The sequence below is a fragment of the Onychostruthus taczanowskii genome, unplaced genomic scaffold, assembly GCF_017590055.1.
Source record: "Onychostruthus taczanowskii isolate IOZ18803 unplaced genomic scaffold, ASM1759005v1 scaffold99, whole genome shotgun sequence".
NCBI lineage: Eukaryota > Metazoa > Chordata > Aves > Passeriformes > Passeridae > Onychostruthus > Onychostruthus taczanowskii.
In genome coordinates, this window is record NW_024507990.1 from 901,851 (window position 1) to 1,151,491 (window position 249,641).

Below are 249,641 nucleotides of genomic sequence, written 5' to 3' on the forward strand. Positions count from 1 at the left end.
TCTCCAGGGCTGATCTCCGTTTCCAGGAGCTGGTCTCTATTTCCAGGAGCTGATCTCCATCTCCACAAGCTGATCTCAATTTCCAGGACTGATCTCCATTTCCAGGAGCTGATTTCCATCTCCAGGAGCTGATCTCCATTTCCAGGACTGATCTTCATTTCCAGGAGCTGATTTCCATCTCCAGGACTGATCTCCATTTCCAGGAGCTGATCTCCATCTCCAGGAGCTGATCTGAGTTACAGGGACACATTGGTGGGGCTGACAAGCAGCATTTGGAGCTCCTCTCTGCACTGAGCACCTCGGGCAACGCTCACACCAGCGAGTTTGGCCTCCAGAAGCCACACAGCTGTCTGAAGAACCACAACACCACGATGGCCATCATTATTCCTAATTAGCAACGTGGAAATGCAGGTGCTGGGTCTTCCTTGAGGGGCTTTGCTTGGCTCCCAGCAGCTTTCCCCACCAGCCAGGCTGCCTGCAGGGCATTCCTTGGCCAGCAGAACCAGCAGGTCAGGGGCCAAGCTGTGTGCTGGAGGCTCAGTGTGGTGCTGTCCTTCTCCTGCAGCTTCACATCCCGATGGATGATGATCCAGAGCTGTGTCCATGTCATGTCCATGTCAGGGCTGGAGCTGAGTTAAGGAGAGCTTTCCCCAGGATGGAGGGGCAGCGTGGACAGGCAGAAGATGAAGGAGGTAAAACTCTTCCCAAAAGCCATGGCTGGCCAATATTTTAGGTAAGAAAAGCTGTGAGCTGAAGAATGCAGCCTTGTCACTGCCTGGCTGAGCAGAATTAATGCTGCACTTTGGCTTCTCCAGAGTTTTCTGCCCAGGTGCCGTTGACTTCTTACCGCCACATGGATATTTTTGTATTTCAGCAGAATTCCCCACTCCTAATCTGGATAGTCCTTTCTGGGTGGAGTGCAAACCCCAGATTGTTAACTCCGGATGACCGTAATTAAAAGAAAATAAAATCAAAGTTGCTCAGAAAAGAAATGGAAAACTTTTCTCTGGAAGCCAAAAGATTATATTAAACTTCAGTGGTTTCATAAAATATTTTGAAGTTTGGGAGCATATTTTCCCTGGGACTGAATCTGTTTATACATCTAAAAAAGTAAATAGAATATCATTTTACTTGACCACACAGCAAACCTGATACAGAGGGGCTTCTCCACTGTATATATTTCTTGAGGAATTCCTTTCCCCTCAGGTTTCACACATTGTGAACTGGGACAATCCTGAACTACCCAGGTCAGGGCAAGCAGGAATTCTTCCACCTCAGTGGAGAAATGCTGTGGACGTGGCAGGGCCAGGGACAGCAAAGGGGTGAGCACTGGGGGAGACAGGGAGACCTGAATTTTGGAGGATTTTTGCAATTTAAAGACAGGAGTATGGCATTGACCTTGATGTGATGGAAGATGGAAGACAAGAGGCATGGGAGCAATGCCAGTGATGCCACTGGGGAGTTCACAGAAGGCAGAGCTGTGGAGTGAGGTAGGTTTAGGAGACTAAAATCAGACACAAATGGGTAATTTTGTGGTTTCCCCCTTTTTTCATAAACATGCCCCCTCTTTCCACGTTGCTGCCACCAGCAAAAAGGGAGCACAGCCTCTCAGTACCCGTAGACTTTATTAAATGTGTGCTTTTTCGTTATTAAATTAAATAAAATAATTTTTTTTTCATGTTGAAATAGCACCAAAGGGAGAAGGATGACAGTATCACCAAGTGAAGGGGTGAGAGGAGACAAAACCCAGAAACTGCTGTATACAATCAAGGAATGTTTTAATGGTTAGGAAAATGGGCAATATTTCCCCTTCAACTGGAGAACTAATGCTGTGAAGTGTCAAGTGTGCATGTGGGAGAACTGAGAATCAGTGCAAGCCAGAATCACCCTGTGCAGGGTAGGAAAGGCCAAATTATTGCTGGAAATTTGACTCCTTGGTGCTGCACCCAAAGGCCACCCTGACATCAGGCAGAGGAGCATCACCCACTGATCTCCATGATGTATAAACTCCTTTTAACTGCGCAGATCACTGAGTGGCAGCATTTCCACAGCAGCTGAGAAAATTCCCCCGTGGCACAAGATCAGCACCCAGGATGCCACGGGCACAGCAGCCCCATCCTTGCCCTTCCAGGAATGGCAGGGATGGATTTCACAGCAGCAGACACACCTGGTATTGCCTTGCCAAACTGCACTGGTAAAGAAAACCCCATTTCTCTGGATATTTTCAGTTGAAACAGAGAGCAAAGAGCTTCCCCACCCTGCAGGTTTGGCTGAAAGCTGTTGGTGATGGGTTAAAGGGAGCTCTCACCTTCAGTGAACTGGGCTCTACGAGCCTGTGCCAAAGCATATCAACAGCAGTGGGGAAAAAATACGATTTTTGAAGATTTTGGGGCAATCCTGGTGCTCAGCACGCCCAAGCCCACACTCCTGGTGGTCTCAGTGCAGGAGAGCTGTGGTGCCATTTGTGGCTGTGTCTGTCTCCTCAAAGATCATGGAACCATGGCACGGTTTGGATTGGAAGGGACCACAAAGCCAATCTCATTCCAGGGACACCTTCCACCCCCCCAGGGTGCTGCAAGTCCAGTCTGGCCTCAGACACTTCCAGGGATGGGGAATCCACCAGCTGGGCAACACAGGCCTCACCACCCTCACTGTACAAAATTTCTGATGGTCAATCTGCCACTTGATGCTGATAGAAAGGTTGGTGTGGGTGGGCTTTTTTTTTCCCCTTCAATCTAAAATTTGGATTTTGTTTTAAAATCCAAATGTTGCATTGTGTATAAGCCTGAGCTTCATCCATGCCTAATGGCAGATTTGATTATTGAGACCAGAAGCATTTTAAATAACCTAATTATTTTCTCATAGTTGATGAGAACTGTTTTCTCATGTTTTGATTTTTCTGCCTTTTTTTTTTTTTTTTAAGAAAAACACTTTTTTATTTATAGCTACTTTTGATTTGATTTCCCCTCCAATACACGTGCTCAGCACTGCAGGCCCAGGAGGGATGTGGTTTTCAATACTTTACCTTCAATTCTTCTTAGGTTAAAATAATCTAAACTTCATGGCTGGATTTTCAAATAAGCCTAAAGAGTTTAGAGGCTTAAATGCTATTAGAGTTCAAAGCAATTTGGTTGCATGACCTCTTTTTAAAAGCCATTGTTCGTATGTGGAGGGATTTTCAAAACTACTTATGGCTCAGATCAAAACCAATCAATCACAGCCCCAGATCCCTAAATAGCTTTACAAGGTGTGCAACAAGGTATTCAAACCCCTGGAAATGAGGGGGAGTAAAACACTGAAGCATTTAGGGGGAAAGTATTCCTGCGTGGCTGAGCTTGATGTGCTGGGAAGAGTTTTTAAAGGCACATTTGATGGGCTTGTGTACATATCAAGGCTCTGCTGATTTAATGGCAGGGATTTGGTGGCAGGTGCAGATACTCAGCTGTAAAAAATGCTTGGTATTGCTGCAGCTTGTGCAATATGGGGAGACCAGCCTGTAGCCATATAAAGCTGCTTTATGGTAGTGCAAATGTGACTGTGTGGGAGAAAACAGCAATATAACTATATTGATTTTTTTTTTTTTAAACATCACACTCGTAAGTGATGTTTATATTTGTCTGCTGGTTTTGGCTGGGGTAGGGTTCATTCTGTTCACAGGGCTGTGGTTTGGATTTGTGCTGGGAGCAGAACTGATAACCCAGGGATGTTTCCACCGGGGCTGAGCAGTTCTTACACAGCATCAAGGCTTTTCCTGCTCCTCCAGCGAGAGGCTGGGGGTGCACAGGGAGCTGGGAGGGGACACAGCCAGGACAGCTGACCCTGCTGGCTGCAAGGGATATTCCAGACCGTAGGGAATCATGCTCAGCATATAAAAGTGGGGAAAGAACGAAGCAGGAAATTTCTGGAGTGATGGTGTTTGTCTTCCCAAGTCACCATTCCAAATGTGAGGGAGCTCTGCTGTCCTGGGCATGAGCATCTGAGCACCCATGGGGAGTCTGGAATTTCTTGGTTTGCTTTGCTTCTGTGTGTAGCTTTTCCTTTACCTATTAAGTTGTGTTTATCTCAACCCACAGGTTTCCTTAGATTTACTTTTCCAATTCTCCCCCCTGTCTCACCTGTGGAGTGAGTGGGGCTGAGATCCCAGCTGGGCTTAAACCACAATCATTTGTCAAAGGCATGTCTGCATTATCCCAACCTTAATTCTCCTTGAAATACCAAAGAAATGGCATGCTAAAATCCTCTTTTCTGCTGGGAACAACTCAGATTTTGTGCCTTGCTGGTGCTGGCACCATTTGGTTATGCCTGTGGTGCCTCATCCTCGCTACCACCTTGGTTTTTCCATTGGAATGGAAGAGCACAGCATGGCAGGCTGTCCACCCCCCATTCCTGCCCCAAAACCTTGCTCTTAGAATATTTGTCCCAATAATTTCCCACCACCCTTTTGGCTACACCTCATGCCCATTCTGACCAGCACGGGCAGACTGCTCCCCTCACCTCCTCTGACACACTGGGGAGGGGTAATGTGACAATATTACCAAGAGCCCAATGTTCTCCCAGCTCCTGAGGCTGGGAGGGACCATGGCCCCATGGAGCCAAAGCTCTGATCTCTTCAGGTCATGTCTTGCATGAATTTTGAGGGGCTGAAGGGAGGCAGGCAAGAGAAGGGACTGTGTTGGGGGGTCTGTGTGGTGCCTCATCCTCCTTTCTGCTGTAAGGTGAGATGTTTATGCAGATGTGGCATGGCACATTGCCAAAAAAGGCCTTCAAATGGGACCTAAATGGGGGAAGAGGTGAAAGCACCAGTGGAGGGAGTGAATGTGGCACTGAGCTGTGCCACAGCAGGGCAGAGGGCTGAGCACAGCCTGGCTCTGGTGCCACCAGCCCATCACCCCTTCTCTACCAGCTGGGCTCAGGTAGAGCTTTGCAGTGACAGCTGTGGGAGAAGCTCTTGGGGCCTCACCAGCTGAATGAAGCTATTTTCATTCCCTTGGGAAAGGGGCCTGGCATGCAAAACCCTGTGGGTTTGTGTCTTCAGGGCATGGGAAGGTTGGAGGACTCAGCATTTTTGGGAACAGGAGGGGTGTAGAGCTGAGGAGGAAAGTGGTTCAGGGCAGCCAGGAGAAGCTGTGGCTCAGCACATCCAGAGGAACTCAGTGCCATGAGGCTGACAGGGTCACCAAACTCTTTTCCCAACTTTCCAAGGTGGAAATGCCTCCCAGGTGAAATTGTACCTTCTGATCCAATTCCCTCTGGACTCTGAAACCTCTGCTCTGCTGGGATTTTATTAATATTTTTGCTGGTATGCAGGCAGCCAGTGAACTTCATCCCCAGGCTTCTTCCTGACCACATTCCTGGGGGATCCCCCCACAGTTTGTTTTACCCCCAGGTCTTTTCAGAGCTCAGGAGAGGGAGCTCTGAAAAACCATGTGGTTTATGCACCAAGGTGTGACTGGGTACTCCCAGAGCTCGGAAATGCTGAACATCAAGAGCCAGCAGATAAATGAGCCCATGGAACAAAAGACTCTGCTTCTCTAACAGACTTCTGTCACTGAAACATTTTCCACCAGCTAGAAAAACGTGGTAAAGGTTTTACCTGACAGTTTTTAAAGCCCTTCACACCCTTCCAGCTTCCCCCTCTGTTCTCCTTTAGGAAAGAACTATTGTTTTCTCATTCCTCTTTCTGGACATGATTATTGTTCACTTTTTCCCAACCAACCCCTCCTCCAGCCTATTTAAGACTGGCCCAACTTAAAACATTCATCATTATGGCTTAAACCATGTCCACTGGACACCAAGAAATTTCCTGCACGTGCCTGGTGGGTCCCCCCAACACCTTCAGGGGGTGCCATCAGCATCATCTCAGCGTGGAACCTCCTTCCCATCCCCAAAATCCCTTCAGATGGGCCCCCCTTGGAAATAAAAACCCTTAGAAAACCATTCTGCTGTCAGAGTAGCAAAAGGGATGCAATAGGGAACATTGGTTTAGAGCCAGCTCCTGTGAATGAGGCTTTTTGACTACCTGGCAATTTTCATTATAAAGTCAAAAGAATCATTTGTGTTCTTTCACTTTTGGCTACCAAAATTATTTTCTCTCAAAACAAAACAAAGGATTATTGGTTTTGGCTTCCTTAAGAGGAAAAATAAGCTTGGCTGATGAAAAGAGCTTGATTTAAGGGGGGTAAAAGTTAAACAAAAAATTGGATAAGTGGAAGCAAAATTCACCAAATGTTTCATGCAATAAAAAATCCCCTAAGGTAACATTTGGAAAGCCAAATTAGGTATTAAGCCACCTCTGTTTTATTGTCAAAAGTGGTGAGGTCTGGCCAAAATGGCCCTTGCAAGCCAAAACCTGGCTGAACTTTCAGGAAGACTCTGAGCTACCCCAAGCACCCCTGTCACTGCTAAAAACTTTGCACCTGTGTTTTTTCACAGAGGCAGTGCTAAACCTTGGGCCCACTGAGCTGCTCATGTCTGTAGGACCAGGCTGCTGCTCACAGCCTCCTTTTTTGGGTGTACACAGCACCTCTGCACCTCTTCTCTGAGAGAAGAAAGGAATCAAAGCAGTGTAAACAAAAAGAAAAAAAACCAAATCAGAGCAAACCGTGTTTCAGCACAGCTATTATTTTTTTTCCCCCGTATTCCCCCCCCTACTGATACGTAAAAAAAATATATATATTATATTATATTTTCCTTTTCTTAAATTATTTCTTTTCAGCCTCAGTCCCAGCCGAAGTCCTGCCCTGTCATCTGGTAGAACTTCATGTTGAAGGGCCGGTAGAAGTCCCTCAGCCTCTGCACCACCTCCTGGTCGATGTCAGGGTGGGTCCTGCCTTTTGTCTTGCCCAGGCAGTGGGGTTTGCTGCTGCCCTCGGCCTTCTTCAGGCACGGGAAGCCCTTGGTTTTGTTGAAGTAGAAGTGTTTGTCCGTGATGATCCTCTTGAGGCCCAGAAAGTCCTGGACGCGGCCCAGCTCCCCCGCGGGGTCGCTGATCAGCCTCTCCCCGCTGACAAAGAGGATCTGCCCGATGGGGAAGTGCAGCAGCCAGTTCTCCAGGTGCTTGGCGTAGATGCCGATCTGGATGGCGCTCCACGAGGTGTCGATCAGGCCCGTAGTCCTGTTTTTGAAGGTCAGGCTCTCAAAGGTGGGGATGTCAGGCTTCTTGGAGAGCGTCTGGGTGTAGTCCGAGATGGCTCTGGTCACGGGGTCGCGCACCACCACGATCAGCTTGGTGCCCTTGGACATGGAGGAGATGCGGGCCGGGGCCTCCTTGGTGACGAAGTAGCTGGGGGTCTTCTCCATGGTGATCTGCCCCTCCAGAGTCCTGGGCATCAGGTCCCTGCAGAGGGGGAAGGAGGGACATGTCAGTGCCAAAACGGCCTGGGTTGGGGAGCTGGATGTGGGCAGAGCTCTGGGGGTGTGCTGGGGATCAGGGGCAGGATGGTGCTGGGCCTCCCGCCTCTGGCATAGCCCTTCCCCCTGTGCTTTTATTGTCTGATTCTGCAAACACCTCAGCTTGTCTTTGATTTCCCACTTTCACTGCCCATTTACCTGGAATTAGACCTGAATTCACAGAGTTCACAGAATCACTGGGTTGGAAGAGACCTTCAGGATCATCGAGTCCAACCCAGCCCCAACCCCTCAGCTAAACCCTGGCAGCCAGTGCCACATCCAGGCTTTGTTAAACACACCCAGGGATGGTGACTGCACCACCTCCTCGGGCAGCCATGCCAGAACTTTATCACCCTTTCTGTGAAAAACTTTTTCGTGATATCCAGCCTAAATTTCCCTTGGTGCAGCTGGAGGCTGTGTGCTCTGGTTCTGTCAGTCCCTGGAGAAAGAGCCCAGCCCAGCTGAGCACAGGCACCTTTCAGGAGCTGTGGGAGTGATGAAGTCACTCTGAATCTCCTTTTCTCCAGGCTGAACACCCCCAGCTCCCTCAGTGGTTCCTCACAGCGTTTGTGTTCCAAGCCCAAATTCATTTTGCCTGTTCAAGCCCTGCCCTCTGGATGGGATCTCACTCCCTTCTTGCAATACAGGAACACAGCACATCTCAACCATCCTAATCCCCTACCCCTTTACATTCCTCCCTGCCCACACTGGGGTTTCCTGCACAGGGGCTTAAATTCCCTGGAATAACAGTGAATTCCTGGAGTAACAACACTCCCTTCCTGTAGGACAGGGGAATTTTCAAGGGCCAGGATGCAAGAATTTATTTTTTGGGATTTCCAAGGAGGCAGCAAGTTGGTGCCATGTAAAAATGTGCAACCTCAGCCCCCTGACCTCAGCGATTTCCTTCTTTCATCCAAAGACATCCCTCACACAGCTACTGCTTTGGGAAGCTCTCCTAGAGTGAAGTGGGAAGGGGTTTGGGGCTCGGGCCAGGGTCCATCCTGCTCCATGGTCCCCTGGAGAGTTCAGAGCCCTCCTGGGCCAGGATTGGGTGTGATTTGCTGAAGAGCCACAGGATTTGGTGGTTGGATACCCTGAGCTCCTTCAGGTTAAACAAGGCACTCCAGGAAGGTGTAGGAGCCACAGGAGCAGGTCAGTCCCAGCTCCCCTCCCTGTCCTCCTCATCCCATCCCTCACACACATCACTCCGACACCACACCCAGACCCAGCGATGCCTCATGTTTTGGCTTTTCTATTTTTCAGATTCTGTGCTGCTTTAGTGTGTGGGTCTGGGTTCACATCAGGGGATGGTGAGCTCTGTGCACAGAGCAGGGAGACAAAACAATTCCTGCTCTAGCTGGGGACCAAGGACAAATGGTCCAAATCTCAGCCAAGGAGCACAAACAGTGTGGGCTGGAGAGAGAAAAACAAGCAGGATGGGAGTGCAGGGGCTGAGCTGGAATTGGACACTGAACTGCAATGTGCACATGGAGCAGAGCTGATCCTAGAGAGAGACCCCGTGAGCGCTCATGCATTTTGGGACCATTTTGGTTCATCTTGGGTGCAGCCCTGGCTGGGCTCTTGTGCTGCCCAAGGTGGATCCGTGGAGGTATTTTAATAAATCCCTACTTTATTCTTTAACTCTGTCCAGCCTTTGTTCAAGGGCAGCCTTCTCAAGAGCATCTACAGAAGGCCAGATTCCCACCCCATCATTTGGTGACATGCAAACCCATCCTCAGCACTTTCCACAGCTCACGGTCCTGTCCTTCCCAGGGGGAATGGGGGGTGCCTGGGGGGTGGCTGCAGCCCCACTGAGGCTCACCAGCAGCTCCCATGGCAGCTGCAGCCCCCCACAGCCTGCCCCCTTGGCTCTGACCCCTTGTGAGGTGAGCTGCTCCCTGCCCGCCCCACTGCCACCATCGTCCTGCAGCAGCATCTGCTTTGCAAACCTGAGCAATATGCCAGCAAAATTGAACCCATCTATCAAAAAAGCAACAAAGAAAAGCCAACAGCAGCTAAAAACAGCAATAATAACCAAACCCCAGGCTGTTATGTCACAAATGAGAGAGCAAGGAATGGCCTTTCCTAAAGCAATTCCCTTTGCAACCCCCTTACACAGGGGCTGAGCAAAGACATGCTCCCAGAGAAGTCAAACCTTTGCTGAGGGCTTCTGTCTGGGGGAAACTCCAAGAATTTGGGACATTCAGGTTGGGGAATAAGCAAGCTGAGGAGTATGAAAGATCCTTCATACATCCTGAAGATGTGAAGACAAAGGGAATCAGCACTGACAATAATGTGGTGTTAGAGCACCCAAGGACCCTTCCTGGGTGCATGGTTTGGGATGAGCTGCCAATGGATGTGATAACAAACACCTTAAAGCAAAGTGCAAAGGGGAAATCTGCCTATGTTAGCTTTTCCCTGCTCAGCAGCTTTGCTGCAGCTGGATTTCCCTCTGGAGAAATGTCCAGGGTCTGGCTGGGATTTGGAGCACCCAGCCTGAGCCAGTGGTGGGAAAGGAAGTCTGTCGTCGTGGCAAGTGCTGTTTTTAAGGAGGTGCCACTGGAGGGAAAATTGCAGGGAAAACTGTTATTAAAAAAATGCTGCTCTTTCTGAAGGAGTCCTGTGGTATTTTCGGGGTCCCCAGGGCGAAGGAGGAATGAATGAATCTGACTCCGTGTTCTTAGAAGGCTAATTTATTATATTATGATATTATAGAATATTAAAGAATGCTATAGTAAAACTATACCAAAGAATAGAGAAAGGATCCAGAGAGAAGGCTTAACAAGATAATAATGAAAAACTCGTAACTGACCCCTCTGAGTCTGACACAGCTGATGGTGATTGCACATTAAATAAAAACAATTCACATGAAACCAATCAAACAACCACCTGTTGGACAAACAATCTCCAAGCCACATTCCAAAGCAGCAAAACACAGGAGAAGCAAAATGAGACAAGATTGTTTTCTTTTTTTTTTTTTTTTTTTTTTTCTGAGGCTTCTTCGCTTCCCACAAGAAGAAATCCTGGCAAAGGGATTTTTCAGAAAATATGACAGTGACAGAGCCCCACAGCTCTGCAATCAGCCCTGGGTCCTGTGGAAAAGGGTAAGGAGGGGCCAGATCTGCTCCCAGAAATGCAACAGGTCACAGGGTGGATGGGACCCTCTAGATAGGGTGGAGTGGCAGGGCAGAGAGGGAGAATGAACTCAGGGGGCTTGTTTCACCTCTGCCTTCTCCCCAGAAACAGGGCCAGGATTCTGTCTCCAGCAAGGAGGCAGACACGGTGGTGACAGACATGTGGCAGGGCTGGCAGCTTCCTCAGGGAAGCACAGAGCCTTCTCCATCACGGAGCTTTATCAAACAAGCAGGACAGAGAAACTGAGGCACAGCCAGCATCCCGGCTGGGTGCAACCCCACTCACAGCCCCAGAGGGGTGTGTGCTGCTCCCAGGGCCACTGCTGCCACCAGCAGCTCGTCTTCTTCTTCCCCCACCATCTCTCTTTTTCTTCCAAATGGTTTTGAGCAGTGACTCTGCAAGAGGAATTTATAAAAAAAAAAAAACAAACCCAAAACCCGCTCTCACGAGCACTCCCCTTCCCCCAGCTCCAGCCCACACTCCCAGAAGTGCCATTACAGCATGTTCAGGAGATGATTGAAAAGAAAGATGCTCTAGCAAGAGTGATAACTCGATGTAACCAGGAGCGTGGATGGATATATAAATTCAAAAATGCTGCCTGGAGAGATTAATTCCTCCCTCCCATGAGGCCAGCTGCTAAGCCCAGGGGCTGTGCTGCCCCAGCAGCTCTCACAAGGCTCTGTGTTTGCTTTGATGAGCTGTGAGTGTACATGGGAGTCAGCTGAGCCTCCTGCTCTGCCTTCCTTCAGATCTCAGGTGAAATCGATACAGGGAAAGATGCATTTCAGGAAACTGAGAGAAATTTAAAAAAAAAAAAAACAACCTCCAAGAAAAGCTATGAGACCGAGGAAGCTGAAAGGAGAGGGGCAAAAGATCAGAGAGGTCTGCAAGGAAAAAAGAAAATCACTCATTGTGGTGTTGGATGCAAAATCAAACCCAGCTGGCATTAATAGCAAAAGGACACTCTTGCCACTGATTTTAATGAGGATGGATTAAGCTGAGCTTGGAGCAAAAGAAGAGGCAGGAATAGCCCTGGGAGAGGACAAGGAGCCCTGGGTCTCTCCTCTCCTCACCCATCCTGCTGTAGAGGCATTCTGTCTGCACAGAGATAAAGTTCAGGGAAATTTTGGTGTTATTGGAGGGATCTGTGATACAACTGCCATCCCTCAGAGGATGCTGCTCCCCCACAAGTCAGGGGCCTTGGAATTTCCTTTGTCTCTGCTCTTCCATCCCCATGGAAGCATTGCAAGCCATGCAGGATGAGGGTGTCACTGCTGGGAATATTTGTGTTTTTTTTCCCTTGCCTGTGGTCAGAGAGGTCTCCAGCAGCACTGCCTCACTCCCTCTTCAGGAAACAACCCCTGGATTGTTTGCTTGCTCAGGATGTGCTGAGGTGGCTGTCCTGCCCCTGTGGCATGGTCCCTGTGCCCAGGGCAGCGAGCTCCCTCCCAGCACACAGGTTTTACCATCTCCAGCACTCCAGAGGAGCTGAAGCATGAAGGAAGTAGATGAGATATCAACAAGAAATTCTTTACTATGAGAGGGGTGAGATCCTGTCACAGGATGCCCAGGGGAGCATCCAAAGCCAGGCTGGACAGGGCTTGGGGCAGCCTGGGCTAGGGAAAGGTATCCCTGCCCCTGGCAGGGGGGCTTGGCACAAGATGAGCTTTAGTCCCTTCCAACCCAAACCACTCTGGGATCCTGGGGATACAGTGCACTGAGCTCTGCTGGGATGAAAGGGACAGCTCTCAGAGCAGATGGGACATGCTGACACTTCCAGGAACTCACAGAGTACCCCAAAAACCAGACCTGGTGGCAGGCAGCCACCTACACCTGCACCAGAGCACATCACAGTGCCCTGGTCACAGCCACCACTGCTGGGGACAAACTGGCACACCATTTCTGTGCCACCTCCAGAGGCAGAGCCTCTGCTGCCCCCAGCCCCCAAATCTGCTCTCTGTGGCTGCTGCTGGCACACAGGGAGGGCCCTGGGAGCTCCTGAGCCTGTCCTCACAGTGCATGCTGGTGTTTATTTGAGCCAGCCCCATTATTTATGGATCTCATTACATCTGCAGCCAGCAGCAGCTGTTTCCACGCTGTGTCTGTCAAGCAGCATCTCAGCAAAACTGCCTTCCTGTCCCTCCCTGCTCTCCTTCCAGCTAAGCTCCCTCTGAAGTTTCAGTGGGTGCAAACCTCCACCCCAAACGCAGCCCCACAGCTCCTGAGGCTGTTTTCTCTGGCCTCACCCAAGCCCCCAGCACTGAGCACAGCCAGGGACCCCAGCCCCAAATGCAGCCCTGCAGCAGGGCAGGGCTGACAGTGGGACAGGGCAGGCAGCCCTGCCCATTCATGCTGTGCCCATCACCATGTCCTGGCAGAGCTGGCCGTGTGTCCACCCCAGGGCTGTGCCAGGGTGTTGGATTAAGCCATTTTCTGACCCTGAGATGGGGTAACTGAAAGGCCTTTTAAAAATTTTTATTCCATATTCAGTCTCACACCAAGGATGAGACAATACAGATGTTATAATTCACACTAACACAATCAGAAGCCAACTATTTCTTAATTACAATACATTATGAGTGTTTCTTGGCCCATCAGCTTTAGTCACACCATGCTGTACATGCCTTAAAGCAAATAATCTAAAATTACCCCTTGTGGGTCCTATTACAATATTTCATAGTTCTATTTCTCCATATATATATATATATCTATACATATCTATATAATATATATTATATATATATATCTAGTCTTTTTTGCAGGGCCATCCTTTGAAACTTGTTTCCAGCTCCATTTCTCTCTCAACAATGTCTGTCCCATTCCATGGCATTTCTAAGCCAGCATTTCTTATCTTACACAGATGCACACTGTGTGAGCCTTCTGCCAGGCCTTGAGGATTCCCTCCAAATCCATTTCCCACACCAGGGGTGCCCAGCAGACCCTCCCAGCTGCACACCAAGTGCCACGGGCACCTCCACTCCTTCCACCACTGGGCTGAACCACCTCAGCATTTAAGAACAAACCACTCCAGGAATCTCAGTGCCTCCAAAATGGCCTGGCACACCAAGCTCCCAGTGCAGCACTCAAGGAGGTCACAGCTGCTATCACCCTGTCCCCAGGTCACAGCCAGGAAGCCTCGTCCCTTCCTGAGGAGCTGGAAAATCCATCTAAATGTTGTGGAGAATGCAGGTGGTTTGCTGATCGCTCCAGAGGCAAAGATCCTTCCTGCACCTCAGGCTGTGACCTTGCTCAGGAGGAGCAGCAGCAATCCTGGGCTGAGGGCAGGGCAGCCAAGGCAGGAAACAGCAGTGTCCCCAAGATAAGGGGGTCACACACCCCAGGAGACACCCCAGAGCAGCACAGGGCGACCTTGTGGCACTCCCCTTGGTGTCCCTCCTTTTGGGGTCACTGCCCTTGGTGTCACTGCCCTTGGTGTCCCTCCTTTTGGGGTCACTGCCCTTGGTGTCACTGCCCTTGGTGTCCCTCTTTTTGGGGTCACTGCCCTTGGTGTCCCTCCTTTTGGTGTCCCTCCCCTTGGTGTCCCTCCCCTTGGTGTCACTCTCCTTGGTGTCACTCCTGTTTGTGTCACTGTCCTTGGTGTCACTGCCCTTGGTGTCACTCTCCTTGGTGTCCCTCCCCTTGGTGTCCCTCTCCTTGGTGTCACTCCTGTTTGTGTCACTGTCCTTGGTGTCACTGCCCTTGGTGTCACTCTCCTTGGTGTCCCTCCCCTTGGTGTCACTCTCCTTGGTGTCACTCCTGTTTGTGTCACTGTCCTTGGTGTCACTGCCCTTGGTGTCACTCTCCTTGGTGTCCCTCCCCTTGGTGTCCCTGCCCTTGGTGTCACTCCTGTTTGTGTCCCTGCCCTTGGTGTCACTCCTGTTTGTGTCCCTGCCCCTGGTGTCCCTGCCCCTGGTGCCAGGGGCTGTGCAGTGAGGGGCAGCCCCTGCACACAAGGAGGGGGCTCTGCTCCCAGCCCCGTGCCCTGCTGTGCCTCCCGTGCCCAGCTCTGTCCCCTGCTCCCCTGGCGATGGAGAGCGTGCGGATCAGAGCTAATTACAGCACGCAAAGCCTCTGTCTAATTGCTCTGATGAATTATTGACGGGCTGAGCTGCTGCTCTGAGGGCAGCAGGCAGTGGGGAGCGCCGTGCCCAGGGACCTCCTGCTGCTGAGAGGTGATCCCAATGTCCCAGCATCCCAGTCCAGGAGAGGAAACTGTGCCAAGAGGTTCCCAAAAAATCCACCCTGCTGGAAAGCACATCTGGAGAGCAGCAGTGCCTAAGTGCTATTGACAAGCAGAAACTCCCTGATGTCATTAGCCCTGCAAGCCATTGATTTTCTCTGCTGCAACAAGGAACTCATCGGAGCTGAGGCAACCACAGGTGGCACTACCAGCTCCTCTGGGCTGTCCAGCTGGCCTTTGGAGAAGGGGTGTTTCAGAGCTCTTTTCTTTCCAGTGGCTAATTGCTGGTAAATCCCAGCCCTCTGCCTACCAGGAACAGATGAAGAGCCCCAGGGCTCTTGGCCACAGCCCCTTCAACATGTGTCCAAGCTTTGTGTGGGAATGGAGACACCACCAGGCATCTTCAAAAGGATCTTTCTCTGCCAGGGCTGGGGCTGGGGCTGGGTTCATCAGCCATTCTGCAGTGCTTCCCCCTTGGGCTGGCCAGGAGCTCTTTGACCCAGCCTTAGAGCACTCCCAGCAGCTCCGGTGAGAGGGGTCAGTCATGCACTGGGAAGGACAAACTCCTCCTGTCCCATCAGACCTGGACCCAGCACCCATCACCTCTGGTCTCCCCAGCACCATGTTCAGCTTAACCCCAGCAGTGTGGGCAGAGCTCCACACTTAAGGAGCTTTGCCAAATTCTTGCGGCACCAGCTGATTCTTACAAGGGAGAAAATCAGGCTCACAGTGGTTTCATCATATTTTCAATGCCATTCCCAAATGAAAAGTGATTCTTCACTACAACCTGCTGACTCCCCTCTATGTCATGTCGTGCCAAAGGAGGATTTTCCAGCTGAGACAATGGACATGATCCTTTTACATCCCTTGCAAGTGCAAGTCAAGAGCTCCCTTTTGCCAGCCCACCAGGCACGAGGGTCACTGCTGGAAGAGAACAGCAGAGGACATGGCTGGACACAAATTCATGAGCCCAGCACTCACCTAAAGCAGAGTTTTGCTGGGAAATCCTTGCCTGTTTGTCCACTGCATGCCTGCACCACGGAGAGGGAGCTGCCAGCCTCTTTCCATCACACAGAAGGATGCCAGGAGCCACAGCCCTGCCAGGGATCAGCTCAGCCTTCAGCTGGACCTCACCTTCCTCAATTATCATCTTAAACCATCCAGTTTCAGCACCTGCATTGCAATTTTTGTTTGTTTTAAAGATGTGCCCGTGTGGGCTGGGGTTTGTGCCCAGCTAGGATGTGAACAGAGCAGGAGATGGCACGTGTTCTATAAAGTTCAAAGAGTTAAGACTGAAGCATGAAAAAAAAAAAAAGGGTACAAATGGCCTGGCACCTGATATAAATAAATCTCAATCTCATTCTTCCTCCCTAAGGGCACCCCTGAAGTCTTGCAGGGATAAATCCTCCCAGACATCCTCACAGGAGCTGCTGCTGGGCTTGGAGGGACCAGGATGCACCTGGACCTGGGGGAACCCTCAGGACCTGGGGGAACCCTCTTGGTGGGCTCAGGCAGGACAGAATTCACTGTAATTGGGAGAATATGGAAAAACCCCCATCCCCAAACTAGCAACCACCTCATGTCTCTCTCACTCAAGGATCTCCAAGACCACACATTTTAGCCCTGACTAAGCAAATCATCTTAAGGAGGAAGGTTAAAGAACTGTTTGTTATTGGAAGTGTCTCCCTCTTTAGGATTCGGGTTTTTTTGATAAATTAACTCCAGCTCCATTACTTCATGATATATTTCCCTTGACATTTAATTATACTTACACCAAACACATTAAGCCAATCAGTCTGAACAGCTTCTTATTAATATGCAAATTTCTCCTCTGAAAAGCCATGAATCTGTGAAAAAAATCTCTACAGGCTTCACTGAGGCCCTTTTGGGAAGTTGGGAAGTTCCCTGAGAAACACCCTCCTGGCCCAGGGCAGGAATCCAGCCCCACAGACACTGGGAATGGGGAAAGAGGAGGCTGAAGCACCTTCTCAGGTCTGGAGCCATGAGAATGAGATGCTGGATCCTGCAAACCAACAGGGTGTTGGCAGCTGATCCCCATCCCAGCACCCTTCCATGGGAACCAGCGCTTGTCCTGTGTGCAAGTCATCCTCCTCTGGGGCCACAAATGGGAGGCTCACGTGGGAGCTGCAGAATATTCCCTGAAACATCAGCTTTTAGCAAAACAAACAGGAATCTGGTTCTCCTGGCGCCACGGGCAAATGGGACATGATTTGCATTAGGCAAATAAATGGAACTACACAATTAACCATCTGCCCTGGAACACATTTTAAGATTTGCTTTAAAGCATCACTTCCAGCCTCCCTCCGCTCTCACATCCATCTGAACGCTGCAGGATTTTCTGCTGGGAAACCAACTGGGAATTAATTCATTGAATCATTCCTATAATTGCAGGGAAACATCAGTGGAGGTACCAGAGCCTGGGTGGCCTTTGGCCTCACGGATGTGTTTCCTGCGGATTACACCAATGGACAAACCACAAAACTGCTTCAAAACCTCCCAGAGCCTCCAATTCCCACCAGAAGTCTTTAGTCACCAAACCAAGATGATTTCCTGGGAGCTGCTGAGAGCCACATCAGCATCTCAAGAAAAACTTACCCATTTCATCTTATTTCAAGAGAAATTGCAGGTTTTCTTTAAAAAAAAATCTGATTTTCTGTAATTTTTTTTCTCATTCCCTACAGTTCAAGATCAGAAATACATTGCAATCAGCGCACTATATAAATAGTCCAATTTTGGGAAACAGCTCTCATGAGCAATAAAGAAACCCAATTTACTATGCACTATAATAAAAATATCTCTTTTACCATATAAATCAAACCAAAGTGAACAGATTAAAAAAAAAATAAACTCAACCCCCCTGGTTTCTGCCCACAGGCACAAGCAGACAGCCCTGGGGAAGGGCTCGCCTGCCCTGTATAAATATATACAAGAGCAAATCTGTTAAAAATTGCAGCCACCACTTTGTTTTCTAAAGGTCCCAGTTTATCCTTCGTCAGAAGAAGGAGGGCTGGGGAGAGGTCGGCCAGAAACACAATCCTTTCCTGTATAAACACCACAGTCTGTGCTGGTTTTAAGTGCATCATATGGTCTATATTTTATATGTGTATATATAGAGGGAGAGAGAGAGGAAGAGAGATTTTTCAAGCCAGTCAGAGACATAAAGTGATCTTATATCATCTAAAACCAACAATCAGACTTGGACTTCTGGCAGTTTTCCTTGCAGTCGTCCCTGCCACCCCCCTGCCCCTTCCTCCCAGCTGCTGGAGCACACTGCTGTCTGCCCCCATTATTTTTCACAAAGGCATATAAATCACTGTGGAAACTCTTATTATCTTATTTTCCCTTTGCTTCTCTCTTGTCTGTTTGGAGAAAAATTAATGCATTTGTCTCTGGAAAAATGTGCAGTCTCTATAATTCAGTTTTAAAACAAGCGCAACTAGCAAATGGATGGAGCTCCGTTAGGAGACTCATTTTTCATGTGGGTAATTGAACCCTTCCCTTCGATTTTTCCTCTGGGTGTTAAAGACAACTGATGCCTTCCTGGAATTTGCTTACGTCTCAGAAAGGTGGAAAGACAGGACAGAAAAAGGAGGAGAGATAAAAGAGAGGAGAGGAGAGGAGAGGGAAGAAAACTGAGGGCAAAGTGCTGACAGTGAAGAGAAGAGAAGAGAAGAGAAGAGAAGAGGAGTCCAAAGCACATCTTAGAGCCTTAGCTGTCTCTGTAGAGGGACCTTGGGGAGCTCCCAGGCAAACAAAACATCCCAGATGGGATTTTTCCAAAAGCTGGTGGAGCTTTAGCTTCTCACCACCCAGGCTGCTGAGGAAATCCATCCCCAACACAGGGATAGTTCAGTGTCCTGCAAACCCATGGATCACCAGCTCCATTGTGTCCTGCAAGAGCCCCAAACCCAGACGTGGCCTGGGGACACACACACTGCGTGGCTGATGCCAGCAGATTCATCTTGATGCCTCTTTCTGCACCCAAAACTCAGGGAATCTCCACTGCTTCCCTCCCACTGCCAATGGAACTTCTGCCCCCACCAGAAAATGGGAACCCAAACCATCAGTTCTCCAGAAAAAAAGTCCCCCAGACAGACAAACCTCAAAAATCACAGCCAGCTTGAAAGTGACCCCCATCCCCGGTGCTGGGGGATGCCTCTGCCCACATCCTGATCCTCACCAGCTCTGGGGCTCCAGTCAAACCAGACAAAAGTGAAAAGTCAAAAAAGTGACACAAACAGTCACCCAGAAGAAGTCAGGGCTAATTCCAGAAAGGCCACAATCAAGTGAGTGTTCAGGCCAGCAAAAACTATTGTTCCTTTGTCTCTCACTACATTATCTCTGTCCCCTGGGAGCTGCATTATTGCCTGCAGTACATAATGCAATTTGCTCCTTTCCCACGTCTGCCTCGTTCTTCCTTGGTGCAGGGGCAGCCATGCACACTCACACTCACTGCTCCTGCCAGGGAAAAGAAGGACGGGAGAGGAGTTAGGGTGGGAGCTGGAGCTGGAGACAGGGGTGGTGGTTGAGAAGCTCCACACAATGTAAAGGGAAATAAAATGTTGTCTGAGAATTGGAAGGACACAGGAAAAAACACTAAATTGAGGTGATTTGTGGAAAAAACCCAAACAAACCCAGTGTTCCTCCATTCTCCTTCCCTCTGAAGAAATGCCACCAAATCTCAGAGACTGAAAATCAGGACCTAGTGAGTGCAAGGACTAAACTGGCTAAATTAAGGCAGCTGAAGCTGGAGGCAGGGAAATAATACTGGAAATGAGCAGTGGATGCACTAGGCTGGGACAGTTCTGGACACCCTTGTGTCTCTGGAGATTATGAACTGGCTGTTGGGGTTTGGGGAGCAACGAGATGGATTTTCTCCCTTATCTGCAGAGGTAAAAGGATCTGTCAGCCAGGATATTGCTGTGCAGTCCTAGACAGTTCAGCAGAGATTATGATAAATTTTGGAAATTCCTGTGGCATGCCCTGGGCTGCTGGAGATGGTGTGTGCACATCTGTGTGTATCTGTGCCTGCTGAGGGTTTTATGAAACACCCAGACACCTCAGAGGACCTCACTGTTGAGAACAGAGGTTGCTCCTTAAATTATGCTGAGAATTGACTTTTTTTATGTATCACTACACATCTCCTGCTGCTGCATGGCCAAAAAACCCTTTATTTGTATTACAGAAAAGGGAGCCTGACCTCAGGCTATGATCTAAAATACATAGAGTCACACAAGTTTACTCTTGCAGTGGTTCTTCATCCTTCCTGTGCCAATTCTTTGTCCTTTTGCAAAATGAAACTTTAATGATTGGGAAAGGGCTCTGTACTTTCATTCCCAGAGCAAAGCAGTCAAGTGCAAAGGGGACAAAAGTCTCCAGAAAGCTGAAAAAAATTCTTCCTAGCCTAATTTGCAAGTTCTGGGCAAGGGCCAGTGCTGAGGAAGCTGCACAGGGATGGACACTGGTGTCTCCAAGCCCATGTCAAGGCAGGAGTTTGGATCATGCAGCAAGAGCTCTTCCCTGAGCTCAGGAATTCCACCTTCTCCCAGGGAATGCATCACTGTTGATCCAGTATTGGAGTCATCTGACATATTTCAGAAAGTTTTAGTTTGCAGCAGATGTGAATTTCATGAGTACAAGGCACAGCAGCAGCTCAGCTCTGGCTGGCCTGGAGGTTTGCACCATGCTCACCTTCATTCACAGGGAAGGGATGGGGAGGCTCAGGCTTGGGCAGGGCTGTGACACCGAGGTTGTTCACAGTGAATACAGCTCAGTAACGTGAAAGGAAAGAAAAAAAAATAAAGCAGAAAGAAAGAAAGATTAAGTGTTCTCCAGAATATGGATGGATGAAAAAAAACCCAATTATTGACCTCAAGTTCATAAGTCAACTTGAGTCACTTGGATCCAGGTCAATAAACACTGCTCTTCCTCACCCAGCTCAGAATGTGGGCTGGAGGCTTCAGATCAGCTCCTGAAGATGACTCCAGCCTCTCCTTTTCCAGGAGAGGAAGCTTAGCAAAGGTCCTGCTTAGCAAGACCAACCCTCCTTCACCATTCATTTCTCAGCATCCAAAGACAAAACCCTCTCCCTCTTCCATCTCACTTCCCTGGGAACAGGTGAGGAAACAGAGGAGGAACTGACCAAGCCCACAGTGACATTCTTTAGAGCAGCAGGGGCTTTAAACCCCAGAGCCCACCACAGCTGTCACCCACCAGCCATGGAGGGTCCCACCTTGCAGGGAAGTGGGACACGGGGACCCCTGGCATGGTGTGATCTCTCCACTCCAACACGGAGGGATTTGGAAAAGGATTTTAAGCCTTGGGAGCTCAGGTCTTCTGCTCTTAAGCCACTCTGGAAAGCCCAGACAGGACCCCTGGAGATGAAGATTTTGAAGGGTGATCAAAGAGACTTGACACAGCAAGGGGGATTAATGTTTCTGCAAACGCACAGTGAAAGCCTCTTAGCTACTCCAGTGGGGTTTTCTCCAAAGGGGCCTAAGGGAGTTAGGCACTTAAAACTCACTCAGATCCTTTATTTAGTTTGCAAATCGTGCACTGGAGCAGTGCAGCAGTGTGACCCCTGAAGCATTACTTCTCGAGCGTGTCTGCTTGAGTGAAAAGCTGAATTGATCCTGGCTCTATTGGTGGCCTCCTGCAGCTGCTCCTCCACACCAGGGAGAGAGTCTGCCTGCAGGAACAGCTGAGGGTACAAACATCTGAAGAAATAAAATAAAATAAAGTGAGACACCTCACTGAAACCATGTGGGCTGTGTGTTCAAAGGGATGGCTGGGAGCAGCTCCAGGTCTGATCCCTTCCACAGGGATTTGTGCTGGACATAAGGAGCTGGAGATGTGAATGATTTCCTTCTGGGCAAGTCTTTCCTGGTGGGTCTCACCACCACCTCTAGGAAAGCTGCAGGAATCACTTATTTCATGGCTTTGGTTACTCTTCACTGCTCACATCTCCCTGCTGGTTTTTTTCCTCCATCTCCAACTTTTACAGTCAAAAACTGTAGAAATAAGTCATGGTGGGGGCTTAGTTCCCCAGCTGATTACAGACTCTTGATGTCCTAATCATTCCTACCACCATTTCTAATCCTATTGCACAGGGTTCCAACCTGGGAAAAAGCAGTGTGAGGAAGCTGGGAAAAAGACAGAAACAATCAACAAAGAATGTTTGTTTTCACATAAATATTCCTCATCATAGTAATGATAATACTACTACTAAAAATAATAATAATGAGAAATGCAGCTCATGGTCTGGCTGCTTTCCAAGCCTTCCCACAGGGTCCCCTGGGTTTCACCTCACCCACCTCATCACCACAAACTGGTCAGGGAGCCCAAGAGGGAGCACAACACAAACGGGCTGTTGGGAAGCAGGGCACACATGTGACATGCTATTGTCCCTAATTTGATTAATGAAGCCATCACACTAACGGAGTGTTCTGCACACCCCCAGCACCTTGTTCCTAACCCACACCAGGAACTTCCCAGCACAGCATTAATTCCCCAATATTTGCCTCTCTCAACTTTGTCAGGTAATTGTTTATGAAAAGATGAATGTACACAATAATACCGGGTGAAGGGAGCTGATGTATGTGGTGTTAATGAATGAAATAATCAGTTTGGCAATAACTGGCATGTGTATTTGTCAAAAGGGAACCAGCAGGACATTAGCATTCTGCAGCCACCAAACCTTTATCTCCTGGCCTTGTGTTTGACAACCGCCCCCAGATAGTCCATGAATAAAATACAGAGTAGTACCCAGACATAATTAAACTGCCAATGTGGATGTACCTAAATGAACTTGATATCTTAATGACACTAGATAGCAGGGGAATAATGAAGGCGGTGTGAAAGGGACGCGCATAATGAGCACAGCCGTGGTGGGGACTGCAGCTCCTCGTTAGCACAGCCAGCACTGCCACTGCTCCCACGCCACCCAGGGGCAGGGGACCCTGCCAGCCTCACCCAGGCCAGTGCTGGGGACACAGTGCCACCCCTCAGGGGACAAGGGCTGCTCCTGCAGTGCTTGCCAAAGCACGGGGTATGTCTCGCCCTCCCTCCTCCAGAAATCCGTCCTTTGCCCTGATGCCTTGAGAAGGCTGAGCTGGAACAGAGGCTGGACAGCGTAACAGAATAAAGTAGGGATTTATTAAAAGGATCTCCTTTTAGATACACCTTGGGCAGCACAAGAGCCCAGCCAGGGCTGCACCCAAGGTGAACCAAAATGGTCCCAAAATGCACGGGCGCTCACGGGGTCTCTCCCTGGGATCAGCTCTGCTCCATTTGCATTTGGAGTTAATTGTCCAATTCCAGCTTTAGCCCATGCAGTCCCATCCTGCTTGTTTTTCTCTCTTCAGCCCACGGGGTTTGTGCTCTTGGGCTGAGGTTTGGATCATTTGTCCTTGGTGCCCAGCTGGAGCAGGAATTGTTTTGTCTCCCTGCTCTGTGCACAGAGCTCACCATCCCCTGATATGAAGCCCAGACCCACACACTAAAGCAGCACAGAATCTGAAAAATAGAAAAGTTAAAACCTGAGGCATCAGCCCCATCTCTCTGCACCTAACCCTGCCACATCTGCTCCTCTGCAGAGCTCTGGCATGCTGCTGTGCAGTGCAGACGTGATTTTAGGAGCACTTAACATGATTAAATTACCAGACATGCTCCTTCTTAATTTCTTTTTCAGCACAGAGATGGTTTTCGAGGAAACAAGCTGTTCCTTGGGGATGGGCAGCTCCAAGGATGTCCCAGGATAACTCAGCAGCACAGAGCCACAAGCAACCCCTCATTCCCATCCCATCCACTGACACTGAGCCAGCCGTGTCACTCCTGACAGTCATCCCAGCTCTCCTTAGGAAGCTGCTCCAGTGTGAGACAGGAATTTTCACCCCAAAGGCAGGTTTGATCCCTGTCCTTTGGGGCAGCACCACGCTGGGCTCCTACCCCACCCTGCTCAAAAGGTAATTGTCACTTGCTGCTCTGATGGTTCCAATTCTGGCAGCAAATGAGTGATGCAAAGTATCAGTCCTATTAAAGAAGTAATAATGGGAAACTGGAGCATGTGCTGCAGGGGAAGGAACACTCCCCCAGTACACAGGATGCAGCCTGGCTGGTATCTGACAGCAGCAGAGTCCCTGCCTTCTGCTGAGAGAATTCCAAGATATGTGAATACAACGAGCTCAGCATGTAGGAAAGCAACTGGTGCAATAGGCTCAGCTTGACTGTGTTGGGATGGAATTGATTGAAGGCTTGGGAACTGTCACAAAGCCAGCGTGGGGAATGTGATCTGGAAGAGCTCCTACCTCCCTCTGTAAAGCAGATTAGGAAAAATTGCTTGGTGCAAATGGGAAAAGTACAGCAGGTTTGGGGGAAACCATCTTAAATCCTTGGAAGTGTTGAAGGTTAGGCTGGATGGGGCTTGCAGCAGCCTGGAATAGTGGGAGCTGTCCCTGCCTGCAGCAGGGGGCTTGGAATGAGCTGCTCTGAAAGGTCCCTTCCAAGCCACACCACTGGTGATTGATCCTCTGATTCTATGGAAGTCCAACACAGCCAGGACCAGCACAGGGAGAGCCAGTGCTGAGAACACCCCACTGCAGGAAGCACTGCAAGAGTGATGCTGGGTGGGGTACTGACATGGGTTAAGGAACATAACCCCTGTCAGGGCCAGGAAAAGGGAAAAGGTGGCACCAGGTGGCACAGCCTGCCCAGGGAGGTGACAGGAGGAACCTGGGCACCATGTCCTGAGCTATGACAGCCACCACTGCAACGAGGCAGCCAAAGGGCTCTGAGCTCCTGCCAGGTGAAACCCTCAGCCTACTGCACTCAGCTCCTTTCCCCTACTGGATATTTGTCCCTGGATATTTGTCCCAGTTCTTTAACCATTGCCTTCCTTGCTAGGAAAGGCATCCCATGGTGCACCCTCATGAGCCAGTAACGGGATTTCATTAGATTAAATAACTCCAGTGAACCCCAGAGACCAACAGCACTTTAAACACGGAGCTCGGAGTTAGAATTACTGTTATTTAACATTGATTAGATTACAGGGTAAATCCAATTTCTCCCTAACCATATGCTGGCTATGATTTGCCTAGTGGGAGATGTTAAGGAGGGCATTCCTGGAAATCTCTGCAGGGAGATGGGCCCATGGCTGAGTCAGCAATGTCAGGGTGACCCGAGGCTTGTGCCTGAAAATCCTTCTGCAGAGCAGGGCTCGGGGATGTCCCCACTGTCCCTGCCCTCATTTTGTCCCAAAGCTGAGGGTGCAGGTAGGTCTCTATCTACCACGTTGGTTTATCATCCCCTCCAGCAGGAACATCACCAGGAAATCACTGGGTGAGGCACAGCCCTGCCTCAGCTGAGCTGAAATCACCCCAAATCTCCCCAAAGCTCCCTCCTGACTCTTTTCCCCACAGGGTACCAAGGCTTGTGGCTGCCAGCATGGGATGTGCCTGGAGCAAGGCAGATTCAGCTGAGATGCAATGTATATAGTATAAATTAATAAAGAAATTATTTAGCCTTCTGATGGTGGAGTCAGATGCATCATTTTCTCTCCCTCACACACGTCTGAGTCGCCCGTGCAGTAATGGGGGGCAGCTTGGGGAGCCCTCAGGCAAACATCCCAGATGGGATTTTTCCAAAAGCTGGTGGAGCTTTGACTTGGACAGCTTCCCACCACCCAGGCTGCTGAGGAAATCCATCCCTGTCACAGGGACAGCTCAGTGCCCTGCAAACCCAGGGATCAGCGTTGCTGTCCCTCTGCCAAACAGCCCCGGTGCAATTAGGGAGCTGGGAGCAGATGAAGCTGTCAACCCCACGGGGCAGCCCCCCCAAAAAGGCACAGCTCACTGACCCCGTCACATCACACCACGGGGACAGCAGGTCCCCAGGATGTGACAGGGGCCACGACCCCCTGTGCAGGCAGGGCAGAGCTCAAGCTGTCCCACCCCAAACGGAGCAGCTCCAGCAGCAGGGCAGGCTGTGAGCCCAGGGCTGACCCCGACCCGGGCACTGGGCATGGTCAAACTCAATTAACTCTGTGTGCTGCATCTGGGTCAGCCTGGGAGCCCTTCCCCTGCCCCAGCCTCTCCAACTTGCCTGCTGAATTCCTCAGGAGGCTGCTCCAGAGGAGGTACTGATGTGGGAGGGAGGTATTGTATTTGTGGGGCTCCCAGAGGAAGGAAGGAATGATGGATCTGACTCCGTGTTCTCAGAAGGCTAATTTATTATTTTAAATAGTATTAAATATAATATAATACAATATAATAGAATAGAAATTAAAATTGTATTAAATACAATTAAATATACTATATTATGTTAAATTATACTAAACGATACTACACTAAAGAATACAGAAAGGATACTTACAGAAGGATAAAAAGATAATAATGAAAACTCATTACTCTTTCCAGAGTCCTGACGCAGTTTGGCACTGTTTGGCCAAAGAGTGAAAACAATTCTCATGAAACCAGTGAAACAATCACCTGTGGGTGAACAATCTCCAAACACATTCCAAAAGAGCACAACACAGGAGAAGCAAATGAGATAATTATTGTTTTCCTTTTTCTCTGAGGCTTCTCAGCTTCCCAGGAGGAGAATCCTGGGTGAAGGGATTTTTCAGAAAACATGAATGTGACAGGGAGAGTGGTGAGCCAGGAGCAGGCAGAGCAGCATCACGACAAAGGCAGCTCTGGGTGCTGTGCTGATCAGGGATCACACCCTGGCCATGTAAAAACAAGATCTCAGAGAAGCTGGGCTAATGACCTCCAGGCAGCACAGGAGCTGACAGGGAGCAGGGGTTGGATGGCCATTTCTACCCAAATTACCCAGCCCATGGTGCAAAGTGGAAATGCTCCCTTCTTTGCTACCAACCCCGTGATGCCCACTGGAACATTCCTCCCTGCAGAGCAGCTGGATTTTTAACCAAACACCACCAACCATAACTGCCCTCCAAAAGCTGGGGGAGGACGAGCCTCCCTGGGTCACCCTGTGATGCACAAGGTCGTTCCTGTGCCAGGAATGCAGGAGCAGAGCCCTGGGTGTCTCCCAGGTAAGACCTGGCAGCTCCCTCAGCTGGACTTTGTTTCTGGTCCAGCACACTCAGCAGCTCCTGGTGCATTGTTCTTTGCCAAGCACTTCCAGCTTTTCAGACTCTTTTAGCTAAAATCCTCCCGTGGCAGCCAATTTCACAGCTTAATCTCACCTGTTTGAGGAAGTCTCCAGTTCTGCTTCTTTCCAACCTGTTGCTGACAGTACAGATGGAGACACGAGAGGGGGAGGAGGGACAGCCACTGCCTCAGCAACCACCCCATGAAACCTCCTCCCCAAGGCTTCTGGACCCCAGGAATGAATGGACAAGCCAGGGCTCCCCAAGCCCTGCACAGGACGTGGCTGTGCCAGCTGTCAACCCCAAACCACAGCTCTGCATGTCACTGCCTGTGCTCTGCTCGCTGCAGGCAATGAGATTTTCCTTTTGTGTTTTTTTTTTATCCTCCTTCAGAGGTGATGAAGGCTGTAACAACCTTTGCCACACACGTACAAGAATGCTGAATACCAGGCAAACATTTACAGGCAAATGTTCATATTCAGACAGCAGAGTTCAGCAGTGCAAGAGGACGGGATAATTGTGCAATATTCACTTTGTGCCTTGCTGTGACACGCAGCTTCTGCATGCAGAAAAACCCAAATTGTCTTTCAGAACAATCATCTCTCAGCAATCACAAGCAGAGCACCCCAAACCCTATGGTGGGGCTCTGCCAGCAGGTCCATGGGCAGGGAACAAAGGCAACTGGAGCCAACTGGAACAGCAGAGCTCATTTTTAGGGACACATACCAGGATTACCAGAGATGGAAGTTAGCCCAGACACGGGGATTAGCACCCTCAACCTCATGAGAGGCGTCAGGGGAACTTTTGCTGACCTTCAGCACAAGCAGCAGGCTGACGAGCAGCCTGGAGGATGGTGCTGGTGCCAAGGGATGCTCAGCACACAGGATTTTTCTCCTGGGAAGCTGCACTGCAAATACAATAAGGCACCTCCTTGGCACAACATCTCTCCTGGGCATCACATCTCCAGCCTTTCACTCACTGGCTCTGTGCTGGAGGAGTCAGGACACAGAGCATCACCCAGGTGGGAAATCCAGATGTTTTCTCACTTGTTCTACAGAGCCAATGCTTGGGATTTCTCTCTGTAATCAGGCTTCTCAAACAATCCAGTTCAGACTGTGCAGAAGTGTTTAAATAATGTCAAAAGACGCTCTGTGTTACAACACAAGACCACGAAGGCAGAAGTGAAATGGTAAATGACAAAATGCAACACTGAGAGCTGAAAGCTGCAGGTATGAACACACAGAGCCACACATGGAAAAACACAGAAGGCAAAATTATTGATCTGGTGATTTTCCATGAAAGGCTTCCCCAGACAGCTTGGTTTACGGGAGGGAGCCCTCGTCCAACAGGTAATGGCAGAACAAATCAGCCTGGGATTTTGCATTTTTTAACAAAATAAGGCCCCACTGGAGAGAGAAATAAATAATTAAACCGATAAATAGCCAGCTTCCCCTGGTGATGTTGCACTTGAAGCTGAACATCTCTCCCCAGGGGACGATGTGAGAAGGGTGGCTGTGGAAAGAAAAGATCCAGCTGTTACTGTCCCAGCCTGCAGCCACCAGCTGTGCCCAGGAACTGGGGACAAGGGGTACAGCTGGCAGCCAGGCAGGATCCCACTGAAGCTGCAGGAGTTTGGGGCAAGAAAAGTCTCCAGATGCCTGGAATCACCCCAGGGGGATTTCACAGCTGCTCGGCCATGGGGAAAACAACCACACGAGGCTTCCAAAGCTGCCCTGGGGCAGCAGGGAGAAATTCCTCCTCTATCTCCCAGGAGAGACATACCCAGCAGCCTGGGAGAGCTTGAGCAGGGATCTTCATAGCCTGCAACAGATGGTGTTCAAAGAGAAAGAGCACAAAACGAGTCTCCCCACTTCCAGGAAGCAAGAAGGATGGTCTTGCCACGCACGAAGGGAACCGGCAATTTCTTCTGCTGAAAGATTTCCTGCTGCAGGATCACATTATTCAATGGAAGAAATGCCAGGAATAATTCAGTTCCTCGAGCAACTCTATTTATACCCTCACTGCGGGCACCATCCTGCTCACGTGGCTGCTGGCACAGGGCTCAGGTGGGTGGGTTTGGAGCTGAACACAACCCCAAACCAGGAAAAAAGTGAATTTCCCAGGAGGTGGGGTATGCAGGAGAAAGGCAGAATCACCAGCCACTGTCACAATCCCTGGCATGACCCCAGACCTTGCATGAACACCCTCACTGCCCCACTTGGGAAAGACCCTCGTACCCAACCCCAGCAACACAAATTTAACTGACCTAATTCACTTCCCTCCCATCATACCTGCACATAATGAGAATTTGCAAAGATTTACGGCCACAACATCCGCCCCTGCTGCCCCTCTCCAGATCTGCTGTTTCCCTGTGAAAACAGTTTGGGTTACCTCAGAATTCTCCAGGGAAAAAGCACCAGCAGCAGCTCAGGAGTTTCAATGCTGTGTCACACAGGGGGCTCGTGGGGGGCTCTTCTCAGGTTTTCTGATCGCTGGTTGTTTGCCCTGAACTCCTTGGAAGTGCACCAGCTCCCTTCCCCCTCCCCAGACCTCACTGCTCCTATTCCAAACTTCAAAAGGTGAAACCCAAGCTGGGCTGTGGTAAAGACATCCTGGTGGTGATGGGGTGGCCAGGGCTTGGCCCTGGCCCCCAGACTCCATGGAATGACTCCCAGGAGCCCCCCGAGGCAGCAGGACAGGCTGTGAGCACAGCTGGAGACTCACAAAATCCAACCACAGTGGCTAAAGCAGGTGAATCTGCTGCTTCTCTAAAGTTTATCCCAGTTTTTGCCAGGAATGAGCTCTCACCCCAGCCAGCTGCAGCTCTGTGCTGCTCTCCACGAGAGCTGCCTCTGAGAATTTTACTGACAACTTCTTGGACAGCCAAGGCCATGTTTTCCCAATTGCTCAGCAGCAGCAGGCAGGGCCAGGGCAGCTCTGTTTGCAAACATCTGGGGCAGAGGCAGAGCCACAAGGTGGGTGAGGAAGGTGCTGTTCTCTCCAGGACTGGGGTGTGAAGCAGTACTGAAGAGGAGGATGGGCTACAGACGTCTGAACCTCCCCTGCTCAGACCACAGCATCTGGAGAGTCCAGTAAAATCTGAAGTATTTATTTTGCTGCTTTCTGATAGGAATGTGGTTGACTTCTCCTAATATGCCAACTCAAGAGCTCACTCCATCATCAGGAACAGACACAAACCCCGGACATGAACTTCTCCATTAACAGAAAACAGAAGGGATATGCAGAGATACAGAATGCTTGAAAAAACCACCCCAAAAAAATAACCCTTTTGGGTCTATTTAAGGAGTAAGAGGGGGAAGAGCCCAGCCCCAATTCCCTCTGTCTGTACAGTGCAGAGTCCATCCAGCTGCAAGGGCACAGCCAGCCCAAGCTCTGTCCAGGCTGCAGCTGCTCTGCTGGGGCTCACTGCTCTGGGTGGTGCTTAACCCACCAGAATCCCTGCAGCTCCTCGTGTCTGTGCTGCAGAGGTGTCACACCACAGCTGGATCCATCCCTGGAATGATGGAACAGGGCACCGACTCCCCCTTTACACGTGGGGAAACTGAGGCACACCACATCTCCCCAAACCTCCAAACTGCTTCAGATCTCCGCTGAAAATCCTTGGAGCATCCAAGTCCAGGCAGTGGCAAAACACGTGAGCACCAGAACCAGCTCCTGTCTTCCAGACTCACCAACTGCAGCCCTGATTTCCCAGCTCCTTTCCCCAGCAAAGGTCCCTTCAGCCACCCACAGACCCACCTCATCCTCCTTGCCCAGGAGAGGCTGCCCAGCCAGCAGAGCTCTCTCCACTGTCTGTGCCAGGCTCAGCCCATCTCCATCTGTTGTTTACAGTGAATTAGCTGCACTTTGGGGCCACGACCACCTTTTGTTTCCTTTTTATACAGTACCTGGCCCTGCCAGCTCGGTACAGGAGGTGCTTGATTACACAGCTAATAAATAAACAAGGACCTTGATCCTCTTCAGCATGTGCCTGTCCAAGGCTGCAATTTCCAGGGAAACTGCTTCAGGCTCTGCTTGGTGCTATTAGTGAGTCAAATGTGCTTGGGAGATGAGATGTTCCCAGGACAAGGAGAAGGTATTGCTAAACCAGCCCTTCCTACCTGCAGCAGGGAGTGGGAAACCCAGACTGGTTTAATGTCCAATGCCACAAGCCATGTCCCACCCTGAACACAAAGAAAGAGCTGGTGCTTCTTGCAGAAGCTTCTGGCTGAAGGAAGATGGGGAGATGATCACTTCAAGGCAGCTACTGCTACAGCATCTCCCTCACACAACAAGCCTTCTGTTGGGGGGTTTGCAACAAGGTCTTTCCTCCTGAAGGCCACCTGGCCCTGCTCCACCTTATATAAATTGTATTTACTGCTCTGATGTCCCCCCAATATCATCCACACACTCTCTGCTCCCTCCATCACTCACAGAATGCTCTGCTGGGTTACAGAGACCTGAAAATCCCTGCCACAGGAGCAGCCTGACTCCTCCATCCCCCGGGCTCTGGTTTCACCCTGGCTCCAGGCACAGAGGATGGGACACAGCTTGAGGTGGGATGCAGCTGCTCACAGCTGCTGGGAGCATCTCCCCTCCCAACAATCCTCCTTTTCCCCCATCTCAGACCTCTTCAGCATCTGAGATGTTCTCTGTTCCTGCTGGGAGCATCTCCCCTGCCAACAATCCTCCTTTTCCCCCATCTCAGACCTCTTCAGCATCTGAGATGTTCTCTGTTCCTTTTCACTCAGAAATATCAGTGCTTGCCTAGATTACAAGGATGAAGCAAAAAAAAAAAACAACAAAAAAACCTGGAAAAAAAAAAACCCAAGAGGACATTAATTAGGAGTCAGAACTCCCCAGCTCTGGAAGCACTGAGGAGGAGAGATATTTAAACTCCCAACCTGACGGAGTAACTTTGAATTATCTTTCATCTTCCCCTGCATCAGATGTAATCTAATGACATTAACTTGGCTTCACTCTAGTGAAAGTGGCATTGGTGCTACAGAGGCAGGGAGATTAAAACATTTGAAATAATGTTCCCGGGGTGAGTGACAGTATAATGGCATTCCAACAGGCAGCTCAATCAGTGCCAGACTAACAAAAGATCAGAGGGAAAAAGCCAGATTCGCAGTATCACCCGCAAACACAGATATTTTCTTTTAATCCAGGCTTTTTTCTTTACATGACTGGCTCAGCCCCTGTTCTTGGGAGTTTTCCCCAGGCTGTAGAGCCGTTTTTGGGTGGGGGTTGGCAGTTGAACTCTATTAAAGCCCGTGCTCACCTGCTATTGAACTCTGTTAGCTCAATAGCCTTGTTCAGGGCTGGAGCAGCAATCCCAGCACCGAAGTCAATGCGAGCATTGTGGGCTGCCCCCTCCCTCCTTTTGTCCCCACTGGATGAGGGGACTCAAACCCAAAACAGAAAAAGCTCCTTTGGGCACACAGCTGCCCTTGATATCCAACCCACACGGAGGTGTCACACTCACCAAATTAAACCCCACAGATGGTTTTTACAAAGTCAGCTTCTCCGGGGCACCAGGGGCTGCGGGAGCTCCGCTGTTATTCCATGTATTTCCTGGATGTTCCCATGAACCCCAGCAGGTGACCTGCGTGTCACCAAGCCTCACCTGGCAGGCTGCTCCAGGAGCATCACCCACTGCTGCAGCCGCAGCTCAGCCCTTCCCCTGCTCACAGGGGAGCAGCTCTTTTATTTCCAGGCAAAACTCAGGGCTCTCCTCATGCCCAAAGCCCAAAACCACCCCGTGACAGCCCACCTCTGTGTGCCTGTGCCAGCAGCATCAGCTACACAGGCTGGCTGCCTCTTCAATCTCTGCAACAGCCACCAGCTTTTTGTTCCCTGGGCACTGCTTCCTGGGGCGCTGGAAACAAACCCAAGTGTTTATACCTTGTAATGACCCTAAACCTGTTTAGTCTGACTGCTGGGAAACAGCAGCGTGCGTGAAACCCAAGCCTCTGATGCCAAAGATAAGGAATCGGGACCTCTGGCAAACATCTGGCCATTTCCCCAGCGCCGAGCCCTCATCAAAGATCACAACAAAGCCTGCAGAGAGGCAGGTAGGTTTGTAAATGAGTATTTGGAAGTGGCGAGCAGCGTGCTGGCACCGCAGCCCTGCCATCGCGCCGGGACCCCGTGTGCTAGCAAAGATTACTCACACAAGCAAAGCCAGCAAGATTAGGTCTCAAAGGAATAATTCCACACAAAGAATTCACTGTAACTCAGCCTCCACAGGGCTAATAAAATTAAAAAAAAAAAAAAAAAAGAAGTACTAAATACCAAATACTCAAGTACATCAAATACCAGAACAAACAAACTGCAGCAATTAATGGGAGAGCTCATGTGCCAACTGCTAAAACATAATGATTACACAAACAGCGCACGGGACAGCACGGCCAATGAAAAAGAGCTGCAAGATCAAGACCAAACCTCTGGAAAATGATATCCCAAGCAGGTTTGTCCCACTGCCATCTGCTCCACAAAGCTTCCAGAGCATCTTTGACAAACGAGCTTTTCTGCATATCCACCATAAATTTCAGTAGGTGCCACCCCGCAGCCAAGTGTTTATTTTTCAAAGTCAAGACTTGATTAGAGTTCTTGAGGTTTTTCAGATTCGTTTTTAACGTTTCCTTTCTGCTACAGGGTCAGCATGTGGAAATCGGATAAGCACAGACTAAAAATATAATTTTGTAGACAGCTTCAGCCCACACAAAACGAAATCTTTCTCCTCAAGAGAGCCCACACTTTGCAAGCTGCAGAAACCCAGCGTGTTTCTGACGCTGGAGGATACACAAGGAAGCTCATCCCTTCCACGTGTTAAGACTTTTACATAAACACTCGGACTGCCAGTACTACCCTACTCCACATTTCAATACTGTCACCACAAGCTGAGCCAAAACCCTCTTGTCTCTGCTAATAGCCGGGCTTTATGCGAAAGTAAAACAAACTCCACGGGTATCCAAATCCTCTCCCGTTTGCCTGTGCACTCAAGAAAGCCACAAACACAAGGCACACTCCTCGAGACAGCAGTTTCACTCTCGCCCCAACCAAGCCCTCCCATAGGAATCTGCAGGAAAAACGCTCCTCTACTAACTTTAAAACACACAACAAAAAAAGACCTTCAGCGAGAACCCTCTTGGCTTTAATGTTTACTGCCTTGTTTAAGACCTGAACAACTTCAGCGAGAACCCTCTTGGCTTTAATGTTTACTGCCTTGTTTAACAAAACACGAATTCATTGGAAGAACCACCCGATCTACCCTTTGCTAGTATTTCAAAGGCAAGGTGAGCGCGAGGGGGGATCTGCTCCTGGAAGTGACATTTTTAGTTGGTCCTTACTAGGACGCTGAAATATTTAAATGAAATATTATTTCCCCGTGGGAAATGGGGTTTTTTTTTGTCCACACTATCTATAGGAAAAGCGGTTTCTAGCGGCGGCAGCGCTGGGCTGGGAGCTGCGATGGGGAGGCAGCCGGGGCTCGGCTGAGACTCAGCGCTCAGCCACAGCTTTGGCAAAGAGCTGGGGGAGCATAAAGATCTTGGGGGGCTCGTGTTTCTCATGGCAGGGTTTAACTGTGCCTCAGCATCCCCTCGCAGCCCCCAGGCCAGCGGGGCACCCACCGCTCCTCGCGGACCCCGCAGCAGCAGCGCCGGGGACAGCAGCGTGCTGGGGCACTCCGGAGCCGGGAGAGGAGGGCTGGGGGGTTTGGGAGCGGCAAGAACGAGTGGAGCGAAGGGAAGAGTGCTGGATGAACGGAGGAGGCTAGCGGGGCAGAGCAAAGGATCGGCGGTGGTTCGGCAGCGAGCACGGCGCTGCCGGGAGCGGCGGCCAGCGGGGGGCACTGGCGGCTCGGCCACCGCNGCCGCCTCCTGCCGCCGCCGCCGCTGCTTCAGCCGCTGCAGGAGCCGCTTGCGCCGCGCCGCCGCCGCCTGCCAGGGGGGCAGCTCGGCCGAGCCGCCCAGGAACTCGCCGCCGCCGCCCTCGTCCTCCTCCGATGCGGCGCCGGCGGCGATGATGGGTCCGGGCAGCGTCTGGCAGCGGTCAGCCAGGCAGTAGAAGACGTAGAGGGACATGAGGAGGGAGCAGAGCATCACCAGGAACTTCTTGAAGATGCTGCGGGGCAGCGGCTCGGCGGCGGGGGCGGCCGCCGCGCTCACGGCCATGCTACCCCGAGAGGGCGGCCGGGCGCCCCGGCCATGCTCCGCGGCCGCCCCCCGGCGCGGCCCCTCCGCGCTGCGCTCCGCGGGGCCGGGGGGCTGCGCGCTGCCGCATCCCCGGCGCTTCAGGGGGGCATCCCCCGCGGGGGACAGCGCCTGGGGGAGCGGGGAGCTGCCGCTCCGCGGGGCTCGGCGGGGGACGCGGTAGCGGGGCTCCCACGTGCGGAGCTCGCCGCGGAAAACTTCGGCGGAGGCATCACCGGGAGCGGGGCGGAGCGCTGCCGGCGGCGGGGCCAATGGCGCGGCGGGGGCGGGGGGCAAAGCCGGCCCCGGAGCGGGCGGACCCGCTGGGAAGCCGCTGCCGAGCCCTTTAGGGGGGAGCGGGGGTGTCCGGGAGGCTGTCCCGGAGGATGCGGGGATGCTCGGGGGGATGCGGGAACCCCCCGGGAGGCCGTGCCGGGGGATGCGTGGGTGGCCGGGAGGTGGTTCCGAAGGTACACGGATGCAGGGATGCCCCGGGGGCTGTCCCGGAGGATGCGGGGATGCTCGGGGGGATGCGGGGACCCCCGGGAGGCCGTGCTGGGGGATGCGTGGGTGGCGGGGAGGTGGTTCCGGAGGTACATGGATGCAGGGATGCCCCGGGGGCTGTGCCGGGAGGTGCGGCGGTGCCCCAGAAGCTGTGGCGGAGGGTGCAGGGATGCCCTGAGTCTATCCCGCGGGGCAGGGAGGAGAGCTGGGAACTCTTTGCTGCTTTTCTTGGTGCTGACTGCTCTCCAGCCCCCGTGGGACATCCAGCCGAACCCCGCAGGAGGTTTCTGTCCAGCACATGCGGTGCCGTGAGACCCCGGTGTTCGGCTGACCGCGCTGTCCACCTGCCTGTCCGGCCGCTCAGGTTTTGAACGAACCCCCCCTGCATCCCTCCGGACCTGAGAACAAATTCCTGATGTGCCCAGTAATCCACCCTGACAGACACAAATACCTTTGCACGGAAGAACAGTCTCCCCTAAAGCTCGGCAAAGCCACTGACAGGGCTGTAAATACACTCACAGGATCACAACCAACAGTTCCACTGAGCTCCGTGCCGAACGCAGCACAGAAACACCCGAAATTTCCCCCCTAATTTGCACAAGCTGCCCCTGGGCTGGCTGCAGGATCTGGCCCACGGTAGGTAAGAAATATCTACAAAGGCAACACGATATTGCACTTGGAATTTGCTCCTCTCCTCTGAGAGTACATAAAATGTGGAAATAGCTCTCAGCTCCGTGGCTCGGCTGCCTGATTCTAAGGGCTTCGTTATTTCATTGCCTGTGGGAATGCCCTCTTAATTTGAAATGTTTGTCATAGATTATAGAATTTTCAAACAAATGTGCACATGAAACACTTGACTTGGATATTTTTTTTTTCCTTCTGTTTGGTGTGGACCTAGCTGAGGACTTAAACTTCAACTACTTGGAAATAAAGCTGGTGTATCCACAAATTATGCAATGAAAAGAGGGGAGAAAAATTGCACTGGATTATAATCAGCCATCTGCAGAGCTGGCTGGCTAATAAAAATGTGTTTCCAAATAGTAAACAGACCAAAATTAATAACAAATGCTATTTGCAATGAATTACTCTACTAGATCTCGGTGTGTTTGCTGACTTCACGATACTGTAGCATTTCAGGTATTTCAATGCTGCAATATATAAGCAGATTTACAAAATGCTATAAGCAGGTTAGGCCACCAACACCTCTAGGCAACTACTTACATCATTAGGAAGCTAAATGCCTTTATAAATCTGTGCTCTGATCCAGCTCATTGAAGTCAATGAAAAGACTTTGCTGACATCAATGGGCTTTGGACTGGGCCCTGCAGAAGGGTAAAAGTGGTTTCACTTCTTATTATTCTCATAATGATACTTTTTTCCTAGACACTTGGAACAGTGCTACACTTTCTGTTGGAAAAAAATAATGGTGGTTTCAAATGGAGAAGAACAGAAAAGCTAAGTGAAATAGGTGTGAAAGAGCATAGAGCATGTATCTGCTGGAATTGCATTGCAAGACTTATGTTTGCAGCATTTTTCCTGGAAATATTTGTGTGAATCTCAGCTTTCCTTTAAAGAGTCACTAGCTGACTAGGGAAAATATGACCAGAGCCTGTATAAAAAGTTTCAGTGTCTAGAAAGCAATAAGCTAAATATATCTATATTTAAAAGAGCTCTACGATATTTAAGGCAAACTTGTGATATTTTTACAGACCCTGACTCATGGTTTCTGCCTCCTGGGGCTGAAGGCACCACTAATTCTGCAGCCAGGAACAGCTCTCCAAGAAGGAAGGTGTCTTAATGCTTTAGAAAGGGCAATACAGGGAAATAGTTCCACCCGTATTGCTGTGGACTCTGTTAGTACAGCTGCAAATCTGAAGTTCTTTATTAGCAGCAGACTGGTTTGGACCTTATTTTTGGATGAGTTTTTCTTGCTACAGAGACCATTTGATGAACACTGTACTATAAAGCCAGAAAAATTATGTGGCTGAGATCATGACATCAAGTGCTGAGAACTTACTCCTCTTATCTACTTTAGCCCTGCTGCAAAAATAACCCTTCTCAGGGATAACTTAAGGGGTTTTTAATGACTTAGAGCTCGCAGCAAAAGTTGCTTTTCATTTCACTCAGTCTCTTGCACAACTGACTTCACATTTGCAGTGCAGCCTCTTTCTTTGCCCCTTAAATTTCTGTCTGCCCATCTCAGAGCCGTTCATGGCACCCATCACAGACTCTCCCAAAGCCTGGCAGCAGAAGGTGCTGGGGTGCCTGGGGTTCCAGGGCAGCTCTGCACACTGTGCTGGCCCCCTGGGCACTGGTCACTGTCCCCAGAGTGCTGGCAGGGTGGAGAGGAGTGTGCCACCCCCAGGGCTGTGCCTCACAGCTCCCTGGCACCAATCCTGCTGCTGGCAGGCTCCCTCTCCTCTGTGCTCCTGTTTGCATTTGCTCCTTACTTTGCCCCATTCCTTTCTCCTTTTATCTACTTCATTATTTACTCATCTATTTATTTATTTATTTACTTATTTATTTTATTGCTTGCTGCACTCCTACCTCCACCCCAATGCCACATTGCTCCAGTCATTCCGGGCGTTGAGGGTGAGTGGGGCTCCTATCCTGGCCTGGCTGTGCCAAAATCCTCCTTTCATCACCAACAGCAAGGCTGATTTGGGATGCCCTTCAGTGAAGAAACACACCTGCTTGCCAGGACAGACCTTTGGCACCTGAGGCTAAAACCGAGCAACCAAAATCTTCTGCCCGCTTGGCAAACCAGAGCAGAAGACTTTGCTTCCAGCGTTTGGTATTTCCAGGTGCTTCCACACGGCTGGGAAAGGGGAAGGCTTGCACCTCGGATGCTTTCAGCACGCACAGCCCGTGCCAGCCCCTCTGGGAGCGCTGTATTTTTTTCCCTTTTCCCAGTGACCCGTAGCACAGATGGGATCAGGGGTTAAACTGGGACTGTGGTGGAAAAGGCACCGGGAGCCCGAGGCTAGAGCAACTTAACAAGTGATTATAAGGTCTGAAGGGAAAGGGAAGCCCTGCCTGTCAGGAAGCTGCTGCCGAAGAAAACATCCCTTTGTGCTGGGGAGATGGAGTATGGGACAGAGCAGAGTGAAACAGATTGATAACCAAGGGGTGCTGTGCCCCCACATGGGCTCCCACAACAAAAGCCCCTTCATCTAAAATGAATAGGAACAATGGCAAATGGGGACAGGCCAGCAGTGGCCAAGGATCTGAGAGCCAGGGGAGAGGGAGGAGGCAATGACAGCTCCTGTTCTACCCAAATCCTCTATTGATCTCAATAATCTCCTGGGCTTTCCCTCCCCCTTGAAATCAGAGAGAAAGTTCAAGGACTTTTTGCTTTTAGATGGTAGGAACAGGCATTGTTCTGGAGAGCCACTGAGGTGTGCTGGGAAGAGCCCTGGGGCAGGCTGAGGGGCCAGGGAGGAGCTGCTGCTGTCCCCAGCCCTGGCTGCTGCCCTGGTCCCAGCCCTCCCAAGGGGCTTCCAAACCCACTGAGATTTTTGGGGCAGAGTAGGTGAGGATGCCCAGAGCCTGGCTTAATCAAATGCTGTGAAATTATTTAAAAAAGGAATTGTGGTCCTTCTGTTAGGGCAGCAGCAGAGCCATGAGGGCACTGGGAACAGGAGCTGCATCCCCAATGAGCATCAACAGAGTCCAAGCAGATGGGACAGGTGATGGAGAGGTGTTGGAGACCTGACCATCAACTCCAGTCCTGGTAGTTTTGTTGAAAAGGTATCTTGAAATATTGAGCCAGAGACACTAAAAATGTAGGGATGGGATTTTGCTTTGGTTTATTAATTTTTTTTTTTTCTTTTGGAAGGACAAAAGTATCCACAGGAAATACCATGTAAACCAGGGGAAAAAGAAAAAAGAAAAGTTTTGAGAGGCTGTTTTCACTCTGCATTCTCCTAACCTGACAAAATGACTTGGTCTGCTGTATAATTTGCAAAGCCCGTGCCCAAAAGCAAGCAGACCTGTAGCAGAAAGCCAGTGAAATCTGAGTCCTGCTTTGGCTGGGGCTGGAGGCCACATATCTCTGTACCTGATGCCTGGCCATGGCACAGAGTGAATGCACCTTGCTCCTGATGCCTCCTGCCCAGCTGGGATTGGGCCAACTTGATTAGAGAGCTGGCACGAGGCATGAGGACATCTGGGAGGCCTCAGACCAGGAGCATGAATTAATAAGAACCAGAAAGAGGAGGAGACTGAACTGGACTCAGAGCCACGGCAGGAGCTCCATGGTGCCTGGCTGCTGTAAAAGGGGTCCTGCCCCTTGCCAGGGTGCCATCCTGCTCAGGGGGTGCCTGTGCCATGCAGGAGGGCATGCAGGCATGCCAGCAGTGCAGCAGTGCTTCCCAAAGGCTGGAGGGGGCCGTGGAGCCCTGGGGCCAGCAGGATCATCTTCTCTCCTCTTGGCTGAGCCCAGCTGTGGTTTTGGTGGCTCATCCCAGCTGGCACGGCCAGGCAGGGCAGCCTTGGTGCTGGGCTGTGACTCTCAGCGGTGCCTGCTCAGCCCAGCTCCTCCTGCAGCCCAACAGGGACCAGGAGCTGCCAGTGCAGCCAGCCCCCCACTGCTGGCCAGCCAGAGGAGCAGCCCTGGACCTCAGCCAGTGACCTCAGGGGACTGCCACCACGTCTGTGAGATGCCTCAGCCCAGCTGAAACACGCGAGGCTGGCTCAACAAATCCCGCAGGCGAACAAGCACCCACCCTGGCCACATCAGGGGGGCTTTCTGCACCATCAGCGTCCCCCTGGGGGCCCCAGGAGCAGGCAAAGAGCTCTTCCCTCCATCAGCAGAGGGGGAGGAACTCTCTGAGGCTGAGGCTGGCACTGGTGGCTCCATGGGCACTGCTGGGAGCTGCTTGGCTGCACAGGGCTGGGAGCCTGGAGAGCTCTGCTGCATGGCAAGGGCTGGAGCTACTGGGAATGGGAGCTGGGTGATGCACTGAGGGCTTGAGGGCTGGAAACTGCACTGGGAGGTCAAGGAGCTACACTGGGGGAGCTGGGTGCTGAGCCCAGCTCTCACCTGGGCTTTTACCCCATGGGAAAGGCATCCTGTCATCCTTGTTGGCTGGAATGACATCCACTCTCCCAGGCTGTTGTATTTGCTGGGTCCCCCGTGGCAGGAGGGAATGATGACTCTGTCTCCATGTTCACAGAAGCTAATTTATTATTTTGTGATACTATATTATATTAAAGAATACTATACTAAGCTATACTAAAGAATACAGAAAGGATACTTACAGAAGGCTAAAAAGATAATAATGAAAACTCATGACTCTTTCCAGAGTCTGACATAGCTTGGCACTGATTGGCCAAAGAGTGAAAATAATTCACACCAGAATCCAATGAAACAATCACCTGTGGGTAAACAACCTCCAACCACATTCCAAAGCAGCAAAACCCAGGAGAAGCAAATCAGATAAGAATTGTTTTCCTTTTTCTCTGAGGCTTCTCAGCTTCACAGGACAAAAATCCTGGGCAGAGGGATTTTTCAGAAAACGTGAATGAGACACTGCTGCTGTGGGGAACCCTGGATTGCCAGCTGGAGAGCCAGGCCAGGCAGCAGGGGTGGGGACACTGTGCTGAGCACAAAGCCACACACAGGGCAGCCTCACATCTGAAACAACCTCTTACACCCCAGTGCTCATGCAGCAGCAGCTCCCACCTTGGAAAAACCACTCCTGGAATAACCCAGCACACCCTGAGATGGCCTGTGGTGCCCTGCTGCTGGTGTTTTACCCCTCTGGATTTGCCACAGTGCAGTTTGGGCATTTGGAGAGAGGAGAATGAGGGTGATGGGTCTGCAGCCCCCACGGGTGCTCAGCTCTCTGTGCTGGAGCCCCCTGTGCACTGCATGTCTGCAAACAGCTCCATCCCCTCCAGCTCTTTCCCTTTCAGACAGCCTGCATTTCAGAAATCCTCCCTGCTCAGAAATGAAGCAGCTACAAGAGTCACCTACTCCATGCTCATGCTGATGGTGATGCTTTAAGTGGCCCTGTGGTAGCCCAGCTCTCCTCTCTCGAGCACCCAGTGCAAACAGAGAATGTCAGACTGAATCACAGAATCACAGAATTTCTAGGTTGGAAGGGACCTTCAAGATCATCGAGTCCAACCCATGTTCTAACACCTCAACTAGATCATGGCACCAAGAGCCACATCCAGTCTATTTTCAAACACATCCAGGGGTGGTGACTCCACCACTCCCTGGGCAGATGATTCCAGTATTTGACCACTCTGTGAAAAACTTCCTCCTTAATCCTAGCCTGTATCTCCCTTGGCACAGCTGGAGACTGTGTCCTCTTGTTCTGTCTGTCTTCTTGTTCTGACTGGGAGGCTGCTGAATATCCTGGCAAGGTCTGGGGGAGCTCAGGACACCCCGAGGTGTGGGGTTGTTGTGGGGCTGGCAGCCTGGGATGTTCCAAACTCCCTCAGCCACTGCAGGCAAATATTCACAAGAGCTCTCCAAGGGGAACCCATAAAGTGCTGCCTGGTGTAGCTTCCTGAGGATCACTCCAGACAGCTATATTATCTGGAACATGAAGTAGTTACACTCCTGCTGCTTTTCCAGTGCTTTTGAAACAGATACTTGTCTCTTTTATTACCTTTGTTTGTGTCTCGTTTTATTTGTGCTCTGCGTGCTTCCTTGTGCTGGGTTTGATACAGTTGTGAGTGGCTATGGGTTGGAACAACAATAAATACCTTCCAGGCCTTTTGTGCTTTAAATATTATTCTCCATTAAAAAAAAAAAAAAATTAAAAAATCCCCAAAAAAACCCACCCCAAGTCAGGCAATGAAAACAATGCAAGGAAAATTAAACCCTAAATCTGCATTTATGGTTCTTCATTAAACACACAGGGAAGGCTGGCTACTAACTGTTAATAAAATGTTTTGGTTCTGTTAAAAATGTGCTTTTGAGGAAAGTGGTGTGTTTTGTGGACTGGGGTTGGCTTGGATGAAGGTACATTCTTGGTAAGGTTTCCCCAGTCCAGGATGGACATTCCAGCTGGAAAAAATGACCCCAACAACTGCACTGGGAACAGGTGTGCCCCACATGGGGTGAGAGTTGCTCACTCCCAGCTTCCCTTTGTTCCTCCATAAAATGCTTTGTCTCTCTGTGAAGCCTTGACCAAGCAGCTCTGAAGTTAAGGGCAGTCTTTAAATGGACTGAATTGGGTGTCAGGCCATGCTTGGAGAGCACTGAGGGCTGAACCAGGCTTCCAAAAAGCTGGAAAAACCAGCCAGGGATGCACCAGGGAGGGCCTGGGTGTAAAACCCTTCCCAGCAGGTTTTAGGGATAATCTGCCCTTTGTACAGCAATGGTGCACGTGGAGGTTGAACGTGGAGGTGTTCATGCCTTGCTCTTTCCATCCAACACCTGTGGAACACCCCACTCCCCTCAGGAAGGCTGAAACCACAGCTGGAAACATCTGGCCCAGCAACAGAGCCCCACAGAGCTCCTATGGAGGTGTTCATGCCTTGCTCTTTTCATCCTGTGGAACACCTCACTCCCCTCAGGAAGGATAAAACCACAGCTGGAAACATCTGGCCCAGCAACAGAGCCCCACAGAGCTCCTGGGGTGTTTTAACACCCAGGAAACACCAAGGCCTGTGGGGTGAGCACAGAGAGAGGGGCAGTGGTGCCCCCCAGCACAGCAGTGTCACATTTACACTCTCTGGAAAATCCCTTTGCCCAGGATTTTTCTCCTGGGAAGCTGAGAAGCCTCAGAGAAAAATGAGAACAATAATTATCTCATTTGCTTCTCCTGTGTTTTGCTGCTTTGGAATGTATTTGGAGATTGTTTACCCACAGGTGATTGTTTCATTGGTTTCATGTGAATTGTTCTGAGTCTTTGGTCAATCAGTGCCAAGCTGTGTCAGGACTCTGGAGAGAGTCACAAGTTTTCATTATTATATTTTTAGCCTTCTGTAAGTATCCTTTCTAAAGTATTCTTTAGTATAGTTTGATGTAGTATTCTTTAATATAATATCTTAATATTATAATAAGATACTATACACTTAATATAGTATCTTAAAATAATAAATTAGCCTGCTGTGAACACGGGGTCAGATTCATCATTCCTTCCTTCCAGTCTGGGAACCCCACAAATACAATAGAGCAGAGAGCTGGCAGATGCCTGGGTGCCCCTTTTTTGGGGCACTGCTGCTGCCCCTGTGCCAGCCCAGCTGGGCTGTGACAGCTCTGCTGGGCTCAGCAGAGCACTTTAAAAGGAAGCAAAGCAGCAGCACAGCCTTAGCTCTTGCTGGAAGGGGGAACGAGAGATGCACGTTCCTGCCTTGTATGGGAAGTTTGGCCTTCCTGCAGCACCCTGAGGGGTTTGGGCTGGATCCTGTGCTCTCAGCACCCCACCCTCAGCCAGCCCTGGGCTCCAGCACAGGGAGAAGAGTTCACTGAGGCTGAGGATGGCTGAACAGGGGCAAGAACCATGCTAAACACACCTAAAACCTACCAGGGAGGGGAAAGCTGCCCTGCTGGGTGTTTGGCAGGGTGTCCTCACCCATCTGCCAGGATTCACTCACACACCAGCCTGTGTGTGAGCCCACTGCCCCTCCAGGAGGGGGTCTGGACACAACCAGAGCACGGTGTGACCCTGAGAGCCACCTCCAGTGTGCCCCAGGGGCTGGAGGCAGCCCCAGGGCTGAGCATCCCTCAGTTTGAGCACAGCATCCCGGCGTTAATTCCGGCCTAATTTGATGTTCAGCACACCCCGAGTGTGTAATTCCTGAGCTGCAGCAGCAGCCTCAGCTCTGTGGCTGTTCCCAAACACCTCCAGTGCTGCAGAGAGCACAAGCAGACCCTGCTTGTGGGATCTCAGCACACCACTCTGGATGTGCAGAGACGCCGGGGGAGCCCCTGGGGGGCTCGAAAACCCTGGAATGTTGCCAAAAGTGTCTGGTGGCTTGACTTCAATCCATCTAAAGGGGAAGAATCTGTGAAAGAGGAAATGAGAGCTTCTTGGGTGTGAATAGTACATTTATGGAAGGAAATATAGATTTTAGAAAAATAGGTACTGGGGTGTCATGAAGACAAGATGGAGGATTCAGGGCGTGGTCCTGTGTTCTTCTTTCTTCTTCATGTCTTCCATTTTGTGTGGTGATGTTGGCACTTGGGGATTGGTTCAGGGTGAAGGTACACTTGTCTATAAGGGTGAATAGTATTGGGAAATAAAGGTAAATATGGCACACGTAATTTTCACTATAAAGGACACAGTCGCCCTGTGGGCGGGGGAGAGTGCACTTGGCTGTCCTGCTGAGCGGACCTTGGCTGGGCAGAGAGAAAAGCTTTGTAGATAAGAGTTAATAAACAAGATTGAAGACCGAAAATCTGAGAGTCCAGACTCGTCCTTCGAAGTGCGGCCACCCAGAACCACTGTCCCCGTGTCGGGGCAGAGACAAATAACAGCTGACCCCGACACCTGCTGAGCCTGCTGCCCCTGGGGTGTGGTGAGGGAAGCACTGGGCACAGGGGCAGGCTGCACAGGCGCTGCCAACCAGCCTTGGTGGGGTGAACCCAGGGGATGTGCTCACCCCTGGGAGCAGCACAGGTCAGCTCAGACCTGTGATCAGAGGCGCCTCTTCAGAGGACACAGCCTTCAGCTGCACCAGGGGGAGTTTAGCTTAGCTGTCAGAACAAAATTCCTCACTGGGAGAGTGGTTGGGCACTGGAATTGTCTGCCCAGGGAGGGGGCCAGTCACCGTCCCTGGAGGTGTTGGAGAAGCCTGGATGTGGCACTCAGGGTTTGGCTGATGAGGAGGTGTGAGGTTAGGTGATGGGTTGGCCTTGATGATCTCAAAGATCTGTTCCAGCCCGGTTCATTCTGTGGTGCTGGGGTTCAGGGGCTTGGCACCTGCCATGCCCTGATTAGATGTGCCCTCTTTGTCCCACTCTGAAATATTGGTCTCCTTGGGCAGGTCTCATGAGCTCTTGGAGATCTATATCACACCCAAGATAGCTGAGCTACCCCAGAAGGCATAAAATCAGCAGGATGGCTTCTGTGGCAGTGTTGGAAACAAAAAAGTTTTAATAAAAGGCAAAATAACAAAGCTCTTACAGAGAAAAGCCGAGCCAGGGCAAGAGGTTCTTGCTCCTGGTAAAACATCTCACAAAAGCAATTATTTCCTTTGTTCTCTTCTTTTTCTAGTGAATTGCTCAGGTGGGACCTTATGGCTTCTGTCCAATTAGCTATCCTTAAGTTTGAGGTGAAGTCCCAAAGGTCCCATGGGATATCTTTTCACCTAATTGAGGAGAGAAACTTCTGGGTTTTTTTCCTTTTTAAGGGGAGAAAGGACAGTTTTGTCACTCCATCAACAGGGGGCACATTCCTATACCACCCCCATCATCCTTGCCCCTTCCCACTCTCTCTATTCCCTTCCTGGCCTCCACATTTGCCCAGGAGCCCTTCTGTCCCTGCTGGGAGCTCTCAGAGGGGTGGCGGGAGGGCTCAGGCACTGCTGAAGGTGGGAACACCTCAGCTTTGAGGTTCCCCTTTACTCTCTGAGCTTGTGTCCCAGCCCAGGCACTGCTGAAGGTGGGAACACCTCAGCTTTGAGGTTCCCCTTTACTCTCTGAGCTTGTGTCCCAGCCCAGGCACTGCTGAAGGTGGGAACACCTCAGCTTTGAGGTTCCCCTTTACTCTCTGAGCTTGTGTCCCAGCCCAGAGGCATCCACGTGGACACAGAAGGGAAAAGTGAAGCTCAGGATGTGCGCTGCCAAGGGATTCTCCTGTCTCTGTGTAAATATTTGTGTTCCAAAGCACTCAGGAGCCCAGGCAGAGGTGTGGGTGTGTGTTTAGCTGTGGGGGACACCCAGGTGGCTGCACTGTGTGAGCTCTGAGCATCTGCACCTCAGGCGTGTTCTCACTGAGGGCTCTGCTGCCTCAAGGGTTTCTCTGCATGGATATTCACACAAAAAGAGCCTCACACTCATTTAAAAACACATTTATATCTGAATGGGCATCCCAGTGACTCCAGAGCCATGATGAGGAGCATCTCAGAGAGGATGGAGCATCACCACACCCTGTGTCACTCTGGGTTTTTTCTCCTCAGCCTGGTTTCTCCATCCCCTGCCCTGAGCAGTGGAGAGGGAGGTGATGGGCACCCTGTGCCATCAGGTCAGCTCTGCTTTCCAGCTGCCTGTCTCTTTGCTTCATTGGATTTTACTTCTTTCTGACTACTAAAATCAACAAAACCTGCCAGGGCACCTCATCACTGCTGCTCCCCAAGAGCAGACACGAAATACTTGGAGCATGCAGTCAGCCTTTCCAGCCCGTCCACACAGCTGGTGTAAACTGCCTAAGCACCATCAAAAACCACTTTATAAACTGAGGATGGGAAGGGGGTGATTGATGGCTCCACACTGGACATGACACAGCTTCCACACTTCCCTATATTTATAATATTTGTGTATTGCCCCTACCTCAAAGCCTGACTGGGCTGGTCCAATTCACTTAGAGATAGGAATTTGGCACAGCCTGACATAAACTCCATCACTTTGGGCCACCAAGGGAGAGCCATAGTTATAAACTTTCTCCTCCACACCCTGCTTGGCCCCCTTTTTAACCCCATTCCAGTTGCATTATTTCTTTACAAGCCAGCAAGAACAGAAACAAACGTTCCACATCTGTTCTTGCAGCCTGGCCATTTGCATGAGAATCGTGGCCAGCGTTTCACTGAGCCAGCAGTGGGGACACAGCTGGCCACCACTGCCCCTGGAGCTTCTGCACAAACCAGACAGACCCACAGCATCAGGAAATCACCTTCCTTTTGGCATCTAATCACTCTAGAGATGTGCCAGGTAGTTTTTCTTTCTGCATGATGCTGTGAAGCTGATCCTCACTCTTGGGTGAACCCATTTGGAACTCCAGTTTAAGGGGTTTGGGGGAGTTAAGGGGTTAAAACCCCCTGTTTAAGGGGTTTGGGGGAGTTAAGGGGTTAAAACCCCCTGTTTAAGGGGTTTGGGGGAGTTCTGCTATTCCAGCAGCAGCATCATGAAGGGAGGGCTGGTGCACCAGCCAGGCTCGAGGCAAAGGTGTGTTTTCTTTAGTAGATCAGTAATGATCTTTTTAATTGTAGGATATCCAGTGATATTTGCACCACTGGGAAAGATCCTTGAGGAGTATGCCCATGCTTCACAGGGAGTTCCCATTTGTAAAAAAAACCCAAATAACCATGGAAAAAAATTCCATTGTTCTGCTGCTTTTCTCCTTGCCAAAAGCACCTTCCTCCCCACCTGCTCTTCCCCTGTTTCCCTTCCTGAGTCTCTTCAGCTCCTGCCCTTGCCCTGAGCTGCAGTGAGACTCAGAGCTGCAATTTTTGGAAGTTGCTTCTCCTCTTTCCACTCAGGCTGGGCATTATGAGCTGCAGGTTGACACAGCAAAGGCTGGAAGACTTCATCTGTCAACACAAGCTGACCAAAACACCCTGGAAATTCCAGCAGCAAGCTGTGGCCTTGAAACCCATCTGTGCCATTCTCCTCCCCATTTAGTGGATGCTCTGATGAACTTTCCAAGGCTCTCCTAGGAAAATTAAGACGTAAAGAAAGGCTTTAAAAGCATCGTGGAGCCTCTCAGATTGCAGGCTGTGGTTGTGACTCCCAGCAGCTCTGCACAGCCCTGGCACGGAGGATGTTGGATGCTTTGGTCCTTTCATCCCTCCTGGGTGCATCTTAGGGCTGGTTTCACACTGCAGCATGAAGATTGTTGCAGGTGGTGGCTGCTGGCCCTGCACAGGGGCTGTGCTGCCTCAGGATGGAAAGCTGATATCCCTGTGCTGGCATCCCAGCCCCTCCTGTGCCCTTCAGTCCTTTCCCCGGCTGGGAATCACCCCGTGGGGTAATTTGGGAGAGGCAGGGTGGCCTCAGAGGAGCAGGCATCTGCCAGGGTCATGAACCCCAGCTGCAGCATCCTCCCTTGGGCCTGGCCCAGCGTTTAACTGGTTTTTGAAGGGTTCCCAGCCACAAAGGCAAGACAGATTGTGTATTGATCCAGCCCCTTCAGCCGATGGCTGCAAAGCTCCCCAGCCATGGCAAGCACCCTGCAAGCAGAGGGGGCTGATCAGTGCTGGGAGAGATGCTGCTCACTGCCAAAATTTAGATGGGCTTATCAAACCTTATCAAAAATACAACAGCAGACTGAATAGAGAAAATATTCCAAAATATTTCCAAAAAATATTCTGCCAGGAGCAGAGGATTTTCCCCACCATGTGCTCATCCATACAGTGGAGGTTTTGCCTTTTAGTCCTTTTTCCCCTCCCAAAGTTCTGTCCATCGACTCCTTCTTCCCTGTCCAGTGGTGGAGTTTACTTCCTCAAATCCTGATTGGAGGTCAGGTGTAATGAGCAGACCCTCCCAAATGTCCCAAACCCAGGTCACCCCCTGATAACAACACAAGGGGGTAAATCACAACTATAAATCTTTAAAACAATAACTATAAATCTATAAACTTCTCTTAGCATATATACATGATATTTGCCTTTTAATTGCTATAAAACATAACTATAAATCTATAAAACAATAACTATACAGCTATAAAACAATAACTATAAATCTAAAAAACGTCTCTTAACATATATACATATTTGCCTTTTAATTGTGATAAAACATAACTATGCATCTATACAACAATAATTATAAAACTTCCCCTAACATATATCCATGAGGCTGTGGTCCAGCCCTCAAGGCTCAGCACAGCAGCCCCATGGCACCCAGACACCCACCAGGAGGGCAGTGGCATCTGTCCCAAGGTCACCCTGTCCCTCACAGGGATCAGCACTCCCACTCTGCTGGGTCTCTCTGGCAGCTGTGGGCGTGCAGCAGGGACAAGGACAAGGCTGTGTGTCCCAGCTCACACAAAGGGCAGGGAAAGCAGAGGACAACAAGGAGCAGAGGTGTTTTGGGACACTCCTGGTTTGTGGCACCTGTGCCACATCCCTCAGCTGTGCCCTTCACTCCCCAGCTGGGCCACTGCTGTGACACCTCCTGACCTTTAGGGACCAAGTATTTTTCCAGGCTGCTGTCTGGTGGGCTGAAGGTCTGGAATGTGCCGGGGGAATCCCTTTGAAGCTGAATTTCTCACTGATCTGCATTTTCTGCCTTTTGCTGGAGAGGCTCGTCTGCAACGCCAGTGCTTGGAACAGTCACAGAATCACAGAATGCTGAGCTGGAAGGCACCATCACATCCAGCTCCTGTGCAGGACACACCACGTGCCTGAGATGGCTGTCCAAATGCTTCTGAAGTCAGGCATGGTGTTGTGACTGCTGCCCTGGAAAGCCTGTTCCAGTGCCTGACCACCCTCTGTGTGAAAAATTTGGATATCTAATCTTGTCCTTGGCTCATGTGCAGGGCATTACCAGCTCTGAGGGTTTGTGGGCACAGTTGGCAATGACAGCATCAAGCTCAGGGCATGGAAGTGTCAGCATCTGCATTTTCGTGCCTGCCACAGGGTTTTGTGATGCCACAGGACATGGGCAGGTGTGTGGCAGCAGAGAAGCTGCCACAGACATCCAGAAGGCTGCAAGGAAGAAGAGAGCAACACAGGCATTTCAGTTGGTGCCTCTGAGCTCAGGGCAAGTACTTTTGTTGTTTGGGCTCTCTGCTCCCACCTGACAATTCAGAGTTTATTTCTTTACAATCACAGAATAGTTTGAGTTGAAAGAACTTTTAAAGATCATCCAGTGCCATGTGCAGGGACACCTTCCTTTAGACCAGGTTGCCCCAAGTCCACCCTGGCCTTGGATTCCTCCAGCAATGGGGCAGCCACAGCTTCTCCAGGCAACCAGTGCCAGCGTTTTACCCCTCTGGATTTGCCACAGTGCAGTCTGGGCATTTGGAGAGAGGAGAATGAGGGTGATGGGTCTGCAGCCCCCACGGGTGCTCAGCTCTCTGTGCTGGAGCCCCCTGTGCACTGCATGTCTGCAAACAGCTCCATCCCCTCCAGCTCTTTCCCTTTCAGACAGCCTGCATTTCAGAAATCCTCCCTGCTCAGAAATGAAGCAGCTACAAGAGGCACCTACTCCATGCTCATGCTGATGGTGATGCTTTAAGTGGCCCTGTGGTAGCCCAGCTCTCCTCTCTCGAGCACCCAGTGCAAACAGAGAATGTCAGACTGGGAGGCTCCCGAATATCCTGGCAAGGTCTGAATTCCTATGAAACAAATAAATAAATAAGGTGGGCTCACTGTAAGAGATGCTGGCTGGAAGCAGGAGAGAGGATGTGCAGTATGTATTTGTGAGCACAAGAGGGAGAGCAAGGGAGGGGGAGAGAGGAAGGACAGGAGCAAGGAAATGGACTTGATACCTGTTTGTAAACTAGGTCAGGATTAATAATGATTTGGGTAGTCTTGGCTCCAGGCCCAGTTTGACATGTTTTGCAAAGACATAGAAAGAAATGACAATTCCTGCCTGGAAGAACCAGCTGTGATTTACAGAATCTTCACTTCACAGGACCCCAGTTTCTCCTCACACAAAGCCAACCCACGCAGGCGCTGGGCACGGCAGGTTAAGTCAGTGCTCTGGTTTAATCCTGCTTATGCCAGTCAAGAAAAGTCTTACCCAAGGAATAAAAAGCAACAAACCAAGCCCTGCTTGCGAAGTGATGACTTTTATTTCACTGCTTTGTAGTTTATCTGCTTAGCTCTGCCATTCCCTCTCATCGCTGTATCCCGGCAGACGTGGGAATGGCTGTGCCAATGGTTTCACTGAGTTAAGGGAAGTGATACCCAAAAAAATGAAGAAAAACTGAATGCTGAGGTTGGTATTTGTTACTCTAGGACTCGAAATAATGCAATGCAGATTTGCTGCTCCTTGCAAGGTAATAAGGGGCAGTTTATTTTCTGACTCTAACATTTATAGATTTCTAAAAGTGCCAGTGGATTGGAGGGTGGTAGTGCCACCTCTCCAATGACACTGCACAAACCAACAGTCCACCAACTTTTTCTTCTTTTATAAAAGAATGTAAAACAATAAGTTATTTACATAAAGTGCGTGAGAAAGTTCGTTACAAGAATGTAAACATCAGAAGGCTTAGAAAAACTTAAAAAAATCAGAGCAACAGGTATTTTGCAAGACCAGCTGGGTGTTTGCTCCCTGGACACAAGGTTGAGTAACTAAGCAAAAAAAGTCCTCTAGAAAAGAGGGAGTGATGGTGCAAACAGGAGCAGTGCCTGGCACAGGGTACAAACCAGTCCCAGGGCAGCATTCCTGAGGCAGGGCAGTGCTGGAGAGCCTGACGAGAGGGCTTGAGAACCATTTAGCACCACTGAACTGGGACTTGAAGCAGAATTAATTGAGCTCAAATTGCATCCTCCCAGCAATCCGCTAATCTGCTGCAGCAGGAGGATAATGACATCTTGAGAAACGGCTTCAAAAATGAAACTTGCCCGGCTTTAACAAACGGGCTGCTTGAAGAGGGATTAATGCTCACATATCAAATATTGCCATTTCAAGCCTTATGTTCATGTAGGAGTCTTTTGCTTCCAAAAGGAGGGGGTTCTCAGGAGAATTTGTGAGCTGCAGGCACTTGTACACACACACACACACTCGATCACCCACCCAAGAGCACACAGAACCAAGCTGCTGTCATGTCCCCAAATCACTTTCTCTAAACCCTGTTTATTAGTTCTAGGCAGTTCTTAGCATGCAGGAAGTTTAATAAAAGCTCCTTTCAAACAAAGACCTCAAAATGCTCTGGAAACAGCAACAAATCAAGTGTCACATCATCCCTGGTGACATGGGGACAGCGCTGCAGCCTCTGAGAAACGAGTGGTGTGTGGCAAACACGAAGCAGCCCAGGAACAGAAGCCTCTTTGAATCCTGCACCCTCTCCCCCTTCATTTCATATCTCCTGTTTGCTGGCACCTCTGTCACTGGGAAAGAGTTGAGAAAATGGGATTTGTGCTCTGATTGCAGCAGGATGCCTTTTGGAAAACGCCCTGTTTGACCACGTGCAGCATGGCGGCTCAGGATGTTCAATCAGACAGTAAATGGGTTAGATCCCTGGAAAATACCCTGGAAAATACCCTGGAAAATATCCCCTTCCTCACTCCACGGTGCCTGCAAACACCAAAGGCAAAGTGACTCCTGCCTGTGTCCTCTCAGCAGTTCCCTGCATCCCTCACCTCCCCATCCTTCCTCAGCTTTCTGTCTTAATTCAATAAGACAGAACAGAAGCTCTCCACCAAGTCCTGTGCATCACCCTCAATTTACATTTATTACCAGGGGTATCCACAGCAAAGCAAATCACCAGCAGCAGGCTGTTCTCTCTGCTGCTGTCAGTACCATTGTCACTGCCACCAACCCAATTAGAAGCATTTGTTGGCATTCAGTAATTAGCTTGGAGCGGGGCTGAGGTCTCTGTCTTTCACCAAAGGGCTCACAGGCTGCTATCAAATATTTATGAATGATCTTGGATGACATCTGTTTGCTATTTTGCTGGTGATGTTCCTGGTGAGTGGCTGACCTGGGGAGCACATGCTGGTCATGGCAGGGGAGCACTCACTGGTGGGTCAGCAGGAAAATGAAAAAATAAAATAAAATAGAATAAATATAAAATAAAATAGAATAAATATAAAATAAAATAGAATAAATATAAAATAAAATAGAATAAATATAAAATAAAATAGAATAAATATAAAATAAAATAGAATAAATATAAAATAAAATAGAATAAATATAAAATAAAATAAAATAAAAATAAAATAAAATAAAAAATAAAAATAAAATAAAATAAAACAAAATCATTAAAATAAAATAAAATAAAATAAAATAAAATAAAATAAAATAAAATAAAATAATAAAATAAACCAGGGCTCAGCTGCTCCATCCTCCAGCAGGTCCCAGCTGCTGCCTGGCATGATCCTGGGCTGGTCCAGACACATGAGGAGCCTCACCCAGGATGAGCTGCCTGAGGTTAAGCAGGCTTAAACCTGAGTTTACCAAGCTTAAACCTGGGTTTACCAAAGTTTCAACTGAACCTGGAGCTGATTTCTTTCACAGAAACCTGTTTTGTACAGCTCTCCTCATCAGATGGTCCCAGGAGAAAGGGGAACTTTATCCAAGAGGCAAATTTTGGAAGGATGAGCTGCTTGAGGCTTGGGCAAAGCAGTGAAATATGATGGGCAAGCAGTGAAGGTTTTATGCCAGAAGAGAGTGATGCTGCTGACACAAAGATGTGCCCCAGGCTCCCATGAATGGTGGAAAGGGCAGGGGGTGGCTGGACCCTGGGGCTGTAGGGTCTGGAAAAGCACAGGCTGAGCAGAGAGGGCTGTGGGGGAAACAGGATCCCTCTGCTGAGCTCAGCCAGGTCGCTGCACTGGGCACGGAGTGAAAGCCTCCACAGCAAATCACAAACTGCCTTGAGTCATCCAACGTCCCAAAAATGCCATCATGGGGGGCTGAGGGCTATCACTCAGACAGGATTCAGCTCACCTCGTGAGTGAAGCCTTGTGAGAACGCCTTGAGGTGTTTTAAGCACTTCACTGAGGTCCCCAAACAATCCCCTTTCATTGTCCTGGCTTTCCTCCACTGCCTGCACTGAGCAATTTCCAACTTGCAATTTGCAAATCTGTGCCCAAGACAGGGTGCACATCTCAGAAATGCCTGCTTTATTTTGGGGAGATGCTTCCCAAAACCTCCCCAGGGCACCACAAACCCCAGCAATGCTGAGCAGGATCCAAACAACCCACGGATGTTAGATTCCTGATGCCTGTCCAGAGGGTTCCCCAGGCTTTGGGGGGCTGTCCATCAGGAGGTGTGTGGCAGCTGCCCACTTTGGGCAGAGCTGTGTTGCTGTGAACTCTCCGTGTGTGGAGACACAAGGCTGGATTCCATTTCAGAAGGCTGATTTGTTATGTTAATACTATACTAAAATACTACATTCAAACTACACTAAAAGAACAGAGAGGACAGAGAGATCAGAAGGCGACAAAGAACAAGAACAGAATAGAATGCATAACAAAAATCCTGTGACTGCTCACAGCCTTTGCACAGGTGGCTGTGATGGTCATCAATGGAAAACAATCCACATGGAGCAATGGAAGATGCACCTGTTGCATTCCACAGCAGCACACAGTTATTGTTTACATTTCTCTCCTGAGGCTCCTCAGCTTCTCAGGAGGGGAAAAATCCTAGGAAAGGATTTTTAATAAAATATCATAGCTACAGAGCTGTGCTGGCAGGATCCCCCCGTGGTCCTGCCCTCACCCTCCTCTGTGTCTCAAGGGGCAGGATGAGATCTCCCAGAGCTCCCAGAGCTGAAGGGCAGCCCAGCAGGGAGGATGGCCACCCTCCTCTGAGTCTCAAGGGGCAGGATGAGAGCTCCCAGAGCTGAAGGGCAGCCCAGCAGGGAGGATGGTGATGCTTCTGGGGGCTCTGTGTCCTGATCACCCTCTGCAAGCTCTTGGAGTGCCATCCCAGAAGTCAGGAGCGGAGAAACAAAAGGAGCAAGGAGCAAAGCCCTTCCAGCAGCACCACTCCAGGTGCTCTCCAGGCTTGGCAGGAAGGAGCCACCACCTCTTCCCACTCCCCCAGCCATCCCATGCAGCTGTTTTAATTGATCCCAGCACAGACACCCCCTCACATCTGTTTGCCAGCCAGGCACTGCCTCGTGGTGACTTTGCCTGTGCTGGAGGGTGCTGCTCCCAACACTTTGCTCCAGCTGAAGCCTGTGAGGACGAAAGATAAGCAGAAATAATTTTCCACTGAGGGACATCAGTGAAATGAATGAAAACTGCCCGTCCCTGGACCATCTGGCTGCCAATAATACAATATTAACAAGCACAGTCAATGAAGCTGAGCCTCCCTCGGGGAGCAGGGTTTCAGTTGGGCAATGTCACACGAATTGATGCAATCCAGGTTCTGATGCCATCGATAGCAGCTGGCCCAGAGAGGTGTCCAGGCACAGCCTCAGCTCTCCCAGGAAAGCTGCTGCCACCAGCAGATGCTTTGCAAGGATGCTTGAGGGAAGAATTGTTCAAGGTGAGCTGCAGGTGCTCTGGGAGCCCCAGCTGGGCATCAAAAGCTCATGTTGGAAGGAAAAGCACTGGGAGGTGATGCTGGGCACTCTGTGAGGTGCTGGGGGGGAGTCTGGATAAATCCACAGGCAAAAAGGTTTTGCATTTCTCACTGGGACTGCAGGAAAGGGACATCAGTCGTGATCCCTCATGGTGAGTGTGAACTCGCCCAGTGGTGGAGCCACAGCTGCTTCAAAGGAGACACAACTTCCCCTCCTTCCTTCCTTCCTATCACTTGTAAACACCTTCTCTTCCCTCCAAGCCATGGGTTTTTCTTGCTTCCTTTTTTTTTTTTTTTTTTAATTGTGACTTGACAGGGCTTTGCAAACAGGCAAGAAGAAGCTCAAGAAGGCAATGGCAAGGACACTTGTCACCTTCTGTCACCAGCCAGCATCGTCCCTGCTGCAGCTGAGCTCCAGCCTGTCCCTTTGCAGGGCTCCTGCTTTCCATCCAAAGTTCTCCAGGACCTGGAGAGGTTCTGGTAGAACCTGAAGCTCTGGTAGAGCTTCACCAAAAGACTCCATGGGAAATCCCAGAGAGGCAGATCATGCTCAGGATGGAGGAACATCAAGATGCTTCAGCCCCCAGGCCACCCATGACACCCACAGGTACCCAGGATTTGTGTGTGTGAGCAGGATAATGCCCAGGTTCCACCACCAGCTCCCAGGGAAATGTCCTTTGGCTTGTGAGGAGTCTGAGGTGTCACTTTGGGAAGCTCCTCTGCCAGGGAGGAAGGTGTTTTCCAGCAGAACATTCCTCCAGGATTTTCCAATCACAGACTCTTTCCTCAAATTTGACTTGAAAAGCAGAGACATTCAGCATTTTAATGGAAATATAGCTAGGTATGGCTAGGATTTATTTTTCCCTTGACATTTCATGAAAAATTTGAATTAGGAACCATTTGACTGGAAAATTCACATAGTGAGGGAATTTTGAGCTTTCAAATAATATCTTTCCCAGCAGCAAAAAAAAATTCATTGTGGCTGACAAATGCTGCCATTTTAATTTCACTCAAAGTTTTGGCATTGAAATTTTTACCAGGTTTGACCCATTCTAAAAATAATGTAAAAAATGTCAAGTCTAAGGGCACGAGGACCCTGAAAACTGGAAGGGGTGAAGAAAACTCTCAGAGTAACCTGTGCTGGTGCATTCTCACAATTCAAGACACAACTTTTCTTGCTGCTTCTACCCACGGAGTTGTTGGGCTCAGAGAAGTGGAGCTGCAGAGAAGGAGAGGCTGGAACAGCCAGGATTTATGGGAGGGGTTACAACTCCCAATATTTTCCATCGGGCAGCCAAGGGAGAGCCTGTTTTGGGAAGAGCCAGATGCCTCCAGAGGAGGTGTCCAGCCCCACTGTGGCATCTGACCCCATTCAGGTCACCCTCTTGCCTAATGAGGCTGTAATTACACCCTTCCAAACAAAGGGTGTGATTACACCCTTCCAAACTGTGAGTGTCTGCAGCACCCACAGCAAGGAATCTCTGGGCACAGTGTAAAAAAAAAAAAAAAAAGGCATTTTAGTAATCCAGAGGAGGAAAGGAAAGAGTGCAAGCAATTCAGGTGAGTCTGCACACACACCAGTTCCTCAGCAGCACCTTCCAAGGGAGCTGAACCTCCTGCTGCAGTCAGGCCAAGGAGCTGTTGAGGAGGAAAAAAAGGAAAACTGCTTACATTGAAAATGTATTGTGTGGCTCATTTCACAATGGTTAAAGCAATTTAGAGCCATCAGCAGGATCAGAGAGAGGGATTTGCTCTGTTTGATCAGACAAATCAGCCATGGCAGGAGATGTCTCTGCCTGCAGAAGTTCAAACACTGGGGCTTCCTCTGTGAATCTCTGCTGAGAACCTGGACCCATCCCACGCTGGGACAAGCCTTTCTTCCCCAGCCACCCCAGGCAGTCTTTCCACGATGCTGTAACTCTAAAGCATAAGATTGGATTAGGCTTTTCTTAGCTTGCCTCACTCTGAATGCAGTGTTGGCAATTTGTACAATTTTCTGCCAAGCTTTGTGATGTTTGGGGTGTTTCTTAGAGTGCCAGTTCCTGGAATAAAGTGATTACTGAGGAAGCTCCTTGCTGCCTGGGCTATAAAAGCACATTCCTGCCCCATGTTGTTACCAGAAGGGTTGAAATGGGGAAGGAAGATCTTACTTGGGGGAGGTAAAGAGGCCTTTTGCACCACCCAGCTTTGGGGATTAAAGATCCTGCGTGCTGTAAGGAGTTCTCTGATCCCTGAGAAGCAGAAACACCCCTGCTCAGATTTACCTTGGAACTGCAGTCAAATTTTCTACTTCTCCAGCACATTCAAAAGGGAACATCATTTCTGGAGCAGTGAGAGGAGATGATCAGTGACATAAATAGGGCAGGAGATCTTTCTCCTTTTTAATGCCTTTATTAAAGAGATTCAGCTCAGGTGGGGAGGAGGAGGGTGATGATGATGATGATGATGATGATGCAGCTCTGTCCGCTGGTCTGCAGGCAGAGCTGGGCACTGCGTCCTCACGGGAGATTCGCAGATTCCTGCTTTTCAGTCCAACACTTCGGGTCCCCTCCTTAGTGAACATCCTTAGGTCAGGGTGTGAAGCAAAAAGGATCCAAGGAGGCACTGGACTTCACGCCCGTCCTTAGACATCACCTAGGGTCCCCTAATTCTATATTGGTTCGTTGTTTTTAGGGGTTTTCCTAGAAAACGGGAAAATTTTGGAGCAGTGCATTCCTCATCTGCATACGTGGTCCCAGGCCACTCCTATTCTCCTGGGCTGCGTGTCCAGGTGTAGCTCCGGGGCAAGCATTGGGAGGACAATGGCTAAATCACCAATCATTAACGGGTAATTAAAGAAGAACTCTTAACAATTAAGCTAATTTAACAGCAACTGGTCCCACCGTTTTTTTTCTCCGTAACCTTAAATAAAAATAGGTATATTTTTATTCATAACAGTCAGAACAACCCCCAGGTCCTGAGCCACCCCCTGCCCTGTGTCTGGGCAAAGTGCTCTTCCCCAGGATGCTCACACAGCCTGGCTGCTCTCTGACCCAGAGCCAGCCTGACGGACAACAGCACCCCATCTCAAGGGCAGATGCCATTTTCACAATGTCATTTGAAGAGGAGATGTTCTTTTTTTTTATTTTATTTATCCTTTAGGAGGCCGTGGGTGGGGATGGAGGGTGTTTTAACACGCTGCAATATCCAGCCACGCTTGGCCTGGGTGTTTATTGGGGGCTGTTTGTAGCAACATGCGAGATGTGCTCACGGTGGAAATATGTGGCAGGCTCACAAAGCCAGCACAGATGTGCTGGGAAGCACCAGGGATGCTGGGCTGGCCCAGGGCACGGGGAGCAAGAGCTGCAGGTGGAGGGAGGGCTGGGAGAGGAGGGGAAGGAGAGAAACCCTCCTCACCTGCTGGGCTGGCTCTGCTCAGCTTTAACGCAGAGTTTTCTTCCGAGGTTTGGAAATCCTTGCACAATATTGTAAAAACGCCATGAAATATTTTATTGCAGCGTGCCACTGAAATGCTGCCAAGAGCCTTAACCCTTGCAATGCCTCCTTCCTGTGGGTTCCCCAGTCAGGAACTGGCTCCCTTTGTTTGGGGGTTGGGCTTTGAGGATGAGGAGGGTTTTGGGGGGGCTTAGGGCTGCCAGATCACTGCTCCAGTGAGCCTCTCAGACTGATTTTAACTAATTTTGGGGTTTAACTAATTTTGGGCCTTCCCACGCCTCTGTCTGGGGGTTTCACCTTGATGACAATTAATTTAATCAAATTAAAATCATTAATCATAATTTCAACTGATTGGTTTAAATCAGTCTAACAATCCAGTTGAAGGTGAGGTTGGTCCTGATGCTTTTGTTCCCCACCCTCACCCCCAGTGCCAGCCCTGTGAATACCAGTGGAAAAGCAGTCAGTGCCCTGCAGGTTCCCTGGGTGCATCCCAGCTGTCTTGTGTCATGCTGATCAGCTATAAAATGACTTTTGGAAGCACTTGGGGTCAAATCCTCAAGGGTAGGGAGGTGAAGGACCAGCCCTTAAGAAGGAAATGGAGAAGGCAGCACTGGACCTTGTCCTCCCCAGGTGTGGGGACAAACAGCTTTACTGACCTGCTGCACCAAGCTCTTGGGGCTTTTCTGCTGAGAAAACCATGATATCAGTGTTTCTGGACTGGTGGTAGATCTTTGTAGGTCACTGGGGACATGGGGGTGACATCAGAGCCTTCCCACACATCAGGGAGCAAACTGGACACATCCAACGTGAGATTAGGAGGCTCCTGCTCCTTAAAGCAAACCCAGAAAGAAAACCTGTCTCCTTGCAGCATGAGTGTGGAGTCCACCTCTGCACCAGGTTGGGTTTTCCCTCCATCACTTGCCCTGTGACACCCAGTGACACCCAGCCATGCTTCCAAAAAATGACCACCATGTCGCATTCACATTTTCTGGAAAAATCCCTTCGCCCAGGATTTCTCTCCTGGGAAGCTGAGAAGCCTCAGATGAAAAGAAAAACAATATTATGTAATTTGCTTCTCCTGTGTTTTGCTACTTTGGAATGTGTTTGGAGATTATTTACCAACAGGTGATTTTTTCATTGGATTCTGGTGTGAATTATTTTCACTCTTAGGCCAATCAGTACCAAGCTGTGTCAGACTCTGGAAAGAGTAATGAGTTTTCATTATTATCTTTTTAGCCTTCTGTAAGTATCCCTTCTATATCCTTTAGTATAGTTTAGTATAGTATTCTTTAATATAATATTTCTTAAACTAATAAATTAGCCTTCTGAGAGAATGGAGTCAGATTCATCATTCCTTCCTTCGTCTGGGCACCCCACAAATTCAATACCACCTGGTCACCCCCTCCCCTGTCATTAACTGGGGAAATATCTCCCATGAGCTGGAAAATTCCAGCAAGCTGGAGGGTGCAGAGGCCTCTCCTCCTGCAGATGTTGGGGCTTTGCTTGCCAGAAATCAGATGTTGACCTGAGTTGTTATAAATAAAGAGCAAAAATTAGCCAGCTGTTCTCAGTGGAGATTTTCATCCCTTCTTCTAGCCCTTTAATGAAAGAAATAATAACTCCACAAAAAGCTTAGGAAGAACTTATTCAAGCCCAGGGGAAATTCACCCTGCTCATAGGTACAGGTACCAATTAATTCTCACTTAAAGCCTATTTTGAGTGGTACAACATGGGTGGAAATCTTTTTCTCTGGTGTTCATGTAGAGGTGAATTTTCAACCTGCCCTGAAGGACAGAATTGGAAACTCTTTCTTATTTTGTATTCTTGAGGACACAGTGCAAGCAATCCCAGCTTTTCTACCCTTGTGGGCTGCAGGCAGGCTGTGGGTTTGAGTCAGGGGCAGGAAGAGGAATTTCTGCTGCAATGGATCTCAGGTAACTCCTGGTTTGCATTCTGCACCACCAGGGGTGTTTCCACCCTCTCCCATCACTGAACCAGGCTGTGCTGCCTCTGCCCCACACACACTCAGCCAGGGGCCAATAAAGGACTAATAATGCAAATTTCCCTCCAGTTTGTGCTAAATCTCCATCCCGGGGGCTGCCTGGGATGTGCCACAGAGGAATGTGGGGATTTGCTTCTCTGCTTTTCCATCTAAACAAAATGCTTTCCCATAAACAGGGAGAAGGAAACCCCGAAGTGTCTGCACTGGGAATGTTTACATGTTGCCTTTGAAACCTAAATGAAATCCAACTGAGGCTTTGAGCAGCAGCTGCCCCAGCTGGGAGCAGCACTGGGGCTCTGCTGCAGGCCTGAGCTGGGCTTTCCATAAATTAATTTCATAAATATAAGGACGATGTGAGAAATATAAAATTACAAATGATAAAATAGAAAATAATTATAGAATATCACACTGAAATGGCACGTTTTTATCGCACCAAAATAGTGTGATAAATTATAAATTATAAAATATAAAATAATCATAATAGATGTATAAATAGAAATATATAAAAACACACAGCTTGGCCTCGTTTGGCCAATAAGTCAAAATAATTCACAGCAGAAACCAATGAAACAATCAGCTGTGGGTAAACAATCTCCAAACACATTGCAAAGGAGCAAAACACAGGAGAAGCAAATGAGATAATTATTGTTTTCCTTTTTCTCTGAGGCTTCTCAGCTTCCCAGGAAAAGAATCCTGGGCAAAGGGATTTTTCAGAGAATGTGATGGTGACACAAAGGGACAGCTGCTCTGAAAGGTGAGCAAGGAGAAAATAAAGCTGCTACAGGAATGCAAATCTCCTCCACATCCAACACTGAGTGAGACACTGCCAGTTCCCACTGCCTCTTTTTGTAAGGTTTATTTACGAAATCTGGGAGTGGGTGCAGAGTCCAAGATGGGATGCACAGCACAACTCACAGAGGTGAAAGCAGATGGTGGCAGTGAACAGGGGATGAGCCAACAGGAGAGAGCAGCATGGAAATATAAATAAACTCTTAGGAATTCATCAGAGATTCACGTGGGCACGAGAAGATGGATCTTCCAGGGGAGGCTAAAGCAAAAAGCAGCACAGGTTTTATGGTCTCTTGCTGTTAACTGCTATGGAATTGCAGTGCTTTACACCACTCAGGTCTTTATGTTCTCTCTGGAGGTGCTGCCACGTGGAAGCAAAGCTGATCAGCCAGCTCTCCTGAGGCTGGCAATCAAAACCTGCTCTCTGATTAAAGCCCTGCTGCTCTCTGCTCTGCCTCTGGTCACATTGATGCTGCACCAGGACAAAATCTGAATTTGTCTTCCATAAAGGATTGCCTCTCCCCTCGGGCCCAGCGCCGTGTTACTGGTGAGCAGCTCCCACCTTCCATCATGTGAAGGGAAATTATTAAAAGAGAATTACCAGAATTCCCTATATCTCCATCAGATATCAGACTTGGTCATTTGGAAAATTAGTAGTGAACGTCATTTGTTAATGTCACTATTAAGTGATGAAGTTTTTTTTATGTTTAACATGCCGGGATTATTTTCTCTTCATTTCCAGGTTTGTTTTTGAACTTGCTAATTTAATTAAATCTCTCCTGTTGAGCAGCCATTAAAGGTGACCAACCGTGCAAGATACCTGCTGTGGTGCAGGTAAATTAAACACCAGATAATTAAAGTGAATGGGAGGCAGCTTGGGGGAGAGAAGGAGCTCCCTGTGCTGTACCAGGGGAGCACCTGGGTTTATGGGATCATGCCCTGCAGAAGGAGTTACAGGATATTTCACCACATTGCTCAGGATATTCCAATTCCCTTCTGGTCCTAAGGCAATGCTCTAAAAATCCCCCCCCGGAGGGTTTTGGCCTTAAATAGTCAGCATTTTGTTTAGTATGTAAAATCGTTTGTGTCTTGCTGTATGAAAAGGCTTTTTTATCTTCCCAACCAAAGACAAAAACACCTGGAATGAAAGAAATATAAATGCATATATTTTGCTTTGAGGATCCCCTCCATGCACAGGCAGGGCAAAAATAAAGGAAGGGAAGGCACCAGCTACAGCCCCAGAGTGCCCTTTGCCTCTTCCCCTGACCTTCTCAATTACCTGCAGCTTCAAGGTGTGTTGTTAGCAGAAATCAGAAAGCTCTGAGATTCCCAAACCAGCCCCAGCAGTCCCACAAATTTTATATTTTGTAATGAGCAAAGTGTTAACCTTGTAGACAGCACTCCTTGTGACCCACACCCAGGAGCTTCAGTGTTGCATTTGGGGTTCCCAGAGGAAGGAAGGAATGATGAATCTGACTCCGTGCTCTCAGAAGGCTAATTTATTATTTTATGATACTATATTATATTAAAGAATACTACACCAAACTATACTCAAGAATACAAAAAGGATACTTACAGAAGGGTAAAAAGATAATAATCAAAACTCATGACTCTTTCCAGAGCCTCGACACAGTTTGGCACTGATTGGCCAACGAGTGAAAATAATTCACAGGAAAGCAATAAAACAATCACCTGTGGGTAAACAATCTCCAAACACATTGCAAAGGAGCAAAACACAGGAGAAGCAAATGAGATAATTATTATTCTCATTTTTCTCTGAGGCTTCTCAGCTTCCCAGGAGAGAAATCCTGGGCGAAGGGATTTTTCCAGAAAATATCACTGCCACACTTCAGCTTTGAGTTTCAGAAGGAATTAAAGCCTTGACATGACACAGCACTGTGGGTCAGAACTCAGGAGAATTCCCCATCAAATCCCCCTGAGAGCTGACAGCTGTCTGTCTGTCTGTCTGTCCCTCCAGCAGGGGCTGTGCCCTGGGGGTGCTGCTGCTCTGGGGGGATGTCAGCTGGAAAACACCAAAAATGCACGACAGGTATGCAATTTTTATAGATTCTGCAAATTATCATGTCAGACACCAATCCCCAGTTAGAAGCACACTCGGTGAAGTCATCCCCCGGCTCTGAACCTTCCTCCCCCAGATGAGAACTACACGTTGTTTATAAAAAAAAGCTGGTGTTAACCTTGGTTTCTAAGGAGAACCAAGGCAGGACAGGGGTTTTGGAACCTTTTGCCTTGGGAAACACTGAAGCTAAGCTACGATAACAGACTACAAAGCTACAAATGTACGTGCAAAGAATATGTCAAAGAAAAGGCAAAAATCAGCTCGGTGTCACAAGCAAAGCAGGAGGTGCACGTGTGTGTCCTGGAAAAAGACCCCAGGTCCCCCCTGTGCCTGGCAGGGAGGAGTGGGGCTGTGCCCCTCATTGCACCAGGCCTGGAGCTGGCCAAATCCTCTCAGGAAGCAAAAACTGAAAATGTAAATAGCCTCTTTAAAAAGCACTGGAATATACAAAAGCTGCAGCAGGAATGCAGGGAGCAGCTGCCGTGGCTCTCCTCGGCTCTCTGCTCAGTGTACACAGACACGTTTTGTTGGTTGTAAATGTTTAGAGAAAACAGTTACCATTGGATTGTTTGAGGAGCACTTTGAGTCAGCTGGGCACTTGTAGGAGGACAGTGGTGGTGATGAGCTGCACATGTAGAGCTCAGCCTACCAAAGCTTCTACCCAAGGCAGGCTCAGCCCAGCTCCTTTTCTGTCACACTGGTATTTCAGCATCACTGACAGGCAGCAAACACGAAGCAAGCTGTTAAAATGATTGTCCTTACCCTAAGAGGGTGTCCCTGAGCTCTGTCTGAATTCAGTGATCATCCCACAGAGCTTGTCCAGCATCAGGGGAGAATTCTGCTGGCCCAGTGGGCAGCTTATTCTGCTTACCCATATCCTGCTTATGGCCCTTATAGTGCATAAATGGGCTGAAAGCAAAATCTCTGGGTCCAAGCAGCCTTGGATGCTGCTGGGAAAACTCTTCTCTTTCCATCCCACACGTCCTTCTCACCCATTCAGGAATTACCAGCCAGCTCAGGACAGTGCAGCACCTTAAGGCAGTGAGTTATGGAGAAAGGAAGTCGATGGGTTGGTGTCTTTAGGGGTAATGGAGAGAGGCAGGAACACCCTTAATCCTGATTTAGGCTCCTATGTGTCCACATTGACTTTTGTGCCTTCCTTAGACACCTACCATGCCTGGAGATACAAGAGGTCATCCCATCCAGTGAACTGAAAGTGACTGAAGGTGGGAATCTGGGCCAAAGGGAAAGGAGAGAAGCAAGAGGAAAGAGGAAAAATAAAACAAGCTGCAGGAGCTGTTGCAGAGCCCAGCTGAAAACCTGAGCAGCCTTCCCTGTGCAGGGAAGCAGGAGGTCCTCCATCCCTTTGGGCTCTCTGCAAAGCCTTCCCAGCTCACCCTGGAACAGGCTGGAGCTCTCATCCAGCTGGGAAAAAGTCAGGCAAAGCAGAAAAAACCCCTCCTAATTGCAAGTGGCACCTCCAGCTGCGGGTGGTCTGCAGGCACAGAAGTGTGACATTGTCTGGGAGCCCCGCGCCGGGTGGAGGCCGGCGTGTCCCGGGCCTGGGCTCCGTCCTGCTGCTGGAAAACAAGGGTTTAATGCTGGAAAGGATGCACTGGAGTGTGCAGCAATCGGCCAGGAGCTGGCTGCAATGGTCATCATTAGGGCTGCACAACTGTCTGCTGGAGAACAAAACCCTGTCTCTGCCCGTCCCAGCCCGCCCAGCGCAGTTCTGGTGCCGGGCCAGGGCAGGGCAATTGCTGCTTTGATGGAGTCTGGTTCAAAACAAGCCCCCAGTCAGTAATGAGGCTTCTTCAAATCGCCTGGAACTCCGCTTGTTCTCCTCTCAATTAACGCTTTCAGAGGAATAATGCAAATTCTTTCCTGATTTGGGGGACAGAGGGGGGTGAGATGGAGATAGAGTTGAGAGAAGGTGGCTGGCTCATCAGAGGGAAGCACAAAGCCCTAACTCTTTGTGTCCAACCCAGCTTTGCCTCTTGGACAGTGAAACAGCTTAATGTCGACAAGCGAGTTCATAATTAATAACATTAGAATATAATTAATGAGAAAAGTTATGGCAAATTCCAACCCCGGCATTCACCGGCCCCTAACCATGTGAGTGCTGCTGCCTGCTCTCAGCCTCTGTGCAGGCAACAGGGCAGGCACAAAGCTCTGGGGGGACAGCTGTGACATCTGTGACACTGAGATGCCTTGGGTGTGTCAGCAGACAGGCCAGCTAGCTCTGACACTGAAGCGGGCCACGGCATGGGTCCATAAGACTAAGTATTTAAAGACTGGGTAAAAAGCATAAATATCCTTGTTGGCGGTGTTTTATTGGTCAATAAATCCTTAAAAGGTCTTGTAACTGAGGGTCTTGTGGCCTTCTGAACCGTGCTATAATGATGTGAGCTGAATTCATGTAGAAGATAAGGAAAATAAATTCCATCATCAAAAACAATTCTGAGGTCCCATTTCAAATTCCTTCCAAAATCCCCCACAAGTGAATGACCACATTTTACCTGTTTTCTGGTGGCTTCACTCTGACAAAACACATCTCCTTTCCCTCAGCCCCTCTCCCCCTCCCTTCTGCCTGAGCCAAGGGACCTGGAGCTCCCCAGAGGACTCGGTGCTCTGGCACTGACAGAGCTTTCTGAGCTTTCACATTGCACAAAAAAACAAGTATTTTGGGGGCTGCAAGGTCTGAATGGACAGTCCTGGGATTCCAGCCTAAATCTGGGCCCTCAAATTCCTGCTTTCCCTGTGCTGACCAGGGCAGAGAAATGCTGTGGAGCACGGTGGGATGGAGGAACCTGGGGAGCCAGGAGGGGCTTGCTCCAGCAAGGAGGGCTCAGAGAAGGGAAAGAATAAAAAGCACAGCTTTGCTTTTGGGGTGAAACACAAAGGAGTCTAAATTAACTGCAGTCTGCTCAGTTCTTAAAACTGATCCTCTTTGAAGGAAAAACAAACAGTTCTGGTTTTTTTTTCAAGTCTGTGCTCGGTTCCTTCTGTGCTCAGTTCTCTCCATCCAAAATGCTCTTTGCACTCTGCGCTTGATGGTCATTTTTTAATTAGAAAAATGCCTTTTGGGAGTTTTATTTTCCCCGAAAATGAAAACTCAGTTCTCCTGGATAATTTAACTTCTTATAAAATATTGAGAATTAGGACCTAATGGAAAAAAAAAAAAAAAGAAAAAGAAAAACTAAAATAAATACTTCATGGCTCTGAAAAGCTCCAGCATGGAAAGCTCTTAGATACTGCTGTTTCTTTTTTCTTTCTTTTTTTTTTTTTTTGTTTACAAAGAAGAAAGTTTACTGCTTGCAAAAACTCATAACTAATTTATTTATGCCCCTGATGGTCAGGGGCAGCAGACTGTGAAGGAAGGTGGCAATGGGCATTGGGTGGATTTTAGGAAAAAGACAGAAAGAATTTTGATATTTTAAAATATCAAATGGTGATCTGTCTTGATTGACACTTTTGTCACACAAACCACTTTTAAAAATCCTGATCCTTGTCTTTGAGATGTTTGAAGGGGCTCAGTCTCCTTGTAGGAGAGAGCTGAGTGCTGGTCATGGGCCAGGAGAGCTGCTGCTTGCACTGCTGTCCCAGGTTTTGGCTTTTCTATTTTTCAGATTCTGTGCTGCTTTAGTGTGTGGGTCTGAGCTTCATATTATGGGATGGTGAGCTCTGTGCACAGAGCAGGGAGACAAAACAATTCCTGCTCCAGCTGGGCACCAAGGACAAATGGTCCAAATCTCAGCCCAAGAGCACAAACCCCGTGGGCTGGAGAGAGAAAAACAAGCAGGATGGGAGTGCAGGGGCTGAGCTGGAATTGGACACTGAACTGCAATGTGCACATGGAGCAGAACTGATAAAAGTGAGAGACCCTGTGACCATTTTGGGACAATTTTGGCTCATCTTGGGTGCAGCCCTGGCTGGGCTCTTGTGCTGCCCAAGGTGGATCCATGGAGGAGATCCTTTTAATAAATCCCTGCTTTATTCTTTAGCTCTGCCCAGCCTCTGCTCCAGCTCAGCCTTCTCAAGGCATCAGCACAAGGCTGGGAATCACTGGAACACCACTGAGTTCCCTGCTGGGGACAGGCAGTGCAGGTCACACTCCTGGCCTTGGGCTGTCCAGAGAAATTCCTACACCTAGGTGGCGTGGATCCATCCAGCTGCTTTTGAATGCCAAGATTTAGCAATGTTTTCCTGCATGAAGTGCTCAGTGTTTATCCTGATTTCACTCCAGGGTTTGAAAAATGCAAGAAGTGCAGATTTTGTGGAAAATCCCCTTTTCTGCACAACCTCTTGGCTAAGGCCAGCCCTGCCTTTCCCTGATCCCTGTCACAGGCTGGCCAAGGAAGAGGATCTGAGAGGTGATGGCATCAGGGAGAGGTCAAGGAAAGTTTAAGAAGTGCTGTAATTAAGATTAGCCCATTTTTCTTTCCACCTAATCAATGAGGTTGTCTGTATGGATGGACACAAACCCATTTTCTAGGCAGGAGGCTGTGTCTGTGTGAGGAATGTGGGTCTGGACAGATCATCCTGATCAAGGATGGCCCCAAGAGCATCTCAAGGAATGGCAGCTGATGGAAGGGCAGCCAGGAAAGCCCAGGAGAGGGAAAGTGAAGGATATTCCCATTATCTGCAGGCATGTTCTGTAGACAGGATTCCCTTTTATTTTTAGTGATTGTTTTGAATCTCTATCCAGAGAGAGTTGGGTATAAAAGGGAAAACTGTTCGGTTCATTATCCCTTAATTACTGAAGTGAATGATTTGGGTAAAATGGAGGAAATTTAAAACATGGAGATGATATTCCAGTCCATTAGGCAACCTTGGCTTCCTAAATCAGGATCTTTAGACTGGCAGAAATATTTTTAATTTATTCTGTCATCTGCAAACAGAGAGAACTGTGTCATTACAGAAAGGACTTTTCAAAAGCTGCATATTTTATCCTCCTGTTCTTCTCTTCTTAACAATAATCTTCCTGTGGCTTCCACCACTGAGCTGCTGGTTTCTGTTTTAGTTGGGGGTTTAATTTAAAGAAAAAAGATCAGTCTGGCATTTTAGAGGATTGCCTGACTGCCTGCTTTCCTAATCATTGTACCTCACCTCCCCAGAAATGGGAAACACTAAAAGCCCAGCAGTACAAAAAGAAGGAAAAAATGTCATTGTGGTTAGAAAATATTCAGTAAGAAACAACATTATGACAAAGATACAAACATTTGCACCGAAAAATAAATTGGCATCATGACAACGCTCCAGATGAAGAATCCTAGAGTCACAAAAAAAAAATAAATCATTGAATGGTGGCACTGCCCAGTCCCTGCTGGGACCTCGCTGCTGCCAGGACCAGCATCCCCCATCTCCTCCCAGCTGGGAAATGGCACTGGTGCTCAACTTCACCACGAGCTTTTCCAAGGAGTTTTCCAGAGAAAGGGAGGAGATTCAGCCACTCCACCAGGCTGCAGAAGCCCCAGCAAGGCTCCTGCTGACCTCCCAGAGCCCTCTCTGCTGTCACAGTCACCTCCTCTCCTCTGAACCCACACCCTGCCCCTCCTCAGCTGCCCCTCCTGCACCTCACAGCCCCCCGAGCTCAGCCTGGAACTCCTCTCCCTCTCAGCTCTGCTGGGTTCAAAGTGGGATGTGGTGTTTTGGATGAGCCCTCAAACACACTGAGAAGCAAAGAAGTTTTCTTCATCCATCCCTGAATGAGATTTGACTGAGGATTTGCATTTTATGGCAATTTTGGCCCATGTTTAACGTCTGATCCATTTTTATGCCAGACAGTTTTTCAGTCAATTAGTTTTGATGTGGTACTTGAGCATTTGTGTTCTTTTAAAATGTCCTGTTTTGCACTTCTCACTGAAAGCTGCATTGCTGGGTTCCTAATCAGCTACATGGCTTGTTAAGATCACTTTTGTTCTCATGAGGTGTTTTCAACCAAGTGCATATTGAAATTACATCTTCTACTTGGAGTTTTCCTCCACTGCCCCAAGTTAGGAGAGCATCAATCCAAACACTGCCAAATGCCTCCTTATTCAAAAGCCATCACTTGGCTCTCATTCCCAAGGAGGAAATGATATTAATTTGACATGTCAGCATACATTTAGGTAAAACTGAGGGCTATTTTTAGCGTGGGAGAGTTATTGAGTTGTTTAGGAGGGTTTTAGCACAGAGCACAACTCCTTAAGTAGATTTACTTGACAAGACTCCAAGAGAATGTGATAACAGGCTGTTGATACACCAATGATTTTGTCTGATGAAGATAAGATCTCAATGTATCTTAAATAAAGATACGAGTTCTTGGAAAAACTCAGAGTCCATTAGACTCAAACCCCAGAAAATTTTTAAACCTCTTCAACTGCTCTCCCTCTGTAGTTCACCTTGGTCCCTTGCTATTCTTCTCTAAAAAACACAAACAGCTTGATAATTATCTCATGCAAAACCCAACAAGAGATTGTGGAAAATCCCCTTTTCTCAGGCAAAACCCAACACAGAGCCTACATTTTTTTCCTGAGAGAGACTAAAGCTCATCAATGGTGTTGCTCTTTTTCAGACACTCTCTTTCTGAAGTGGTTCAAGAGCAGAGATGAGTTATGGATATAATGCCACTGCATTTGTGGCTGCCTCAAAGTGAATATTGCTGATGTTTGGCCTTATTTTCCTTTCTTTTTTTCTTCATCTGCAATAAACGCTGTGTCCTTCTAATTTCTGTTCATTGCCTCTTACACGATCACCCTCAAGTCACACATGCATTTGTGGTTTTTTCCCACGTCTAGTCTGAGTCTAATCCAGTCTGGAGCAAGTTCTGTTACATCTCTGGAAGCCCATGAAAGATTTCTGAAAGCCAGACTTGTGCCTTATTGGCTGTATAATTGAAGGATCAAACATATTGACACCAAAAATAAAAATCTGGTTTTAAATGAGTGGCTGAAGATTGAAAGCATAGAAGTGCTGCCTCTCAACATCCACTTTTTATGGATGTTTTTGCCTTTTGTGCAAACAGCTCCTGGAGCTGCCTCTACCATTGTTCCTGAGAAATTTCATTTAAATAAAAAAATACTATTTTTCTGCAAAGACACAATGCAGTGTCCCTGGGATTTTGTTTCTATCAACAGTAAATTATATGTTTCAACCCTAAGAAGTATTTTTACAAAGTAAATATTAAAAAAAAATATGATGGACCAGCTCCAAAAGTTGTGAAAGGACCCTTAGTTTGCCTTGTGCTTGTAAACCACCTTAAAAATATATACAGAGTTGAGACAAAGTTGACAGTTTTTCCTAACAAGTAAAGAAAACATGCTGCACTCAAACCCTGCAATAAGAAACACATAAAGGTTTTGGGTCTGATCCACAGCTGGTAAATTAAAATAAAATATTTTAAACCTACTCCTTTCCATGAGAAGGTACAGACTTTTAAGATCTATTTTTACACAGCTAAATTAGGATGATAATAGTTTGACAACTGTTTCCCATGAAGGGTAACTGACAGTGAGTCCCCCAAAATACCAGTTCAAGATTCTGCAAGCTCCAAATTTAGGTGCAAATGACCTTCTTCTCAAAAAAAAAGAAAAATAGTGGGGGAGGTTTCTAGCACATCTTTCAAACAATGTCAGCCTGCCAGTTTTCAGGCTGTAATTTTTTCCAGCTGTAAATCAATCATTTTATTAACTCTTCTCTAAAGTCTCCCACTGAGTTATCTGGGGCTGGCAGCTCGAGGAGCCGTCCTGGAGGAGCTGTGAGAATAAAGTTCCTCTTGTGCAGGGCTGTGATGTCATGAGCACTCACTCCTGGCTCTCCCTGATCCTCCCTCACAAAAGCCTCTTTCTTTGCTCACGGCAATTATTCGGCCATTAAAGCACATTACACGAAGTTTCTTATTTTAAGAGTGATATCACTCCTTGCTTTAATGTCCAGCCGATGGAGCAATTTGTACTGACTTCCCCCAGCACCGTGCTGCTGCTCCAGTCCCCAGGTTCTGCTCCTGCCTGCATAAAGCTGCTATTGATGGGATCTGCATTTGGGAAGGCATCGAGCTTGTGACTGATTTAAACACGTAAATATGAAATAAATATGCAAGGTGAGGTGCTCGCATTGCCAGAGCCACCACTCAGCTCTGCCTGACAAAGCTTTGGGCCTTTCCTGCATTCTCTCCATCCTGGATGCTCCAGAGGATGAGGCCCATGAGTTTTCCTGTGTGTGGATGTCTCCTCCCCACTTCTGGGCCATCATCTGTTCCATCTGGACCAGGCCATTGCTGCTACAGGTCTGCAGCTCCCACCAGCTCTGCAAAACCAGGAGGCTGAGCTGGAGAGGGAAACAAGCAAAGAGCAGCTTGCATGGAGGAGCTGCCATGAAAGAGGTGATCCAGAGGGAGTTCCACCCCAGCCTGCACCCCCTGATGAGCCACAACCTCTCACAACCACCACACTGTGATGATCTGTCACCTGCCTCCCTCCAGCCCACCACCATCCAAACTGCAGTCAGTGATTTTCTCTCCAGATGGAAGCAGAAGCAAGTGAGCCCTGGGCTGGTGGGGCCAGCAGAGCACACCCTGTGATGGAATCACACCCTGTGGTGGAATCACAGTCTGTGATGGAGTCACACCCTGTGATGGAGTCACACCCTGTGATGGAATCACAGCCTGTGGTGGAATCACACCCTGTGGTGGAGTCAGTCACACCCTGTGATGGGGTCACAGCCTGTGATGGGGTCACAGTCTGTGATGGAGTCAGTCACAGCCTGTGGTGGAGTCACAGTCTGTGCTGGGGTCCATGCAGCTCCCTGGAGCCACAGCAAAGCACATGCCCTGAGCCCAGTGCTCTGAGGAACAGCTGCTGATGTCCTCACACCTTTGTTACACTCCCTCTTCCTCCTTCCCTGCAAAGTCCACCTCCTCCTTTCACCTGGCACGTTAATCTCTGGTTTTCCACCTTCCACCAAAGCTCCTCTTCCCCTCTCCCCTTTGCTGCAGTGTGCTGGGGACTGAGCACAGCCCCTGGAGCCCAAAGGCAGGCTCACATCAGCAACCCCAACAGCTCCTGCTCTCCCAGTTCAAACCAGAATGATTGCATCCTGTGCCTCCCACCCAGAAACGCTGATTTCAGCCAACCCTGGGCTCCTGGCCTCAGTCTGGGGGCTGCACAGGGAAGGGCTGATGCAGGAGAGCTCCCTGCCTAGCCCAGGGTCACTTCTGCATCAGCCCGAGGCTCTGGCAGCAAGATGGAAAATCAGGGCAGCTCCAGAGCATCCCAGTGGAACCAACAGCACAGGGGCTGTGCCTGAGCCCCTTTCAATCCTCTGCACATCCCCATGTGTGTGGAATTCACATTCTCTGAAAAATCCCTTCACCCAGGATTTCTCTCCTGGGAAGCTGAGAAGCCTCAGAGAAAAAGGAAAACAATCCGTGAACATGGAGTCACATTCATCATTCCTCCCTGCCACAGGGCACCTCACAAAAACAATACATTTTCACCCTCCTGTCTGGGAGCTGCTGCTGCATCCCCAGAGGCAGCCCCCAGCCCTGCCTGGGCACACTCAGCTCCTTCTCCCCCCTGGGAGGGAGGGAGGGAGGGAGCTCTCCTGCTCTGCCCTGCTCACAGCCACAGGGCTGGAGGTGCCCAGCTCTGGTTTCCTTGCAGCTGGCCCAGTGCTCAGCAGGCTCAGGTGTATATATAAGACCTGCTATTTATAGGACTCCTTAGTTTCCCAGTTCCACTGTGTATTAACCACAAATCAAGCAAAAAATGCAGCAATCTGTTATTTCTGCTACGTCTTACTCACAAGGTGTGCAGCTCAGAGGCCACTGAAGGACTTTGCACTGAAAAATGCCTGTCAAGAGCAGCAGGGTTTAAAGGGTTTAAAAACTGTTTGCATGACCAGCTGCAAATGCCAAATGAAGACAGATATGCTGATGGCTTGACACTGAGTTTTGCATGGCATAACCAGGGAAGAAATGCCTACCAGGTAATTCAACTTTCCAGTCCCTCTCAAAAGCCTGAGCTTGTGGTCTGATCAGAATAAATTTAAATGATCAGCTGATCATTTCAATGCAGCATTGCTATCTTGTCTAGTCAGAATTAAGAGTTAGCAAGATGTTATCATCACTGTTCAAAGTGCAACTCGAGATGTCCAGGAATACGTCAAATAGAGGTGTCAATCCTTGAGCATTACACTGAATTTTTAAGTCCCAGCAGGCTGGAAATAGCAGAAGCTGAAGAGAAATAAGCACTTTTCAAAAAAGCGTTTCATCCAGACCTAAACCATTTGGAGTGAATTTCTCTCTGGACAAACCTTTTCACAACTGAATGAAGGAAAATAAATGATCAGTTAAGTCCACTAGCTTCTGCTAAGCTGCACAGGCCAGTTTAATGCAATTTCATACAAGCCATTTTTTCAGACTATCTTGGCATGCAACAGGACAGTGAAGAGAGAAAAAGTTAAAAAATTAAAGGGTTTCCTTCAAGCTGAGAAGAAGCAGGTGCTATTAAATCCTTGGACAATATACTTAGTGAGAAAACCAGCTCAAAGTTCCCAGGAAATGGAGCAGAAGCAGCAGCATGGATGAGGAAGACTCGGGAAGGATTTGGTTGTGGTTTCATGTAAAAGCAGCTCAGAGAGCTCAGAAATCACAAAAAGGGAAAAGGTGTTGTAGGGGAAAGTGGCAAAGAAAAACCTGACAAGCTGCAAAAACAGGAGCTGGAAAGAGGCTTGTGAGACAAGATGTTACGGAGCAGCTCTGGGATAACAGGATTGTAAAACATAACCTGGAGATTGGAGCAATCTCATGTTGGAACAACAGAAATCCAAGCAGAAGACTCTGGTCTGTGTTAGCTCCCAACAAAACACTTGAGACAATGACCTGAAGCCTGAGGATCAGTGTCACTTGTTCCTCCTGGGCTGTGACACTGGGCAGCCACTCACACGGGACAGTGCTGCAGGAAGGATCTGACCAGGCTGGAAAGCCCAGAATGTGCTCAGCTGCACTGCAAGGAGAACATGGAGCACATTGCTGCTGCCCTGGCAAGGCTGCTCTGATGGGACCACACCAGGTCAGGGATGGGCAGCCAGCTCCCAGAAATGAAATTAAATTGAATGAAGGGGTGCATCGACATTACTGACTTAATTTTGGCCAAAAAAAAAAATAAATCCTGAAGGATTTTGGGTTGCAGAGTCTTCTCTGAGGTTTCCACCTGCATGATGTCCTGTAGGATTGTTTCTGTGTGGCAGAATCTGGCTCCTGTCAGCTCTGGGATAAACAGACCCTCTGCAGCACACACCAAACATGTGACTCACCCGATGAAGGCCCTGCAAATTCACATAAATTTTCATGTGAGAAGAGTTTATCAAGGATGAGAAACCTCCTGCCAGACTGGTTCTGATGGTTCTTGGCTCTGGGCAAGTCAGACCCACCAGCTCAAAGGAAAAGAAAGGAAAGGGAAGAGGAAGAGGAAGAGAGAGAAGAGAAGAGAAGAGAAGAGAAGAGAAGAGAAGAGAAGAGAAGAGAAGAGAAGAGAAGAGAAGAGAAGAGAAGAGAAGAGAAAGGAAGAGAAGAGAAGAGAAGAGAAGAGAAGAGAAGAGAAGAGAAGAGAAGAGAAGAAGGAAAACTTGCAATTAAAGAGGCTTGAATGGCAAAAAAGTGCTCCAAATGAAATATTATTGGGTCCCTCTGCTAAAATTTGATAATCAGCCCCCCAGAGAGGGGGAGAGGCACCTGGGATGGATGGATGGATGGAAGGAACTGAGTTATAAAGAACTCCTTATGCAATGGAGTTCTATGACATCTACACCTAAATATTTAAAGCACCTTGGGTTTGATGTGGTTTGCTGGGTCCCCCCTGAGTGATCTTTCACTCTGGGTTCTGCTGTTGTCCCAGGGTTACTTCTGGATTTGAGAACTGGCAGCCACTTGTAGCTGTTCCATGGATTTTTCTTTTAATTTTAACATTTAATTGTAACATTTTCTTCATTGTGCACGGTGACCACCTCCAGCACACGAGAAATGTGAACACTCATGGTTTCATCCTGATTTGGACTGAAAGCAAAATTAAGAGTCCCATGCAAAGGAAACTCTGCTTCTTGACCTGCTGCAACAGCAGTAGAGCTGAGCCCTCAGTGGGGGACAGGCAGCCACTCCCATGTACAAATTTATATTTCCAAAGTGGTTGCATTTGGATGGACAATGGACAAACTCAATTTAAATCTCCTGCACAGGGAATCCCTAAGCCAGACACAGTGGTGGGCCCTTCTGCCACGGTAATCTGTGAACAAGAGTCCAATCCATGCCCACGTCAGCTTCTTAATTATTCATAATTACGAGTCTGACAACGTGTTTGCACTCCACACCCACAGCACGTACACTGCAAAGAGCAGAGTTTCTCTGTGGAGGTGTAAGGGGAATTTCCCCCATCATTTCTGAGGTCCTGGACTTCTGGATATGCACAAGTCAGATACAGCACAGCTCAAATCAGCACAGTAATAAATCATCACCAAAACTGGGAGTCCACTGGCCAAGTTGTTAAAGTCAGCAAGTCTGGGCGTTGAGCGTGTTGAGGACCAGAGGACACCACGTTTTTCATCAAGGCCTCAACACCTTTTTTCCTGCTGTGATGTCCAGCTGATCTGAAAACCTGGACCTCAATCCCAAAGGTTTTTTAACTTGCCCTGACGTACAGGTACACGTCAAGCAGAGAGGAACATGATAAGGCAGGTGATGCTGAGTGTTGTAAGATTTTCCATCAGGTAACAATAAATTAGAACGTGCATTTAAGTGAAATAAACTAGTTACTGTTGACGTTCTGAGAAATCCAATTAGCAATTTTCAGGGCGAATGCACCCCAAAACCAGCATTTTCAGAGTATTGTTTGTCTTGGAGAAGAAGTGCTCATAAATCTACGGCCTATGCCATTAAAAAAAAAAAAAAAAATTAGCTAATTTCAGGCCCAAACTAATTAATCAGCACTTGTTGCCATATTAATTAGCCAAAAGTGACCTCAGACATATTTGGCCTTTTCCAGCCACTTAAACCTAATGGGAGAATGCACCTGAGGCAAAACCTAGGCAGAAATAGATGAGAAGCCTGCTTCCAGCTGGGTAAATACAGCCCAGACTTCCCAGTTCTGTGAAATAATCTGTGCCCCAGCCCTGCCTCCCTTTGCTTTCTGGCCTTGAGGAACATCCATGGCTCTCTGGGCTTTAAATCGAGATTTTGCAACGTGTTATTTATGCGCCAGCGGCCTTGGAAAACTTTACAGCTGGGGTTTGGCCACTCCTGAGGTTATTTTTGCAGTATTGCCTTCGGGGAAGGTTTGTTCCATTGGCAATAAATTGTGTGCCAGGCGTGCACGTGGGAGTGCTGAGGGCTGTGCAGCTCCTTCAGCAGCAAGGTCCCTCCTCCACACAGCCCTTGTGCTCTTGGTGCCCTTTTCTCTGGTCCTAGAAATATGAGCCAGACACAGCTGGGGTGTTAGAGACAGGATAAGTCAGATATAGAAGATTTTATTCTATTATTTAAAAGATTTTATTCTGTTATTCATCTCAATAGAAAGCAAAACCTAAGAGATATGAAACTCAGCACTATTCTCTTAAAGTCAACTTATTGCTTAGTTATAATAGTGTAAAAGTTAATACTAGTAGTTATAATATTTTATAAGTTAATACTAATAGTTATAATACTTCGTAATTTAATACTAATAAGTTTTTTTAACTTATTAATTTTTACTACACAGTACTATTATTACTTCTAACACTAATCACTCATATTTTTACCTCACAGTCTTATTATAATACCTCTTTTACAGTTCTAATTCTCTAAAATATCTGGTCTTTACAAAGCTATATTTTAAAACTTCTTAAAACTTCTTTCTAGTTCAATCTCTCTCTCAACAATGTCATCTCTATACCATAACTCTCTTAAGCCAACACACCTTATCTCAGTGTTTACCTATGAATGTACAAGGCTGTGTGAGCTTTCTGTCTAGTCTTAAGAATTCTTTACAAATGCATTTCTCACAAAAATCTTGATATGAGGACCCTGAGGTGCACAGTTCATCAGGGGGGAAATGCTGAAGATGCACACCCTGCATGACACATGCACAGTTGTTAAAGATTTTGTAAATTTGCATATCTGACAATAATCCCCAGTTAGAAGCATGCCCAATGAAGGAATCCCCCCATCTCTAGCACCTTTTAAATCCTCCCCCCTCAGATGAGGACTAAGCTCTGTTTTTAAAAAACATGATTTGAAAAGCTGGTCTAAGGAGAACCAAGACTGGGTAGAGGTCCTGGAATTTGTTTGGTCTTTTTGCCTAGGAAAATACTGAAGATAAGCTACAATATCAGACTGCAAAGCTACAAATATATGTGTAAAAAACACAGAGGATATATCAAAGAAAAAAAAAGGCAGAAATCAAGATGGCATCACTCTGACACGTCAGTCTCCTCTTAATCTCCAGCTTGTTCTCAGCACTAGAGCTGCAAGTCCAACCTCAGTAAGCTGCAAAGATGGTTAAAATTCCTAAATTCCTTTCTTTCCAGCTACATTTTAGTGGTAGCGAAGAAGGGAAAGCCAATGCCACACCACCATCTGAAAGGTCATGCACAACTATACAGTCAGCTCCTGTTGGTTTTCCTGAATCAGACTATCCTTTCAGGCTGAAATGAATTCATTCTGAATTAATCCAGAATAATTAAATTCTGTATTTCCTATTCAGAATGCTTTCTCTGGATTGGAGATGTGTTTTGTGAGCTACCTTGAGTTAAGCTGCTGGTCAAGGCAAAGCACTTGAGACTACACAAAGCTAAGCAGGGTCAGGAATGTTATTCTTGTAGATCTGTTATTCCATATAGGTCACTATTCTATACAGGTCTGGTTTTATAGATCTCCCTACTCAGTTTTATGGTCTCAGTGTGCCTAACTGTGCAATTCTCTGAGAAGAAACTTGGTTATCCCCACTGCACAGATGAAGTGCCCTGCCAAGGTCCTGAGTGAGAATCCAATCCCCCCCAGCAGCAGGAATTCAGCATTTCCAGAGGTGCCTGTGCAGGAATCTGGACTCCACTGCAACCCAGATCAGGCAGGGTAACAAAACACAGATAGAAACCCTCTTTTCTACCAGAGCCCACCATGGGACTCCTGAAGGCAGCAGCACTGTGGCATTCACATTTCCTGGAAAAATCCCTTTGTCCAGGATTTCTCTCCTGAAAAGCCTCAGAGAAAAAGAAAAGCAATAATGATCTCATTTGCTTCTCCTGTGTTTTGCTCCTTTACAATGTGGTTGGAGATTGTTTACCCACAGGTGATTGTTTCATTGGATTCATGTGAATTGTTTTAACTTAATGACCAATCAATGACACCAAGCTGTGTCAGTGCTCTGGAGAGAGTCACGAGTTTTCATTATTATCTTTTTGCCCTTCAGTAAGTATCCTTTCTGTATTCTTTAGTATAGTATTCTTTAATATAATATAGTATAATAAAATAATAAATTAACCTTCTGAGAACACGGAGTCAGATCCATCATTCCTTCCTTTGTCTGGGAACCCCACAAATACACAAATTCACCATGGAATCCTTCCCTCTACCAAAGGGACAAAGCTGGAGACCTCCAGCCCCTGCTCCCACCCTGCTCATGTACCAGCACGTAACTCTGGAAAGTTTCTGGTCTCAAGAAAGTCTCTTGATTTTTAAAGTGTTTTTTAATGTACTGGAATATTTTTTTCTTTCTAAAGAAGCTGCAATTCCCACTCTGAACTGTTTAAGCAAAATACCAGTTTTCCTCTTTTCTCTGGGTCTCTCTGACTCCTCCAAACTTGCTCCAAGAACCTCCTCAACTGAATCATCCCCAGCTGAAATTGCTCACTGCTGCTCTTAAACAGCTATTAACATTTCAAAAAGCTGTTTGAAAACACCAAATCTCTCTTGAGCCACTTCCAAGAAACTTTTATGAATCATGGTTTGTGTCATATCACACCATTCAGCAAGACATGGGCTGGAACAAAGGTATTCATGGGCATGACCAATCTTTAAAATATCCACGTGAGGAGTAACAATTGGACATTGTGAAGGTTACAGCTGGGGATGCAGGAAGCCAGAGGTGAACTTGTGGCTGCTGCTTAAAGACTCTTTAATTTTCTCCACGTCTTTTGAGCCTGCAGAGACTGAAATATTCAGTGTGGCAAAAGGGAATTATTTTCTGAAATTGCAGTCATGCCTCTCAGAGTGGTCTTACTTCTGGAACATGACCCTGTAACTCAAAATAAGAAAACTCAAAACTCAAAATAAGAAAACTCAAAATAAGAAAACTCAAAACTCAAAATAAAAAAGCTCAAAAAAAACCTCATAGTAATTCAAAATAAGAACAACTGATGTCAGTCCCTCTTGGAACCATGTCAGAGCAGTTATGTTTTGAACTGCAGATAGCTTGAAATCAGTCATTAGGGCATCTGCAGGAATTCTTTAAGGTTTTCTTCAAAAGTGGTGAATTTAAAAGCAAGATTACTATTAACCACTTCACTCTTCTAACCCAGGTCACCTCGTTATTTTGGCACCACAAGTTGCAAAGGGAAGGTTTCTTGCATTTCACACATTCTTTCTAAATAAATGGAGATGCCCTGCTGCTTTTGGAAAGGTTGATAATTTTGTTTATACATTTAAAAAATGCTCACTTAGCTGCCTCTGACACACCACTTATCTAATATTAATTAATATATTTTCCCCAAATCCTCTCCTTGTGCTTCCCTGTAACCCTGCAAGCTCTGATATCTTTTCATCACTGAAAGATTTATTTTTTTTTTTAATTGAGAATCATCACTGAATCTTTCCAAGCCATGGGTTACAGCTGAAATTTAAATTCTAGATCAACGGGGACCTGTTTGTTTCATGGCAAGTTGTTGATTCAATATTGATACACAGAGAGAAAGCAGGAAAAATAACCTGACAGTGATGCTCAAACAAGGTCGCTGGGAGCAAATCTGGTCAGGCTCTGCTGCAAACCAAAGATGAGCAATCATTTCAGTCTGGAATTGTGCTAAAAGACACCTCAAGGTTATTCCTTTGAAAAGTGGTGAGCTGAAGTCAGCACCAGTGCAAAAGGGAGGAATGAATGTCCCCTCTGGAGGCAAGGATTTTGGGGAGGAGATGCTTATTTTGCCCTGCAGTTTGAAGTGAAGCCTTCACTAAAAGGTTGTTTCCTCTGCTGGGGGGTACAAAGGTGCTGAGAAAATAAAAGGAGGAGGAAAAGCTCCCTCCAAGGGTTTATGCACACAGCTTTTCCTAGCCCTGGTCATGATCCTGAGCTTGAAAATGTGTCCCTCAAAAGCTACAAACCAAAAGGGAAATAAAAACTAGCCAAAGATTCAGCTGCATTTTCCACTATCTCAACATTCAGAAGATTGACACATGATTTCCAAAGGCTTTGAGCTGGCAGTATTAATAAAGCTGCTTCCATTGTCAGCATTTCAATGTCAGGTTCATTGCAGCAAGGGCTGGAACTGAGCAATTCTGGTTCCCCCAAGCACACCCTGAGCACCAGGCTGGAGAATCTGCCTGATGCTCACTTTCTAGCTGGGTGGATTCTGAAACAGCCCATGCAAGAGACTTCACAGAGGAAGGACCAAAAGATCTCCCTCATATGTTGCTGGAGAAACTCTCCCACAGAGCAGAGCTCAAACCTGCTAACATCCAGCAACAGAGCATTAATTACTGATTTAATGTCTGGAAAAAGGCTGCAGCAGCAATAACATAAACCTTCAATTACCAAGGAATGGAAACAAAAGGTTGCATTTTGGGCTGCAGCAAAACCAAAAATTTTCTGGGTTTTCATTTTGGGGAGGGGAAAAATCAAGCGAACAGGCAAACAAACAAATTACTGCAGACTAATCACAGGCATTAAAAAATATCACTTGCTCTCTCCAGATGGAAAAGAGAGTATTTGTACAGCCCATATTCAGTGTTTCTTCCCTTTGAAAGGCCAGCAGACAGCTAATGAAAAACACAAAGGCAAAAGCAGTGTCTGGTACTACCCTGAAGATCTACTGCAATCCTCAGAGAGTCTGGGACAGCAAAAATATTGATCCTGCAGAGTGCCAGGCTTTTCCACCTCCATCTCCTCCATTATTTCTGCAATATTGGAAGAACGGGCCAAGAGGAAGCAAAAAAGCTCCTTTCCAGGCCTGGGTAATCTTAACTATCTAGATGTGATTTTCAAAGACCCAAATCAGTACTGATGACAATTAATCTCGAGGTTTGTTGGGGATGAATTTCAGGCTGGGACAATGTGCTTCTGTGCTGCTGTAAGCTGCATTTGTGATGTGGTGTCTTGGGGTCCTGCACATGGCCACGGGAGGACGTGGGACACTAACCCTGCTTGCTCCTCTGCCACCCTGAGGAGACCAAACCTTGCCCAGAGCAAACACCTTGATGCTGTGAGCTTCCCAAAGCTGTCCCAGCAGGGCAGGGACCCTCAGCAAGCAGGTCCAACAGGACAGGCAGCTGACCATGAACTCATGAGGCTCCTGGGCACAAAGAAGGAATTGCTGAAGTGAAAACTTTCCATGGGAAAAGCATTCCTGCTCATGAGTCACTTCAGAAGGGAGAGCTGTGGGCTTTCCCTCTTATCTGTGGGTGCTTAATAACAGCTTGGGGCTATCAGATGAGCAGGATTTTTAAACTTCAGCTGCTCTTTGCCAGTGTTGCAATTCTCTTTTGCAATCTGGCAAGTTTGTTTTGCAATGGCTTCCTCAGCCAGGTATCAGGATCATCTTTCATTTAAACAAAATAATAGGTTTCTAGTCAGGTTGAACAAAAAATCCCCAAGCAGAACGGGCTCAAAAGACAAGAGCCAAATGGAAATCTTGTCTTATCAGTTCCCCAAAAGTATAATGAGTTTTAATTTTTTTTTTTTTTTCAAGTTTTTTCCCCCTCTGGCTCGCAGTTCTCAGTTCACTTGGACAGGCAACTCTGCTCTGCTCTTTAGTCCATTTATTCACTTTCTGCTCTCACTGAAAGCAGAAAATCCCAAGCTGGCTGGTTTCAAAGGTCATGTCCCCACCACCCACACCACACCTGCTGGGGCACCGAGGCCACGCTGAGCTCCTGCCTCCATCCCTGACCCACACAGGAGGAACCAGCTCCAGGTGGACAGCACCAAACCTGCCACGGGCTGAGGGTCTGGCCTAACCAAAACCTGACGCCCCAGGGGCTCTGGGAGCAATTCCCACGGCCTGTGTGATTTATTGGATGATCAGAATGATTTATTTGTCCTTCCAAGCACATTTTCTACGTGCCAGGTGCTGAGCACAAAGAGGACAAGTCAGAAAACAGCAGACACTTGAAAGGCCATTAAACCTCGAGTTTGAAGTGTGAGAGGAGGTTCTGTGACATCCTTTCACCTCTGCCTGGAGAAGGAAGGAGCCACATCCCAACTTCCCATCCCCAGCTTCCCATCCAGGGTCCAGGAGGTGCCACGAGGCTTTGGAGAAGTTGTTTGTCATTCTGGGAGGCAGCAGAAACCACAAAGTTTGGCAGCATCCAAAACTCCCCACCACAGCCTTTCCTTGGAGACAGCATCACTGGAGCACCAGTTGGAGAAAAGATTAAAAAAAATGTATTTAAAAACCTGGAAGAATGCAGCAAGTGAACACAGAGCATTGCAAAGTAGAAAATGGATACACAATTCGTGGAATTTGGCTCCATTTCACACAACAGACTGTTCAATGGCAGATGTCAAGTGTATTTATGGTGTGGGAACATTTCCAGCTACTTCCTGGGGTCTTGGTAAGATCTCTGTGATTTGCCTGAGAGAAACTGTTGCCTGGTTAGAGATGAAAAGTGTTTTTGATATTTACAACTCCAGCTTCCACCTTCCATAAACTGTTCTGTGCTGTCAGAAGGCAATACTCAAAATCCTGCCACAAGCATCGTTTCCTCCCCCTTCCTCTGTTTTCAGGGGAAAGTATTTCTTTTTTAAAAAAAACTGAATTACAAATGAGTGAAACTAATAGCAAGCTCACATTAAATTAATTGGGTTATTTGGCAACAAAATCAGGAAGAAACATGGGACATACTAAATGGAAATATTGGGATATTCCTCTGAAATATGCCAAAACGGAAAACACCAAAACATATTTTCCTTGGCATTTTCAAGGAGAACTTTTTGACATTTCATTTGGAAACCAAGCTCTGCTTCAAAAGATACTCATGTTTAATAATTAAAAAGAGGAAACAGAATGAAATACAGCAGGCTGAGACAAACAAAATGTTTTCCTGACAAAAAACAAATATACAAAAAACCCCAAACCAACAAAAAAACACCCTTACAATATATACTTAAGTTTTCTTGCAGGAAATGAATTAAGATAAACTCAGAATAAATCTTATCTTGGGAAAAGGGTGATCCCATGAAATAAAAAAGTCAGCAGCTTGCACAGACCCCGTCTCCAATATTTGCTATAACTGGAGTTGCTTTTGCTGGTGAGGTTTTGATAAGGTACAAATGGTAGAAAATAAATAACCAGGGCAGAGATGGACCCTGCTGACACAAACCCCACAGGAGAAGTCAACCATGAACTCATCAGGCACCAGAGAGAGGAAGGAGAGATTGTCAGGGCACAGGGACCCAAACCAAATCATTCACAGGAGGAAGAGGAGACCTCCAACACCCATCAGCTCAAATCTGCTGCTCTGGCTGAGGGTGGCTCCAGAGTCTGGAGTGGGAGCTAAATCCAGGGAAAACCCTTCCCTGCTGTGAGAAATGCTACTCACTTCCAAAAATGTAAAAGGTTTATTAAAAACTTATCAAAACTACAACAGGAGACTGAACAGAGAAAATATTACAGTGCTGGGAGCAGAGGATTTTTCCCACCAGTTCTGCCTTTTAACCCTTTGGCCCCTCCCAAAGTTCTGCCCATCAACTCCTTCTTCCCTGTCCAGTGGTGGAGATAATTTCCTTAAATCCTGATGGCAGGCCAGCTGTTGCCATAGTGACAAGCTGACCCTCCCAAATGTCCCAAACCCAGGTCACCCCCTGATAACAACACAAGGGGGTAAAACATAACTATAAATCTATAAAACAATAAATCCATAAAACTTCTCCTAACATATATATATATATATATATACACCTTTATAACATAACATATATACTTTTAATTGCAATAAAACATAACTATAAATCTATAAAACAATAACTACAAATCTATAAAACTTTTTCTAATATATATATGATACTTGCCTTTTAATTTTGATAAAACATAACTATACATCTGTAAAATTGGTAAAACATAACTACACATCTATAAAACAATAACTATACATCTATAAAACTTGTCCTAACATATATGCATGATATTTGCCTTTTAATTGTGATAAAACATAACTATACATCTATAAAACAATAACTACACATCTATAAAACTTCTCCTAACATATATACATATTTGCCTTTTAATTGTGATAGAACATAACTATAAATCCATAGAACTTCTCCTAACATATATACATAATATTTGCCTTTTAATTGTGATAAAACATAACTATACATCTATGAAACAATAACTATACATCTATAAAACTTCTCCTAACATATATATATGGTACTTGCCTTTTAATTTTGATAAAACATAACTATACATCTATAAAACTTCTCCTAACATATATACATATTTGCCTTTTAATTGTGATAAAACATAACATTAAATCCATAGAACTTCTTCTAACATATATATACATAATATTTGCCTTTTAATTGTGATAGAACATAACTATAAATCCATAGAACTTCTTCTAACATATATACATAATATTTGCCTTTTAATTGTGATAAAACATAACTACAAATCCATAAAACTTCTCCTAACATATATACATAATATTTGCCTTTTAATTGTGATAAAACAACAACTACAAATCCGTAAAACTTCTCCCAAGACAGGAGACATAACATCCTAATATACCTAACATATATCCTAACATCCTAATATCCACGATATTTGCCTTTTAATTGTGGGAGTCACCCCTGGCATTACCCATCTCTCACAGCGCTGTCCCAGAGCTGCAGGCTGAGCCTGTGGCAAACCAGGGATGGGGTCGGGTTGCCCAGGAGTGATTGATTTCCCTTCCTGCAAGCCCAGACTTCCAGGCCACCTCTCCCACCTCGGGGCTGGCAGTTCATTGTCATGCAACAGCACGGAAGCCCCAGATCTCACTCTTTCAAACTGCAATTCTTTATTACTCACTGTCAAAAAAACACCTTGGGCCAGCTACAATTCCTCCCACCTGCTCCCCATTTCCACCAGGACACCGAGTCCCATCCTTTTGTCTGGGAGGTGGCAGCATCAGGTGGGCTCTGGAGGTTCAGGAGGTGCTTGCTGCCACCCAAACCTGTGATATTTGAATGTGAATACAAAATCCTACCCCCACCACTCCATCCAGGCATTTTCCCCCCACCCCTCAGGCTCAGAAAAATGATGGAAGTTCAGGAGGTGCTTGCTGCCACCCAAACCTGTGATGTTTGAATGTGAATACAAAATCCTACCCCCACCACTCCATCCAGAGATTTTTTTCGCCCACCCCTCAGGCTCAGAAAAAATGATGAGGGTGCAGCAAATGGGGGTCTCCCGGGGCCAATTAGCAGAGATTTGGGCAGCATCCAGACACTTCTGGGGGTCACTGAAAAGCCTTGAATTTCCAGCTGCCTCCCCTCGCCACGCCATTCATTTACAAGGCACGCAGTGGGCACAGGTGGGGCTGGAGCCGAAATAAGAGTTTTGTTTATGCAGACAGCAGGGCTGGGCACCGGTCATGGCAGCCTGCATTGTGTGTTTGCATCCCAATAAATCCCGAGCTCCGGAGATCGGCCCGGAATGCAAACAGAGCGATGCCCATCCTCGGGGACAAAGGCAGGGAGCTGCCCATGCTGCAGGAACTTTGTCACCTGTGCCAGGGGTGGCACCGGCTCCTCGTCGCCTTCCTGGGATGTGTTTTGCATTTTTTTGCCTATGCAAACCAGAGGAGGAGGTGAGGAGGGTGAACCGGCTTTTCCTGCTAGGGTGAGCAGGGTAAAGGGGGGAAATTTGGTTTTTCTGGAGCTCTGGATTGGTGGACAGCACTTGGGTACCTGCTTCTGAACTCACATAAAATGAGAACAACTGTAAAGAACAAGCAGGATGTGCCTCTGGTAAGGCTGATTGTTGTATTGCACTAAGTAGTTATTTAGTTGTTTTGTATTATTGCACAGAATAATATGTTTGTATCTTCATGGGATTCTCCTCTTATATCACATGGTCTTTCCATGCCCCATGTGCTGTCCAAACTCTCCCTGGAAAACCAGACACTATTTTTTTCCTCTGTTTTTCCACTTGCAGGGATGCTCAAGTGCTCCTTGTAACTCCAGAGCAGCAAATTTTTCTGCAGGAGCACGATGTTTTCAAGGTGATGGTATGTTTTTATGAGGCCAGGAGGGAAACATTTCGATTTTGCTGTCTAGACACATATTTGACAAAAAAGGGGACACTTTAACACAACCCTTACACAGTACTGAGCACAACTACTCAAAGACCCTTTTAAGCCTCACGCCCCCAAAGCCTTTCTGCTCACAAGCAAGCTTCAGCCAAAGCACACAAATTTCAGGGACGCCCCAAACGCTGCCCCTGTGCCAAGCACTCCCCCCCACACATCCAGCATGAATTAAGGGCTGGGGATGAAGACTGCAGTTAAAAGAAACACTCCCAACTTCAGACAGCTTCAAACCCTGTTAGACAGGAGGAATATCTGAGTTTCCACAGCACAACCAGAGGAAACACTCTGTGTGTCACAGAAATCACTTCTCACAGAGCAGGAAAACGTGACTGCTTGCAGCAGGCACATCAGCCTCAAGTGCAACTTGGTGTGCAAGGAATTTGCTGGAAACATCCTTTTTTTGGCTGTTCAAGGGCATCTCTGCTGCCCCTTTGATTTCTGCTTGCCTTGAGAAGGCTGACCTAGAACAGAGTTAAAGCATAAAACAGGGATTTAATAGAATGCCTCCATGGAGCGACCTTGGGCAGCACAAGAGCCCAGCCAGGGCTGCACCCAAGATGAACCAAAATGGTCACAAAATGGATTACAGGGCCTCCAAGGGAATGGTGGATCTTGGACAGTGGTGGAGTAGGGCAGCCCAGCAAGGAGAATAGATTTTAGGATCAAAAGGATGTGTGGAAACACCAGGATGGCTGAAAGTGCTTGTCTGTCCTGCTGCCTGTAAGAGAGCTCCTGCTGTCTCAAGCTGGCTGTGATCAAAAGGATGTGTGGAAACACCTCCAGGATGGCTGAAAGTGCTTGTTTGTCTGTCCTGCTGCCTGTAAGAGAGCTCCTGCTGTCTCAAGCTGGCTGGAAGTCGTTCACCTTGGCTCCTTTAGCATCTCTCCATCCCGTGGGATACATGGCATTTGAGCTTCTACAGACTGATTAAACAGACATGGTTAACATTTGTCATCAGGACGCTCCAGATCACAGCATTAGAGACCACACGTGGAGCAGACAGCAATCCAAACACTAAGCTAATGGAGAACTGAGCACTACAGGTTACTCCAATAAATAACAGAAAATTGGGGTGAAAAAAAAATGTTAGAGACTAGACTTCTACCCAAAAACATAGTGGGTGCTAACTCCAGAAGCCTGTAAAATGTCTCAGCTGCAATATTTTCACTCGAGGGAAAAAAAAAAAACAACCAAGAAACAGAAAGAATTCTTTTGCTTTTCATCAAAATGTCAAAATTAGTGGTGAGACTGAAGCAAGTCACTCTCTTCCCACCCAAGGCAGCAGTAAAAGTGCCACTGCCTGAAGGGTTGCAGCATCCTGGAGAGCCTCCTGGGCCCAGGAAACTGGGAAGCAGCGAAGGTCTGTGCGAACACCAAGCACCCCTTGGAAGCTGCCAGCTCGGGAAAGGAGTGCCACTGTCACTTGAGGACAAAGCCAAGCAGAGCAGCGTGCCCCAGGAAGGCTCACGGAGCAGAGTGTAGGTCCCAGGAGCTGCAGGCAGGTGGCTGAGGCTCCCAGTGCCCCCGCTGGGGTCTGCTTTGCCAGAAGGAGCACGAAAGCCCCGCTAAGGCTCCAGCAGCAGCAGCCCCCGGGGCTGGCACTAATGAAGCTGCCTGGCCCTCCTTCCCTTTCTTTCTTCTTTTCCCAGGTTGGAGCACCCCATCCCATCGGAGTGTACTTGAAAGAACAGGATACTCCCTTTGTATGGGCAAACAAATGAAGATTAATGTGTTAGTTGTAATTAATCTGCGATGACAGATTAGCAGAGCAGCGGCAGTGCCTGGCGCTGCTGCAGGAGCCAGTGCTGATAGGACAGCTGGTGAGAGGGGACACCAAATTCAATTTGCTCCTCATTTGCATACATATGACAACCATCTGTGCTAATAGCACTGCAATGTCTCTATTAGGCTCTCCTCTAGTGTGCCAGCTCACCTAGACTCCAATTAGGCCTTTCAGCGAGAGAGCTTAAAGCATAAATATTTGCTGAGGGGAGGGCAAGGGGCTGCACAGCTCCTGCTCTTCGTGCTGCAGCCCGAGCCCTCCTCACTCCCTGCCCCAGGATGTTCTGCTGCCACTCAGCACTTGCTGGTGAGATGCTGAGCTCCACCAGCCCCAGCCCAGAAATCCAGAAATGCTTTAAGCCATGGGAGAAAAGCCAAAGGAGCAGCAGAGGCTGGTTGAGGATCAGTCCTGCAGTGAGGAGGAAGCACAGGATGCTTCTGTGCACCGTATTTTCACCCAAATTTGGGAGTTCTGACTCAGATGGGTGGAAGAGGCCACGGAGAGGTCCTGTGGGGGATGTCACCCCCTGGTTTCAGCTGACACCCCACTCAGCAGCTGCTGCTCTGTGCCACCAGCACACTCCCAGCCCCAGACCCCCTGTGCCACGGGCATTTGTGCCAAGTGCCCCTTTATTTCTGTGTACACGTTGCAAATGGCAGTCCCAGACTCCCCTGAAGCTAATGAGTTAATTAACCACTTAATTAATGAGCTGGCTCACCTACCCAGATCTTCCAATTCTTCCCACCCAAGGTGATTTTTACAATTTTGAGTTTATTTTTTTGTTTTTCAGCCATAATACCTCAACTCTCCAGAACTGAGAGAATAAAACTAAGCCTAACACCAGACCTGAAACTAAACTTTTTCCTAAATATTAATCTAACTCTAAACATAATAACAACATTCATGGTAACCTCAGGCCTCAGCCTAAACTTACCCTAAAGCTAATTACACCCATAAACCTCACATAATCCTAGTCCAAAACCTTCAATAACCCCAAAATGAACCATAACCCAAAACATAACCATAACCTATATCCCAAAACAAAAAAAGACCCAAACCTTAAACCTTGCAAAAATGTAAATCTAATAATTTACATCAAAAAAATCACCCTGAACTAACACCAACACTAACCCTATCCTGATTCATTACAAAAGCCTTACGCTAAACCCAGACCTAAACCAATCCCAAATCCTAAAATTAACCCTAACCCTAACTCAGAATGTAAAAAAAAAAAAAATCCCAACACTATCCATAACCTCAAGCCTTACACAACCCTAAAAATTATCCTTAAACAACCTTAAACCAAACCACTACATAAACAATCTGAAACCCAAACCCACCCTTAACCCTATCCCAAACCCTAACCCTTCTATAAAGCTAATCCTAACCCTCATTTAACCCTAACCATGACCCTAATCCTTGCATAAATGTAACCCTAACCCCCTAACCCTAACCTTCCATGGGTTGCTTCTCCTCTGCACATGAAACCCTGTGTTCTTTCCTTCCCATGGAGAGGAATTCTCATTCTCATCCAGAAGACCATGGCCAAAATTTTTATTGCATCTCCAAAATTCAAAAATCGAAAATTCTGGGCTCCGAGATGCAAAAATTCAAAATTCTGGGCTCCAAGGATTGCTCCCAGACAAAACCAACCATGACAGATGGGTTTAGCTGGCCTTGACCTCCCTTGAGATGTCTCTCATCTACACCTGGAACACCAGGGCCATGAGATTTCCTTCCTGTGGCAAAGAACTGCCACTCTCACCCAGAAGCTCTTGGCTGAAATTGGAATTCCACCTCCAAAATTCAGTACATGCAAGGATTGCTCAGTGCTAGGACAGATGATTCTGGCTGGCCTCGTCCTCTTGTGGGCCTCCTCTCATCCACACCTTCAGCACTGGGGCTTCCATGCTTTTCTTCCTGTGGAAAGAGCTGCTCCTCTCATCCAGAAACCCATGGCAAAATCTGCATTGCACCTCAAAATCTCAGCACATCCAAGGATTTCTCCCAAAAAAAAGCAGCTAGCAGAGACAGGCCTGGCTGGTTTGGGCCTCCCCTGGGCCAGCTCCCATCTGCACCTGGAACACTGAGGTTACACGATTTCTTTCTTGTGGAAAAGAAATCTCATTTTCATTTTTCAGAGACCGTGACTTTCCTACCTCTTTCTTTTCTTCCCTGTCCTTGCCTTGCTTTTACTACCCTGCCATTGATTTGCCTTGCCTCCCCATCCCTGGGCTCGCCTTCCTCTGCCCTGCTTTTCCTAAAACCTCTGGGCTTTCAGTCAATCTACTGCTTTTCCTTGCCATTCCTATCAAACCTCACTTTTCCTTGCCATTCCTTTCCACCCCCTACCTTGTCTAGTTTTGCCTACACTTCTGGCTTTGTATGCCTTTTACACCCATCCCTCACCTTTGCCCTGCCTGCTCCTCCTACCAATTCCTTTCCTTTCTGCTGCCTTTCAAACCTTCATGTGCCTGCTTCTTTCTTCCCTTGCCTTGCAACCAGCCTGCTCTTTCCTCCCTCATCTTGCCTTGCCCTGCCTGCTCCTCCTGACTCTCATTCCTTTCCCATCTCTCACTGCCTTGCCTTGTAAAGCCCCCATGTCTTCCCTGCTCTGCCTACCAATTCCTTTCTGCTGCCTTTCAAACCTTCATGTGCCTGCTCCTTTCTTCCCTCGCCTTGCAATGCCTTGCCTTCCTCTTCTTTGCCTTGCCTTGCCTTTCTGACCCCTCTGTGTCCTTGCCTTGCCCTTCTGACCCCTCTGTGTCCTTGCCTTGCCTGTCCATCCCTTGTGTGCCCATTCCCTGCCTTGCCTTGCCTGGCCCTTTCTGCCCTGGCCTTTCCTTGCCTCCCCCTCCCTGTCCTTGCCTTCATGCCCACTAACAGCATTCTGCCACCTTTCTATGGGATCAATCCCTGCACGTTTTCTATTTTGGAGGAGGGATTCCCATTTCTTCTTATAGTTCCTCTCTTCAGCAACGAAATGAGTTTTCACTCCACACATTGGGTGGTCCTTGGTGAATTTAATTGCTATTCCTAGCAGGGAGCTCTGTGGGCTAGACCTGTTGAAGTGTTATGGTGGGAATGCAAACTCCAGGCTGTTGAGCTTTTAGTCCTGGGACCTTTAGTGTGTGAGCAGCGCCTGGTGCTGTTCTGTTTGCATCCTGACTCTGTGAGACCGAAGGATGATGACAGGACACGGTGCTGAGAAGGAAAGTGAAGACACCAGGGTGGTTTGAAGCTGTAGGCAGCAAGAGCTTTCTCAGCCAGCACGTTTGTGAGCTCTGTTTTCGCTGGATGTTTTCAAGTTTGTAGGCAGACTCTGCGAGAGTGAAAAGACTTCTTAGAGCAAAGGAATTCATGCTGTGTCCCACCCTTTGGGTGTGCTGTAAATAAGAGTCTGTACTTGGAAGGGGAAGGGCAGTGAAGACTTGCTGTCCTGACAGAGGTTATTTGAGAGCAGGGACACTTCCAGCTTGGCTCTGCCCCCGGGGTTTTTCCGAGCTGGTCTCGGTGCCTTTCCTTCTTTTGCGAGCCGGCAGCGCTATCGTGTGGTTGTTGTGATGAGCTCTGACAGTGCCCAGCAAAAACCCAAGGTTTTTATCTGTCCCAGCACAGTTCCGTGCACCTTCAGGCAATTTCAGTCTCACGGAGTCCCGTTACAAAAGGAAGAACGTTCAGCAGCTGGTCCGACACGAAATGTTCTAGAGGGAAGAGGCAGTGCTGGAATTCACTTTTCTTTTGCAGCCTATAACTGCAGAACCAACAAGGAGATGATTCATCTTCCCCTATGCAGGATCACGTTCTTCCAGTCTGCAAGAGCCAGGATCCACAATGGAGCTCTCACACCGACTGCTCCCACAAAAATGGGGCTGGCAAAAGCCCAGAAAGCCCAGAAAACCCAGCAGGCAAACTTAAAAAATAAGGAAACACTCTGAGCCCAGCTCAAAATAACCCCATTTTTGGGGTAGTGCAAAGCCAAGCTGCAAACATTCCTGCTCTCAAATCAACGGCGTCAGGACTGAAAGTTTTCACTGACCTTCCCCTTCTAAGTACAAACTCTTATTTACACCACATCCAAAGGGCAACAGGAATTAATTTGTGCTAAGAAATTTTTTCACTCTCACAGAGCCTGTCTACAAATTTGAGGTGATATTACTGTTTCCTCTCTGGACTCAAGAAACAATGTCAATGTCTAGTCAGCTTTGATGCTGACTAGAGGGTTTTAGGCATCCTAGTGGAAGCTTTGAGCTGTAAAAGAGGAATTTGGACCATCCCAAAGGGATTTGGGTCTTCAAATTGGGTCTGTAAAAATTAAAAATGGGTTTTGGAAATGAAAATGAGGGCCTTGAAATTAGGTTGTGTGCCCTCAAAGGATGCTTCACTGCCACGACCAAAGGCTTTTCCTCCTAAAAAGGGATCTTTAGGGGCTTAAAAGCCTGGAAGAAGCTGGGAAGAGTGGAACAGAAACCCCCAGCACTCCAAGTGTGCCAAACTAAACGGTGACCAGGCTCATTGACAGCCCTCAGCAGCCTTTGAGTCCTGTGGCTGCTGGAGCTCCTGGAAGAGGCAGGAGCTCTGCTGACAGACAAACAGCCCTTTGTCCTCATGGTCCAGTGACTCTCAGCCATGAGAGGTGCCCAGGCTGGGGTTCTGTGGCCTCAAAGGGACATGGCCCCATGTGGCCTCATGTCACAAAGAGGCAGAGATATGGCACTGGTCCAGCAATTGTGATCTCACCTGCCCAGTGTTTGGCATCCTGAGGAGAGAGCCACTGAAAGCTAGCTGGGCTGAGCTGGCCTTCAGGATATCTAGGCTCCTTCCACTGTGGGCCTGCCTTTTTCCAAGCAATCTTCATCCTTGACAACAGCTACAAGCACCACCAAAATTTTTTTGATAGCTGAAGGTGTTTTGTGGGTCATGTTTGGGGTTTCTAAATAAGTTTGTTGAGCTACAATTATTTCGTTTCCCTTCAAGTGATGGGATTGGTGCTGAGCTGATCTTTTTGGAGATCGTTCTGGAGCTTTGTCATCCAAAGTTTTCTCCTCTGTTCCTGAGAGGAGTGATGACTGCAAGGTGGAACAGCTCCTGTGAGTCCTGGAAATACAAGATTCCAAAGGGAAAGGAAGGTGGCCTGAGGCCCAGAAATCAGAGTGGGTTTGTTGGATTTTTGGCAGAGTACACAGAGAATAGTCAGTTTTCCAAAGCTGCTTCCCTACCAGTAGATGTCAGCAGGGTCTTAGGCTTTCCCTGATGTTTGAGTTGGTGACTGGAGCTGTTGTCCTCGGTGCTCCTGTAGACAACTCAACATTTGAATATGGTTTTTAGCAACAACATTGTCTCACCTCTTTTCAAACGTCGTTTCCCTGCAGACATTGCCGAGGGAATGGCTCTGCCACAAAGGATTTTTCCCCCAGAGAAGATTTCCATGGCCTGGCAGCAAAGACAGAGACCTGGAGCAGGACTCTTCAACCTGGGCAATACTTGCTACATCAATGTCATCCTGCAGTGCCTGACATACACACCCCCTCTGGCCAACTACCTGCTCTCTTACCAGCACAGCCAGTCGTGTGAGTCCTTTTAGGAACACCTCCTTGTAAATCTCTTGGGCACATCCCAAGGATTCCCAGAACCTGGAATCAGGTTTAGGAGAACAGCAGCCCTTCTCTGTTGGCCCCATGAGCTTATGTACTTTGAGCACCATCTAAAAGATGTTTGTCCTATCAAGGTGCACTCACCTTCAGCAGAACACCTCTTTCTAGCCCCAAATTTCTACCCCTGCAAGTTGAACTGTCTTGGCTTTACAGCACAGAACACTTCTGCCAGTTTAGCCTCCCTCTGAAGTGTGTTTTCTGTGCACTCAAATATCCTGGGCTTGTTGGGACACTAGCAGTTTGGGAGTAAAGAAGTGGAGACTGTTCTTAGAACTTCAAGATCTACATTAGGAAGCTTCTGTCCCTCCCTTCCTTGCTCCCTCCCTCCTCCCCTGCTCAGGCCAGCAGCAAGGCTTCTGCATGATGTGCACCATGGAAGCACATGTCAGGAAGGTCCTGTGCTCCTCAGCCAGCGCCATCCTCCCTGGAGCTGTCCTCAGGGACCTCAAATGTAAGTTGTTTCAGGCACTCCAAGAGGTTTTCTTCTTTGTCTTCCCTCCTTCTAGGAGAGAGCTACTAAATTCTTTCTTAGTCATAGGAGAGGAGTTTGAGTATGGCAGGCAGGAAAATGCCTACGAGTTCTTGCGCTGCACGCTCGATGCCATGCACAGAGCTTGTCTGAGCTGCGAGTAAGAACAAGCAAACTGCAAGTTTCAATTTCCCCAAGCCCACTGGACTCCTTGATGTGCTCCCATCAAGGAAAACTGATGTCCAGACCTCTCAGTGCTAAACCCACAGTGGAGGTGACTCTCTGCCTTGCCATTGATTTCCAGCTTGGACGTCTCTTCAGAAGAAACTACCATCGTCTATCAAATATTTGGGGGCTTCATGAAATCCAGAGGTATGTTTCCATAAGTGCTGCTTTACTTGGCTTGTCTGTGCCCTTCTGTCTGCCTTTGACAAGCAGCTGGTGCTGTGAAGGCTGGTGTAGGAGAACCCACGAGCATAAACCAGCACAGTCAATTAATTTCACTCAGCATTTTGATTTTCCTTCCAGTCACGTGCTTGAGCTGCCAAGGAGTTGTCGATTCCTACAAGGCCTTCCTGGATGTCTCTTTGGATATCAGAGTAAGAGGTTTGCAACTGAGCTCCAAGACATTCCAAGGCCCCTGTAGCTTTCCAGAACCAAAGCACTTGTATTAAAAACCTATACTGCAAGCACAAGGGAGCTTGGTGGTGAGTGGGAAGGGGAAAGCACAGAATCCTCAGTGTCCTGCAAAGGCCATGGCACTGCTCTCCCCGTGCTGCTGGCTTTGGGCTGGACTAGCAATCATGAACCCCTCTGCAGCCTCGACATACTCTCCTGCTCCTTCCCTCTGCCCTCCCTCCGTACCCACCAGGCTCAAAGGTAGGATCAGTTTTCACTGCTGATGCCCCTGCATGCCATTGGTAGCTGAACTGAGTGGTGCCAGCACAGAGGGAGCTCTTGATGACTCTGGGAGCCCTGGGACATGAGGGAAATGTTCAGCATCACACTCTCCTTCTGCCTCCTCCTGGGGTAACGCTGGCTCTCCTCAGCATCAGCTGCCTGGGTCTTCTCGTCCTGGGAAGTGTTTGGATGAGAGCATTTCCTGCAGCTCCTCTCTCCCTCCTCCAGGCAGCCTCATCCCTCACCACAGTTCTGAAGGACTGTGTGACACCCAAGCAGCTGGATCAGAAGGAGTGCTTCAGATGTAGCAAGTAAGATGATTCCACACGACACAAAAAACACCAGATCCTGCGTGAGGGGCTGCATGGCACTGAACGCATCTTCTCAAGGAGATTTAATGCACAATAACAAGACACAACTTTTTTAATATGCCTCTGAATAACCTTAAAATAGCGTAAGGATGTGTGAGACAGGGGAAAGGTTGCCTGGCCTCCTTGGGGGAAGAAGGGGTGCATTTCAGCACTTGGCTGTGTGCTTGGTTTCAAGGTGTAAGAAGAAAGCTGCTGCCTCCAAGAAGGTTACAGTCCATCGTGCACCCCGAGTCCTCACGCTGTGCCTGGAAAGGGCTGACCAGTGGACTGGCACAAAGATCAGCAAGGTGTGCATGTGGGTGGAGGGCAACTTTCCAAAGCAGAAGATTCCCCAAAGCTCTGTCACAAGATGCTCACATTGGAATTTTTTGTGGTGTTCCCTTCTGGGTAGAGAATTCCCATGAAAAGATGAGGCTGGACTCTGTTCTCAGCCAAAGCATCTCTGTCAGAGCAGTTTCCTGCCACCCAAGCTAAATGCTAAAGGTTATTTACTGTGGTAGCTGAAGATAATTTCTGAGCCCTCTTGGTCTCTCTGTAGTTTGTGGAGTATCCTGAGTACCTGGATCTTCGGCCATACATGTCAGACACAGCTGGAGAACCCCTCCTCTGCTCCTTATATGCCATCGTGGTTCACAGTGGGGACACCTGTTTTGAAGGACACTTTTTGTGCTATGCAAAGGTAAAGAGCAACTTCCCTCCTGACAGGGACAAATGTGTGTTGGGAAAGACAAACTTTCCCAGCAGAGTTACTGGGAAACAAGGTTTTGGGGGAGAAGGTCTCATCTGGAGCTCAATTGGATTTGTTTTTGTGTGCTCCTGGTTTGGCAGTTTTCTGCCTTTGGTGTTGTGGAGATGTGGATGTGACAGCAGGGTCAGAGAGAGAGAAAGCTTTCCCATGAGTTGGGCTGGGAGGCTTTAGGGAGCTGGAGAGAAATAATGATAATCAAATGGAAACAATCCACAGGTGTTGTTTGTAATAAGCTCTTTTCCTCATAAGGTTGTTTACCAAAGGATGGTTTCTTAATTAGCCAGTGGTGACAGTGTTTTGATTAAAGGACCAATCAGGTCCCCCTGTAGCTAACTCGAGTGTAAAAAGGAATGGGTTCCTAATAAAATTGTTATTAGCCTGAAAATACTTGGAGTATGTCACTTTTATCTGTGTATCCGTTTATCCGTGTCATTTCTGACTCAACGGTGACACGGACAAACCATGCAGATCTCTCCAGAACTGGATGCCTTTCTTTGCAGGCCAGCAATGGGCTGTGGTACAAGATGGATGATGAGTCTGTGGATGATTGTGACATCCACACAGTTCTAGGGCAGCAAGCCTACTTGCTGTTTTATGCCAGGTAAGAACCAGGACCATGTGGTCAGAAAACATTTCCTTATCCTGAATTAGCTGTTTGTCTTCTCATCCTCCTGTGTGTCTCTGCCACAGGAGACAATTCCTTCCTGCACCCTCCAATGCTATCACTTCTGAACTATCCCACTCCAGTCCTCCTCTTTCCCTGCTGGGATTCAGGGTGCTGTCCTGTGCAAACTGCCTCTTGTCTGCTCTCTGAAGATGGTTCCTGTAGAGAAGAGGACTTAAAGGGAGGCCCTAGGAAAGACAGGGAGAGACTCCTTGGCAGGGAGTGTAGTGATGGGGCAAGGGGAAATGATTTTAAAGTGAAAGAGGCAAGATTTAGTTTAGATATTGGGCAGAAATTCTTCCCTGTGAGGCTGGTGAGGTCCTGGCACAGCATGTCCAGAGCAGCTGTGGCTGCTCTGAATCCCTGGAAGTGTCCAAGGCCAGGTTGGACAGGGCTTGGAGCAACCTGGGATAGAGGAAGGTGTCCCTGCCCATGGCCTGGGGGTTGGAATGAGATTGCTTTCATCCAAATTCTAGGATTCTGTGAATTGCAGGCCGTAGGGGGTAAAAAGATGAGGACTTGCTCTGACAGTGGCAGACATGGTGGGAAGACTTTAATTAAACTTACCACTGGTGACCTTGGTGAAATCTCTCTGTTGCTCCAAAAAATGACTGAATCCCAGAGGAAGCTACAAGGAATGCCTGAAGCAGAGATAACTCTTTTTTTCCTCCAGGTGCTCAGATTTGAAAAAGAGAGAAACAATGGCTTCCTCACCAGCACCAAATGCCCATTCCATGCTCGGTCAGGGAGGGACCAGCCACCAGCAGGGAGGTTCTCCAGCACCACAGGCTCTGCCTGGCAGGATTAAGGTGGTGGACAGTCACAGGAACCATGCCAGGGAGAGAGCCAGGAGCAGATCCCCACAGTGGGGCAATGATCTCTGCAGCTGCATCATGAACAGCACCACCTGTGGCAATTTGACAGGAAGGAGGAGGAAGAGAAGCAGTCCTTTAGGCCTTGACCATGCTCCCAGGAATGTCACAGCTCCAGGGCTCTCTGACAGGATCTGCCAGCAGGCACCTGCACCAAGCCTTGCTTGGGTGCAAACCTTGCCAGTAGAGACAGAGCTGGGCAGATCCTCATGGCAGGATTACAGTCTCTGGAGCCAGGCTGTGGAGATCACAAACTCTTACCTGTCAGTGTGGAGGTGTGAGCATCCCAGAGATGCAAATCAGACAAACACAGCCTGGATGATGCAGCAGCACAGCATCTGAAATTAAAACAAAATCCCACCTGTTTGGAACCAACAGGCAGAAAAGCCAAAGCCAGAATTAAAACCACTTGCTGGCCTGTGGGGGACCAGATCTAAGTATGTTTTGTCTTAAACACTCTGATTATTACAGTAGGAAAGGTCATTGGAGAAGACTGAGACAAATTCCTGCTCTGCTTTGACACTCATGCTCACTTCCCAGAAGAGGGCCAAAAGAGCTGGCTGTACATGCATGAAGAAAACAGCACAAAAAATTTAGTCTGTGTCAGAGGTAGGCACCAAGTTAACTATAAAAGGAAGCCAGTTGGCCCCCCTGGCTCTTTTTCCTCTTTCTGGCTTTTTTTGTCTTGCAATCCCTGCTCCAGACCATCCACACTAGAACCAACATGGGATCTATGGACTGGTGATAAGCTTTGTTCTCTCTCTCCCTTTTCTGTCTTTATTATCTCCTCCCTTGCTTTGTCTGGGCAAAGCATGGCAATGATTCTGCCCCATGCTCCACAGTGAAGTTTGTTGTGGGAGCTTGTGGAAGTGTGTTGTGGCTCGTTAGCCAGCACTTTTGAGGAGCTTGTGGTGAGAGCTGAGAAATTATTGAAGTGTACTATATGAAATTAAGGGCCTGTCAGCTACCACTCATGGAAGCCTAATGTAGAATATAAGGGTTTATTAGCCAACATCTTTTGGGCCTAAATATTTGGCTGCTTGCCAGAGTTATGGCAACAATAAAACATAAAGAACTCCCTGGCACATCATCCAGTGTCTTTGTTGAGCTGATGACAATTTCCAGTGAACATCATGCCTCCGACTGGTGGGCTGTGGCATTGTATGAATCATTTACAGGGTGTTTCCTTCTTTGTAGGTTTTGAGGCAGAAATACCCCCAGTGTGATGTTTGTGTGATGGGATTTTGAGAGCTGTGTGCTTGCATGTGCCCATTTAGCAATCTGTTGCTTTTAAATATGGAGTTTAAGTCACTGCAAGGGACATGGATGTGCCAGTAGTGGCTGGAAAGGGCTGGAGGGCCAGGCCCTGAGGGTGCTGCTCAGTGACACCACCACAACTATGGAGCCAGGAACAGCATTCCCAAGGGTCAGGGGCTGGTCCTGGTCTTTCTTAACTGGATGCTGGGGCAGAGAGGATGCTCAGCAAGCCACCAGAGGACAGCAGGGGTCAGGGGACTCGTGCCACCACAGCGGTGACAAGGGCAGATTGTCAACCTGGAGGAGGGAGGAGCAGATGATGGGACTTGTGCAATGCCACAGAGGAAGAAGAGGAGTGCAGGAAGTACCAAAAAGAGAGCAGCTTGCACAAAGAGCACCAGCAGACTGCCCTGACTCTGCTCTGAGTGCTGCCCCGAGTGAGGAATCACTCAGAGACACTGCAGACACCTGCACAGCTCTGCCAGCTGCTCACTTGTGCACAATGAGGCTTGGACACGAAGAACAGGAGCTTCTTGAGAAGGTCCCTGCTCATCCAGGCGTGTTGTCATCCCCAGCAGCTCATCTTCCAGCCCGCAGGGACAGCCTGCTGCTGTGCCCTCAAGATTACTTTCTTGAAGAACATCCATCCTTTGTTTTAAAGGGCTGCTTCCCAAGGAAGTTTCCAAATCAGCTTCTTCAAAAGGTCAAAGTCTGCCCTCCAGAAGGCCAGGGTGGAAGTTGTGTTGGTGGCTCTCCTGGGTTCACCAATTACTGAGAATTCTGTTATTTCATGATCATCAACCTGGAGGTTACGATTCAAACAGTAAACTTGCCTTCAGGACCAAACCCTGGCTGAGCACTTTAATTTCTGTAGAGTGTTACCAAGCAAGAAAGAACAGGGGTTTGGTTGTTGTTGGGGTTTTTTGTTTGTTTGTTTTTTTTGTTTTTTTGGTTTTTTTTTTTGTTTTTTTTTTTTTTTTAACTGGGAAAAGAGCCAAATTGCCTGAAAAGAAAGCTTTGGAGAGGAAAAACCCTGCTTGGAACTCACAAAAAAGAGAAGTTGTGAGCTGAAACATTCTTTGGATACTAAAAATGAGACTTTGTAGCCTAAAAGGAGCCTGATTAGGAAGCCAGAACTAAGAGCTTCAGAAGGAAACATGGGGTTTAGGACCATCCCAATGTGGATTTGTAGCCTAGGCAGGATTTCTGTCCAATTAATGAGGGTTTAGACCCAAAAGATGAAACTCTGTGCCCTAAAAAAAGCAACAACTAATATAAGAGAGGTTGGGAGCCCAAAAAGTAAGATTTTGGCCCCAAAAGGCAGGCTTTAAGCATGACAAAAATTAGTAGGTGAGATGCTACAAATGACCTTGTGGACCCTGCAGTGGAGGTGAGCCTCTCTGGCCCCAAGAAGTGAAGCTTTGGTGCTGACTAGAGGGCTTCAGGCAGTCCAGTGGAAACTTGAGTGGTAAAAGAGGGTTATGGACCCTCCAAAAGAAGGTTTGGGTCTTAAAGAGAGGGCTTGGGGCCCTGAAAATTCAGCTTTGAAAACACTTTGAACCCTGAAGTTAGGTTTTGTGCCCTCAAAGGATGCTTTGTTGCCACAGTTTAAAGCTTTGCCCCTAAAAAGAGATTTGGGGCCCCTGGAGCCTCTCTTTCCCTCTGCCTCCCCCACCCAGGATGCCCCTGGAGTCCCTCCCTGCTTTCTCCCTCTCGCTGTGGGGGCAATCCCTGTACCCCACATCCCTGGGGTGTTCTGGTCCCCTTAAGGGCCCCTGGCCAGCACTGGCCCCGTGCCCTGAGCCTGACAGGCGTTCCCAGCTGCTCCAGCATGGAGGAGACGTGAGTGCACCGGGATCCCTGGGGCTTCCCCTGCTGCTGGCACCCCCTGAACCCTCTGTTCAGAGAGAGGGTTCCCCTGAACCCCCTGGCACCCCCTGAACACCCCGGTACCCCCTGAACCCTCTGCTCAGAGAGAGGGTTCCCCCTGAACACCCTGGCACCCCCTGAACACCCTGGTACCCCCTGAAACCTCTGTTGAGAGAGGGTTCCCCCTGAACCTTCTGTTGAGCGAGAGCTCCCCCTGAACCCCTTGAACTCCCTGGCACCCCCTGAAACCTCTGTTCAGAGAGAGGGTTCCCCCTGAACACCCTGAACCCTCTGTTCAGAGAGAGGGTTCCCCTGAACCCCCTGGGACCCCCTGCACACCCTGGCACCCTCTGAACCCTCTGTTCCCCCAGGGTTCTCCCTGAACCCCCTAGCATCCCTGAAACCTCTGTTCCCCCAGGGTTCTCCCTGGCATCCCCAGAACCTTCTGTTCCTCCAGGGTTCCCCCTGATCCCCTGGCATCCCCTGAACCCTCTGTTCCCCCAGGGTTCCCTTTGAACCCCCTGGCACCTCCTGAACCCCCTGGCATCCCCTGAACCCTCTGCTCAGAGAGGGTTCCCCCTGAACCCCCTGGCACCTCCTGAACCCCCTGGCACCCCTGAACCCTCTGCTCAGAGAGGGTTCCCCCTGACCACCCCAGCACTCCCTGAACCCCCTGGCACCCCCTGTTCCCCCAGGGTGCCCTCGGTGGAAGCCTACGAGGCAGCCATGGTGCTCAGCGGGGTGGGGGACGCGCTGGGCTACCGGGGAGCCCGCTGGGAGTACTGCACCTCGGGCCCCCAGATCCACGGCGAGCTGGCCGAGCTGGGGGGGCTGGCAGCCATCAGCCTGGAGCCCCCCGAGTGGCCCGTCAGCGATGACACCGTCCTGCACCTCGCCACCGCCGAGGGGCTGGCCACAGGTGTGGGGACTCCGTGACACCCCAGTGACAGAAGGGAGGGGTCCCTGAGGTTGGGGATCCCATTGTACCCCGGGATGGCACTGCAGGGGGGTGTCCTTGTATGTCCCCTGAGGGGTGGGGGGTCTCTGCTGTGTTCCTTGGGGTGTGGCTGGGTGTCTCTTTACAGCCATGGGATATGTCAGGGAGGTCCCCATGACATCCCTGACTCGAACTGGGATTGTCCAGCTCTGGAGGGGGCTTTGGGGCATCATTCCACTTCCCCCACCTTTTAGGGGTTTCCATGGGGCTTGGGGGGATGTGTATCCTTGTTTCCTCTAGGTGGGCATGGTGTGGGGATTGTGAGTGTGGTTTTCCTCATTTATGTGCCCTTTCCTCCCGTACTGGGTGCTGGAAATGGGGACATTTCCCCCTCCCACTTTGAGAACCTGGCAGGGTACCCCTTTCTCAGTTTGCAGCGCTCAGGAGGATTCCCCATTTCTCCACTAAACTCATCCTGCTTCCCCTCCAGTTTTGGGGGCTCTGTGGGGCAGTTTCCATTCCCCACATTTCTGGGAGTGGTGCAATGGGGATCTTATTCTCCCCTTTCATTTCTGGGGGGTTCATGGGGCCTGTCCCTGCCAGCCTGGGTAACCTAGGTGAGTTTTTCACACCCACCCTGCACAGGCCTGGAGGGGGAACCCCTCCTGCAGGAGCTGGCTCGCCGCTATGTGGCCGCCATGGGGGACATGGAGGGACGCAAGCCCGGACCCAGCAGCATCCTTGGTGAGCAGAGCCCAGGGATCCGGGGAGAGGCAGGGGGGGCTCAGGGAGCCTCACACCCCCGTGTCCCCCCAGGCACCTCCCAGCTGCGGCCGGGGGAGCCCCAGGGCTATCGCATCCCCTTCAACCCCCGCGGCACCGGCTGCGGGGCCGCCATGCGCAGCCTGGCCATCGGCCTCAGGTGGGACACCAGGGGACACCGGGGGACACGGGGACACTCGGGGACAGGGATGTGGGCATCAGAGCTGGGGGGTGGGGACAGGGATGTGGGGGTGTCAAAGTGAGTGGAAGGGGGGATACAGGGATGCCACATGGGGACACGGGGAGGGACACGGGATGGGGATAAGGGGGTGTCAGAGCTGGAGGGAAGGGGACATGAAGGGTTGGGAGTAGGGTAAGAGGGACATGAGGATGTCAGAGGGAGAGGAGTGGGGACATGGGGTCGGTGGAGCTGGAGAGGACAAGGTCCAGGACTTGGGGACATGTGGTGCTGGAGCTGGGAGAATGGGGACAGAGAACATGGGGACAGCAATAGGGAAGAGGGACACGGGTCACAGAGCAGCTAAGAGTGGGATGTGGCAGTGATGGGGCTGGGAGAATGGGCACAGCAGGGACACGGACAGCAGGGACAAGGGTGGTGGTATGGGACTACAGGAGCAGGGGTGTGGGGACTGGTCTGATGCCAGTGCAGGTACCCACGTGCCTCGGAGCTGCCGACTCTGATCCGGGTGAGCATCGAGAGCGGGCGCATGACCCACCACCACCCCACTGGTGAGTGCCAGACTGGCGGGGGAGGGCTGGAGGGGACAGCAGAAGCCCCCTGAAGCCCCTGTCCCCACAGGGTACCTTGGAGCACTGGCGGTGGCCCTCTTTGGGGCACTGGGGGCTCGGGGTGAACCCCCAGAGCACTGGGGGGCTGAGCTGCTGCGGGTCCTGCCCCTGGCATGGGACTACGTGGAGAGCACCGGGGTGGCCGTGGAGGACAATGCTGCTGCCTGGCCATTCTTTGGGGAGGCGTGGCGCCGGTGAGAGGGCACTGGGAGGGTTCTGGGGGGACACTGGGAGCACAAGGAGGGGCTGGGGAGTCTACTGAGAAGGGCTCAGGGGTCCATTAGTGCCACTGGTGCCAGCCAGGTTCTCCGACGGTCCTGGCAGGGCATTGCAGAGGTGTCACTGATGCCACTGCTGACCCTGATGCCCAGTCTGTCCCTGCTGCAGCCAGTGTCCTTTGTGTCACTGCCAGAGGTGCCATCCTCAGGGACAGTGACCTCTATTCCTGGGACATTGAGTCTTCTTGGTGGTACTGGTATGCAGTAACTGGATGCCCATGTCTACCCCTGGGTTTCCTGATTGTCCCCAGTGTCCCCACAGCTATCTGGGGTCACAGGGGCTGCTGGAGAGCCGCAGCCCAGTGACCCCCAGTGTCACTGCTTACCCCACTGTCTGGTGACACCAGTGTTCCCAGTGACCTCAATGTCCCCACGTCTCTGCAGATACCTGGACTCCCGCGGGCTGGTGGAAGGTGGTGGCCCACCGCGGGTGCCATCCCTCCCGTCCCCAGCCGAGCGGGACACAGAGTACCTAGGCTGGGCACTGGACGGGTGGGCAGGGCGCAGCGGCCACGACGCCCCCATGGTGGCCCTGGAGGCGCTGCTGGCGGCCGGCGGGAGCTGGGACGAGCTGTGCGCCAGGGCAGTGCTGCACGGCGGGGACAACGACTCCACGGGGACCATCGCTGCTGGCTGCTGGGGGCTGCTGGGGGGGCTGGCCTCCGTCCCCCCGGGGCTGCACCGCCGCCTCGAGTACCGCGGGCGGCTGTGCGATGCTGCCCGGCGGCTGCACACGCTGGCCTGGGGGGCATGGTGAGTGTCCCTCTGTCCCTGCTGTCCCTCTCCACGGAGAGCATGGCAGTGAACGGGGTGCAGCAGGGACCTTCAGGGTGTGCTGGGGTCCAAGGCAAGCCCCAGGGTGGCCACCACATGGCCTTTTAGTGCTGCCCATGAACCTGCCCAAGGAGCCTCAGTCACCCCCAGAGTAAAAAAAAACATCTCCCGAGTCGCCCTGGGTCTGGATTTGTGCCCTGCGCCTCTCGTCCTGCCTCTGCCCGTGCTTCAGGCCCAAAGCGTTCCTCTTCAGATTCTGCCCCAAGCTTTTCAAACCTTTATTTGCATAATGCAATCCTCAATAGTAAGGAAAACTTTGGTGCAGTTCGTTTGGGGATTGCATTAGGTAAATAACTGAAATGCAACACCAGAGAAAACAGCACCGCTTTTAAATCACCAAAGCCTACACGTGAAAGACCAGATAGTCAACTTAAGGTCCAAACTGACATCTTCGTGCTACAAAACCACATTTATACATTCTACAGGTTATGTTTTTAAAGTTCAAAGACTCATTTAGGGTGTCATTTTGAAGGTGCCAAGTTTGACCGGGGGTGCTCACAATGCCATCAGGGCACAGACAGACCCGTGGGCACAGCTCGGCCCCAGAAGGGCGGCTGAAGTCCCAGGGCCAGTCTGGGGTGTGCTGAGGAGCGCTCTATTTGCTCTCCTCCCAGTATTTTATGGGGGCCAACCTCCTGCAGCGTTCTGGGGGGGATCTGGAGCATTGCAAACATTTCAGGGGAAACTTTGTCGTTTGGAGGGATCCTCCCAAACATTGGGGCCCTCTAGTGGAGTCCTGCGGCCTCGAGGGGCATCCCCCAGGCTGTCCCCAGTCTTTCACTGGTTAATAAAATCAGGTTCGAGGTTTAGTTGCTCCACAACTTGTCGGTGCCCTCCTGCACTGCCTCGGGTTCTGTCCTGCCCCCATATCCAGCCCTGACCTCCTGCCCCAGCCCCGATAACCCGCCCCGCTCCGTATCCCACACCACAGTGAGCCATGGTCAATGGCGGGCACGCCCCTCAGGGAGCACGACAAGGGGCGGGGCCTGCCACAGGGAGGCGTGACTCCACCTCTGCCCCCAAAATGAGCGACAGCTCCGTTAGCCAATGGCGCGGTAGAGACAGGAGGCGGGCTTCGCCTAACAACCAATGGCAGCGGGTGGCTGGCGGGCAGGTCGAGCGGCTAACGGCATTGCTATGACGGGCGGCGCCAGCAGCCAATGAGCGGCGGAGAGCGGTGCCATTAGCCAATGAGGCAGCGGGGGTGGGATCGCGGCCAGCCAATGAGGTGGGGCGGAGCGGGGCGCTGCCGAGGTGCGGAGGATCGCGGCGGGCGGATCGCGTCCCGGATGCGGCAGGGCTGCTCCCGGTACCTGTCGGCTGAGCGTACCCGCGGGCCCCGGCCACCCCCGCTCCCTTCCCTCGGTACCCCCAGATCAGGCCCGCCACGCCCTGGGATCCCCTCAGGCAGCAGGCTCAAGCCCACGGCTCTCCCCTTGTTCCTCGTTGTTCTCTCCACCCCTTCGAGCTGCGCCCGCCCCCCGCCGAGCCCGAGTCAACAAAAGCTCCGAGGTGCTCTCCGCGTTTGTGGGGCTGTGGGCTCCCCTTCTTACCCCGTCCGTGCCCATCAATTCTGCTCCCGCTCTGCACTCTCCAGCCCTGAAGCCACCCCACCCCAGCTGTGCCGAGCCCTCCAGCTGGGCTCCTTTTTCCCGGGGTCCCCTCTGTGCTGCTGGGGTGCCCCTGCCTGCCGAGGGTGCGCTGTGCCCGCAGAGCCCCCGGCGCCATGGGGGAGCCGCGGTACCTGCAGGCCGAGTGCGCTTTCCGGCCCGGGGCGCACACGGTGCGGGTGACCCTGAGCCGCAGCACGCTGCGGCTGGAGGTGGAGGCTCACGGCACCGGCGACCTGTGGAGGGGAGAGTTCGATGCCGCCTGTGAGTGCTGGAGGGAGGCTGGGGAGCTGAGGGGATCGCCCACGGCTGCCGCTGACCGAAATACCACCCCCTTCTCGCAGTCATCGAGGAGCTGACCCGCAAAACGGGGAATTTCAAGCAGTTTGGCATTTTCTGCAGCATGCTGGAGTCGGCACTGACACAGGTGTGGCCGTGTTGCTCCCCCCACACGGTGTTTTGGGGGTAGCTGGCGTGGGGTGTGTGTCCCACCGAGCCCCCCTGCTTTTCAAACTTTCTGCAGAGCAGCGACTCCGTCAGCCTGGAGCTGCTCACCTTCAGCGACCTGGAGACGCTGCACAGCCAGAAAGTGGGGGCAATCACCCGGCCTCCCCCTTGCACCTCTTCCCCCCTCAACAACAAGCGCTATCTCATCCTCGTCTACTCTGTGGAGTTCGATAGGTGACAGGGGACACCAGGCAGGGCTCACGGGGGGGTGACTCCAGCCTGACCTGCTCCACGTGCTCTCCTGCAGGATCCATTACCCGCTGCCGCTGCCCTACGCGGGTCGGCCGGACCTCGTGGCGCTGGTGCGGGAGCTGCAGGAGCAGCTGGGGCAGCTCCGGGCACGGCGCCTGGAGGAGACCCAGCGCTTGCGGGATGCGTGAGTGGGGCCGGTGACACCCGGAGGGGTTTGGGGGTTCCTGTCTCTCAGGGTGAGGAGGGAACCCCCAGAGCACCCCCTGCCATTCCCCCCCAGGCTGTGGCAGGCGCTGGAGGAGAAGCGGGCAGCAGAGAGCCGGCACCAGCGCGAGTACCGGCAGCTGGCGGCAGAGGTGGGCTGGGAGGGTGGGAGCTGCTCTGGGGAGGGACGCGGGCTGCCAGATGCACAGTGAGCCTTTTTTTCCCCCCTCGCAGCTGGCCCAGGCAAAGGCGTCAGAGCAGAAGCTGCAGCTGCGGGTGAAGAACCTGACAGCTGAACTGGCCTCCTGCAGGAGGGGGTGAGGCCGGGGTGAAGCCTGCAGGGGAGCCCTCATGACCGTGGGGTGTTTCTCTGTCCACCCCTGATGGTGCTGGTTCTCTTGGCAGCCGCCAGAAATCTGCCAGCCCGGCCCCACGCACTCAGGAGCGACGCTCAGCATCCCTGGAGAGCCACAGGAGCAGCCAGGGCCACCCCTCGCCAAAGTCCCTGTCACCTGCAGGTGTGGGACACTTGGGGACACACAGCCAGGAGTGGAGACAGGACACGGCTCACCCCCTCCTCACCCTGACCCCTCTGCCTCCCCCTGCCAGGCTCCCGCCCACCACGCTTCGACCCCACTGCCTTTGTCAGGGCCCGGCAGCGCCGGCAGAAGGAGGCTGAGCTCAGAAAGTAAGCGATGCTGACAGCTCCCTCCATCAGCATCCCTCCCTGGTACCTGGGGGGTCTCCTCCCCCCTTCAGCCCCACATTCCCCCTTATCACCATCTCCCTTGGGCGCAGCCAGCGGCGTGGAGTGGCTTCTGGCAGCAGCAGCCCGGCGAGGAGCCACAGGCGCAGCTCGTCTGGTGAGTGGGGAACGGGAGGAGGGCTGGGGGTGCACCCACTGCGTGCTGGGGCTCCTTCCTCAGCTTCCCCATCCCCATTTCTCCCTGCAGCTGACAGCTCCCAGAGCTGGCGCCGGGGAGAGAGCCCTGGCAGCAAAGCCCCCGAGCCCTGCAGGTAATGCTGGGGTTGGGCAGGATGGGTGGGCATCCCTTCCAGCACCCTGTAACCCCCCTCCTTGGGCAGGGACAGGAGAGTGACCCGTTCACGGGGACCCCTGAGCACCTCGTTCTGCAATGGCCCCTGTGTGGTGAGTGGCTGCCCCTTTGGGGTTCCCCCACCCCTCCATCCCAAAGCAGGGTGACCAGGAGGTCACTGGTGACCCCCACCCTCCCCCCCAGGTGCCTCGCCCAGCTGCCAGCCACAAGCTGCCAGTGTGCAGGACTGCTGGCAAGCGCCCTGGTAAAGGTGAGGCCCCATCTGAGCCCCTAGATATTTGAGGGATACCCTAACCCAGACCTTTGTTAACCCTTTTTTCCTGCACTGCCTCCAGAGAACTGCTCCAAGGAGCCCTCAGCTGAACTGGCTGAGATCGATGCCCGGCTGCAGGCTCTGCAGGAGTACATGGACAGCCTGAACACCCACATGTGACCCCTCCAGGGACACACACCTCTCCCTGTGTCCACAGGGGGTGACAGTGGTGGTGTGGTACAAGTGTCCCCCCAAATAAACCTTTGTTTGGCCCCAGAGTGTGTCCTCCTTGGGATGGGGCAAGGACAGTGTGTCCCAGGAGGGATACAGTGTTAGGGCTGGGGGCACCAGGGACATCACAAAATGTGACAGTACCACTGCTTGGGGACATGTGGGATACAGCCCAGGCCACCAACCTCTTCCCCTGGGCCACCAGTGAATTCAAATGCCACTGCAATGTGACACCAGCACCCATGTCACCCTACACTGTCCCTGCTCCTGTAGCACTACGGTCCTCACAGTGCTGGCTGATCTCCCCACTATGGCTCTGACATCACCAACTTTATTCAGTTCCATGACACATAAAACAGTGGCATTCGGGGACAATGGTGGTGAGCCAGCACCAAGCTGCAGTTCAGGGATGGTGGCAGCTGGCCAGGGGCCCAGCAGTGAAGATGTCACCAGCACATGCAGGTCCTGGGGCACCAGGCTGGCAGTCTCTGTGCCAAAGCCACTGTTTGGTGTCACTGTGGTACACTGGTGACGATGCCACCGTGGTGAGGAGGTCTTCAGGGTCAGTGTGGGCTGCTGCAAACATAACTCCATGTCGGAACTCCACCCTCAGCAGCGCTGATCCTGCCGGCCGTGACCCCGCCGTGGCAGATGCGATACTGTCGATGCCGAGGGAAGGAAGCAGTGCTGCTACATGTCCGCCACGCGTTGGTGCCGCCGCTGGTGCCAGCCGCAGCGGGGATGTGCCGGCTGTGCCGGTCAGAGCTGCCCGCGGATGTCGGGCAGGAGGTGACACGCTGTGACGATGTCGATGGTGTCGGCCACGGCGCGCAGGTCGCGGCGGGCCAGGCGCAGGCAGTGCGCTGCCGCGGCCGCGGTGACCTGCGCCCGGCCCAGCGCTCCCCCGAGCCCGCCCAGGCTCCGGGCGGCGCTGCCGTAGCTCTGCCGCAGGGCGCTGCCCACCGCCCCCCGCAGCCGCCCCGTCCCCTCCCGCAGCCGCTGCTGCAGCAGCGAGGGGCCGCCCCCCCACACGGCCGCCGGCTCCTCCGCCAGCACCGGCGGCGTCTTCGGCCTCTGCTGCTCCTCCTCCTCCTCCTCCTCCTCGTCCGTCTCCGAGGCTTCGCCCGGCACCTTCAGCCCGGCCCCGAGGGCCTCCCCGGCTGTCTCCACCAGCAGCTCCGGCTCCGAGTCGCTCTCGGAGGCTTCGCCCGGCACCACCCGGGGAGGGCGGGGGGCGGCCATGGCCTGGAGGGGACACGGGTGCGTCAGGGGAGGGGGACACCCGGCCTTGGCCCTGCGGACCCCCTCCCGATCCCCTGGGCTCAGACCCCTCTAGCCCCCCCAGCGATCCCGGGGGCTCCCGCGGCCCCGGGAGTGACCCCACGTACCCACAGCGGGGTCTCGCAGCCCCACAGCAGGGTCTCACATCCCCACAGTGACCCCACATCCCCACAGAAGGGTCTCACAGCCCCACAGTGACCCCACAGCCCCACAGCAGCTCCCCCGGCCCGCTCCCACCTCCGGCCCGCAGCGCCGCAGGTCACATGACGCGCCGCCCACGTGACCGCACCCGGAAGTGCCGGCTCCAGCAGGCCCGGGAGCACAAAAATGTGAAATAAAGAGAGAAAAACACTAAGGGTGGGACTAAATAACATGAAGCCGGAATTGAACAATGAACTCCAATAAAAGAATGGAGCAGAACTTATAAAAGTGAGAGACCTCGTGGCCGGTCGTGCATTTTGTGACCATTTTGGTCCATGTTGTGCTGCCCAAGGTGGATCCACTGAGGAGATCCTTTCAGTAAATCCCTACTTTATTCTGTAACTCTGCCCAGCCTCTGCTCTAGGTCAGCCTTCTCAAGGCGTCACCCTCTAGAAGAATTTTAAATACCGTTGTTCCCGTGGCTGTTCCCGTGGTGCTCTGAAGGTGGCAGTGCACAACACATTTCTCGGGTGTTTCTGACTCAGATTTCTGTGCTTCACAAGATCTGGGTGCTTGGCTTAATGCAGTCACTGCATATCTGTATTTTCCCAGATGACACCGGCAGTTTTCCTTTGCAATTTTTCATTATGGACAAGATAGCATTTTATCTTTACACTCTTACACACTGTGGGCTATCTACTTATTTCAATTGACTTTTCCCTAGTTTGCTTTTTTACTTTTCTTCTACCTTTATTCTAGTTCATTTGGAAGCAAATCACTTGGAACTCATATAAGTGCTCCATCTCTAGTGTGTGTTGCTTTTTTTTTTTTTTTTTTTAAATGTTTCAACTTTCCAGGAAAAATGTTTCCAGAGCCCTGAGTGAATTAAACAAATAACACATCATGTTCCATAAAAGGAACAAACTGGCTCAGTTGCTGATAGGGAACTGCTCATTTGTTTATTAAAAGCTGATGCTTTAAAAGTAAGAGAAGGTAGCTGGGGCTTTAGGAATGATGAAAAATTGGATTTCCTCTCTGTTGCTGCAGGTGGCCTGGCACGACTCAATGTTTTTAGATTTGCTTGCAGAAAGTGATGTAAATTACAGCACACTGTGACCATTTTGCATTGAAAAATGTATTTATTTCTATCTGTCATTCATGGCTTTTTTAGCTGTGTGAAAAACGCCAATCACTTGTTTTTAAAATTTTAAATGTTTAATAGTAATGAAATGGTTATAAAAATAGCAATATAATTAGAGTAATAAAAATTGGGACAATTAGGATTTAGGACAATACGAGGCAATAAACACAAAGAGTTAGGGACGGTCTGGGTACCTTTTCTGGGCAAAACAAGCCAATAAAGGGACCCACATTAACAGAGGATTAACCCTTAAAAGCCACAGCCTGTTGCATATTCATACACCTCACACATGATGCATAAATTCCATTCCAACGCAGGATTCTGTCTGGTCACTGTCAGCTTCTTCCTCTGAATGCTGACAGCTCTTCAGGGCTGAGTGAGGTGGGAAGAAGTTCGTTTCTGCTGATAATGGGGCAATAAATTGCTTTTAAGGGTTAATCCTCTGTTAATGTGGATCCTTTTTCAGGCTTATTTTGCCCAGAAAAGGTACCCAGATTGTCCCTAACTCTTTGTTTTTATTGTCTCATGTTGTCCCAATCCTAATTGTCCCGATTTTTATTACTCTTTTTATAACCATTTTATACTATTAAACTTTTAAACTTTTAAACACCAAGTGATTGGTGTTTTTCACAATCTGTACAGGTGAATTGATTCTGTCCCAGGGGATTTTGGGGGTGGGAAGGTCAGGCATGCAGATCACTCTGGGCAGGCTATATTTACCCTGGAGTGCCTCTGTCAGCAGCCATACATAGCCACTCTCACTCAGGGCAAGCAGCCCCAACAGATCAGTGCTCTGAGAAACCCTCAAGGACCTTCATTAAATCTGTAATGCAAAAGTTTCCAAAATACAATAGAATGCTCTGTCTGTGTCTGGAGTCTTCATAGCCATGGTAAGTGATTGCATTTTCTCAGTCTTTTGGAACAGAAATGACTTCTGTTGTGAGTTTTAGCTGAAATTCGGATTAAAAGCTTTTTCCCTGTTTTCTAATAATAGCAATGTAATTAAAAGTTCAGCGTTTATTTCATGTTTTGCCTCAAGGCATAATAGAATATCCATACATTTATACATATATATTTTTTTTTATTATGGTCTTGCCACATCCTGTGGATGTGGGCTCTAAGGAAACAGCCACATTCTTTTCCTACATGCCAGAATTTCTGGACTAAAGGCCACATTCATCAAAGCTAAAAAAGAGAAATTTTGCCTAAAAGGAACCCAGATCATACAAAGATGAGGAAAACAAAGAAACAACATTGCCCTGCTTATTAAAAAACAATATTACACCATTGATTGGAAAATTACCTTCCTACTGTTTCAAGTTGCTGCTTTGGCATGCTGATCACTAGATTTTCTATCTCAGAAAACACTGGGATAATTGAAAAATAATGAATGTGAATGAAAAACAATGACTGAATATTGTGATTGCTGTACTCTCATGTGGTCTTTTGCTTCCCACAGCCATGGGTATCCTTTCTGTCCTTGCTCTGCCATTGCTGCTCTTGGGGATCAGTGGAATTATTTACATTTACCAGTCAGTCAGGTGGCTGCTGTCCAAGTCAGCCGTGCAGAACAAGGTGGTGGTGATCACAGATGCCATCTCTGGGCTGGGCAAGGGTGAGTTGTGAGTGAGTTGTCTTGTTTCTTCTCAGTGGCAGAGAACAGAAGCAGCCAGAGAGCCCCTCTGGGTGATAAACATGCACACATTGCCTTGGGTGTATTCAGAACTGGCTGGATGAAGCAGAAGTTAATAATAAAAATAAATATGTTTATATTTGTAATCATAAATATATTTTATATAATGTATAATAAGTGCATTGTTATATTTATATGTATAATATAAATATATTATCTTTATTATATATATTTATATTATATAATTATTATATTGATAAACGAGTAGGAGCTGCAGAGCTTTCCATTTATTTAATTCAATAGAAGGAGAGGTTTTGGAAGAACACTGAGTGCTATTTTTAGCTGTTGCTACTGTAAGATCTCATTTCACAGGCTGTCAGTGCAGGGTGGCTGCATAAACAGGTGTCACCTTACTTTTTACATGTTCCTTTTCAGCCCTTAGACACTTCAACAGTTCCTGCTTCTTGTGAACAGCAATGCTCACCCCTTTGTCCCTATTTTTATCTCTTCAGCCTCTATATATATTTTAAATATCACCTGAATTACTCCTCCAGTGCTGCCAGCTGGGCTGCCTGGCTCTGTGCAGTGTGGGTGGCTTCAGAGGACAAAGAAGAAGAGGCTGCCTAGAACAGAGGCTGGACAGAGTTAGAGAATAAAGCAGGGATTTATTAGAAGGCTTCCTATTTCCCACCTATTTTATTATTTTATATATATATATAATATATATATTATATATATATATATTATATATATTGGAAAAGGTTAAGAGAATAAAGTGGGTATTTTTTAAAGGCCCTCAATAAATACACCTTGGGCAGTGCAAGAACCTCCCAGAGGCTACAGCCAAGATGGACAATGATCACAAGTTTTTTATACAGATGTAGGTTTGGTCTATTTGCATATCAGGGGTTAATTGTCCAATTACATCTTCAGGTAATGAAGGACTACTCCCCCACTTTGCTTCTCCCTGCAATTTTCTTTTAAAAATTAAATTTTTAAATTTTGTTTAATTAAAAATTAATTTTTTTTTCTTTTAAAAATTTAAATTTTTTATTTTTTTAGACTTTTTGGGCCCTGAGGCTGTAGGGTATCCTTGGATCTCAGACCCAGAGGAATTGTTCTGTCTGACCAAAATGTGAAGGCAGTAGCTGACAATTTACATGGAGTTCAGAGTTTTGCACTAATGGATCTCAAAAATACAAAGACTAAAACTGAAGACATCAAGAGTGTGCAATAATTTATTTAAACAGCTAATCTGGGTGGCCAGCCACGAAGCATCTCTGCTCCAGAGGAGGTCACAAAGATGCCCAGAGGGCTCTGCTCTGGAGCCAGGCTGGCAGAGTGAGTGCTCATCCATATTATATTAATTATATTATTATATCATATCATATCATATCATATTATATTATATTATATCATATCATAATGCTATACTAAACCTATACTAAAAAGAATAGGGAGAAAGGATGCATCAGAAAGCTGAAAAAGAATAGAAAGGAATGATAACAAAACCTCACGACTCTCAGAGAGTCCGAGCCAGCTGACTGTGATTGGCCATTAATTAGGAACAACCAACATGCCCCAATCAAAGATGCACCCGCTGCATCCCACAGCAGATAGTTATTGTTTATGTTTCTTTCCTGAGGCTCCTCAGCTTCTCAGGAGAAAATCCTATCGAAAGGATTTTCATAAAAAAAGAATAGGGAGAAAGGATGCATCAGAAAGCTGAAAAAGAATAGAAAGGAATGATAGCAAAAGCTCATGATTCCCAGAGAATCCGAGCCAGCTGACTGTGATTGGCCATTAATTAGGAACAACCAACATGCCCCAATCAAAGATGCACCCGCTGCATCCCACAGCAGATAGTTATTGTTTATGTTTCTTTCCTGAGGCTCCTCAGCTTCTCAGGAGAAAATCCTATCGAAAGGATTTTCATAAAATATGTCATGGTGACAGCAAACCTTCGAGCCACTTCCAGGGCCTGAAGGGGCTCCGGGAGAGCTGGAGAGGGATGGGATATCGAGGTGACGCCACGTCTGGGAGGAAATTAATGAATTTATTATACTATATTACACTGTATTACACTACATCTAAACTGGAACTGCACAAAATCTCGTGACTGCCTGCTGACCCACAGCCTGCACACCCTTGGGCCTGACAGGCCAAGGAAACCAAACCGCTCGCTCTGGGTAAACAATCTCCACATTGCATTCTGCTTTGCCACAACACAGGAGCAGCAAATGAGACAAGAATTGCTTTGGTCATTCTTTTCTCTGCTTCTCTCACTGCTTCTCCCAGGTTCGGAGAACGTGAATCCCACAGAGAGGGATTTTGGGCAAGGCCTGGTGTGACAGGCCAGCTGTGGATGTGGGCTCTAAGGAAACAGCCACGTTCTTTCCCTGCGTGCCAGAATTTCTGGACTAAAGGTGACATTCATCAAAGTTAAAGAAAGGAGAAACAAATCTATGATGATTGAAGATGTTTCCAATGGTTTGTGATTGTTATTGAAACCTAGTTCCTGTTTCTTCTGAGTGCTGCAACTCAGAAAAGTTCAGGGAAGTTCTAGAGGAGAACATTATTGGTTTCCCTTTTCATCTTTATTGCTGTTCACATAGAAGTCTCTCATTTTTTTTTTCTTTCACAATATTGCCTCAACTGTTTAGTGAAAGTACTGCTATAATTGTTCTGGCAAATACTCTTTTGGGCATTAAATTAAAAATCCTTCTATGCTAGAAAAAGAAAAAAAAAAGAAAATGGAAGGCGTTCATAAAATTACTGTTGTAAATAATGAAAAAGATTGCTTAAATAAAAGCTTCCAGCTGCACAGCTTTGCAAAACTACAAGGGTGGATCCATAAATACTTCCATAACAATATTAAGAGTCTGACATGATCATGTAAGAAATCTAAAATGGGTAGGTTAGCATAACTGGATTTCCTGTGGGTATTGAAATCTGGAGGAAATGTTTCCTGGAGGACAGCAAGCACTGGAGTTGTTCTGTGGCCCATTCAATACAGGCATTATCCCATTACATTAAATTTAATTTATTTCTCACCTATGTACTATCACAAATCAATGCTTTCTTTTTTCTCATATTATTTTAAAATTAATGAATTTTTAAAGCATGGATTCACCACCCTTAGCAAAACCAGCATCCCATTTCAAGCAAAATAAACAAAATCAATTTGCCACCGTTGTAATTATTATTTTTTTAAATGTATTTCTCTCCTAGAATGCTCTCGTGTGTTTCATGCAGGAGGAGCAAGGCTTGTGTTGTGTGGCAGGACATGGGAAAAGTTAGAAGCCTTGTATGATGCCTTAATTAGTGTGACAGACCCCAGCACGGTAGGTATTCATAGCCTGGGATAAACCTTGCTCAGGGACAGAATGCAATTTTAGATCCAGCAAAAAAATGTGCAAGAAATGTGATTTGTTATCACTGATGGCTTTGTTCACCCAGGTAATAACAGCAAACACAGTCCAGAGAGGCACGGTGCCAAAATCCTGCTCTCCTGAGGATTCCTGTGGAGCATCTGGGTGCCCCTGTGTTCTGAACAAGCCACCCAGCTAGAAATCCTCCTCAGAGCAATTTGCCTGATAATTTGGATGGAAGGGATCCAAATCTTCATTTAATGGCAGGAAACGCTGTCAGTTTTTCATCTCATTCGTGTGCTCAAGGAGTGGGAGATAGGGCTAAAGATCAAATTCATTTTGAGCTTCTCCACTGTTTGGGGGAAACAAACCCCCCCAGACAGAAGGGATTTGGGGTAAAAGAAGAAAACTCTCTTTTCCTCATGGCCACTGCCAGTGGAGATGCAGGACTCCAGCTCTTTGGCAGGTGTTTCTTGAGGCTCCTGGCAAAGCTTCCCTTCTGTGGCCAACATTCAGCTGACTGTTCCAGGGCACAGGTGTTCCTGAAGGCATCACATAAATTTTGCAGCAGTTGCTCATCAGACCTACAAAAATCTCTGTTTCTCTGTTGTTTTTTTGGTTTTTTTTTCCCAGTGGGCTTTATTTGTCTGCATAAATAACCACAAAAGCAGTGTGTTCATGCTGGCCTGCACAGATTCAGCTAGGGAAAAATATTCAGTATGACTAAAAGTTCTGCATTACATTCTCTAATTAATACAGTAAAGGGAAAAAAAGCTTCAAGTTCATTCCTCTGTCCCACAGCTGATAAAATCTGATTTTGCAGAAACCATACAAAAGTAAACTCCATTTGTGTAACCTAGAGCAAAACAAACCCTTCCTACCTTCCATCTGTCCCTGTGTGTGTGTAGCTCATCTGTCAGAGCACTAAACCCCATCTCTTGTCAAAGAAAAGGGTTTTTCCCACAAAGACCCTTGAACTGTAGGAATCTTGAACTGCTGGGAGTCACCCTGGTGTCTATTTTCTGTTTCCACTGACAACAAGAGACAAAACTCAGCAGGAGCTAGTGCAGCTGAGCCTTCCGTGGTGATCTGCTTCATCTGAAATTCAGTGCTGTGAGCACCCATTGTCACAGAATCACAGGATTGGATTGGAAGGGATCCTAAACACCCTCCAAGGCCACCCCTGCCATGGCAGGGACACCTTCCACTGTCCTTGAGTGCTCCAAGCCCTGTCCTTGGGCACTGCCAGGGATCCAGGGGCAGCCACAGCTGCTCTGGGCACCCTGTGCCAGGGTCTGCCACCCTCACAGGGAACAATTTCCCCCAATATCTCAATATTTTCCCTGCCCTGTCTCAGTGGGAATCCATTCCCTGTGTCCTGTCACTCCATCCCTTTGTCCTAAGTCTCTCTCCAGCTCTCCTGGAGCCTTTTCAGGCACTGGAAAGAGCATTAAAAACCCCCCAGAGCCTTCTCCAGGCTGAACAACCCCAGCTCTCATTGCTGAACTACCTTCTTTCTAGAGTGAGGCAATTTTCAAATCTTACATTTATGTGAGAATGACAAAAACACTTTGAGTATCAAGGTAAATTAATGTACAAGACAAGGAAATAGAAATAGAAAAATAGAAATAGACATAGAAATAGAAATAGATAGATGGAAATAGAAATAGAGTTTGTACATAACAAGTGGCACTGAAATGAGTCTTTTGCTCACCAGACATATGCACCAAAGCTGATTCTTCTGGATATCACAGACATCAGCTGCATCAGAGATGTAGCTAAGGAAATCCTGAACTGCTATGGCTGTGTGGATGTCCTGATCAACAATGCAAGCATGAAGGTGAAAGGAGCAGTGCAGAGCATTTCACTGGAACTTGATAAAAAGATAATGGATGCCAACTATTTTGGACCTATAACATTAACCAAAGGTAATTTTTTCCTCCTTTTTTTATGCTGTTACCACCCAAAGTACATTGGCAATTAAATGTGTTAATTAATACTGCAGCCAACTCTGCATGTAGAATTGGATTTTGTGATACTTTTTCTTGCAGGATTGAGACAACCTTCACTAAATTTGTGCTATTTACACTTCAGCTGTTGCTCCTTTTCACTAAATACACTTTTACTTACGTGGCTCTTTCTTGCATTTCTCTTTTTGCAGCCATTCTTCCTAACATGATCTCAAGAAGAACTGGCCAAATTGTTCTAATTAATAGCATCCAAGGGAAAATAGGAATTCCATTTCGTGCAGCTTGTAAGTTATACATTGCAAAAAATAAAATTCTAATGCATAAGTTGTGAGGAGTCCCTGACACTCATCATAGGTTATTAGAAGTGCTAATTTGCATCCAAATTTTGCATTATTACAGTATTTGGCTGATTTTTTTTTTTTTTTCCAATTGGAGCTCAGTTGGAAATAGTTAAAATGCTACCTTAGAAATGTAACTGCTGCCTAGGGGACTTGAGAATAGGATGATAAAAATGTGACAGCATATTAAAAAAAAATTATATATTGTATAGTTTAAATCTATATCAGATCTATACTTGTGCATATTGAAATGAGTATTTTGTTCTTTTTTTTGTTGAAACCTTCATGAAGAATAGTGTGTAAATATAAAATATGAGTAGATAAGAGCTACTGCTTTGGGAAGCAATAATGTATTTGGGTGTAGGAGTTTAAAAGGAGATGTAGGAATTGCTCTCTGCTTGGCTTTCCAGAAAATTTTTGAGTTTTCATCCAAAACTCCTGAGGAATCAAGGCTGTTCTGAATTGTGATGGAAAGTCTTTGCGTTAATAAAATACAAAATTAGTGGACAGAAAATATAGGAGAGCTGGAAAGAGACATTTTCAGCTTGGCACAGATGTAAACAGACATTTTTATCTGGACAGAAAGTCAGAGTGAGTGATGGGCTCTGAATTAAAAATTCTGTGAGACCTCAGAATTGTGACTTATAGTCCCATGAAAGCAAACCACAGTGACATAATCTGTAAGTAAAGCAGCAGAAAAAAATAAATTAGAACATATATTTATATCTTTGTAAATTTATTTACAAATAAATTGTGGCAAATAAATTTAGTTAAAAATAAGATGTGGCAAGAGCCCACATCTTGAGCATGGTGTGCTGTTCTGGTCTCCCATCTCAAAAGAAATGTAAGAACTACAAAAAAGGCTCAAAAAAGAAACAAGACATTGATGTGACATCTGGAATCCTCCCCATCTAGGATACAGACAGTTGTGTCAAGATAGTTTGTATATATGTAAAACCATAAGAAGCAGAAGAGCCAATAAAGTGAGTTTTTACAAAGCCCCTACCAATATTTATTTGCATAAAGAAATAGAAATAATAGAAATAGATGAAATAGAAATAGCACGAAATGAAGCTGCCAGAAGAAGGGATGTCAGAATGAATGCATGGAGAAGCATCTCTCTATTCCCAGAGCCCACCTGGATATGCACAGGTTGATTTTCCCTGTAAACTGAGGCAAATTGGGGTGATTGAGGTGACTGAGCACTTGCAGCTCTGCACTGAGCACACAGTTCTGTTTGTTGGTCACGTTTCACTCACTATCATCTTGCTCATCCTGTTCTCAATAAAAAGGCTCTAAAAGCAGGTGGAAAAGTCTTGACATTCAGTTACTTTAAAATTCACTTTAGCATTAAAAGCTGCTGCAGGGCAAAGTCCTGATCAGATTACAAAGCATGAGGAGCGCTGCATTCCAGCAGTGGAAGATGTCACTGCATTTCATGGATGTGTTACAAACTGCAGAAACAGAAGGTGTGAGGACTCATCTCAGGGACAATTCCATCCACCAAAGACATTTCTGAGCTGTAGGGATAACAGAATTGTTATTTCCTAACCCAGAAATAACAATTTAGGTATTTCAGACTGGGAAATGCAGACATGTGCTGTTTGACACCTCCAAGACACTGCATGCACTGTTGTCCTGTACAGATAATTTCTTGTTGCTTGTTTTAAATATGTCATGCAATAATTTCACTGGGTGAAACAATTCTTTTGTACTTTGGTTAATCATTCCCTGCTCATTTTCCCAAACATTGATGCTTTATTATACCCCTGCTTCCATGCAATCATAAATCTAAACATGCAAATTTGTGCTTTTTTACTTTTAGATGCTGCTTCCAAGCATGCTGCTGTAGGCTTTTTTGATTGCCTTAGAGCTGAAATGGAGGAATTCGATATTTCTGTCAGCACTGTGAATCCAACCTTCATCTGTTCCTACCATCGCCAGACAGCACCAGGCAACTGGGAGGCCTCTATTTGGAAATGTAAGTTTGGGTTGGTGAAGATGAGGCACATAAAGCAGGAGAGAGGCTTTTCCAGGGGGAAAACAAAAGGAAAAATGATGGAAATGGCAGAAAGGATGAACAGGTATGAGGAGCAAAAGGAAAGAGATGTTGGAGAGGGAATGTTAGCCTGGTGAAAAGAGAAGGAATGTGGAATGAGACAGTGTTTTGTGAGAAAATAAATATATCAGGGCATCAGGAATGGAGGGAGAGGAGAGCACAAAAGGTCCAGAGGGACAATCCCACTGCACTCAGATTGTTCCTTCCCTTAGGGACTGTAAGGACTTTACCTCAGTTATGGAAAGATCTTGGCCACACATTGATGAGGAGAATGGAGTAGGGATTGGAAGTGCATAGAAATCAAGCTGATTTGACTGATTCACTAGCTGTGTACCTTCCAACACCATTCCCTCAGGGTATCTGTCTGTGTGTAGCTCTCACTCCTGTCTCATTTCCAGTCTTTTTTAGGAAGGTGTCCTATGGTGTGCACCCCGTGGAGGTGGCAGAGGAGGTCCTTGCCACGGTGAGCAGGAAGAAGCAGGAGGTGCTTATGGCCAACCCCATCCCCAGAGCAGCAGTTTACATCAGAACATTCTTCCCTGAGCTGTTCTTTGCCATTGTTGCCTCAGGGATTAGGGAAAAGCTGAAGACAGAAGAGGAAAATTGATTTTGTTCAGTTATTTCCTTGCTTTTCCTGAAAAAAAAAAGTTTTTTGTTTTGAATGTCAGTGACTTGTGTTGCTTGCTATGAGTAGAATAATTCCACTATCATTGACACACACAATTATCTACAAATTTAGGAACTTCAGACCATTGAAGGGTCAGCTGGACTAGCTCCTAAATTTAAATTTAAATCGTCTATAAATTGGTTTTAGGGATTATGACACTGTGCCATTGGAACCAAACTGCTGTTGCTGCTACGAGTCCCACTGCTCACATAATTTCCAGCACCAGCTTACTTACACACCTCATTCATGATGCAATCACCAAACATGACAGAGTTCTGAGGGCAAAGGAATATCTGTCATCTTGCAGGGACATGAACCTTTGCTCTGATTGAGTTGCTCTGGTTTCAAGAAACCTGGCTCAGGGAGGTTTCACCTCTGGGATGGAGGGCTCAGTTCCTGCAGCACCTGCTGGAGCTCCATCTATTTTCTGGTCATCTATTTTCTGGTGTAGCACTGGGGTTTTGTTGTACTGTGAGTGGCTATGCCTTCACTGGGAGGTCAAACACTCATTTGTTCACAATTTTCTTGGTCCTCAGCAGAACTCTGCTCCTTCAAACCAGTGGGCATTTGCTGTGATCTCAGTTCTGTTTGTTTCTGTGCCTCAGCAGCAGCCAAGTCCTCCACATTTCCATAAGAGCAAGATGCAGAATAAGCAGAATTTCATCAGAAAAGGATCAGGCACCACAGGACATCCCAGCTAACCAACATTGTTTGTGGCTGCCCCATCCCTGGAAGTGTCCAAGGCCAGGTTGGACAGAGCTTGGAGCAACTTGGGGTGGTGGAAGTTGTCCCTGCCATGATAGATGCTCTTGGAGGTCCCTTCCAACCCAAACCATTCTGTGATTTCTATGGTCTCTATTATTGTCCTTCTTTGTTGTAAAAACAAGTGGATTACATGTTAAAATAAGCTGAATAATCCATTTTGCACATTCTAGAGATCAGCAGAAATTCCTCACACAATTTCACTTCCAAACTTCAAGCAGTTCAAGGAGCCACAGCAGGAGGCAGTGAAAGAGGTAAAATAATACCAGTGTCCCACCAAGAAAGTTTAAAAAAACAGATGTATTTTTACCTAGAAAGTTGAGTCTGAATGATTTTCAAATTCCTGAAATGTTCTGCAGAGAAGGCAGGACTGAGCTGTTCTCCATGTCTGCTGGAGTGGGACAATGTGCTAAAATTGCTGCCAAGGAGATTTACAGGGACAGCATTTTCTGCTAAGAATAGTTAAGCACAAAGGATAAATTGCCACAGAAATTTTCAAATGCCTGTCTTCAGAAGCTTTAAAGAAGAGATTAATGAAACATCTGTAAAAAAAGCAATGTAGCTTTAGTTTATCCTGCCTAAAAGAAAAGAAGGATTAGATGACCTTTTAAATGGGTCACACTTTTCTCTAATTCAGTGGCTTTTTCTCATCTTGAAGATGAGGTTTCTCCACTGGTATTTCAGGCACAATATTTTTTTTTCCCCCCTCTGGGGAAATCTATTATTTAATCTGAAGTTTTCTATTTCATTTGTTGATCTCTGTTTTGCTGTCTTACCTGTGGATAGATGTTGCACATAAAAATATTATGATAAGAAAAAGAAATGTTAAGACAAGTTCAGGATAACAGGAATTGCATCCCAGAGGTGCCTATTTGTCTCATTAGCTCCCAGTGGTAACCAGGACTGCTGTAGATCTGTGTCTGAAATTTACTGAGATGCCATATTCATCAAAAGTGATTAGATTTAATGAATCAGAATAAAAATGCTGCTGGTGCTTTTCCTCTGCTTTCAAATAATGTGGTTCCAGGACTTACTGGGTGTCAAAAGTTAAAATAAGAGGCAGAATATGAAACTGTGGCTTACAAATAGGGATAAGAAATCTTGCATTTCGTCAGGTGAATTTATTTACCAGATATCCAGCAGAAGACATACAGCTTCTGGAATGGTTAGCATGAGAAAAAACAGACAGCTTGAGATTTAAGAATGGATCTGGATGGATTCTTACTGCACAATTATTTAAATAGCCCTTGCCCGCCTACAGCACTTTAGATCCTTGCAAACCAGTGTAAGAAACAGTCCTGAGGAAATGGCAGAGACTGTCAGGCTGTTAGTGACCTGCAGGCTAAGAAAAATAAAATGAGGCACTTGCATAAATTGGATTTTTCAAAGAACTTGTAGGCATTATCCAAGTATGTTCCTGGATGAGCTGGAAATTCTTCTATGCCACCCAGGAACAGCATGAGATGGGTAAAAATCTATTTAAAAAAGAGTTAGGGTTGACAAAAAGCAGAAAGTCAGATGGAATCAGAAATAATTCCTCTGTTGGTGAAGGTGTTAGAAACATACCCATCACAAAGAAATGGGTGAACCAAGGGGAAGAAAGGAAGAAATTGTGTTTTGGTCAAGGGATTGAGACTGCTTCTGACAGAGTGGGCACCAAACTCTCCTGCTTCCTTCCCCTGCTGGACTGAAGGTGGCACTTTCAGAGCACTGAAAGGATAAAACCAGACTTTTCTAAAGATTAAAGAGGAAACCTTATTGCTGTTGCAGCCCCCTAGTAGGATGGTGTAGGGAATATGGAGGCAGATTCTTCTCAAATATGCAGAGTAGAAATAAAAAAGGTAATGGACACAAACTGGAACACATGACCTGCTGATTTGATACAGGACATTGTTTTTCTACAATTGCATCAGTGAATTTCTACAATTGCAGCATTGAATTTCTACAATTGCAGCATTGAATTTCTACAATTGCAGCAGTGAAGCTTTGGGACCTGTTGCCAATGAGGAAATCTCATTTTTTAAAGCATATTCCATACATAGACAAAAACTCTCCTCTCTTACCACTAATGTTTTTCTTCTGATTTAATGAAGCCTCTCTGTTATCAGCTCCACCTTATCACTGGCCATAACCTGACCTGTTACAGGTCCTGCTGGCAGAACAAGCTCAAACTGTATTTATTGCCTGGGTAAAGATATGTAGGAATTTTTCCAAAGGCCAGAGCTGCTCAGTAGACTGTGCAGGACCTCTGCCACCCAGAGTTCTCACGTGTGTTTCCCAAGGGGATCAAGAACAGGAATATTCTGGTGTCCAGCCAGGCAGGCACGTGGCTCAGTTCCATGAGGAAGCTCCATGATGATCCTCAGAGTGGAACAGCTCCATGTTCCTGGTCTGTGACGACTGCAATCATTTCCACCTCCCCATCTCTAATGTGATTATAGATTCTTTATGTAGAAATGTATAAATCAAATTTTGCTTCTTTCTGACTCTGTTGCCAGAATGATTCCTGGAGAATTCCATAGGTGAGTTCTGTGCTGTCCACAACCAGGTATTTTTTAGATTTCAGTTTGCCTCCTTATGAATCTTCCAAATTTTATTTGCCTTCTCATTTTATGTAAGGGTTTACACTGAAACCTGTTCCCTCTATCAGCTTTCCTTTCACAGCAAATCCACCATGTGTATGGTGAAACTCTTGAACCATAAGCTCAGGTCCACAGATTTTCTTGGAGAGATTGAACCTTTCACCACCAAAAATTATCCAAGCCTTGCACCACATGCCTTATTTGCTGCCCTGCTTCTCATGGGTTTTGGTTTCAAGATGGGATTTTTTTACAGCCTTTTTAATAAAGAATCAGGTGGAGTGATGCTCTAAAATTCTGACAAACTCACTGGTAGAAACTGCTTAAAAACTGGACCTGGGGGGAACCTGTGTCACTGTTTTTATCTGAACTGAGCCACCTGAATCTTCTGTTCCAACCCCAAGACTTCCTTGAAACATCCACGGAAATAGAACTTCTTTATTAAGAAAAATAAATGATACTACACACTGATGGGTTTTATTCATTAACACTGTTTTGTTTGGATCTAGGATTATAATTTACAGAATGCTCTGAGATCTGGCTCAGCTCTACAGGACTGAAATAGTGGCCAGGTGACGCAGACTTCTTAATGCATGTGTGGGGTCATCTGTGGTGTTTTGGAAAGAGTTCACATACACATTGCAAACCTTCTCTGGAGCTGTGTGCTCGGGAAACTTGTACTGAATCCTAAAGCTCCTTTCCAGCTTTTTTCTCTTGTGCTTGAACTCCAAGATAGTTTTTGTATATTTGTTAATAGTGGTGACAGCTGCAGCCATACAGCAAGCGAAGGAGGTCCATGCAAGGCTGTGAACAAAAAAGCAAAAATTATCAGAAATTAGCAGGGCATTTTCATATCCAAGTCCTTCAATTTTATTTCTGAAACCACTGCTTATGTGTGATTGTGTTGGTGTGTATTAGGGAAAGATGAGTAGGCTTGGAGAGGAAGAAATACTCTTGGTCAATGGCCATTTACAGACCTCTACATATTTATTGCAATATCTACATTTAACATACCTGTTTCATGAAACCCTGCCTCCAGTTTCTCAATTTAAGCTCTATTTAAGCTTTTCTTCTCTATTAAGCGTAGAGCTTAATAACAGAAAAGGGTTTTATAAAAAAAGAAAAAAAAAGGAGTGTATAAAAAGTTAAAAGGTGCTGTTATTAAGGGTATAAATCTCACAGGGTGCACTGAGAAAGATGTGAGTTACCCAAAAGTGTTAAAAAGATCTATGAAATATCTGGGTAAAGCAGGTTCAGAGCATTGAAATGTATTCCTGAGAAAATGCATGGCCTGAGTAAATGAGAGAAAAGGACATCAACTTTGAAATGTTAAAAGTAAACCCCTAAGGAGACAGAACTAAAAAAATTATATTGAAATATAATTTGTTAAAAAATGTGTGAATTTAAAAGTAGCATGTAAAAATATGGCCACATGAACATGGATTGGAGGGTGCAGCCAGGTGGGGTCAGGTTCTTCTCCCAGGGAACAGGACAGGACAGGAGGACACAGCCTCAAGCTGCACCAGGAGAAGTTTAGGCTAGAAATTAGAAAAAAAAATTGTTCACAAAAAGAGTGGTTTGGCATTGGAATGGGCTGCCCAGGGAGGTGAAGTCACCATCCCTGGAGGTGTTTAAGGAAAGCCTGGATGTGGCACTCAGTGCCATGGTTTAGCTGATAAGGTAATGCTAGGTCACAGGTGGGATTTGATGATCCCAAAAGTCTTTTCCAACCTGGTTAATTCTGTGAAACGTTCCAGATACAACAATCTGAAGCATCCGTGTGATAGGAAAATGTCAACCTAAATGACTGAAGCTTGGAAGAGTTTTAAACAACTTAGGGAAGACAATTGTCCTGGGAGGTGAGAATGCTAAACCTGGGTGTGATGTGTCTGGAGAAGAACCTGTGCTTCATCAGACCTGGGTGTGATGTGTCTGGAGAAGAACCTGTGCTTCATCAAACCTGGGTATGATGTGTCTGGAGAACTTCTGCTTCATCAAACCTGGGTGTGATGTGTCTGGAGAACTTCTGCTTCGTCAAACCTGGGTTTGGTGTGTCTGGAGAAGAACCCCTGCTTCATGCAGGGCAGTTGGACCTCTCTGTAATCTCTGAGTGATGGTGGAGAGGAACCTCTCCATCAAACCTGGGTTTGGTGTGTGTGAGAAGAACCCCTGCTTCATCAAACCTGGTTTTGGTGTGTCTGGAGAAGAACCTCTGCTTCATGCAGGGCAGTTGGACCTCTCTGTAATCTCTGAGTGATGTCAAACACAAACCTTGCAAACTTACACATTCTGGGCAATAATTGAAGACAACTGATTGACAAGAACGACACCTGGTTACTAAACTGCGCCCTCAGAAGTGAAATAAGGTAAAGCCATTGCTTGTAAATTAAGTATAATTCCGTGAACACGGGGTGCAGTGACCAAAATGTAATGGAAGAACCCAACATGAAGCAGTTAGTACCCATAGGACCAGCCATAATCCCACGTGTGAGGTCTCCAGTCTTCAGGACCAAGATTTACAGTCATTTGAAATACAGTGGTGTACATCATGTGAGCAACCATGCCCAGAAGACCTAAAAAATACAATGTTGTGATAACATTAGTTATTTAGTCCTTGGCAACCAACCTGACAACTAAATGAAAACCAATAAAATTTAAAAAATTAAGTTAAAGATAGCAAAATCCACAAAACTAAAATTCGAAGTAGACCATATTAAGAAATAATGAATTGAAAATAATATTTTCCCATAACATTTTTCTTCACTTTGTGCAATGGAGATGCCTAACTGTACCTGCTAGCACGGTGACCACTGCAGAGAAGGCGTTGATCTTCAGCCCATCAATGACAGAGCTGTAGTAGCATATTTCCACTGACATGAGAATGTTCCCAGTCAGGAGCAAAACCACGTAGAGAAGCTCTGCTACAATAGACAGCCATAAAACCCCTGCAAACCAGAGCAACAGCACTGATATTATCAGCAATATTTCACATTTTCACCGTTTCCTTCTTCATTCGTATTGTTCACGCAAAGTTAAAGAGAAGCACAAGGGTTGTGAGGGTGCTGTGATAATGGGAACATCTCTGGAGGACTTCAGGGTCAATGGACACCCCAAATTACAATTACTGGGAAAGCAGTTGCATGTTTATTTTCACCATTTCCTTCTTCATTCGTAGCGTTCACACAAAGTTAAACAGAAGCACAAAGGCTGTGAGGATGCTCTGATAATCAGAACATCTATGGAGGACTTCAATGACAAATTGATTATAATTATTGGAAAACAATTTTAATTATTTTAAAAAATAATTTTAATTAAGTAATGAAATCATTAAAATTTCAAATTATAATTATTGGAAAACAATTTTAATTATTTTAAAAAATAATTTTAATTAAGTAATGAAATCATTAAAATTTCAAATTAATTATTGGAAAACAATTTTAATTATTTTAAAAAATAATCTTAATTTTAATTAGGTAATGAAATCATTAAAATTTCAAATTATAATTATTGGAAAAGCAGTTGCCTGTTCCTGCTACACACTGAGTGCAAGGTGGGACAGTGTGGTTTTATACTCAGTAGCTACCCTAAAATCACCGTGAACCAAAGTTGATATGAAAAGAACCAAAGGTAATATAAAAAGAACCAAAGTTGATATAAAAAGAACTGTTGGTCTCATGGTTCTGAGTGCAGAGAGGAGCAGCAGGCCCAGCTGACAGCCTGGGGGCCAGGCACTCACCTGCACTGCCTGTGGCTCCAGTCAATCACTAAAATCTTCCCCACAGGCTTAACTTTCATCCCCACAGGATCTGGAATTTTTTGGACAGAGAAGCCTTCATGAGGCCAGACAGCCTCCAGGTTTCGCTGAGATTCGTTCCCTGGTTATCTGCTAATTCCTCTCTTTTTGGAGATCTGGTAATTACATCTTATGCAAGAAGTTAATCCTCCCGTGAAAGTCTCTCAGCCTGCTGTCTGACCTTTAGCATGCTAACGTCCCACAGCCAGGAGCAGGAGTCCAAATTTGTGTCCAAATTTGCCATAGCAAGATCTGGAAAATGGTCTTCCCCAAACTTTTAAAACCCAAATGTGCCCTGAGACACCTGGCTGTAGATTCAAGCAGTGATTTCACGTGAAGATGTAAACAAACAATCATAATTTAAGAATTGAAATGCTGCTGAGACACATCCTTGGTTACCAGACACCACCTAGGGCAGGAGACAAGGTTTGTGTGGTGTGTGGCTCCCAGTGCTGGCTTGGACAATGTCTGTGGGACTTTTGTGATTCATGGACATTAAATTCTTGGGCCAGCCCATGTGTGGGTGTTCTTGGACGTGGTTTGTTTCTCCAGAAAATCTGTCTCGGTAAAAAATTGCGATTTTCATCAGGAGCTCCAGATGTTGCATTGCCCAACAGTTCTGGCTGCTCCAGCTGTGAGAGTTTGCATCTCAACACTTTTGGGCAGTGAGCCACTGTAAGAAATGCCCTGGACAACGGTGACCAGCCCTGTGTGTGGGACCAGGGCTGAGGAATTCGGGGAGGCTGAGCCTGCTGCAGCCTGGGTTTGGATCACACAGCTCCCACAGCCATGTGCAGAACACAAACCCCTTCTGGGCAGGATTTCCACACAGGATTTCCCTCCCTGGGGGGAGATTTCTGGTTTTTAGGTCCCTAGATGCTTCTTGGCTGTCTCACCTGGCCTGCCAGTGCCTGTGACATTTGCTGATGCTGTTCAGAGTCACTTTCAGCTCTGTGTCCACCAGCAGTTTTCCTTGTGAGGAACTCTCAAAAACACCCCTCACTTCTGTGTGACTACACCCACATCTCATTTATATTTTTATTTCTCATGCTACAAAATTCTATTGTTCTGTTAAAGCACTGTGATGAGCTGCAGCAGGTGGAAGGAAGACTGGCCTTCAGAAAATGAGTATTTCTCCTTCTCAGGGGTCTGAAATTGCATATCCAGGCAAATATTCCAGTCCCAAATGCTGGGAAGAACAAGTTCTGGGTTTTTTTCAGGATCAGCCACTTGTAAAGTGATTGGTCTAATCAGATCAGTGATGGACTGATATTTTCACACTGGGGTGCAAGAGGAAGGCACAAAGCAGCATCTGTAGGAAGGTTTTGTAAGAATATTGGAAATATTCTATATTAAGAATTATAATTCTTTATTAAGAATTAATTATTCTTTATTAAGAATTATTGACTATTCTTTGAAAGAAGAGAATGGAAATGTGCCTTCACAGCTCTGAGTAAGGCACAGGGAGGGGATTCAGATTCCACCAAGGCTGGCTGGGGGCACAGCACATCTCCCTCAATCCCCTCAGCACACAAACCTGGCACAGAATTCCTGGCTGCAAAGGTGCTCCTCTGTGAGGAGACAGAGGGCAAAAATACACAAATTTTGACTTCCAGTACCCATACTCCAATTTAAAAGCCATTCATATTCAAGTGGTGTGTCTTCAGAAAGACATACATTGATATTCTAAGCCATATTACCTTCATCTTGAAGTTAGAAAACTAAATAAAGGACAAAAAATACTCTTTGTGATTAAAGCAAGCATTTTTGAAATGGATTAATTTAATTTAATAGAGAATACTTGTATTGGTAAGTGTGATCAGGAAAGTTTTGGCTACAGACAAAAAAATATGCACATCTACCTCGATCAGAAGCTGGAGTCAGACTGATGAAGCTTCTACATTTCTCACCTAAAAAAGCAAAAAACAAAATCAAATTCAGGATTATTTTGTACTCTGTAATGATCTAAAGAAAGAGATTAATAGAAAGAAGAAAATGTAAAATCTATCATAGAAGCAGAAAGGGAGGAGATCAGGAGAAGCTGTTTTTAGTGTACACAGACCCTGGTACATCAACCTTCTCCTGGGCTTTAACCAGAGAGTCCTCACAGATTATTTCAAGGTAGAACCAGAGCCTGGAAGACCTAGAGAAAGGCTGTGAATTGATTTCCATGGGGTGGTGGCTGTGCAAGCCAGGAGAGGAAAATTCCCAATGCTCGTGTAGGGCAGAGCTGCTCTCCTCACAGCAGCAAGGCTGCTGCTCACACAAATTCCCTCTAAGCTTCATTCCAATTTCTTCCTGTAAGCTTTGATTCTCAAACCCACATGACCCCCCTGCCCCCCACACAGATGCTGTGAACAAAGCTCTCGGAATTAATTCTCTGATCTGGACATGCTGGGTGGTTTGTTTTTTTGGTTTTTTTTCCCAGCTCCTAACTGCCCCAAGTCAGAAAACATCAGCTTCCAAACTTGAGCTTCCATAGCAGATGCTCAAATTACACAACCCTGGAACCCATGGTGTGGATAAAAGGTGTCTTTTGGACACATAGTTTGCTCTGATTTTATTTTGCTCTTAAAACTTACAAGAAGTTCTGGTAGAACTGGACCTTCAGGACAGGTGGCTGTGAAAATATTTGCATTTTATGGCATAGGTGACAGCTGCTTTGATTTTTCTGAAGTTCTGTTCTAGCTGTTGCTTTTAAACTGATCAGGGCAATAAAGGGAAAAACTGAATGTTGATCTGTTTTTTACAATAAATCCTTGAATTCTTGAACCAGAAATATATTCCCTTATACAAAAATACAAATTTTACTAGAAAGTTTCTGTAATGGCAAGCTAATTTCATTCTAATAATATTTACATATGCAGAGTGAGTCTCAATTAAATGCCACCACTAGTAAGTCTCCATATAATGTTTTAGCAGGATGAAAATAATCCTTTTCTGCTTTGATTATGCAAGGTGAGACCACAGCAAGAAAGCAGAAATACTTGTGTTCAAGAGGAAATCCAGGAACTAATTTAGATCCCACAGATTTATTAGTGCAAATGATTTAAACAATAAAAATAAATAAGTTTGCATGTTTTACGTTGCCATAGGGGATCAGAAGGAGTTTTTAAAGCAAGTATGTTAATTTTTGACTAATGGAATAAAATCCACTGGAAAAATGAAACACTTTCCTGTTCAAGCCATTTAACTTGCTGTCATGGTGAGCAGAATAAAAACCAAATAATTTCATCTGCACCACAACCTGTCAGCTAAATCAAAACCACAACCTGTCACTAATGTTCTTTGCAGAATTTATTAGGAATTCTTTAGGATTGACTAGACACCACCCTCTAAGATCCCCTTTCCCAAAGAAGAGCAACTCATTCAGGCCACAAACACCACAAACCACAAAACCAACAACGAAGCAGAAGGGAAGAACGCGCCGAACGAGCAGGAAAAAAAACCTCATGAAATAAATTTCCACGGGTTTACTCACCTTCTTCATTTATCATTTCTTCACAGGAGTACCAGATGCCAGCGTGGAACTTCTTCTCCACGAACTTGTCATCCCCTGTCTCCCAGATGTACTGCACAGCCTGGCTGCTGTTGCCGTCGGCGCTGTTGAAGCGGATGCACAGGTCCCCTTTGCCGTCCCCTTTGCAGAAGGGTTTGGCAACTTTTCTGGTCCCTTCACACCAGTAACTGCTGCTGAAAGCCGTGATGGAGAAGATCAAAGAGAGGAAACTCAGAGAAAATGCTGCTGAGGCTCTGTGCCTCCTGTCTGAGTCGGGGGTGGAGGATGGCATCTTCCAGAGCTGCGCCAGCGATTATTCCAGAAATTCCCTTCTGCAGATTTCTGCATCTGCCTGATGAAACACCTGCCTGCCTTCACCATCCCATTCCTCATCCCTCCCAGAAAATTGTGCTAGCTTAGGAGTTTAAGACAGAGAGCAGAGATCTGGGCATGACCAGAAATCATGTGGCAGGGGAGATTAAGAATAAAGGACAGTGTTGCTTGGCAGCAATGTATTGTGGAAGGAATATGAGGAAGTGTAGCAATAAATGATCATTTGCCCCATGAATCATACACAGAACACAGAAACATTGGAAGCACCCCGGTGTGCAATCACTAAAGTTTTATTTATACAAACAAAACATGCCTATTTACCTTGATTGGAGGCACACTGATGGAGCCTCTATTTCTTAGCTGAGGAATAAACAAAATCTCACAGTTCCAAATGCTCCTGTGACACTGAACACTTTGAATTTAATACAGTTGTGACTCTTGCTATTAAAAAAAAAAACTTGTAAGGAGCTAAAACTGGTTGGTCAGCTGCAGCATTTCACAGCGTGCAGCACTAGAAAGGGGACTGCCCATGTTCACAGCTCCAGCAGTGACAAATAAAAGTCAGAAATTACCTGACTTTGCTCTTGCTGGTTTCCTGGGCACTGCCCAGTCTGCCCCCATGACCACACAACAAAAGTTCTGCCCAAAGGAGGTGAAACATTAGAGAAAATGTTGAATTATCCTTATTTGATATGTGCATCTTCTCACTCTGTGAAACAGCATTTCTTTTTCCTCCATCTAGGAAACATTTCCCACCTTGGCATGTTATAGATATTGGTTTTTTCTGCCTGTTTGGTGGTGCAAGTAAGATATGCAAAGAACCAAAAGAAAATGGGGTGTTAGAGTAATTTACTGCTTCATTTTACAACTGTGAAGTCAAAACATGAATGGTTCCTCAGGGCAGACACTGAAGTCACATATGCACCTTCTTATGAAAATAATTTGGATTTTCAAGACAACTCTCTACCTACTCTATTTATTTATATAAATGTAAATTGATATTTTAAAAATATACATTGTATGTATGTATAAATATATATGTGTATAAATATATATGTATAAATACATATGCATATACAAATATAAATAGAAATATTGATATAGATATATATGATATCGATATAGATAGATATAAATATGAATATAAAAATAAATAAATAAATATTAAATATATATATATGTATGTATGTATGTATAAATAGATATATGTGTTTTGTGGAGCTGGATTTTTTCCAGCTGCATTCTGGAAAAAATCACTGGCAAAATTCCTGTGGAGCTTCAAGTGACAGGATCAGCCCTTTCATGTTTTAATACTTTTCTGCCTCCCTATTGGCCCGTGGAGCAGCTGCAGCAGGCAGAGTTGCTGTGAAGTTTAGACTGAGCTCTCTCTGCCTTTAATCAGAAAAACCAAAACATAGTTGGAGCCTAGCAAAGCTAAACACTTCAGGAGACTTCCTCACTTCTTTGGAAAGAGGATCATGGAACAGTGACATTCATAAAAGAAGACACTTTTATTTCTATTATTTTTTTAAATTAATATAATTGATTTTTAGAGTGAAATAGCATATTGGGGACACATCTATTGGAATGGGCATGGTGACACTTTTTGCTCTGTGTTCCAGCATGGGACTCTGGTCCAGGATAGCTCCAACATCTGCCAGCTCTATCCTGCTATTGTTTCTTGTGAAACAGGTAAGCTAATTCCATAATTAATAATGGACTCTATAAAAGTGAGTTCCTAGCACGCAGCATTTTAACTGTCACAAACAAAAAAAGTGTTTGTACCAAAGATCCTTCCGACACCACAATTAATTTTTATTGCTAATTAGCTATGAGAAACAATGGCTGCAAAGCTGCAGAGTTTTATATTAAACTCTCTCTGACTAATTCATTCATTACCGATTTATTCTATTAATTCATGCAGTGAATAAATGATTTTGATTTGCTCAATCACTTTTCATACCAGTATTGATCAGCACTGAATTATGTTTGGTTTTCCGTTTTCCTCCCAGATAAAAATGCTGTTCTGAACCACGTTTATTTTCTGCTGTTTTTCCTCTGTCCTAAACCCAGCTTTGATTTGTTTCTGGCACTGACTTGTGAGCTCTGAATCTCCAGTTTGTGAAGTCTGGATGGTTTTGTTCTGCACCTCACCTTCATGCAGAAAGCAAATAAATCTGTAGGAGATGTTTGCCTTTATTTCCTGTACAGATCCACTAAACCGTTTTATTTTTATTTTCTTTTTTTTCCCTAAATCTTTACGGAATTCCACTTCTTACTTACCTTGTAAATTGGAAGGGGTTTAGGTAATTAATGAGAAAATGTCTCAGTGTATTTCACTTCAAGGAAATTTTCACGTAGGTTTTTAGTAATGCTTGTTCATTTATTGATATCAATCTTGATTTGAATAAATTTTTTAAACAATTACTGACATTTGGTAAATATCAATTGAACTGAATAAAATTCACAGATATATTTAGGGTACATTTTTTGATGTGGATGGGCATCAGGACAATAAACTGAAAGTAAAAAGGTATTTCTGTCCACTTAATTTTATTTGGTTTCTAAGAAAGTGGGTTTGCAGCTGTTTGTGCTGTGGAGCCAATATTTGTGTTTCTAACATTTTTATAAAGAAAAAATTACCAGGAGGAAAAAAAAAATAAAGAAAATACTCCTAATATTTTATATAATTAAAATCTAGAGTTTCTCTGCATAGAGCTTCTGTTTATAGAACTGAAACAACTCTCAGATTTGTGAGACACCTCAGCCAAAGCATTGATTCCATCAATGCTGACAGAAAAACTCCCAAAAACTTCTGTGAAATCAAAACTTTGCTAGACTAATCACAGTGAATTAATTTGTCATAGTGGCTCTTGCAACTTGTTTAAAGAAATATGTGCTGTATTTCATTATATTTTATTTCATAAGAAAGAAACATTTAAAGGAATAACAGCCATAAATCACTATATCTGTATTTTCTAGCAAAACCTCTATAGACAGGAAAAATATCCATCAGACTAAACCTGGATCAGGGCTGAAAGAATGAATAAATATTTTTCAGCTTTTATTTTTAGTTTATGCCTGAATTGAAGGGGCTTTTTTACTGTCCATAAGAGCATAGCCTGAATAAACAGAAACATTTTATTTTACTGTCAGCTTAGTATAAAAATTAAAAGGGTGAAATTCTGACTGTGGTCAGTTATGAAAAACTTAAATTTAAACTGGTCTGCAACCGGATAGAATCCATTTCCTAAATGAAAGTTTCAGGCAGCATTTTCTTTTTCATCCAACAAATGTCTAAAGAGCAGGGTCTTCGTGGTGCAATCTCAATAAATAGCCAGACACTTCCAGGGAGTTTTGATTAAATTTCCTCATGGGTGAACTTCAGTGCAAGCAGAGGCCAGGCTGGCAGGCTGAGGCAGTTCCTTTTTCACCAAAAAATCTTCAGACAACCTGAAATGATGTCCAGTGTAGGGCAAAGCACCATGGACTTTCTGAGCTTCTGCCTTAGATATGGGAGTTTCATTTTCCCCAGCCAGAAATCCTGTTTGAAAGCAGTGGCCAAATGGCAACTGAAATGCACCACAGACCAAAGGCTGTGTGTTTCCCCTGGTTGAGATCACGGGAAATTGCCCTGGAAGTTTGTATTTCTGCCATGGAACTTGCACTGTACCCAACCCAAAGCTTGGATCATCACAGAACTTTCCTGGGATTTGTAATCACAACCTGTGTTGTGGTATTTGAGGTATTTGTTGGGTGTGCCATTCACATTCTCTAGAAAAATCCCTTCACCCAGGATTTTTCTCCTGTGAAGCTGAGAAGCCTCAGAGAAAATGGGAAACAATTCTTCTCTCATTTGCTTCTCCTGGGTTTTGCTCCTTTGCAATGTGTTTGGAGATTGTTTACCCACAGGTGATTGTTTCATTGGTTTCATGTGAATTATTTTCACTCATTGGCCAATCAGTGCCAAGCTGTGTCAGGGCTCTGGAGAGAGTCACGAGTTTTCATTATTATCTTTTTAGCCTTCTGTGAGTATCCTTGCTGTATTCTTTAGTATAGTTTCGTTTAGTATTCTTTAATAAAACGTAGTATCTTAAAATAATAAATTAGCCTTCTGAGGACATGGAGTCAGATTCATCATTCCTCCTGCCATGGGGCACCCCACCAACAATAGCTGGGTCTGTCAGAATGCAGCCAAAGGCTCCCACCCCATCCCTGGCAGGGTCCCAGGCCAGGCTGGACAGGGCTTGGAGCTCCCTGGGACAGTGGAAGGTGTCCTTGCCGTGGCAGGGAGTGGAATAAGATCTTTCTTGTCTCTGAGGTCCCTTCCAACCCAACCCTTTCTCCAGTTCTGTTGTGCTGTGACTTGGCCAACGTGACAAAAGCAGAAGAAGCCTCCCCAGCTGCAGCTGTGATTCTCTGTAGAGTTGGTTTTTTTCATCAGAAAGTAGAAAACAAATTTATCTCACAAGTATTTACATCAATAGTGACCAGGCATTGGCTACGTGACACAAACAAATTTATCTCACCAATCTTTACACCAATAGTGACCAGGCATTGGCTATGTGACCAAAACAAATTTATCTCACAAGTATTTATATTAATAGTGAGCAGGCATTTGCTGTATGACCAAAACAAATTTATTTCACAAGTATTTACATCAATAGTGATCAGGTACTAGTTGTGTGACCACTAAAACAAATTTATCTCACAAATATTTACATCAATAGTGACCAGGTATTGGGTGTGTGACCAAAACAAATATATCTCACAAATATTTACATCAACAGTGACCAGGTATTGGGTGTGTGACCACCAAAACAAATTTATCTCACGGATATTTACATCAATAGGGATCAGGTATTGGGTGTGTGACCACCAAAACAAATTTATCTCACGGATATTTACATCAATAGGGATCAGGTATTGGGTGTGTGACCACCAAAACAAATTTATCTCACGGATATTTACATCAATAGGGATCAGGTATTGGGTGTGTGACCACCAAAACAAATTTATCTCACGGATATTTACATCAATAGGGATCAGGTATTGGGTGTGTGACCACCAAAACAAATTTATCTCACAGATATTTACACCAACAGTGACCAGGTATTGGCTGTGACCGAGCCTGCAGATTTGAGGAGATGGACAGTTCCATCAGGAGTGATGTGGAGCTGTCGTTTTGACCTATCCTGCTCCTCTCTCTTGTTGGGTGAACTTCCCCACGCCTGTGCATCCCTGGGTTCCCCAGTTCCAGGAACATTCCTCCTCTCCAGCACTGGAACCAAACCAGCTGCCAGGTAGCCCCGGCGAGGTTTCCTTTGCATTCCCTTGGCTGTTGAACACATTTGTTTATCAGAGATGGAGTGTTCTTCCCCCAGCCAAGCAGTTCTGTCACAAATGCGTCATCTCCAAGGCTCTGCCTCTTCAGATGGGGTTCACTGACCCACCAGTGTCTGAGGAGGCTCCCCTGGCTCCCAGGATTTTGAGGCCTGCATGAGGGAAATGTCAAGATACTTTTTTTTTTTTTTTAATTTTGGAAACATGCATTCCTTTCTCATGGCTGCTGTAAATATTCTCTCCTTATCTTTCAAGCCCATCCACGGAAGAATGATTATAGTTTTTCTGCTCCCTCAAGCTTAAAGTGGGTGTCTGGAAAAAAGCAGAGTATTGAGCAGGCAACATTTTACATGGTAAAAAAATGCATGAAATAGTGATCCTGCCTAAGAGCTAGTCACCAGAACACTGTTCCTGTTTTAAAAGTAAATAAATATGTTTTTCTTCATTAAAATAAAAGCAAATCATAGGTTGAAAGGAAAAAGGTGAAGTTCACAGCCATATAATGTGCTGTTTATATATCTCAGCCCATGGTCAGGAAACATCAGGACAAACACACACCTTCAAAGAAAAGGTGTAGTCCAGACAAAAAGAAATTGACTTTTCCTGGAGAACTGAAAGGCATCTTTAATAAAAAACTGTTTAGAAAACTTAAATATTTTGTTTGCTCTCCAAAATTTACTCATTAGAATCGGTAACATTTTCAAGCAGTAACGGATTTTTCATTTTTGGTGACTTGTAGTAGCTGTAATCTTTGGCTGCTCTGGCCTCTGAAAGCCCTGGTGTCAGGAGAGCAGGGGTTAATTTCACAGAGGTGTGAAATTAGGGTTGTGTTCTTTTCCATTAAATAATGCTCAAGTCACCATGCTAACACTGAGCTGTGAGCAGCATCTCCCATTATCCTTCCTGAACTGCTCTGCTCCCAATAGGGCATTTCTTCACCCAAATCACGTAGCTTTTTTTGAATTTAATTCTTCTGGTTTTAGCCAATGCTTTCTTAAACAGCAGTTATCATCTGTGGCTCTCTTAAAGACCTCTGCAGTCAGATAAGGATGTCTGTCGTTTTATTGTGACTCTTCTCACCTACGGACACCAGAAGAGAGCAAAACAGTGCCCTGTTGAGGCAAAAAGGGCAGTCTGGTGTAAATGGGCAAGTAAAACTAAAATTCACAGAAGTGTTGCTTAAAAAAAGAAAAAGGGAAAAAGAGGAATAGGAAGATGTCTATGGCACAGTTGCAGCTGCTGGTAAAATAAATGCTCTGTGAAATGCTGGGCAGGAGGACAGAATGCACCAGAGGGAAGGTGTTAGTAGTTAAATAACATTGCTTATTTATTACTGGTTTATTCAGCTTTCTTTTTGCTGTACTGCTCAACCAGATATGCTTGATTACCTTTATAAATATTCTAAAACCAAAAAGCCCTTTAGACTTTTTTTCACCTACCATTTTTTCCTCCATTCTCCTAATTTCTGTGCTCAGACCAGAATTTCTTGTAATGGAAAGCAACTTTTCATTAAGCACTAAAAGGTTCTAACTGATTTTTCTTGCATATTTTCTTGAGTATTTTCACTCCCAGGCCAAAGGTTCTCTGCTGGAAAAAACCACTACTGGATGGAACAAATACAAACAGGAATGCTTGAAAATGCTGCAGGAATCGTCTGTAGATAGTGGTAAGGAATTAAGCAATGAAGACATTTATTAACACTGACAAATATGCAAATATTGTCTTGCTGTTTGTCTGTTCCCAAGTTCTAAATGTAGAACAATTCACCTGACACAAATATGAGCCTGGAGCCCCCTTGTTTATTTTCCTTTCTCTGTGGTCACACAATCACAGAATCACAGAGCACCCTGAGCTGGAAGGACCCACAGGGATCACCCAGTGCAGCCCCTGGCCCTGCCCAGACCCCCCAACGACCCCACCCTGGGCATCCCTGGGGAGCCTGGGCAGTGCCAGCACCCTCTGGGAAAAACCTTTCCTGAGATCCAACCATTCCCTGGGTTCTGTCACTGTCACAGAGCAGTTTGGAGCTGTCCCTCAGGAGGAATCTGCAGCCCCTGGTGAGGTCTGACCTTGCTTCCTTGTGATTTTAAGCAATAATTTTCTAACACACAACATTTATCTGCAATATCTCATTATTCTGGAGTGGCTTGCAGGTTCCCTGGAACAGTACAGAGTGGTTTCCATGACTGCCCTTTGTCTGCACAACTTTTTGTAAAACTTTTATTTGCTTCTCTCCCCAGGAGTGCATTGCAATGGGACGTTTGATCAGTTTGTTTGCTGGCCTTACTCACCCCCTGGAAATGTCTCTGTTCCTTGTCCTTCATATTTGCCATGGCTGGAAAATGGTAATGTCAAAGTGGTGATGGCAAAGTGGTGATTGAAAACGGTGATGGCAAAGTGGTGATGTCAAAGTGGTGATTGAAAATGGATTATTATATATTTACTAGCATTATTACAGATAATATACAATATATCTTGTATATTCTATATTAGATATAATATAGAATATTTAATACATATTTAATATGTTATATCTATTAAATACTTTCTATAATAATATATTTACCATAAATAATAATCTCCTTTTTTATGCTAATAAGCATTAAGACACCAAGTTCCTATCTCATCTCCCAAACTGCTTCTGCCAACCACTTAGGACAAATCCAGCTCTTCATAATAAACAAAAGCCTCTTGCCTCCATGGAATGGAGATTTTTTTCCTGTCTGAATTCCTACAAAATCAAGATCTCTGATCACATTTCATGGATTGTTTAAAGTTTTTTTCCAGTGTCTAGAGCTCCTGCTCCATCACAACAAACTGTGCTCCCAAAGAATTCCCTGAGTTCTGAGCTGAGCAAAACAAGATATTCTGCTTGTTGCTACCACCCTTGAACAATTTCAACTCAGAAATGATTGAAAAAGGTCAGGTGTGATCGGAAATAAATGGATGGCAGATGTTAAGGACAACATCAAACAAACATCAACCAGGGTCCCCACACTGTTCCTCTGATGCTGTGGGCAAATTCCTAATTAGGTTAATTGGGACAGTGCAGTGAAAACCAAAAAAACTTCGTAAGTTCACCCCACTTGCTGAAGGGGCACAGAAATGAAATATCAGCCTGCAACATCAGTGTTACAGGGAAAGATCATTCCCTGATCAAATCCCTGTGCAGTTTTGACTGGCCAGCCTGGTCGATGAATTACCCATTCAGCTACAAAAGCAAGATCTCTGATCACATTTCATGGATGGTTTAAGGTTTTTTCCAGTGTCTAGAGCTCCTGCTCCATCACAACAAACTGTGCTCCCAAAGAATTCCCTGAGTTCTGAGCTGAGCAAAACAAGATATTCTGCTTGTTGCTACCACCCTTGAACAATTTCAACTCAGAAATGATTGAAAAAGGTCAGGTGTGATCGGAAATAAATGGATGGCAGATGTTAAGGACAACATCAAACAAACATCAACCAGGGTCCCCACACTGTTCCTCTGACGCTGTGGGCAAATTCCTAATTAGGTTAATTGGGACAGTGCAGTGAAAACCAAAAAAACTTCGTAAGTTCACCCCACTTGCTGAAGGGGCACAGAAATGAAATATCAGCCTGCAACATCAGTGTTACAGGGAAAGATCATTCCCTGATCAAATCCCTGTGCAGTTTTGACTGGCCAGCCTGGTCGATGAATTACCCATTCACGAGCTTAATGAGGAAAAATGAATAAAGGGAGATGAAGGCTTCTCTTTTGGATGTTCTGTGTGGGTTTTGTAAAAAAACAGGTACATTCTGGGAATTTATTTCTGCTGGACTACATTCCTACTTTGTCCTATGTAACTATAAAAAAATACATTGACAAAGACAAAAAAAAAAGTGGGTTTTATTCTTTTTTTTGAGTATGGGTGGTGGGTGTAGAGGCTATTGGGGAGGTAGAAATCTTTCAAACATGTATGAAAAATGAAATCTCTATTTTGACCTTTCAAACTAAAACTCTGTTTACTTTCAGGAAGTGTAGGACATGTATACAGAGTCTGCTTGGATGAAGGGATTTGGCAAACAAAGGAAAATTCCACAGACATTTGGCGGGATAGCTCAGAATGTTCTGAGAAAAATCATTTCCAGAAAAATGTAAGTGTGTTTTATATTACAGATGAAAACTTTAATCTTCTTAATCCTTTCTTGAGTAACTGACAAAACATTTCCATTTAATACCTGCAAAGCATCTTCAGATTTCATTTAAATTACCAAACAGAAAGCTGTTGTTTTATTCATAAGAAGCAGAAAAGAAAATATTAAAGAAGGGGATTCCTGCTTTAGATGCCACGAGTTATTTTCTGTTCAGAGTCCAGAGTTCACATCTGCTGATTTTGTCCTAATAAAATAGAAAAACTGCAACTTGTCAAGCAAGTAACTCCCCAAATCACACTGGTGTGTGAAAGCCAGACAGGTTCCCTTCTGAGCCTTCAGCATTTCCTGAGCTGTTAATTGATTATTTCAAAGTTAGCTGCTCAGAGGTGGAGGATCCACCCTTACCCAATGCCATCCTTCCTGTATTTCTCATATTGCATCAGGCTGGACTTTGTCAGCCAAACTTCTTTTGCCATGGAATTCAGAATTAGGCCTCTTAGGTAAGCACTATCACCACTATTTTTTACTTTTTAATACTGACTGAGTGCTGTTTCTTACTTTATCAAGTAACACTGCTTTACTGATTGGTTATGAAACATTCTTAGTTTAGTAGCTCTGTGTATTACTACATTTTTACTAAGCTCTTTATATGGTAAATACACGAATTTCCAAACTTTCAGTTTATTTATGCAAATATAATAAATATATTCATAAGTTCTGAGTGTTTTCCAAGGTTTGTTGACCATTCTGGATCAGCATATTTGATATTATTTCATCTTGTGTGACAGCAGACAATGTCTCTGAAAGCTTTAACCAGCTTTCCTACCAACACTAAATGTGGGCTTGTTTTGTTTTATTTAATTGAATAAATATTATTCCATTTGTTTTGTTTTAATTTAATTGCATAATATTTGCAATTTGTTTGTTTTATTTAATTGAAACCCCCCAAGCTATTGGAAATAACCCAGAGGCAGTATCTTCACACATCAGAGGAATCAGCTTGGTTTCACGTGCTTTGCTGTTGCAAAATCGAAATAGCCAAGATGATAACTTGGGATTTTTGCGAGGTTTTTCCCTGCTGGAATGTTTCCATGGAGCAGAGTGACCAACAGCTGGGAATCTCCTGCACCCACTCTGCTTTCCCTGGGCTCTTCCACCCCTTCCAGAGAGGCATGGCTCACTGGCATGGAATTATGAGAGAAAACTGCTGGCAAAGGCAGTGCTAAAGTCCTGGTGCTGAGTAGAAGAAGAAAACCAGCAAAATCAGTGAGGAAAAGACACAGGTTCCAAGAAAAGCTTTGCAGGCCAAATGTGGATTATGAAAGCCACACGTCCTGTATCTCATTGCCTCTTCAGAGATGCTTTTCTTGTGCTAGAAGTTTGAAGAGTTGAGAGGCAGACATAAGCAGCTAAAATAGAACAAAAAATAGGAAGAATAAATGCTAAATTAGGCAAATTGAGAGGAAATTTGTGCAGGGCCAGGAGCTGGACTTCAGAAATCTTTGTGGGTACCTTTCAGCTCTGGATGTTCGATGATAATCTATCAAAGTGTGAGTAGTTCCCTTCCTCCTCTGAGGTCATATTTGTCACTCAAAGACATTCGAGACAGCTCTAATTAAATAATTATATTTTTTCCTGTGAACTCAGTCTGTTTCAGTAGCTGTAGGCAGAGCTGGCTCCCAGAACTGTGCAGACACAGCTGGTCAGTGCTGTGTGTCCAGGCCACACACACACACTGTGTGCAGGTTCAGTCAGCTATCCCTGCAGCTGCTAACCCACCAGGATCCATGAATCCATGGCAGGAGCAGCTGTGGTTTGGGCTACAAATGGTGTTTGGGCAGGAGAAATCTGGGAATAGTCTGGGAGAGCCTTTGGATTTCAAAAGAAACTCAGGGTGCAAGCATTGTCACACACTGATTTCAAAGCATTGTCACACACTGATTTCAAAGCATTGTCACACACTGATTTCAAAGCATTGTCACACACTGATTTCCAAAGGCAGTGCAGAGAGCAGGGATCAGAATCCTGCCCTGGCTCCTGGAAACTCAAAAACGTGATCCCCAAAGTTCCTGAGCTTTGCTTCTGCCCTGTCCTCCTGCCTACCTAACACATTTTTCTTCTTTGTTCCCAGGAAGAAGAACATAAGCTGCTCACCACATTACAGCTCTTATACACCATAGGATATTACCTTTCTCTCATCTCACTGGTGTTAGCTCTGCTTATACTTTCTTTACTCAGGTTAGTAAAAATTTACATGCATTTTAAATGTACAGAGCCCTGTATTTACATTCTTCTTATGAAATTGAAGTTATCATTTAGTTTCCAGTGTTCCAGTACCTGAAGGGGCTACAAAAAAAAAAAAGCTGGGGATGAGCTTTGGAAAATGGCTTTAAGCTGAAGATGGTAGATTGAAATTAGGTGTCAGGTAGAAATTCTTTATTTTGAGTTCATCCGGATTTTAAGGCCTTGGAGCAACCTGATCTAGTAGAAGGTGTCCTTGCCCATGGCAGGGGGATGGAATGAGAAGGGGCTTAAGATCCTTTCTAACACAAACCATTCTCTTGGTCCCATGTAAATAACTTGTATTTTCCTAAGGAGCAATAAAAATGCAATTTCTAAGCAGAATCCATTGAGCAGCAATATGAATAAAACAGTTGTTTTGCTGGGTTTTTGTTGGTTTTTAAAAATTGTATTTCTGCAAATTACACATATACTGGAGGATTCATACATTATTTTTTCTCCCCCAGAAAACTTCACTGCACAAGAAACTACATCCATATGAATTTATTTGCATCCTTTATCTTGCGTGCTGCAGCAGTTCTTATTAAAGACTCTGTGTACAACAATATTTACTCAAAAAGACCAAATGATGAAAGTGGATGGATATTGTACCTCAGTCCAGAGGTAATGTGTTAATTCATAGCTGATAATAAATGTGTGCTTCTAGTGGTCATAACAGTTACAGTTTTGGGAGTTTGCCCTACAGTATCTGTTGTTGAGGTGTTTGTAAATTGAGTTTTGGATGCTGAAATTGTGTTGGTAAAAGCTGGGGTAATCAAGATGAAATCCTGATTGTAAGGAATTTCTTTTAAATAAATAGGAAGAACAAATTAATTGATTGTAATATTTAGAAACAGCCACTTAAGCAAAGCATCTCACACCTTGTAGCCTTTAGAAGGAAATGTCTGTGTTTATTTGGCACAGATTATCTATATCTATATCATCTATAGCTATATCTAATCTATTTACATATAACATATATAATATGTATTATATATATAAAATATAATATATTTTTATGTATGATATAATTATATATATGATATAATATATTTATAATTCTATTATATCTATTATATAATAGAATATAACTATATATTATAACTATTATATATAGTTCTAATAGTTACACAATAATTATATGTATAATATATATACCTAATATAATTTTAGAGATATTATATATATTTATAAATATGATAAATATTTATTATTCTTGTATGTTTTTGTAGGAATAGAGCTTACCCACATCAACAAGGAAAATTATCTACAAGATAAATAATGACAATTATTATTTTTACCAGCTCATCAGTAAAAACTCTCACCTGCAGATCCTGACTCCATATTTACTCCTGGTCTCTCCTTCCTACAGATTGTAATCATTTGCAGGACTGCCCAGTTTTTCATGCATTACTTTGTTGGGGCAAATTACTTCTGGCTGTTGGTGGAAGGAATTTATCTGCACACATTATTGATAACTGTGGTGCTCTCTGAAAGAAGGCTGCTGCAGACATACATTGTGATAGGATGGGGTAAGTCCAGAACTGTTTCCAAGCCCTGATTTTGTTTTGCTTTGCTGAGTCAGTGGAGGATATTTTGTAAAGGAAATAGAAAGTCTATTTCTACAGGCTTGGCTGGAATAGATTCTTCTTTTCTTTGCAGTTGTTCCAATCCTGTTTGTGGGCCCATGGGGAATAAGCAGATCCAAACTGGAGAACACTGGGTAGGTTATGAAAGAAAATGTTCTTTGGAATCCTGATTTTTTTTGCTTGGCTGAAAGCCCTTGGCTGTACTTGACTAGCAAATTATCAGATTGTGCAGCACCTATGGATACTTGTTACATTTTCAAGGTTCCCTTTAGTACTTTTACATTAAAAAAAAAAACCTTAAAAAAAACCAAACCAAAAAACCATCTGGGAATTCTCAGAAAAAAGTTGAACTTCACCAAGTTCCTTTTGAAATAAACAGACAAGTTATGTGAGCATTCTAACTTTTTTTTTTTTTTTGCATGTGAAAATAATTATACTTGAAATTATTCTCAGGTGCTGGGGAACAAATGAACACATGGGGATCTGGTGGATCATCCGAGGACCAATGTTGTTTTCCATTGCAGTAAGAATTATATAACCTGGATTATTTTTCCCTCCTTGGTCTTTGTAATTAGTGCCATTTTTGTCCTCCAAAGTTCTGGAACAAATAAGATACAGTCTCCTACTACAGCAATATCAAAATAATATTTCATATTTCAATAATTCATAATATTTCATGTTCAATAATGTAATAATGCTTCAATTTTCACATAAAGTGACAGAAGGGATAAAGTTTTATTCAAAAAATGAGGAAGGAGGGTTCTGTGCTAAAAAAATGAAATGTAATTCTGTAATTTTGGAAGATCCTGTATCAAATTATATGTCAGGCTGAATAAGGCAATGCTGTTACTCAGTTTTGCATATTTATTATGGGACAATAACCTGCTTGTATTCAAACTTCAGCCCAGATGCATTCCAGTTATTTGGTGGCAAGTTTTGCAAGTGTTTAATATCAACGATACATTTATTTAGTTGTTAACTGATGACTGTAAAAACATTTGCTGTAAATAAACCATATGTGTTTTCCTTCGAGGTTAACTTTGGCATCTTCTTAAAAATTCTCAGAATGCTGATTTCCAAACTGAAAGCTCAGCAAATGACCTTCCATGACTACAAATACAGGTATGTAACAACTGACTCAGAATTCCTGACAGCTTTTTCTTGAGTTAGGTCTTATGAGCTCTTATTGAATTTATCACACTTGAGAGAGCTTAGCTACTTTGAATGATATAAAATTAGTAGGATGGTTTTTGAGGTAGTGTGGGGAACACAAAAAGTTTAATAAAAGGCAAAATAACAAAGCTTTTTTAAAGAAAAACTGAGCTAGGGGTAAGAGGTTTTTGTTTTGGTTGCAACACTCTACAAAAGCGATTATTTCTTTTGTGCTCTGTTTTTTCTGGTGAATTACTTAGGTGGGACTTTTTGGCCTCTGTCCACTTGGGTAGCTCTAGGTCTGAGGTGAAGTTTTAAAGGTCTTATGAGGTGTCTTTTTACTAAATTGAGGAGAGAAACTTTTGGGATTTTTGTTTTTTTTAGGTAGACTAAGAATAATTTGGTCACTGTTAACAGAGGGTACATTCCCCCAAAGTCCTGGCCCCTTTTTAAACAATTTGTCACATCAAAATTGTGTCAGTTTCCCCTAAAGATGTACCCACCACCACCAGGAGTAACAGATATTCAGAATATGGGAAACAGCCATATTCTGAATATTCTGAATAGATACTCAGAATAGGAATGAAGGCTCCACAGACATTTCCATGTCTGGGACAGCAGCTGTGCTGAATTTTGGGGGCATTTTCACAAAGGCTTCTCAGTGCATGCAGATCTCTGCTCTCAGGGAGCTCCTCTCACACCTGTGGCCTCTGCTGCTGGGACACATCTTTCCCTTTGCCACCAAAACTCGGGAAGAAAAAGAAAAACCCTCTAGCACTATGTTTGTGGCCTGATGGAGAATCAGAATTCTTTATTCTGGCCAGGATGTGCCATGGAAAACATTTCATTTACTCATGCCTTTTAACTAGACTTTCCGCAGATTTGTGCATACATTATTCTCAAAATCACAAAACTGCTGCTACCATTCCACAGTCAGAATATTGAGAGCATGTTTTTAAGAATAATTTCTTTGTCTCTGAGCTTTTGATTTTTGTCCCCAAGGACGTTTAAAAAATACAATAATCAAACATTTTCTTTTTGAGATTGGCAAGATCTACACTTGTGCTGATTCCATTGTTGGGGATCCATGAATTTGTGTTTACCTTCATCACTGATGAACAGGTGGAAGGACTTTCAAGACATATAAGACTTTTCATTCAGCTGACAATGAGCTCATTTCATGTAAGTTCTGAAAATATTGGTTTTTGTGTTTTGCAAATATTGTTTTTAGGGCTCATAAATCCATGTGCATTTGCTGCTCACCACAGTTATAGTGAATTCTGATTTAATATTGTATCCCAACCTACAATGTCTCTAAATACACTGTTGCAGTAACAAGATAAAACACTCATAAATAAATATTATAGTCCCAAACACCAAAAAAAAAAAAAAAAGGAGCCTGACATTTTCAGAAAAAAAATAATAGGTAACAGCTCATCATAGATCCCTGCCAACAGGATAAAAATGGTCCATTTCAAACACTCCCAGCCAAAATCATAACCATGAGAATGTCTGCCTCATCCAAGGCTTGGGCTTATTTTCCTAAAGGATGTTTGTTCACCTTACCTGCAAAGTGACAATCCCAGCTGCACGCTCACAAAAGTGCTCTACACCTGCATCCGTTTTTAGTTAGTTTTAGGAGAAAATTTGTCAGAGCCCTCACGTGATGGAACAGAAAAATGGACCAGCATCTGCAGGTGGAAAAGAAGTTTCTCACCCACAGAGTCAGGAGTGTTTTACAGCATTCAGGCACTTGGCTCCTCTTCCTTCCCCCTGCCTTGGTTTGGTGTGAGCAGGAAAAAGCTGAGTTGAGGGAGGGCTGTGGAACTCAGCTGCAGGACTGAGGCTAAAGGAGCCACGCTCCAATCAAACAGCCACTTCCAAGGAGCCCAGATTCCAGGCTGAGCTGGTGCTGGAGCCCAGGGGTGATTCCCAGATGGACACGGGCACAAAGCATCTCTGTCTGCCTGTCTGGAGTGCTGCAGCACTGCTAAGAAATGAATTTTTGAGAGACCACTAATGACCCCGTGCAGCAGAGTTGTCCTTTTCCCACACCTCCCTGCCTTGCTCTTCCTGGGGGCCAGGACAGCAATTTCCAGACCTTCATTTGCTGCAGAGCCCAGTGATCTCTCTGGCTCCAAGTGGCTGCTCCTCAGTAATTCGCTCTCTGACACTGCTGCCCTCTTCTGCAGCCTGAGGCCATCTGAGCATTGCTGCACTTTTCCCACAATATATCATAATCCTGGGTTTTTACCTTTGCATATATGCACCTGTGCCCTGGTGCATGTATGCATCAGTGTCCTGACACTGGTATTGAGGCTAGACTTCAACATTTCCACCACAGCTTGAGGGGGAAAATGTGCCAGTGAAAGCAGAGAATTCCTGGAGAGCCACAACCCCGAGGAGCCTGCTGACATGGTGTTCACAAAATCCCAGAACTATTTGGGTTGGAAGGGACATTAATGTTGGAGTATAAGTTCCTTGGTTAGAAATATCCTTACTTGGAGAGGTTGCAGTGCCTAGATGTTATTTTAAAAGTGCAGAATCATTTTAAGTGAAGATTTTATTTACTGGCTTGTACAAAGAAATCTGATATATAAACCAGCTTACTCATCCTTGCTAAAGAACACAAACTTCATTCCTTTTAGAGAAACATGCATGAGCTTGGCAGCATGTCATGCTTTAGAAGCAAAGCTCCATTAAAAAATACCCAGAGATCTCAGCCAATGTTTATTGCAGATTCTCTTTTTTAGCTGCAGCATTATTTATGAAGGGATTAGCCAAAAAGCACATAAACTGTACCCAATTACATTTGTTTAGTCTGTAAATCTTCTCAGTAGTTTAAAAAGGCAGTTAAACTGTTTTGTTAAAGAAAAACAATTATCCCTGGGATCTCAGCTGAAGGTTTAACTCAAACATTTTCAAGGAGCACAAAATTAAATTCTAAATAGGAGTTCTGTTGTAGGTAGGATGCTGCTTTGCTTTAGGAAATGGGGCAATCTAAACATCTTGGCTCCCTTGTGCATGGAAATTGTTACCCTCAGGAAAAAACACTGGTTTCTGGTGGAAAATCCCAGTTATTTGAGTAATTTATCACATTGCAATTGTCATTAGAACTGAAGAGCAGCTTTGAGGTGCGTATCTGTCCTTTCCTGTTGGTGTTTCTGCTAATGAGCATTTATTCTGAATTTCTGATTCTCCATTTTCACTCACACTGGGATAATTCTGTGTGTCTGAGAAGTCACAACAAACTGGGAAGCTTTCTAACTGTGAAAATCAATTTACTGGGAGAAAACTGAGTAAGCATTAAAGAAACCAGGATGTGAAGTGAAATATTTATTAAATATAAATAATCAGTGAAGTCTTCCACCTTCTGGTGGGATTTTACAGCATTTGTCACTCCTGCCCTGGCCCTGCAGCAGCAGTGAAGGAGATTCCCAGAGGTATTTTCCAAAGTGAGATCAGCCCAGGGAGCCTCACAGGCAGCTCCTGGTCTCTGCCCTTCTCACAGTGCCTTTCACCAGGCTCGGGAGTGAAATTTAAATCCTCTTTCTGCTTGTGGTGCCTGGGAGGCCAAATTTAGAGCTCATACCCATAACAGGAAACCCCCAAACCACCCAGCAGAGTTAGGAACTTTCTACCCCCCAAAAAAGAGAACTGCCTCCAGGAGCAGGAGGAGTTCTGCATAAAGCTAGTAAATTCATATCTTATTTAATATATTTAAATATTTTAAATATTAGATGAGATGACATATATTTATGTGATATATATGTCACATAAATATCACCTATTAATATCAGCTATTATTAACTCTATAATCACCTATTATCATTAATATCACCTATTATTAACTAATATCACCTATTATTAACACCTATTAACATCACCTATTAATATCACCTCTTATTAACTCTATAATCACCTATTATCATTAATATCACCTATTATTAACTAATATCACCTATTATTAACACCTATTATATCACCTATTAATATCACCTCTTATTATCTCTAATTAACTACATCTTCCTACCATAACCCAGGTGAAGCATGAAAAATGATGGAAATAAAATATATGGAGAAAGCAATTCTGTTTGCTGTTTCTCCTGTCCCCATTTCCTCTGGGGTGGCAGATAAACTGCACATATGCTGAAGGAATTAATGACTCTAAATAATTCAGGACTGCTAGCAAATTAACAGCAGGCTCAGAATGCTATTGGTTAATTGTAGGTGTAATGAAAAATGTTGAAGCTTCTGTGTATGGGGATTTATTTTTAAAATTCTGTCTGAGCAAAGCAGAAATATTTCTGGAAAAATATGAGTGTGGGAACAAGCAAATGCTGTCAGCTGGATTGCACCTTTGCAGCTGTGATATAAATATTGCCTTGGGACTCAGAGTATTTATTCTCTTCATCAGAATTGTGGCACAGATGCCTTTAGACACACAGAAAAAGGGCATTTCCTGAAGCAGTGGGAATCAATCTGCATGTCTGTGGGGCTGAGATGCAGCCTGCTCTAGCCTGAGATCAAACCCAGACACAGAGAGGCAAATGGAAATTATGATTTTGGGGTTGGTTTAAAACAAGTTGTAGCTGTAGGGTTTTTTAAGGTGTTTATCTGAATCGGTTTCAAAGGAAAAACAGCAATTCCAAATGTCCATAACACTGAATACAGCTGAGCTTTGAACTAACACTAATCACTTAATATAGAAATAATTTGTAAAAAGAGCCCAAATGAGCTCTCAGAAGAATCATTCACAAACCCAAACAAGCATATATATAATATGAGAAACCAAGCTGCATTTTTTTTATATTTTACCTCATGTGGAAATAGCAGCAGTCACAGTATAACACAATAATTTGGAAAAAAACCATTATGTGGTAGCAAAAAACCCCATTATGTGGAAGCAAAATTATAAATGGGTTTTATAATCTGTAAATATATATATATATAATTTATATATATTTAAATTAGATATACATAATTTATCTCTAATTTAAAAATATATTTTGATGTATATAATTTCTATTCTTCAGCATCTACACAAAATGTGCCCTGCACTTGCTAAGGAACTGCCCAAAAACAAGGGACTGGGTACTTCATTAATTAATAAATAAATAAACTACTTTCCTTTTGAACATTAAGGAGCACTGTTTATATTTATGGTTTTAACACTAATGTCACATTTACATTAGAGCTTCAGGTATTTCCTGCACACTGACTTTTTCCTCTCACTCCTTTCTCTTACAGGGTTTTTTGGTAGCAGTTCTCTATTGCTTTGCTAACGGAGAGGTAAGACCCAATGCTGTGAGAGAAGCTCTTAATTCATTAGCAAAGTGTATTAATGACACCAAGAAGGATGAACATCCTGAGCAGCTCTGCTTTTTGAGAGCATGTATGCATTCTTTTGAGCTGGTAAAATTGTTTTGAGTGAAGGGAACAGCAAGAACTACCACAGGTTTGGACTCAAATGCAAAATATTTCCAGGGAAGGCTGAGTGGGGATAGCACTGTGGAGGTTTGGACAGCTGAGGTGTCTGAAATGCCATTAGAGGTTTATGGTCACCAGAAATCCCCTCCTTTAACCAGCTGAACCCCAGACTTCGTGCTCAGCCAGGCTGAACCCTCTCTGGGTTTACCCCTGAGCTCCATGTAAGTGATCACATTCAGAGTTCATTATCTCAGCCAGCAACCTGTTGAAAAAATAATTTCATAAAATCAGAGAACGGGTTGGTTTGGAAGGGATCTTAGAGCCCTTCTCATTCCACCCCTGCCATGGCAGGGACACCTCCCACTGTCCCAGGCTGCTCCCAGCCCTGTCCACCTTGGCTTTGAGCATTCCAGGGATCCAGGGGCAGCCACAGCTGCTCTGGGCACCCTGTGCCAGGGCTCTCCCAGGGAAGAATATCCTCCTAACATCTCATCCAAATCTGTCTTCTCGTAGTTTAAACCCATGCCCCCTCCTTGTCCTATCGCTATTTCCACATAAAAGTGTCTCTCAGCTTTTTTATATGTTCCCTTTAGGCCCTGGAAGGGGGACTAAGGTTTCCCCAGAGCCTTCTCTTCTCCAGGCTGAACAACCCCAGCTCTCTCAGGCTGACTTGCTACAAGCTACCTTGGAAAATGATGCTATCTCAGTTAATTTTTAAATGTTTTTAAGCTGAATCTGCCTGTTCTCCCTGACACTTGGCCCAGGTGCAGGCTGCCACTACTTCACATACACATCACATTTGCAGAGGAAAAACTTTCCCAAGCGCACACATCACATTTGCAGAGGAAAAACTTTCCCAAGTCAGGGTGAAGAGGCTGGACTCTTCAGATTGATTTAACAAACAAATCTGTTCCTACCCTACAAGCACCAAGGTAAACCCCAGAGGGGCAGGAAGCTCAGCACTTGACAGTTCCTCTCATTTTCCACCTGGCCTTTGTGTCAGTGAACTCCAGGGCGCTCACACGCCATTACCAATGACTCTTTTCTCCTCCCCTCAGGTGAAAGCAGAGCTGCAGAAGCAGTGGTCCCGTTTCCTGCTGGCAGATCCCTTGGGCTGCAAGCTCTGCTTTCTAGGGGAAAACATCAAATACCTCAGGAAATGTTCCCAGAAAAGGAAAAAGCAGCACCCGAGCAGCAGGCACCACTTGGGCCTGGAGGCGAGCAGGCCCTGGGAGCTGCAGCTGCACAAGGTGCTGGGCAGGCCGGGCGCAGAGGCCCGGGCAGGCCCTCCCCAGATGAGCATGTCCGACAGCAGCGAGGGAGAGGTCACCACCGGAGAGACCACCGAGGAGGTCTTTGAGGAAAGTGAAATTTAGGCAGCCGTCCCCTGGGACAGCACCTGCCAGCAGCAGGGCTCAGAAAAAACAAGTGTTCATCTCTCAGCTGCAGGCTGCTCAGGGCTCTGGGCAGCGCGAGGACGAAGCAGTTGATGGCCCAGGTGTTCCGATTGTCTTGGGCTGAGAAAAATGTTATTTATCTGGAGGTTGCTAAGCTGTGTGTCCAGGGAGAAGAGGTCTTCTGGATGGAGCGTTTTTGCTTTGAGCTGGCATTTCTGTAGCATCCACAAGGAAGCAGGATGAACTCTGGAAATAAGCAGGCTCTGGAGACACTGAAGTTTGGTGAGCTTCATCCATATGTGACTGGCTTTGAGTCACGTCATGAGAAGACAGTTTTTGTTTTTCATGAGTGGTTCTTAAACAGAGAGACGTGTGGAAGACTCCTTCACAGACTGAAATCATACCCCATCTCAAGAAATCCACCCCCATTTTAGAACAAACCAGACCAAACATATATATATTTGTAGGAATGTGCCCCCTTGTTGACAGAGTGACCAAATTATCCTTTGTCCCCTTAAAAAGGAAAAAAGCCCAGAAGTTTCTCTCCTCAATTTGGCAAAAAGACACCTCATAGGACCTTTGGGACTTCACCTCAAACTTAAGGATAGCTAATCGGAGAGGAGCCAACAAGTCCCACCTGAGCAATTCACTAGAAAAAGAAGAGAACAAAGGAAATAATTCCTTTTGTGAGATGTTTTACCAGGAGCAAGAACCTCTTGCCCTGGCTCGGCTTTTCTCTGTAAGAGCTTTGTTATTTTGCCTTTTTATTAAAACTTTTCTGTTTCCAACACTGCCACAGAAGCCATCCTGCTGATTTTATGCCATCTGAGGTAAATGAGCTATCTAAGGTGTAATATAGATCTCCAAGAGCTCATAAGACCTAGCTCAAGGAGACCCCAATATCTTATATATATGTGTGTGTGTATATATATATATATATATACATACATACATATATATGTATGTATATAACCCAAAAGACAAACTTGGGAAGAACCAAGCTTTTGCTTACATTTTTGAGCATCTTCACTTAAAGTTTAGTGCTGGAAATGTCACTATGAGATGAAAAGCCAAAATACTTCCACAGAATGTGCCCAAATGAAATGTTCTGATACAATTTTTGTTACTTTTTTTTTGGACACAAGCCACTGTGACTTCTGGTTTGCCCTACATGTGTCCTTAATGACAAAACAGTGTAAGTGCTGCCTCCACCTTCCTCCCAGGGGACCCAAAATGGACAAAGACACGGGATTGTGACAGCACCAAGAGTATTGTGAAATCATTCTTCTTCCATTTAACAAGAGCCATGGTGAAGTTTCATTTCTCACATCCAAACTCAACCAGAGACCTGTGAAATGCAATCAAGTTTGTTAATATTCTATGATTCCACTCATATAACTTACCAGTGCTTTTATGATTATTTATCAGGCTACAAAAGTTTACCCATGCAACCTGTGGCATTAATACTCTTTTATTGCAAAGAACAGATAAATTCATTGACTAGCACTAGTTCAAGAACCTATTTCTGGCACTTTAAAAAAGTATTTCTTTTACAGTTCTATCCGTGTTAACCTATTTAATCAATACCAAGTTGTATATTTCAGTGATATATATTAATAAACTGTAAATGTTTGATTTATTTTAAAATAATTTATCTGCAGTTTTTAAAGGGGTTTTTTACTAGAATGTGAATTCTGTTTATATAGAATTTTACTGCAATGGATTTCTTCAGCAGCCACTGGAAACACCAGACACCACACACACACTTTGTGTCTTCCTCAGTTTAAAACAGACTGATTTCTTCTAGAGCCATTGTTTAAGACATTAAAGAGATTGAAGTGAATTAGAATGTTTTACTTAGGTGTTAAAAACATTGAAATGGTAAGATTTTACGGCATCTCAGTGAAGTAGTTTACTTTTCAACTGCCTTTTAAAGATTTTCATATGGTCAAGAAACCAGTTTTCTGTGTTTTCAACAGCAGTCCCTCTAGCTGCATTTTCTCCTCTCTATTATGTGTTTGGGCTTTTTGCCTCTTTCAGTTTATAAAAATCAACTCTTGTTATATAAGCAGGCCCTGCTGGCCTGAGGACTGATCCAGACAAAAACAACCATCACATGGATTCCTTCAGAAAGCAAATAACAGCAAGAATACAGCATTATTTATTTTACAGAATTATTACAAGCTCCTCATTTCTCAATATTTCTAGATGACAGCAGCGAACTTCACAATTCACATATGTTAGTCAGAGTCAGGAATAGCTGACTGTCCTCCTGGGAATTTGAAGGTCTGGAATCCTCCTGGGATTTTCTTTCCACCCTTTGTGGAGCCCCTGGAGGCACACTGGAGCCTGGTGAGCTGATAAAACCACCTGCAGCAGCCAGGGATGCTGCCAGTGCACAGGCTGGGCACAGAACCAGTGGGAAGGTATCACTGTCACTGCTAGAAATGAAGGGATGGGACTATTTTTAAGTTAAGAACAGTTTATTGGTTAGTTAAACATCAATCAGTGAGATTTCAGAGGAGTAAGCATCTGGCTCTAGCTTAAGAGTAGTTACAAGGTTTTTTTGTTATAAGGTAATATATAACTTTCAGATAATATATTAGAAATATTAGAAATAATCTTAGAAATATTATTAATAAGATATATTGCTTTCTTCTATAAGCAACTAATAGTTGCTACAGGGTTTATTTTACTTTTCTAACTTATCACTTTTACTTACTTCTGCTGTACTGTGGATACTTTTATCTAATGAGGTTCTAACTCACTTGCACACATATGCTTCTGTTTTAACTTCTAAACTCTTGGCTTATTCCATACAACCACACCCCTACTTTATAAACTTTTCACTATCCTCATGTAGTTTCTCACTTACTTAAGGCATATTCTTACAACTATAGAAACATAAGATTATGTTTTTCTGCTTAATGTCTGGGTATTCTATTTTTACATCAATCTCAGTGTCTTTTAAAGCTGCAGATCCAACTCTTCACTGTCTGGAGAAGTTTCTGTTTTTCCAGTTCCCATTGGAAGGACAAGAAATAGGATCTTGTTCTGACAAAACAAGAGTGGAGGAGACAGCCTGACCTAAACTGGTGTTTGTTTACAAGTGGTATTTTATGGAAATTATGTATTTAATTTGCACCCTAATTATCAGGCAACAGAAAGTTTAACATTCCCCCAGGGGTTATTTTATCCATTGGTTTCTCACCTTTACTCCCCAGATTTCCACTGCCTTTGGAGAAAGCCTGGTGGGAGATAAAGGTTTCCCACAGCCCTGGGAGCCTGGACTCTGCTGAGTCAATCCATTCAGTGAGACAATGATTATTGTCTTACTGAATATTGGTCTGTTAATCCTCAGGACATCAGAGGCTACCCCTGCCCAAACCTGACTGCCACAGCTTTGCAGTTGTCTTTGCCAAGGATTTTGCTTTCTGTCAAAACTTGCATGACAAATAAAAAAGAAAAATCACATTCCAAGCCCAGAATAGCCTGTGGGGGTCAGAAGAGCTTTGCCATGAGATGTGTGATAACTGATCTGATATGTACAAGATTTATTAGATCTCAGTAATCTGTTTGAGACAGGCTATCAATCTGTGATATTTTACTACACCTAGAACACAACTTTCCAGACACAGTGGCTCCTCCTACAGCCAGAGATGTCAACTGTATGCTAATTATTCATGTGTACTTACATTCTTTGTTAGATATATTGCTTCTGCACGTCAGAGTCTGTGCCTCAAAGGCTCAAACAGTAAAGCACAAACATTCCATTCTGGAAAGCTCTGTCAGTTATGCCTTGGAATTGATAATACTGGTTCTTCCTTTCACTTCTTTTCATTTGATTCTGGAATTTTCTTCCCTTTTCCCATCAGTCTGAGCTCCCATTAAGGAAAATTCTGTGATTCTGTAAGGAAAAGTGTTTAAAATTCTTCATGATGTTATTTTGCTAACATCATCTTCCCAACTTCCATAGCAACCACCCTTCTGGATTTTTAACTGTTTTTTTCCACCTGCCATTTCAAATCTCACAAACTCTCTGCTGTGCTAAATGTCATCTCGTGTTTAGCTATCTCTGCAGTCATTCCTGGAGCCACACACATCTACAGTGAGAAGCAGCTGCTTGTGAGCTTCATCACTGCAATTAGCTCCAGGAAATTAAAGTTCAGCTGCCACATACCAGCCCTCCAAGGCTGATTCCTTGTGCATCACATTGGCTCAGCAAAGAGGATGCAAAACACCACCTAGAAGATCTAAGGAAAGGAACACAACCAACAAAAATGCACTAGGAAGAATTCTTCAGCTTTTTCCTTTCTCCTTTGCCTTTCATGGAAGGGAAGGGGTGGATTTACTGGACTTTATTTGAGAAAGGTATCACAGAAGATCAATTATCAATCACTGACTGAACTGTCCATCTGTTTATCTGTAGGGAGGCAAAAAATCTGCCAAGTGCTGTTTAACTCCTGCACTGATACTGCTGGGGAAGATCCTGAGCAGAGGATCAAAGCATCATCTAGGGCTGAATCACAATGTATTCCATGAAATTCATGACCAAGCTTTCTTCTCCCACCCTTCCCTATGAAACTGGTGCTTATGGACTAATGTCACATTCATATTTTCTGGAAAAATCCCTTTGCCCAGGATTTTTCTCCTAGGAAGCTGAGAAGCCTCAGAGAAAAAGGAAAACAATTATCTGATTTGCTTCTCCTGTGTTGTGCTTCTTTGGAATGTGTTTGGAGATTGTTTATCCACAGGTGATTGTTTCATTGGATTCTGGTGTGAATTGTTTTCACTCTTTGGCCAATCAGGGCCAAGCTGTGTCAGGGCTCTGGAGAGAGTCATGAGTTTTCATTATTATCTTTTTAGCATTCTGTAAGTATCCTTTCTGTATTCTTTAGTACAGTTTAGTTTAGTATTCTTTAATATAATATAGTATCTTAAAATAATAAATTAGCCTTCTGAGAATATGGAGTCAGATTCATCATTCCTTCCTGCCATGGGGATCCCTGCAAATACAACAGACTGATCTGGTGCTACATGGACTAATCCAGAGTTTTACTTCTCACAGACTTGAGAGGTAAGAAATGAATTGGTTTCAACAAGAGAGGAAAAGCACAAAGCAACAAAGGTCAGAGAGGCCCTGAGCACACATCTGCCCGTGGTGTCTGTAAGCACCACAGCAGCCAGGCTGTTAACTGTGCACAGCTGCACACGATTTGCAGCCACTCTCATGAGGGTGTGAGCCAACTGAAGATCCCTGAGAGCTGTGAACAGTGCTAGAAGGGTGTCTGGACTTAACCCCCCACATTTCCACATTCCACCACGGTTCCTCCCTTTTACAAAACTTGCAGAAAGTGGAAAGGCAGTGGGAAGAGCCCCTGAAGCCTGAGAGCAGAGCTGTGGAAGTCAGCTTAAAGACATCCAAGCAGCTGACACAAAATACAGCCCCAGTCTCTTTGAGCAAAGAACCAGAGACAAATGACAGTCTTAAAACATTTGCTAAGTCTAAAAAAAATTAAAAAAAAAATCATTGCTCTGTAAATAAAAAGACTGTAACTTCAGCTGTAGCTTTGGGGACTTGAGTGTTTGGTTTTCTACTTGATAAAACAGGAAGTCAAAATCAAATCTGAGCTGAAGGTTTTCATCCTCTGCTTTCAGGGACTTGTGAAAACAACGTGCAAACAGCCTGCAGCACAGACCACTGAGGTTGGACTGTTTGTCCCTACAATAAATACTTCACCAGTGCATGTTTGTAATTTTTTTCATTTGTATAAGGACTGAGACAGTAACTTCCCCAAGGAAGAAATATGACACGAGTATTTTTGTGGTTCCAGTCAAGCTAGAGGATTGTGACTGCTCAAACTTCCCTTGTGTGTGAGGTTAGTTCAAAGCTGTGCAAATAGAATTCCCTGGGCCATCTGACCATCAATTCAGAAATTGCCATTGTATTCCTTGAAACCATGTGACAGAAATGGTGGTAATGCAGCAGACCAGGAAAGATTACAAGATCTGAGTTAAACCAACTGCTTTAACTTTACACATAGCTTTACTTCTACTTTACACATAGCTTTACTTCTACGGGCCTCATGCAGAACACAGCTCACACTGACTTCTGAAGGCTCAAAAACATATTCAGCTCATCCACCTCGCAGAGTCAGTTTAACTTTTTTGACTCACCCATGTCTACTGTACCCATGTCTACTCCTATTGCAATGGCCATATGTGAATCCTTCCATGAACACTGCAAATACCTTGAACATCTGTGACCTTCTGCAGGCTGTCCGTCTGTCCATCCCAAGCCCTGCAAGGCAGAGTTGTCTCTCTGTGTGCCCAGCGGCCAACACAGATGAAGACAGATCCAACAGATCATTGCCAGGTCCCCAGGAGCACCAGCAGGACTTACCTGCCTTAGGGCTGGCCCGTGGGTCCAGGAGCACTGCTTTAAGTTCAGGCCTGACACATCTGTAGGTGCAGTCATCTCCTGCTTCTCCTCTTGGATGGACAAGTCAAAGGCTTGATTACATTGTGGAAGCCAAGCTGATTTTTTAATTATTATGGCTGCAGAAGCCTAGCACAGACATTCCTGTGCAGAATGGTGCTGAACCTTGTGGTCTCTGCATGGAAATATTGCAGACTGCAAGGCTGACACCCTGCCACTGCCAGTACCTGCTCTGGTCCTCTAACTGGGGTGGTTTGCTGGGCACTGGCTCTACACCAGCACAGCAAATGGCTTGTTCAGCATCTCCCCAGTTTGGGTTTCCAGGTCATGTCAAAGTCCTCCACAAGGAAGTGCTTTTTGCTGTCAGGGTGCAGCTGAATGTGCCACAGCGTGTGCAGGGTACTCATCAGCTGCTCTACACCATGCACCAGAATCTGAGAGAATTTTAACAGATTCAGGCAACTCTGCACAAGGTGCAAAGGCACTGCTGTGAAAACTGAGCTTCCACCTGGAACTTTTTCAATGTTTAACCTTCAGTGTCTTCTCCTTTCTGAGAGGAGTGTGCACACCTCTGCCACCGCTTCCCACCTCCATGCACAAGCACAGGGGGTTGCAGAAACCAGTTTCACATCAGTTCAAAATCATAAAAATTCCCAGAAAGAATCTCCACAGAGGTTTCTGAGCTGTATGGATGTCACACCCTGCTGGAAGGGGGCAGAGCTTTGACCCCTGGCTGCTCTGAGCCCCCTTTCATAGGCAGCTGTTGGGTTAGGCAGGATTTTGGCAGGCCTGATTTTGACTTTGTCAGAAAACCTGTCAGCATGCATATTAACTGAAATATCAAAAGGAGAAAAATTACTAACAAGGCACAGCAGTGTTTTCAAGTGAGCTTCCAGCTGCACGTGAAGCTTGAAACTAAAGGATTGACTGGGTGGGGAAGAGCTCCAGATCACTTAAAACACAAAATACACACCCATTCCATAGCAGCTGCTCTCAGGCTGCTCATGGTCAGCTTGCCTGCTTCAAGAACCACTTAACCACACGTGTTTCTTAAACTGATTTCCAGAAAAAAAAAAATAAAAATTGAAAATAGAACTGTAGGAACCAAACGTGTCTGAATAGCACGTGAAGATCTCAAAAAGGTAGGCACAAAAAGATTACCCCCAGTGATGTGGCTGCAAATTCAAGCTGCTTTAACATAATATAATAGTAATAAATAAATATAATAGTAATGAATAAATATCATAAAGTCCATGTGGCACCCCACAGGGTCTTTGATCAAACTGCACTCACAAGATTTGGGGCAGTGGGAGAAGAAAAAGCAACTGGGTAAAGACAATTCCATGCTCAATGTGTCTCTGTACAGTTTATTTTACAGGAGATGAGATGAGCACTATGGTGTATATAAACTTGCAGAACAATATAGGAAAATACAGTTTAACCATATGAAATTGTTTTACAGTAAGACAGAAAAATTACATATAGGAAATGCCTTCAACACTGAAGGACAAGATCCACAGCTGACATCAAGTAGCTTCCACTGAACCCTGCCAGTTTATTTGAGCTGAAGATCTGCCCCTTAAATCTTTTCTTCATTCAACTTAAGTTCAGTAAGTGATTCCTTCATCTATCCTTAGGGAACAAAAGCCATCCTAGAATTTCCACAATGATCCAAGATTTACTAGTAACCCAGACAGAGGCTGTGTGATAAATAAACTATTTAAAGGGTCTAGTCAGCCAAAATTTATGGGAAGTTATAAAATTTTGGTTAAGCATCTGTAAAAACAAGTCATTAGTACTGGCAAAAGACAACTTTCCTAGAAATTTAGAAGTATTTAGGAAAACTTACACAAAAAGGACCAAATAAGCAACTTAATTTTGATAGAAAACTCTGGTTTAGTGTATGCCTGGTATCTGGCCTGCCTGTGAATCCCTGCTGCTACAGTTTCTGCAGAACTTCCCAGGAATTCTCACACTGCCTTGTGCTGCAGAAAACAAGGGAAGCATCTAAGGAGAAGAAAGAATTTTTGTCCAACACTAGTACCTGCTGTTTTCCTAATGGATAGAGGCTGCTGTCCCTAAAGAGTGTTTTTGACCTAAAGGAGTATGGACATCCAAATTCCTTAGGCTATTCTGATAATCTCAGCCATTTAATCAAAAAACTCCAAAGGAAAAAGGGATTTCAGGTCAGCCATTGCCAAATTCTGGGATTAACATGACTTTGATTATTTTGTTACCAGATGTGAGATCCCTGAAATCACATTCAGCTTTTGAGTTCCAGGACCAGAACATTTCTTCTCTGCAACTGCTGTGTAAAAAATAAATTTGTGGGCTTTATTATTATTATTTATTAATTTTATGCAATAAAGTGTAACAACTCTTTTATGTAAAATTATCACTGCATACTAATTTTATGCAAAATTCCCTGCTTATTCTACTGAGACCAAGCATGGGTCCAAAGATTAGTTTCAATGCAGTTGCTTTTAAGTCTAATTTTTTTCTATTCCATTGTCAGCATTGAGAACTTACAATGCCTGAGCTGGACAGCAAATTCTCAGAGCCAAAGGCAGGACTCCTGGAGATGTGGCTGTCCTAAAAGGGTGCACAGTTCAGAGCAAGGAAGGGGCTGAGAATCCTGCACAGATCTGTGCACAGTGGCTGCTCCTGAGATTTGACAATTTGTAGGGTAATTCTGTATTTTTCACATGATTGTAGCAGATACTATTTAAAGAGGCACTTCAAGGGGATTTACTAGCAGAATTTTAATAGGGTTGTGACACAAGCCATTAATCAGTTACTTGTTAAATCAGTAGCCCTAAAAGACTGCATATATTCAAAATTATAGTCCTGTCCACTCACTGAACCTGGAGAGAGCAGCTTTTGTTCTGAATATCCACTGAGTTTGTCTCTTATGACACACCTGAAATAGTTCAACTTAATGTAAGTTGAGGGAATTAAATTTGAATGTCTCAAATCTATACGTGGTTTTTTTTTCCTGTGATTATTATGTGGTTAATCTAAGATTTTTTTTTTTATTGGTCTATGAAAGATTTTATCCACATACAGTTCTTAGACTCAGATGCATCATTAGGCACCAAAGGTTTCTGCCTTGAGGAATGCATGGGATTAGAAATTTAAGCTGCATTGTGCTATGTGTTGGTCCCTTCAGAAAAAAAACATCCAGGAAGGAAAAAGAAACTGCAGCTAGCACAAAAAAAAGTTATTACACTTCCAAACCTGGTGGCTGATTAAAAAAATCCAAAATAAAACCCAAAATAACCTGTCCAAAAAAGCTCTTAAAACTCTCAAAAGCATGAAGTTTGGTTAGGACATTGAAAGAACAGGTATTTTCTATGAAATTTCACAATTAAAGGTCCTGAAAATTGTTATACTTCACTGATGAAGGGCTGGCTACAGTAACAACAGAGAGGGGGAAAATAAAGAGTTGAAAGATGCACCACTCGTATGAATAAAACCTATTTTAAGACAAAGCAGTGGGTGTTATTCCCACAACAGTGTTCTCAGGAAAAAGACAAGGATTTGCTGCCAGGAAAGACTTCATTCCCACCGTGCCTCAGCAGGGCTGTGTGCTCCAGGCTCCTGAAGCACAGCAGGCTCAGCACACCTGAGCTGGGGCAGCCAAATGCCAGAGCCCCTTGTGGTCCCCAGGGCAGCACTGGCACCTGCTGGCCTCCCATGGGTGCAACCAGGTGTGAGCTGGACAGCTCTGGAGCAGCAACAGACACATCCCAGCACTGATTTCCAGGTGCTGAGCAGGACTGGGACAATGATGGGCTCCTTACTCATCATTACTCAGTCCCCATCAGGGTGTGAGAGAGATGCCACTGAGGTAACCATCCTCCTGCCCCGTGTGTCTGCTTTAATCCGAATTTATCTGTGATTCTTGCCCACCTGGTTAAGATAGATCAGACCAGCAGGCTCCTCTGGTGCACACAGGATGCCTGTGGGCTGTTCCCCATCCCTGGGAGAGGATGGCAGGAATGTCCACACAGCAGCAACTCCTCAGAGCCAGTGCTTCAGCAACCTCTGCCACACCACTCTGCTATTTCAACACACACTGGGGAGCAAAAAGCCTGCAGGCTTTCCAGAGAGGTCTGTGAACTGAAAAAGCTCATTATTTTGAAAACTGCCTTTTTGACACTGCCTTTTGAAGATGTAATTGCCAATGAGAGGAATGTCAGGGTGAGCAGGACTGCCCTCAGGACACTGCTGGGACCGGACAGAGCAGGCTGCACCAGAGGACAAGAGCACAGGAGATACTGTGAAACAGTAAATCTGCTTTCAGTTCAGAAGGAAACATCCAATAATCGCATCAAGAAGCCACATCTACTCATTCCAGGGGGACCTTCAAAGTGCTTGTCTGGATTTCTTAAGGTGCTTGGTAGTGAAGGACCCACCTGGGTAAGCAGTGCCCTTTCTCTCCCTGTGTGTGATGAAGAAATGGATGGGCAGAGCCCCTTTGTCACTGAATTATGGATTTGGGCTTTTACAGCTCCATCAGTAGGTGACCTGTGGGTCCAGACTCCAGAGGTGTGTTCTGACTGCAGCCCCACACAAAAACACTACAGGAGCTGCACAGAGAGCAGCTACACATTAATTATTTCTCATTTCTTATTATTTACTTTATCCATGTACTTGAGTACAAGTAAGGAAAAAAGAGGCTTGTGCATTTCTGTTTGTTAGCCTGATTTTCAAAGAGTCTTATCTCTTAGCTCCCTGCTGTATTCCAAGAAATCTCTGAGTGCTGAGCACTTCCAAAGAATAGGTGAAGAATGCCCATTTCTATATTGCAGCCAATATTTAAATACTGACATTAAAAACAAGGACAATTCTAGGAAGTTCTAACAAAGCCTGAGAAACAACAACTGCTACAAGCATAAAGAAGCTTCTTGTGGATGCCTCACAGAAAATTCCTGTTAGGGCAAAAGAAAAAAAAACCCTAACCCAAGCAAAATTAAAAGAAAAAAAAAGCTGCATAAAGGGAAAAAGAAGTAGTGCACAAGGTTGCATGCTGCCTGTCAGGCACTCAAGGAAGTGTGATTTCAGTGTTTATCTGTGCAATAAGGGGGAGCACAGCTGCCCCCAGCAGCTCAGAAGTGACTGCACAGGGAGAAAGGGAGTCTAGAAACATTACAGAGATTTCTGTATGATTTTCACTGCTGTTACAGTATTTTAAAATTTTAAAAAATAAAAATTAAAGGTATCTTCTACAATTCCAGTGTCCAATAATGAACTAATGTCCCTGTAAGGGAGCAACCAAAGTCTTTCAAAAGATGTCCAACCCATAGAAGTGATGAACAAGTGTGAGTGGCAGACATGACTGAACCTGGAGCAGGTTGGCAAACTGAGAATTAGGCCTTTTTGGGATACTGCTCCAAGAAAAACTGGAATCTTGCTGCTAATGGGAGAAGAGTGCATTTGGCCCATGTGGAAAAATACTCACTGCTTTCAGCTCATAAACTTCAACAGGAATCAGCCAACAGCACTGGATCCAGAATGAGTTCTGGCAGGAAATGAGCTGAAAGAATACCTTAGAGAGAAAGATGTTCAACTGTGCTTGAAGACACAGGCAGGAAGGTCTGGATGGTGAATAAAAAGTTCTCATTCTGTGTGGCAGCTGAGGGCACAGCTGGCAAAGCACCTCAGCAGCTCTGGCACTGATCTGAAGCCATGGAGTTCAGGAAGGCCAGAGAAGGGCCAAAAGGCTCTGGCTGAAAGGGAAAATGCCAGAGAGCCCTCCAGCCCAGGACAAGAGTGTGACAGCATCGCTCGGACCAAGAGGGAGCTCACAGGTGTGGCAGCACTCCCAAAACATAGCTGGCTTAACAGATCTGGGCAAGCAGAGCTACCTGCTAAGGACCAGAGGGAAATTCCCCCTTGTTCCACCTCTGGCAGTGAAAGCAAACAGTGCTAGCTGAGAGCTGACCTCTCTGTGACCTCAGAGCATGCAGAGATGTCAGATAACCCTGCCAATCTGATCCCCACAGTGCCTAAACCAGCAAAAGCTCACACCAGGCACGAGAGGTGCCAGCTGAAGTGAGGTGATGCCTAAGCTCAGCCCTGGAAGTGAGAGACTTCCTTTGGTATTCCATTAGTCAGCAGCATCATGCAGCATCCACACATGCTGGAGTTTTATTAAAACACTGAGTTTGCTCTGGAGAAGCAGCTGCTTAAGATGAGCATGAAGACAGACTGGGCTCAACTGCATTTTTGGAACTCAGTGGAAGACAAACAGAGCAATGCTGAAACCACCAAAGTTACCTGTGAGAGCAGGAACCCATGCTCTCCTTTAAATGTGCCACTACCCTCTTTGAAGGTGCTGTTAGAAGCAAGGGAACTCCAGCAAGCCCTGACCTGTAAGGCATCACTGTCCAAAATTCATCAGAAAGAGAAATGAATGAGAAGGTAACACTGATCTGCAGGGTCACAGCAAGAGGGAATATCATCTTTTGAAAGAAATGAGCTGAAAACTCTTTACAGGCAACAGCAAAACTTGCACTGAACACAGATGGAAGTGTTGTGGGTGAAGCATCTCACCTGTGGTGGAGCACAACCCAGAGTCTCCTGGGGCTGGGAATGATCAACAGCCAGGTACCTGTGCTCTCCTCTGGTCACTGAAGCGAAAAAGAGACACAGGCTCCACCAAGAGAATCACTGTTCTGGGCAGCTCACATCCCTGAAACACTTCAAATGGACCAAGAACTAGAAGCAGGAAATATGTCTGGAAAAAAAACCCAAAAGTAAGAAAAAACCCAAAACAAACATAACCACAAAACCCCCCCAAATAAACAAAAACATCAAACCCCCAACTAAGAATTTAGAGCAGCATAAATACACCTTAGCAGAGGAACCACAACACATTACAGTTCCCAGAAAAACCTGTGCTAATGGACAGTGTTTCCAGTCCAAAAGAGTAAAAAACATCTTTAAAGAAAGAGGAAAAGTAAAGTGTAATTTCTAACAATTAATTTCAGGTATTTATTAAGAGAATACTGTATAAAGTGCACAACTAGCTTTGTTTTGCAAACAAAACAAGAATGTGTTGAGGCATTGTCAAGATTGTTCATTTCAATTTACAATTGAAATTACAATTACAGGCAAGAACAGGGGGCAGCCTGAAATGGAGCTTTCATGTGTTCACATTATTTTGGCCACTGAAGTTTTCAAAGTTCAACCTGCACTTGTGGCTTAAAAAAATAAAAAAGTGCCTGTCCTCTGAAGTGCAAGGCAGGAGTTAGAAGTGCACACTGATATGGCCAAAAATGAGTAAGACAGAGAGTGAATCAGCAGAAACTGAAAAGGAGAGATCACCAACTGCCCTGCCTGAGGGCAGAAGGAAGGAGAAGAGGATCCCAGGGAGCCTCTCACCAAGCTCAGGACACTCAGGCAAACCAAACACTTCAGCTGGTGCTGCAATGCTCTGTGCAGGAACTTGGGAGAGGCTCACACCACAGCGTGCTCTGCCTACACCAAGAATAAAACTGGAGTCCAAATTCCCAAGTGCCCCAGCAGGAGCAGTGATCCTGAGCATGCAGCAGTCATGGCACTCCAACTGCCAGCGTGCAAAGGATGCTGAAGGTTTGTCAAGGTTAATGAAGCAGCAGAGGAGTGGGCTGTGAAGGCATTTGCAAAGTAGGAAGGAACCTGGACTAGTAAAGAGATGGTTGGAAAAAAAGGAACCAGCAGAAAAATGCAATAATAATTTAGAAATAATAAACCAGAAAAATAACCACTGCAGCAATGTTACAAACATGCTTCAGGTAAGACTTTTCTGTGTCTCAGTTTGTATTTGTAAGGAGGAATATTGACTCCCAATGATCTAGTCCCAGCATTTGGAGGATGGTGAACAAAAACCTGGAACAGTAAACAAAAGAAGGATGCAGCTCTGAGGCTGGGGAGAAAAAGACAGTAGCAGTGAGATAAAATGAAGCAGAAGTGGGGAGCAAATGAAATAGTGTGGTTTGGGATATTGTAGCTAAGACCACAGTAAACACTGATAAAGGCCACAGTGGTGAGAATCAAGATTTCTCCTGGATCTAAAGCAAGAATCTGAAGAATCTTTGCATTGTATGAAATGCTGAAAGAAATATATTAACAGCAACATTGAATATTCCATCAGAAATAACAGCAGAAGAAAATAAATACCTTTTCAAAACCAGTCTCCAAACTACGTAACACTATTTGCCAAGAGCTGTGTTGAATTTTTGGTGGTTTGCAGTAAGGGCAACAGAAAAAAACTCAAGATGGTACAGAAGTGCTGGGCACCTACATCTACACTGAATGCAATCTAGCATCATATATTCATGGCACCTTTGAAAATCAGGCTCCAAAAAGATAAAAGCCAAAATTTAATGGGACAAACCCAGTAATTAAAAATACCTAAAGTCTGTGATATTCACCTGAAGAAACCAACAGAGGAAATTTAAACCTGAATCCCAAGTAAACTATTAGAGGACTGTCTTTAAGGAGATTCTGTGGAAAAACACCTTGCATGAGCAGGAAAGATTTTAAACATCTAATTTATTCCTTGGGATACGACCTCCTTCTGTCATTGAGGGCACTCTGACAGCTAATGAGGTAGGTATAGTACAACCAAGTCTTTCCTGATAAAAAATTGTGATGGTAACACTTTCAAACTTACCTAAGACTGGCCGACAACAGAAATCATGAAAATGGGTTTATGTATCCCTGAGAGGGAGTATAAAACAGGAAGAACAGGAATCTTCTCCATAGATTTTGGGAGAAGGGCCATCACTTCACTGCCATGGTGAAAGACAGTGTTATATGAAAGCAATGCATCCACACAACATTGCTGCAGGATACACAGATTTTATAAATGGGGGAGCCAGGAAAGTTAATTGACTTGCCTATGGCTGTGAGAGCAGTCAGTGACAGAGCTGGGATTCATGATCAGGACTTCCTTGCCTCCTGCATCATATTCAGTTATCTCCTTGCTGGCCAGAGGCTCTCTGCCTGGTTGTTCTAACATACTGTATAGAGATAGTCATGCAAGGGGTGGAGCACAAAGTCACTGAAGAACAGGGCACTTTCTGTGCCAGGAAGCAGATTTCTCCTGGAAGCTGCGTGCAATTGGGAACCTCAGGTGGGAAGCACACATCTGTTTTTTTCACCCTGGAATGTCTGGTGCTTAAGGCTTAGCACAACGAGGACCATTGTAATGACTAAATGGAACAGAGATAGCCCATACAGGCATAAATTACAAGGTGTCTGTCTGGTAGTGAAACAACCTTTTCCCTATGCTCTTCTGACCCTTAAAAACAAACGTTAGCCTGCTTAATTCAGTGGACTCATCACATCCAAGCACAGATCAGTCTATATTTCCATGTCCACAGGTCGGATATCTCCAGTTTTGTGTTCTTTTACCCACAGTTCCCTGTCTTTGGCAGGATCCACTTTCCGAAGCAACTGATCCACAAGTTCTACTGTCTGAAATGAAGAAAACAAGAATCCAAATGTCAAGGGCACACTTCAAGCAGAGAGTCATTGCTCTGACATGCAGAGCAGCTGTGGGCATGCCTACACTGCATCTGCAGACAAGTGAGAGCTGCACGTACATGAGACTGGATGGACAAGACAGGGCTGAACGTGCAGCCTTGTGCTGAGCAGAGAAGAGGGAGACTTAATATGAAGAAGCAGAGACAGGTTTCCTGTGCCAGGCAGCAGCCAGGCAGCCTCTGACTCCTGTCCTGCAACCTGCACCTCACACCAAACACAACTGTACTGAGTCAGCGTGCATCCCCCATGCTTTAATATTTGATAAACTGCCAGTTTTTAATAAGGAAAATATATACACACTCCCTTTTCCAACAGTGAAACAATTTAGCATCTTCCCTGCACAAAAGACCTCATGGAGTAGTGCATCATGCTGGGAGAGCTAATGATGGCTCATGCTGGCCAAATGGTTGTGTCTCCCTCAGGAGAGAGCTGTGTGAAAGGCGATCAGAGAGTCCTGGACTGCAGGGAGGCAGCACAGCACTGCTGCAGACTAACAAGCTCCCTGCAGACACTTCCCCCACATCCTTTGACCAAAGCCAGTCAGAGCAGGTCAGGAGGGAGCATTCTGCTCAGCTGGAGGGCAGTGAAGGGCACAGAGAGCAAACAAGAAGCACACTTACACTTTGGTTGAACATGTCTGTCTCGTGCCGCAGCTGTGTGTACTGGCACAGATGCTGCCGAATCATCTCCACCCTTTCAACTTCTAGTCTCTCAAGCTCCTGGACATGAAGAAAAACAAGTCCATATTTTTACTGGAACCTAGCTTGGAGGCCCAGAGAAAGGAGGATAGACAAAAGGCTGCCAGTAGGTGCGATACTGCCCCAGGGTCATGCTTTGGAGCTGGGCTCTGTGGTTGCACATTCCTCTGCTCTGCAAAGAATAAGAAACAGCAAGCAACAGCAGTCATCTCAGCCTAGCAACAGAAAAGAAGGTCAAACCTTTCCAAAAGGCTCCAAAACTGAGACAACCAAGGCAGAGAGTGGAGCTACTGCCTTCAGAGATGCTGCAAGCAAGAGGGAATCTGTTTCCTGCAAGAAGCTCTGTGTGCTTTACTGCTAGCTAGGAAAGTTATGGTGATTCCCTGGGGCAGCAGAAATCACACTGGGGGGGATGGCTCAGACCACCCCCATTCCAACCAGATACCTGTCAGAGCACAGTTCACCAGATGATGAGCTGGGACAAGCTCCCACCTTGCTCAGCTAGCAGTAAGCAGAACCCAGCAACACTATAGTTGGAAAGGCAGGTGATTTCTGTCTGTCTTCCTGGTATTTTCTGCCTCCCTCCTCTTCTGAATTCTGATATTATACCCCAAAATCTGCATTTAGTCCTTCTGGACTGAATGCACTGAGCACTGTGTGCAGTTTTGGGCATCACAATATAAAAAAAAAAGGCATTAAGCTGTTAACAGTGTCCAAAGCAGGGCCACAAAGACAAAAAAGGGTCTGGAGGGGCCTGAGGGGAGACTCTGGTGAGATCCCACCTGGAACACTGCAGGCAGCTCTGGGCTTGGCAGCACAAGAAGGATGTGCAGCTTCTGGGTTAAGTCCAGAGGAGGCCATGGAGTTGCTCCAAGGCAGCTTGTAGCAAGCCAAGCTGAGACAACTGGAGCTGTTAAGTCTGCAGAAGAGATGGCTCTGGAGAGACTTCAAAGAAAATTGTGAAATTGTGGAATAGAAAAATTCATGAATGTATAAATGGATTCGGTGATTTATCACGTGTTTTTCTTGTGCATTCTTCATCCTTCCTAAGGACAATTTGAGTGTTCCGGCCCCTAAGCAGCCCTGAACTGGTTTAATGCTTTCTGCAAAGGAACTATTATTTCTTCTTTCCCCTACTGATGAGTTTTCCTTAGGACTGAGAATGGGATGAACAATGTGAGATTTCTCACCCAATTTTCCCCACTGCTTTGCACTGAACTAGCTGTGAGTGATGGATACTGTAGGCTATGACAATCCTGCAAGGGCAGTTTCAGATGTTACATACCAGAGTGGTGGTCACCATCTCCTCAAACCACTTGGACTGGGCTTGATTGTAAAGATCCACACAGCGCATCAGGTCATCCCCTGAAAGAGAAAAGACAGCAACACATCAGTCTTGCCCAGCCAGAGCTTAGAAAGAAAGTGCAGGTCAGGTTTTGTAGACCCCAAGGATTTGAAGATGAATGCTGGTGGAGCTCAGAGGAGTTGTGCTGCATAGACCAACATTTCAACTAAATGCATGCACTTGAAGTATGGCAAAAAAGCAGGTGACTGGGGTGAGAAGGAATAGATTTTGAAAGAAAAATATAAGCATTAAGAGTAGTATTTTACAAAGTGTCCAGAAATATAAAAAAAGGCAAGGTAATTCTATTAAAAAAAAAAGCAATAGACGGGAAATTGTATTTGAAAACTGAAGTAATTAAAATGGGAAATCAACAATGGTGAGTTATGAACTGCAGAGCAGCACTCTGCAGGTGAGACTGCAGTCGAAGGGGTCTCTGTCCCAAAGGGCAGGGATTCATCAGGCCCCAGCTGCTGGATGAAGGATGCTGATTTGCACCCTCATGCATTCTCCAGCCTCTGGAGATGCCCAATTCCAGCTGGGCTCCAGCTCCTGTGATCAGGGCAGTAACACAAGAAGCTGCAGCTCTTTCCATTTTTTCTTTGTTGCAGGACTCTGCACTGACAGAGGGGGAAATGTGGGTGGCAAGTTTGGAACAAAATTCTCAAAAATTGCTGCTTGGCAGCTAGGAAATTCTCTTTGTTCATTAAATGAGACTCAATTTCTCTTTCACTCTCTGATCTTCAGCTCTTCCTTGCTTGTTCAGTAAAAATTGATTTTAAACAATTTCTAAGGACCCAAGGAACAAAGAGAAATTGTGAATTTTCAGGTGAATAAAGAACATCTCTTACAGAGTCTCCTGTTGTTAAATCATAACTTTTCTTTCTCCTCAAAGATTGCCTGTACACATGGTCACACTGCCAGGGACTCTTCCCAGACTCCTTAAAACCCAGACATCTATTCTGAAGTTCTAAAAACCTCAGAACTCTGAAGGACCACTCTGCCAAGGAATAGCCCTCACTGAAGAGATGACACATGGAAGGCCTAGCTAAAACTTATTTTCAGCCAAGGTACTGAGTTGCATGTATCAGCTTTGCAGATCTCAAAAAAGTTCCTGATGGATCCTGCAGATGTGGCTTGAGCCTCTGTAAAACATGCACAGGTCACAGCAACTGGCTGTATCCTCAGTACAGGACAGCACACACTACTATATCCTCAGTATTCCTAGAAGAGAAATTATTTTAGTCACAGAGTAGCAGAGGGAAAAAACCCAAAAACCATCACTTTCAAGGAAAAAGACAGTAAGTGTAATAGGCACTCACCAAGTTGTGGGTGAGTGTGATTTAGGAAAGAACCAAGGAAGGAACTGTGATTTATGGAAGAAACACCCTCAGCTAAGCTTGTCTGAATCTGACTTTGGAAGTTCACAAACATTTAGCAATCTAAGGACACCTTCAAGAAACAGACAACTCACCCTACTTTTGCTGTTCTCACCTCAATTATCAATGATTTGTGACATCTGGGTTGGAAAAACAAGCCTTGTTTCTTCTGAGGATTTAACATCACACAGATTTGTAGCATGGCTCACTTTGACTTTGTTTTTACAACATTAAAACCAAGCACCACATGGACGGTGCACTCCCCCTGGCTCTTGCTGGGTGCTGACAGCACAGGCACTCACCTGCCTGGGTGGACTTCCGTCTGGCCTTCTTGATTTCCTCTTCTGTCTTGTTGCTGAGTTTCACCTCTAGCTGCTGTGTTTTCATTTCCAGATCCTTCTGCCTCTCTGTCAAGGCTTTCCGGGCCTTGGAGCAATGAGGAAGAGTCAGAAGTTACAGAGAAGATCTGGGAGCTGCTTTCAGCCATCTCAGACTCCTTCACACAAGTGTTTTCAGCAGGGAGGGAGCAACTTTGCATGGAACTGGGTCCTAACAGGGATTCAGGTCCTTACAACACCATGTGGAGCTCACAAAAGTGTCCTGTGACCACAAAGGGGTCACCACCAACAAATCACAAATGCATCTGAACTCTTCAGAGAGTCTTAGAAAGGCAAAGGAGTAATGGCATCACCAGGCTCTCCTGTTTTTTAATAGCTTTCTCATTGTTTCTGGAAGAAAAGAGAGCTAAAGCCTCTTTCAAACGTATTAAACAACATCATTACCAAGACACCTCTTCCATTCACTTTTCTTAGGATCTGGATCATTGAAATAATTTCAAGTATCTTAAAAAAATTCTCTTTAAGTAAGTTCTGCACTCAGTGTACAACTATCACACACTAACAATAGGAACTTGATTCAGGAAAACGTATTCAGGTTCATGCCAACAGTAGAAATCAAGAACATGAGGTCTGCTTACAACTGATGATTTGAACTACCTTACTTAGAAGTTCTTCAAGCTGTTAAAACCTGATTTATCAGTACAAATATATATTATACAGGTAAATTAGTAGAGCACCTTAACAAATAAACATTGCTACATGCAGGCTGACAAATACATAAAAATCACTTGTTTTGCAGGGATTTGTTATAAAACATGTCACATTTGTTCTTTATACTGTACTAGTGTTTCAAACTAAATTGGCATGACTGAGTTTTCTTAGAACTTTGCAGTTTTTTACAGTCACACCAGCCTAAATGTTACAGCTCTGCTGAAGCATTCCTGGAATTTTTTCCACGTGCAGCTCTGAGGCTCTGGTGGGTCCTGCAGGTCTGGAGAGGGAGCTGCAGGAGAGCAACCTGCGAGGGCTGAGTGCTCCACAGGCACTGCAGTCACAGCTCTTCCCTTCTTCCAAGGTTATTCTAAATTCACTCTTCCCAACATTGCTACTGAGTTGCTTTGCAGATAGGAGTGTGAAGAACTTGGTGTTTTGCAGCAAAATGCCTTCCTTGCAGACACTCAGACTAACGACCTCGTGTATCCTGCCATAGTTCTGTCCCTGGGGAACTCCTGCTGAGCTTTAATGAAAGCACAAACAGCTTCGGGGATGACTGGAAATGGTATTTTCCTTTCCAATTTACACCCAAAAGCAAACTCATGAGGACACAATTTGGCAGCTGAGGCATAAGCATCCCCATTTCTGCCAGCTGCTGCTGGGAGATCGTATTTTTTGGGTCTAACTCCCTGCACCACAACCTCAGCCACCTCCTGGTTTATGTTACATCAGCCCATTACTGGCTGCTGCTGCTGCTCTTTGGGTTTTTTTCAGTGAGGATGTTTCTTGTGAGGGGTTTGTGATTTGCCAGGCCAGGGTCCAGCTGCTTTTGGCCACTGAGCCAGGTGAGCCTCTGACCTGACCCTGCTGCCATTCTAAGGCAAGGTGCTCTACATTTTGAGGACAACAGATGCACACAAATAAGAAGTATTTGCATCAAATTTATTGCCCCAAGCTGGCAAGGAGAGGATGAACCAAAAAGCCACTTCAGCAGTAGGATGTTTGCCCCCCACTTCCCAGATCTCTGCTAAACACCAAACTATTTCTGGGGCTGGGCAAAGCACAGCTAACAGTTGTGCTTTTCTTCACATTCTCTGAACAGAGAGACATAATTCTCTCTCTCAGAATTTTTTTCCTGGAGAAGCACAGAGTGAAGAAGAGAAAAAAATTCTTATCTCTACTTACTGCTCCTGTTGTTTTGCACATGTAGAATTTGTTAGGAAGATTGTTTACCTGAAGTGATTTGTCAATTGGATTCTGCTGAGGATTGTTTTGTTTCCCTGGCCAATCACTCAAAGCTGTGTCCTGGCTGTCTCCGACAGGCATGAGTTTTCTTTAGTATCTTTTAGTATTCTTTAGTATTCTTTGTAGTATAGCATCTCTTTAATATAGTATAGTATAATGTAACATAATACAGTTTAACAAAGCAATTGTTCAGCCTTCTGACTCAACAGAGTCAGATACCAATCACCCCCTGATCAGGAGCACCCTAATTTCAATAAACAGTGAAAGCCCTCAGCAAGAACAGCTGTGACAGAACTGAAACTCTGCATGGGGCAGCTGCTCTTCTCAAAGCAGCAGTGTCCAAAGCCTGCAGGCTGCTCCCTGCTCCCACCTTTTCAACGGCCGTGTAGCGGCTGGCCAGGTGCTTCCGCAAGTCCGCGATGTGGTGGTCGCACTTCTTCATGTCCTTCTTGAAGTTCTCTCTGAAGTTCAGCAGGGGTTTCTCCACCTCGCTCTGGAGCTGGCAATGAAAACAAAGGAAGAAATGAGGAGCCAGGCAGCAATTCCTGGCTCTTCACAGAACCACAGAATCGTTAAGCTGGAAAAAACCTCCAAGATTATCAAGTCCCATCGTCAACCCAGGTGTGGCATTCACATTCTCTGAAAAAATGCCTTCACCCAGGATTTTTCTCCTGGGAAGCTGAAAGGTCTCAGAGAAAAGGAAAACAATTCTTATCTCATTTGCTTCTCCTCTGTTTTGCTCCTGTGGAATGTGTTTGGAGATTGTTTCATTGGGTTCTGGTGTGAGCTGCTCTTTGGCCAGTCAGGGCCAAGCTGTGTCAGGGCTCTGGAGTCACGAGTTTTCATTATTATTATTTTTTTAGCCTTCTGTAAGTGTCCTTTCTGTATTCTTTAGAATAGTATAGTAATCTTTAATATAATATCAAGTAATAAATTAGCCTTCTGAGAACATGGAGTCAGATTCATCATTCCTGCCCTCGACGGGGCATCCCTGCAAATACAACACCCAGGGCTGCCAGGTCCACCACTAAACCCTGCCCCTAAAGTGCCACATCCACATGTTATTTGCACACAAACCGTGGGAAAGATTTGGAGGATGGTACAGCAGCTTCTGTGCAGAGTTTAAGGAGAAGTAAAATAATGGAAAAGCCCCTCTCAACCTGGCCTGCCTACACACACACATCATTCCAAGGTGCATTTCTTCCTTTTGGAAAACAATACAGGAAGACAATGGGGAGCAAAAAGTATTTCACTAATTACAGCCCTGATGTCGAAGTTTAAGGCAGAGCAGTGGGTTACCAAGGCAGCAGCTGGTTGCCTGAGTAACCTCTGCTGAAATGCTTACAAATGGTGCAGAACTATAATTTTCCCCCAGAACATGGCTGTTGTGCTGAGATACCTGCCACTGTATTGAACTTGAACACCCACAGAGGTTAACAGAATGCAACAGGATTCAACAGCATGTCACATGTGGTGGAAAAAACCCAGATAAATACCATAATTTGTAAAAGAAATCTCCTTGGGCATCACTTGAGATAAACCCAAAAATAACATGATGTTCCCAGCAGACTTTTGAGAAAGCCTAATAATACAAAAAAAGCCAGAGTTCTGGTTCACTTCCTTGCAGACAGGTGGAGTAGATTCTTGTTGAGAAGCCAAATATTGCTTTTCATTTCTTCCTTTTAGAAGTGAAGTGTACAAGCACTAGTTCAATTGACTGGCCGGAACACAGAGCCCAGGTGAACAACATCTAGAATTAGTTTTACTTCTTTTTTACAAAAAATTAAAGCTAGGTGTGTTTTAATTTACTCAGTAGTAGACTAAATAAAATGATTTTGGGAGGAAGTTTGGACAGAGTTTCAGTAATTTTGTTCACCAACTTATTAATTCTTCTAAATTTTTATCACATGCGTGTGTATTTCCCCCACTAACATGCACTGAAGGGAGAGGCCCACCAATTCAGGGCAAAAATCTTTGGAAAAGAAAGAACCATTTACCTTAGAAGAAAATTTGAGATGAACCTCTGCTTCATCAGCTAAACTCTTCTTGAGCTGAGCCCAAGCTTCTCCCAGTGTGCTGAAGGAAGAGCAGGACAATGATCAGTCCCTTCCCCACCTCTCCTTGTGGGATCTGTCAGGGAGATCTGGCACAACACTTTGCAGCATCTCTTGATCAGCAAAACCATGAAAAAGGGTAATAGAAATCTGAGAAAACAACCAGCCTTTGTGACCAAGGCAGAATTATGTTGGCATTGTTTGCAGATCTTTGAAAACCCAGTTCATGACAATCTCCACTAACAGAGGCATCAAAGCCTCCATAAGCCAGACCCTTCAGTATCTTATCCTCACAAGAAGGTTTCCACCAATGCAGTTTTCCTGCCTCTTCTATTTTACACCCTACTTCAGAGGTAAATAGCCTCAGAGAAGCTTTTCAGCACTTGAAAATTTCTCCGTTGTCTTTTCCTTTCAGATTATTTCCAGGACAGTGGCAGCTGAGGCAGACTCCTCCAGATCCTTTACAACAGCCCAGACTCCTCTTAAAGCACATAACCAAAACTACACTGTCCCCAGTACAATAAAACTCCAGGGGCTAAACTGGTAACAGATTATTTTGTATCAGACACTCTTTCTTCTACATATTTCAATGTGATTGCCTTTTTAGACAACAGCATGAAGTTGTTGATGAATAAGCTTGTGATTCACTATAGCCAGATCCTTCTCCCACAAACTGTTATGTAACTGTATCTCTCACATCCTGTGAAAGTATAAAACCCGCTGCTTTGTCCTCATTAAAATGCATCTTATTTTTTTTGTCAGTTAATTTCTCAATTTTAACACAAGAATTCTGAATTGCAACCTTTTCTTCAAATTACACATAGCAGCCCTCCTAGCTCTGTCACATCTCTGAATACAGTAATTCCATACTTTCTTCTACCATAGGTTGTTCATTACAAAAACATTTTAAAACCCCCTGGACTTAGGACAAACCCTTTGGGGTCTCATTCCACAGCTACTTTCTGCAGTTTAGTTTCTGTAAGCAGTGGGTTTTTCCTACCTAGTTTTGTGCACATAAAGCTTTATTTAGGCCACCATTTCTCTTGTCTGCCTACGAGAATCTCCCATCACAAAAAGCAATACTAAATTAAGAGCTGTGATGCTTGACCTACTCTCTTACTCCATCACTGAAGGAATTTAGGTTGGCCTGGCATGGTTCTCTATGCATATACAACAATTGCTCATCATCTTATTTTTCCCCTAAGTGGAAGTTTGATGGTTTATTCCACCACTTTGCAAAGGCTGAATAAAGCTGAGTGATTTACAGTTCCTGGCTCCTTCTGTCTCTTCCCCATCCCCTTTTCAAGGATAATGAGATTTGACTCTTCCTGATAGCCTGAAAAATCACCTGTCACCTGCAATCTCAAACTAATGATCTGTCACCTCTGATGCTGCTGCAAGGCCTCCAGTCCTCAAATACGGTGTTCATCAGCTAAATAACTTAGATACACCTACAAAAGTGCTGCCAATATTCCTCCTTCCCTGAGGTCCTTTCCCACTGCCCAGCTGCCACTGACACTACCCCTGTTACCTGATGATCCAGTGCTCTCAGCTCCTTGCACTGCACCACGTCCTTTCCAGCTCCCTACTTCAACTTTTCTCAGGCTTGAGGGTTCATTCCCTCTCTTTTCACCTACTTTGTTTCCTTCCCTTTCATTTCTTCAGTCATTCCCTCCTTTTCCCATTGGGGGTAGGAGCAAGTGGAAGGAAGATGTGGAAGAAAGCGGGTTTAGCTTTGCTGGGATCAGCTGAGCATCCAGCCCCAGGGAGAGAGAAGGACAAAAAACTTTGCCACTGTAGGTGCTCAGGGCACTAACAGCCCAGTTATCCTCTTGCAATTTCTGTCCTTGCCTCCTGGAAGCTGAGCAAAACACCTCGTGCAGCTTCAGTGCTGGCAGGAAAACACTGTGCCAAAGGTGAGGACAGTCATTTCCAGCTCTGGCCTTCAGTGCTCAGAGGGTTTGTGGTGAAACAGACAGAGCTACCAAGTTCTGGTCCTTCAGGAGTGGTGCCTTTGCATTAACTGAACTGCAATTCAGGCTGAACTGCACTGCCTAATGTCTTCTTAATAACTTCCCAAGTGTGAAAATGTTGGAAATAAGCAGCAGTCTGCTGATTTTTGTGAAGGGCCAGAACCCTGATGAGAAGAGACTGCTTTATCCTCCCTCTTGTCTGTGCTGCTCTGATTGTACCAGCATGACCTTACACAGCTACTCTCAGTGGTATATATATATACATATTCTATATATTCTTCCATTTGCAAAGTAGTTTAGTACACATACATGCTAATCCTGGAAGGAACCAGTCCTGGCTACAAGGACAGCACATAAACCTGCTTGGAAAGGCAACATTTTATACACATATTCCTAAAAAACTTCTCACTAACAACGTAAAAAAAATTCCCAAACAAACAACTCTGAAGCAATTCCATCTTCCCCAACATGCCCAAGGTGCTAATCTAAATAAACCTCTGCTCAGAGGGAGAGAGCTGGGGAAAATTACTTGTACCTGCGTGGGAGAAATGCCTTTTATATTAAAATTCGTCTTCTGCGAAAGTCACAGAGACACACTTACCCTTCTTCCTGAGCAGCCAAGGAATTCTGAGACAGTTTGGACAGGTTCTTAGCATATTCCTCCTCAATCTTTATCCTACACTCATATACACACAGAGAGAAAATAAAAAGACAGCAGTAAGTAAGCTTTAAGGCAGAAACCCACACACACATAATTTGAAGAAATTCTCTGCATTTCAACAGATTTTGCCACAGGAATTTTCCTTTCAGTCTCCAGGGCTTGGCAGCACCGGTTTGATGAGCCGTCTTCTCCCCCCATATGCTAAAAATGCAGAGGCAAGAGCAGGGCTATATGCAGGACGGCATGTGAGACAAAATTAGCTGAAGAAGCTACAGTTCTGGAGAGCAAGTAACAAGGACAGAGTGTTTCTGCTGTGCAGCACGGGCTGTCTGCAAAACCAGGAGCACGTGGTTCAGTCTGCTATGAAATGTGAGGCTGCACATCCTTGAGGCAAAAATGAAGGAGTGCAGCGAACCAGGAAAAACCCAAATGAGATTTGGGGGGCTGAAGTGTGTTGGTGATGTTTGCAAGGGTCCCAGGATGAGAGAAGAGATGAATCTGACTCCATATTTCTTAGAAAGCTGATTTTTTATATTAAAAATGCTATGCTAAAACTGTGCTAAACTATAGAGAGAAAGGATACATCAGAAATCTAGAAAAGAATGAATAATAAAAACCCGTGACAGACCAGAGAGTCTGACACAGCTGGACTGGGATTGGTCATTTAGTAAAACAATTCACATGGAACCAATCAAAGATGCACTTGCCACATTCCAGAGCAGCAAAACACAGGGAGAAGCATCAGATAATATTGTTCTTCTTTTCCTCTGAGGCTTCTCAACTTCCCAGGAGAAGAAATCCCGGCGAAGGGATTTTTCAGAAAGTATCACAGTGACAGAAGTGCACCTTTCTTAGGGACACCAAATGCTCCCTGCTCTCTGTGATGGGTGACAATGACAGCAGAGTTGTGGCAGGAGCTTCTGTCACCAGCACATGACTGGTACAACCCCTTCCTCTCACTCACCCCACTCACTGCCCTGTCCTGGTCTTCACCCACGTGGAAGCACCAGGAACAGGAGCTGAGCTTGCAAGGGAGCAGAGGAGGAAAGGTGTTGGCACCCAGCTGCTGTGGGAATGGCTGCAGGGAGGACAAGGAGCTGTGGAGTGAGGGGACAAGGCAGGGCTGACAGCCCAGCAGGGAGGGATGAGCAGCTGCTGGTGCAGAGGTGATGGGCATCCTGCCTGAAACCATCTGCTGCTGCCAGCGAAACAACTGCAAGGTGCACATGCTCCCAGGCACAGCAAACACTTGTCTGTTCACTGGTTTTCAACCCAGATCGCTCGACAGAACATTTCTGAGAGAGCTGTGTGGCCCCCAGGCAGAAAAACTCCTGATTCTGTGCCAACTATGCACGAGCAGGGGCAAAACCTGCTCTGAAGTGTCCATCCACAAAGCCTCAGAAGGTGGGGTATTCCTGGCAGGCCCCTTTGCAGGAGCTGGGTGAGCAAATGCACTTTAGTGGGGCACATCTGAGCTAAAAGGGGTCCCCTGAGACAGCTGAGAGGGAGCTGATGCTCTGGGCTGCTGAAATATCCTGGTGGGTGGTTGGGAGGGGAAGTGCCACACTGTTATGCTCACAGGAGCTCAGGTCAGGGTGCCACAGCTGACAGCTCCACAGCAAAGCCTTTGCTTGGGATGCTCCATCCAGCTGACTGGGCTGCAGCAGAAGTTCAAGGTGATACCCAGCTTGGTGTGACACAGTACTGCAGACCTCACCCAGGAGCTGGGGTCTTCTAATTCCCCCTGCCATGAGGCCAAAACCAGCCTGCTCTAACAAGACCAACAAACACAGGCAGTAAAGGCTCCACTGCCTCAGGACCTCACCATGAAAGGGGTTTATCCAGGCACATTTCACCTAAGGTACTTTAAAGACTTGCTTCAGGATGAGACTAACCTTGTCTCAGAAGTGACAATTTCTGTGGACTGGAAAGAGAGAACAGGTCAAAAGTAATAAAGGTGCAAATGTCTCTCCCCAGAGCCAAGGCTCACTGCTTTGGGCTCAGTTCCCAGCCAAAATTCTAGTCCACAGCTTTCATCATGAACTTAATTCCTGCTGAATTTTGTCTTTAGGATGCCTTTGAGTCATTTTCTGTGGCAAAGGTGCAACAGTCTGCTGACTGTTCTGAGCTGCCCATGCAGACCCTCACAGAATGTGTCTCTCATTGCTTTGTCTCGTGAACAGAGGAGTAGCTGACCATCTTCCATCAAAAAGGTCTGCTGTGAAAATACTGAATTTGAAAATATTGAATACTGAAAATATTGAATAAAAGCCTGCCAAATTCTTCCCTGCTGCTGCTGAAGCTGAGGAATTATTGAATGGACTGGGATAGAGTAAGCCTCATGTCGTCAAAAAAAAAAGAGTAGGTTTAGATGAAATATTAGGAAGAAATTCTTGCCTATGAGGGTGAGAGGCCCTGGCACAGGGTGCCCAGAGAAGCTGTGGCTGCCCCTGGATCCCTGCCAGTGTCCAAGGCCAAGTCAGACAGGGCTTGGATCAATCTGGTCTAGAGGAAGGTGTTCCTACCATGGCACTGGATGAGCTTTAAGGTCCTTTCCAAGCCAAACCATTCTGTGATTCTCCTGATTTCACAAGCACACACAAGACACGCTGTGGCTGGTGCCACCAGTGCCTGTCCTAAATGTGGCACCAGAAAAGCAGAGCCACTGGTTCTGATGGAAGAGCTCCTCACTGGCTCCAGCTCTGCCCTAGGCTCCAAGATATTTTCAGGGATTTGAAGTGCTACTTGTACTGCAAATGTGCTAAAAGGGCAGAGTGCCTGGCAAGGAGGAACATCAACAAAAGATAAAAATAAAAAGGTGAAATGTCTGTAGTGAAGAACCGCAAATATAAGAAATAAATTTTTCTACCCCAGCCTGGCTTTCTGTCACCATGTGGAGCCAAAAAGGATTAAAAACCAAGCTAAACCTCAAAGAGGGGAAAAAATCTGCCTCTTGACCCTGCCTGATATAAACACACTGCAAACTCTGGATTGTGGTGACTGTGAAACACAAACATGCCACGACTCCTGAGTCCATTTTCAGACAACCACGTGGCTGTTTGGCACTAATTCCACCTTCCTAACAAAAAAAGCTACAAGTTCTTGTTTCCACTCATTTGTTTGAAAACTTTCAGGATTTCACTCCCTATATAGCCTGAAGCATTACAGATTTTAAGTACATTTTGACCCATACTGACTTTACTTGTTCTAGTTGATTTTTGGATGTTCCTTTCCTTTTCCCTTTAATTTTTTTTTTTTTTTGAAAAAAAAGGTACATTTTGTGCCCACACTCCAATAATTTCAGTCATGACATATTATGGTGGATGAAGAAAAACTAGACAGCTGCAAAGAGAGGCAAAGATGATCTGATGTGACTGCCAAGCAAGAAGAAACTAAATAGATTAAGACAACAGGGGGAACAGGGAGAAGAGGTGGTAGAGGATATCTGACATACAGCTCCATAATTCCCACTGTGGGAAGACTGTGACTGAGTCTTTTTACACTGTTAGGAGGGAACAATGAAATTATCAGACAACAGAAGCAAAATTACTTTTCCTGTAGTGCAGAGACTGCAGATGTCTCCCATAAATTGCACCAGCAGTGGTAGGTGCATATATGGACCTGGTGAACATGGCAGAAGCTAAATAATCTGCTTTTTAACTTACATTTTCTACATAGCACTGCTTAATTAAATAGTGAATAATAGAAACACTTTGCTAATGGAAAGATTATTTCTTGTATCTGGTGCTTCTCAAGGCAGCCTGCAGATTTTTTTGGCTGTTTTGCAGCCTTCCCTGAATGCAAATTCTGGACACTATTTTCACTTTTGATTTAAAGTAATACCTTCTTTCACACCAACACCCTGGATTTTTCAGTTCAGTATATTTATTAATTATTTTCCTCCCCTTCCTGAGGTCTGTCTTCCTAAAAGTCAAAGTCTGTGACTATTTGAATTCTAAAACCCCACCTGAACATGTATGTGCTCAGTCTGAGATCACTATATAAAAGAAGCTCCTGTAAAATCATCTACCTGATAAACCAAATTTCAGTTAGCTTCCCTCTTGTTGGATATTTGATGGAGAAATCTGGTTATCATGTTTTTATACCAGCTTCCTATTGAAGGGCTGTTTTTAACAGCTGCCTCAATCTCACCTCCAGCAGGCTGATTGTACAAAGAGAATTTTTCTGGACACAAAAATTCCCAGTTAAATGTGGTCCTGTGTTCCCTAAGGTACCTGATGGTCATCATGACGATCTCATCAGTATTTGAGCCCTCTCAGCTGGGAACACAGAGGTTCCCCTGATGGCCTGAGCTGTTTCCATGAATAGTCCCTCCAGCCCAACACCATCCTCCTCCTTTTCCACACAGAACAATCCTGATCCTTTGTTACAAACAGATGAAAAATGGAATAATCTTTCTGTAACTCACATCCAGACTCTCTTCACACTCAATTCCCAACCTTTTTTTGTTTCCAGCACACAGTGGGTCTTTTCCTTCCTCTCCAGCATGCCTCCTTCTTCCTCTGCTGAGGACAGACATGCCTCCCCACAGTGTCAGAGCTGCTCTCCTTGCTCTCTCTAATTTCACACCAACTTTCCCTTTTTCTTGAATGCCTCCTGCTATTATTTCTGTCAAATTTCATTATATATTACTTCCTTTGAAGCAGCTTCCCCCTCTTTTCCCTTGCTATCATAATTCTGCTTGCCTTCCCATCCTCTCCCTTAGCATTCCTATTTCTCAATTGCATTTTTAATGTTCCAGGTGGTTCTTTCTTCTACCTCTGGTCACATTCTAACTGCCTCTTGGATTACCTGATGTCAAAGGCTGCTGAAACCTCATGAGAATGTATCTGCTCCCCATTACTGCTTGTGACACTTTGCATTTCCCCACATCCCTAGCAAGAAAAAAAGGTGAGAGGGAGAAACAAAACAAATAATAAATGAAGCAACTATCTGCAAGTTCTGCCCAACTGAACTGCACCCTGAGAAGAGAAGGCTCTGGGGAGAGCTCAGAGCCCCTTCCAGGGCCTAAAGGGGCTCCAGGAGAGCTGGAGAGGGACCTGGGACAAGGGATGGAGGGACAGGACACAGGGAATGGCTCCCACTGCCAGAGGGCAGGGACGGATGGGATATTGGGAATTAGGAATTGTTCCCTGGGAGGCTAGGCAGGCCCTGGCACAGGTACCCAGAGCAGCTGTGGCTGCCCCTGGATCCCTGGCAGTGCCCAAGGCCAGGCTGGATGGGGCTTGGAACCACCTGGGATAGTGGAAGGTGGATCTTCAAAGTCCCTGCCATCCCAAACCATCCTGTGGTTCTATAACGAAGCTAGCTCAAGCCCAAAGTGATGTCTTTTTAAAACATCCTCTAGGAAACTCTGCCTATGCTCCATGTGAACAAATTGCTTCTGTACTTTTCACACAAAATTATTTCCCTTCTAAACATCACCTCCACTTTGCTTCTTTCCCGTTTATGCTTTTTCCTTGAATCTGCAGCTTAAAACCTTCTTGGTTCCCTCTGAACAGACAGCCTTTGTGCAATCCAACTCAGACAAGTGAGAGCTGGAGAAGCCTGGAAAGTGTGGCTGAACACTAAAGAAACGTTAAATGTTCATTAAGAACTTGTAGCATATCTTTTATGCAGTTTAAGCCTTAACATATTTAAGGAATATCTAAACTGGGAAACAGCAATTGCAATAAATATTTAATTTGATAGCCAAGTGCTAGTTACCTTTCTCGAACAAACTCTGCCATTTCTTTCTGCATTTGTTTCCCTTTAAGTTGCTTTTGAAGAAGAATTTCAAATCCCGACACTGTGTTGTTCCCTTGTGAGTCCTTCTTATCTGCCTGAAAGAAATAAAAGGAAGTTCAACAAAAAGCTTTGGAGGCCAAACCCACAGAGATGTGGCTCCCAGCAGTGGTGCCTGAGGAACCCTCCCTTGAGAGCAGCTGGTGGCTACAGCACCTCAGACCCTCTCAAAGAAATAGCCCAACACTCTCCTGCTCCTCTTACTCCTTTTTTTTTAATTTAAAAAGGGAAGTTTTACAATTATCTTTAGCCAGCAAAGGATGCTGTGGGGGCAGAGCAGCAGCCCTGCTGTCATTTCTGCCCACCACCCTTCACACTGGGTAAGTGTCAGCCCCAAGGGCTCAGCCTGCCAAAAGCAGGAACCCTGGAACAAGGGAACATTCCTGGGGCAGAGGGGAGGACAGGGCTGCTCCTTCCAGAGGGACACAGAGCTAAAACACCTTTAGCAGCCTGCCAAGCTCAACTGTGAGTTGTACTAAGGAAAACAGAGCCAGCCTGCAGGGATCTGCTGTCAAACAAGGCAAACTTGTCCCACAGATTGCCACCACACACCCCATTCCTCACTGCCTGCTTCTCACACAGCCCCTTGCTCCACTGGCTTCAAGAACCAACACTGTTCTCTCTGCTGCCTCTTTTCTCTCTGCTTCCCTGTTTCATTTCTTACCCTCTCCCAACAGAGAATTTTCAGAGAACATTTCCCTCAGTGCTGCAGGTTTTGCTCTGATCCCCCACGTGCTGCACAAGCAGCCAGAGGGAAATGCCACACTAATCAAAGCAGGAGACTGGCAGGATGCCCTGCCAGGCACCAGCAGGCTGAGACAGTGGGAGAAGTGGAGATGATGGAAGAAGGAGAACGAGCTGTGGGCAGACCATGACAAGGCCAAAGAGGAAATTCCTGCAAGCAGAGTTATGGGAGGATAAAAGTCTGCAAGTATGGAGCTGTAAGTAGTTTCACTGAAATCAAGATATGACCAACCCATGGAACCAAGCATTGGCTGAGCCTGAATAGGGAGGAACAAACAGGGCAGGAACTTTTGTGAGACACTGCAAAAAAATCAGTCTGTACACCATTAATGATTTAGGGCCCACTGGGATCAGAAGACTGGAAGAAACTGAAGAAATTTTGTGGTAACGTGACCATTTTGAAATATGTCAGTGTATTTTAGCAATGCCCTGCCATCAGCCCTGAGCAAGCACAAGGGATGGACATGCTGCTGGACCTCCAATACTGACACTTTTTTTTTTTTAAAAGGGAAACACTTCAATCACTAGTAGCTGAAAACACACATCAGATTCCTAAAAGCTTCATTGCTGATTCCTTTTGTATTATTTGTTGATTCCACTGTGGTTTTCCTCTCACTGCCCAGAAAAATATTCAGGTGGAAGGAAAAGTTTTCCACTGGAAGACCATTTTCTATCAGCTCCACACTCCAAGGACTACTGCATCATTTTCATGTGATTCAGGAGCCTGAAAACAGACCTGAGCACAAGGGGGCACACACAGAACCAGACTCTGGATGCTCCAGGCTGCATTAAAACTACTCAAGCTATAAATTGGCCTGTCCTTCACAAACCTCACCACAAAGAAAGCATTTATTATCTGACCTCTGGAATACCCTGTGGAGGGAGCTGTACAATTTAACAAGGAGTTTTTAACTATCTGCTTGCTTCAGAAGGGGCACCCCCTGCTTCCTTGTGTATCCCTGGCTCTCATGCTCTGGAAACCACTGGAATCATATTCCCTGCCAGCCACCTTGCTATCCATGGACCTGGGGGTCTGCTGGAGGGAGTCCAGAGGAGGCCACTAAGCTGGAACACATCTGCTCTGGAGACCGGCTGAGAAAGTTGGGGCTGCTCAGCCTGGAGAACAGCTCAGCTCTGGGGAGAGCTCAGAGCCCCTTCCAGGGCTTAAAGGGGCTCCAGGAGAGATGGAGAGGGACTGGGGACAAGGGATGGAGGGACAGGACACACAGAATGGCTCCCACTGCCCGAGGGGAGGGATGGGTGGGATACTGGGAAGAAATTTTTCCCTGTGAGGGTGGGGAGGCCTCAGAGCAGCTGTGGCTGCCCCTGGATCCCTGGAAGTGCCCAAGGCCAGGCTGGATGGGGCTGGGAGCAGCCTGGGACAGTGGAAAGTGCCCCTGCCCATGGCAGGGGGTGGGACAGGGTGGGCTTTAAGATCCCTTCCAACCCAAACCAGGCTGGAATTCTGTGATTCTATTCCCTTCCTCCAGCACTGCCCTTTTGCCTGTGGTATTTTGAAACATGTGGCTTCTCCTACATCCTCCCTATTTCCTGAGCAAATCCATCTCCTGAGAACTGCCCTTGCCTTTCTTTCTTTGATCATCAGCCACATCTCAGACTGGTCAGATGTTTCCAGGAGATCTTCCCTGGCATCCCCAGTCTCCCTGGTACTCCCTGAACACATTGTATCTCAGCCCAAATTCTCCTTTACCTTGTATCACAAATCAAGCTGTTTATTCCACTTTCTTGGAAGCTCTGGAGCTGCATGTGGCATGTGGCTGGCTGCCCACTTACCCAGAAATAATCACAGTAGCTCCACTCTGAAGGTTTCAGCAACTGCTGCTCTGGCATTACGTCAGGGTGGGGGAAAGTCACACAGTTGATCTGTTAAAAAAAAAAAATAAAACAAAGCCAAAAAAAAGGAGAGTTAGACAGTAATGAAATTTAGCTGTTAATGAGAAATACGTAAATAAGAAGTTATATCCATCAGAAAATCCGCAGTGAATGCATGCCAGGGAAGAAAAACTGGTTGTTGCATGGAAACAGCAGCTAAGTATTCCCAGAATGCTACTCTCTGCAGACAGGAGTGCTGGCTCAGAGGGAAATAAAATACCCATTTCACATGAGGAAAACCTACTGGATTTGGAAAGCACCACGCAGGGAGATCTCCCAGATCCCTGAAAACTGTGGTGAAAAACCTGATGTGAAACACCCTGGGCACACAAACACAGTGAGCACCAGAGAGCACTGCAGGCACTGTCACTGCAAAACACCCCTGGCTATGCCAGTCTCCTACAGGACGACAAAACCAGCAATTATTTTTTCAGTGCACAGCCCTTCAATCTATCTCTGAGACCTTTTCAGATGGAAGTGATGCTCTGTGTGGAAAGGAGCAGGGGGCTCTCTGGAGTCAGTGAACCTTCAGTGCGCACAGGGATCTGTCAGACAGGACTCATCACACGCTCATTAAACAACAGCATTCAAAAAACCCAAGCACTCATTAAGTTATCCCAGTGGAACACTGCAGCCTGCTAACAGCACAGTGAAGGCAATGAGCACCACAGCTACTGCAGAACATGCTGCAGAACAACCCTGGACACAGCTGAGCCTTCCAGAGCAAGCACCAGGCAGAGTCAGAGCTCGCTGCCAGTTTGTAATGCTCACCCCAAATCCCTGCTGGGCAGGTACCCTAAAATCAGCCCCTCTCAGGGTCATGGGAACACGAAGAGCACTTGAGTACCAATCAAGGGATCAGGAGATATTGGGGATGGGATGTCACAGATGTAACTGTATGGGGGTGGGGGTTTGTTTTGGATCAGTTAACTCCCACAGGAAATCCACACAAATCTGCGGGTAGGGTTAGCACAGCTGCACAGGCAGACCCAAAGGCACGCAATGAATCTGCCTTTGGGCTATTCAGAGAGGATCACAAAGGATGTGGCTGCTGACACAGCACAAACCCACCACGCCAGAGCAGAGCAGACAAAACCTTCAGCTGATACAAGCTGCTCCTACAAACCAACACTGGTTCTGCTGCCTCTGCCCAGGCTGGAGGTTCAGCAGCTCCCCTGTAACAGTGCAAGAGCTTGCTCCACATAAATCACCCTGCTCAGAGCAGGCTAAGGACCCTGAACCTCTGGTGTCTTTGGCTGTCACCTCAACTAGATCCTAAACCATGTGTTTTGCTTTCCAGCTCCCACCAGGCTCCAAACTGACGTGCAGGGCAGAAATCTGGGCTTTGCAGGCAGTGGCCATGCACTGGTCACCCTGCACCTCCAACCAGCCTCTCCAGCCAGAGGCAGGATGTCCAGTCAGAGCCAGCACCTCCAGCCAGAGCAAGAATGTCCAGCCAGAGCCAGCACCTCCAACCAGGGCTGGCCTCCACTGGCCACAGGGTCCCAAGCACAGACAGCACTGCAAACACCTTCCCTGTTCCCTTGTGTTCCCCAGCAGAAGAGTCATGCATCAGCTCAGTTCAGAGCAGGATGGCCATGCTGTAATCAACTGCACCTCCCAAGTGTGTTCTGCAGCCTTTAACAGAAGTCTGGGCATCACAGAACCACAGAACATCCTGAGTTGGATCATTGTATCGTGTGGCACTGCACACCAGGACAGGGAGGTGATCTGCAGTGGTGGGCACAGGAATTGTATCCTGCAGCTTAAAAATCTGCAAAGAGAAACAGCATGGGAAATTCCCACTCCCTGCTAAAGGCAGTGCCTGTTCCACAAAAACTGAATCTGTGTCAGTTGGAAGCTGCTGATTAGAGATGTGACAGTGAGTCTCAGTGTCCTGAAGCAATAACCACAGAGTCACTGGAAATGCCAAGGCTGGACTGGTGACAGTGTCTCACTGCAGTGGACAGAACTCCAGGAGTGCAGCAGAAGTGAACAGTGAGTGTGCACATCAGCACGTGATGAAAGCAGGGTTAGTTCAAGTGTTTCTCAAAGTTCTAGGAATAAATCAAATTATTCTTCACTTCTCCAAAGACTGAATTGTCTGGAAATGATGCTGAATTGTCTGGAAAGAGTCATGAGGACATTTGGGTCTAGTATCACTTTTAAAATGGAATTGGTGCCAGAACGAAAAAATCAAAAATACAGAAGCTTTTACAATCTTAAAAACAAAACAAAAAAGTGTCATAGTAAACAGAACTTACATCTTTCTACACTAAGTCCCACCAGGGGGCATGAAAATTTTCTAAACTCTATAAATACTACTAAAAATTCCATATGACTACCTAGGTAATCCTGTGATCTTTCTTCCTTTCATTACCCCAGATTATTTATACTTAAACAAGAGCTCTTGGATTGGTATTTCTCAGTATTTCTAAAACCTCTCAGGATTTCCCAGCAGGAGGGGAATGCCAGGCTGGCACTGAGCAGCAGTGTGGCATGACTGTGGCATTCCTCCCTCCCAATCCTCCCTCTGAAATGCTCCTTTTCTTGCTTCTAAAAGCAAAGAGAGCTGAAAAAAACCCCACTCTTCTTCACCAGCTTGGTCCCACTGATGAGCTGAGTAATGTAAGGTCAGCCAAAGCACCTCATGATGATGTCCCCATGTTTGACAGCTCCATCAGTCCCATGGACAATGACATTCCCTCCATGCCAAGGAGAACTGCCCTCACTAATTTCGAGAGACCACACTTTGCTCACATCCCTGGGAGCTGTCTAGGCTCCATGCAAGCTCCAAATCCAGACCTATGGCACTGTGGATATTTTAATAATGCTGACTTGCCAGCAAGGCCTAACAAAAGCTTGCAGAAGGTGATTATTACAGCTGTAATTGCCAGGAAGAAACAAAACAAATTAAAACATGTCTCTCAGATAATGATGGAATCACAGAACACGAAGAGAAAACAAGGTGTGATGACCTGCATTGCATTCCCACAAGCTCCACTGGGACAGCTGAGGTGATAATCAGCCTCACCATGATATTAAGTTCTTATGCAGCCTCTTTGTCAAAATAATGGCTATTGTCAGCTTGCAACAAAGCAAAATTAATAACAAGACAGCAGCAGGGCAAAACCCCAAGGAAGAGCTGAGCAAACCTGCCAGAGGACAGCAGCTTGTATTTCCAGCTGCCACTGGCCAGGAGTGGCACCAGAAAACCTGTCTGGGAGCCACTGGATTAAAGAGGACAGAAGATTCAGAGTCAGAGAAGGAGAAGAAAACACGGTGACAAACAAAGCTTGGTGGAGGACACACACACATTGGGCATCAGAGAAGCAGCACAAATGCATTTCTCTTGACAAGCTGTGTGCCAAACTCAGTGGATTAAAATACTTTTGCCCGTGTACTGATCATGAGCAAATGCAATTATACTCTCTGAACAGCTGAATATTCCAGCTCCTATTTCCCACGAGTACACTGGCAATAATGACAAAATGAGCTGTTTATGTTGTAGAAGAGTCTTAATTATGTCTGAGACACAAAAGGGTGACAGAAGAGGAGCAGACCCAGGGAGCCAGGTGAATGCACAGGAACAGCAAACTTTGTTGGGCTGGACAGGCACATTAATCTCCTGGATTTCAGAGTCTCTACAGACTTTGAAGTCACTCACCAGTAAATGAGACATTGCCAAGCAACAGGAATAAAGCAAGAATAATTTGATCAAAGCTTAGATAATCAACTACATGTTTATTACATCAGATACAACATAAATAAATGAGCAGAGAGCAGAACTTACTGTGCCACACTCACGTGACTAAAGCAGGGCAACATTTTTGCTTATCTCTTCAACTTAAAAATGCACATTATTTTTTTTGTATTTCTACACATTCTCAGCACCTTAAACACAGAAGAGATGTGCCAGATTGCCACACTTCAGTATCTTCTTTACAATTTCAGTTGAGACCCAGAAAGTACAATATCCACCACTGAGTTCATATGACAAATGAAACTATTTGGGTAAAAAAAGCCAATGCAAAGGCTGGAGAAGATCTAGAAGAGCTTGGGCAGCCTGAACTCTCCCCAGGCAGGGAAGCCCAGAAATGCCTGGGCTATGTCTGGGCAGCGTCAACACCATGAGTTTGCCCTGGGTTTTAGCTCTGGTAGGGTGATGCTGCAGCTGTGGTACCACAGAAGGGAAGAACAGACAATTCAAGTGCTCACTGTTAACAAAGCCATTGATTCCTTCCTATTTCAAAGGAGAGATTCTGCCAAAAGCGTGGAGGAGCCCTCTTTACTTGGTCTATCTGCAGAAAGGTTCAGAGATTACTCCAGCCCCTGCCCAACCAGGGCTTTTCTGACAGAATCTACCAAAGTCAGGCCCAGGGCAGAGGGGGGGACTGTGCAGCCTCATGCTGTGCTCATCACAAACCTGGGTGTGTCACACTTGCCAGACACAGAGCACAGCAGCAGGAAATCCCAGGTTCCTGTGCACAGGCTGCCCATCTTCCCATCTGCACGTGTTCACTGACGTGGCCAGCACATGCAATCCAAACACCAGCGTTTTCAAGGTCCTGCACTATCCTTAACAAGGCACCAGAGAATTTTTAGAATTTAAAATTTTAGAATTTTAGAAAGAAACCCACAATCAGAAATACCTTATAATCAGGCAGCTTTCCTGCTCTTCCAAGTAAGACACAGCTCTGTTCCTCAAGTGAAATCCCCCTGTACATTCTCCATTGCACTCTCCCTCACCTATTGCAAATATCTCCAGCTTCCACAGACCAGAGACTTCAGGAATCAGCCAGCAAACCATCCAGCCTTAAAACAGCAAGTGCACCTTGAAATTAATTGTAAAACTAGCACAGACCACACAGCTGCAGTTTCATAACAGCCTCTGATACAACCAGCTGGAGTTTCTCTTCCAAAGATGGAAGACCATGTCAGTAACATTGACTGACCAAAGAAAAAACACCAGATTATTCTTGTTGGTTGCACACAGATGGGAAATATTCCAGCTCCCCCTGCCTTCAGGGTTTCCAGAAGCTGTGCTACTAAATGCCACTTGGATGCAGAGGAGGCAGATGCATCCTGAGGAAGATGCTCCCACTCCTCTGCTGAAGGCAGTGACGCAGCAACAGCTTGGCTGGACATCACCTGATGTCTGCAGCTTGTGTGCCACAGGATTTCGGTTTGAAGGGAGGTTTCCTGGACCAAAAGCTTTGAAGTAAATCACAGAATTCCCCTCTGCAAGAAGAGGCTGTGCCTGAGCACAGCTACAGACCAAGAAAAAGCATCTGACAGCAAGCTAAGGACATGCCCCGCAGCTCTGCTAAGCAGAACATCCCCACGTCAGCTTGAGTGGCACTGAGCACACAGAACCTCCTAGGAAACAGTGAAAACACACTGTTTTACACTTTACACTCCTTATGAGATCTCTCACAATGCTGCCTTGATGGAGGCAATGGCTTGGAGCAAACAGCTGTTAAAATTAGCTTGTTTTTGTCTATCTGATTCATCCTACTTGAAAGCTTTGGGCTTCTGCTGGAGAAACGCACACCCAGCGACCCTGACATAACACACAGTTTGCTCTGCAGATGTTACCTGATGGCACACGGGCCAGCAAACATGGCAAGCCACCCTGAGAGAACAGCCTGAGCCCTGTGAGCAGCAGGGACTGCAGAAAACAAGCTCTCCTCCTCCTGTGCTCAGGCAGCTCAGTGCACCCCACCCTGGGTGACCATGCCTAGTCCCTCTGGACATGATGCTCAGCCCATGATTTCCCCCAATCCCCCAATCTGAGCAGTCAGGAGCTGCATTCAAGGGCTGGGACATGTCTCCTGCCCCAGCCAAAGCAGCCCTGGAACAGCTGATTCTCCCAGACATCTGCAAAAATGTCTGAACATACAGATTTGTACTTGCTTCAAAGCACACCACACTCTCAGTAAACCAATTTCCAGTACTAACATTGGTAACAACCTATTTTTATAACTAAAATCACTGATTGAAGTGGCTTTTTTTTCAAAAGCTGTTGAAGATTTCCCCCTCCTGCCCCAGAACACTGTACCTGCATGGCAGTGGCTGACTCACATCTCAGTCAGAGGCACTTCTGTGTGCTTCTTTTGACCCTGTCACCAGCAACCCAGCCCACTAATGAATAAATCTGCAGGTTGCACGTGACAATGCACACAACAATCTCCTCCTCATAGTAACACTAACAAGGATGTATAATATTAAATTATTCCTTTTGTTCTCAGAGACTTGATACCCTGCCAATACTTGCAGCTGCAACAATTGCCTCTCCTTTATTGCTGAAAATTAATTTATCTGTTCATTTCTTCTGATTTCCATTTAAATAAACCTTTCTATTACTAGCAATTCTCACTCATCTATTTTGATTTCCCTTCTGGTTTTAATCACCTGTCCTGCACTGAAGAGCCCATAAGTGCTAATTGTGTTCCAGATGAGGTCACCAAGCACACTAAAGTTATCAATGTCTGTAAACTGAGATACATCACACAACTGAGAACATTTCCATTCATAACACAGAATCATAGGATGGTTTGGATTGGAAGGAACATTAAAGCCCATCTTGTCCACCCCTCTGCCATGGGCAGGGACACCTTCCACTATCCCAAATTGCTCCAAGTCCCTTCCAGCCTGGCCTTGGACACTTCCAGGGATCCAGGGGCAGCCACAGCTTCTCTAGACAGCCTGTACCAGGGCCTCCCACCCTCACAGGGAACAATTTCTTCCTACTAGCTAATCAAAATCTTCTTTCTTTCAGTTTTAAACCACTGTTCCCTGTCCTGTCACTACATGTTCTTGTAAAAAGTCTCATCACTGAGCCAGTTATACTCAATTATAAAGAATTAAAGTAAATGTAAGATTAATTTGACACTGAAATATAAAATCTTTGCCTACACTTTCCACCTAGAAATCTTTACTTGGACACTCTGGCACAAGAAACCTCCTTGACACCTCAAATACAGACTGGGAAAAAAAAAGATCCTGCTCTGTCTTCCTCTAACTCTTCAGTACTTCTCCCAGTACAGACGCTGTTGTGGAGGGGGGATGATCAGAGGAGGAAGTTTTTTCAGGACACCTGGTTCACAGTCCCAGGCACCTCATTCCTTCCTCCTCATCCTGGAGTCACCATGATTCCACGGACAACCGCGCCCGGGCTCCAGCGCAGGGCAGAGATCCCAACCCCTCCGTGGGTTTAGCGGCGTTTGAACACCAAAACGCTGCGGGGGCAGGATGCTCCGGCACGGGGTGCTCAGCACGGAACCCCCGCGCTCCCAAAGCCCCGGTACCCGGTGCTCAGCATGGAATTCCCGCAGTTACCCAGTTCACTGCCCGGTGCTCAGCTCGGAATCCCCGCGCTCCCAAAGCCCCGGTACCCGGTGCTCAGCATGGAATCCCCGCAGTTACCCAGCTCAATGCCCGGTGCCCAGCACGGAACCCCCGCGGTTCCCCAGCCCCGGTACCCGGTGCTCAGCACGCAATCCCCGCGGTTCCCCAGTTCACTGCCCGGTGCTCAGCACGGAACCCCCGCGCTCCCAAAGCCCCGGTACCCGGTGCTCAGCATGGAATCCCCGCAGTTACCCAGCTCAATGCCCGGTGCCCAGCACGGAACCCCCGCGGTTCCCCAGTCCCACTGCCCGGAGCCCCGTGCTTCCCCAGCCCCGGTGCCCGGTGCTCAGCATGGAATTCCCGACGTTACCCAGTTCACTGGCCGGTGCTCAGCTCGCAATCCCCGCGGTCCCCCAGCCCCAGCGCCCATCACGGAATCCCGCAGCCCCGGTGCCCACAAGGAATCCCCGTGGTTCCTCAGCTCACTGCCCGGTCCCCAGCACGGAATCCCGCAGCCCCGGTGCCCACAAGGAATCCCCGTGGTTCCTCAGCTCACTGCCCGGTGCCCAGCACGGAATCCCTGTGGTTCCCCAGCCCCGGTGCCCACACGGAATCCCCTAGCCCCGGTGCCCACATGGAATCCCGCAGCCCCGGTGCCCTCACGGAGTCCCGCAGCCCCGGTGCCCACATGGAATCCCGCAGCCCCGGCGCCCTCACGGAATCCCCCGGCCCCGGTGCCCACACGGAGTCCCGCAGCCCCGGTGCCCACACGGAGTCCCGCAGCCCCGGTGCCCTCACGGATTCCCCCGGCCCCGGGCCCCGCTCTCACCGTCAGGCTGCTCTCCTTGCTCTGCCGCCGCGGCGCCGCCGGGGAGCCCGGGCTCTGCGGAGGGAAGCGGAGCGCATCATCGCGGCCGCTCTCGGAGCCCAGCATGGCTGCGCGGGGCGGGGAGAGGCGGGTCCCATGGCACGGCTCGGCTCGGCTCGGCCCGGGAGGCAGGGATGGAGGGAGGGGAGCTGCGGGAGGCCCCGGCTGGCTGCTCCGCCTCTCTCGCCTCCGCCGGGGCTCGCTGTGCCGTGGGACGGTGGCACTCGCTGGCGGGGGTGGGAAGAGTGCCCTGCAGGGGATGGTGATGTCGCACCCCCCTGAGGACAGGGACAGCAGTCTTGGTGTCCCGTGGGTAGCACTTTGCTCTGCTAAGTACGAGAACGGGGACGGTGACATCCACTGCTGGGGACAGCGATGGATGCTGTCCTGTGTCCCGTGTTCTGCCATCAGAATTTCTGCGGAATGGTGGCATCATATCCCCCTGGGGACAGGGACACAAATGTGCCCCAGAGTCCCCCCAGGGGGGCAGTGCCCCCTGTCTCTGTCGCAGGTCCCTGGAGGGGCTCAGATGCTGTGACTGCTCTGCAGCCCGTGAATTGCTCCTGGCATCATTTGGGACTCCCACCCCATATCCCACTGTCTGGGAACCTGGTGCTCGTCCTGGGACTCGACACCCAGCAGCAGCAAGGTGCCAGCACCACACACGTGCAGTTCCATGGCTGTTCTGCTGTCCCCTTGGTGGCAGTTGTGACAACGTCCCGTGTTCTGCCATCAGGCAGTTCCTACCTTTCTGCGGAATGGTGGCATCATAACCCCCTGGGGACAGGGACACAAATGTGCCCCAGAGTCCCCCCAGGGGGGCAGTGCCCCCTGTCTCTGTCGCAGGTCCCTGGAGGGGCTCAGATGCTGTGACTGCTCTGCAGCCCGTGAATTGCTCCTGGCATCATTTGGGACTCCCACCCCATATCCCACTGTCTGGGAACCTGGTGCTCGTCCTGGGACTCGACACCCAGCAGCAGCAAGGTGCCAGCACCACACACGTGCAGTTCCATGGCTGTTCTGCTGTCCCCTTGGTGGCAGTTGTGACAACTTGAACGGGCAGCATTTAGCTGCTCTCTAGGAAGCCATAAACAAGGTCTGGCCGTGTGCCCAGCACTGCATAGTTCCGTGTTGTTCTCAGTTGTGGCTTTTCCCCCCACCCCCTGACCTGTTTCCAAGAAATGTGGCTGAGCTTGCTGGAGGGATCTTGCCAGCATTTGTTTGCATGGTGGCTGCTGCCCAGGTCCAAGAAAGCATCCTGGCCGAAGCCTAGGAGCTGCTCCACAGTGGGAGACAGCCCGTGCCAGGAACAGACAAGGAAGCAGTCAAAGCAGAGCAGCTCAGGATGGCCCAAGACACACAAGGAGAGAGAGAGACAGGCCAAAAAGACTTTGAGGGTATGCAGAACAGCTTCTTGCAACCACAGGTTTATGGTCAGATGCTTTCCTTACTAAGGACTCTCCTGCAAAAGCTGCCACAGCCCCCAGGAAAAGCAGCTTCCCAAGCGGGCGTAGACACAAGCTGTTCTGAGAATTAATGCCACCAGCAGCCAGTTAGGGATTCAGAACTAATTCAAAGCAGGTTCAAAGCAGGGATGAAGCCAGGAGCTCAGTTTGGAAAAACCTGTAATAAAGGAGTAGTGGAAAAAAAGTACCATGGAGGTGATGAAGGGAGTGAGAAAAGCCATGAAAGGGATCTCTGACAGGCTGATGGTGGAGTCAGCTGAGCAAAGCACTGCAAAGCACTGAAAGGCTGAGAGAGCCTGGAGAAGGCTCCAGGAAGACCTCAGTGGAAACTTTCAGCTCCTGAGGTCAGTCTACAAAAAGCTGGAGAGAGATTGTGGACAAAGGCCTGTGGTGATAGAAAAAGGGGGATGGCTTCCCACTGCCAGAGGGCAGGGTTAGATGGGATATTGGGAAGGAATTACTCCCTGTAGCTGGTGAGGCCATGGCACAGGGTGTCCAGAGAAGCTGTGGCTGCCTCTGAATCCCTGGAAGTGTTCAAAGCTGGGCTGGATGGGTCTTGAAACAACCTGGGATAGTGGAAGGTGTCCCTGCTCATGGCAAGGAGTGGCACTGGATGGGCTTTAGAGTCTCTTCCATTCTGTGACTCTGTGACTCCTCATGTATCTCAAATGTGAATTTGAGTAAAAAGGTGTCTGTGAGGCTTTGAGTAAGACTCAGAAGGTGGCAAATGTTGCTACAAAGGAAGTTTTGCAGATGTTAGTTAATCTGACTGTGTTCTAAACCAACTACAAAAACATGGGAGTCAGATGCCTTGAGAAATTAATTTTAATTTTTTTTTTTTTGGCGCAAGGATTCACCAGAGACTTTTTGAAGGAAGTCACAGCCTACAGGTTTATTTGGGTTCTCTGAGGGAGTCACGGTAGATGTGTGGACAGGGGTGTCTGGTAATGCACTACGTAAGATTCTAAAATGCTTTTGACCTAGTTTAGGTGCTCACTGTCTCCAGCCCAGGCAAATTGCTCAGAGAAACAGCAGCACAGGGAATTAGTACAAGATGTTTGATGTGGAAGAAACAGGGAATCCAAAGAGCTGGACTGTATCATGAGAAATGCCATGAATCTAAACCAGGACGTAGGTGAAAGGCTGAAGGGAACTATTTAAGAGGCAGCATGTGAGAAAAAAGAGTCAAGGCAAAGTGGGAAAGTTTTCAGACAGCACAAAACTTAGATCAAGAAACAGAGAATGTCAGAGACAGTGAGAGCACCAGACAGGCCAGGTCCACATGGCAGAAGCACACCAATCAACCACGCATTTCCCCAGGGGTATTTAGCACTGTGAAAGGACTCAGCACTTTCATACAGAAAGGAAACAGAAAACTCAGGGGGAAAGGCCAGAGGGTGGGGAAGCACAGCCCAACTGGAGTGTGATCCACCAGCTGTGGCAGTCACATAGTCATATGGTGATGCTTTGGCAGGGAGCAGAGTTTCATGGGAGGAGCTGGAAGAGGGCCCTGTGCTGCATCTGCAGACCTGTGGGGAAGAATTTCCCAGGGATATGATGTATTGCAAGCAAAAGTACAGAGATATTTATTGGAAATTTGGACAAAGGCAGGGGAGGCAAACTGTCCACAGGTCAACATCCTGTAGGTTAACTCGGGGTGATGTGCTGGGTGAGGCACTGAGGAGGGGCTGTGAAAGGACAGGCCAGAGTGGATGAAGTCATTGAGAAAAAAGCTTTGGATGAATTCTTTGTGAATACTGTCTTTGGGAGGGAGGCTGGAGCTGCAGGAAAATACAATGAGATACAGACATGGGCGGATGTGCAAGTGTAAAGAGAGGACTGTGCTGGACACGGGCCCAGGGTTCAGGCTGGAGTGGCAGGAAAATTCATAGGGTTGTTCATAGTGACTGAAGTGGCCTGGTGGATTTTTCAGAAAGGAGTGACAGGACAAAAAAATCCAAAGGATCTTGGCTTTTTTTACTGTTTTACCAGCTGAACACAAAGACTAACTATGCTACACACAACAAATCTGTCTGATCTGTGAGTTTCTAAAAGAAAATGACCTCTTGACTTCTTGCTCTGGGTGGATTCCTAAACTACTTAAGTAAAAACCCATTTATTCTTGGATCCCGCTGTTTGGCTTTTTCCCAAAACTTACCTGGGGGTCCCCACTGGGTTTTCGGAGGCTCATGTGACCTGAGTCAAGCTGGTGTACTGGGGACCCAGAGATGTAGTAGCCATTCACTGCAAGAACAAATGCAGAGTTAGCAGGCTTGCTGCTGACAGCCAATGACATTTAAGATTTTAAAATTAACCCCATACGCACAAATTAAAAAACTAATCCCATAACTGAATATGCAGATATAGATCACAGTGTTTTAAGGCTTAGTTGTGTTTCTCATTACCCTACTGTGATTTGATGGGTAATAGATTAAACATTTTCCTGAGTGGAGTCTGTTTTGCCCCATGACCATAATGAGTGATGTCTCCCTGCCCTTATCCCAACCCTTTTGTTGTAGTTTTCAGCCCCATTCACCTGAGGAGGAGAGTGACAGAGTGGCTTGCTGGGCACCTGTTAAAAGTACTGCTCCAAGGGAGTTTTCATGTTAAGAAAGAAAGCCATGTAAGATGTTTCTGGTTCCTGCATGGAACTATAAATTGCCTTTTTTTTTTTAAATATACTGAGCAATGAATAATGCTCAAAGTAACGTTGAAACAAGATAATCAACTACATTATAAATCCTTTGGTCACAATGAAATGCACAATCTTCACACAGGCTACCCACCCAGTTCTGCCAATAAAGAGGGACATCAGTTCAAAAACTGCTAAGGAAAACATCTTCTAACCTGCTTTATTTACAGTCATCTGGCACCAATGGCCTTTACATTTAACACTTCTTATTCTAGAGTAATTTTTGCTTTGCTTTGCCATTCTGCAGTACCCAAGAGCTTTTCAGTACAGTTACATATCTGACTTTGTTACTTGCTTCCCTGCAACCTCAGATCAAGACAGAGACGATCTATATCTATGATGTATGGTCACCCCTGTAGCCATCACATGCTGAAACTCTTTGCTGTGCACATGCTCTGTGTGGAAGAGCATCAGCCAGCCCAGGTGTGTCTGCAGCTCTTTGATTTCCCTGCCCTGTCAGAAAACAAACTGAGGAAGTGCTTGTTGGGCCCCTCTTTGCCTCTGTGCTCCCAGAAGGAGCCATCCCAGCTCCTGAGTGGACACTTCAGACACCCAGACTGAAGAGGGACTGGCAGGGAAACAACAGTCCAGAAGATGTGCCAGGAGAGAAAGCCCCACCATGTTTGCTCTGCTACACTCTCACAAGCATGTAGGCTGGAGAAGAGAAGGGTCTGGGGAGACATTTGTCTGACAGGGATGTGGGAGAGCTAGAAAGGGACATTAGGCAAGAGTCTGCAGTGACAGGACAAGAGGCAATGGCTTTAAGCTGTGGGAGGACAGACTGAGATCAGAGATTAAGAGAAAATCTGTGAGGGTGGTAAGGCCCTGGCACAGGGTGCCCAGAGAAGCTGTGGCTGCCCCTGGATCCCTGGAAGTGTCCAAGGCCAGGCTGGACAGGGCTTGGAGCATATTCCATCACCTGGGATAGTGGAAGGGGTTCCTACCCATGGCAGGCAGGTGTAACAAAATGATCTTTAAGGTCTCCTCCAACCTGAACCATCCTATGATTCTATGTGTCCATCAAGTCTCTCTCCCACTGTACCACAGCACTTTGCTTTGCTGAATGGCAGAGGAGCAGATTCACCCAGATTCATCAAACAGTACCTGCAGAACTCTTCTGTGACACAGGGCTCTTGGGAGTGCCAGGCACGCTGCTCGGCCGCTCCCACGTCGTTTCTGCAGAAGGGAAACACCAGTGTCAGGGTGATGGAGGCTTTTGCACACATACCAGAGTTATGACACACAAACCAGTGGATCTGACCCTCACTGTCCTCTCTCTGAACCAGGTTTTCACCCTGTGAGGAAGATGCCTGCACCTCCCTGCCCTTCCTCTCTCCCCTCATCTCTTCCTGCCACAGCTGCCAGCTGGGATGGGTGGAGACAGAGCAGACTGGAAGCTGCACCACTGGTTCTTCCAGGTCACTGCCTGGGAACACTCACCTGGCCTGCACTGACTGCCTTTCCAGGTGCACTGAAAGCCTGGGCACTGCCTGCAGCCCACTGTGGGCATTGCCACGTGCCAGCCGTGGTCCTCAGCCTGGGGACAGAGTGCCTCTGCCCCTGCTGTCTCCATGAAAGGAGCTGTCAGTGACACACAGATGTGCTTTCAGTCACATATACACAAGCCTTAGCACCTTTTTTTCCCTCCCCAGAAAATATTCCCCTGAAAAATTCCTTTTTTTCCACTCAAAAAAAAAGCAGCTGGAATATGCAAATGTTTGTCACACCAGTTGTAAAGACTGCTGCTGCTTTCCCCCCTCAGTTGCCTCTGTAGTTTAACTGTTCTGCTCATTTTCTCAGCAAATGGAAAATTGCTTTTGACCACATGCTGAAGACAGAAGATTTAAGTGCAAAACTTTTTAGAAGTTGTGAACAGAAGACAATGGGATGAGAGCAGCAACTTCCACAGAAGTCTAGCCAGAAAGCCCAAGGAACCATTCCTTTTGAGTGCACATGTCAGTTCCAAACCAACTAAACAACACTGATTGCCAGATTGTATCAATAAGAAAATTAGCAAGTCACTGTAATCAAGTCTGAGGACCACTTTGGCTGCTTCATTTGAAACTGCTATTTCCCAACTCCTGATCAACAACCATCTAAATCTGCCAAAGCCTGACATCCTGCACCTGTGTCAATATTCTGGATGACCATGGTCAAGAAGTGATGGAGGAGAGCCCTTGGGGATTAACAGTTTAGGGTTGGCAGTGAGCACCTCCCTCAGGGCACAAAAGGCCTCCTGTCCTGGGTCAGTGCTTATTTGGGCATCAAGCAGGCTGTTAACAGCTTCAAGAACCACAAAAAGCCTATTTTTGTGTATAGATTCATGCCCATCTGTATATACACATAAGTATCTATGTGCACATAGATGTCTATGTGTATATATATGCACAGAGGTGTCCTCAAGGGTTGTGTTAAATTCCTTATTTCAGAAAGAACTCAGGATTAAAGATCCCAAATGGAAGCAGGTGCCATTCCCCACACCTGTACATGTCCTGCCCCTCCCCATCCTTCCCTTCTCACCCCCTCCCCAAGCCACAGCATGCTTTTGCCTGCAAAGAAAAATACTGTGAGTTTTTTCTTCCATTACGAGTTTAAAACCTGAACTAGAAGCTTTGCTGAGTCTCGAGGGAATATTTAAATTTTAGCCTGTTTTTGTGAACAGGGTAGTAAGTAAATAAATTCCATGCTAGGTCAATAAAGAAGCACTGAGAAGTGTCTTAACTAAACAGAAGCAAAATCAAATGCAAAGAGTTGTCTTTTATGAGTCAGCTTGTCTTGGCTTACAATCCACAAGTGCATGGTTAAATAAAGACAAATTCTAATTTACATTTACTGTAAGGCAAAGCTAAATAATACAGTACCCAGGTGTCTTGTAGATTTTTTTTTTATTTTAAAATGTTGATTAATTAATAATGTGAGTTGAGATCTGTGGGAAGGGACTGTGATGCCCACTGATGCTGAGCCCCAGTGCAGTCAGTGAAGTAATGGTTTTTTGCCAGCACTGACTTTGATGTTACCAGTAAAGGAAGCTACTTTCATATTTGCCTTGGGGGTTTCACACAAGCATAACTGTCTCCACCATTTCTGAGACCCTGCAGAGGAATGTACCTAAAAACCTACCAAATATATAGAAATATATATTAAAGAGTTAAAGAGACGTAGCTCAGTGAGCCAGAGCATGCTGCTAATAAATGAAATTTGTGGGTTTGATCCCTGTATGGGCTATTCACTCAAGATTTGGACTTGATGATCCTTGTGGGCCCCTTCCAGCTCAGAATGTTCTGTGATTCTGTGAAAATCACCAGCTGCTTCTTGTAACTGGTCTCTGTTTTGCCTGCTGGCTGTTGTGGAGCTGCTGTGCAGTGCCTCATTCTTCCCCTCTGCCACACAGAGGACCCAGACACATAACTTGAGGGCAGAAAATTCACACATGAAAGAGCAGTGCCCAGTGGTTAGCAGATTTGTGAATCCAATCCAAAACACTCAGTCTCTTGACAAATTTTCCAAAATAAAACGACTTTGGAGTTAAGCACATTGAAAAATAAAGAAAAAACCCTCAATGCTATAAAATGCATTAAATAGAAAAAACATCTTTAATTAGGTAGGAAATGAAAAAAAGTGTTTTAACTCCATTTATTTTGAGCATTAGGAGGAAAAAAAAACCAATGTACTTCTGTGCAGGGATTATTCTGGCAGCTCAAGCAGGGACAGGAACTAATCTGGATCAGGACTGCACTGCTGGAATGCCATCTACTGGAAGCAACTGCGTTTACCAAGGTAAAACTGTGACATTACAGATTTCTCTGCAGCTTAGTCATGATTAGAAGTGAGAGTGGGGATTAGAAGTGAGTGGGGGGATGACTTTCTTTACACAGACACAGAGAAGGCTTGCTGAGAGATAATGCACTGTCTGATCCAGCAAAGGCACAGTCTTGCCTGGGAGTACCAGCACAATCCTGGTGCTTGGAAAATCAGAAGGCTACTTGTAACCCTGTGGTAGAACAGTGATCATGGCTTTAGGAATAGATTCCATACTGGCCCGGATTCTACATCCCACACAGTTTTCCCCAGAGGATGTTCCAGTCAAGCTGAAGCCTTGTAGTCTGGGTGCAATTTGGCACTGGCAGACCAACACCAAGAAGTTCTGTCCTCCCTGATCAGCCACATGTTAATTAGAGCATCCAGGCAGTGTGGGGAAGGAATAACCAGCAGTTTCCTTGAGAGAGATGACCCAGCAGACAACTGCAGACAATTCTTGACTGTGAAGGAGGGCTGTGAACAAAAACAAGTACTGCAGCCCTGGGAGATACCCAAGGCCAGGGCTAGGAGCCATCTGGTCTAGTGGAATGTGTCCCCTGCTGGGAGCTGGCACAAGGTCCCTTCCCATCCAAACCATTCCGTGGTTCTGTGGAATTGAGTCAGAATTGAGGAGAAAACCACTTGTTAAAACTGAAACGACGTAGTAAAAGGAAAAACAGTTCCAAGATCCAAGCTCTACCGGCCAACGGAACCAGAGAGGGTTTTCACACAAGTGGTGAAACACTTCCTACCAGAGGAAAAGTGGAAACCTGTGGTGTTTGGGGGAAGCAAGTTCACTTCTGTTTGGCAGAATGAGAAATGACACGATATGTCAGAGAGCCACACACTCTGGGAACTGTGTTAGTCAAGAAAGAGCCCTTTGAGAATATCCTGAAGCAGACAATTTTTGTGATCACACTGTGACAGCTGAACTGACTGAACGCAAATCTCTCTGCACCTGCATCAAACGTGAGAGTCAAGCACACAAGTGCACAGGCAGCACGTGAACTTGTCCAGCAGAAGCTGTGGTGTCAGAACCAAAATCCACTTCCATCCCACAGGCAGCTCAATAAAAGAGAGACTGAGGCTACCAAACAGCTTTTGACCTCAGTCTTGAAAGACACACCATGGAGACAGGCACCATCCAGGAGTTCCTGAATTGTTCTGTCCATGTTGGATGGAGAGGTGCTTGTCACCACCTCCACAGGGAAAAGCTGCTGACAAGAGCTCTCACTTGACCTTTCAAAACGATTACTGGGATATCTACCACGCCCCTCCTTTTGCAAACACCGTGTGACAAAAGCAAGCCCTTCACTGCAGGCTTAGCAGTGATAATAATGCTATTTCCAGCACTTTCTGAGACAAGCTTTGTTTTTCTAGGTTTTAGGCTAATTTACCTAGGCAGGTTCCTATAACCACCCTTTAGCTAGAGCATCCTGTATCAGAGGGAAATTGTCACTGAAACGTTTAAACTGTTTGAGAAAAAACATGTAATAAAAATGCTTGACATGTCTTTGGTGTCTCCACAGATGACTGATTCTTTGAGCTGCAGCTCATAAGTTTAGCTGGAGTAGGAGCTGACCATAGCTGGTGAGGCATGAATAAAACCCCTCAACTCAGAGACCTTTCAAGAAAATAACCACTTTCAGCCACACATTTCAGGACTGCCCCAGCACTTACTGTTGCAGGTGGCATTTCACCAATGATGCTTGGGATAATAAGAATATATGGACTTAAATTAGGATCAAGATAACATGAAAGCAGAAGTTCTGCTTTCCAGGAGATAAAATGCTGTTTAGTAAATGGGAAAGACTTTAGGTAAAAGACAAGAAAAGGCTGGAAATAAGAACACACCACATACAGTTGGCCTCAGCTGTGAAAGCAAGGTGGCAGCAAGCCACACAAACACCGGTGTCCCAAGTACATAAGTCATCTTTAATGTGATGGGCAAGGTAGCTGCAGTGCTATTGTTTGACTAATGCAAGAGGTATTGCAGCTGCAGCCCATCAGAGAATTTCTTCAGCATAATGAAATATTTTCTTGCTGAATCTACCACCCACACACAATTGAAAACCCCTCCTACAGACACTGAGTAACTCATTAACCACGTAGTGGCTGTGCATTCTGGGCACTCTTGTCTTGTGCTCTGCCAGGGCAAGCAGGGATGGCTCTGGATGTTGCACAAGGCAGATGCCAGATGCAATGTCACTGGTGCAGACTCAAGTCTCCTGTGACAAAGCCATGCTCAGAAAACCTTGGGTGCACTGAAACTGTCTTTTGTTTCACTGTGCAGATCATGTCCAGCTCAGAGGCCCTTAAAATGCTTTCAGTATTGAACCTGCTTCAAAGGATGATAAATGTGGAGTGGTCATCTGGTGGGATATCGAGTGGAGACAGACAGGAATGTGCTGTTTGTCACCTCTGCACAACTGTTTCTTCCAGGGTCACCCCAATTCCTTCATTACTGATTTTCCTAACATTTTTCTTCCACATAAGAACACTGTCTCATGGATATTCTATTTCTATTTTTTACATTATATATATATATATATATATATATATATATATATATGTTTCTTTCTAGTTAAGAACCAATTCCTCATGGTTTGTTTTTTTTCCTGTAAAGACAATTAAAATTAGACCACACAACAACACATGGTGGAAATACTGTTACAGTCAGATAAGATCACAAAATCATAAAATAATCTGAGTTGGAAGGGACCCAGAAGGATCATGGAGTCAGACTTTTAGGTGAATGGCCCATATGGGGATCAAAGCCACAACCCTGGCATTATTAGCACCCTGCTCTGACCACTGAGCTCGTCTCAGGGTCAAGATGTACAACAAAGGCAGATAATCCCAGTGTGGAAGGACATTAACCACTGAAAACAATGGTGACAATAATAGTAATGCCTCACAAGAAGGGAGGTGTCTGCTGTATTTTGAAGGCTCAGAAGAATCATGCTTTTACTTGACCCTAAAATCCCACTTCCCCTCCCCAGGAATGCGAGTGGATACTTGTGTTACCACTTCTGAATTGTTCAAGCACTGAGAGCAACAAAACAATTTAACCCAAAAAAAGGCTTCTGCACCAGCAGGCACGGTCAGAAAGATGAACCATTGCACAGACAGGTCACCCAACACCTCTTGTCTTCAGGAGGAGGGCACAGAACTACACACAGGGCTCATGTGGGGAGCAGCACAGAGCTCCACCACACCAAATCTCGTACTTAGATCACCTTCCTCAGAGGCTGTGCCCCCCTTGCTCCCAGCCGTGCACCCGTCCCAGCAGATGCTGTGGTGTGGAGCCCACCCCCTGCTGCTGCCTGGTGACATTCCTGCCTGATCCTGAATTTCCCTGGAGAGTTCAGGGCCAGGACAGTCCACGAGGGGCAGGAGCTGACCCAAAACACAGCGGGGAGATTCAGCACAGCTGAAAATGAAATGTCCCTCTGAATTCATATTAAGATTCTTTGACTCAGATAACCAGAAAAAGCAAACCAGAAGATAAGTGACAACAGCCTGCTTACATGTGATTATTGTAAAGACTGGGGAAATACCAAGACACCAAATAAAGAACAACTTCCATTGAAGGCATTTGTCAGTTTCTACATTGATAAATATTTTTCATGTAGTTTAGGCTTTACAGACTGAAACAAGCAGGACTGACAGGGATTTCAGGAAGTCATACTGCCCCTGCTCTACCCCAGGAAAGGCCAACCATGAATTTTCATGGTTTTGCATAACCTGCTCTGGTGATACAGACTCCCAGGCAACTCTGTACTCCCACACTTCACTTCCAACAGAGCTTGGAAGGTTTAGCTGTCCTGGTTGTAATTGAGATGTGTTCTAGAGATGGAAATTGAAATGGAAATGGAAATCTTCTGGTGATGGCAGGCATTGCAAACAGCCTTCTCCTGAATGGCATTTGATGCACTTTAAGGCTACTTTCATGACCCTGCCCACATCTTTGCTTTCTAAGGGCAGACATCCCCAATCTCTCAGCATTTACCCACAGGCTATGTTTTCCACATCTTCCATCACTTTTGCTACTCTCTTCTGGGCTTTATCCAGCTGACTCACATATTTCCTGAAGTGTAGAGTCCAAACAAGATAAAATATTCCAGCTGAGGCATTATAATTTCCTTGTAAAGTTGGAGGCTTACTTCATGCCTCACAGACAACACTCCTATTTATACAATGGAAAATGCTGGCTGGTTTGTACTAGCACAACACTGCTGGCTCTCACTCAACTTCAGATTCTCCAGAGCCCCAATGTCTTCATCTGTAAACTGTTCCATTGCCTGTCTTTGCCACTTAATTATTTCTGATGAAATCTCTGATCTTAAATGCATCTTTACTGAACAGCATCCCCCTATTCCAGGGTGATTGTGAATTCTGAGCCTGTTCTGTGCAGGAGGGAACACCGTGTTCCCTCCCAGCTCCAGTTAAAAGTTATTTTTTGAATAAGTGCTCTCAATGTCAGCATGCCATTCATCGCTGGAAATACTGCCTAGAATGGATTCTCGGGCAGATCACTGCAGGACTCCCTTCAGCACAAACTCCCCCAGGACAAGGGACCATTGATGACCATGCTCTGAGGATGAGCTGGCAAACAGTTTTGCAGCAGCTCATTGTAATTTAACTATGGTCCCTGCTTTGTTTTCCTTTTAGTCAGCTTTCAAACTGCCTTTGTTGCTTTTAAGACCTGTTTTCCCATCAGTGAAATGCCTTCCTTCACACAGGTCCTCTACCCACAGACCCTGCCTGTGTGCTGGGTAAATATTTAGCCACAATCCCACCCCACAAGAAGGCCCAAACCTCCTCTCACCAGAGCCTTTCAATGATGGAAGTGCTTCACTGGGCTTAGGATTAGTCTCATCTAAACAGAACTTGACTAAGTGATCCCTAAAGCAAGGTTCAGAACACAGAAACCCCACTTCCACCCTCTCTTACAAGCTGTTATTTTGAGAACCACACAACACTGTAACGCTTGAGAGCACAACCACAAGTGGTTTGGGCATTCTGCTGAGAAAGACTGGATGGAAGTGACCTCTGGAAGTCTCCAGCCCAGCTACTCAGAGCAGGATCACTGCTAACAACAGATCAGCCACAGCTCTGTCCAGGCAGTTTCTGAGATTTTCCAAGGACGGAGATTCCCCCGCCTCCCTGGTCAGCCTGTGCCAAAGTTATCCTCCCTTCCTAGAGGAATCAGAAATCTCCAGATTTCTGGCCTGAGCTCCCAAGCAGCATATGGCAACTGGCCTTTGTTATATTACTTGTAACTTTTGTGAGGGAAGTACAAAACTGCCTGACATTATGGAGAAATTTAGTCCCAGTCCCCCCCGTTTCTGAGGCAGGGTCTCTCTGACAAGAACTCTTATCACAAGAGAAACAAGCTCTGCCTCTTACTGGTTCTACCTGGCCTCAACCCAGTGATTCCATCCCAGTGATGGCTCAGAACTGAGTATAATTACCTCCTCCCCACATCTGAATAGCCGTGGGAATGGGGTATCTAACTCCTGCTGCTCTCCCCAGCTGTGCAGGGGATGCTGCCCACCAGCCAGAGCAAACCGTGGTTGGAAATGGAGACAGGGTCAAATGGAAATGAACTTTCTGGAGGAAAAGTCCTGTAAGATGTGAGTGCATCAAACTCCAGTAAACAATGACTTAGCAAAGTTCTGGGCTAAAAGCTTCTGAAATAAAACACATCAGCCCCTGAACAGACCATGAGGTGCCCGTGGCTCTCCTTTGTGAGTAAAGGAATGCCAGAGGTCACCCCTGATGGCTGCAACTTCCCTGTGAACAAGATTAGCTCCTGCTGTCCTCTCCTTCATGTCACTCTGGCATTCTCTTTGCTACAGAAATGTGGATTTGCTGGTCACAAGACCCTGTTTTGCAATGCTGCTGTGAGCTCATGATGAGAAGAGCAGGTCGACACAGAGTCTCAGGTAAACTGGAGGTGGTACAAGTTTGACAGGTCTTGAGCAGGTGATAAGATCATGAGTTGTCAGCTTCTCAACATGACAGGGAATAGAACTCACAAATACAGACTGAAAGCTTTGTCTGTGTTGTCCCATTACATGTGTTTTTTCTTTCCTTGTCTCCATGGAAAAGCTGAGTGTGAACTCTGTTTCTGTTTTCCCCAATGGTGCTTTAGTGTTATCTGATGTTTTAGCAAACTACTTTACATGTATGTGTATATAGAGACATAAATATCTCCAGGCAAAGGAAACAGGGAATGTGGTAACAGCTATATCTTTAACAGTGTTTCATATTCTAAAACATTTATGACAGGGACATTTCTGTTTTACATTCTCTGTCTTTTGTCAATGTTTCAGATGTCTTCTGATGATCAGAATTAAGTTGACAGAGTATTATAATCTTCTTGTATTTTCTTTCAGGTATGGTGTCAGGATCATATGAATTACTTTGGCTCTGCAGCTACTTTTGTTATCAAAATCAACTATCAAGATGATTTCCTGAAACAGATCTGTGCTGGTATGATGAAACATGCACTGGAAAGCCACCCCCACTTACCATTTGTGAAGGTGTTCACGTAGTACCTGCGACCCTGGGGGGACATGTAGCTCTGCCAGCCAGGGGGAAGGTGGCCATTCAAGGTGTCCTCTCCTGGCTGAGGAGTTGCCTTTCGGGGTTTCTGCTAAGAAAAAAAAAAAAACAAAAAAAACCATAAAACTTATTAAGTCAATATCTAGATAATGTAAAGTCTAACCAGACACACAGCTGGAAGGAAATGATGTGGTTTGGCATTCTGCAGATGCTAATATACCCAAAGAATTTCAGTCCATTTCTCCCTTCATCTGTGCAAGCTTCATCCAGAACAGGAAGCAACATTGCCCTGGAGAAATCACCCTTTGGGACAGAAATGAACCCCTCTGTATTTAATGTCCCAAGAGCACGTGGAGCTCTCCAAGAAAATGACTCAGGTTGAGCAGAAAAATGCAAAGCATGAAATGATCAAATGTCTGAGAAAGAGAGGCAGGCATCTGGCCCTCCTTTACCTTCCCATGGAGATACCAGTGGGTCAAAGCACTGATCATGGAGGTGCTGTCACAATTTATTTTACAGGGGCACCACCACCTGAAGCACAAAACCAGACTCTCTCCCAGTAAACTCCACTGGATGGCACAGAGTACTGGAACAAATCCCAGGACAGCTCCTCCACCATGGGATTATTGGTGCCCTGTTACTGTTTGCAAAAGCACACTGAAGAAGAGTAAACTGTGCAGTGTGGGAGTGTAGCAGCTCCGGAAGGATACAGCAGCAGGTTGGCTCCCTCATATTCCCTTCATAGATATCTGGCCTTGAAAATAACAAAGACACACCAGACAATCTCTGCTGTGCATGAAAACCTCATAAAGAGGAATCTGGGGTAATCCAGCCCTGCGTTCTGTTTCAGAAGATCCAGATTTCACACGTTTGCTGCACGCTCACCGTTTCTGTACCCAACACCTTTCTCTTCAGGAACTGGAGTCCCTCCATTCCCACTACCCCTTCTCCTTAATTTGATCCCACAGCGATTCCATGTGCCACGCTCAGATCCCTTTGGGTGCCCATGGTGTTCCTCCACTTTGCACAGTCAGCACCAGAGTCCTGCAAGGCTTAGCTGTTTGCTTAAGGGAAGCTCTGAATTGCCCCAACATCCTTTCAGGCACATTTTCAGTGTGCTTCATGTGTCTCTGCTGGACTGCAGGAAGAGCAGAGGTCTTTCACAGGTGAGTGCCATGGCTGTGTTCTTAAACAAAGGCTATGGCAAGAGGCAGATGGGGATGGTATACAGTAAACACCAGCAAATGTTGGATGGAAACAGTATAAAAAGCAAAGTTAATCCAGTGTTTCAGTCCCTGCCAAAATGTGCATCCCTTCAAAAAGCATACAAGCATTGTGTTTTGCAGTGCTAATTCTGTTTTTTAGTTACTAATACTTCTATCTTGGCTTCTGATTTTGCCAATCTCAAGAATTGCTGTGAGCACAGCAGTGTCTGTCAATGACAGTCAAGAGGGAATCTCAGCACTGCCAAATGCTGAAGTTCTTGCAAACAATGGGGAAACAGTTTGCTTTTATGTGCGTGCATTGTGGTTTAACTCCAGCCAGCAACTCAGCACTACACAGCCACCCACTCCCTGCCTCCCACCCCTGGGATAGGGAGGAGAATCAGAAAAAAAAAAGTAAAATTCGTGAGAGAAGAACAGTTTAATCACTGAAATAAAGTAAAAGATAATGATAATAATAATGATAATGATAATAATAACAAAGAAACAGGAGGAAACAAAACCAGAGAGGAATAAAACCCAAGAAAGACAAGTGATGCACAGTACAACTGAACACCCATACCCAGCCCTTCCCTGAGCAGCATTCAGCCCCTCCTAGCCAATTCAGCCCTAGTTTATGACATTCTGTGGTGTGGAATATCCTTTGGACAGTGTGGGTCAGCTGTCCTGGCCCTGCTCCCTCCTGGCTCCTTCTGCAGCTCCCTGCTGGCACAGCACAGGACACTGATGAGTCCTCCATTTAGAGTGAGCACTGCTGAGCACCAACTAAAACATCAGGGTGTTATCAACATTATCCTCGTACTGAATCCAAACTCAGCACTGTACCAGCTGCTAGGAAGAAAACTACCTGCAGCTCAGCTGAAACCAAGACAGCATGGAGTATGTGTGGATCCCTTCCCTTTGTTTTAGACAGGAATTTGACTCAGCTCACTGTTAGGCAGGACTCATCCATGGAGACTGCAGAGGAAGATCCACTGAATGCTGGGACCACTGCTGTGTTAGAGCCCCTAACTGGTCCCAGTGTAATTCCCTCCCAACAACACTTGGACTCCAACTCCTACAGCAGCTTTAGGGGGAAAGAGGAACGGAAAATGACATAGGGGAGGAACCGAAGAAGAAACAAAACTTCATACAGGTTTCCTCACCACTCTGCCCTCACAGAATCACCAACTGGTTTGGATTGGAAGGGACCTTAAAGATCATCTCATTCATCCCCCCTGCCATGGGTAGGGGCACCTTCCACTTCCCAAGCTCCAAGCCCTGTCCAACCTGGTCTGGGACACTTCCAGGGATCCAGGGGCAGCCACAGCTTCTCTGGGCACCCTGTGCCAGGGCCTTACCACCCCCACAGTAAAGAATTTCTTATTCATGTCCTAATCTCAACCTACTCTCTCTCAGTTTGAAGCCATTGCCCCTTGCCATGTCACTACGATGTCCTAATCTCAACCTGCTCTCTCTCAGTTTGAAGCCATTGCCCCTTGCCATGTCACTACGAGCCCTATTCTCCTCATGCAGGAGCCCAGGATGCTCTGGCACAGACAGTGTGGGAATGTCACTACGAGCCATATTCTCCTCATGCAGGAGCCCAGGATGCTCTGGCACAGATAGTGTGGGATGATGAGATCTGGGACAGATGCACATGGGCCTGGGCATTATGATGCACCACAGATTAAGTACCTCCTAGTTCAGGGACACTCAGCAAGCCATCCTTTCAGAAATGAGTGCCAGAGAGGCCATCATGGGTAGCACATTGTCCTTTTTCTGCCAAAACAGGAGATCTGAGGAAAAGGAGAGATCTTCTTGCTCTATTTTTCTCAGCAGACACAACCCTGTTCCAGCCTGGCCATCTGCAGTCCCTTCTTCTTTCATCAGCACAGCTAAACCAGGACCATGTTTGCACACCTCTGTGGGAGCAGTTTTGGTTACTGTGGCACGTGATGACAGGCAAACCTGCTGCTGGGACACAGCAAGGACAGGGCCATGGGAATGCACAGGCAACTGGCAGACAGTGTTCCAAGAGGCCAGCTCCACATCTGGCACAGCTCCACATCTGGCACAGCAGCCACAGGCAGGCTTCAGAGCTCTCCCAAAGCCAGCTCCCACCAGGACACCCCTGTTCCCAGCCACATGGAACCAGGAAAGTGCTTAGAGGTACCCATGTGTAGATGCTCCTCTTCCTTAGATCCAGCAAGACTGGACTGTTCCTTTGATTTCTTGTTCTTGTTTTAGGGGAATTATTGCCAGGATAATTTCTGAGAACAGTAAATCACAACAGAGGATGTCTGTTTGGAGAGGAGAGGTGTCAGCAGAGAGCATTGCAAACCAACAAAGAGAGAGCAGCAGGCAGGGACTGGAAGCTGAAGAAAAGCTCAGCTTGAAAAGAATCTGCCAATCATGAGGATAAATATCAAGGCTTACCAGGGAGCTGTGCACATCTTGTGGTTCCTCCATCAAGATTAAGTGCCTCTTTCTAGAAGTTCTACTGTATTCCAATAAAGAGAAAAAGCCAGGAGCCTGACAGCCCTGCCCCAGCTCAGGCTGGGTGGGCTTGCAGTCCCTTCTGCTTTCTAAACCTTCCAACTCCCACAGCCCCTTTGAGCTCAGAAACGTTCAGGCCACTCCCCTCGCTGTCACTGCTGGAAGTGTCACCAGCTGCTGTCACCATGGTGGTGGACAGGCAAATCTGGACACAGAAAGGATGTCTGCAGCACATGCTCGAGGAAACAGGAAACCTGAACAATGTGAGCAGCGAACGTGTGACCCCAGTGAAATCCTCCTCCATCTGTAGTGGATGGCTGGAAAAGGGATCAAAGTGTCTCACAAAACATTAAAATCCAACAGCACAAGCACTTCTCTCCCATGAGATTTCCTAGGATCAGAATTCCGTGTAGAACACGGAACAATGGGGCACAATGAAGAGCCAGCCACCCAACAGGTCTGGTTCTATGTTACAAGGATGGTTTTTGTCTGCTGCCTGCAGAAACACAGGGATGGAATTCTCCTGATAAATGCACAGCAGAGAGGAAACAGAAATGAGCAGCAAATGCAGAAAGGGCACTGGTGCTCTTCAGCACCAAAGAGAGATGAGAGAGAGAGATAGCAAAGGCAAGCACGTGGAGTAACAACAGATCTGTGGGTTTGACTCCACTAATCCAGGAGAGCAGCACTGACAAGAGACAGAAGGATTTGCTGTTTAGGTCACAGCACACAAACCTGACCATTCTCTGTGCTTCTTCCCTGCATCCATGGGCACTAGGACAGGGATGCCAAGAAGAGGACAACCTGTGTGAGCCAGAGAACCATAACCCTGACCAGGAAATACTGTTTCATCTGTGTGCTGCTGTACACTGATGGTCTGGAAGCATGTCTGAAGAGAAGGACAACGGGGTCAGACATCCTGGATGCTTCATGTGGAGAAGAGCAGCAGCCAGGGGCTGCCTGTCAGAGCTCTGACACTTTCTGTCTGGCTGGGCCAGCTCAGAACAGGGCAGCAGGGAAGTGGTGAGTGCCTCTCCCACTCCACCTCTTCTGACTTTCTGACTGGTCTCTTTTTCTTTTCTTTCCTCGTCTTCTTGATCAAGTTAGCAGCAGCACAACTCATTCTGTTCCTTTGGAAAAGCCCTTGGCATTGTGATTCTGTTCCAGTGGTGGAAAAAAGCCAAAGAGAGTTTTATGCAGCAAAGTGGGGTAACAGGGAGTAACACACATCAGCTCAATCCATGATGACTTGACCCTGAGGCAAGTTCTGCCTTGCTCAATAGAGGAAAATGACTTCCCATTTTCAAACTGCAGGAAATCCCCATTCTCCTTCAAAGAGGGATCCTGGGGAGGAAACATCTGTGTGTTGACAAGCCTGAGCTCCCTGAAGATGTATGGGCTTGCACAGTGCTCCAGCAGAGCTCAGACCAGGGGCAATTCCCAACACACAACCCCAGGGAAAGCAAAGCAAAACAATCCCAAACCCACAAGTTCAGGCCTAGAGCAACCTGATCTAACTCTGAACAAGGGGCTGGAGCAGACACCTTCAAAAGCCCCTTCCCATTTAAATTCTTCTGTGATTTTACGATCCTATTTCAGCAGAGCTTGCAGCCTTGAGCAAACAAAGAGGAGCCTCTGGCTGTGGGACAGGGCTGGAGGGCAGCATCAGCACAGTCACCTGCTGCTGCCACCTGTCCAGCCACACTTGCAGGCCCAGCAGCACAAGGAAAGGCCACAGTGCTCAAACAAGCAGCTGCCCTGCAGTGCTGGAGGATCACTGGTGACAGAAAGATGGGCAAACTGTGGAGGGGAAACTCCCTGCAAGGAGCAATGCAAGGACACAGCATGAATCTTCCCCAGAGCAGCCTCTGTGCTGTGGGGAACAGCTTGTTCTGCACTGACAACACTGAGCTTATCTTTCTGCCTGGCTGCAGTTTGTGTGACCACTGAGCTTTGAAAAGGTGTGTGCCAGTCCTGGCGCAGAGAAGGCAGAACCACAGAATCACAGAATGGTTTGGGCTGGAAAGGACCTCAAAGCTCATCTCATTGCACCCCCCTGCTGTGGGCAGGTTCACCTTCCACCGTCCCAGGCTGCTCCAAGCCCTGTCCAACACAGCCTTGGACACTTCCAGGGATGGGGCAGCCACAGCTTCTCTGGGCACCCTGTGCCAGGGCTTGCCCACCCTCAGAATGAAGAATTTCTTCCTAAAAGCTCATCAAAACCTGCTCTCTGTCACTCCAATGTCCCTCTCTAGCTGTTCTGGAGTCCCTTTAGGTACAGGAGGGTGCTGTATGGTGCAGTTAAAGAAGTGGGATCTGTGTTTGGTGTCAGATGATGCCTGTACCAGCCTGTGCCCTGGCTCAGGAGAAGGCCTGGGGCACCCACAAACCCCTCAGCCCTACCCACAGCCTCTCTCTGCTCGTACTTTGAGTCATTCTGTATTTTGTTCATTTTTATGCAACCTTTCTTGCTCAACATTTGGTTTCCATGGAGTTCACATACACTGTGTGAAACAGACTTATATATAGAAAGTGGAACGGGTCATATGATCTGTCCTGGTTGCCATGGCAACCAGCACAGCTCCCCTCGGGCTGAATAGGATGGCACATTCTGCTGGGGACAAGTCACCCTCCCTGGGTGGCCCTGCCCGTGCCACTGCCCTGCAGCCCTGCTGTGCCATTCCTCTGCTCTGGGCACCAGCCTCCTGTTCCCCCAGAGGCCAGTCCCCTTCCTCTGCTGAGTGAGAGCATCTCAGAGTGCTCAGGTTGAAGCTGTGTGCTGAACAATGCCCAGCACATACCCACGTCCCACTTTAGCTGGGCAGATCACATTTCTCCCAGTTTTAAAAATCTCCTTGCACTAATAAGCTTCCTCTGTGCCGTGCCACTCTGCTTCATTCCTTCTTCTTCCTAAAGAACTCCTGCATCTCCGTGCAGCTGCTGTTTCCTTGGATGCCATCTCTGTTTCCTTGGATGCCATCTCCACCACCTTCCCACCAGCTGTGCCCAGGAGGAACGAGTGGCCAGCTCTCCCGAATCTCTGCACTCCTCTCTGTCTCGTTTGGCTCTGGAACACAGTGTGCATGCTTCCCACCCAGCTCTGCCTGGTCTCCAGCCAGACCCACAGCTGCCAAAAGCCTCCCTTCTCACCCACCCAGGTCCCTGGCTGTGGCACAGGATGTGCCCAGGACTTTGCTGTCATGTAATATACATGAAAAGCACTGTGTTAGCAGAGAATGAGCCTTCTGGGAGTAAGATATTTTTCTCCATCAGTACCATAAATGAGGGAGAAACAAGCTGTTTCTGAAGGTACATGACCCAGGGAGACAGAGTGGGTGATGTTTTCTGCCTCATTGCTGTGTGAGAGACCAAAATGTGTGGGAAGAGAAATCCTCTGACCTGTGAATCCCATCCTGACCCCATCAAAACAGGGGCTGTCAAACCAGAAGTGAAAAAATCTGAGTAACTCCAGTGCAGCTCAGCCCTCTCCCTTCCTTCCCAACATGTGCCTGGTGCACAGAGCCATGTGCCAGACTGGCAGAAGTCACAGCAGGGAGCTGCAGCTGAGCCTGGCCCCCGTGGTGGCTGACGTGGGACTCCTGGCACCAGGTCTGGTCCAGATCCTGCCACAGACGATGCTCACTCCCTGGCAAAGCAGCAGCTCAGGGAGTGCTTGGCTATAGCAATCAGTGGGGTTTGAGGAGGGAAGCTAGGCAGGTGTAAGAAGTAGGAAGCATAAAAAAGGTGGCAGGATTGAGAGTCAGTGTGGAGAAAGAGCATTGGGAGTGGGGCCCTGGTTAGCAAAGAGACAATAAAAAGCCTTTGATAAGCAGGGATTTGGGGAGTGGCAAATGAGCAGGAGGGTGAGAGCAGCCTGCAAAGGACAGCCCAGCTGTCAGCCTCCTCTGCCTCTTGCTCTGCCTGAGCTCTGCTCCCTTTCCTGTGCTCTTTTCTCTGGGTACTCTCAGGAGGTGACAGCATTCAGCACTTTGAGACACGGGTACAGAGATCTGGCACTGAAGGAGCAACCAAGAAGGGGAAAATCAAGCACCACCTTCTCACCAGGTGCCAAGGAGCATGGACAGCAGATGGGAGTAGTGTCTGCTTTGGGAAAGCCCATCTAGAACACAGTGACCACAATGCACCCACAGAGGAATCACCCCAGGAAAACACACAGCTGTTTTTCCTTTCTGTGCTAACACAGAAGTCACTTAATGGACACATCTCTCCAATTCCCTTTGCTCCTCTCCTGTATCCAGCTGAGCCATGTATGGACAGGTGATGGCCAGACTGACACTGGACAGGAAAAAAGCTCTGGGTGGTCACATCAAGCAGCCACAAGGATGCTGGATTCAGCTTCTACAGCACAGCCCTGGAAGGCCAATGAGGGGTCCTGTAGACAGGCTGCTGTGATATCAGGAAAAATTTCTTCACCAAAAGAGTCGTCAGGCACTAGGAGAGGCTGTCAAGGCAAGCTGTAGAATCACTGTCACTGGAAGTGCTCAGCCAGTGAGCAGATATGGTGTTTAGGGACATGGTTCAGTGCTGGGTTAATGGCTGGACTTGATGATCTCAAAGGGCTTTTCCATCCTCAGGGAATCTGTGATTCCATGAAGGGCCCAGCTCCACACACAACAGAGCAGAGAGGAACGGGAACAGAACACAGAGGGACAGTGATGGGAGCTGAGATAACCTCATCTCACAAACACAGCACTCTGTGCAGTCACCCTTGTGGTGAGAGCCATCAGGCCCAGGGTCTGGGATGAAAATCATCACAGTGAGTCACAGGAAAGGTTTTCTAGACCACTGAGGGACAGAGGGATCCAGGGAAAGAGGATGGGATGATGTAGGTGGTTAGAGGAAAAAACAAAGATGGGGAAGGGATGAAACCAGTGAAAGGTAAGAAGATTCAAGGAACCAGTTAAATAGGCAGCTGGTGATGACATTTGTCTGTCCCTGCCCAGACTGCAGTCTGTCCTGTCTAAGAAACAGGTACTGAAGACAAAAGGGGCAGATCTTGGCATCAACACGTGGCCTTGGGCACCCCTGTGGGAAGTCAGCACATGAACCACCCAGAAGTGAAAAGTCCAGTGAAAGAATGCCATGAAGGACTGGGCTGATACCTTTTACCCATCCCCAAGCATATTTCTGACCAGCTGCCTCCCTGAAATGTGAAGCAAACCCTCCCAGCAGCCAGTTTCCCTCTAGGAGTCAAGGAGTTTTTCTGAATTAGCTGTAGTCTTTTTTCTTCTTCCCCAAAAGAAATACAAAAGTTAGCACTTTCCCATTCTTCTATTTTCCTTCCAGCACCAATGTTTCTTGCTGTTCAGAGAGTTAACATTTGGAATCTCATTTGCTAACTAGCAGAGTGGGTATAGGCTATGGAAGTCTAGGCATGGTTCATCTGCCAGGACACAGCCAGCACACTGAGTGCCCTGCTCTGCTACTTTTCTGTCATCAGAAAATGAAGTCATGCTGTCTCCCTACCACAATGTCTCAGAAGAACAGGATGTGGCCAGCTGGGACAAAGCTGATTTCTCAAGAGATCCAGAGCTGCCATGAGCACAGTTTCATGTTTCTATGCAAAAGCTCTGCATGCTGTTGTGTAAACTCAGCCCATTCTGATGTGACAGAGTTTGACATGAAGTACTTGAGTCAGAGCCCCATCCCCTCAGTGGGAATGGAGACCCAGAGCTCTGCCACAGGCTGTCAGGAGCTGGCTGTCCTGGACACTAAGGCTTCTGCACACAGGAGGTATCACACCATGGCTTGGTAGGGTAGGAATGGGCAGAAGAAGGTGAAAGAGTGGGGGCGAGGCAAATGCCAGCCCTCCAAGAGCTGGATGTGTCCTGTGCCAGGGCAGCCCAGGAGAAGGCAGGAGCCCTCCTCCCTTCTGTGGAACCCTCAGTGCTGCAGGGGGAGCTGAGGTGGGACCTGCAGGCTGTGCCAGGAGTGGGGAATGGCTGGAGCCCCTGGGAATGGACACTGAGAACACTGACCCTTCCCCTGACCAAGGGCTCAGGGCTCTGCAGGGCTGAGCTGGGGGTTTGGTCACCCAGGGACCCTGTAGGAGCCAGAGAACAGCAGGAGACCCTGGACCTGAAATAACCACTGCAGTGGCTGTGTGGATTGCAGGGCTGTAAAAGCCCAGGGATTCCTTTGTTCAAGGTCTCTCCCTAGGGCTGTTTCTAGCACTGTACCACTCAATTATTAAGTCATTTTCTTCCCAAAATTGGTTTCCTGAGACTCTTCTGTGGGAAACCTGGAGCAGAGAGGTTTTTTACAAGCCTCACCCTTCTCAGGAGCGATGTGCCACTCCGTCTCTGACACCAGCATCTGGTATGAGGCAGAGCACCAGGGCCAAGTACTCTGAAGGGCTGTGTTGTTCTGGGCACCCAGGGACAACAGGGCCATTGTTGAGAAAACCTTGTACTGTCAGAGTCACCCCCAGAAGCACAGAGAGTCACAAGCCCAGACCAAGCCAGCTGCAGCATTACTGCTTGTCTCCAGTGTGAAATGACCTGCTGTGGGGACAAACACCTCCCTGAGTGACTGCAGAGCGTGGCACACCAGCTAGATGGTCAGAGGCCCAAGGGGCAGCCAGGGAGCTGGGGGCATGCTGCCTGCCCCAGGGGCTCTGCCCTGGAAGGGTGACTGGAAGCAGTTAAAAAAAGAAACTTCCCACAGACTTAAATTTGCTGTCTGACCCCCCTCCCTGGGCTGTGGCATGAAAAAGGGGGGTAGAAAAGTCACCCTCAGCAGGCCTGAGGGCAAACAAAGAGCTGGGCAGCATGGCTGCCTTCTGGAATTCTTGTGCCTGTGAGTGCAGCTGGGCTTGGAGGAATGGAACATCTGGGAATAAAGCCAAATGTTTTAATGTGGGGCCTCCAGCCTGTGCACTGCAGGAAGCTCAGCCTGGCTGAGTGCTCTCTCTACCTGTGCTGCAATTTTCCTGCAGCATCCTCTGCAATTCCAGCAGCTGGATGCAATTCCAAACAATGCAATTCCAGCATTCCCTGTCTCATCTGTGCCAGGGCATCCCTTCATGTGCTTCATTTCTCATGTATCACTAGGGTTTTAACAAGTCCCACTCTACTGCTGGGTTCTGCAGTTTCCCAGACACAATAAAATCACTTGATAACAACTAATAATTAGTGTCCTTTCAGGAAGGAAGGGATTCTCCCTTAAAATAGAGAGACTCCCTCCTACATGCACATACAAGTATGCATAGCAGAGCTAAGGCACAGCAACCTCAAACCTTGCTGCAGTCATCTGCCAAAACCATGTATTTACAGAAACATTTTGGAGCAAGTAACATATCTGTAAGTTAGAAAAGCAAGCAAGAGCATCGTAGATAAGTTTCTGGAAGTCTCATCAGATTTCCAGAGCGAGTGTATTCCTCTCATGAGAAGTTAACAAAAGGACATTCTGAGAGTGTCCAAAGACAAAAGTTGTCTGTATTTATCACAGAATCACAGAATGCCTCGGGTTGGAAGGGACATCAGAGCTCATCCCAACTCCAACTCACTGCCATGGGCAGGGACACCTTCCACCAGAGCAGACTGCTCCAAGCCCTGTCCAGCCTGGCCTTGGACACTTCCAGGGATGGGACATTAATTTATTTAACAATTTATTTAACTACTTTAATCTTCTCTCTTTTAGAAAGACTGTTGGACAGGATGCCTGAGAACCTTTTGTTTAATGATCCACATTTCTTATAATTTTATTATAATTACTATCTAAAACCCCATGAAATTAAAACAAAATTGCAATAGTTAGCTCAGATTCTGTTCCTGGCCCCAGGCCTTAAGCAACTTTTGGCATATTATAGCTACACTTTCCTCTACTTTAAAATGAAATTTGCTTCCTCCTGTTGCTGTGGTTGGGCAGATCCTGCCTTACTATTTTTCAAGCAGCAACCTTTTACTTACAAACACCCTCAATTCTTCTTGAACGGTGTTTCCCTGCAGAGGAAGTCTGTTCCCTGGATTAAATGGCCCTCCATGACCAAAACTTTGGGAAGCTCAGATGCAGAGAAAGCAGTGAAATGGCCAAGATACAAAGTGCTGCCAGATGCACATTCCTGCGCCCTCCCTTGTAATCTCTCTCAGGCGTGGGGAATGTGACTGCTGTGCCTGTAACCCCGCAGCACAATGCACTCACACAGACACACCACCTCTATTTTTTCATTTCTGCTGTTGCTACAAATCTTAATAAACCAGCAAACAAACAAACAACAAAACAAGGCGTGGGAGGAAGGCCATTCTGACCACTTGGCACGCCTGATCCAGGCTGCAGGAGCCCCCGCACGGAGCCATAGCTCACCCTGCCTGCTGCTGTGGCCAGACAGACAGACACACAGACAAGCAGCCGGGCAGACAAACAGGGAGATGGACAGGCAGCTCTGAGAGCAGGGCCATGCTGGTGCCCATCCCTGCTGGCAGGACAGGGTGGCACAGGAAGGCCAAGGGACTCTGGGGGCAGTGCAGAATGCTTGGTGGCCCTCGCAGCTGGGGCACGGGCTCCAGCCAGGCTCAGCAGGCAGGGAGAGCCCCCTGACAGCAATTACTGCATCTGCAGCATTCTTCCAGGGGCCCCTTCCCTGAGCATGCCAATGTGGGGCTGCCTCTGTACCCTGACAGAAGACTGAGATGCCCCTCAGGAAAATGTCCTTCTCCACCAGGCTCAGCGGCTCTGGGGGTGGCTCAGGCAGGATCACACCTATCTCTGTCTGTCTGTCAACCCTGCCCCACAGCAAGGTCTGGGCAGCCACATCAGAGCTGTTTGCTGGGCTGAGATCAAGGCCAGCCCGTGTGTGACATCCAGGTAAAGCAGCACCCTGAAGAAGCCCCTGGGCAGAGCAGCAGAGGGTCTCCAGTGCTCTGCAGGAGCTGACTGCTCCCCTCTTCCCCGTGATCCTGGACAGAACTGAGCTGGTTCTCGTCGATCCATCAGCTCTCTGCAGCTGCTGTGCCCTCTGCAGCACTCCTGTACAGTGGCTCTGCTCCCTCTGGCCTTTCTGATTTGGAGCAGGACACAAGCAGAGGACATCTGTGTGTTTCTCCCACATGCAACCTTCCCAGGACTGTAATGTGAGCAGCCATCTCACCAAACCAGGCAGTCCTGGGTGAACCTCTTTTCTCTGGCTGAAATTAAAGGTTTGCTGGCATTTACCTTCTAATTAGTGGCTTACCTCTGAGGTAAAAAAACCTGTTTCTTGTCCTCACAGCTGCTGCTCCTGGCCCTCTGCACACTGAAGGGAGCTCAGATCTCCTTTTCCTGGTTTAGCTCTTTTTGATGAAACTCCACCATACAAACATTTCATGGGAGAGGAAGAATATCCACGTCATCACGTTTGTGGAGTGGAATTCATTCAGTCCTGGTCCATATGCAAGAATAACATTTAAGGCAGCATACTGCCAGTGGTGGGGAGGACTGCAGAGATGACAAAGGATTTCCTTTTTCCTCAAGGAAAGGGCTGGGAGACAGCAGTGGCAGCTGAGCAGGAGACCTGCTGCTGGGACATGACCAACTGCTGATGGGTCAGATGCATGCAGAAAAAAAAAAATAAATAGAGCAGGCAGAAACACCCAGGAAATATCAATTCAATATTCAGCTTGGAAAAAGTGTAAGTAGAAGGAAACAGCCCCCAAAAAAGCCAGCAGGGGGAAATCCCTGGAAACAGTTACTGATGGATTTTAATTTGTTCTGTGCAGTAATTGAGCATCTTCACAAGAGCACAATGAATGTCACTGGGTCCCCTCCACCTCTTTTCCTAATCAGTCTCCTAATTCACTGGATAAAGATGATGAATAAACTGGCCATTTTAAAACTGCCTGGCACCTCAGTCCCTGGGACTATTCCTGCCAAGAGGATGCATTTCCAACGTGGTCCAGACACTGCTGCATATTCCAGAGTCATCAAACCACACTCTCAAAGCAGATAAAGAAAATCTATTGGTTTGATTGCTCTACACCTAGCAAGTTAATCTTGTTTACAAAATTGGGCATTTCAATATCTGTCTTCCTCCTATGTCCATTACAGCATATAATTACCTGTTACTGCATCAGTGAATTTGAATAATTGTAATATAGAAACATCAGAGATCACTGGGACTGGGAAGCCTTTGTGCTTGGTACTAGATGTGTAAAAGAAGGAACCCTTTAGACTGCTTTTAAATTAAAAAAAAGCTGCCAGTTATTCCTATGACAAGTAGGGAAGTGTAGGCACAAAAGTAGATAAAATCAGCAGAGAAGCATTAACAGTAACAGGAAATAGTTTATAAATGTGTATTAAGAGGAAGACCAAGTAAAAGAACCAGTGGAGGCTCAGCAGAGGAGAGCTACCCATGAATGACCATGTTCAGGGTATTCAACAAAATGTCATTTATTAATAAAGTCCTCCATCATCAAGTTAATACCAGCAACAAAGATTTCAGCTGCAATAGGGAAAGAGTAACTTGGAGAACCCTGAGATTGATAGACTTTTGAAGAACTGGCTCATAAATCTCAGAGCATTTGCCAATTTTCTCTGAGAATCCATGGAAAATCTAGTCCAAAACAGAGTAAAAACCTGAGATCTAGAAAAAAATGACCTGAACAGAAAGAGAAAAAAGTAGTTTAATACAGGGCAGGAATAATGAATGAAAGGGGAGTGTCTTGGATATGCCATCAATCTGCCAAAAAGGGTGGTTTATTTTCCCATCCCTCACAGGAGAGAGAAAAATGAATTTAACCTGCAGGAGGGAAGGTTCAGGATGGAGGTGGTATCAAAGCCACAGTAAAGGTTCTTATTTAAAAAATACTAAATAACTACTTATAAGAAATGATGTAGGTATTATTCAGCCATTCTGAATCAAAGGAGTTGAGCCTGTGACTGGAGTATGAGGTACACAAATGTATCCTCAGCAGCTGTTCCCAAAGATTACACCATGCTGACACTCCACTGGGAGATGGCTTGGAATGGACACGTTTGATATGAAAATAGAAATATTATTTAAAGTATGACATCATGTATTAAAAAGAAAATAAAACCTAATAGAAATAATCTCATGATCTAATAAGAAAATGCTACTTAGGAAAGATGAACACTTGGAGCTGAAAGTTAAGAACTGGGGTGGGGATGGTAACAATCTTTCTGATGGCATTCACAATGAAACCTTTAACAATACCAGCACAGGAAGGTGCTGTCTGGCCACCCTGCCCTACCTGGACACCATCACCTCAAAGAGGCATAGAGAAATCATTCCTAGCCTCTAAACCCTCTCCACATGAACCTCTGCAAGCTTTTGCATGTGAATTACAGTGGTATTTGCAGCTGAGGTATTTTGAAGCCTGGGACTGCAAAAAAAAGATTAAACCTAGGAAAAACAAGAAAGTTTTGTTGAGTCTGCTGATTATATTCTACTACTTTAGATGAGATTTTTAAGTCCATGGGTTTTTTTAAGTCATGTGCTTTCGTGAAAAAGGTAGAATTCTGTTTTTAATCTGCACTTAACATAAAAATAAATGGTCATAAATGTCCAGATCATAAGCTGCTATCCAGTGAAGAGCATGCAAAAACCAGTATTGCAGCAAACAACCTCTGCTACAGCTAATCCAGCAGTCATGGAAACACTCTCTGGATAATACCCAGAGCACCAAGCTCCTACAGGGTTCCTTCTGTGAGGAGCTTGTCCTGCTCAGGGCACCTCCCTGTTTGTGCTACTTCCCTTCTGAGACTTCCAGCGAAATCCTGGGGAACCTCCCTGTGACACCTGTGATGCTGCACCCAGCTGCCTGAACGTTTGTGCTGGGCTCAGACAGATGCAAGGTTGGGGAAAAAAAAAAAAAAAAAAAGTGGGAAAATTTAATTCAAACCCAAGAGCTGCTTTCTGGGCTGTAAAAATCATATTTGCACCTTCCTGCTGTGCTGCAGCAGCCTTGTTTGTGGAGGAGGGAACGGGGAGGCTGAGCACAGCCCTGCATTTGCAGGCAGGTCCCACCTCCTGGACACCAAACCTTGGCCTCATGCCCAGGAAAGAAGCAGGACGATGCAGAACAGATGCTGAATTCAAACTCCAGATTGATAACAACACCCTCAGGCTCCTGCTCTCTGACTTAGCAAGAGAAGAACAGCTTGGCAAGACACGAAAACTACATCTCAGTGCAGCTCCTTGTGGGGATTGCCATACAGCCTGTTTGAGCACATCCACAGGCAGAGCTGCTCCATCCTCTTCCCCCACCCAGGACTGAACACCTCAGCTGAGCAGGGGCTCACAGCTCTCTGATCAACAGGGAGAAAAAGAACCCAGCTCCTTCAGCCTGGATATCTGAAAAAGCACTGGGAGAGTCTGACCTCAGGAGTTTCTCTTCCTCAGCTGGCTGTAAAAATCAGAGTGTTTTATCTTTTTCAAGTAAGGATGAACTTGTTCTTGTCTGCAGGACTAAGAAGTTCTTGCCCCAAGGCTTCTCACCTGTCCATGCTGGAACACAACAGCACAAACAGTCCTTGGAGCTTATGAGAAAGCTGCCATCCCCCTGGACACAGTGTGCTGGCACTTCTGATGGCTCCCTGGGGCAGCAGGATAGTCACAGCACACACAGCAGCTCCTGAGGAAGGATGTGGTGCTTGACTCCTTGCAGAGAAGAAGAAACTGCAGCCATGTCCATGAGTTTCTGCCCCTGAGCTGCTCACCTGGCACAGGAGGTTGGTTAATCCTCCTCTCCTGGAGACTATAAATGAGCCAGTGGGCAACAAACACACACAGCCCCCATCAGGCAGAGAGCAGCCCTCGCTCACCCCATCCCAGAGTTTTCCACTGCTGAGCTCTGGGCAGCTCCTGCCAGGCATAAACCAACACTAATCCCCTCTAGAGAAATCAGCACCTCCTGCATCACCTGCACAGAAGGGCTGGACCCCTGTCAGGAGGTGGAGATAACCTGCTGGAGTAGCTCTGTCAGCGACCAGGCTGAGGTCTGCCTCTGGTGCCACCTTCCCACCTGTGTGCTCCATCTGCACCATCCAGCCCCCATCCAGGGAAGCACGGGACACATTCAGCATTCCTGGAGCCCAGGCTGCTGCAGCCACAGGGGAACAGGGCAGGCACTGGCTGGCAGCAGGGTCTGGCCCCTCTGCCCACCCTTGATGTCCGCTCTGAACAGGTCCTGGTGCTCGGTGGCCCCGGGAGCTCACACCACACAGAAGCCAGTCCAGGGAAACACCAGCCCTGAGAGCTGCACCAGTGCACAGAGGGAGGCTCAAGAGGGCATTCCTGGGGCTGCTGCTGAGTGCAGGAGGGGTTAAGGGGGCACAAGAAGGTTTAAGGGGAGCCCAGAGCAGCTCAGGTCTCCAGCGTTGCCATGTCTTCACCGTGCCCAAACATCCTTCTCACAACTCTAAATATTTCTGTGCCTGCTGCTGAATTGGAACAAAGCTTTCCAGCAGCCTGGGATCTGCAGGATGCCTGTGCACACCTGCAGCCCCCAAAAAGCAGTGTCTGCCTCACCCACCCTCACTGGCACTCCAGAGGGGTCAGCAGTGCAGTGCTGCTCTCGCTGCAGCAGCTCTGGGCTGCTCATTCCACATTCCTATAACTGACTGCATTAAGGGGAAGAAGTTGGTAGGATTACAGAAGGAATTTTTTTGGGTGAATTTTGCACAGCTGCAGGATCTCACCATGTGAAGAAAAAGAATACCTGTTTTATTTGAGGGAAATCTGAGAGGTTATCTTGGTTTTGGCCTCCTTCTAGGAGTTGTCTTGCATGCTTAAAAGTATGGAATCTAGTGCCTAATTAATCCCACTCTGCTACACAATGGCAGCACACTTCAGTGTATTATTTTCTTCAGAATAATATTGTTTAATGATATAGAGAACTGAAACTATGCTGTAACTTGTGGTTGTTGTTCCTCAGGCTGGGCTCCTGAGAGAGGGAACCTCTGGAGCTGAAAGATATTTTCTCAGCACGCTCTAAGCAAAGGTTGTAAATGTAACATTTCATGAACACGGCAAGAGAAAAGTCTTTAGACGGGAAACAGGGCTGAGATCAAAATTAGTGATACAGGAACAGCTTTCAGATCTGGCCTGCTCTCTTCTGGGGTGGTATATTTAACTCCTTCCACTGAAGATATTGCCTTACTACTGCTGGAGCCTAGCAGAGAGAGGGAAAAAATGAACAATAATGAAGAATTTATAAATTTATAAATGCATCTATTTTTTAGTTATAAAAAATTTTCTTGCCTTAAGAAGAAACTGTGGAAATTGTCAAGGAAGACAACATCATAAATAAAAGAAAAAGCTTAAAAGAGAGGAAAAAATTGTGTCCTGCATTGTGATGAACAGTAATTCAAATGTACTCCTTAGGAATATTCTGATAAGGCAACTGAGGTAGTTTTACATTATGTGATAAAGAGGGACAATTGTTGCTCTCCACAGAGCAGAATGAGACATCTTAGGTGTACAGGCTATCAAAAGCCAAGCTGTAACCTTAGTTATTAAAATTAGTAAATACAAGGGAAAAGTATTTTGCAGGATTTTAGCTGCACTGCATCTCAAACCATAAGAAGCTGGTGGGCACCTGCCCTTTGAGCTGTGTGTCACCCAAACAAAGAGAAAATGACAAACCAAAAACCAGACTGGTGCCACCCTGGCAGGCAGAACCCCTGGTGGCAGCAGTCTGATGGGGCCAATGCTGCATTTCTGTGGGGGTTCCAGGTGTGCACCCCAAGCAGGTACCACCCAGAGATGCTGAAAGGAGCAGCCCCAAGGCCTCCCTGACACAGAGCAAAGCTCAGCAGCCACAATCGTTTTCAAGTAAAGGACTGATGGCTCAGGTTGATTTTGACTCTTCCAAAGATTCCTGAGGAGGGTATCAGAGACATGCTGGAAGATGCTCTGCTCCATGAGCAGGCAGCACAGAGCACTGGCCACAGGGATCACAACGTGCTGGGAACACTGATTTGCACCAGCAAAATCTCCTCCCCAGCACTGCCAGCAAGCTGCACAGCAGAATTTGCCACAGTGCCATCCCTGAGATGAATTATGTTGCTGGCCCATGGTTATGTTTCTGGCAAGCACTGAGGGAAAGCTTTGTCCCTCACTGAAAATTCATATTCAGCCTCAGTAAATGGTGCTGGTCAAGAGCAGAGGAGGGAGCTGCAGTGAGGGGGTCCCCAAATCCTGGGGCAGTGCAGCTCAGAGGAACTGTGCACAGGGGTTCACTGCCTCAGGTACATTGCAAAATTACTGTCCAAAAGACGATTTAAACACGATTTCTTTTTGGAAATACCTGAAGTGCTATGCTTCATTCTGTAACAGACTGAGGTTATTCCCAGTCTTCATTTGGTCTCAGTTATCACTGATCATCAGCAGTCTGCAGTGCAATGAGACAAGCCATAGGCTCTCTTCTAAATCTTGCTATTGAGAGTGATTACTTGGCCTTGGGTAATGAATTAGTCCTATTATACAGCAGCTGGCACAGTAGAAGCTAATCTGCTGCTCAGGCAGCTCATTACATGGGCAGGGCTGGAAGTGCTCAGCTGTGCGCTGCACACACAGCCCTCAGCAGTATTTTTAAACTGAATTCTGCACACAGTTCTTCAGGACTACAAAACAAACTACGTCTATCAAACCAGTTTCTGTCTGTTCCTTTCTGAGTTAAGCACTTGCTCACTCCTTGGAAATACAATTCCTCTTCTGTGCAATTTCTACGTGGCACTTTGCCATATCTGTATCAAATCCAAACTCTGTTAATTCTTCATTCTCTGTCAGCCCTTGCAAACTCTGTCACTCCTCATCTCCATTTTTCTCCTCCAAACTCCTCTGTACCAATTATTCCATCCACCCCACTACCAAAAGCTTGCCAGCTCTGCCTCTTCTACGACCAAATTTCACTTCTGTAGCAAGTGGAACTGCTCCTGTACTGCACTAGCTTGTCACTGGAGGTCTGGCTTTGTGGTTTTGTGGAAATGGCTCAAGGACGAGCATTTCAGCACACGGCAACTGCAGGGTTTCCTTTTGGAAACACGAGCAAAGGGCTAAATAAGTGAATTAGAAAGGATCAGGAAGACAAGGCAGATCCAGGCAGCCAATTTAAAAGAATGTTCTGAAAGTGCTTATGGATGATCACAGTCAAACTAAGCAGAATGACAGAATAAATTCAATAGCAATGCTGTAGCCATGGTGGCACGAGCATCTCTGTGTGGTACTCTAGGGAGTGCTGATATCTGCTGCCAGACCAACTATCACAGGTATGCTTGTGAAAGCATAAACTCCTTTCTATGAAGACTTCCAGAAGAAAAGAATCAGACCAGGAGTGAAAAAACTACTATACAAAATAAGAAATAGATAAGCCAGAAGGCAAAGAGCAGAAGCAAAAAGAGTCTTCCTCAAACCAAAGGCGAACCACAAAGATCTGGTTACGTGTCTGAGGAGGCATGATGCCAATAACACCTCAGACAATTCAGGAAAGTGAGAAATGAGTTGTAAATATGTTCAGGTTATACATGATTGTTTACATGAGCTCTGGTAAGTTTTCAAAGAACAGACAACACAGCAAACAAAATACACTGGGAATAAATGCAAAGTATTACATATGGAGGTAATAACTGAAATCCTGTTGTACTTTTCATGTCCCAAACAACGTCAAGCTCAAAGATCCTTGTTCCTTCCCTCAGACTTCCACAAAAGCTGGTCTTTTAGCAGCCCAGGGAGCTGCTTCACGTTAACCCCTTCCATGCCCCCCATTCCACTGCTGCATTTTTGTCAAGCAGTCTCAGAGCTGCGTGGCCTGTCCCTGGTGAAGGGGCTGTGAGAGGGTGAACAGGAGCCACAGGCTGAACTGCCAGGAAGGACACTGCAGCTGCAGTAAACAATGACATTTAACCCTGAGCTAACAGATTTCAAGGAAGTTTTTACTGTGATTCCAAGTAAAACACAGGGGCAAGTTTGGGAAGATCAAATGAGCAGCTTGAGACTCTTATTTTTGTGCCTCTGATCCCTCCCCACTCTCACACCTCTCTCCTTTTTATCCATTGCTGAGAGTGAGAGGGCATTTAAAAGATGAAAATTCAGTACTTATGGGACAGCCTGATTATTCCAGACTCCATTTCCAGCCCAGAGGAGCTCCTGCTTTCTCTCTCTGTGATGAGCTAGAGCCTTGCAGCTCGCCCCTGCTCTGGCAAAGCTGGGAAGGAGCAGGGAGGACAGATCTGCAGCTTTCACATCTGCTGTGTCCCTTCTTTGTTGAAAATCATGGAATATTTCATCAGAGCACTCTGGAACATCACACATCTTCCTTACGGACCTTGGTGTGATCCATTTTACAATACAAAACCCCAAGTCTTCCCAAGACTTATTACTTCGAATTTCCTGTTATTGAGGGCTTTTTCCACAGTGCAAAGAGTGGAAATGGATGGATACAGGCACATGAAGTGATAGCCAGCAAAGGAGTTAAAGTAGGAAAGATTTTGTTCCTGGAGACTGTGGCAGCAGAGGCCATTCCAAGTGCCACAGAGCTGGGAAAGCCCTGAGAGATCTGTGCAGTAAACAAACCCAGTGCTCAAACAAACACTGGAAGACCACGGTGCTTTTGCTGCCAGCATCACAGTGGGAATATCTGTGGCTCAAGAACAGTCTGCACAGTCTACTCTTACCAACCACAAATGTAGGAAAAATGCCAGACAGGTCTCAAAGAAAGATTTTCAACCTTTGCATCTGCACCTGCTGAGGAGCTCAAAGATTAGTGACTAAAGTCATCTATCAGTCAGCCTAAATTAACTCCAAAGTGCCTCATGCTGATGGCTGAGTACTGAGGGGACTGCTCACAAATGCTGACAAAAGTGGATGTTAAAAGATGCTGGCCTGTTCTGCTGCCAGATATACTCTACAAAATGCAGAGTGGCAGCTCCTGAGTAACCCATGGCACCCCTTTCTGGAATGTGCCAGCAAAAAAGCAAACCACAGATGTACTAGGCTAGTACAAAAGCTATTTTGATAGCGTGATGTGGAAAACTGGATTACTAGTACAAGCAAAAAGCTTTCTCTGCTATTCCATATGCCTGTAAAAGGACTGCTCCCCAGGGCAGTCACCACAGCAGGTACTGAGAAGCCACAGCAGGGAGGGAGTCTGTATCCCAGGAAAATGAACAGCCTGCTCTCCCTCTCCATCCCAAGTGCACTTCTGCAGCTATGGCAGGTATGCAAGGGGCTCTCCCATGCCCAACCCCGTGCTACACACTCAGCCTGCTCCCCTGCTCTGCAGGTACAGGGCAAGCCTGCCAACAGCCCTGCCACATACCAACCCTGCACAGCAGCTCCTCTCAACAGGTAATGCTTTACACAGTGGAGTGATGTGAAAAATTCCAAATACGCTAAAGCATACTTAAATTTTTCAAGACAAACACTTGTTGAAGCACAGACTTGGAAAACAGTGGCTGAGCAAACTGTTGGCACTGGTTTCACACTGTTCTGCATACTCAAGAGCTCATAGCAATAAAATGGAGTGTGGCAGGTAATTAAATATGGCAAATGACACTTTGTAGTGACGTGAACTGATGACAGTTTGCAAAGCAGAGTGTGGGGACCACCAATTCCATGATGCTGCTTTTGGGTTTCCCCAGGTCCTCTGTCCCTGTCTGCAAAGGCAGAGCTGTGCAGGCTCCTGGAAATGAGCACACAGGGAGCAGCCACTGCACCCCAGCCCCAGATTTTGGGAGGATTCAGCAAAACTGCCTTGCACGGGGAACAAGGCACAGTCCAGAAGTGCCGGATGCTGAGAAAGCTGCCCAAAATGAGTGCTCCTTGGGAGTGTCAGAAATCAGAGACAGAAATATCAGTGCCTTGTGTCAAGCATTCCAAGACACAAGTTAGTAGTGGCTGGCTCCCTTTGCTGTCCAAGGAGGGAACAGGATGAACACACACAAAGTGGGAAACTCCTCCTGCCCCGAGTTGTAGCATGGCCACAATGAAAACAACTGCAACAGACCCAAATATTTTCAAAAGAGATACTACCTGCTGCTGTTATTGTGGAGCTTCTCCAAAACAGACACTGCTATCTTTGAGATAGCACTTGGTGTCAGCAGTCAGCAAAATAACAAAAATAAAATAACAAAACAAAAAAACAAGTCCTGAGAGCACACTCAGACACTTCAGATTCTGCTAATGAGCATTGAGGCACAATGCTGGTAATAATGTGCTTCACGGGCATAAGCAAGCATGGAAAATTAGGAATCATGGAGCATAAAACACAGGTTTAATCTGGTTAGTTAAATGACTAGTTAATTCTACCTGGTCTTTATTGTCCCACAAGTAAAAGTGAGAGAAGTAGAGAAAACCAAATCCTATCAAAGCTGCCAGAATTTTCTGGTCTTGATTACAGAGCCAAATTTTCCACTGCGGACACCAAAGTAAAGCTTTGTTTTTAGAAAAGAAGTATCTGGCATCGTCTCATTATTCCTACTGCATCTTTTTAAATTACATTCTCTGTAAAGTGCTGCGTGTTACTTTCAGCACTGGTGTTTGTGGCAAAACACTCAAGGCACTGAAGGTGCATTCTGCACCCAAGCTGGAAAGTGAAACTTGAGTTCCCCACGTTTGCTGCTGCAGAAATCACTCTTGTATTTTCCTACAGGACATGTGCCCCATTCAGAGCACAGAATGAGCTGGAAATTCTTTAGAGAACTAAGCAATCTTCAAGTGAGTCTTTAAATTATCCACATTTTTCATGGTTGCTCTATATCCACCCTTAAATTGCAGGTGCACAGCAACTCGTTTAATCCTGCACATCTAGAAGGCAGATGTCTGCAGGGAGACTGTTTTTAGACTCTTTTTGTAATCCACAGGCCATAAGAGATATTCCAGTTTAAGCCTTCCATGGCGCTTTTTCATCTTTTAGCAAAGGATGAAGGAAAAACATCTTTAAAAATTCTGTCCTATGCAATTTTTGTAAGTCCAACAGTGTGACAGTTCTCACCTGCTGCAGAAGCAGCACCTATGAGCCCAGCTTCTGCAACACCCCAACTTCTGCAGGGGACAGAAGAGCTCATAAAAAATACCACAGCCTTCTTTGAGACCCTTCTCTGCACAAATTTTGGCTATTTCTGGTACTATTCAGTTTTTACATTTTATCTGTAACTTCAACAGAGTGAGACAGTTATTGCCAGACGGATAACAGGGATTGTGAACTGCAGCCTCACATCCCCTTCACATTCTCCTGGGGCTTTAAATTCCCTCAGAACTTGATTAAAGAGTGATTTTCTGGCAGCAAAACATAATTTCCTCACCCTTTTATATTTGATTTCATTCACATTTGCCAGAAATATCAGTGGTCAGATGATCACAAGTTTCAATTCTAAAAAAATACAGAAAGTCAAAGAGAGGAAAAAAAGACTGTGTGAAACTAAACCACAAGGCAATAGCACAGGAGCCTCATTGTCACTCCTCTCCTGAACATTTGAACAGTTTGCTGTTGGACCATGCAGAGCAGACCAGCCTCAGCACCTGTGAGCACTGAACTTTGGGAACTTCACCTTTTCCCTGAGACAGCACCCACAGCAGGTTCCATCCATAGCCACACTCTGCCTTCATTAGGGAGCCAACCCTGCGCCAAGAGAATGAAAACCAACCTTCCACAGCAGGGGAAATGCCATCCCCACTTGAGCTGTGGTTGCTGCCCCAGCACCACCTCCCAGGGGCAGCAGAATGGCCAGAACACTCAGGATGGTGTCACAAGCACCCCTGGGCAGGAGATTGGAGACAGATCACCCCAGCCTGGCAGTGATGCCATCCACTCTTTGGGTTCAGCACCCACAGCCTTACCACACCAGATTAAAGACCAGATTCCTTCCTCAGCAGCCAAACTTTAGACTGGAGCATTACATGCTCCACAGAATATCCTTAGAAAAAAGCAGTGGCAGCAGTCACATCTGTGCCTGAGATCATCACACATCCCCTCAGTTCTTGTGGCTCTTCATGAATTGTATGATAAGCTGATTTTTAAGTGGGGAGGTGGGGGAACAAGAGAGAGTGAGACAGCAAACTCCAAGGAGGTAGAAGAACCTTCTGAGAAAGCAAAGCACCACTGTTGCGTGCAGGAGATAAGGACACCATGTAAAAATAGCTCAGGGCTCAGGTACCCACAGCCATCCAGGTGCACACACAACTTTATTCTCCTTTGTGCATCAGGAAAAGCTCTGTTGCAACAGGTACCAACACACCCTCCCTTTTAATACGTATCACATACAGTCCCCATGATGACAGAGAGCAGTTTAGCACAGGAATCCTCTACACATTCTATTATAAAATAAATAAATAAAAGGCATTTTAATTTCTGCGCATTCCTTTCATCTTTTTTCTCTATGACTCCCCAGGCACCACGAAGGAAGCAGTCTGTGCCAGGCCATTCCATGCTTCCTGCAGCTGGATGTGCAACAACCTCCAGGCTCAGCTGTTTGCACATCTCCACCTGTCCCAGGCTGGTTTAGGTGAGGTGAGTTACCTGCTGAGTATTACACAGCAGTGGAAGCAATGAACCATCTGTGTGACAGCAGCAGGGAGAAGCACACCATTCCTTCCTTCCTAAGTGCCTCACAGTTCTGGTAAATGAAGCTGTGGAGTGCAGATAAGATCAGTGGCAGCTCGCAGTCCTACTCGGTCCAGCCCGCTCAGTGAGATTCCAGAGCCACCTCCATCCATTCTGGAAGCACACGCTGTGCTTCATACAGAGACTTACATCTGTGGGATGACTGAAGCTATAAAAAGTGCTGACAATTTCCAGCAAATTTGCATATGTTGCTGCCGCTGCTGCTTATATAAGTGATTTCTAGTTAACTACAAATACAAAAAAAACCAAGGCCCAAAAATAGGTTTTCAAAGAAACCACTTGCAAATGTGACTGAATCTTTCCAACATTCCAAAAATCACTTGTCTAGAAAAAGCAGACGCAACAGAGGTTTCTCCAGAGGGTCCCATGCAAAGCACCTCCTGGAATACACACCACCCCACTTTCTCAACATCTGTGCTGCCCTGCACCATGAAGGTTGTCACAAACTGGAGCACCTGAGCCTTGTGCCAGGTTGCTCTTGTGTCTGGAGCCGTACAGATCTCTCTACACACATCATCATCATCATCCCAAGCACCCTGACGCAGCTGGGGTGAGGAGGCAGCCAGCCTCAGGATAAGAAACAGGAGCTGTTGTGAAATCCCCCAGTGCATCACACACCACACTCCACTGGCTCTGTGCTCACCACCTCCTCACCTGCATCTGCACAGATTCCCTCTTGCTCCAGGCTGGGAAGGACAATTGCTTAACCTGGGGCTGCGACAGCCTGGTACCAAGGGGCCCTGGAGGGCTCTGCTCAATGGTCAAAAGGTCAGGCAAAAATATAAAGCACACAGGAGGGAGGAAAGGGTCAGAAAATCCCTGCTTTTCAGGTCCCACCGCTGCCATAGCTATTAATCACCAAGAAAGAGGTGAGGGTTGAAGCTGATGGTATCTATTCAATAGGATATGGATGAACAACACCCTCCTTCCCCAAGCCCTTCAGCTTGCAGAAGGGTGCTGCTTGCTCAGCCAAAGCAAAACCAAATAATCTGACAGCAGTCTTCAGGATTCCTCTAGTGTCCATGGATTCTCACGCTCAGGAAATACTGCTTAGGGACCATTTCTCCTTTAACCTACTATCTACAGCAGTGTAGGAAACTGTACTTGGATTTCCAACATAAGGAAGGCAAGGACACGCTGGAGAGAGTCCAGCAATGGGCCATGAGGATGATTAAGAGTCTGGAGCATCTGTCATACAAAGGAAGGCTGAAAGATCTGGGACTGTTTAGCATAAGGACAAGAAGGCTTGAGAGGGATGTTATCAATGTGAATAAAAATCTATGGGTGGGACAGTAAAAAAATTATACAGACTGTTTTCAGTGATACCCAGGGAAAGGATGAACTGCAATGGGCACGGGTTAAAACACGTAAAATCCCTTTAAAGGGACACAAATTCCTTTAAAGGACACAAGAAAAAACTGTGAGGGCATTCAAACACTGGAATACACTGTCCAGTACAGTTGTGGTGTCCACCCTTGCACACACTGAAAACCTAACAGACATAGCCAGGCAAGCCAGGCAAGCCAAGCTGATCTCTGCAGGTCCTTTCCAACCCAGTGATTCCGTGATTAAAACCACAGCAGCCTCCTCAACTGCTCCCAACCAGCCCAGCCTCAGGGAATCCATCTGGAACCCCACCACGAAGCTGATACCCTCCCCTTCTCCCTCTGCTCTCTGCTTTTGATCGTTTTTTGCTGGATGCAACCACTTTTGCTCTCTGACAGTGGTGTCCTCTCCAGAGCTCACAGAGACATGGCAATTCTGGCTTGTCCCTACCATGAGCTCCTCCAGCCCTCCTCCAGCTCTCACTGCTTCCATCACTGACTTGAGCAGGAAGCTCCAGCCACCCCTGTTTTCCTCTAACCCTCCACTGTGGGCTTGCAGCAGCCACAGGAGCAGGAAACAAAAGGATGCCAAATGTCTTTATCTCTTTACCTCTCTATGTCTCTCTTGCTCCATATTTATGGTCCTTTGCTTGATCTCTATGATGAATGAATTGAAAACACAATTTTCCCCCTCTGCTGTTCTTCACACCTTTCTCACTTCCCTCTCTCAGCTCAGGACCAAAACTCAGCACAGACTTTTGAACCAGTGCTGTCAGATGAGATCCCTGTGTTGGTAAATGCGAAGCCCTACAAATCAGAAAATCCAGCTTTCCTGTCTAAACACAGTGCAGGCTTCAAGTCACAAAGGCTTCAGAAGAAGGCCACCTCCTCATGACAGCTGCCAGCCACTGATGGACCTTGCTGAGAGAAGGAAGGGTGTGTGCTGTGGAGGCAGGCAAGGCCACAAGGCACGTTCAGTCTGCTGTGGCAGAAAATGCAGCCAGCTCTCCTTCAGGCTCCAGAGAGAGCACAAGCAGTTGCTGGGGTAAACTGGGCACGGGGAAATGAGGGCAGGACAGAGGGAGAGAATAACATCTTCCTCTTAAAACAACAAAGTGTGGTCAAGTTCAGCTGAGGACAGAGCACTGAACCTCACTGAGAGCTGCAGGGCCAGGGCCACCCAAAGCCCATGGAAGGGCTGGCTGGTACGGAAAGGAGACTGATGTCCATGGCCCCATCTGGACATGCACTGTGACCACTGCCCTGGCATCAGTTCCCATGTCAGTGTGGCTGGGCAGGGACTCAGATCAGAGAACAGAGAAGGACACTATTTCTCTTGTGGTGTCTTTCAGTTAGATCAGGTCCCTGAGAGCTGCACACAAGGGATAAACTACCTATAGAGAAGGGAAAGGCTACCTGAACAGAGCCATGAGAGACAGACAAACACAGAGCTTCCTTCTCACACATCACTCTGATGTGTGCCAAGTACCTGTGATCCCATGGATTTTGGTTAATTAGCTCTCATTTGATGTATTTTTCAACTCCAGCTCATAGTCCTCATTAGGTACCATCTCTGGGGAGAAGGAAAACATGCCAGAGTGAACAGACTCAGCCCTTGCCATTTTTCTTGCCTTCTTTCTTTTTTCTTTCCCAAGAGAAAGGGGGCAGGCTGTGTGGACAAGAGGTCTCCATCAAAGCTGTCAGTGGTACACAAGCCAAGGGTCAGAAAGGCACATTTTGGGGCTGTGGGCACTGACCTGAGCATGGTGGAACTTACTCAGACTTTGGAAACAAGAGTTTCTGACAGGAAAGCAAAGTTATGGTATTTTGAAGCAATTCCCCACTGCCTCTGCTGAGCAGAATCTTCCACATCTCATGATACATTTTTCCCCAAACAACTCCCAAATTCCTAGATGTGTAAACATTTAGCAATTTGTGAAACCACAAACATTCACGTTTCTCAATAAATGATCTTGTAGGTGGCAAAACTGACAAACAACAGGACTCTCACATTCTGAACCTAACAAAAGAAATCCCAAGTGCATCAGTTGCACAGGAAAGTCCAAGGCCTCACTCTTGTAGCACTGTGTGGGCAATTCTTGTTTCTACTTTCCTGTCTTTCCAGGAAAAATAATAAGAAACAGGAAATCAATGGAAGCATCATAGATTTTTAAATTATTTGGACGAGAGAAATGAAAAGGCAGTGCCAGATTTGTGGGCAAAATGTCCTTTTGCATAGAATCTTGCCCGCAGAACATTTCTCTACATGCAGCTGGTGGGCAGGTTTTGCTCAGGACTCTGCTTCCTGCTTCCCTGGATTCCCTGGGAGGTGTGCGTGGAAAACTGGGGATGGGCATTGCCTGCCTTGCATATAAGCAAAGCAGGCTGGCTGATTCCCCTTGGAAGGGGAGGACAAACAGAGGCTGACCTGAGAAATGAGCTGTGAATGGCTTCAGCCCACTCACTGCAGGGAGATGCTCCCCACACCACTGCCATGCCCACAGCCTCGGTGTAAGTTCCAAATGACAACAGGGCATGGCCAGCAAGGGGAGGACTGATGGGGTCATGGCAAGCTCTTGTTTTACTGCATGAGATGTTTCAGAATTCACATGCAGAGATTGTGAAGGAACTCTTCATGGACATATTTTTTACTCTCACGTGGTGTCTTGTTTGCGTGGACTGAAAGCCGTAAACACATTCAGGCACAAGCAGTCCCGAGGTGGGAATCCAACTGTCATCCCAGCTGTCAGGGCCCTGAAAACGACAGAAACTGACAGAACTTTTCAGTATCCTGACAGAAAGTCCATGGGTCTGCACAAGCAGCCTTAACCCTGCTGGGGCTCCCTGAGCCATGCCACAGGTATGGCAGTGAGGTGTCTGCAGCTGGCTGGGAACTGCTGCTACAGAGGGAGAGAAGAGATGGGAGAACTTAGAGAATCCTCCAGTACCTACAGGTACTGGAGAGGGACCTTGGAAAAGGGCATGGAGTGAAGGGGGAATGGCTTCAAGCTGAAGAAGGACAGATTTATATTACACATTAGGAAGAAATTCTCCTTTGCGAGGGTGGTGATGCCCAGAAAACTTGTGGCTTCTCCTGGAAGTGTCCAAGGCCAGGCTGGACGGGACTTGGAGCAACCTGGTCTAGTGGAAGGTGATGCTCATGTGAGAGTGGGTGTAATGGGATGGTCATTAAGGTCCCTTCAAACCCAACCCATTCCGTGATTCCATCGCTCTATACCTGAATTACCTCTTCCACAACATAAAGCCACGACACGTTCAGTGAAAGGAAATGAGAAGGAGCGGAACTCGCCCAGCATCCGACCCTCAGTGACAAGGCTGCATCACCGCAGCCACCGACTTCTGCTGCTGCTCAGCGACTGTGAAAACCCAAGCGTCCGGAGCAGCCCGCAGCTCGTCACGCACCTCAGCTCTGCCTCTCCATGGCTACAGCTACAAGCACCAAACGCTCTGGCCGCCGGAGCGAGGCCGGGCAAGCGGATCCTCACAGCACCCGGCAGCCTCAGCCCGCGGTGCCGGGACACCTGCCCGGGGCAGGGGCACAGCGATGCCGAGGGGGGTCCAACAGCAGCACGGCCATGGCCCCGTGTGCGCCCCGGGACGGCCGGTTCCCCCGCGGGACATCCCCGGGCCGGCCCTTCCCGCCCCGCGCCCGCCGCAGCCCCGGCCCCGCTCCTACCTCCAGCAGCTGGACGTAGCTGGCCGGGAACCAGCCACGCAGCCCGTCCTCCTTCTGCCCTTCCCACCAGCCGCCGTCTGGCACCTGCAGCACCGTGATCAGCTCACCCGCCGCGAAGCGCAGCCCCTGCCGGTGCCGCTCCCCGGAGAAGGGGTACAGCGCCTGGCAGCGGGTCCCCGACATCCCTCCGGGACGCGCCTCAGCCGCCGCCGCCGCTCCGCGCCCGCCCCGCTCGGCTGAGGGGGCCCCGCTCCGGCCCGGACGGGCTGGGTGAGGGGAGGAGGGCGAGAGAGGGAGGAGGAGTGGTGGGAGGAGGGGGAGAGCGGGAGAGGGGAGGACGCGGCGGGAGGAGCGGCCGTGCGGTGCGCGGGGCGGGCGGTGCGTGTGGCGCTGGTGGCGGCGGGACAGCGAGAGGGACCGTGTGTGAGTGACCCGAGGGGCAAGGCGGGGGGACAGCGAGAGGGACCGTGTGTGAGTGACCCGAGGCGGGGGGACAGCGAGAGGGACCGTGGGCGGGGGACCCGGGGCGGGGGGGGGACAGCGTGTGGGCGAGTGCACGGGGAACACCGCTGTGTGCGGCAGGCACTGTTCCGAGGGACTCTGTGTGCTGCCTGTGTCCTCCACATCCCCTCTGTGTGTGTGCGACTGGCACTGTTCGAGGGACTCTGTGTGCTGCCTGTGTGCTCCACACCCCTTTGTATGGCTGTGTGACAGACACTGTTCGAGGGACTCTGTGTCCTCCACATCCCTCTGTGTGTCTGTGTGTGACAGACACTGTTCCGAGGGACTCTGTGTCCTCCACATCCCTCTGTGTGTGACAGGCACTGTTCCGAGGGACTCTGTGCTGGCTGTGTCCTCCACACCCCTCTGTGTGTCTGTGTGACACTGTTCCGAGGGACTCTGTGTGTGCTCCACAGTCCTTCTGTGTGGCTGTGTGTGACAGACACTGTTCCGAGGGATTCTCTGTGTGCTCCACACCCCTCTGTGTGGCTGTGTGTGACAATGTTCTGTGTTCTGCCTGTGTGCTGCACACCCCTCTGTGTATTTCTGTGTGACAGACATCGTTCCGAGGGATTGTCTGTGTGTGCTCCACACCCCTGTGTGTATGTGTGTGTCTGTGTGTGTACGGAGGACAGATGTGTATGTGATTCTCTGTGGAGAATCCCCTGTTTGTATGTGTGTGTCTGTGTATACAGAGGACAGATGTGTATGTGATTCTCTGTGGAGAATCCCCTCTGTGTATGTGTGTGTCTGTGCGTGTTTATGGAGGACAGATATGTATGTGATTCTCTGTGGAGAATCCCCTCTGTGTATGTGTGTGTCTGTGCGTGTTTATGGAGGACAGATATGTATGTGATTCTCTGTGGAGAATCCCCTCTGTGTATGTGTGTGTCTGTGCGTGTTTATGGAGGACAGATATGTATGTGATTCTCTGTGGAGAATCCCCTCTGTGTATGTGTGTGTCTGTGCGTGTTTATGGAGGACAGATATGTATGTGATTCTCTGTGGAGAATCCCCTCTGTGTATGTGTGTGTCTGTGTGTGTTTATGGAGGACAGATATGTATGTGATTCTCTGTGGAGAATCCCCTCTGTGTATGTGTGTGTGTGTCTGTGTGTGTGTACGGAGGACAGATATGTATGTGATTCTCTGTGGAGAATCCCCTCTGTGTGTGTGTGTGTCTGTGTGTGTCTGTGTGTGTGTACGGAGGGCAGATGCTGTGTCACGCCATGGGTCATTAGTGATGCCCACACAGAGAGGCAGCCGTGTGTGCCAGAGTCACCGTGTTTTTGACCACGGGACACCCATGTGTGACAAGCAGCAGTTTCACTCTGTGAGACACTGTGTCTGAAGCATGTGTGACTGTGTGTTTGTCACCTGAGTGTGTGCAACGCCTGTGTACCTGTGGGTGAAACACTGTGCATGTCTAACACCTACACATATGACCCTGTGTGTGTTTGGAGAGAGTCACGCCTGTGTGAGTGTGAGACATCTCTGATGTCTGGGACACACTGTGTGTGTGTGCATTTGTCACACATGATCAAGGGTGTGAGACAAAGACATTATGTGACACACTTGAGCACGTGTGAAGTGCGTGTGTGACACATCCTCAGGTGCGTGTGTCCCTGCAGCACTTGTCTGAGTGCACACCTTGCTTCATGCATGTCTGACTGTAGCTCGTGTGTGAATTCCACGTGTGTGAGCACCTCTGTGTGGCACTCTGCTTTGTGGCCTTTCTCCTAGACCTTTCAGAAGGTGGCTTTCAATGTAGCTGTCCTTCATTTAGCACAGACCGGAGCTGAGCGGAGCTGTCTGCAGGGTTTTTTATTAGGATTCTTTCAACATTTTTCAGCCTTTTTTCACAGTTCTATTTTTGATTCTCTGGATTGTGATGAATGGCTTTAAATCACCCCCTTTTGATATGTATTTAAGCTGATAACTACTGATCTATGATCCATTATGTGGTATTATCACACCAGCTGTGCCTTGCTTGGCAAAACTGCACAGACCTGATATCATGGCACACATCCAGGTACATCTATCAGCAGTGTTCTCTAACAATGCCATTTATAAATGGCAAGAACTGAAATCAAAACAAAATCCTGTCTTTTTTTCAGCATATACAAACCCAGCTTTGCTATATTGCAACTTGGATCCACATAGAGTGTTCACGAAAAATAATTAATTTTGGTTTAAATATTGCTTTTCTTATGTTTGATGTTGACAGAATGCTTTAATATTTTCTTAGGTTTATTCCCTGATATTTTTTCCTCTACTTCCAACTTGTTTTTTCTCACAATCTCCCTTTCTAATATTTTTGCAGGCTTTTGTTCTTCTTTGCCTGAATTCTCTTGGTGGAAAAGCCTCTAGCAGTCCCAGGGTTATCTCCTCCCTGAAGCCATTACAAACTTCAGCTTTATAGCAGGCAGGCACAAATGCATGTAGCACTGGATCTTTAAATGACCTTTGATATCTAAGAGACTAGCAGAAATTAATTCTGGTTTTGGAGAGTAAATGTTCTGAGCGTGTACACAGAAGATACTTTCAGTTGTTAAAATGCTTAAAAGTTTTTGGAGGAAGGGGCCATTGTCAGTGCTTTAAACAGCCAAAATACCAGAACAGATCCAGGAGCTCAGAACAAAACTTCATCTGGTCTACAGTCTCGTTTTGGTCGGCGACTCACAGAGAATGAATGTCCTAGACCAGATACTCATGAGAGTCACACTTGGAAATTTAGGCATCCAGGACTTCAAACATTCTAAGCAGAGGACTCTGAGTCATGTTCACCTGATCAAATATGTGATTCAAACATGAATTTAAAAAAAAAGCACCAAAGGATATAGCTTGGCTTTACCTTTGATTTCTGCTTTTAGAAGTTTTTCGGATGGCTCTGCTGACCTTGGAACTCCCTTTGTACAAGTTCAACCCTGGAAATGAAGTCAGATGTGCAGTGCCCTGCCTGGCTGTGATTGTAGTAAAATTTTGTGATGTTCCAGGGCAGGTTTAGTCATCTTTGTCTTTGCAGTGCCCAGAGCTGTATCTACTATTTTAGAGTCAGACATAAACAAGTGTATTCTCTGTCTATAAATGGCCAGTGGTATTACATGAACAACAGCTTGTGGTGATTCACATGAGGATAAACTGGATTTTTCTGCCAGAATAATTCACCTGGAGAGATGACTGCTTCCATTCACTTCCTTTCTTGGAAGCAGGCTGAGAATAACAAACTGTTCCGATAACATCAGCCTAATTCCAGTCAACATATTTCCTACTGAGAGGCAGGGCAGGCCCACCCTGTTACATGACAGGCAGTAATTGGCCCTAGAAATGTGACTCATAACTCTGACACTTGGCCTCAGAGGTAGGTGTCAGCAGCAGCCAGTTGTCACAAACCCCTGTTTGAAAGAGTGATGCCAGGCCTTCTCTCCAGCAGTTCAGTGTTCACCTCTCACTCCTTGGGGCTCTGAAAAGCCTCAGTCTCAGCTGTGTGCTCCTATTAGATGGCTGCAGAATTTCAAATGAGTTTCCCTTTCTTAGTCTTGCTGCTGTTTCTCTTGCTGCAAACTAAACATTCAGGGCATCCGGGGTACTTCATGGTGGTCAGTGTGCCCACAAAGAGAGGACAGACCTCATTTTAGACCACCTCAGTGATTTCTAAGCATTTATATTTGTTGAACCAGACACTGTTGTAGCCTTATCCTCTCTTCTTCCAGCTCTATAAACACTAGCTCATTAAATGTTTAATGGTTTTGGGTTTATTGAATGTTTAACTATTTCACACTAAATGGAAAAGTCATTGAAAGGAAGAAAGGCATTGTCTACAAATAATATAATTACAGTATTAATAACAATAAGCTGTGACTACATGGATCTCAGCTTCTGAGTGTTAGACAAGAACATTAGACAAATAACTCTGGATCTGACTGTTTGGCTTATTATCTTGTCTCCAGCAATATCTTACAGCAGAAATCTAGGGAAAAGGACAGGTAGAGAGAGACATTTCTGAAAACACCCTCTTCATTTCCAACAAATGATAGCTCATGTCTTCCCCATTTAGATGTGGTATCACATCATTCCACATTCATCTCTGTTATTGAGGCTAGTTATTTTTTTGAGCCCATGCAAACTCTTGGCATGCATAACATTCTCTAGCAAGGGTTTCCAGTGCAGGCATGGTATTTTGGAACCTGCCCCTTGTTTGTTTCATCTGAGGACTGTGCTGGCTCACAGTCATAGGCTCAATCCACCCACAGTGACCTTTATCCCCTAAGAGCTGCACTGGAGTCCAAACCTGAGCCATTACTCTGAAATTTACCTGCACATGGAGATATGGGCATGAACCTGCTTGAAGGGTCCTAAAGGATTTGTCCAAGATTACATGGAGAGGCACTGGAGAAACAGGAAAACATCTCAAGAGGACTCTGATGAAAGTGCCCAAACTTTCCTTCAAATGTCCTTCTCTCTGGCTTAGTATCAATCTTAGTGCTATGATTTGGGCTTGCCAGATAATCTACAACAGCTTGCTGGATCCCAGAGCATCTGATCTTCTCTTTTGAGCCCATGGAGAACTAGGCTTCTGGCCAGCTAAGGAGAACAATCCAGGCAGGCAGCCCTCTGGCCAAACTCCCTCTGGGTGTGCTAGCTTGGACATTGATATTTCCCTGACACTAAGCTTTCCTCTTCAGCATGAATCGCTCATTACTTGAATTCCATCAGGGATTTCTTGTGTCATGAAAGAGTGGAGACTCTGCCTCAGCACACTGAGCAGGACTGACTGCTTTCTGTGGATGAAGCTGTTGATGTGTGTGTGTGTGTGCCTGTATCTGCAGGACATAGATGTCTCAGTGTTTGCCTCTCAATGGTGCCTCTGTTCTACAACCATCTGTGTATAAAGCTGCTATTCTGCCATGAACAATGACTCATACAGGAAAGTCTTGAAGAATTAGGCAAGAACCGTGTTCATCCTGAGGACTATTGAAGACGAGGATCCAATCCCATAAATTCTTGGAAGAACTCAGCCTTAGTTTTCCCTTGACAGCTTTAATCTTTAAAATCTGCTCTTGCTGATACACGTTTACAAACAGCGGGTTGGCAGCAAACTGTTTCTGTCAGTGGGCATCACACACCCACTGCTTGCCTCTGCTCACTGTGACCAACTTCTCCTCACTCCATTTTCCAAAGAGGATTTTACTAGTGACTCTTCCACCTCCTGTATTCTTCTGAGCCCCCACAGATTATTCTCTCCAGTCCCTTTTCTTATATTTCCAGGCTACTCTACTCTGCTAACAATACTGGGAGAAGGTAGGGTCTGTTCTTGAACCCCTGCAAGCTTCAACTGGACCTGGACCTGCCCAAAAACTGTGAAGGCTGTAGGGACTATCTGGGTATCAAAAAATCACAACAATCTCTGCTTCAAATGTCTAGCCAGGTTTTGGTACTCAGGAAAGAGCTGAAAGGAAGGAAATATCCAGAGGATCTTATCAGACAGTCTCCTGTAGGCAGAATGAATGCAGAAGGAAGAGTTTCTGAAGATCAACTGAGCTTCTCTGACTAGTGGGGAAGGTTCTGGTTTGTGGCATCACTGTAGAAAGAAAAGATTTCAGGGTTCTTATATTCCAGTGACCCAGAAAGGAAACTGTGAGAAACAAAGATTAAGATGATCCAGAAAGTTTAAAACAAATGGTGACATATCCTCAATAATGTAATCATAAGAAAATTCCAGGTATATAAACCATACATACAAAAAAATACACACAGGTTTTCAATTGGGCTAGAATTTAATTAGGAATTTTATTCTCAGATTTTGAAATTTCTCTAGGTACCAGGTCTTGACTTTTCCAGTGAATTGATCAGTCCTCAAGCTGCAGAATGCAATCCTTCCTGCTGGATTAGTGAGTTCAGCTGAGTCAGTGAGAAATGTGCATTGAAATCCCATCTCCTGCTCCAAGCAGGGCTAACTTTCAAGCTGGCTAAAGTCACTCCAGGGTCTTGTCCACATGTATCCTGGAAATCCCATGGAGATTCTACAACCTCCTTGGGCAGCACTCTCCTGGTAAACGAAGTGCTCCCTTTGTTGACAGAGGATTTTTCTGGCTGGCAACATTGCCTTTTGTCCTTTCACTGCGCACTTGCTGGGAAAGCTTGGAGCTTTGGAATTCTTACCCCCTCCCCTTGCAGCAGCGTCTCTGCAGTGAGATCCCCCAGCCTTCCTTAATTCCCATCTCCTCTCCTCACCCAGCACACTCTCCTGCAGGTCCTGGGGCTGTGCTGGAGCCTCTCCAGCGTGTCAGCATCTCCCTTACAATGGGCTGAGTGTGTTTGAAAACTGCAGAGAGTGTTGCAGATGCAGCCTCCCCGGAGGCAGGCAGAAGGGAGTGAGCACATCCCTGCACTTGCTGACCACTTGCTGATGCCATCCCGTGACTGGTGGGTGCTGCTGCTGCAGGGGAGCACTGCTGGCACAGGTCCAGCTTGTTTTCCACGAGAATCCCAAGGCCTTTACTGCAGGGCTGCACTCTACAGTCAATCCCCACCCTGCCCTAATACATGGAGTTGTTTTGCCCCAGGTTAAAAAAAAATAAAGAGGTTGTAGTTTTCACAGAACAAATATGTGAGGTGAATTAGACCAGATTTATCGTGTGATTGGAAAGGGTCAAACCCTGGGTCAAACCTCCTGTGCTGAGTGTGATGCTAATGCAAGTACAGATCAACAGTGGCACATGGGAGCAGCATTTAAGCC

The 249,641-nt window shown here is 46.7% G+C and overlaps 8 protein-coding genes across 12 annotated transcripts; 5 read left to right on the plus strand and 3 right to left on the minus strand.

Moving 5' to 3' along the window:
* Window positions 1-94,606: 94,606 nt before the first annotated feature.
* LOC121348132 (ubiquitin carboxyl-terminal hydrolase 42-like) lies at window positions 94,607-98,149 on the plus strand. The gene is made up of 10 exons (XM_041427346.1): window positions 94,607-94,748; window positions 95,173-95,283; window positions 95,365-95,461; window positions 95,606-95,673; window positions 95,830-95,900; window positions 96,430-96,512; window positions 96,748-96,859; window positions 97,111-97,251; window positions 97,821-97,921; window positions 98,137-98,149. The coding sequence occupies exons 1-10, from the start codon at window positions 94,607-94,609 to the stop codon at window positions 98,147-98,149; spliced, it is 939 nt and encodes a 312-aa protein (XP_041283280.1).
* Window positions 98,150-101,923: 3,774 nt separating this feature from the next.
* Window positions 101,924-105,715, plus strand: LOC121348155 (protein ADP-ribosylarginine hydrolase-like). The gene is made up of 7 exons (XM_041427387.1): window positions 101,924-101,955; window positions 102,678-102,901; window positions 103,565-103,663; window positions 103,736-103,841; window positions 104,352-104,431; window positions 104,502-104,685; window positions 105,154-105,715. Exons 1-7 carry the CDS (start codon window positions 101,945-101,947, stop codon window positions 105,524-105,526), a joined length of 1,077 nt encoding a protein of 358 aa, XP_041283321.1. The 5' UTR covers window positions 101,924-101,944; the 3' UTR covers window positions 105,527-105,715.
* A 1,131-nt stretch (window positions 105,716-106,846) lies between these two features.
* On the plus strand, window positions 106,847-109,703 carry CCDC61 (coiled-coil domain containing 61). 2 transcript variants are annotated; one of them, XM_041427380.1, is made up of 14 exons: window positions 106,847-106,912; window positions 107,317-107,477; window positions 107,558-107,640; window positions 107,737-107,894; window positions 107,968-108,096; window positions 108,193-108,268; window positions 108,351-108,433; window positions 108,522-108,634; window positions 108,726-108,804; window positions 108,915-108,979; window positions 109,070-109,133; window positions 109,209-109,266; window positions 109,358-109,424; window positions 109,510-109,703. In XM_041427380.1, the coding sequence occupies exons 1-14, from the start codon at window positions 106,893-106,895 to the stop codon at window positions 109,605-109,607; spliced, it is 1,254 nt and encodes a 417-aa protein (XP_041283314.1). In that variant the 5' UTR covers window positions 106,847-106,892; the 3' UTR covers window positions 109,608-109,703. The 2 variants fall into 2 exon arrangements, with proteins under 2 accessions (XP_041283314.1, XP_041283313.1); XM_041427379.1 differs by having other exon boundaries at window positions 106,849-106,912; window positions 109,203-109,266.
* A 264-nt stretch (window positions 109,704-109,967) lies between these two features.
* On the minus strand, window positions 109,968-111,210 carry BLOC1S3 (biogenesis of lysosomal organelles complex 1 subunit 3). 2 transcript variants are annotated; one of them, XM_041427382.1, is made up of 3 exons: window positions 111,125-111,161; window positions 111,047-111,084; window positions 109,968-110,903 (listed from the first exon to the last, which is right to left on the minus strand). In XM_041427382.1, the coding sequence occupies exon 3, from the start codon at window positions 110,898-110,900 to the stop codon at window positions 110,418-110,420; it is 483 nt and encodes a 160-aa protein (XP_041283316.1). In that variant the 5' UTR covers window positions 110,901-110,903; window positions 111,047-111,084; window positions 111,125-111,161; the 3' UTR covers window positions 109,968-110,417. The 2 variants fall into 2 exon arrangements, with proteins under 2 accessions (XP_041283316.1, XP_041283315.1); XM_041427381.1 differs by lacking the exons at window positions 111,047-111,084; window positions 111,125-111,161 and adding an exon at window positions 111,177-111,210.
* A 1,754-nt stretch (window positions 111,211-112,964) lies between these two features.
* Window positions 112,965-122,259, plus strand: DHRS7C (dehydrogenase/reductase 7C). Of its 2 annotated transcripts, none has more exons than XM_041427296.1 (7): window positions 112,965-113,111; window positions 113,681-113,836; window positions 117,086-117,198; window positions 118,943-119,153; window positions 119,387-119,479; window positions 121,359-121,514; window positions 121,991-122,259. In XM_041427296.1, exons 2-7 carry the CDS (start codon window positions 113,683-113,685, stop codon window positions 122,197-122,199), a joined length of 936 nt encoding a protein of 311 aa, XP_041283230.1. In that variant the 5' UTR covers window positions 112,965-113,111; window positions 113,681-113,682; the 3' UTR covers window positions 122,200-122,259. The 2 variants fall into 2 exon arrangements, with proteins under 2 accessions (XP_041283230.1, XP_041283231.1); XM_041427297.1 differs by lacking the exon at window positions 112,965-113,111 and adding an exon at window positions 116,153-116,280 and having other exon boundaries at window positions 113,711-113,836.
* Window positions 122,260-122,711: 452 nt separating this feature from the next.
* GSG1L2 (GSG1 like 2) lies at window positions 122,712-133,762 on the minus strand. The gene is made up of 5 exons (XM_041427298.1): window positions 132,875-133,762; window positions 131,256-131,303; window positions 128,393-128,545; window positions 128,062-128,173; window positions 122,712-126,404 (listed from the first exon to the last, which is right to left on the minus strand). Exons 1-5 carry the CDS (start codon window positions 133,182-133,184, stop codon window positions 126,149-126,151), a joined length of 879 nt encoding a protein of 292 aa, XP_041283232.1. The 5' UTR covers window positions 133,185-133,762; the 3' UTR covers window positions 122,712-126,148.
* An 870-nt stretch (window positions 133,763-134,632) lies between these two features.
* On the plus strand, window positions 134,633-155,405 carry GLP2R (glucagon like peptide 2 receptor). Its single transcript, XM_041427295.1, has 13 exons — window positions 134,633-134,917; window positions 140,141-140,234; window positions 140,809-140,913; window positions 142,563-142,684; window positions 144,816-144,922; window positions 145,432-145,588; window positions 146,337-146,496; window positions 146,627-146,687; window positions 147,007-147,076; window positions 147,587-147,675; window positions 148,749-148,887; window positions 152,956-152,997; window positions 154,194-155,405. Exons 1-13 carry the CDS (start codon window positions 134,813-134,815, stop codon window positions 154,509-154,511), a joined length of 1,569 nt encoding a protein of 522 aa, XP_041283229.1. The 5' UTR covers window positions 134,633-134,812; the 3' UTR covers window positions 154,512-155,405.
* Window positions 155,406-162,324: 6,919 nt separating this feature from the next.
* Window positions 162,325-242,643, minus strand: GAS7 (growth arrest specific 7). 2 transcript variants are annotated; one of them, XM_041427375.1, is made up of 14 exons: window positions 242,403-242,643; window positions 212,069-212,189; window positions 202,835-202,906; window positions 201,197-201,282; window positions 197,534-197,587; window positions 189,256-189,345; window positions 186,640-186,755; window positions 180,853-180,927; window positions 178,222-178,300; window positions 176,595-176,723; window positions 174,230-174,353; window positions 172,492-172,571; window positions 171,129-171,227; window positions 162,325-170,439 (listed from the first exon to the last, which is right to left on the minus strand). In XM_041427375.1, exons 1-14 carry the CDS (start codon window positions 242,583-242,585, stop codon window positions 170,326-170,328), a joined length of 1,422 nt encoding a protein of 473 aa, XP_041283309.1. In that variant the 5' UTR covers window positions 242,586-242,643; the 3' UTR covers window positions 162,325-170,325. The 2 variants fall into 2 exon arrangements, with proteins under 2 accessions (XP_041283309.1, XP_041283308.1); XM_041427374.1 differs by having other exon boundaries at window positions 212,069-212,192.
* Between the last annotated feature and the right edge of the window lie 6,998 nt (window positions 242,644-249,641).

Bases quoted from the DNA above. Each gene is read 5' to 3' on its own strand.
- LOC121348132 (XM_041427346.1), top strand. From the start codon at position 94,607: ATGGCCTGGCAGCAAAGACAGAGACCTGGAGCAGGACTCTTCAACCTG. The intron at 94,749-95,172 runs GTGAGTCCTTTT...TCCCCTGCTCAG, and splicing joins TTACCAGCACAGCCAGTCGT to GCCAGCAGCAAGGCTTCTGC. The intron at 95,901-96,429 runs GTAAGAGGTTTG...TCCCTCCTCCAG, and splicing joins ATGTCTCTTTGGATATCAGA to GCAGCCTCATCCCTCACCAC.
- GLP2R (XM_041427295.1), top strand. From the start codon at position 134,813: ATGGGCATGGTGACACTTTTTGCTCTGTGTTCCAGCATGGGACTCTGG. The intron at 145,589-146,336 runs GTAATGTGTTAA...TCCTTCCTACAG, and splicing joins TATTGTACCTCAGTCCAGAG to ATTGTAATCATTTGCAGGAC. The intron at 147,077-147,586 runs GTAAGAATTATA...TTTTCCTTCGAG, and splicing joins CAATGTTGTTTTCCATTGCA to GTTAACTTTGGCATCTTCTT.
- GSG1L2 (XM_041427298.1), bottom strand. From the start codon at position 133,184: ATGCCATCCTCCACCCCCGACTCAGACAGGAGGCACAGAGCCTCAGCA. The intron at 128,546-131,255 runs GTAGATGTGCAT...TCTGGTTTGCAG, and splicing joins GACTCCAGCTTCTGATCGAG to GGGTTTTATGGCTGTCTATT. The intron at 128,174-128,392 runs GTACAGTTAGGC...TGTATTTTTTAG, and splicing joins AGTGGTCACCGTGCTAGCAG to GTCTTCTGGGCATGGTTGCT.
- GAS7 (XM_041427374.1), bottom strand. From the start codon at position 242,585: ATGTCGGGGACCCGCTGCCAGGCGCTGTACCCCTTCTCCGGGGAGCGG. The intron at 189,346-197,533 runs GTGAGAGCGGGG...TTTTTTTAACAG, and splicing joins GCAAGGAGAGCAGCCTGACG to ATCAACTGTGTGACTTTCCC. The intron at 174,354-176,594 runs GTGGGAGCAGGG...CATTGCTCCAAG, and splicing joins GCTACACGGCCGTTGAAAAG to GCCCGGAAAGCCTTGACAGA.
- LOC121348155 (XM_041427387.1), top strand. The intron at 102,902-103,564 runs GTGTGGGGACTC...CACCCTGCACAG, and splicing joins CGCCGAGGGGCTGGCCACAG to GCCTGGAGGGGGAACCCCTC. The intron at 103,842-104,351 runs GTGGGACACCAG...ATGCCAGTGCAG, and splicing joins AGCCTGGCCATCGGCCTCAG to GTACCCACGTGCCTCGGAGC.
- CCDC61 (XM_041427379.1), top strand. From the start codon at position 106,893: ATGCGGCAGGGCTGCTCCCG. The intron at 106,913-107,316 runs GTACCTGTCGGC...CTGTGCCCGCAG, and splicing joins ATGCGGCAGGGCTGCTCCCG to AGCCCCCGGCGCCATGGGGG. The intron at 108,980-109,069 runs GTGAGTGGGGAA...TTCTCCCTGCAG, and splicing joins CCACAGGCGCAGCTCGTCTG to CTGACAGCTCCCAGAGCTGG.
- BLOC1S3 (XM_041427381.1), bottom strand. From the start codon at position 110,900: ATGGCCGCCCCCCGCCCTCCCCGGGTGGTGCCGGGCGAAGCCTCCGAG.
- DHRS7C (XM_041427296.1), top strand. From the start codon at position 113,683: ATGGGTATCCTTTCTGTCCTTGCTCTGCCATTGCTGCTCTTGGGGATC. The intron at 117,199-118,942 runs GTAGGTATTCAT...TTTGCTCACCAG, and splicing joins GTGTGACAGACCCCAGCACG to ACATATGCACCAAAGCTGAT. The intron at 119,154-119,386 runs GTAATTTTTTCC...CTCTTTTTGCAG, and splicing joins ACCTATAACATTAACCAAAG to CCATTCTTCCTAACATGATC.